This window comes from Lutra lutra, chromosome 7 (assembly GCF_902655055.1).
Source record: "Lutra lutra chromosome 7, mLutLut1.2, whole genome shotgun sequence".
NCBI classification, from domain to species: Eukaryota; Metazoa; Chordata; class Mammalia; order Carnivora; family Mustelidae; genus Lutra; species Lutra lutra.
In genome coordinates, this window is record NC_062284.1 from 117306542 (window position 1) to 117513279 (window position 206738).

The 206738-nt window shown below is 39.1% G+C and overlaps 2 protein-coding genes, 1 long non-coding RNA gene and 1 pseudogene across 3 annotated transcripts; 2 read left to right on the forward strand and 2 right to left on the reverse strand.

Annotated features, from left to right (window-relative positions):
- Positions 1–3250: 3250 nt before the first annotated feature.
- TC2N (tandem C2 domains, nuclear) lies at positions 3251–42810 on the forward strand. The gene is made up of 12 exons (XM_047738999.1): positions 3251–3346; positions 16122–16242; positions 17585–17818; positions 23952–24119; positions 25418–25509; positions 26732–26807; positions 27550–27650; positions 28040–28156; positions 31561–31752; positions 35539–35653; positions 38076–38275; positions 40873–42810. Exons 2-12 carry the CDS (start codon positions 16176–16178, stop codon positions 40981–40983), a joined length of 1473 nt encoding a protein of 490 aa, XP_047594955.1. The 5' UTR covers positions 3251–3346; positions 16122–16175; the 3' UTR covers positions 40984–42810.
- Positions 42811–80822: 38012 nt separating this feature from the next.
- CATSPERB (cation channel sperm associated auxiliary subunit beta) lies at positions 80823–204253 on the forward strand. The gene is made up of 28 exons (XM_047739116.1): positions 80823–80875; positions 81350–81568; positions 85643–85721; positions 87495–87583; positions 89586–89726; positions 93915–93975; positions 105178–105273; positions 109228–109377; positions 115451–115546; positions 115680–115798; positions 116863–116895; positions 123318–123384; positions 123652–123698; positions 124314–124466; positions 125768–125920; positions 134898–135042; positions 145599–145753; positions 148552–148706; positions 163900–164090; positions 178214–178549; positions 184730–184869; positions 186747–186944; positions 187738–187848; positions 191783–191893; positions 193272–193407; positions 196126–196226; positions 196920–196994; positions 203799–204253. The coding sequence occupies exons 3-28, from the start codon at positions 85643–85645 to the stop codon at positions 204000–204002; spliced, it is 3342 nt and encodes a 1113-aa protein (XP_047595072.1). The 5' UTR covers positions 80823–80875; positions 81350–81568; the 3' UTR covers positions 204003–204253.
- On the reverse strand, positions 103050–104673 carry LOC125103762 (pyruvate dehydrogenase (acetyl-transferring) kinase isozyme 3, mitochondrial-like; annotated as a pseudogene).
- On the reverse strand, positions 114865–144405 carry LOC125105548 (uncharacterized). The gene is made up of 4 exons (XR_007128941.1): positions 144274–144405; positions 122358–122508; positions 115741–115824; positions 114865–115193 (listed from the first exon to the last, which is right to left on the reverse strand). It is a non-coding gene; the product is annotated as an uncharacterized LOC125105548 (long non-coding RNA).
- Positions 204254–206738: the final 2485 nt, after the last annotated feature.

Here is a 206738-nt window from a genome sequence, read left to right on the forward strand (position 1 = left end):
TTGTCTCTATCAAATGAAAGAATAGGGATATCTAAGTAGCAGTGATATTTGCACCAACCCATTATATTTTTCTCCTCAGATCGGCTCCAGTGAATAGAAGACATTAAACATTAAAAACATTAATATTTAACATTAACAATCAACACACAAAAGCCACTCAGAGTATTGCAACAGCCATCACTTTACGGGAAGAGTTTAAACACAAGGACACGGAGAAAGGTGTACAGTGTCCTCCAACCCTGACAATGTAGCCTTGCCTTTGAAAGTGGAACAGGAAGAAGGCCTATTTCAAGGAAAATAAGGGAAATGGTTTCATTGTTTTCAAAGAACTGTATCTGTCTGCAGATTCTTCTAAGTAAGCCTTTTAGATGGAAGGTGGATGGAAACTAAGAACAAATCAGGGAGTGCTTTCTCTTGGGACTCCTCCGTAAGTAAGGAGGTGTTAAGATTGTTCAGTTAGGGAACCAAGTTCTTGCCTAGTTTAATATTACTGAGCATTCACACATTCACTCATTCTTCGTTCATTTAGCACATTCGAGTGACACTTTTGTGTACTGCACTATGATGGCAGGTGCCACAGGAGAGTAAAAGATAGGTAAAGGTCCTTGATCTTGAGAACTAACGCATGCATCTGGAAGTTACTAGTCAAGAATGGGCTCTATTTAAGGGTGTAAGATGATAAAAGATAAATGTTGGCCACTGCCCCTGGTTCCTAGCTGAGAGTCCTAAGACTCATGTAAATTTCCAAGTGACAAGAGCACTAGGAGCATCTTTTGTTCTAATGAGGTGATTCTGTGTGGGCTCCTGGATGAGTCATCAGAAAGACCAAGCCATGATTAGAAACTTGGAATTTCCCGCCTACCCCCGTCCTCCAAAGAAGGGAAAGTGGCTGGAAATAGTAAGTGATTATACCTATGTGAGGAAGCCCCCATAAAATCCCAATAGTGCAGGGGTTGGAGAGCTTCTAGGTTGGCAAACATATCCACACTGGAAGGGTGATAAAGCCCAACTCCAAAGGGACAGAAGCTCCTGTGTTTAAGACCCTTCCAGGCTTTGCCCTAGATATCTCTTCATCTGGCTATTCATCTGTATCCTTTATCATATCCTTTAATAAACTGGTAAAACTAAGTAAGCATTTCCCTGAGTTCTGGGAGATGCTCTCACAAATTAATTGAACCCAATGAAGGTGTGTGTGTGTGGGGGGGGGTCATTAAAACCTCTGATCTATAGCTTGTTGGTCAGAAGCCCAAGAGATAACCTGGGCTTTTGGCTGGCTTGTGATGTTGGTGGTGGGGGCGGTGCGGTGCAGGGAGGCAGTCTTATGGGACTGAGCCTGTGAGATCTGATGCTCTCTCTCTGGCTAAGTAATGTCAGAACCGAGCTAAATTGTAGGACATCTAGCTGGTGTTGCAGAGAATTGTGTGGAGAGGGGGAAAAAACCTCCACACATTTGGTAACCAGAAATGTCATAATGAAAGCGTTTTGTATGAGGAGTCAAGAAGATAGAGGCACAAGAGAAACACAGGAGGAAAGAACTGGGTTTTCCCCTACAACAGGTGGAAAACTGAGTTTTTCTAATACAAAGCATCAGAGAAAAAAAAATATATATATATATATTCTGTTTGTCATTTGACCTTTAAGTATAGCATATCATATACCTATGTACATATATGTACACACATATTTTATATAATATATATTTGAGAGCCTTGGAGTCTGAAGTTCAGAGTCAATCTTGACTCTATACTTGGGCGACCACTATTTGTTTGACTCTCAGTATTTTCAACTGTAAAACAAGGACCATAACAGTGACATCATAATTGTGAGGGTTAAATGAGATGACTCATGTGCGAGCTTTGTGTAAACAGTACAGGACTTTGCAAACATTTGTCACAGAGAAATTATCAAAGGTGAATGTACGAGGGCTTTCAAGCAGTGTTTATCAAACTGTGTGCATCAAATCATTAATGGCCCAGGATGGTGACAGGCATTTCTCAAGAAGATAGTTGTGTGGTGTGTAGGGGAGGCAAAACTTTACCGCTGTCCTTTTAGGATGAAACCTTTTAGGGTTTCTGGCTGGGGCTGAGAGTTAAATTGACATAGATTAAGAAGAGCGAAGCATACGGCGTTTTATAGGTACACAGCAGTACTTGTAGGAAAACATGGATCAAAAGCACTTAGAGCTGAATACTTACATATTAAGTTGGACAAAGGGTGGTAAATAGTGAAAAAGGGGCTTGAGCTGAGGCAGTTAATGGTGAAGTGACTAGGAAGGTTTGTGTGTATTGATTTCCTTTGTCCTCCACTCCCTGTCTCTGGTGATAAGAATGTTCCTTGCCTCCTGGTACAGGGACATCTTTGATTTGCGAGTTTCATCTTCTGCTTTCAGGAAGAAAAAGGAAGGTCAGAGAGATCTTGTATCTGCTGTTTCTCAAGTGCTTTTAACTTAAGAAAGAAAGAAAGAAACAAACAAATAACAACAACACTTATGCCAAAGGGGCATATTTTGGCCTGCCACCTTTCAGGTCAAATACATTTGGGAACTACAGGATGATACCAAGTAAAACAGTATTAGGCCTGTGTGTGGAGGCTCTCAAAAGAGAGTAATTTCAATTTACACCTCATCAGCCTTTCAAAAGCTGAGCCATTCAGCAGCACATCATCTAGGAAGTCACTGAGCAACTTTCTAAGAACAGTGTGGAGATTCCCATCACAAGCATCAAAGGGCCAGCCCACTCCTCGCCAGGGTGCTAGAGCGGATTCCGGCATCATAAGGGGGGCAGAGCGCTGTAGCAGATACTTTTACGATTCCTTCCAACATACCTTTTGCTGGCAAGGTGGTAATAGGTGGAAAGTCACAAAAGGGACGAGAAGGGGGCTGATTCTTAAAGGAACAATACAAGGCAGCGAAGAAAAGTTTCTTGGGTTTCCAAGAAAATGTGCTGCCATACCTCTGGCAAGAAAGACCGCTCCTTCTTCCCTATGCAAAGAGGTTCATCAGGCCAATAACTTTTATGCTATACCTCTTTTAGTTTTTATTCTTCCTTCCGACCCCTCAGCGCCCTCCAAACTTTCCAGAGGGAGAGGAGGGGCTGGGAATGGCGAAGCAGGAGGGGCCGAGGGCGCCGGCCAGGCAAGCTCAGGTATTAGGCCGGGCGGCCCCGCCCTACCCTGCCTCGCCCCGCCCCTCGGCGCACACCTGGGGGGGGGCGGGGCGGACCTGGGGAGGGGGCGGGGCGGACTTGGAGGGGCCGGAGGCGGGGTCTCAGGCCGCGGCCGCACGAGGTGGCAGGGGGCCCCCGGCTCCCGCGGGAGGCCACGACCGAGTGCCCGCTGCCTGCAGGAGGTAACTGGCCTCGCCGCGCGGCGTGGGGCGGGGGCGCCCGGGGAGCCGCGCGTGGAGAACCCGCGCCGGGCGGCAGGTTTCCGGCGGGGAGGGGACTGCGGGATCAGGTGCGCGGTGGGGCCGCTCCGGGGCGCGCAGCGTGGCACGGGCCTGGCGCCGCCGCTGCTGTCCCGGGCCGCCGGGTCGGGCTCCCGGAGTGCGCGGGGGTGGTGCGAGAGCGGCCCCAGCCCCAGCGTGGGAGTCCCTTGTCCCCCGCCCCTACCCTCAGGGGGCGTACTGTTCTGTTTGGGTTTTCATCTCCGTTAACTCTTCAGACTTGTCGCCTGGGGTGGGGGGGCCCCGGGGACCGTTCCCGGGTCTCCTCAGCGACGCCTGCTCTCAGGAGCTTTGGGGGAGGTTTGGGGCCCCTCCACGCCGGCGTTCACCGTGGGAGGGGCGAAGGGGGGGGGCAGTGACTCGGGGAGGGGGCCTCCCCGCCTTACCGGGGTCTGTTCTGCGGGAGCCCCCGGACCGCAGGAAAGGGAGACCCTAGCTAGCTCGGGCGGGGCCGGCCATGCGCCCCTCTCTCTGCCCGGCCCGGGTGTGATCTGGGCAAAGAGGGAACGAGGGAAGCGAACTTCTTTGCCTGGAGAGTCGGATAAGAACAGAGTTCGCTGAGTATCTTTTATCTGTGATGTTTCCGAAACTTTTAGAAGCAGAGAAGGGGTGTTCAAATGTCACTTCCCTATGGTTTTTGCAAAACACGAATTACACACTCGTCTTGATTTTAGATTTGGCTTCTGTCTCTTCCAGTTTTTGTTTTTGTTTTCCTCCTTCTTTGCTTTCGCTTCCTTTAAATAAAAGGGAAACGGTAGGCTGATTTGTGGGGTATACTGTACCCAGATAGATGCCAAGCCAAAAACATTGATTCCTTTAGAATACTTAAAATATAGCATCTGAAAGGATTGCTTTGGTTTTTAGGATACTGTTCTGATTCTCACTCCAGGTAGCCATATAGTAGTTTTTTTTTTTTTCTCTCTGATTAATACTGTAAAAAGTAGCCTGGAAGATATTGAGAGTTAACAACACCCCCCTATTTACCCATATAATATTTTGATATGTAACTTTATTGTGGCTAAAAGCTGCTTTTTCTGGAAGGAAATGTTAATATTGCTTGCCCATGAGAGCTGGGATTGGAGGAGATTTACCTTTTTATGTCTTGTGTTTTGTAGTTTTTGTCAATGACTTTTGTCAACTGGAGGAAAAAGTCTTCATAAGAATTTGTGTTTCTTTAAACGCTTCAAGAAAAATATTTCAAAAGTAGCTCTTGTATTTTATTGGCTCCACTGGAATTATCGTTGTATTCATGAATAAAGGTAACAAATTGAGAGATTAATTTAGGGTGAGAGAAAAGGAGTGAGGTTCTTGTAGAACGTCCAGCAGACCTGTTTGGTTGGCAGATGTGTTGGTATTGGGATTTTCTGACATGAAAATTTGTAAATGTTAGAAGCATGGTGGATTTGGGGTTGTTAGTGCTGTGGGAGTGGAAGAAATCATTCAAGTAAGTAGAGTGAGAAGAGAAGACCAAGGATGGGAAACACCAATATTTAAGAGATGTATAGAGACAGTCGTGGAAAGGGAGGAGAAGTCAGGAAAGGAGGAGGAAAGTCTACCAGACGTAGTTCATAAGAACCACTTTCCTGGAGAAGAAAGAGGTTTAATCAGGAACCACTCTCCTGGAGAGGAAAGAGGTTTAATCAGGAGAGAGATCTATCAGTCTAATGAGTCAGAAGGATCTGGAAAATAGGAACTGATTAAGTGTGTCTTGGCTTTGGTAGTTAGGATAGGAGGTCATTGATCTCAGCAAACACAATTTGAGCAAAATGATAAGGATGGAAGTCAAATATGAATGAATTTGAAGAGTAAATAGAGAATGGAGAAGCAAAGATAAGGAGAGTAGAGTTCTTATTTTGAGAAACAAAGATTAGAAGGAGAAGTGACAGGGTGGTAGAAGGGAGTTTATAGTCCGTTTGGAAGGAATATAAGGACAACAGACTAATACTTTTTTTTTTTTAAAGATTTTATTTATTTATTTGACAGAGATCACAAGTAGGCAGAGAGGCAGGCAGAGAGAGAGAGAGGGAAGCAGGCTCCCCTCCAAGCAGAGGGCCCGATGTGGGGCTCGATCCCAGGACCCTGAGACCATTACCTGAGCCGAAGGCAGAGGCTCAACCCACTGAGCCACCCAGGCGCCCCCAGACTAATACTGTTATGTTAAAGTGCATCTCACGGCATTGTTCATGTCTCAGGTTTAAGTAGGAAAAGCTGAGTGCAAGTAGCTGAGCGTATTGATTAGAACTATTATAAGAAAGATTTTCATCTTTCCCCATTCAAATTATGACCACTGTCGTAGTGGTATTTTGGTCTGGTGGGTTCAGGTGTTATCAGTGGTATAAGAACACTTTCACAAACTGTGTTCAATGGCATTTCATCTGAGTTCCTGTACTGTGATACTCCCATTGTACATTTAAGACATGTGATTCTTACTTGTATATCTCCATGATTCTTCCCAATATTTTATGTAGAAATCAGATATTTTGGTTAAATCAGAATTCATGAGGCATATGTCAGGGGCTCTGCTTCAATTATTATTATACATTCAAGGGATAACGCTCTTAGGTGAAAATTTCTTTATAATGGGCTTTACTTCAATCATCATTGAAAGTTTAATTTTTTTATTGCTGTTCAGACACAGTGTTTTATGTGTATTTATGTTTGGAATATGAAAACAATAGCTAAAATGGAAGAGGCCAAAAATCCAGTGTTGCCAAGGGTATAGAGCACCTGGAACTCTTGTACTCTGCTGGTAGAAGTGTAAATTGGTGAATCATTTTGGAAAAATATATCAACTACGGCAGATCAAGTGCATAAACTATGTTCAAGCTATACCTGACAAAATTCTAGAACATGCAGACTAGTTGAAAGCAATAGAAAACCATTTAGTGGTTACTTGAGGATGAGGCAAGGGAAAGTAAGGAGGGATGTATTGGAAAAAGGTGTGAGAAAACTTTTGGGGTTGGTGGGTTATTCATTTTCTTGATTGTGAAGATGCTTTTACAAATGTATACATATGTTTGACTCATGAAATTATACATTTTATTTATTTATTTATTAAAAAAAAAGATTTTATTTATTTGACAGAGATCACAAGTAGGCAGAGAGGCAGGCACCCCGAAATTGTACATTTTAAATATGTGCAATTTACTGCAAGTTAGTACTTAACTAAGGCTGTAAAAAAAGTAAATAAAATCGTGGAAGAAAACGCACTATTATTTTTTCTTTTCCTTTCTTCTAAAGATATTTATTCATTTATTGGACAGAGAGAGACACAGCGGGAGACGGAACACAAGCAGGGGGGAGTGGGAGAGGGAGAAGCAGGCTCCCTGCTGAGCAGGGAGCAAGATATGATATGGGCTCAATCCCAGGACTCTGGGATCATGGCCTGAGCTGAAGGCAGATGCTTAATGGCTGAGCCACCCAGGAGCCCTCTTTCTTTTTTAAAAGATTTTATTTATTTATTTGAGAGAGAGAGAGCACGAGCAGGGGGCAGGAGGATGGGCAGGGGGCAGGAGGATGGGCAGGGAGAGGGATAGGGAAAAGTAGAAGCAGACTCCCCACTGAGTAGTAACCCTGATGTGGGGGTTTGATCCCAGGACCCTGAAATCATGACCTGAGCCTAAGGCAGATGTTTAGCTGACTGAGCCACCCCCGTGCCCCTACTTTTTTCTTTCAAATATTATCGTTATCTTAAGGTGATTGGATTATTGATAATTTTTATTTTTTTCATATAGTTTTAAGTATTTTTCATATTTGCTGCCATGGCTATTATGCATTTCTTTAATTTTTAAGTGAGAAATTATTTCATATGTACAAAATAGTACTTTTGACACATCCGTAGATTTAGAGTACAAATAAAAGCCACTGTACTGGGGTGCCTGAGTGGCTCAGTGGGTGGAGCTTCTGCCTTCGGCTGGGGTCGTGATCCCGGGGTCCTGGGATCGAGCTCCGCATCGGGCTCTCTGTTCAGCGGGGAGCCTGCTTCCCTTCCTCTCTCTGCCTGCCTCTCTGCCTACTTGTGATCTCTGTCAAATAAATAAATAAAAATCTTTAAAAAAAAAGCCACTGTACTTATATCATGCTTTAGAGCTAATACGTTGTCAGTATTTTCAAAGCCCTGATTTTATCTTTTTCTCTGCATCTTTTTTTTTCCACACTCCTTGATTTTCTATATAGTTTTGCTACATAGGTGTGTATTCATAAATAATATAAAGTTTAGTTTTGTCTATTCCATGACTTTTTTTGCACATTATATTTATGAGACTCATTGATATTGATGTTATAGTTCATTTACTTTTTATTGTTCTATGTCATTCCATTGTATGACTTTACCATCGTTTATCCATCTCCCTGTTAATGGATATCTAGAGGTGTTTTCAGTTTTCTTTTTTTTTTTATTTAATTTTTACTTTTTGCCATTAAAAACTTCTATTATGGCCTTTTTTTTTTTTTTTAAGATTTTATCCATTTACTTGAGAGAGGGTGTGTGAGTAGGGGGAGGGGCAGAGGGAGAAGGAGAAGCAGACTTCCCACTGAGCACAGAACCCAGCACGGGGGCTTGATCCTGGGACCCTGAGATTAAGACCCAAGCTGAAGGCAAATGCCCAGCTGACTGAGCCACCCAGACGCACCTGTTAGGGCCATTCTAATCCATGTCTCTGCCTAGGAGTAGAGTTGTGGGTCTTCTGTTCTGCTAGATAATGCTGAATTGTTTTATAAAGTGGTTGTACCAGTTTATACTTTCACAGGCAGTGTGTTAAGTGTTCATTTTTTAAAAAAAAATTTTTTTAATTTGACAGACAGAGATCACAAGTAAGGCAGAGAGTCAGGCAGAGAGAGAGAGAAGAGGAAGCAGCAGGCTCCTTACTGAGCAGAGAGCCCGATGTGGGGCTTGATCCCGGGACCCCAGGATCATGACCTGAGCCGAAGGCAGAGGCTTTAACCCACTAAGCCACCCAGGCACCCCTTAAGTGTTCATTTTGTTCACTTCCTCAACATTTGAGACATTTGTACAGTATTTGTAGTTATCTGAATTGTTTCTTTTCAACAGTCTGGTGGATGAGAATGGTACTCCTTTAGAGGTTTAGTTTACATTTCCCAAACCTTCCAGACATCATGAGATGTCTGTTTTTTGCCTATTTTTTTTAACTTTTATAATTTGATTTCTAGAAGTTGTTTTTATTTATTTGTGGTACTAATTCTTATCAGTTATGCATGTGGCAAATATCTTTTCCCCAATAAGTGGCTTGTCTTACTTTATGTGGTGTTTTTTCTATTCGTTTACTTTATGTGGTTTTTGGTGGATGCAGTGTATAGTGTAGTTGAATGTGTCAGCCTTTTCCTTTACAGTTTGTGATTTTGGCATCTTGTTTGACACATCTATCTCTCCCTTGAGGTTGTAAAGATACAGTCTGATATTTTCTTCTGAAAGCTTTAAAATACTGCCTTTCATATTTTTTATGTCTTTAATCCATGTGGCATTGATTTTTGTGTGGTGTGAGGTGGGGATCCAGTTTCATTTTTTTTCATTATGGGTAATCAGTGTTTCCCAGAATCATTTACTGAATATTCTGGTTTTCCTCCCAGTGATCTATAAGCATCATATGTCAAGTTTCTATATATGTGTGTATATGTTTCTTTGTTTGGTCTCTTTGTGTATCCTTGCCTGAAATCTTATTTACTATAGTTGTGTAAAGAGACAGGATACCTAAAAGAATGAGTCATCTACTCATAGTTCTTTTAAAACTAGACTCCCCTTCAAATTAATTTTTTTCTAAAGTAGACTTTTCTTTGGAATATATTTTTAATCTTAAATATCTACTGTAATCCACTGAGGTCACAAATAATACTGAAGCTACTTTACTTTTTTATCATTTATTTAATTTTTTTAGAGAGGGAAATGGGGTAGGGACGGAGGAGAGAGAGAGAGAGAGTGCGAGCGAGTGAGAGAGAAAGAAAATCTTAAGCAGGCTCCGCTCCCAGCATGGAGCCCCACATGGGGCTTGATCTCACAACCCTGAGATCATGGTGCTGAAATTGAGAGTTGTATGCTTAACTGACTGAGCCACCCAGATGCTCTGTAAAACTGAAGCTACTTTAATGTAGACTGTATCAGGCTGTCTTTGGTTTTTGCAAATCCTGTCCTAACTCACTGGAGTTCATTTTAACTTGAGAAGTAAATATAGAATTTTCATTTTGGGAATATAGTTAAGATATTTAGGAAAACCTTCACACTGCAAATAGCTAAGAATATTTATTTAAATTTTTAAAAAAGGTACTTAGGAATTAATATGCCAAAATATAAAAGAAAGCTGAAAATCTGAGAGTAAAGGAGCCCTTAAGTCTTATTTGCTCTGAGAGCATTTGCTAAACTGGGGGAACTTAATTAGATTTGATTAAGAACTTGGTGAATTTGTAGGAGGCATAGTTAGAAGTCAGCCCTGGGCTTTTTCAAGGCAAGCTAACAAAAGACTCTCTGCCTTTAATTCTGAGATTCCCAAGGTGTGTGGTGTCAAGGACTAAAACTCACCCTACCTCTTTCAAAGATCTGTAAGGAAAGTTGCCTTGATGCCAAGTAAAATGAGGGAAGAAAACCTGTCCTCGGGAAATTTTAATAACCAGTGCATGGGCAGTGGTAGGGCCTGGTTCACGTCACCTTGGTGGTCCAAAAACATTTCATGATGTAATTTTTTTAATATCTTAGTTTTCTTTATATATAATTCACATACCATAAAATTCACCCTTTTGAGGTGTACAGTTCAGTGGTTTTTTATGTGTTCACAAAGCTATGCAACTATCATCACTAATTCTAGAACATTTTTCTTTAGCCCGGAAAGAAACGTACACATTAATAGTCACTCCTCATTTCCTCCTCTCCCCCCAACCCCTGGCAGTCACTGCTGTACTTTCAGTTTCTATGGCTTTGCTTATTCTGGGCGTTTCATATTAATGAAATGATACAATATGTGGTCTTTTGTGTCTTGCCTTTTTCACTTAGCATAATGGTTTTAAGGTCTATCCATGTTGTAACACAAATCAGTATTTCATTCCTTTTAATGGCGGAATAAGATTCCCTTCTGTGGGTGTAACATTTTATTTTTCTGTATGTTAGGTGATGGACATTTGGGTCATAGTCACTTTTTGGCTATTATGAATGATAATAATAATATAATGCTGCCATGAACATTTGTGTACAAGTTTTTGTGTGGATATATATTTTTCATTCTCGTAGTATAAAAGACCTAGGGAGTGAATTCTTGGGTCATATGGTAATTCTGTTTTTAAGTTTTTGAGGAACTGGTGAACCATTTTCCAGAGCAGTTGCACTATTTTTCATTCTCACCAACAATCAGTGAGGATTCCAGTTTCTCCATATCTTTGCCAACACTTGTTTTTGTCTATCTTTTTGATTATAGCCATCCTAAGTGTATGTGGATTGGTATCTCATTGTGGTTTTCATTTGCATTTCCCTAATAACTGATGGTGTTAAGCACCTTTTCATGTGTTTATTGGGTATTTATCTGTCTCTGGAGAAATATCTATTCACATCCTTTGCCCATTTTTCAACTAGGGTCTATGTCGAGGTATGAATTTAAAATGATTTGGTAAGGGGCACCTGTGTGGCTCAGTCAGTTAAGCATCTGACTCTTGATTTCGGCTCAATTCTTGATCTCAGGGTTGTGAGTTCAAGCCTGATGTTGGGCTCCGTGCTGGGCATGGAGCCTGCTAAAATAAAATAAAATAAAATAAAATAAAATAAAATGGTAAACAAATGCAGATATTCTCTGAGAGTATATTTTCATCTTTGGCTTAAAAAAGTTCTACAAGTAAAATTTCAAGGTCACTGAATAATTTGTCAAAGATAGTCAAATGCACAGGAAATAAGACAACCTGAATAAGAATTAGCAGAAATAACAGATAGACATAAACTTACAAAATCTTACATATTGGAATTGCCAGTCATAGATTATTAAAATAACCATTATGGGGGGATACCTGGGTGGCTCAGTCAGAAGAGCAATCTAATTCTTGCTTTCAGCTCAGCTCATCATCTCAGTGTTGTGAGCGCCCTGCTCAGCAGGGAGTCTGCTTGAGATTCTCTCTCCCTCTCCCTCTGCCCTTCCTCCCCCAACTCAAATAATTAAATAAAGCTTAAAAATTTAAATAACTATGATGGGCTATATTTAATAAAATAAAAGCCAAGTTCTTTTTTTTTTTTTCTAGTCACTTTTGAGATTTCCTCTTTATCACCAGTTTTGACCCATGTTGTTATAATGTGTCTTGGCGTGGTTTTCTTCATATTTCCTATGCTTGATGTTTGTTGAGGTTCTTAGATCTGTGGTTGGTAGTTTCAAATTTGAAGAATGTTGATATTGTTTCTTCAAATATTTTTTTCTGCCTCCCCCATCTCCTTCATGGACTTCGGTTACATGTATATTAGGCTGTTGGAAATTGTCCCATGGGCCACAGATGCTCTTTTGTCTTTATTCTTCTTTGTTCTTTGTTTCATTTTGGGTAATTTCCTTAACTATATCTTCAAGTTCATTAAACTTTTTTTTGGCAATATCTGATCTGCTTTTAATCCCATCCAGTGTATTTTCCATCTCAGATACTGTAATTTTCATCTTTAGAAGTTGGGTCTTTTTTTTCTATCTTTCATGTCACTTCTTTTTGAACATATAGAGCCAGTCAGATGGTTTTAATATTCTTAAATGTCCATGTTATTTCTAGGTGGGACCCAGATTTGATTTTTCTTTTCTTTTCTTTTCTTTTCTTTTCTTTCTTTCTTTCTTTCTTTCTTTCTTTCTTTCTTTCTTTCTTTTTCTTTCTTTTTTTTTGCATGTTTGGGAATTTTTTATTAGATGCCAGAATTGTACTTTGTGTGCTGGATGTTATTTAGATTTTTATTAATTTTTTTTTTTTTTTTTTTTTTGCTTTGGAACATAGTTTTTTTGAAAATGGTTTGATCCTTTTGAGTCTTGCTTTTTAAATTTGTTAGGTGGAAAGCAGACTAGCATTTAGGGCTCTTTATTTCTCACTAAGGAAACCAGACCCTTCTGAGTATTCTACCCAATATCCTGTGAATTATGTGGTTTCCCAGTTTGGTTGGTGGGGACAGGCATTAATACCAACATTCATGGGTGTTGGTATGGTTTTTGTAATCTTTTCTGGTAGTCTTTGCCCAGACTTGTAATTTGCTTGCACACATGCTCTGATCAGTACTCTGCTGGGTACTGGAGTGGGACCTTCTACTGACGTTGTGGTTCTCCATACACCTTTCTGCCCTCTAGGAGTTGTCCAAGCAAACTCTGTCTGCTTTATTCTTATTCATGGAAACTTGTTTCCTTTCCTGCATTCCTCCCCCATAGTCCCCAGTTCATTATCTTAAAGGTCATCCACCTTTTCCCCAGAAGCAGTAATCGTTTTTAAGCAGTCCTCCCACAGCCCTCTCAAGTATTTGCAGGCTGACTGGGGTCAGAAATGTGGTTTGATGAATTTATTAAGAGTTTTTATATGAGCTGGTTGTTCTGCTTTTTTCCCTTATCTATCAACTACATAGCTGATTTCCTATTATATTCCCAGCATCATATAGGGTGCTAAGTGTGAAGTAGAAACTAAGTATATATTGCTTCTGAAAAGTTTATATTCTAGACGGGGAGAGAGAACAAGTGGTACAAATGTCAAGAAAAATATAAATTTTTTTTAAAGTTCACTAGATGTTTACAAATGAGAGAAATTAATATAGTCTGAGTGGTCAAGGAATGCATTCTTTAAACTAGGGCTGAGAAGGGATTTTGAAAATATATAAATTTCTAAAAAATATTTATTTTAGAAAGGGAGAGAGAAAATGAGCTGGGGCAGGAGCAAAGAGAGAGGGACAGGCCGACTCACTCTGAGTGCAGGGGGCCCGATCTCATGACCCTGAGATCATGACCTGAGCCAAAATCAAGAGTTGGATGCTCCACCAACTGAGCCACCCAAGTGCCCTGAAAATGTATAAATTTTTTAAAAACAAATTTGTTACAAGATGATAATGGAACAAAAGATGCTGTTTATAAAGGACATATACTTAACAAGGAAAGTTCTGCACTTATATGAAAAAAACTGTAAAAACTCCCAAAGATACAAATGCAGTTTTGAACAAATGTTCTGGGTAGGCATACACAACATCTAAAGAAGGTCAGGTTTTTCTAAAATCATTTATAAATGTAACAGAATCCTAATGAAAATACCATTCGGTTTTTTCTCCTGGGGCTAGACAGATTATGAAGTTTATTTGCAAGAACTGATAAGCAGGATAGATAGGAAAACCTTGAAATTGAAAACCAGTAGGGATGGGAGCTAGCCCTCTTACATACGTAAGCCTGTTGTTATAAGCCATTATAATTTTAAAATGTGGTACAGGAAAAGACAGACCAAGTGCAGAGAATAGAAAATACAGAAATAAGCCCAATTTTATATAGAAATTTAGTCTGTAATAAAGACAGCATTCTAAAATCATTGACGAAAATATGGAATTTTAAGTAAATGGTGATGTTTTGATACCAGAATAGCCAATTGGGAAAGGAAGGATTGGCTCTACTTCTCATAATGCATACCAGGCTGTTAGTATAGAAGGTAGTAACACCGTGCTAAGTATTAGAAGAAACCATGAGTGAAGTCTTTTATGACCTATGTATGAGGAAAACTTTCTTGTGACTCCAAATCCAGAAGCAAAAAGGGAAAACACAGATAAGTAAAACTACATGTGTGTGTATCCAAACACTCGTATGTTTCTATTTATCTGTGTGTATATATATTTATATATACACTTATTTATACACACACATTCTCTTCCTTTCTCAGCAGAGAATACCATAACAAGGCAATGATACACTGGAAGAATGTTTGCCACTTAATATCATGGATAATGTGTTAATCTCTCAAATATATAAAAATCCTCTAAAACTGAGGCAGAAATGACCAAAATAGCTTTATAGAAAGATGAGCAAGAGATAATGAACAGGGAATTCATAGAAACAAATACAGATTAGCCTTTTATGAAAAGGTGCCCACCTTCACACTGAAAGAGATGCAAATTAAAACAACACAAGATGGGGTGCCTGGGTGGCTCAGTGGGTTAAGCCTCTGCCTTCCATTCAGGTCATAATCCTAGGGTCCTGGGATTGAGTTCTCTGCTTAGCAGGGAGCCTGCTTCCTCCTCTCTCTCTCTCTCTCTGCCTGCCTCTCTGCCTACTTGTGATCTGTGTCTGTCAAATAAATAAATAAAATCTTAAAAAAAAAAAACCACACACACAACATGAGATACCATTTCTTTCCCGTCGGATGGGCAAAAGTCCAGCATTTTGACAAATTGTTGGTGACCGTGTTTGGAAGCAGAGCTCGGGTATTACACTGAGAAGATGCAGCTTATGACCTGCTAAAGGGGGAGGTGTAAGTCATCTCTGGGGGTTGGTGGTAGCTCCCTCATCATCTGAGTTCCTGCTTTGGGGAAGTGGAAACCCCCCGGGGTTGATTTGATTAAAGGCGCCATTTCAGTACACCCACACAAAAGAAGTAAAGTCAGAAGATTTGTTACTTACAGATCCCAGAAACAATTGGGGACACAGAGATGAATTAAGAATTGCTATGAATTGATAACTCTTTAGTCTGGGTGATAGGGGTTTTCTTATACCATTTTATCATCTTTTGTAAACATTTGAAATTTCCCATGAAAAATGTATGGAGTATAAGTATGCATAAATGAAGAGAGTGCATTTGGAATTAAGTCAGTGAGGCCAGGGTGGGCAATTGGATGTGAAGTTCTTCAACAATTTTATGTTCCTGATTAATTTATAACAGACTCCTGGGGCACCTGACTGGCTTAGTTGGTATAGCACGTGACTCTTGATCTTGGGGTTGTAAATTCAAACCCCATGTTGGGTGACGAGATTACTTAAAAAAAAAAAGTAAAAAAAAAAAAAAGAAAGTAAAATAAAACCGACTCCCTTTATTTCCAATTTATGGAAATTTGTTATTTGTGGTTTAGGTAGCTGGTATCTGAGTGTGTGTGGATGTATGTAATACTCTTTGTGTAATTCTAAATGTTAAACCAACTTATAAAGTATGAAGTTGTTTATTGGCCCCATTATAGGATCTTTGGATTTCCAAAAGAATTGATGTGGAGGAAGTAAAATTTTTCTCACACTTTTTATGTGTGCCATATTTTCTTGGAGATTTTGCTTGGGCATTGATTTGGATATACCTGGCAAAAAGGAAAATTGAGGGTGGAATTTTTTTTAATAAATTATTTTTAATTAACATATAATGCATTATTTGCCTCAGGGGTACAGGTCTGTGAATTGTCAGGCTTATACACTTCCCAGCACTCACCCTCCCCAATGTCCATAACCAGTGGCTTTAACCCACTGAGCCACTGAGACACCCCAATTTTTCTTCTTTTTTTCCAGATTTAACATTGAGATCGTTCAGTTAGTGATTTTTTAGTATGTCACTTTAATAACTTATAAGGAGCCTGGCTCATACAAAATTACATATAAGATGAAAAATCTATCTTCCTCTAAACATTTTTGCTTTGTATCCCTCATTCATCTTAGAAAGACAGATAATATGACTTATTTAGTGATACCTAATGGCATTAAGCATGATCATGTTAACTTGTTTTCTATTCTACCAACAGATTAATACTAAAATTGGAAGTTTATCAATTGCTGAATATTGGAAATTGGATGTAATGGCAGCAGAATTTATAAAGAGTTGCTGTAGAGGATGTTTCTATGGTGACACAGAAAAACATAATTGTGAGTTTGGCTTCTTTTGACTTCAACAAACATGTATTTAGTGTCTTTTTTATTTGTGGCATTTTATAATATAAAGATAAGTGAGACGTATTTCCTAACTTCATGGGGGAGACAGAAACATAAATAAGAGGCATAGTAGGTAAGTATTAAAGTACCCTGAGGTCTGGAGGGAGAGAGATAAATTCAACATTAACCCCGGAGACACCATGGGACATTACCAGGGAGAGGATGGCATTTGGTATGGGAGTCTAGAGAGGATTTCGGCAGCTGGGTCGGAAGAAGGAAGTAAGAGAAGGTAAAAATTGGACCTGGGTGTGAGAGGTGGCTGACATTGTACAGGCAAAGGCAGGGAAAGAAAAGTGTTGGGTGTGTTTGGGGACAGTATACTCTGGCAAATGCTTTCATTTGAATAAAGACGATTTCTAGTTTACGAACAGTGCATTAAAAAACTGCCTTTCACAAATGAAAGACTACTGGAGAGGAGACCCATTATTTCATCAAGACCCCACATTTATAAAGGACTCCTGGAGAGTTCCCTTTCAATTGCATGGTCTCCTCCTCTCTTCTGACTTGTGACGGGAACTTTATTTTTCTCTGGCTTTCTCTTGTATTCCTTCATCTAGAGTATAGCTTCCTAGTATATGTGAGTATGAAGGCTTCTTTTTGCATTAAAACATTTCATAATTCCTACACAGTAGTAGTTGTACTTTCGTTTCTGAAGTCAACAGACAATACTAATTGTACATAAGAGATGAACTCTGGGTGTCCTTTACATCCCCATCCGAAGTCATCAGCCTTTGAGACAGGGACAAAATGGGTCACAGAAGCTAGAACAGGGAAAGTTGCCATTATATTAGGGTAAAAATACATTTTTTTTTTGTAATTGGGTGAAGTTTTTGTAGACTTGGAGACCTTTAGCTTCTTTTCAGAATACTTTTATATATTTAAGACTGATGTTAACCACCAGTACTGACAACAAGAATTGCTTTGTTGACAGTATTTTACTTAAAAGCATCATGGAATTAACTACAAAATAAACTTGTTTTCCATCTGTGAACTCTTTTGTAGGAATGAGTTTCTTTAAAAACTGCTTTTACCATTATGATAAGTTGGTATACTTCAGAAATAGTATATTAATTTCTCAAATATTGCCTGGACAGAATTAATGTAGATTCCAGAAGTGCTTGATAGGAAAACTACGTAGAGGTTTCTATATTAGCAGTTTGTTCTAAAATGATGAAGTAAGTACCAAAGTTTGCTAACTTTAGATTATTAGAGATAACTCTACATTCATATTTGTGATTTTTCTTTTTTCTTTTGTTTTTTCTTCTTTTACATGCAGTTTCCAGGGAGAGAGACTTTCAAGCAGCAGTCTCAGAGACTCAGGATACCCCTGTCTCTGTCCCTCCGTTGACTGCTGTTTCGGTAAAGCCTCAGGTTGGCTGTACTGAGGATTACTTGCTTTCCAAATTACCATCTGATGGCAAAGACGTACCATTTGTGGTGCCCAGGTTTAAGCTCTCATATGTTCAGCCCAGGGTACCAGGAACTCTGTCACATCTGGAGGAACTTGAAGGTAAAAAAATGACACGCAGGATTTAAAGATCAACGCATAGCATTTAAATGCTATTGTTTCTGTGATTTTGCTCTTTTATAACTTGAGAGTTTTAAAATTTTTTATGTATAACTTTTTATTTTATTTTTTTTTGTTTTGCTCTTTCTGCAGAGGAACTTAATGTATAATATTTTTGAAAGGTCCCATTATGAAATCTGATCACAACCAACACACATTTGTGTGTAGATGTGGCCTTTTAAAAAAAATTTAAAATCAATTAACATATAGTGTATTGTTAAAGAGTTTAGTGATTCATCAGTTGCATTTAACACCCAGTGCTCATTCCATCACATGCCCTCCTTAATGCCCATCACCCAATCACCCCATCCCCCCACCCACTTCCCCTCCAGCAACCCTAAGTTTGTTTCCTATGATTAAGTGTCTCTTGTGGTTTGTCTCTCTGGTTTCATCTTTTTTTTTTCTTCCCTTCCTCTGTGTTCATCTGTTCTGTTTCTTAAATTCCACAGATGAATGAAATCATAGGATATTTGTCTTTCTCTGACTGACTTATTTTGCTTAGCATAATATTCTAGTTCCATCCACGTCCTTGCAAATGGTAAGTTTTTTTTTTTTTTTTGAATGACTGAGTAATATTCCATTGTATATGCAACTTCTCAGTCTAAATAGCCACTTGAGTGAGATAGATTCATTGGGTAGATTTTGGCTGATGTTAGAGGCCAGTGGAATTATGATGATAAGAAGAAACAACATGAAATTCTTGTATTTTAAAAATAATTTGCTTTAGTCCATTGAAACACTGTCACAATGTTTTCCCCCCTCAAAATTTTTTTGTGAAAAATTTCAAACATACAAAGAAGTTGAAAGACTATAACAGTGAATACCCATATATCCACCACATAGAATTGATCATTAATATTTTACCATACTTTATCACATATCTATCTATCGATTCCTGTATCTGTTATTAACCCTTTATGAGTTGGAGCGGGGTGGAGAACACATTTCACAATAAATTGAAGACACTGATACATTTCCTTCCGAATACTTAAGCATATATATACTTTATCAAAAGAGTTCAGTGTCTGTTTACAATTTTCTTCTTTTGACATAAACCTTATACAAAATGAACTGCCTCAGTTTTGAGTTTGTTTTTGTTGAGTTTGGACAAATGCATGTAACATTGTAATCCAAACTCCTATCAAAATCTAGAATATTTTTCCAAATATGATTTTCTGCCCCATCCTTTCTTCTCATTCTGGAACTCCAATTAGACAAATGTTGGACCTTTTTATATTGTTTTATGGGCCTCTGAGACTTCTTTTGCTTGTTGTTCACCATTTCCCCTACCCTTAAGATTGGATATTATTGATTTTCAAGTTCACTGTCTCTTTCCTCTGTCATACAGCTGTTAAGCCCATCCAGTGAATTTTTATTTTAGACATTGTGTTTCTCAGTTGTTGAATTTACATTTGGTTCTTTCTCATATATTTTGTTTCTTTGCTGTGATTTTGTTTTCTTTTTTTTTTTTTCATTACCATAAGCCTATTTTCTTCTATGTCTTTGGGCTTTAATATGTTTCTCTGTTAATTCTAACATCGGAGTCATTTAGGTTTGGATTCTAAGGTTTGTCTTTTTTTTGGGGGGGGAATGGGTCACCTTTCCATGTTTCATTGTGTATGGAGTAATTTTGGATTGTATTCTGGGTTTGGAATGTTGTGTCATGGACACTTTAGAATCCATTATATTACTCTGAGGTAAGAGGGTCCCCCCCGCCTTTTTTTCTTTCTTTTAACCAGGCGATGAACTTTGTTGGACTATGCTGCAAATTCTGTGTCTTTGATGGCAGCTCTTATCTCACCTTGGTTTTTGTATCCTTAGTTGGAGTCTGTCCCGCATATGTGTGGCTCAGGGATCAGCCAGATGTTTGAGCAGACTTTATTCACAGAATTTGGGGCTTTTTCCTTTCTAAGATACCCACCTTACTTTCTAGCAGCTGTGGTTGCTCTGAACTCTACCCTCTGGTTCTTTAGGCCAGAAAGAGTGTGGATTTTCTTTTGGCATTTTATCTGCCCTGTGCAGCACCAACTTTGGCTTGTGCTAAAGCAGACAGTCATTAAAAACAGGTGGCCATTCCCTTTCTTCCAAGAGTCAGTGCTGTCCTGAATATGCCCTGCTTCTGCTCAGTCTCCAATCCCTTCAGGGTTTTTGGTCTACAGTGTACTGTTGTTATCTGCAGGAGACTTGGGTTTGGTAGGAGTGATCCATCTTCCTTCCATCTTTACTTCTTTCCTTCCTTGCTTCCTTCCTCCCTCCCCCCTCCCTTCCTTTCTTCCTTCTTTCTTCAAAAGAGGAACCCCATGCTTGGCCCACCACCTAGTTTTGCATGGCAGCAGTGTCTCTCAAAAGCAGTGTTTACAAGCTCTTGGCCACAGCACACCCTGATCATTGGTCTTCCTCTTTCTCTCGTACTTGTTAACAGGATTGGGATTAAACTATATAAACAGTTTGGTAATCTGTTTTATTCTTGTCACACATTGTGAACATGTTTTCATGTTCATTGCTTTTTAATGGCCCCGTAGTATTAAATATGTAGATGTACCATAATTTATTTAATAAATTCTGTATTCTTAAACATTTAGGGTATCTTATGTATTATTTTCATAATCAGAAAATAAGAAATACCTACCTGGCTATATGTGGTAGTTCTTCTTTTGTCTGTTTTACTAGGTCACTGGAAAACAGATTGCTTTTTGATTTGAATGAATGAAGAAATGGGTTTACACTTAAATTATAGGCTCAGTGAGTATGTGGTAAAGCCATCTGATTTTGATCATATTGGAGAGAAAGATGACTCTATTAGAGTCAAGAAAGTGTTCTTGGTTTCTAACTCTAGAAGTCAGACATGTACCTGCTGTATGTGTATGTGCCTATGAGTGATGGGCTGACAAGGAAATTTTGAGGGGAGATAGGGCCGACCACTGTCAGTAATGACTGACATTTTATGTCAAGTATTTGAAATGTGTTTTGTTTCATTGCTGTCGCTTACTGCTTTGTAACACACAGATTCTGTCACTAACATCTTGCCATGCTTGCTTTGTCACATATCTGTCTACCTTTCCATTAAGAGAATGCATTAAATAGATCTTTTGAGAGGTGTAAAGTAAATGTTACTCTATGTTAGTTTTATAGCACTGTGTTCTGTAAATTGAGAGAAGTTCCTCTTGAACTTTAAAAATGATATCACTGTATACCATTTGAGGGGAAAATTGGAATTCTGTTAAGGAAAAATGAAATCAGAATATTCTTTTTTAGGTGTAGCCTATAAAGGTAGTGAGTCATCTTTGGTGCTACGACTCATGACAGTGTATCCTTGTTACCATAAACAGACTTGTGGTAGTGCTTGTGCGCTGAATGACTTAAGGGTTAGTTCCTAAGGTGTACAGGCTCCTCACAAAGCTCTTTGGCATCATAACTCCCTCTTGGCACCCCTCTGCCTGTGTATTGTGTTGGATTACACACATAGTTATTTGAACTGGGTAAGTGTAAGATCTCACCTCATAACCCCATATTTTATTTTTCTTTTCTGAACTCAGTATGAAGCCACCTGTTTTATGGGTTAGCTTAATTCAGAAAGTATTGGTTTATACTGTGGGTTCTATTTTAAATAGGATGAAGAGGATGAAAAGATGGTAATAATTTAAATGCTTGAAAACTTTATTTTATGTCTCTATATTATTTCCAATACAATTCTGAACTTTGGAAGGAATTTGATCTACTGTTTTACCCTTTTTAATTAGGAAATATGCACATGTAGAAAAAAAGAACAAGGGGCGCCTGGGTGGCTCAGTGGGTTAAGCCGCTGCCTTCGGCTCGGGTCATGATCTCAGGGTCCTGGGATCGAGCCCCGCATCGGGCTCTCTGCTCGGCAGGGAGCCTGCTTCCTCCTCTCTCTCTGCCTGCCTCTCTGCCTGCTTGTGATCTCTCTGTCAAATAAATAAATAAAATCTTTAAAAAAAAAAAAAAAAGAACAAAAGGAACAAAGCAGAAATACATAGTTCCGTAATTTATTAAACAAAACACATGTATGGCCACCACTCAAGTAAACAAATATGTATCACCCCAGTACACAGACGCCTCCCTCTTCCCTCTTTTCTGTCACTCCAGAGTAATCAGGTCCCAACTGCAGCGATTATTGCTTCCTTGCTGTTCTGCCCTTTTTTTTTGCTTTTTTTTTTTTTTTAACCACCGAAGCACATATCCCTAAATGTCATGGTTTATTTTTTTCTGTGTTCTGACCTTTAGGTAAATGAAATGCCATACTTAGCATAGTCTCCTGTTTATGGGTTCTTTCATTCAACATCATTTTTGTGAGAGTCATTCACATTGTTGTCAGTAGCTTCAGTTGGTTTTAATATCTGTACAATATATTTAATTGTATTTATTAAAAAATAGATTCATTTTTACCCCAAATGGCATGGTATACAGCCATGTGTCAGTACAGCATACAAAAGTTGCTTTTAGTAGTAGGTATAAACTACAGTCATTTTACCGTTGATGGTCATTGTAGGTATAAACTACAGTCCATTTTACTGTTGATGGTCATTGAGTTTTTTCTGATTTTTTGGTCGTGATGGATAATGATGCTTACGGACATGCTTGTATGAGTCTCGGGGAGCACACCTGCAGGCATTTCAGTCGTGTATGTGTCCCAGAACGGCACTGTCATGTCACAGGGTATGCATAGCTCAGCCTTCGTCGAGTTTTCCACACTGTTTTCTGCGGGGATTGCCTCAGTTTATAATTCCCACCAGCCAAGCTTGGTAGTTCATGTTGCGCTCCTCTTGTCCACACTGGCTTTTGTCAGGCTTTTTGATTTTAACCACCCGGTGAGTCTGCAGTGGAATCTCCTTGGAGTTTTCGTTTGCATTTGCCTCGTGACTAATGAAATTGAGCACCCGCTCATATTTTTTGGCTATTTGGATAGCCTCTCTTCTGAAGTGCCTGCTCGAGTCCTACAGCCAATTTATATGTGGGCCTGCCTGTCTTTTCCTTACTGATTTGTGGGAATTCCTGATGTATTCTAGCCATGAGCCCTTTGTCGGTTCTGCTTCTTGTACATGTCTTCTCCCACACTGTGGGTTACCTTTGCACCCTCTTCAATAGTCTAGAAAAATGGAAAATGTCAATTTTAATGTAGTTTGGTGTATTAAAAATTTTTTATGATAAATGCTATGTTCCATTTAAGAAGTTCTTCCCTGCTCAAAGGCTGTGAAAACTGCCTTATACATTTAAGTGTATAAGTTTTATTGGTTTGCCTTTAACATTTAGTTCAGACCCACATCCAATTGAAATTACTGTTTTGTGAATGTTTTAAGTTGGGATGAAGGTTTTTTTAGTATATATCAATATCTAATTGTCTTAGCACCTTTTAGTGATAAGACTGTTCTTTCTGCACCGTTTTCCAGTGCCACATTGATTGTAAATCTAATGTCCACAAAATAATGTGTGTCTCTTTCTGTTCTGCTCAGTCTTACTTTATTGTGCCAGTGTTCTGTTCTTAATACCCGGTAGCACAGATCTTTTAATCTTGTTTTTCTCCTTAAAGATTTGTTTTGGTTATCCTAGGACCTTTGTGTTTCCATATAAATATTTTCTAATCACCTTTTTGTTGATTGCTAACTTTATTGCATTGTGATTAGAGAACATTACTCTGTGATTTCAGTCCTTTCAGAGTTATTAAGAATTGTTCTGTGTCCCTCAGCTTGCTGTCAGTTTTTATAAATGTTCTGCATCTTCATCAAAACAATGATTATCTTTTTACTTAAAAGGTGTTCTTTGTGTAAGTAGAAAAATAAAAGGAAACTCAGATCACAAAATACAGAATTGTTTATGGGGCAAAGAAAAATGCCAAAAATTTACCAGACTGTCCTGAAAGCAGGGCTCGTAGCTGATCTCTGGCAGAAGACTCCATGCAGAGCTCAATAAATGTGTGCTTTTTTTTTTATATTTCAAACACATGTGATTTGGTATTACTTGAGACAAAAATTTTTTCCCTCTGCCTTGGCTGCATTAGCTGTTAGCTAATAACTCCAAGAAAAGTGTATTATAAAACTTTAGAAACACTTACTTTCAGGATCTGCCAGAGCATCTTTTGGAGATCGAAAGGTAGAACTTTCCAGTTCATCCCAGCACGGACCTGGCTATGACATTTACAACCCGTGCTACAGGTATCCGCACATTTCACCTGATCTGAGCCGGCGCCTTCCTCCTCGTTCAGAAGCGGCGAGACTGTACGGATCAGGTATGAAAACTTTTTTGTGTGTTTTCTCTTCGTGTTTCTCTCTAACAACTGTAGAAATCAAATGAAATCTAAGACCCTAGAAGAGAGGATTCTAATTATCAAAAATAAAAAAATAAGAGAAAAGCAGGCTTCAGAAGTGATATGATAAACGTTATGGCATCTCTGTGGTATTCTATCTAATGTGAAAATTGAAGGATTAATGAATTATGTGTATTGGTAGTTCCAGTTCCATTTAATTTGTCCTTTTTTGAAAAGTTTCATTTTTTTTCTGTATCCTCTATCCATTGAGAAACTCTGCAACAGATACTTATTAGCTTCTTTCTTTCCTGCTCTATTCAGTGAAAATTATAAATTTACAAACTCATGATGAGATTACAGACATGACCGAAGAAAACAGAAAATGCCTGCATGATCATAGGACTTTCTTAGTTTAATATTTGAGCGCTATATCAATTTTAGACTTTCATGTACATATGTGATTCACAAAATTCTGTTTTTCAAGTTTTTAATGTATATGGCTATCCCAACAACGGAATTCAGGGCGAGGTGCTAAAAACAAGGCAGAAGTATTTATTTAAATGTTTATTTCAGCACTGTTTTAGAATACACGCTTAATGTACTGAGCTCCACTCCTTAAGAATCTTCTAATTTTGGGTGCCAGGGTGGCTCAGTTGTTAAGCGTCTGCTTTTGGCTCAGATCATGATCCCAGGGTCCTGGGATTGAGCCCGGTGTTGGGCTCCCTGCTCAGAGGGGAGCCTGCTTCTCCCTCTCCCTCTGCCTGCCACTCCCCACTGCTTGTGCTTGCTCTCTTTCTCTGTCAAATAAATAAAATTTGTAAAAAAAAAAAAAAAAAAAAAAAAAAAAGGAATCTTCTAGTTTAGGAAGGAAACTAGAAATATAAACTAGAAATATAGGAACACATGGAATTCAGTATATTTTTTTAATGTACTAAATGCTCATTATGTTGTTGAATTGCATTTAGCACAGAAGACCTACATTCTCTTAGAGTGTTCTATGGAATGAAGAATTGTAATGTAAACAGAAAGAATGAGTTTTTCCTGCTCAATATTTGATGTGGTTGTGAAAATGTGTTGTTTGATTTATGTTAGTTTCTATTTGAACCAAAGTAAAATAATCGAAAAAAAAATTTAAACTTTAGTAGAAGACTTTGTCTCTTCAATAGATTGCATTAATATTCATGATGCACTCCTATAGAGATTTAGTTCATAGTGATTAAGTAAAATTCCAATGTTTTATCTTCTTTGATAAAAAGAAATTTTTCCATGTTTCTTTGTAGTTTGTGACTTAAGGACCAGCAAACTTCCCAGTTCCCCTGGGCTAAGCAAGTCTATGTTTGATCTTACAAGTTCATCTCAGCGGTTCATGCAGGTGAATTATTGATATAAATTGTATAGAATAACTTATTTGCAAGCTAAAAAATTGAGGAATGTGTGAATTACATTAGAAACAACATGTATAGACCTTTTGTAGATAAATCTGTGGTAATATCTGAAGAATAAATACTTAACATTTCCCATGTGCATTTTTCCACATTTTTCAGCTGACTATTAAAAGGCATTTTTTTTTTCTTTTTCTTTTTTTAAATGAATCTTACCTTTCTCAGTTAGTATGCACTCAGGTAATCTTGAAGGCATTTGGAATTTAGAAAAGATATGATTAGAAGTGCTTATTGATTAAACCTTCCTTATTGAATCAGGTACCTACTTAGTAAAAATTAGTATTTCTATTGAGATACAAGATTTTAATTACTCATTAATATTAACCCAGCATCCTCCTATTTTTGAAATAGAATTATTTTTTGATGTTTAAAGTTTCTTATAAAAGCATAAGTAAATTGTGATTATTAAAAATTACAAAATAGAGTTAAGCAAAGTAAAAAAGACAGCTCACCTGTATTCCTATAACTGAGAATAAAAGCACATGAAAATACTGTTCTAGATACTTAAGGGTTTTTTTTCCATGTGAGTGTATATACATGTATTTTATTAAAATGGAAGTGTATTCTAAATAATCCTTCAGAATTGTCAGGGTTAATTTCTCGCAGAATTAATTCTGCAGAGCACCAGCCCTTGAATGTGTATCAGAATAGGTTGGTGAGCTTGTTAAAATTCCGGCAGCCCATCATACCCCCAGAGTATTTGATTCTGTAGCTCTGCACTGGGGGCTTCAGTTTGTCTTTCCAGCAAGTTCCCCGGTGATGTTGATCTTGCTGGTTGAGAGGGACCATGCTTTAATGACTGCTACATAGCAGGTTTTTAAGTAACAAGGCACTTCCAAATGTATTCTTATTTTTACTGGTACTTTCAAATAGGAAACAAGCAGTAATTTCTTTTTCCTTATTATAAAACCACACTCCAAACAGCAAAGGCTTTCCCTATATGTGACTAAGTAAGCTATTGAAGATTTTCCTGGTAACATAGACAGAAAGCTTTTTTTCTCTTTACCATCTAAAAGAGAGACATTCTGACCAGTAGCACTGTCAACATGGTTAGCATGCAGTTTGATACCAGAGTGGGTGCTGGGGGTTAAGTTTCAGAATCTTTAAAGTTTGATGTGCGATAGCAGACTCAAGAACAATTTTTATCTCTAGAGACATGATTCCTGGTCCAGCATGCCTAGCACTTCTTCTTCAAGGAAAAATTCCCAGGGCAGTAACAGAAGCCTGGGTAAGGAATAAAGTGCCTTCTTCTTATATTCTTTTTTTAAGGAAATTATTTCTACCTAATAGTATTTTGAATATATATATGGTAGGGTAAAAGAGAAAACTTCTAGATGGTTATATCTGTTATCTGCATGTGAATACTCCGATCAGGTAGCCCATTTTAGGGTTCAGGCATGAAAGTATCTTTAAAAAACACAAAGCAGGGCTCCTGGGTGGCTCAGTGGGTTAAAGCTTCTGTTTCGGCTGAGGTCATGATCCCAGGGTCCTGGGATCAAGTCCGCATCGAGCTCTCTGCTCAGCAGGGAGCCTGCTTCCTCCTCTCTCTGCCTGCCTCTCTGCCTACTTGTGATCTCTGTCAAATAAATAAATAAAATCTTAAAAAAAAACACACACAAAGCAGTGATGTGCCTTTTGTTTGTTTTTGAAGTATTCTATTGCAGAAACTTCCAGAAGCATCCAGGATTAAAGCCATGTCAGTGTTATTTGGGAAAGTGTATCTTAGTTTTAACTTAAGTCACTCAGGCTGTATTTGAGTTAAGTTTTCAAGCCAATGTACTTCTTATAGAAGGTCTTCTCTTAGCACTCCAATAGTAACACTGAAGTGAGATTTTTGTCTTTAATTAAAGTGGCAACTTAAAAAAAATGGCAATTTTCAGTTGTGCTCTTAAAATTAGATTGTGTCAAAGCATAATTGGATGAGAAGGATTGCATAGCATTTCAAATGTCCTTGTTCTTTTACAATTCAGATACAATTACTCTGTCAGGAGATGAAAGAGATTTTGGGAGATTGAATGTGAAAGTGTTTTATAATTCTTCAGTAGAGCAGATCTGGATCACAGTTTTGCAGGTAAGTTGATTTAGCAAATACCAACTTTTCTGACAAAATTGAATGTTTTCGTTATAAACATCTGTTGCTCTCTCTGGGTAATGGACAATACCTTCTTTGGAATTTAGGATTTTGTAGTATTCTGCAGAAAACAGTATTTTAAAGAGACTCTAAAGAAACTAAATCTGTAGGTCTGATGGAATTGTGGTTTTTAACCTCAAGAAGGAAATTGATATGCTGTCTGGAACATTAAATGTCAAATTATTTTAATATAGATGAAACAAAAGTTCTCAGTACACTGACATTTACTTTTATGGCTTGTATTTAAGTCATTAACTCAAGAAATACATCAAATATTTGTATTTTTAGGATTCTTTGTAAAATTTAAACTGTATTTTTAATTTTTTTAGTGCAGAGATTTAAGTTGGCCTTCTAATTGTGGAGACACTCCTACTATTTCTATAAAAGGAACACTGACATTGCCCAAACCCGTGCATTTCAAATCTTCAGCAAAGGATGGCTCTCATGTAAGTGGCTGTTTGTGTTTGAATTTCTTTTTATTTATTTATTTATTTATTTATTTATTTATTCATATTTGTCACTTTAAACTATGTAAAGAATTGGAATGAGAAAGTGTTTTGTTTTGGGGAAATTGCAAACTACATATTCATTGCTTTTTAAAGACAATTTTGTGCTTCAAAAATACTTGGTAGTTCATTGTCCAATGTTGCATTTATAAAATAAATTTAAATAAAAATAAAATAAAAAGATTTTTTAAATTTTATTTTTATTTAGATTTTTTTATTTATTTAATTTAATCCAAGCATTTAAAAAGAAAACCTTAATCACTGAAGTATATACAAAATGAACAATATCTAAGGAGACTACTTTTCTTGTATGAAAGGAAAATGTCTATATTTTCGTTTTCTTTCCTCCTAACCCACTTTGGCTTTGAAGAATAATTGCATGATTGTAATAAATTTCTAAGTATTTCCAGGTATTATACTCGGAAGACTTATGATACTGAATTTGGTTTTATAGATTTTAGATTTCCCATTAGTTTAAATATATCTTCATTTTTGTCTTCTCATATATGAAAGGTTAGTGTTTTTCCATGCAAATGAAAGGTGTTTTCTGTAAGGACATATGATTTAAAAATAAGGTAATTCAAGTAACTAATAATCGTGAAAATAATTTACTCTCACTAGTAGTTATAGAAATTCAAATTTAAATTCCATATTGCTCTCTTTCTTTCTTTGCTTATTAAAATTAGGAAAAAATTTATAATTACTCTAGAACATAGAACTTTCTGGAAATTATTTTGACAAAACACATCAAAGTCTTGAAATACTTATACACCTTACATAGTAATTCTACTTGGAATGTGTTCCATGGAAATAATTTAAAATGCAAATAAAAAAATATATAAAGTATTCTTAGCAGTTTTGTTCATAGGGGAATAATTGGAAACCAACTAAATGTCTTATATAGGGGAACAGTTGAGAAAGTTCATGGAATCTATACCATGGGCATTATAGTTTCTGTGGGCTGCTATAACAAAGTACCACAAATTGGGTGGCTTAGAACAACAGAGTTTTCTCTCTCACAGTTTTGGAGAAAGTTGGAAATCAAGGTGGCAGCAGTGAGGGAGAATCTGTTCCATGCTGCTCTCCTAACTTCTGGTAATGGTCAGCAGTCTTTGGCATTCCTTGGTTTCACTCTGCTTCCATCTTCACGTGCTGTTTTCCATCTGTCACTGTATCTCCACTGTGACCTCATCTTAACGTCACCATTTACATCTGCAAGGACTCTGTTTCCAAATAAGGTCACGTTCTGAGTTACTGGACATCAGGGCTTCAGCATATCTTTTTGGGGGCCAAATTTAGACCATAACACCATGTGATAGAATACTAGGTAGCTATAAAAGATAATGTTTAGGAAGAGTTTTTTTTTTTTTTAAGTGTGTTTTTTAAGATTTTATTTATTTATTTGACAGAGAGAGAGAGAGATCACAAGTAGGCAGAGAGGCAGGCGGAGAGATCTCAGGGGGAAGCAGGCTCCCCGCTGAGCAGAGAGCCCAATGCGGGGCTCCATGCCAGGACCCTGAGATCATGACCTGAGCTGAAGGCAGAGGCTTTAACCCACTGAGCCACCCAGGTGCCCCTTAGGGAGAGTTTTTAGGGACATGGAAAAATGTTCTTAGTAAGTAAAAAGGCAGTAATCAAAATTGATGTACATGTGTTAGTATCTCACTTTATGAAAATATGGATTATAGAAGGTCAAGATGGAAATAAATCTTAACTCTGGTTATAATGCTGACATTCAAGATGAATCCTTCCTGAATTAAACAGGAAAGGTTTCACTTTTTTTTTTTAAAGATTTTATTTATTTATTTGACAGAGATCACAAGTAGGCAGAGAGGCAGGCAGAGAGAGAGGAAGAAGCAGGCTCCATGCTCAGCAGAGAGCCCGATGCAGGGCTCGATCCCAGGACCCTGGGATTATCCTGAGCGGAAGGCAGAGGTTTTAACCCACTGAGCCACCCAGGCACCTCAGGTTTCACTTTTTGATTGCCAAATAAAACCAAGTTAACTTAGGAAAAGTTGGGGAAAATTGTTCTCATATTAAAACTTGCACAGAATCTTTTAAAATTTATTATTATTGGTCAACTTGTTGACCCCTACTGTAGCAAAATGTGAAGTAGACCAGCACACCGTGGCTTATGTATAAGCTCAGTGCATCTCCGTTTAAGAACACTTGGTGTACACTGCATTGTTGGTGAGATCCTGAGACTGAGAGAAAAAGAGAGCACTGGTGGTTGGGAGCTCTCAAACACAATTCTGACTATACAGATACAAACAATTACAATAAAAGTCAAAATGTGGCTGCAGTATCTAAAATATTTTTTTTTCTTTTAGATTTTTATTTATTTGACAGAGAGAGATCACAAGTAGGCAGAGAGGCAGGCAGAGAGAGGAGGAAGCAGGCTTCCCGCTGAGCAGAGAGCCCGATGCGGGGCTCGATCCCAGGACCCTGAGATCATGACCTGAGCCGAAGGCAGAGGCTTTAACCCACTGAGCCACCCAGGCGCCCCAGTATCTAAAATATTGATGTTAGTTGCCCAGATAACTTGTTTTTTCAAAAGGCAAAAAAAAAAAAAAATCCTTTTCAAAAGAATGCAGTAAAGAGAATAAGGAAGTGTAGAGCAAAATCAGTCCAGTGTTAAGAAGATGTGAGCCCATGGTAAGCCGAGGCTTTTAAAACATTAGGAATAATGAAAATAATATTGGAAAATACTCTGAGCATGGAAAACACTGACTTGCTGCCTGGGGTGGATGCTTATGAGAAAAGATAGCACTTTCCAAGGATAGAAAGGGTGAAGCAAACATCACCGAAGCAGAAATTGAAGCCCAAGGTAGGTGGGAAGAATGTTAGACAAAGAATAGAAATAATTCCAGTCTCTTAATGTGAACGGTTAGATTTGGGGTACTTATGAGAGAGCACACATGAGATTCTTGAACCGCTTATTAACTGTTGAAAAATTGTGGTGAATAGCAGGAAAGATACCCCAGAACCAAAGATGGAAAACAACCCAATTTTCAAAAAGTAGAAAAGCTATATTCTGCTAAACTTGGTGTTGATATTGACCTGAGTTCCTTAGTAATTAAGAGGATGATTTGTGAAATTAAGGAAGGCAGTATTCAGGATAAATTCTGGAAAAATAATTCATGGTCATTGTCATCTTAAGTTACATTGAAAAGTATTTTTTTGTTGTAAAAAAAATTAAATCTTCCTTTCCTACATTATAAAATGTTATTTTCATTTCTTTTGTATCAGCATATCTTTTTTTTTTCAGTCCTTTTATCTACATTTTTAAAATTATTTTCTTGTGTTTTGTTTTGTTTTGTTTTGTTTTGTTTTGTTTTTTTTAGATTATCGAATTCATGGAAACTTTTGTTTTTGCTATTAAACTCCAAAGTCTACAAACCGTAAGGCTTGTATTTAAGATTCAGACCCGGACTCCCAGGAAGAAAACCATCGGAGAATGCTCACTCTCACTCAGAACTCTCAGCACACAGGAGATGGAATACTCTTTGGATATAATGCCACCTTCAAAAATTTCTGTAAGTGATAGTGGTTATGTAATGTTGCAAGTGTTTTATACTTTTAGAACTATTTTGTGGGTGAGTTTTGGTTGGAGTGTAAACTGAACGCTCTAGAATATACTAGAGGATCAGGAAGGCTCTCAAGAAGAAATAGTAATAACGATGATGTCATTGTTAAATAATACTTTTTAAGTAATTGATAAAAGGTTGTTTTATCAAGTAATTGATAAAAGATAACAGACACCCTTTGCCTTCTCTGTTGAAAAATAACCTTAGGGTTATCTTCTCCTAGTACATTTTATATAAACGTTACATACGTCAGGGAAAATAATCCTGAAGTTAGTAGTTGATAACTTAGAAAGAGCAAAGAATCGTAAACTCCAAACTCAGAGGTTGCCTTAAAAGAATAGGAAGGTGGTTTTAATCATGAGTAAGCTAAATATCTGTCCATAAATTGGGTAAAATGGAGGTTCTTACGGCTGGGGTATTGCTTGTTTGTTAGTTAGTTTGTTTTGGAAAAGAACTTGATTAGTGTACTGCTTCTTGATTTTTGAGAACTGATTTTAATTCTCTCAACTAGCCAGCTGTTGAAATTGTTTAGATATCCCTAATAATTTAATTCTGCAGCTTCTGTGTCAGGATAGCGGTTACAGAAATCAGTCATAAGCTTCTGTAAGGTCAAGCTTACATGTGATTTTAAGTTCATATGGGATTTATATTTTACCTGCCTTTAACATGACTTGAAGTGATTCTTAACCCTGGCTACACATTAGAATCACCTGGGGAGCTTGACAAACATGCCCACATCTTGACCAGCTAAATCAGAATTTTGTGGGAGGAGTGAGGGGAGGCAGGGGTAGGCCACAAGCATCTGTACTTCTCAGCTTTCCAGGTGATGCTGTGGTGCAAGCCTGGCTTGAGAACCACTGAATTAGAGGGGAATTAAGTTACGGATTAAAAAACAAAAACCAAAAGATTTCTATAATCAAAAATGATATTTTTAATAGTTATTTCTTATGTATTATTTTCTGTCTCCATCTCCAGTGTGTTCCCTGTACAGCATTTATTACAACTTAGAATTCAGTTACTTGTTCTAAATAAAAGTAGGCTCTAGCTTCCATCTGTTTTCTTTATATTTGACTGTGCTTAGTAAGGGCCTATTTTATTCTTGGCATTGAATATTGGTACATAGGTAGGTAGGAAAGAATAAATGATGAATGAAAGCATGCCATATTAGATTATTTTTATATTCTGTTGAAATATAGCAAATTTGATTTCCAACTGTGACAGGAGTTTGTCACCTTGCATTTTTTTTTTTAATTAACTTGGTGTAGAGAGTAATCTGCAACCACATTTTACAGAGGGCACAAATATACTATTCAAGTGGTTGATTCATATAGTAACACTTTAAAGACTAGGAGAGTGTATCAAAAGATAACTCAGCAAAGGTTTTTTCTGGGGAATTGAGATGTTCTAATCTTATCTGCCTTGGAGAATCTGAATGAATGATTATGGCTGAGTTTCCACCAAATAATGTCATGTATTAGAGGTCTTACCAACATTTGTATATCTGCTGTGTCCTAGGTGCTAGGGATACAAAAAGATTGGTGGCCTGAAGGAAGAGCTTAGGAGCTCTACTGGACCAGTGAACTTATGTTACTGAGGGTGAATATTTCATATTATTGGCTAAGGCAAAAATGGTAGGCTTTGTTTCCTGTGTCGAGGAGAAAGATTGGTAGTCTCTGTGAAAGTGACAGAGCCAGACTCACACACTGACAACTATATCACCGTGAATAGTAGAACTATCATGTAAGCTCATGTTTCCTCGTTACAGAATTGTTGACCTTGACAAATAGTAATGGAAGTATTTATTTGAGAACCCAGATTTCTGTGTGGAACAATGTACAAGAGGTTCTCGTGCAGAAGACACTTTAACCACACAGGGGAGGTGGTGTTAGGTGACTTAATGCTCACACCAAACTTCGGAGCTCTCTGCTCTTGGTATCCCTACCATGGAGACCAACACACTGAAGCCCTTGCCTGGTTTCCTCCAGCTGGTAGTTGGTGAGGCGGGATTTGAACAGAAGCACCAATTCCAGGACCGGCTCTTTTAGCTCGACTATATAGCACTCCCACCAAGGAGATATGCTCCAACATCACAGGTCATGGTTTTCCTCCAATTATGCAAAACTTTTCACTTTCAACAACAATTCAAGGAAGGCTCAGAAAGTTTTCTTCAAAAAATTGATAGATTATTCAGGACCAGAGATCATATCTTATATCTTCCACAGTTTTGTGCCCTTTAAAAATACACTTAATGTATACCTGGTGCTTGATTAGAATTTTAATTTTTTGGTGACTGTGAGATTGAAAACCACTTTGAATAGTTTCTCACGATCTAAATTAATATCCTGGAACATAGTAAGTAATTTGAATTCCAAAATGACACTGGCAAGTTAGAAATGGCAAACCCTTTGCCAAACACTGCTTGGTTTTGTGTGAGTGAGTACTACAGGTGTGTAACACTAAGGGATGTTTTGTAACCATTAGGCATTTTCATAAGTATGATACATTGTGGGTACAAAACCATAATAAGGGGCCCCTGGGTGTCTCAGTCGATAAGCGTCTGCCTTCAGCTCAGGTTATGATCCCAGGGTCCTGGGACCAAGCCCTGCATTGGGCTCCCTGCTCAGCGGGAAGCCTGCTTCTGCCCCTCCCATTTCCTCTGCTTGTGTTCCCTCTCTCGCTGTCTCTCACTCTGTCAAATAAATAGAATCTTAAAAAAAAACCATAATAAAAAATTTTATCCATGGTTTCCTTGTTTTGTAAACAGTAAGTAATGTCCTTTTTAATCTACTTTTTTAAAATGCCAAGAACATGGGGCGCCTGGGTGGCTCAGTCCTTAAGCGTCTGTTTTCGGCTCAGGTCATGATCCTAGGATCCTGGGATGGAGCCCCACATTGGACTGTCTGCTCAGCAGGGGGCCTGCTTCCCCTGTCCCACTCCCCCTGCTTGTATTCCCCCTCTCACTCTCTCTCTCTCTGCCAAATAAATAAAATCTTTAAAAAATAAAAAATAAAATAAAATAAAATGCCAAGAACAGTAGCATTTTTTTTTTTAAATCAACAAAGGTTTTAATTTAATTTAACTTTTCCCTTCTCTGTTTCTCCTTCATTTTATTGTTTGCCTCCGGTTTTCTTTGACCTTTTCCTTATTATTTCCTGCCTCATCACTTACACTAGCTCCCTTCTTGCCAGCTTTCTTCTTTGGCTGGCTCTCATTCAGCATAGTAAGTCAGCTCTTAACCCACACATTTGTTCCTTGTAGTAATCCTTTTTCTTCTGAGCTGGGTAGCACCTACTGTCATTGTCTATGATTAGAAAAATATAATGATGACTCTCATATTTGAAACTTTTTATTGAGCTTCATGTATTCTTAAAAATAATTCAAATGAATACATTTAAGTGTTTTTGGAAGTGTGCTTCTTTGGTGTTTATCTTGCTGACATTTTCTTTAGTACAGCTGCTTAGGAATTTAATTTGTTTTCAATTTGAATTGTCTTCTGATTGCTCTGATTTGGAACAATCAGATATGTTGGTGTGACTTGGATTTTCAGAATCCATGAAAGTGAATACCTCATATTTACAGAATCCATGACATTTCTCCTAACCATCTTATGGACCATAGCTTTGTGTGTCAAAAAAAAGTAGTGTTTTCTTCTAACTGTAGTTCTTTATTTCTAAATTTTTGAAATAACCCCAGACCTTATTCTTAATTAACAAATGGCACTCTTTTGATATCCAGGTTTGCCATGCAGAACTTGAACTGGGGACTTGTTTTCAAGCCGTAAATAGCAGAATTCAGTTACAGATTCTCGAGGCACAATACCTTCCAAGCTCTTCAACACCTCTTGCTTTGAGTAAGTATATCCGTGGCTCAAAGTGGAATCTTTAGAAAATATTAGTAAAAGGTAGTTTTTCCTGCCTTTCTTAGTAATGGACATTAAAACCTTAGTTACTTTTGTTATTTAACTTACTTACCTTTTAACTTAAAATTACTTTTTTGGATTTCAAATTTCAGCCATTGTGCCTACTTTAATCCATGTTCACTTGGTTTTTATCTGCTTGATGCCATTCCTTATTGAGCTCATCAGTTAAGATAGGTTGAGTTTTCAGAGGACTGTTAGATATATTTCATCAGCCTAGAAAATTTATTCTTTTCCTAGTTTGCCCTTCATTGAATGTATTGCTAACTAGAAACTTAATTTAAAAAAAAATTTAAAAATACCAAACTCAACCTTTGAAACACTTTTCCTTCCCTGGGCCTTGGGGCACAAGAAGGGGTTCTGATCATTTGTATTGTGTAGGCCTGGTTCACATGGCTTCTCCTAGAGCTGGGGATTTGAGATCCGTTCTACCAGGGCTAGAGTGGGGTAAGAGTGCTCCCTCATTCCGCTACAAGGAGAGAGGATATTGGGAGGCAGGCAGAAGCAATGGATGTCCACTGTAACTACAAAGACTGAAAATAAATGCAACTGACCATTCAGTTCAGGAAGCTAGGAAAACAACAACAGACAAGGAAAGTAGAGGTGAGGAGTTAAAGTGAAGTTGAAGTTGATAATTGTGAAGACAACAGCAAAAGACATAATCAATAAAACCAAAAGGTTTTTCTTTGAAGAGATGAGTAAAATAGACAAACCTATAGTAAGTTGGATTGAGCAAAAAATAAAGAAAACATGAAAAGGGGTGGATAACATTTCACATCCAGAAGGATTCAATAATAAATTAGATAATACCATTTAAAACTATACCTGTTCATTTGAACATCTATATATAATAACTGATTTTCAGAGAAAAAAAAGTTGTTGAAATTTGCTCCAAAAGAGGGAGAACATCTGAATAAAATGATTAACCATGTGTAGATAGTTAAAGAATTGCCTCTAATAAAAGCACCAGGCTAAGATGATTTTACTGGTAGAGTCTACCAAACTTTGAAGGAACATTTAATTCCTATTTTTTTTTAAGATTTTATTTATTTATTTGACAGAGAGAGAGGGATCACAAGTAGGCAGAGAGGCAGGCAGAGAGAAGGGGGGAAGCAGGCTTCCTGCTGAGCAGAAAGCCTGATGTGGGGCTTAATCCCAGGACCCTGAGATCATGACCTGAGCTGAAGGCAGGGGCTTAACCCACTGAGCCACCCAGGCACCCCTAATTCCTATTTTATATAAGCTGTTCCAAAGCAGGAGAAACAATGGAAAAAGTAACTTCCTGAGGTGGGCATACTCTCGATATCAAAACAGAAAAGATAGTGCATAGAAAAAAATAGCTATAGACTATTACCACTTATATAGATAGATAGAAGAATCATAAAAGAAAAATAAGCGAATGAAATCCAACTTGGCATGAAAAGAATAAATCAGCAGGACTACATAGTAGGTTAGTTCGAGGAACGAGGATGTCAGTAGAAGTCTGCAGATGCAGTTCATGATGTTAAGAGGTGTCCTTCTTTAATCAAAACTGCTGATTGGGATTGTCCATGATCTGCATCTTGTGAATCTAATGGTCCGTCCTCGGTTACCACTTTACAGCTCCCTCCTTTCTGGAAGTTCCCTCCCCCTTTCTTGCTGCCCTGCAGCTCCAGCTCCATCCATGACAACTTTGTGCCTGAGCTGTAGGTGCCATGCGTCCGTCAGACAGGGGAGGATGCTTACGCGGAAAGCTATATGAACCTGAATGTTAGTGGTGTAGTTTCCATCTTGCAAGACATGACACTCCTCCAGTTTCTAACCACTTTTGGTCTTGAACAGTGTTTTGTTTTATTTTGTTTTGTTTTCCCCAGAATTGATCATTGTTATCCATGGGAAGCTTAGTTTGTACAACTATTCTATCATTACTGGGAGCTCTCCATCTCAATTTACTCAAAGAATAGATTTTCTCTAGCAGGCATATGTTTAACTTCTGGAGTTGCAATCAAAGAACTTTACCTGCATAAAATTGGGAATTAAATTTCTCCGGCTCTCTGAAGAGTTGGCCCCTGTCTTTTGTGTAATACTTTTCAGTGTGTACTCCCCTACTGCTGACCATTACTTATGCCTACAATTTCCAGTCTTTAATGGCATTCAGGTTAGAGGAAGAGTCTGTTCATTGGAGGTCACTGTAGTTCTTTGTAAAGTGTGATTAAAATTACAAAGTTTACTATCAGCGTTTTTTCTGTTATGCCAATAGCTCATTGGCTCTTTATAAGTGGCTTACATGTTTTCACACCAAATATAATATGTGAGTATATATAACTATATGGGATTTAAAATAAAATTTTACATATCAAAATTTCTTATTTTTTAGGTTTCTTTGTGAAGGTGGGAATGTTTAGTTCAGGAGAGTTGATTTATAAGAAGAAGACACGCTTACTGAAGGCCTCCAATGGAAGAGTAAAGTGGGGAGAAACTATGATTTTTCCACTTATACAGAATGAAAAAGAAATTCTTTTTCTTATTAAGCTTTACAGTCGGAGCTCTGTAAGAAGAAGACATTTTGTGGGGCAGGTTAGTCGTGAGTTTTTATCTTGAATCCTTTCTTTGAACTTCTCTATGCATTGAAACATTTGGTTAACAAAAGGAATATAGAGTAAAATTGAAGTTGAGTAGAGTAAAATTCTACAGCATCATAAATTAAAATTTGATGTTGCCACAAAGGTGAAATCCTGTCAGACTTTGCTTTAATACAAATAGTTGGAATTTCTGTGCAGTTAGGTTTCTTATCTAAAAATAAGTCTGTTTCTGAGCTTCTAAACTATAAATACTGTAAGAATGATCAGTTTTTCAGTACCATTGACTAGTTAATGGTATTAATGCTAAGTATTTATTTATTTTTTCCTCTATCCAGTATTTTAAAATACAATTATAAATTTAAATTCAGTTAATTAACATATAATGTATAATCGGTTTCAGAGGTAGAGGTCAGTGAGGTCAATCTTATATAACACCCAGGGCTCATTCCATCAAATGCCCTCCTTAATGCCCATCACCCAGTTACCCCATTCTCCCAACCCCCTTCCCTCTTGATTCCTATGATTAAGAGTCTTTTATGGCTTCTCTCTCTCTCTCTCTCTCTCTGATTTGTACATTCACTAAGTATTTAAATCAAAATTTTTAAGGCTGCAGATGGCCAACTTACTTCATTCTGTTTCATGTTCAGTTTAGTGTTTAACTCTGTATGCTATTAACTGAATTATGTTAGATTCAGATTCCTAAAAAACATTAGTTTTGGCAGTGGTTGTGATGGTATTTAGATAATTGATTTTGGTGTTTGGATTACTCTGTTTAAAAATTCTTGTTATCTGTGGAAGACAACAACACTTACTTGCCAGTCCAATGGGGACTTACTTCTTTTGTAGTTTATTTTACTCTGAGTAGATTAATGGTAGCTGTCCATTATCTTTTATCTTAATAATGATTGTTTGACTCCCATTTAAATTCCAAAATCTACATCATTGGTTTAAAAGCTTCTGCTTGATAACAAGATGTTATTAGCAGTCTGTGTGAAATCCTAAAATGATATGTGAATATTCAAAGATTGATATTAATTCTTTGACTCACTTCTTCATGCATTTTACCTAAAATCTTCGTTAAAAAAAATTATGGTTTTGTTGTTCTTCATTTATTCCTATTTTGGAAGGAGTTTGGACTCAAGAATTCATATATATAGCATACTTTCAAGGCCTTGAGGCCTATGAAGTGCATTCAGTTAAAGTTTTCCTATATCCTCAAGCCCCAGCTATCATGTATGGGTGGAATGGGAGATTTCCTTGACAGGTGATTTTCATGATAACTTTTTTGGTGATTCCACTTTCTTGGTTGAGAGTCTAGTTAAGAATTAACAATTCTGGAAGAGCTCTTGCTGGCCATCTGTTCCTGTGGCTTCTCTTGGATTCTCAGGAGCCACCGTGGTGGGGGAACCAAATGCAGTCTCAGAGTCTCCTGATGTCAGCCAAAGAATGCTGGTGTTACCTGTTTCATATATTAGGTTCTTTGTAGGATTTTATTTGAAGGAAAAATACTTCTGACCAGGAAATTAAGGGGAAAAGGTTTGAAAATCAGTCATCTGCTCCAATTTCTTTATTTAAAAGAATTAGAAACTGAGTCTCAGAGAAGTTAATTCCTGTTACTGCTAAAGCTGAGGTTAGCATTCAGGCTTCGAAATCCTTGTCCCCTTTTCCTCTAGGCAGGTGTGAAGTCTTAAATCTGCATAGTGCTCTGAACTTTTCTCAAGTTCATTCATATCTATTACCTAAAGTTACAGTTTAGATTTCAGTTAAAATCACAGCTTAAAATGTGCTTAAAAATGTGTATTTCTGGGACGCCTGGGTGGCTCAGTTGGTTAAGCAGCTGCCTTCGGGTCAGGTCATGATCCCAGCGTCCTGGGATCGAGTCCCACATCGGGCTCTTTGCTCATCAGGGAGCCTGCTTCTCCCTCTGCCTCTGCCTGCCATTCTGTCTGCCTGTGCTCGCTCTCTCTCCCTCTCTCTGACAAATAAAATCTTTTAAAAAAATGTGTATTTCTTACCAGTTTAACTTAAATCATGATTAGTCTCTGTTTATTTTCACAAAAATGATTTTGAATGGGTGGGATGAATTCTAAGTTGAGCTTCTAGATATACTGAATAACCAAGGATACTAATTACTGTTTTGGGAGAAATGATTTTAGAATATCTCACATCAAATTTTGAAGTTGAATTGGATCATATAACATTAGTCTTCAAAGTGACTAAACAGGTTGGTGTTTTGACATATATTTGGAAAAATGGAAAGATCGTTTGATTGAAAATATGTGAACCAGGGGCGCCTGGGTGGCTCAGTGGGTTAAAGCCTCTGCCTTCGGCTCTCGTCATGATCCCAGGGTCCTGGGATCGAGCCCCACGTTGGGCTCTCTGCTCAGTGGGGAGTCTGCTTGCCTTCTTCTCTCTCTCTGCCTGCCTCTCTCCCTACTTGTGATCTCTCAAATAAATAGTCTTTAAAAAAAAAAAAGAAAGAAAATATGTGAACCAAACTTCCACTTGCCTTTCGTCAGTAAGAGGAATTAACTGTTTGAATTCAGTTGCCATTCTCATGTTAAGTTAAACGATTGTCCTGTTCCTTTACAGATTTGGATAAGCGAAGACAGTAATCACACTGAAGCAGCAAATCAGTGGAAAGAAACAGTTACAAATCCAGAAAAGGTTGTTATCAAGTGGCACAAATTAAACCCATCTTGAAGACATGACACGTTAATTTGGTGAAGAACTTGACATTGTTTTAGAAGACTTATGATTTCAATTTGGTACCAATGAGAAGAGACAGATCAATACACTTGTTAATGTATTTATGGAGGTCGTAATTATAATAGTTGATGGATCTTATGGAAAATTAAATTTGATATAAAAAAATGGGATGAATTATATCAAATATCCAAAATAAAGGGAGTGTTTTAAAACTTGCCAAAATATACAGTAAAAGAGTAGTATGCTAGGGCAAGTAGATAAATTACACAATCAATGAGAATTTCAACCATAGGTAGTTATTGCTATATTATGTTTATGGGTTTTTTTTTTTAAAGCTTTACCTAGATATTAAAAATCTGGTATATCAAATCTCTGTTAACACTATTAGAATGTAGAAGACTTTACTGCTGACTATTTCAGCGCTGATCGTTACTGATTAGACCTTGACTCCACTGTTTACCTCTTGCTATGTATTTTCTCTCAGAAAGCAAAAATGAATTAAATCACTTCCAGCTCTTCTGTATTTGGGGAAAATTTGTGCCCTGTTTTTCTAATTTCTTACCCATAAGGCATCATATTGCCACTTTGTAAATTATTTATCTCCAAGAAACTTCAAATATATAAAACACTGCAGTTTGGCAAGAATAAATGAAAACACCAGAAGGTTGAAGTTCGATTGGAAACCTGTATATACACATTTTGCCATATGTTTTCCTCTCTCAAATATTTTACCCTTTGTTTTCATTGGATTTGGAGTAAGATTATCATCTGTATTATCCATCCTAATTCTGCTAATTGCAGATTAAATAGCTTAATTAGCAAGTTCAATATTTTATGATAATCATTTCCTTCTTTTTAGTTTTTTTAAACATAAGCTACTTGTTCTATAATCCACATTACTTCCCCCATGTTTTTAAAGAAGTCATATTATAGTATTCTCTCTTTGTTTTTTTGTTTTGTTTTGTTTTGTTTTGTGGGGAGGGGCAGAGGGAGAGAGAGAGAATCTGAAGCAGACAACACACCCAACAGGAAAACCATTGTGGGGCTCAATCTCATAATCCTGAGATCATGACCTGAGCTGAAATCAAGAGTCAGATGCTTGACCAACTGAGCTACTCAGATGCCCTGCTAATATTTTCTATAGCAGTTTCTCTCAGGTACTCACTGAAAGTCAGCATGTGGGGGCGCCTGGGTGGCTCAGTGGGTTAAGCCTCTGCCTTCAGCTCAGGTCACGATCTCAGGGTCCTGGGATCAAGGTCCGCATCATGCTCTCTGCTCGGCAGAAAGCCTGCTCCCCCCCCACCCCCACCGCCTACTTGTGATCCCTCTCAGTCAAATAAATAAATAAAATCTTTAAAAAAAAAGTCATTATGTGGGCATAATGTCAGGTTAGTTGGCTATACAAGCTATGGCCAAAAAGAACAGCTGTTTGGAGAAACAGATAATGCCATTGTTGGCCTTAGAAAGTCCAACTTTAGTTTTGCTAATGAGTGGACCAAGTGCTCTGTAATGATGATCTTCCATTTTTCTTTCTGTCTTACCATGTTCTAAAGATGCCAAGAGATAGATGGTGATGTTAGGCTAGAAGATACTTTGGTATAGCTTCTGCATACACTCTTCATTCTAGTTCTTATGTTCTGTGTATCTCATTAGGATTTTCTCAAATGAACAATTCCTCTTTTCCTAGGTACTGTGTTTGCAAGGCACAAAAATATGCATAGTTTACTTGTCCTTTGTTTCCATTCCCTAGAGTTTATGTTATACTGCTGACAGGGACTCTCTAACACTGCATTTGGAAATAATTTTTTTTCTTAGATTTGTGAAAAATGCTATATTGGTCAGTATTCACATGAACTTTCAAGAGAAATCACCTTGTATGGTAGTGTTTTTGATCTTTGAGGCAAATGACTATTTTTTAGAGCAATTTTAGGTTCACAGCAAAATTGAGAGGAAGGGGAGCTCCTGAGTGGCTCAGTGGGTTAAAGCCTCTGCCTTCAGCTCAGGTCATGGTCTCAGGGTCCTGGGATCGAGCCCCATGTCGGGTTCTCTCTGCTCAGCAGGGAGCCTGCTTCCCCCCCTCTCTCTGCCTGCCTCTCTACTTGTGATCTCTCTCTGTCAAATAAATAAATAAAATCTTAAAAAAAAAAAATTGAGAGGAAGGAAGTACAGAGAGTTCCCAGATACCCTTTCCCCCCTCATACACACAGCCTCCCCCATATCAACATCTCCCACCAGTGTGATAACATTTGTTTAAAATCAATGAATCTATACTGACACAGCATTATCACCCAAAGTCTGTAGCTTACATTTAGGTTCACTCATGGTATTGTCCATTCTGTGAGTTTCGACCAGTGCATAATGTCATATATCTACCACTCTAGCATCATAGAGAGTAGTTTCACTGCCTTAAAAACCCTCTGTAAATGCACCTATTGTAATAGCTACCAAATAAGTATATTGGCTTTTAGATAACAAATAACAGACATTATTGTTTTAAAAAATCTAGAACTTTATTTGGGCAGTTTTTTGTGTTCTTTTGAAACTCTCAGTTCCTAAATTTATTATATGTAGTCATGTATTTAATTCAATTTTAAATTATTTAATTTTTAATATTTTTGCAATATGTATATAATGTATAATTTCAGAGAAAGTGTGATTTCTTGGTTTCTTGTATTTCTTAGAATCCTAGGTAAATTAAAAAAAAAAAACTTTTCATTTAAATGACCTTTCAGTTAGACTAGTATCAACACAACTAAGTTCCTAAATATTTTAATTAGTTTTACTTAAGCCTTTTTCAGGTGTAAGAGGTACTGAATAAAGATGATATCCTGGTTGTCTCTCTGAAGCTTTACATGAAATATAAAAAGAAATAAACCCTTCTGTTAATTAATAGCTGTTCATATTATGAAAAAAACATTAGAAGCTGGTAATAAAAAAATGAGATGGTAAGCAAAAATCACTTGTCTTTCTTTTTGCTTAAGCATTTCTTGACCTTTACTCACTTATAACAAGGTGAAGTGGATGAAAGTGATGTTGGCTGACCAGAGGAAGCCGTGGAAAGGTTCACATTGATAGCTCATAGTTTGTGCAGTGCTCAATCCCTCACACTGTGCTTATTTATAAACTTTCCAGTTGATACAGTTGGGTAGCTGCAGCCCATGTCCAAATACATCATCATTATTTGGCTTTCATGTGGTTTTGCCTGGTTTTTGTTTGTTTGTTTCTGTTTTTTTTTTTTTAGCAGACCCCCTAGAGAAATTATTGTTGAAGTATATCAGTTCCAGCACTTAGGAGACTGTTAAGAAGGAACCAGTGGGACTTTAAACACCTGTAATTGTGGTCTGAAAATAACCTAAGGTGAACTTCTGCTTGAAAGCAGTTACATAAGTTCCGATACTAATATACTAAAACTATATTTCCCAGGAAAATTTCTGTTGTCTGATCAAATAATTGCTTATTCTTGAAGGATTTTAGAAATTTTCAGTAAATGTCACTATTTTATATCATGGCAGTAATCGATATTTCTTTTTTTTTTTCTTTAACTTTTTAAATAAATATTTCAAAGAATATGTATTTCCTTTTGGTATTTGGTGAGGTATGTTGAGGAAAGTACCAGATAAAATACCTGTATGTACACTGTATTAGGGTTTTTCAGAGAAATAGAACCAAGATATGTATGTATATGTAAAAACATACATTCTTTTTAATTATGAGAAATTGGCTCATGTCTTCTTGGAGGCTAAGAAATCCCACAGTCTGCCGTGAAGGCTGGAGACCCAGGAAGGCCAGTGGTCAAAGTTCAGTCTGAATCTGAAGGCCTGAGAACCAGAGGAATCAATGGTATGAATCCCAGTATGAGGCAGGATAAAAGGATCAATTCCTTCTTCATCTCCCTTTTGTTCCATTTAGGTTCTCAGCTGATCAAGAGATGCTCACCCAGGGCGCCTGGGTGGCTCAGTGGGTTAAGCCGCTGCCTTCGGCTCAGGTCATGATCTCGGAGTCCTCGGATCGAGCCCCGCATCGGGCTCTCTGCTCTCTCGGGGAGCCTGCTTCCTCCTCTCTCTCTGCCTGCCTCTCTGCCTGCTTGTGATCTCTCTGTCAAATAAAAAAAAAAAAAAAAAAAAAGAGATGCTCACCCACACTGAGGAGCACAACTTACTGAGCCCACTGAGGCAAATGCTAATCATGTCCAGAAACATCCTCCCAGACACACCTAGAAATAACGTCATCTCGGCACCCCCGGCTAGTCAAACGGACACATACAATTAACCAGACATCGACTCAGGTTCTCTTGATGGGGCAGCTGGAATTAGTGTTCAGTGATCAATCTCACATGCCTGAAGTTTTGGTTGAAACATTTGAGTTGAGGAAAGAATTATGAAAATTGAGTGTGTATTAAAGTACCATGTCCATGTTGAAATAGAGGCTTAGTGTTTAAAAGATGCTGAAAAAATTAATGTTGCCCTCCAAAATGGGATATTTTGTCTGAAGGTGAATGCTGCCTACCATTTAAGTCATTTCCTGGTGGAATTTTTTTTAACTTGGCAATTACTGATTTTTAACTTTTTCATGTATGGAGAATCTGGTCCCTAAAATAACTATTTTATTAGTTAAAACTGGTAACTAAATTAAATTACAGAACAATAACTCTATTAACTGTTAAGCTATATTAAACCATAGGACTCTCATAACAGCAGATGTCCAGAAAGAAATTTCTATATGTCTTCTCAGGTGGCTAAGAGGTATCTGATTCTGTGCTGAGCTAAATCACTGCATAAGATATGTCTTTAGATGATGCCGGTGTTTATTCAGTATTGATTTTCATATTTGCATGCTGTGCAGTTTATTTTCTGAGCCACCAATCTTTAGTTTCTGAGACAAAAGGATGATAAAAAGTAACTGTCCTTCGTGATAGGACTAGGTTCGTTTTAACAGATTTTGTTGACTGCGGCTCTTACTGATTTTAGTTTAATTTCTGGGTCTTTAATATTTCTTGATTATGCAAGGTATGGAGACTTGATACAGAAACAACTAATTTTTTAAAAGAGCCATTTTGTGTACTTAATAATTAAATGTAAAAATGTCTATGTAGTGCTTTTTGCAAAGAACTGTTGTAGGTGCTTCCAGGGACAGAGATGAGCCATCTCTTCACTCTGAATATCCTCTTTACTATACTTTAGTGTATACTCTTTACTATATTTTAGTAGGGAAATAAAGCAATATAAAGTAGAATTGTAGGAAAAGCAGGATTTGAGGGATGGACAGCATGCTTTAGAGGCTCAAACAAAATCAAGCGGCTGGAAGAATTAGCATCTCTGATTTTTTTTTTGTCTTTTTTTCAGTAGGCTCCACACGCAGTCTGGGGCCTGCCCTAACAACCCTGAGATCAAGAGTCACATGCTCTACTGACTGAGCCAGCCAGGTGCCCCTGCAGCCGAAGGAATTAGGAAAACTTGGGTAAATCCCTGATTTGGAACACACAAAACCAGGCAGATTGGTAGCACTGTTAATTCATGGTCCCTCTGACTGCCCCACTGGGAGTCTGGCTTTATTTCTTTTGTCAGTTAAGTCACTGTGAAAAAGTTTCTACTTCCCTGCACTCTCTTCTGACCTTCGGCCCACCTGCTCCTTTCTTTGCTCTCAGTGGAACATCTTATTTCCTGCCTCACGAAGAAAATGACATTCCTTCCACTTTCCATCACCATATCCACAAACTTATGTTTTACCCACATCCATCCTCTATAACGTTAGAAAGTCCGTCAGTCCTTGTGAATTCTGAATCCTGTCCTTGGCTTTTCCAGGGATCTCAGTCCATTTGTCATGCCTGTTTTTTCTCCTATTCCACGAGTCTCTCCTCCTCTGCCGGGTTCCTCTAGCGTCATTCCCACCCCCTGGTACATGCAGGACTATCTCGGGATGGGCGGGTAATAAGTCCCATGGGAAGAACCCAACGGACATAATCTTGGGGGTTGTCTCTATACTGATGAGGAAGACACCGTAACAGAGGCGAGTGTGGCACGTTCCTCACCCAGCTCCCCACCACCCACACTCCCACACCTGAGCCCGTCTGCAGTCAGCAGAGATTTCCAGAAGCTCTGTTTCATTCTCACTGGGGTTTTTGGTCTTTTCTCACTTTCCCTCTCACACCAGTCCATTCCCAAGTGTAATTCAGTGTAAAAGAACTCAGTGAGCAGGAGGTTTAGTTTCTCAGCACAGCCTCTCTTGGGTCACCTGTACTTTAGACCTCTCTCCAGTCTATTTCCTTCTTTAAAAAAATTCCTAGACTTCTCACCCTGTTCTAGATTCTGCCTTATGTGATCTCCCCTTTATAGATAATTTCCAGCTATTCTGTTAGCCTAGTCTCTTCTGTCTTTCATCCCCACACTGCACTGAACCTGATTTTGAAGTCTTAAATGTTTTTCAGTTATTATTTCTTTATTATCATCAACTTCTTCCCTTTCTTTTTTTTCTTCCTTTTTTTTTTTTTTTGAGAGAGGGAGAGAGAATGCACATGCAGGTGGTGGGGGAGACAGCAGGACAGAGGGAAAGGGAGAGAATCTTAAATGGGCTCCATGTCCAGTAAGGAGCTGGATGCAGGGCTTGATCTCACAACTTTGAGATCACAACCTGAGCCAAAATCAAGAGTCAGAGTCTTACCGACTGAGCTACCCTGGTGCCCCACTCATCAACTTTCTAAACGATAGAATACTTCCTCTTTGAAATCATATATCTCCTTGACTTTCATGTCATTATGCTCTGTTTGCTGTCTTTTTACCTTTCTAGACTTTCCTTTTCTTTCTTCTCTATTGGCTCATCTTTGTGCACTTCAAACATTCTTGAGGACTCAGTCCTAGGCCGTCTTCTCTTCTCACTCTACGTTATTACTCAGGAATCTCATCTATTCCCGTGGCTTCCCATCTACTGGCCAAAGTTTGCCAAATTTTTATCCCTGCCCTAGTTTGCTAATGAGCTCCACTATCATTTGGCTAATGTGGACATCTTCTCTTGAACATATCCCAAACCAAACTTTGGATTTCCCATTCTATCACAGTCTGGTCTGCACTGTTCCCCCATCTTAATAAAAGGAACCATCATCCACCTGGTTAGTCATCCCAGGAAACTAGGAGTCACCTTGGAACTTCTGTCTCTCATCTCCCATAATAAGTCACCTTATTCAGGAGTGTATGTGCTGTGTAGATCTTGAAACCACCTACTTCTCTATCCCTGCTGTAACTTCCAAAGTCAAAGACAGCATCACCTCCCACCTAGAAGCTCCGTACTCTCCACCTCCCTCCGCCCCAATTTGGTCTTCCTGCCTCCTTCTGGTTGCTCTCTAAACCATTCTCCACCCAGCAGCCAACGTGATACATTTTAAATACAAATGTAATGGTCATTCCTAGTTACCATTGCTCTTGGTGCAAAATCGAAAATTTTTCAGTCTACAAGGCCCTGCCTGCATTGTCTGAGCTCTGCCTTTCATTCCAGCTTCATCTTTCCCACTGATCTGTTTTCAGTTCTTGGGAGGCAGTATGCCTCTCTCTTGCTCAGGATTTCACACACATCATTTCATCCATGTGCAATAGTTTTCCTCTTCTTGCCTCCCTTCCTAACCCCCTTCATGTCCCCCACCCCTCTGCCCCCTGTTTAGGTGCTAGCTTAAAATGTCTGTTCCTCAAAAGTCGGGGTTTTTTGTTGTTGTTGTTTTGTTGTTGTTGTTTTTATGTCTTAGGCAGTGTTAGATTCTATTTTCACATGTAACTTTCCTTTATTGCTTTTATCATAATTGTGATTGAATAATTAAATAATTTTTGTTCAATTCAGTGTGTCTTCTCCAGAGTGGTTTCCATGAGAATGCGGTCATGTTTGTTGCTGCCCTTCTGAGGCTAGCATAGTACCTGGCACATAGGAAGTACGTATCTGTTTTTTCATTCACTTAACTGATAAGGCAGTGTTTTGAGTGTTTAGGATACAGCAGTGAATAAACAGAAAAAATATGAATGAAAGCATTGAGTCATGTCTTATTGCACAATATGGTGGGACTTTAAGGCTAATATCATCCTGTTGTGAGAGATAATGCTGGATTATTTACCTTATTAGCAAATTTACTTTTAAAACTCATTGATGCATTTCTTAATTATAGAAAACAGAAATATGATAGCCTCACATTAGAAGTTCTGGCCTAGAAAAAAACTTTCTGAAATTCTCAGGGGTGTTTATAACATATGATTCATTCAGTAGCATTTAATTTGAAATTTTGTAGATGGCTGAGATAGTAATCAGATTTTACCTTATTATTGCATGATAACAGCTTACTATATATCATCACCAAGCACAAAAATTGTATTAAATTTATTTAAAACATTTATTTTCTGCAGTTAAGTTTGATTCCTGTATACAATAAGAAGGGTCCTTAGATTGAAAATCTCCTGTACAATGTAAATAACCTATTTAAGTTATTTACCAGCCCAAACAGGATTCCTCTGACTTCTGTAGAAAAGAAGAGGAGCAGAAGATTGGATTGTTGACAGGTCTAGTCTTGGGAGGATAGAATGAGAGATTTGGAGGCCTTCTGCAGTAGGATTTAAGGATGGGATTTAAGGAAGAGACCCTAAGAGAAGCAAGCCTAAGCCCACATATGTCTCAGTGATAAGGACAGGTCCTCGATGGATCATGAGTCTGGAGATGAGGAAGGTGGGGAGGATTGCTGAGTTATATTTTCTTATTCGTAATGGCAAAGGACCCCTGGGAAGGAGAACAGATTGGCAGCCAGAAGGAAGAGAGGCCTCAAGGAGGAGGGAAAGCTTGCGGAGAGCAGTTAAGGACTGAAGTGGGAAGGTAAGGATGTCGTCCGTGAGGTGTCTATATGCTTCACGATACTGTATACTCTTTGTTTTTACGTGAAACACCTTATAATTCAGATATCCTTCAGAGCAATGTATACAGAACTGTCCTTCCCCCTCCTTCATTCCTCCGCCCTGTTCCCTCCTCTCCTCCCCCCACCACTGTTTACCAAAACTCATGCTCAATTTTCACTTTCTTGATAGAAAATCTAAAATTAGTTTGGCCTAAGATAGTAAAATCACTGACTCTTACATCTAGAAAAGACCTGAAGAGTCCTCTCGTGTAAATGCCCCTCTTCCTACAACATAGGGATATTTATTCCACAAAGAAACATTGGGTAACCAGCAACACTGTGCCTCTCATTGTAGGTGCTGGGAAGACACGTAATAAACAAGCCCTCACCCCTTGGAGTTTATGTTCTAGTGAATATATCAGAACATGCAGAATATTTCCTAATATAATTTGGTGGATTTTATGCAGTGAGTGAGCAAACAGAAGATCAGAAGATCTATGCCTGGTCTTTCCTACTGTATAACTGCTTCATGTACTGATAGTCATCATTCAGTTTCCTTCTGTGTTAGTTCACTTCAAATACTCAATGTTCATATATTGATGAGTTATTATCTATTATTTAGAGTCCCCCCCCTTTTTTAAAAGATTGTATTTATTTATTTGATAGATATCACAGGTAGGCAGAGAAGCAGGCAGAGAGATCGGGGGAAGCAGGCTCCCCGCTGAGTAGAGAGCCCTATGAGGGGCTCCATCCCAGGACCCTGGCATCATGACGAGAGTCGAGGGCAGAGGCTTTAACCCACTGAACCACCCAGGTGCCCCTCTAGGGTTTATTTTTAAAAGATACATTTAAAGACACTATTTCCGGGGTACCTGGGTGGCTCAGTGGGTTAAAGCCTCTGCCTTCAGCTCAGATCATGATCTCAGGGTCCTGGGATCGAGCCCCTCATGGGGCTCTCTGCTCAGCGGGGAGCCTGCTTCCCCTGCTCTCTCTGCCTGCCTCTCTGCCTACTTGTGATCTCTGTCTGTCAGATAAATAAAATCTTTTAAAAAAAAATTATAAAGATACTATTTCCTTAAGTTACTCTAAGCTAAAACAGGACATATATGTCAGGTGACCATTTGAAAAGAACCGCCTCAGAGTTCTTAACCCAGGCAAGTACTGTGATGATTTTGAGAACAACCCACTTGCAGATAAGTTTTATCTGTGCTGCTTATGTGTTTGGGTTTTCCTGGCTTCAAAAGACAGTAGAGGTCAAGTTGATTTTCTAAATGTGGTTTTGTTTTTACTGAGTTTAGACCCAAAAAAGACAATGGACATCTTTGTATTGTAGGAAATTATTTTCAGAGTATCTGGAAGGGGCAAAAAGGAAATATGTTTGATTTTCTGCATTTAGTTTCTCTGTGTGTGTTCATATTTATACACCTCAATACAGTCACATGTCAATGCTTTGCTGGCTTTTAAAAAAATATTTATTTTAGAGACAGAAAGAGAGAAAGCAAGTGTGAGTGAGCCAGGAGAGGGCCAAAAGGAGAGAAGCAGACTCCTTGCTGAGAGGGGCTTGATCTCTCAGGGTCAAGACCCTGAGATCGTGACCTGAACCGAAATCAAGAGTCAGACACTCAACCAGCTGAGGCCCCCAAACACCCAATCCTTTTCTGGCTTTTAAGGCTGGAAGCAAAAGGAAGGAAAGGCAAAAGGTATCAAAACATTTTCTTAAAATGGTAAAACTAGATTGTTTATTAACTAAGTACAGTTTCTTCCCTGGGACACTGAAAAAGTACTCGAGTCTTTTCTAAAGGCATTTCATTTCTTTTTTTCTTGAAGATATTTTTTATTATTTTGAAGCCTATGGACAAGGCAGAAGGAGGGTGGGCTAAAGATAATGGGTTTTTGTAGGGAAATGGTGACAGCAGGGGCCCAGAAAACCACATCAGGTAGTAGGATTTGGCTTATGGGGGTGTGTGTGTCTGTCTGTCTGTCCATGCGCCCTGCACATATGTCCTTTATCTTGTAGAATTAGAAAAATGACATCTGTTTTCTTTTTTTTTTATTTTCAGCATAACAGTATTCATTGTTTTTGCACCACACTCAGTGCTCCATGCAATACGTGCTCTCCCCAACACCCACCACCTGGTTTCCCCAAACTCCCATCCCCCACCCCTTCAAAACCCTCAGGTTGTTTTTCAGTGTCCATAGTCTCTCATGGTTCACCTCCCCTTCCAATTTCCCTCAACTCCCTTCTTCTCTCCATCTCCCCATGTCCTCCATGTTATTTGTTATGCTCCACAAATAAGTGAAACCCTATGATAATTGACTCTCTCTGCTTGACTTACTTCACTCAGCATAATCTCTTCCAGTCCCGTCCATGTTGCTACAAAAGTTGGGTATTCATCCTTTCTGATGGAGGCATAATACTCCATAATGTATATGGACCACATCTTCCTTATCCATTCGTCCGTTGAAGGGCATCTTGGTTCTTTCCACAGTTTGGCGACTGTGGCCATTGCTACTATAAACATTGGGGTACAGATGGCCCTTCTTTTCACTACATCTGTATCTTTGGGGTAAATACCCAGTAGTGCAATGGCAGGGTCATAGGGAAGCTCTGTTTTTAGTTTCTTGAGGAATCTCCACACTGTTCTCCAAAGTGGCTGCACCAACTTGCTGTTTTCTTGAAATGAAGGGAAAGAGATGATTCCAACAGGATTGGAAGAATGAGGGAAACATTATGACAGATTTGATCTACAGTCAAGTTTGTTTCTTTTCCCAGTCCAGAACAAACTAAGCTTGAAAATAACAAAGGGAAAAGTTTTCCCCTTTCCTAGTCCAGAAGAAAGTAAGTTGTAGAAACAACAAAATGGGAAAATGTTTGGAACGATGCCTCTGTTTATTTGGCTTAGAGAGTATGGTTCTGATGGGCAGGAGTTGTTCATTCTATTTCCGCCATGTGGATAATAAATAATTCATGCTCTAGGGGTTCCTATTCCTGGTTCCTTCTTGAAAGCTGAAAGCGTTAAAACAATTTTTCCCCCAAATGATTTTACCTGGGTATGTGGAACGAGATAATAGTTTTTGACTTGGCTTTTTTTCTTCTCCTACATGCCCAAGGGTGTGACATATTTCCATCACTTGCAGTGAGTCACAGTGGCAATAATTTGTACCAGCTTGTGAATCTTGAAGAAGCCCTTTGGGTGATTTATCAAGTTATTGAAGTAGGTGGACCACAGTGCAATTCATACCCACACCTAGGCTCTGAAGTTTTCTGATTTTTTTTAGTTTTTTTTTTTTATTGTGGTAACATAGACGTAACATAATATTTACCATCTTAACCACTTTAAACGTATAGTTTAGCAATAAATATATTCATAATGCTCTGCATTCATCACTACCATCCATCACCATAACTCCTTCCATCTTGTAAAACCCAAACTCCGTACCCGTTAAAGAGCTCCCCGTTTCTCTATGCTCTCCCTATCCCCTGGCGACCACCATTCTTTCTGTCTCTATGATTTTGACTACTCTAGGTCTCTTATGTAAGTGGAATCATATAGTATTTATCCTTTTGTGGCTGTATTCTTTTACTTAGCAGACTGTCCTCAGGGTTCATCATGTTATAGCATGTGTTGGCATTTTCTTCCTTTTTATGGTTGAGTAATATTCCATCGCATGTACGTGCCACAGTTTGTGTATTCATTCATCCCACAGTAGGCACTTGGGTTGCTTCTATATTTTAGCTGTTGTGAATAATGCTGATACAAACAAATATTTCTTTGAGATCCTACTTTCAGTTCTTTCATGTGTATACTCACAAGTGGAATTGCTGGATCCTATAATTCCTTTTTTTTCTTAAAGATGTTACGTATTTTAGAGATAGAGAGTATGAGCTGGCGGTGGAGCAGAGGGAGAGGGACAAGCAGACTCTGTGCTGAGTGCAGAGCCTCAGGATTCTGAGATCATGACCCAAGGCAAAAATCAAGATTGAGACACTCAACCAACTGATCATCTCATCTTTAATTTTTTGAGGAAACACCATACTATTTTCCATAGCTACAGTCCCATTTTACATTCACATCAACAGGGTGGGAACAATGCTTCCAATTTGTCCACATCCTTACCAACATGTTTTATTTTCTGTTTTTTGTTTTGTTTTGTTTTTGATCATAGTCCTAGTGGGTATGAGATGGTATCTCATTGTAGCTTTGATTGGCATTTTCCTGATGATGAGTGACCAGTGAGTTTTATACAATAAGCACTTTTCATGTGCTTATTGGCCATTTGTATTTCTTGGAGAAATGCCTATTCACTTTTAATTTGGCATTTTTGTTTGTTTGTTTGTTTGTTATTCGGCTTTAGGAGTTTTCTATATGTTCTGGTTATTAATCCTCTATCAGATATATGGTTTGCAGATATATTCTTCCATGTTGTGGCCTGCCTTTTACTCTGGTGATACTGCCTTTTGATGCACAAAATTTTAAATTTTTTATGTAGTCCAGTTTGTCTGTTGTTACTTTTGTTGTCTGGGCCTTTGGTGTCATATCCACGAAACATTGTCAAATCCCAGGTTATGTAGTTTGTTTTTTTTTTTAAAGATTTTATTTATTTGACAGACAGAGATCACAAGTAGGCAGAGAGGCAGGCAGAGAGAGAGAGGGAGAAGCAGGCTTCCCGCTGAGCAGAGAGCCCGATGCGGGGCTCGATCCCAGGACCCTGGGATCATGACCTGAGCCGAAGGCAGAGGCTTTAACCCACTGAGCCACCCAGGTGCCCCCCAGGTTATGTAGTTTTATCTTTAGGCAGTTCAGATATTAAAATATAATTTAACCTTTTGAATTTTTCAAAGCCCTTGTTCCTTTTTTTCTTCCACATTTTTACTTATAGTTAGTTATCATATAGTATGATATTGGTTTCAGGAACAGAATTTAATGATTCATCAATTACATATAAGTGCTCATCCCTACAAGTGCCCTCCTTAATGCCCATCCCACCATCTAGCCCATCCCCCACGCACCTCCCTCCATCAACCCTCAGTTTGTTCTCTATCTAGTCTCTTATGGTTTGCCTTTCTCTCTCTCTTTTCTTCCCTTTCCCCCCTGTTCATCTGTTTTGTTTCTTAAGTTCCACCTGTAAATGAAATCATGGTATTTGTCTTTTCTCTAACTGACTTGCAAATGGCAAGATTCCAGTCTTTTTGAGGACCAATATTCCCTTTTATATATAATTATACACACACACATCTTATTCATTCATCAGTCGGTGGACATTTCTCAAAGCCCTTGTTCTGTATTATTATTTGATATTAATGTTAATAATGATATTAACAATAACATTATTTTTAAAAGGTTTTATTTATTTATTTGACACACAGAGAGAGATCACAAGTAGGCAGAGAGGCAGGCAGAGGGAGAGGGGGAAGCAGGTTCCCTGCTGAGCAGAGAGCCCGATGCGGGACTTGATTTCAGGACCCTGAGATCATGACCTGAGACGAAGGCAGAGGGCTCAACCCACTGAGCCACCCAGGCGCCCCAACAACAATAACATTATCAATATAATTTTTAAGTCCTAGGAATGAGGGAAATAAACAGAATACATATACTTTATTTTTAAAATCGAGATGTTGGAAGGTTAATCTTTTGGCCTTTGGGCCCCATTTGGGAAAAATTGATTTAATTACTCAAATTATTCCTTTGTAAAGTAGAAAAACTTTTTCCAAGACCTTGTGTCATTGCTGCTGTTTGCCGTAAGAGAGTAGATAAAACTTGGTTTTTGCTGGAGAAGGAAGGTGGGAATTACGGGGAGCCCTGCTCAGGACAACTCCACTGAGTGAAGCCTCTGGGAGCAGCGTCTGGGCACCCAGTTCACAAGGCTTGCATGTTCATTCTGTCCGAGCACTCACGAATTTGCACAGTTGGCTCAGCTAACCACATTCCAAAGGCTGATGTGCAAACTACAATTCCAGTTTACTGATTTATAAGATAGTCCCTTCCATGGACAGAAGTACTTATGTCTACCTTCATAATTATCTGTTTTGTGTCAAGGCACCTACAGAATTTTATTGGGGAAGCCAGACGATTGTGCGGAGAGCATGAGATCAAAGCAAAGGGAAGAGGGTGGTAGACAGAGCTGTTACCCCCGGCTCTGGTGTGGCCCGTTTAGCACTGTGCCCAGAACAGGGGATTGCTGACAATCCTTACCATCTGGGTCTCTATTTACTGTCTTTCTGCTGGATGCACTCAGTTCTTTCTGCCTCTTCCACTTTGCCTTTTGCTCTGTACCATTCTAACCATCCTCACCTATTCAGAGTCTTGGGCGAGGCAGGTTTGCACTTACCTGAAGTTTCAGTTTGCTGCTAAATTGTAATCCCGTTTCAGAATGTCCCTCAGACACCCAGGTCCTCTGAAGTGTGTAGTTTTAAGAATTCCCTCACATTTGGTACCATACAAATGTATGTCTGAAGTATCCACCTTTGTTATTTCTGTTTCATTGGTGGCATTTGAACTATTTAGCACAGTTCATTATTCCCTCCTTTTAAAAACACTTGTCTTCATTTTTGAGAAACTTTTTTTTTTTTTTTTAGCCTTTTACACTGCCTTATGGGGGTAACTCTAAGCACTGTATGAGCTATGAAGAAAGTACGGCACTGCCATCCACAGGGTAAGGAAACTAGATGGGGTTTGTGTTGTGCTTGGTGGAGAGGCTTCATAGCACAAGGAGGGTAAGAGAAATTTATCAGTGCAGAATTCGTCTCTGGCTTGTCAGAGAACACCTCCAGCATCCTTCTCCCTCCCCCTCCTCCTCATTGTTTCTGCATCCCAAGAATCTGACATTCAGACATTTGGATGACTGGAGCTCAGATCAAATAAGGACTGGTTTTCCAAAGATAATAGGGAAATTGTTGTTATAAAACACCTGTCTCATCTTTGTGTGCTGCTCACATTCCAGCAAGATTTCCATTTTTATTACAGGGTCATTTGAGAGTGTTTCAAAATGTACTTTTGATAATTTTTCTCATCTTAGTTTACTTATCTGAAAGTGACAGTGCTCTGTTATTTTTTTTGCCTTAGGAAGAAAATGATGAGAAACAGCCTTTTCATTCCAAGTATGGTATACAGCTGTTTTGAAGGAAATGTAGTCTTATACTGGTATTATGTGTTAAAAATTGACTGAGATTCCCCGTACTGTCACAATATTTTCTGCAAGTTTCAGAAGTTCCCTTATTACGAGAATACTGGTTCATAATATAAAATTACAAATTTTATACTTACAAATATAAATTAGTTTCTATGTCCCTACATTTGAAGGGAGAGATTCCTTCACACAGTGCTGTCTTTCCCCCTTTCGTGCGGTGGTGGTACTGAAAGTTAACCTGAGAGCAATTAATCATCTGCATTATTAACCAGCATGGCCGGGAGGTCATTATCTGTTTGGCATATGACTGTAGTGTTTGCTAGGGAGGCCACAAGTTCTCAGAGCTGAAGGTACACCAAGGAATGCACTTACTCTAAAATCAACCTTTATGCTTGCTGTCTTCAGGATATGGCTACAATTACAGGAAACATCAATAATTTTTTCGAGGGTTACTCTAGAGTTCTTATGCAAAACAGCTGGACATCTACATTTATGGAGAAGACTATATCTGCTAAGTTTCCAAACAATTTTTTTTTCATGGAGATGGAGAACCAATGAGAAGACAGATAGGTACCAAATTCTAGCTTCCAAGCGTGGAGAAAAAACAAGAGTAAAACATCACTTATCACCGCTGCTAATTGGTTTAAGTGTGATCATGTTCGTTTGAAGAGGTTAATGTCCGTAACCAAAGAAAATTATAAGTGATAAGTACATGTAAAATAGCTTATCTTACAAAGATAATTGACTTAAAGTTAATCCTGTTTAGAAGTGGCTTTCAAATCTACCAGTGTCCCCTGAATATCAGTTACACGTGGGATCCAGAGAGGACTGTATCTCCGTCTTTTCTTCAGTTTTGTAACTAAATCTAAGTGCCAGTCATTTAAAAATTTTAATCGTTAATTTATTCAGCATGTATTTACATCCTGCCTCACATTTGTGTATATGACAACGGGGTGGGAAAGCTCTACCGATTTTCCCATAACAGAATGATCACTAATGGTTGGATATCTTCCGAATTGAGTCTGACTCAAGTTAAATAGCAATAGTTAATATTAACCAAGAGAGATTAATCACATGCCAGAAGTCTCTTCAAATAGTTTTTCCTGAGAAAAAGAGAAGTAATTTGATAATATGTAAATCCATATCCTCTGGGAATGCTTATCTCTCATTTTCTCAGGACACAGACTTAGAGACAGACGCTGGTGACATCCCAGCACCTGCTATCATTAGCTCAGGCCCTGGGGTTTGTATATGAAGGCCTCATATACAGTCTTGCCCTTTGGGGCTATGCTCATGCCACTTTCCCCTGCCTTCCCCTTTCTTCTCCACTTTAGCTACGTAATTTCTACATATTACTAGAGTCTCAGCCTGGAATCACTTTCTCCAGGAAAACTTCTGTATTAGGCGGTGATCTCTGGAGAAACAGAATCAATGGGATAATTCCTATTTTACAATATTACTAGTTACTTAGCCTATCTTATCGGTTTTAGAGCCATGGAACCCAAGATGCAAAATGAACATTTTACAACAAAAAAACTGGGGTCTGGGGGCATATGGGTGGGTTAGTCGGTTAAGCACTTGACTTCATCTCAGGTCATGTTCCCGTCTGGGTCCTCAAGCCCAGCATTGAGCTCCTCACTCAGTGGGGAGTCTCTTTCTCCCTCTCCCTCTGCCTCTTCCCTCCACTTGTGCCCTCTCTCTCTCTCTCTCTAAAATAAACAAAATCTTAAAAAAAAGAAAAGTGGGGAGCCAAGTCAATGTGGCATTGATTTATTAGCTAATTAGTGCTGGAGCTGAACCAGGGACTCATGTTTACCAATGTGTAGTGTAGTCATTCAACAGGTATCAAGGACCTGTTATATCTCCAGGTAATATAGTAAATGCTGTATCTTGGTTAAAATTGTTTTAGAATGTGTAACAACTTTATTACATCAGTCACAGTCCATTTCAGTCATAGAAGAGGAAATACTGAGATACCAAATGTTATTCGGGCTGATGTCCTTGTATAGTTCAAAGTTCAATCATTTTGTTTTGTCTTCGCCTTAGTTAGTGATAAAATTCTACTTGCTCCACTGTTTGCTACTGGGAGCTGTTCCTTTAATAAGTATGCTTTAGGGGCGCTTGGGTGGCTCAGTGGTTAAGCCTCTGCCTTTGGCTTGGGTCATGATCTCGGGGTCCTGGGATCGAGCCCCACATTGGGCTCTATGCTTGGCAGGGAGCCTGCTTCCCCCTCTCTCTCTGCCTGCTTCTCTGCCTACTTGTGATCTCTCTGTCAAATAAATAAAATCTTTAAAAAAATAAGTATGCTTTAAATATCATTTATTATTTAACCAAATAGAGATCTACCTAGTTGAATTACATTACTTCCCTTCCCTGTCACTTTTGGATATGACTAGACAGGAAACATATCTTACTATGAGGGTGGGCTTTGCCTTGATTTTTTTTATTGTTTCCACATCAAATAAGGATTGATATGTCGACCTGTGAAGAAATAAAGGAAGTCTTGTTTTTAAGTTTATCACTATTTCTTAAATACTACAATTGGCAGCAAACCGGCCTTCATTGGAATCAGTCCCCTCAGTCACCTGGCACCTTCAAGAAAGAATTGTATTTTACCGAAGCATATTGGCAAGTATGGAGTTAAATCTCATTAAGTGTTAATTCCATTTTTGGGGATTATACACAGATCCCTTGTGAGATGAGAGGCATAACATGGGTTAAAAAAATGCCATTTAGTTTTTAAAATTTTGCATTTAGTAACCATAAGCAGTACAAATCACAGCTTAAACTATTTACTTTTCTTCTGACTAAAGCATGGGCAGTTGTATTACTGAGAGCAAATATTCAGCTTTGAGACCTTGGATCTGAAATGTCAGAAAACTCTATCTCTGTTAAACATGTATTGGTTTGGGAGCAGACAACAGGTGGTTGAGGTGCTTGTGGTGTGAGTTGTAGGAGTTGGAATCCAGGTCCTTCTGCTGCTGAGGGGCTCTACCAGAGACACCTGACAGAGGAGAAGATGCCTCTCCTTGCCCGGTTCCTGATGAGCCAGGCTTGGGGGAAGTGCAGGGTGTAGGCCATCCATCTCTAGAGGCAGATGAAAACTTTGGGCTCCAGCTCACTTGCCACCCTACCTTTCAGTGGACAGCCACTAGTCTTTAATAAAAGAAAAATTTTAAGCACCTTAGAAGATTTTCTGCTGCACATTTCCATGTATTGTTATCAAAGATGAAAGAGAATTTATATGTCAGACCCATTTCAAAAACTAAGTTTATTCTGAAATCACTTTTTTTTTTAAGATTTTATTTATTTATTTGACAGACAGAAATCACAAGTAGGCAGAGAGGCAGGCAGAGAGCGAGAGGGAAGCAGGCTCCCCATTGAGCAGAGAGCCCGATGTGGGGCTCGATCCCAGGACCCTGAGATATGACCTGAGCCAAAGGCAGAGGCTTAACACACTGAGTCACCCAGGCGCCCCCTGAAATCACTTTGTAAGAAAGCAACAATCCAGGAATGGATGTTTTCATTTTAGCCTACCTGCTGTGGTTCCTGGAGCAGGGCACCTATCTGATAATGAAATGGAGAAAGCTTTTCATTTCTAGAATTTCCTGTTGGGAGTGTAGAGTTTTATAAGTAATATGTGGCATTGGCTAGTTACACAATACGTTGGATTTTATTGCCGCCACTTTGTTTAAAAAGGGCGGGAGAGGTTTGGACCAACAGGAATGTGAAGTCAAAGTTAACTATGATGTCATCTTACTGCCTATCACATTAATAAACCAGACTCATAAGTAAATACATTGTAATTAAAATCTTTTATTACTCTGATAAGTCTGCTATAAAATAGCTCTCTCTAGCACTTACCTGCATATGATTTGGGGAAACTTTTCTTTTCCTTTTCCATTCAGGGAACATGGTCAGAGGAGAAAACTTGGCCCCCGGAGTTGTATCCACAGGTGAATGGACATGTGAGGGAGGTTTCTGTGGTGGTTGCAGGGAAAAGGAATGTGCACTCAAAGAATATTTAAATATTCTAAATACCTAAAATCTGTGTGGCTGAGAGTTGATTCTTCAGAATCATGTCCAGCTTGCTAAGATTCATATCCCTGCTGTCCTCTGTCTCTAGATACATGCACAGGTGTTTAGTTCTGCCATATAACATTTCAGGTTCTGTTTAGAATAAGAATCTTACACAGAAAAGTGTCTATAGTCTATGCTGTTTTTTTTAAAAGGTTTTATTTATTTATTTTTGAGAGAGAATAAGCAGGGGGGATATCAGAGGGAGAAGAAGGCTCTTTGCTGAGCAGGGAGCCTGATGTGGGGCTCGATCTCAGGACCCTGGGATCATGACCTGAGCTGAAGGCAGTTGCTGAACTGACTGCCTCTATCCTCTGTGCTGTTTTTAGAGGTGTATTAGACACCATGCTATAAAGTTCCCTTCAGCAACACACTGCCTCATTTAGTAGTTATAACCATCAGGAATTCCTTAAGTTAATATCTAATTTGTCTGTGTAAGACAGGGTTTCTTAGCCTCGGCACTATTGACATTTTGGGTAAGAGAATTCTTTGTTGGGGTGGGTGGGACTTGGGGGCGGGGGGGACTGCCCTGTACAATGTAGAATGTTCATTAGCCTCTCTGGCCTATGTTCACTAGATGCACTTCTGCCCCAGTTATGACAACCAAAAATGTCTCCAAACATTACCCAATGTTCCCTAGGGGGGCAGAAATTGCCCCTGGTTAAGAACCACTGTTGTGAGGCAAAATAGAATGTTAGAGAAAAGGATCTTAGTAATTATCCAATTTCTGTTTTCTCATTTTCCATATGGCTGTGATTTACTTAAGATCTCATGACTCCTTAGTCTCAGAGGTGACTCGGGTTTCCTAACTTTTTAGTTTCTTTTCCTATCATACCATGCTTTCTTGGTTTGGGTTTAGGATACTCTGACACCCTTCTCAGAGTCTTGTCCAACCCCATGGGTTCTGTTATGGCATAACCACCATTTAGTAACCTATCCCACACTGTTATACAAAATCTGTAGTTATCCGTAAGTATCCACGTGTACATATTCATTCGGGTTTTTCCTCTTTGAAGCAACCATGAGATGTGGATTTCGATAGAAGTGGTTTCTTAGGAAGTGTTCTCAGGAGAAATTGGTAGGGCAGTGGGGAAGTGGATAGGGAGGAGAAGGAAACCACATAAGGACACGATAGCAGGCAGACTTCCAAGGAGGTAATTTTGACTCAGTGTGACAGGAGAGCTCTGGAGAGTGTGTAGGTCCTATCTCAGAATGTTCCAGATCTGGCACAAAAGACCTGGAGTGTCTACACTTTCCTGCCCATCAGTCATTTTTTATGGTGGAGCTTCTCATCCGGACCCTACTGACATTTCGGGACTAGTTCTTTGTCCTTTGTTGCAGGAGTCTGTCCCCTGCATTGTAGGGTTTGCAGCAGGATCCCTGGTTTCTGCCAGGTGGATGCCAGTAAACTCCCAACACCCTCCCCTAGCCAGGGATGACAACCCACACAGTTTCACCCCTAGAGGTCAAAATTACCCCCAGCTGAGAACCACTGGTTTAAGGGTGGCTCTGGGGGAGGTATGAATTCCCAGGAACTTGAGGCTGTCAGGCAAAGTCATCTTTGGCAGCCTGAAAACAGCCCTCAGCCAAAGACATAGGTGTCGGCTGTGGGGCGGGAAGGCACACCCGTTGCCAGTGTGCGGGAAAGGTTAATGAGTTCCAGCAGACACGCACACAGCACTGGCATCATCTCCTACATGTAGATGAACTCAGTACGTTTCTACTCGACTGCATGAACAGTAGGAAGGATCAAGCCCCATTTTCCTTTAAGGGCTTGTACTGAACTAACTCAACCGAGCGTGACCCGTCTCACCGCAAGCACCGCACCGGTACTAAAATCCCCCTGCTGGGGACCCCCTGCACCACATGGAGCTCCACTGGGGCTCACGTCTATCTCTGTGGAGCTGCTTTTATCAGAAAGAGGATTTGAGAAAGACGTCAATAATTTGGAACTATTCCTGCAAGACTAGAGTTTCTGATTTTTATCTCATGCCTCACAGGAAATCACTGTCTTTTGGCTGTAATCTTGGACATATTTTCTTGTTTCCCTTCCTCCTGTCCATCTGTTCATTTATTCAATAAGTGTTTGTTGAGTGCTTCGTCGACACCCAGCACTTTGCTAGATGCTGGGAATACAGGAGGAGACGGAAAAGATATGACCCCTGCTTTCAGTCTAGTAGAGGAGAAAGACAAGAAATAAGTTGTCGTTCCAAGAGCAGGGTTGTCTGGAAATGGCCGTGAGTCCTCGCTCTGGGTTTTCTGGACAGTGAGAACCAGGGGCTCTTCTTCTCCTAGTAAGAGGGGCTGTGCATAATTCTTATAGGAGTGGTGACTTTGTGTTCCCAGCAGAGGTGATTGCAACTTTGCAGGGAAGATGGCATTCTTAGACAACTCTGGTAAACAGCCTGCCTGGCTGCCCAAGTGGTTTGTGTGTTCCCCTAAAGTGAAGTCTCTATGAACAGGGCCATTGCCTTTGTCCTAGAAGCAAATCCCAGTAGTATGGTGGTTCCTATAGGAAGAGGGCAACATGCTCCTATTCTTTCTTCTAAACACTGAGGAAATTAATCCTATGAAGACCTAGGGGAAGAGCCTTCTAGGCAGAGGCAGTATATGGGAAATTCCTGAAGTGGTAAAGAGCTCAATGTGTTTGAGGAATTAGAAAAGGCTAACTTAGGTGCCCAGAGCATAGTGATTGAGGGAGGGAAGGATGAAAGTGGCATGAAACATAGGTAGAGAAGTTCAAAATACAGGCAGGATCAGATCATAATAAATGGCCTCACTGGCTGTGGCTAGGAATTCTTATTTTATCCAAAGTATAATGGGAAACAGGTGATTTAGGTTTTTGAAACATAACCATTGTTCCTGTAGGGAGAATGGTTTAGAATGGCAGCAACAAGATCAAGAGACTGATGTAGCAGTCTAGCTGAGAGATGGTGATAGCTTTGGGTAGGGTGATGGCACCGCTATAAGTGGAAACGAGTGTAGAGAGGTGAGATCAACTTTGGAGGCACAATTCGCTGGAGAAGTTGGCCAACAGGATGGCAAGGAGAGAGGGAGAGTTGAGGATGACTGCCAGTCATTTGACCTATGCTGCTGGTAGGTGCTGAGATCAGGGTGTGTGGAGAAGATGCTGGGAGGAGAATATTTGTAGGACAGGATGAACACTGCCATTTTTGTTGTATTAAATTTGAAATGTGAGCTTTCTGAATAGAGATTGAAGTGGGTGGCTGAGTATATACCAGTTAGAAGTTTGAAGACAAGGTCTAGGATGGAAAGGTAAATTTTGGAGCCACTGACATCCATGTGATATTTAAAGCTAAGAACCTGAATGGGTTCACCAAGGGAATGAATGTAAACAGAGAGGAGTACCAGGAACTGATCCCTGAGGTTCTCCAATATGAAGAGGACAGAGAGGTATGGAGGAACCAGGAAAAGATACTCAGATGATGGGCTGTGGCCAGTGCTTTTGGTTAATGTAACAAAAATTAAAACTAGAGGTTGAAAAGAGGAAGGATTACCATGACTTGTTCTTTCTATTCAGTCTTCGAACTATAAGGAAAGTTATAGATCATGAACACATACTTGGGTAATAGAATTGTATGCAGTAGGGTCATATAGGGTCATCCAAATGACACAGAAAATGACCCTGTTAGTGTTTCAGCATTTTCATAGAAGTGAAAACAACATTTGAGAATTCTGGGAAAACTTCCCTATGCCAACAAGACTGGTTTTGTGCTTCTCCTATGTCCTCATTACACATATCGTCATCACCACATTGATATGTAGGATCATATGATGGGAAGAACCATCATGCTGTTCCCTCTGCCCTCCACCCCCACCCCCATAAGAGCACAACTCTTCACATGAAGGCCTCCTCTCGTCTTTATTTTAGATGTCATCTCAAGAGGCAGTCCCTCAATAGAATATACCCCCTTAGATGCTTATTCTCTATCACAGCCCACTATGACTCATGATCTCTTTTTATTTATTCAATCACTTACTAATTTTTGTCTTTATTATCCACTGGATTGTAAATTCCATGAGTGCAAAGACATGGCAGGATGTCATTCCAGTCTGCACATATTTAATAAACACTTTTTAAGTGAATGAGTAAAATGATAATGAAAAAAATTGGAAAATTAACCATAAGCAGAGATGTAGAGTTCTTTTTTTTTCTCACTATACTAATATCAATGTTTTACCATATGTAGTTGTTTTCCATTATTACTTATTGGTGTCTAGGTATATGACAATGTTTACCCCCACACCAACTTTTCTCAATTTCTGTTAATTTTTCTTTTTTAAGATTTTGTTTATTTGACAGAGAGAGAGCACAAGAAAGGGGAGCAGCAGACAGAAGGAGAGGGAGAAGCAGGCTCTCCACTGAACAGGGAGCCTGATGTAGGTCTCGATCCCAGGACGCTGGGATCATGACCAGAGCCAAAGGCAGACTCTTAACCACCTGAGCCACTCAGGTACCCCAGTTTCTGTTAATTTCTTTCTTTTCTTTTTTTTTTTTTTAAAGATTTTATTTATTTATTTGACAGGTGGAGATCACAAGTAGGCAGAGAGGCAGGCAGAGAGAGTCGGAGAAGCAGGCTCCCTGCTGAGCAGAGAGCCCAATGTGGGGACTTGATCCCAGGACCCTGGGATCGTGACCTGAGCCGAAGGCAGAGGCTTTAACCCACTGAGCCACCCAGGCACCCTCTGTTAATTTCTTAAGCTTTATATTACACCTGCCTACTGTTCCATGTACTGCCGTACCTGCTGCTCACCACCTGTAGTTCTGCTCTTGTTCCTCACCTTTTAAAACAACCTTGGCCTTTAATAACCATATTCTTCCAGCCTCCTTCTTGCCTCACTTCAGCTTGCTGTTTTGTTGTATTTCTGGTGCCTACCTCCAACCTGCCCACCTATTCCATATCACTGGCTTCATATCAATGTCCAATTTCCATGTACATTCCTGGGCCTGTGCTCTTGTGGGGAGCCCCCAGGCGCTGTGTTGATTTGAAGACCTTAGGGAGGGAGAGATTAAGAGCTGGGCCAAGCAGTGACTGGTGAAGGGATAATCAGCTGTTCCTTGGCTGATATGCCTGTGCTCTTCCACAGATAATCAACCCCTGCTTTTCTTGGAGGCCTAAGACTTTGGCACAAACACAAGGATTTGCCCTGGAACTTCCCCATTCTGTGGATGTCTACCTACGGATTTTCACTTTCAGAGGACCTTCAGCTGTGATTTTTCCAATAAGCTCTTTTGCTTGGGTTATGTCTCTGCCTACTCACTACAATCCTAGTTATTTAAAAAATCTTAAATAAAACAGTCTGCGTTAGTTACAGTCTTATCCTTTTGGTTTTTACTTTTTACCATAATGGTCTGATACTATTTTTAAAGTATCTGCCTGTAGTAGACATTATCAAATATGTTGCTTTGCCCAGACCTCCTATTCCCGTGTTTGGCATGTCCATACATAGGAGTGTTGGTGTGAAATGCAACCCCACAACCCACATAGTTGGCATCTCAGTCTTCAGCTCGATCCCATACATATCACCTAGGCTTGATCAGTCAGGCACATCCACATGGACTTTGCATCAGGAGCCTATGCATAAGAAGTGGAGGCAGTGGAGAATCTCAGTAAGATCCAGTTTGAGAGGCGGTACCCAGTATCCAGTTCTGGGGGAGGTTGTGTGATACACAGTTGGGCGCCAGCCGTTTGGGTTGCAGCTGCAGCTGTGTGCTCATGGACTCTTCTATGGCTTCGTATTTGGATCTGACCTTTGCTCCTGTGAGCCTTTCCGGCAATTGTGCTGGGCCAATGGTAGCCTTTCAGCTGACCCCTACTTAGAAATCAGCCTATTTAGAAATCTTACTTGCACCTAAGAACGCTATCTATTTTCTTGACTGACTTCTTTTTATATCATTCCTTCTTGTACTTCTTATCATTTTTCTGGGGTCCTTTTCTTTCTTGAAGTGCAAACTTTAGAAGTTCCCTTAGTGTGAAACTCTTGATAGTACTGGTGGACCTTGAACAATGCAGGGATTAGGGGCACTGATTTCCTGCACAGTTGGAAGTTTGTGTATAACTTTTGCCTCTCCCACAGTTTAACTACTCATAGCCTACTGTTGCAGTGGATGCCTTACAGAAAACATAAATAGTTGAGTAACATGTATTTTGTATGTTTTATGTATTACATTCTGTATTCTTGGTAAGCGAGAGAGAGCTAGAGAAAAGAAAATATTAAAGTTACAAGGAAGAAAAAATACATTTATAATACTGTCCTGTATAAAAAAAATCCTCATGTAAGTTGACCAGTTCAAACCCATGTTGTTCAAGGGTCAACTATAAGCACTCTGTTTTTATCTGTAAATGACTATTTGACTCTCATCTCTGAAAGATAGTTTTTCTGGGTATCTTTCTTAATACTTTGAAGGTATTTTTTCCATTGCTTCCTGGTCTTAATTATCATGAAGAAAAGTCAATTGTCTTTCTATTTCTTTTTTTTAAATAATTAAAAAAAATTTTTATAAACATATAATGTATTATTAGCCCCAGGGGTATAGGTCTGTGAATCGCCAGGTTTACCCACTTCATAGCACTCACCAGAGCACATACCCTCCCCAATGTCCATAACCCCACCACCATCTTGCTTCCTCCTCCCGGCCACCCTCAATTTGTTTTGTGACATTAAGAGTCTCTTATGGTTTGTCTCCTCCCGATCCCATCTTGTTTCACTTATTCTTTTCCTACCCCTCAAGCCCCCCATGTTGCATCTCCACTTCCTGATATCAGGGAGATCATATGATAGTTGTCTTTCTCCGATTGACTTATTTCGCTAAGTATAATACCCTCTAGTTCCATCCACATCATTGCAAAAGGCAAGATTTCATTTCTTTTGATGGCTGCATAGTATATATATATATATATATATATATATATATATATATATATCACATCTTCTTTATCCATTCATCTGCTGATGGACATCTAGTTTCTTTCCATAGTTTGGCTATTGTGGACATTGCTGCTATAAACATTTGGGTGCACGTGCCCCTTCGGATCACTATGTTTGTATCTTTAGGGTAAATACCCAGTAGTGCAATTGCTGGGTCATAGGGTAGCTCTATTTTCAACTTTCTGTGGAACCTCCATATTTTCCAGAGTGGTTGCACCAGCTTGCATTCCCTTGTGATGGAGTTCTAGCTTCAGAGCATTGTGGTCTGAAAATATGCAGGGAATGATCCCAATCTTTTGGTACATGTTGAGACCTGATTTGTGACCCATGGTGTGATCTATTCTGGAGAATGTTCCATATGCACTGGAGAAGAATGTGTATTCTGTTGCTTTGGGAGGGAATGTTCTGAATATATCTGTGATACCCATCTTGTCCAGTGTGTCATTTAAGGCCTTTATTTCCTTGTTGATCTTTTGCTTGGATGATCTGTCCATTTCAGCGAGGGGAGTGTTAAAGTCCCCTACTATTATTGTATTATTGTCAATGTGTTTCTTTGATTTTGTTATTAATTGGTTTGTATAGTTGGCTGCTCCCTTGTTTGGGGCATAGATATTTAAAGTTCTTAGATCTTCTTGTTGGAGAGACCCTTTGAGTATGATATAGTGTCCTTCCTCATCTCTTATTATAGTCTTCAGCTTAAAATCTAATTGATCTGATATAAGGATTGCCATCCCAGCTTTCCTTTGATGTCCATTAGCATGGTAAATTGTTTTCCACCCCCTCACTTTAAATCTGGAGGTGTCTTTGGGTCTAAAATGAGTTTCTTGTAGGCAGCATATTGATGGGTTTTGTTTTTTTATCCATTCTGATACCCCATGTCTTTTGATTGGGGCATTTAGCCCATTTACATTCAGGGTAACTATAGAAAGATATGAATTTAGTACCATTGTATTGCCTATAAGGTGACTGTTACTGTATATTGTCTCTGTTCCTTTCTGATCTACTACTTTTAGGGTCTCTCTTTGATTAGAAGACCCCTTTCAATATTTCCTGTAGAGCTGGTTTGGTGTTTGCAAATTCCTTCAGTTTTTGTTTGTCCTGGAAGCTTTTTATCGCTCCTTCTATTTTCAATGATAGCCTAGCTGGATAGAGTATTCTTGGCTGCATGTTTTTCTCGTTTAGTGCTCTGAATATACCATGCCAGCTCTTTCTGGCCTGCCAGGTCTCTATGGATAAGTCTGCTGCTAATCTAATGTTTTTACCATTGTATGTTACAAACTTCTTGTCCTGGGCCGCTTTCAGGATTTTCTCTTTGTCGCTAAGACTTGTAAATTTAACTATTAGATGATGGGGTGTGGACCTATTCTTATTGATTTTGAGGGGGGTTCTCTGTACTTCCTGGATTTTGATGTTTGTTCCCTTTGCCATATTAGGGAAATTCTCTACAACAATTCTCTCCAGTATACCTTCTGCACCCTTCTCTTTTTCTTCTTCTTCTGGAATCCCAATTATTCTAATGTTGTTTCGTCTTATGGGGTCACTTATCTCTCGAATTCTCCCCTTCTGGTCCAGTATTTGTTTGTCTCTCTTTTGCTCAGCTTCTTTATTTTCTGTCATTTGGTCTTCTATATCACTAATTCTTTCTTCTGCCTCATTTATCCTAGCAGTAAGAGCCTCCATTTTTTTTAAAAGATTTTATTTATTTATTTCACAGAGAGAGATCACAAGTAGGCAGAGAGGCAGGCAGAGAGAGAGATAGAGGAGGAAGCAGGTTCTCCACTGAGCAGAGAGCCCGACGTGGGACTCGATCCCAGGACCCCGAGATCATAACCTGAGCCGAAGGCAGAGGCTTAACCCACTGAGCCACCCAGGCGCCCCAAGAGCCTCCATTTTTTATTGCACCTCATTAATAACTTTTTTGATTTCAACTTGATTAGATTTTAGTTCTTTTATTTCTCCAGAAAGGGCTTTTATTTCTCCGGACAGGGTTTCTCTAATATCTTCCATGCCTTTTCTAGCCTCCTAGCCTGGCTAGAACCTTGAGAATCATCATTCTGAACTTTAGATCTGACATATTACCAATGTCCATATTGATTAGATCCCCAGCCTTCAGTACAGCCTCTTGTTCTTTTTTTTTTTTTTTTTTTTTTTTTTTTGTGGTGAGTTTTTCCACCTTGTCATTTTGTCCAGATAAGAATATATGAAGGAGCAAATAAAATACTAAAAGGGTGCCAAAGACTCCAGGAAAATGTGCTTTAACCAAATCAGAAGAGACCCCAAATCATGGGGGGAAGAAAGGGGGTAAAAAGAAGTTCAGAAGAAAAAAATTTTTAAAAAGAAAAGAAATAAAGAAAAAATATAAAAAAGAAAATATATATACACATTAGACTGGTGACTAGAACAGGGTCACCCACTTAATTTTGGGAATGTCTTGGTCTCTTAAAAGAAACTACCTCCCAAAATTTTAAAGAATGAAAAACATATATAAGGGTAAACACAATGAAGGGATGGAATATGATTATAAAGATTAAAAAAAGATTTTTTTAAAATTTCTGAAAAGGAGTTAGTAAGTTGGTTGGGAGAATAAAGAAAAAGAAAGTGGAGAGAATTAGCTTGGGCTGGAGACTAGAACAAGCCTGGTGCTAGATTTATGATGTATTTTGATCTATTAGAAGAAGTTGTACCCCAAATTTTTTAGAAGAAAAAAACCCTAGGTGTCTACAAAAAATAAAGTTGGATACAATGAAGGATAAAATATGACTATAATAATGAATGTTCAAAAAAGATTTTTTTAATGAAAGGTATTGTTAAGATAAACGTTAAAAGAGGAAAGGGTAAAAGTTAAAAAAAATTAGCAGAAGAAAAAAATAAAATTAAAAAAAATTAACTTTGCAAGACTAAAGAATCATGGGGAGAAAGCCATGAATTCAATGCTTTGCTTCTCCTCCTTTGGAATTCCGATGTTCTCCTTGGTAAGTGAACTTGGTCTTGGCTGGATTTCTTTTTGATCTTCTGGGGGAGGGGCTTTTTGTAGTGATTCTCAAGTGTCTTTGCTGGAGGTGGAATGGCACCGCCCTTACCAGGGGCCGGGCTAAGTAATCTGCTCGGGTTCACTTTTGGGAGGTTTTTTTTTAAATTAATTTATTTATTTATTTGTCAGAGAGAGAGGAGTGAGAGTGAGCACAGGCAGACAGAGTGGCAGGCAGAGGCAGAGGGAGAAGCAGGCTCCCTGCGAAGCAAGGAGCCCGATGTGGGACTTGATCCCAGGATGCTGGGATCATGACCTGAGCTGAAGGCAGCTGCTTAACCAACTGAGTCACCCAGGCATCCTTTCGGGAGCTTTTGTTCCCTGAACGCTTGCTTTCTGTAGAGTTCTGGAGGACGGGAATGAAAATGGCAGCCTCCCAATCTCCGGCCCAGAGGAGCCAAGAGCTGGGGACCCCACTCCTCAGTGCGCCCTCAGAGAAAAGCAGAGCGCTCAATCACTCCCGTCGCCTTGGCCTCTGGCTGTGCTCTGAGCTCACCCAGCCTGTGAACAAGCGTCTCTGTCTCTGGCACACAGCTCCACCTGGAGTCTCCAAACCCCGCAGATCCCTGAGCTCTTCCAGGGGGGTCTCCCTGGATCTTGTGGGGACCCCACTCATGGAGCAGTGGCCTGTGCCACGGATTATGGTTCAAGGTAACCCCGAGTTGAGAGCTCACTCCTTGGCTCTGTCTCTGTAGCCGGCTTACCCACTCTAATACCTGTGAGCTCTGTGACACTCAGACACCCCTGGTCCTTCTGTGACCCCGCGGGACCTGAGGCCACGCTGTCCCCATGTGGGCTTCACCCTGGTTTAGCCTCTAGAGAGATGTCCCTCAGTGGAGAAGACTTTTAAAAGTCCTGATTTTGTGCTCCGTTGCTCCACTGCTTGCTGGGAGCCAGCCCCTCCCCCCACGGTCTATCTTCCCGTCGCTTTGGATTCACTTCTCCGCCGGTCCTACCTTTCAGAAATTGGTCGATTTTCTGTTTCTAGAATTGTTGCTCTTCTTCTCTTCAATCTCCTGTTGGATTTGTAGGTGTTCAGAATGAATCTCTAATTATTTCTTTGTAGATGAGCTGTCTCTCTCTCTCTCTCTCTCTCTCTTTTTTTTTTTACCTATTTTTAAGATCTTTTTAAGAACTGAAGATAAATTGATTTAGAAGGTCTAGAATTTACTGGGGAAATGTGTTTCCCCAGTAAATTCCCTAATAGTCATGTTTTAGTCTGAATATTGACTCCAGGAACCCAGGGGTCCCATCTATAAAATTCACCCAGTTTAGAGCGCTTGGGAGGCTTAGTTGGTTAAGCATCCAACTCCTGGTTTCAGCTCAGGTCCTGATGTCAGTGGTCTGTCTCAGAGTCTTCTTATATACCACCACCATCCCTTATAGCTGCTGACTCTCCATCAAGCCTCTTCCCTCTCTGAGAGTCTGGATTTGAAATCACTAGGCAAAAATTATGGAAACAGCCTTAGTGCCTATTGACTGATGAACGAATAAAGAAGATGTGGGGCATATACATATAGTATACACACACACACACAAACACACACACACTCCCCACAATGGGATATTACTCAGCCATAAAAGAGAACGAAATCTTGCCATTTGCAATGACATGGATGGAGCTAGAGAGTATTATGCTAAGCAAAATAAGTTAGAGAAAGAAATACCATATGATTTCACTCATATGTGGCATTTAAGAAATAAAACAAGCAAAGTGGAAAAAAAGAGAAGCAAAGGAAGAATAGGACTCTTTTCTTAAAAAAGATATTTAAATTTATTTTAGAGAGAGAGAGCAGGGGGAGGGGCAGAAGGAGAGGGACAGACTCTTCAGCAGAGATTCAGTGGGAAGAACAAGGAGCCCACCATGGGGTTCAATTCCATGACTCTGAGTTCATGACCTGAACTGAAGGAGTCAGATGCTTAACCAATTGAGCCACCAGGTTTCCCAAGAAGTGAACTCTTAACTCTAGAGAACGAACTAATGGTTACCTGATGGGAAGTGGGTGGGGGAATGGGTGAAATAGGAGATAGGGATTAAGGCATGCCCTCACTGTGATGAGCACCAGATACTGTATAGCAGTGTGGAATCACTATTTGTAACCTGAAACTAATATTACACTGTATCTTAACCAGCTGAATTTAAATAAAATATAATAATAATAAATAATTATTAAACAACAATAAAAATAATAAAATAAAATCAGTAGGCGAGGATTTAGTGAACTGAGATAAACAGAGCCATCCAAACTGAATGATGGTACCAAGTCAGCAACTGTAGAATCCAAAAACCACAACCTGCAGAAAGCTAATGGGTATATCATGCCTGGTAAAGAAGCCCTAGAAGCATTCCCATTGTAACCAGGTGTGAGATAAGGACCAATCCATTATAGTTATCTTTGTTCTGGAGGTATGGGCCATGGCAATTAGATTGAAGTAGAAATAAATGGTAAACAATAAACATTTCAAAGGAGATTAATCATAGGAAACAAACTGAGGTTGCTGGAGGGGAAGGCAGTGAGGACATGGGGTAACTGGGTGACGTGCATTAAGGAGGGCACATGATGGAATGAGTACTGTGTGTTATAAAGGACGGATGAATCCCTCAACTCTACCTCTGAAATGAATGCTGCATTATATGTTAATCAATTGAATTTAAGTAATAAATATAAGAAAAAGCAAATGAGGGAGATTAAACCAATATTTGTAGACCCCAGGAATCAACTAAAAGGTCAAGTGGTGGGATAATTCAGTAAAGAATCATTACCAAGACAAAAAGCACAGAAATAGAACTTTATATATTCAAACAAGAAACAGAAGTAGCAATGGAAGAAATGATACCATTGCAGAGGGTTGGAAAAGACAGAAGTAGACTTAGCACGAAATAGGAAGAATCCACATGAAGAAAATCGTAAAACACCATGGAGAGAACAAAAAAGAGACTTAAACGTTGCCACATTTAGATCAGAAATTTTAACATCTGCATAATGTCAACTCTCCTTTGGTTGATCTGACTGCAACAGGGTTTTTTGTTTTGTTTTGTTTTGTTTTTAGGATTTTATTTACTTATTTGACAGAGATCACAAGCAGGCAGAGAGGCAGGCAGAGAGAGAGGAAGGGAAGCAGGCTCCCCGCCAAGCAGAGAGCCTGACTTGGGACTCGATCCCAGGATCCTGAGATCATGCCCCAAGCCAAAGGCAGAGGCTCAACCCACTGAGCCACCCAGGCGCCCCAACAGGGTGTTTTTTTGTTTTGTTTTTTGTTTGGGACGAACTGATTCTAGAAATCATGTGGACAAACAAAGAAGGAATAATTACCAGGAGAATTCTGAAAAGAGAAGATTAATGAAAGAGTACTAACTGCACTAAAAATAAGAACGTGTTCTGCAGTAATAATAATGAACTACCAGCACATGAGTGAATCAACAATTCAGAGGAGCAGACTAGAGAACCCAGACACAGACCCAAGACACAACAATTAAATAAAAGTCTTTTTTTTCAAGACAGTGGAGAAAAAAGGGATTATTCAGTAAATGGTATTGAGACAACTGAGTAGCCATCTGCAAAAGAAAGTTGGATCCCTACTGCAGAGATCATACCAAGATGATTTCCAGATGAATCAAAGAAGTCACATTAAAAAAAAAAAAAATGAAGCCATGAATTAGCAGAAGATCAACAAGAAAATCCACTTACTTAACGACAAGAAAAAAAAAATCACGTCTCCATAAAAAGAAATCAAAAGACAATGGATAGATGGGGGAATTTTTTATAATTTAACCTCACAGACAAAGGGCTGATTCCCTTAACATATAAAAATGCTTATAACTCAGTAAGAAAAACAGACTCAATTGTCCAGAAAAAAAAATGGGCAAAACCTATGACAGTTTAGAAAAAAGGGAAGAATGCAATATGAGAAGTGCAAATGCAATGACACTGTGATCTTTTCCGCAACATGACAGCACTTAGTTGGTGACTGGCACTCATGCTGGGCTCCAGTGTGCATTTCCACAACAGTTGTGACGGCCCGCTGGATAGTAGTAAAATTCCAAGAGTACATTTCCTTTAACTGAACAGTTGCACTCTCAGAAATGTATTTTCGGCTATACTTACATTGTGAAATGACATGAAATGACACATGGACAGGAAGATTCTTGGTAATAGAAAAAGATTGGAAATGACTGAACTATCAACGGTGGCTGGTTTTATAAAGTATGTGGACCCAAGTGACGGAACGAAAAACAGCCACTACAAAAGAATAGGACAGCTCCAAGGAGAGAGCTCCAAGATGGATCGTCAGGCTAAAAATAGAAGGCATAACAGGGTGTATAGGAAACCACTTTAAGTAAGGGAAAGGGAATGGGTTTAGACACACACACTCATATACTGTGTCAGATAAATAGCATGATTATCCCCATTTTTCAGATAAGGAAACTGAGGGTTACAGAGGCTAAGTAACTTTTATAAATAACACAGTTATAAAACAAATGAGAAAAACCATTATACAGATTAACAGTGACCACAAGCATAAGAATGAGGGGAAATGTAACCACAGGGTTCCTGGTCTTTACTAATACATGTTGTCTCCAGTGGGAAGGAGAATGTATATTTTTTGAAAGCTGCCCAAATGTTCATGTTCTTTTATTTGGAGAGCCACGAGCATGTGGTGGCAAGGTAGTACTGAAACACTGATGATGAAAGGCCATGGTTGCAGGTTCAGTCTTCTCGTCGTAACCCCCTTCTCCAGGGGCATCATCTTTTAACAGTGTCTGTGTTCTTCCAGTGATTATCCCCTCCAGTTCCATAATCTTCCAAAATAGGCTAATTTCTCTGTTTCTTGATTTGCCACACTATGCTTTGTCAGTAAGTTGAGTTTAAATGGTGGAAACCAAGAAATGGCATTTACATTATTATGACTGTTATCAGAGTTCAACCAGAGAAACCAAATGAACAGGAAATTGTATCTATCCGGCTGTCAGGCTGTTAGGTATCTACTGCTCTGTCTGCATATGTCTGTGTAAATAGGCATATATAACTATGTGTCTGTGCACACACATTCGTTTGATTGCCGTTTATTATGAAAGATAAGAATAGTGTGCCTTTAATATCTGCAAGCTTTCTGCCTTCTTAGTCATACTTTATACTTCATGGGGTTCCTTTCTTTCTTATTTTTTTTCCTCCCATCTGGAGACCTCCATGATCCTTTTCCAGTCTGGACTACTCACCCTCCCGGTTTTCTGCCCACTTGTCATCCCAGGACTCACCTTTCACCATTCTTCTGGATTGATTCCATGCTTTCTGGATCCATGTCTTTTGTTTTCTTCAAGTATGTCCTCAAACAACTTCTAAGAATGAGGCAGAGGGTATAAATCTCTGAGTCCTGGCTGTGTCAGTTACATACTGAAGTAGATAGACTCACCCCTTACCCAAAATGGAATTTATTGGAAGGATAAGAGGGTGCTCACAGACTCAAGGAGCCTCGGGCTTAAGAAAAAGAAGAGTATCAGGTAGGTCCAGGGAAGGTAACGCAAAAAGTGCTCCTCTGGCTTGCTTGTTTGCTTGGGAATAGACTTGCACCGTTGTCAGTCTTCTTGTGCTGCACTGATTTCCAGTCCAAGAAAGGAGCACCTGCTTCTTTTGTTTTATTGCATTTTGTTTTCTGGTGTGGGTCACATACTTGCCTCCTGGCTATGGAAAGGGAGGGAATCTGGATTAGTGGTCCCATTAGACTACACAGAGTCCATTAGTGCCCAAAAGTAACAAATTATTATTAGCAAAGACTGGTGGGATTGCCGTTGAGTAAAATATGACATGTTCATTATACTCCACTTGAGTAAAAATGTCTTTAAATGTCTTCATTCTGTTCTGATACTTCCTTGTGTGATGGATTATAGAATTTTAGGTTGAAAAATCATTTCTTTTTCTTGTAGGACCTTGAAAGCATTTTTCTGTCTCTTCCGTCATCCAGTACTGCTTATAGGATTTATGCCAGCCCTTGTAGTGGGAATGTCTCTCAAAGATTTTTTGTTTTTGGTTGTTGTTTTTTTTTTAAAATTTTTCAGTGTTCCAAAATTCATTGTTTATGCACCACACCCAGTGCTCCATGCAATACATGCCCTCCATAATAGCCACCACCAGGCTTATCCAACCCCCCAACCCCTTCCCCTCCAAAACCTTCAGTTTGTTTCTCAGAGTCCACAGTCTCTCATGGTTCATCTCTGCCTCTGATTTCCCCCAACTCACTTTGTTGGGTCCCCCAATAATGGGTCCGTGATTAAAGGAGCGAGACTGATACAAAACGAAGGTCAAGCAAAGCTTTATTTTGTGCCAAGCATCAAGAATCAAACCAAATGTTTGGGGCCCACCTCTTACAAGAGAGGACAACCCCTCTCTGTTTCACAGACTAACTTTTATAGAGCAAAGGCCATGTGGTTGGGCCTGGCCACACACAGGTGGCCAACGAAATTGTAACACACAGAGAAAGCTGCACAGTCATGCTAGGTGACCAATTGAATTACAATTTACCCTAGTAGACATTTGAAACAGCCTATCACCTTGGTTAGAATTGGCACCCAAAAGGTGCCCAAAAGGTGGGGCCCATACTCCTTGGTAGCTAGGAGACAGTATGTGCCCCCACTGATTGAATACCTCTACCTGGCCTGACCCACCCTTGTATTTGGACTTTGTTACCTGGGACTGGTTTCCAGGACTTGTTTTTAAGTAAGTTCCCCTGGCGGGGGTGGGGGGGGAGTGCAGAGTCAATTTAAGTTTTACAACAAAATGGCAGTTCAACTGGGGTGGGGCCTCTCTGGCTGAATAGGCCCTTACAACTTCTCCTCTCCATCTCCCAATGTCTTCCAGTTTTTGTTTTTTAATAAACACTCCAGTGGCTGATAAAAATCCAGCTGCCTCCAAAGATACTTTCTTGGGACCATCTTGTTGAACCATCCAATTGTCAGGTGACTTCTTCTAAGGAAGCCTAGACAGTGGTTGGTATTAGAGGATGCTGTGATCATTGGACAAGTTCCTGATTTGAATTTTAACCAAACCCTACTTCCCTTTGATGGGGTACAGTAATAGTACAGAAGTCAATGGGAGATCAGCATGCACTCAGATTCCAGATTCTTTTCTGATAAAGATAAATTCAAGTACTCCACAGTTTCTTCCTCCACTTTCAGTCTCCATGATGTGCTCGTCATGGACAGCCCCATCTGTATGGCAGGTGGCCAAGGACACCCAGATCCGCAGCAAGAGGCAGCTGGCAGTGAGCCTGGAAGGGAGCCACTGGCAGGGAGGGCTAGGGCAGGGAGGATGGAGAAGGAGCTGCTCTCCAGAAGTTTTTAAGCATCTTTATCCCTGTTCTGAAATTTCATCAAGTGTGACCAGATATGAGCCTGTTTTGATTTTTCATGTTGATATTTCAGTCCGTATATTTGTGCCTTTCTTTTGCTTTGAACATATGCTGAATTTTCTTTGCCCATTATCTATATTTATTACTTTTTTTCCAATGATTTTACCATTTAAAATTTTTGGTTTTGTTCTCTTGATAGTTTTCCTTCCTCTTCTCTGTGACCCTTATTATATTTCTGAGATTATTTTGTCTTTTTTTTTTTTTCCATTTCCTGAGTTTGGTCAACTCTCCTTTCACACCATCCAGTTTTTTTTCCCTCTGTTTCTATTTTGGGTTATTTCAAACATATTACTCAAGGTGATTTTTGTTTTAATGTGCAAATTCTTGTTTTAACATTTTAATTCTGGTTAGAGTGTTCTGTTACAGTTTTCTCTCCTTCCTACTTCTTGTTTGTTTGTTGCTTTTGGCAGGGAGAATATTTTCATCTGCTGAAATGTTTGAATTCCCATGTTCTGTCTTCTAACAGCTTTGTATGATGTTGCCTGCCACTTTGTGTTCATTGTCAAACATGGTATTTTATCTGGACCAGCCTCAAGTAGGGGGTGTGAGTTGAGTGTCTAAGTAGGTTTCATAATCAAAAGCATCCTCTTTTGTTGTTTTAGTGATGTTCAGTTTTGAAGTAGATGGAAATTCTGGGGGGTAGGATCAGTGTGTTTCCCAATTTTGTGGTTCTCTTTTATTTCTGTAAGACCTTTAATTTCCCTTGCTTTGTTGTTTCTCTTCACCATCACACATCCAAGAGATTCCTCCACCTCCCAAGGCATCTAACCTTTTCTTCACAATGCTATTCTCCTAAAACTGCATGAAGACTTTCAAGCCAGTGCTCTAACCTGCCAGTTCTCAAACCTGTGCTTAGTTTATCCTCTCTCTTTGGTAGGACTCTGTTAGCGACATTTTCTGTATTCTAACTGTGCAAACTCCTGCTGTTCTTTTTTCTTTTCCATGAAGTCTCTACCTGAATATTTCTGGTGTGGACTCAGTCCAGTTCTTCTGGTTTTAAAGATTTATTTATTTTAGAGAGAGACAGAGTGCACACAGCAGGTGAAAGTGTAGAGGAAAAGAGAGAGAGAGAGAGAGAATATCAAGCAGACTGTGCCAAGAGCAGAACCTGCTGCTGGGCTTGATCTCATGACCCTGAGATCATGACCTGCGCCAAAATCAAGAGTTTGACGTTTAACTGACTGAGCCACCCAGGTGCCCCGGTTCTTCTGATTTTAGATGTTGCTTTTCTACTTATATGCAAATTGAAATTGTTAGTAATCTCTGTTTCTTATTTGCTCTAAGGTTGTTTTATTAATTCTCCATATTTATGTGATTTGGGGGGACAATATACAGGGAAATTCAGTTGTAAAAAATCCTCAAATATTTATATCAAATCCTTTGAGTTCATATTGACACTAAAAACAAACCTTAATGATTGCTTCTGTGAAGATGCTGGAAAATCAAGTCATTATTTTCAAACTGGTAAGTGAAGGAATGAGGCATTTAATTCACCTTTACTTAGGAATTGTAGTTCTGAGTAACCAGATGGTTGTTGAAGGAAAATTTATTTTTGTAGACGTATTCCAGCAAATAAATGAATAAATGATAAAATATCACCATCTTGCAAAATTGAGATACTTTTTTGCCTACCCAATTATTATAGATTATATTTCATTCTAAGCTGCATTTTCTGGGAAAGCAGTTTGCCAACCTGATCAGGAATTTTCAGTATATTCATATCTTAAGAAAACATTTTGAATATAGGGACAGATTTTTGTTTAAGACCATTTATTACCACATTATATATAACAGAAAAATATAAAAAACAGCTGAATGTCTTATGTTTAAATAAATTTTTTTTAAGATTTTATTTATTTATTTGACAGACAGAGATCACAATTAGGCAGAGAGGCAGGCAGAGAGAGGGGCGGATGCAGGCTCCCCGCCAAGCAGAGAGCCCAACGTGGGGCTCGATCCCAGGACCCTGGGACCATGACCTGAGCCGAAGGCAGAGGCTTTAACCCACTGAGCCACCCAGGTGCCCCTGTTTAAATAAATTTTGTATTGTTATTTTGGATACGTAATTGTGAAAACTTCTGAGAGAATACTTGAATTACTTCTGAGAGAACAGTCAGCATAACAATGACTGAAAAGCTGCATACAGAAGGATCCTACATGAAATTATAAATGTGTAGGGAACAGACTGAATAAATGTGTCAAAATGTTAGCAGTGCTTCTGACTGTTGGTTTATTTATTTTTTATTTTTAAATTTTTTTTATTTATTTGACAGAGTCCACAAGTAGGCAGAGAGGCAGGCAGAGAGAGCAGGGGAAGCAGGCTCCCCGCTGAGCAGAGAGCCCAATGTGGGACTCGATCCCAGGACCCTAGGATCATGACCTGAGCCGAAGGCAGAGGCTTTAACCCACTGAGCCACCCAGGCGCCCTGACTGTTGGTTTATAGGTAATTAATTTCCCTGTACCTGTTTGTATTTTTCCAGTTTTGCATTATGAGCACTTTTATAATCAGAAAAAAATTTACGAAGAAAAAAAATAGTGATCCTTCTTCTAACTAACACCTTCCCTGGTTCCCAAACCTCCTAACTAGATACCCAGTGCCTGACTTGTGTTTTGGGGGAAAAACATCTTTCATTGCACTGTTATGGGTAAATCACCTGCCATGGGAGTTCTCTTGGCACTCATTCACCTCAAAGTTAATTCATCAGTACGTCTGACTGAAGCAGATGCTTATGTTCTAGGGAAGGAAAGTATTACTCATTTGGGGGAGGAAGCGTTACATGGGAACAAACAGGGAAAGGAAACAAAGGTGTTGCTGGGGGAAAAGAGGGCGATGTCACCTGCTTCATAAATTTCTTGAGGGCCATCAGCGTATACAACCCTGCTACAACCCTGCTCAGACGTTCCTATTTTGATGCAGTCCAGGGAAGCAGCTTACCACAGAGTTGCTACAGAGACCAGAAATTACAGCTTGCTTCCAGAAGAAAACTTCATCACCTTCTGTCGTCAGAAACCAGCAACAAAAAGGAGCCCAGTTTTCTAATGACTTTCTATTACAGAAAAAACATTTCATTGAGTTACGCACATTATTCTAGATTGAGGAATAACTTTCTTCTTTAGGTCAAGGTCACAAGAAAAGGTAAGAGAAAAGTGTTTTGTTTTGTTTTAAAGATTCATTCACTTATTAGAGAGTGTGTGTGTATGTGTGTGTGTGCACGGGGGTGTAGATGGACAGAGGAAGAGAGAGAGAGATAGTCTCAAGCAGACTCTGCATTGAGCACAGAGCCTGAACTGGGGCTCAATTCCAGGACACTGGAATTTTGGTTTTGAGCCAAAACCAAGAGATGAACACTCAACCAACTGAGCCACCCAGGCACCCTAAGGAAAGTGTTTCTTATACAGGCTCTTCCAGGAATAGATAAAACCCACACATTAGCAGATTCTACGTGGCCTTTTGAAAGGATGTCTGCAGGAGAGCACAAGTGTAAGACAGGTTTTATCATCATTATTAAAGAAATTGCTAGCTCCTGTGACCATTCATGCCTTGTCAGGGAGCTTAGTAAGTCACACAGGTTCAGTCTGGGGTCAAAGCCAAAGGCAGCCTACGTAGATATAATCAACCAGACAAGGGACATTCACAGAGAACAGATTGGCAGATCACTTGGTCTTGCTGATTCCCACACATACATGGCTCATTCTCATCCTTGGACTTTGTGGGTTTACTTATCCTGCTTACCCTGTCAACAAGGTCTTCTCTAATTTTCTAAAGTCCCAATCTTCCTTGAAGACACAGTTAGGAAGCTCTCTTTAACAGATTTTCTTCCCTTAAACCTCATGATACGTAGTTGGCATTTCTTTTTAGCATTTATGTTTTTCCTCAGACACTCAGTAGTCCCATTGAGGATTTTTGGATTTTGAAAATAGTCATATGTAGATTTCTGAGCCTTCCTGGCAGATGTATTAAAGATGTTAGGTTTGGAGAAACGTCACCCCTTAGATTTTTAGAGAAAATGACCTTTGGTACTCTGAAGGAGGCAGTTAATTGGAAATTCCAACTGCCTAACCTTTAGATTTTCTAAGCCTGCTTCTGTACTTGGTAGCAGCTGATTGGCTGTTACCAAAGTTAGTGGACTACTAAACCAGTAAACTGAAACCTCAGACCTGGGTCTTCTTTCGCAGCCTGGATGGAAGAAAGCTTGGGAAAATACGAAAAAGAAAAGTGCAACAGATATCGATAAGATAATCACTAGTCTATAACAGAGTGACTAAAAATGAATCAGATGGTGGAAAAGGTAGGTTCCTTCTTTGGGGGCAATTCTCAATTTTTTTTTTTTTTTTTTTTTTTTTTGGCGCTAGAGAATAGAAATACCCAGATATGTGACTTACATATGGCCATTATATAGAATTCATCATTATTAAATGCGATTGGTAACTGGAGGTAATTTTACTGCTAATAGAGTGAGTAAGGAGTGGGGTGAGGATAAGTTCATCAAGTTCATCAAGACATGGATTCAGAGCTAGTATTTATCAATTGCTGAGTCTATGTAAAGCAGCTGTTAAATGTCTGAAGTATGTTACTCATTCAGTTCTCAAAACAACACCGTGAAGTAGCTGTTATCCCTATTTTACTGAATGAAGAAGTTAAGTAACTTTCCAAAGATCAAACATCCTAATGGACAGAGCCAATCTTAGGCCAAAGTCAGTGCCTCCTCTCTAACCAGGAGACGGTTGGTTGTTGAAAGAAGGTGGTACAAAATTGAGCAAACTTGTGATACTGAAGAAGCAGAACATGAGACTGATGAAAGTATGCAAGAGAATTGTGGGGGAAGCATTAAGCAGTTTTGGTGAGAGGTCAAATCTACTCAAATCCTTCACATCTTTGTGTTTTTGAATTTTCATTTTGTGGCATCCTGGTAAGCTGCCTAAATCTCTTGAATTGGGAGATCTTGGTGTAAGCCTGGCTCTGTTACTAGCTAGTGATGGACTTTGGACATGTAACTTTGGGTCTCATATATTAACTCTAAAGTGCTTTCCATGTCTAAATGAAAAAAGAATGAATATGGGCTGAATTACTAGAACCAGGGAATGTGTAGCTACTAGCAGATCCACAGAGAGCCCAAACGTCCTTCCTTAGCTGTCTCTCCCTTCAGTTATGCTCTCTCAGGTTTCCTGCCCTTAATAAAAGCACTTAAAAGCCTTTTAAAGTAGGTTTTTAGTTCTTGGGTTGAAGAGAGATACAACCAAATCCACTCAAATGAAATTAGAGATCTTTTTGTATGTCTTCATGAGAACTGAACTCGAACAGCTCTAAGGATAATGTAAAAATAAGTCATCCATCCTGGAGCCCTAGAGCACAAATGCATTTAGATCCATTTTTTTAGGGACGAGAAAAAGTGATGGGTTCTTTTAATGGTGTTATGTCATTTAATGTGAACGTTTAGCGAACTAATACAAGATTTTCCTGGCAAAGGCACTATTTTCAGCTTGACTGTGATGACTTCTCCAATTAATGTTAAATTCGTTCTCGCACCAAAAATGTAATTGAGCATAGCACCATGCTCATACAGTTTTGCTCTACTTTTGTTTAGTCTTACCTTGTGAAACTGTTTTCTTAGGAGACCAAAAAAAAAAAAAAAAAAAGACACCATAGTTCTTCCCTGACCATGTGCTGAAGATGACCAATTTAAAAAGTCCAATGAATGTTTGAGCTTTATGTTGTTGGCTAAATGTATTGAATAAAGCAAAGCCATTTTGAGAGAGGAAAAACATCAGTTACATTGAATTTACTCAGTAGTTGTCAGGAGCCACACAGCATTGGGATTATGCTTCACCTACATCTGGCAAGTCAGTCTGTTACTGTTTCTTGGATGCTGGCAAAAGAGACAAGAACTCCTAGGTCAGAGACAAAGGACTTAATCACTCACAGCAAAAGCAGTAGCCAGAGTTTCAGCATGCTGCTCACTCCAGTTCCCCATGTCCCCCCAATGCCATGGAGCAGCTATCCATCAGGAAAGCTGCATTAGCTTAGTAGGGCTACAACAGCAAAATACCGCAGGCTGGGTGGCTTAAACAACAGAAGTTTATTGATTCGCACTCCTGGACGCTTAAAGTCTGAGTTCAAAGTGCTAGCAGGGTTGGTTCCTTCTGAGGACAGAGAAAGAAGGATCCATTCCAGGCCTCTTTCCTTAGTCGTCTTCTCCCTGTGTCTTCACATCATCTCCCCTTTGCACTTGTCTGTGCCCAAATTTCCTTTTCTTATAAGGATACCAGTCACATTGGGTCAGGGCCCACACTAATGATTTCAATTTAACTTACCACTTTTGTAAAGACCCTATCTCCAAATATGACCACATTCTGAGTACCGGGGGTTAGGACTTCAACAGATCAATTTTTAGGGGAACACATTCCAGCCTGTCAAAGAGGCTTGCTTATACACACAGTGGGGTGAATTATAGGGGAAGAACACTGAGCTTGGGAGATTTACCAGATTTATGCTCCTCTTGTCCAAGGGAGATGTTACCTCATCTCTCAAGGATTTTTAAAAAGATTTTATGTTATTTATTGGAGAGAGAATATAAGCAGTGGGAGGGACAGAAGGAGAGGGAGATGCAGACTCCCTGCTGAGCGGACAGCTGGACATGGGGCTCAATCCCAGAACTCCAAGATCATGACCTGGGTCAAAGTTAGACACTTAACTGACTGAGCCACCCAGGTCCCCTTCATCCCTCAAGGTTTCTTGCCACAAACACAACTCTGAGAAAGGGCCTGGGTAAAAAAAGTGTCCAGGACTTTGCATGCTTGGCACACGGGGAGAACACGCAGGGAGGCTCAGAACCCATGTGGATTATCTCTCTCAAAATGAATGCAGGCAGAATGTCTGATCGAGGTACAGCTCTACCATCCTCAGTCTTTTTCAAGTCAGGCTCTGTTTTACACAGCTGTAGAATTGATCACACCTCCCAACAGCTGTCCACACTGAAGAAAAACCAGAGCCACAGCTCTTTAGTTTGCAATAGTGATATTTATAAATGTCTTTAATACCAAGTAGGAAGTAAATGTAGAGCTTTGTCAACTGTTACATTGTCACAAAAAAGGAAATAATTTTAACTTGAAGGAATAGATGACTTCTTTACTATGTAGTTGTTTGTAGAAAAAGGAACTAAAAATATGTTCAAAGTGATTGAACAGAAATAATTCTTATTTCTTTCAATAGATGGAATTGCTACTTTTATGTATTATAATTTTACTTTTGAACATACTTGATTTTTCATCAGGAATAATATATAATAAAGGTAAGTTTCAGACTCTTATACTCTATTTTCTCGTAGGAGTTCTTTATTCCCTTCCTCACTAACAATTAAAATATATTTTTTGGTACTTCTTTACATTGTCTTCCAATTTTTCCCAGGTATTATTTATTGTGTTTTGTCCAGAGGTTTCTAATATTGCCATGAACCTATTGTTATTAAGTTGTGTACATAGACACCTTAGTTATGGAATTTCATCACTTATAAGTATTAGAATATTTAAAGCTTAAGGAGCATTTCATATTTGAAAAACTGGAATTATTTAATAAATTAAAATAGCTTTTTTTTTTTTTTTTCGCTTTTTCCTACATGGTCACATCTGGTATGAATTGTAAACTGAATTATAAGGCTAAAAGATTGAGGCTGAAGACAGTTTTCTGAAAGTAATACATTGATTAAATTACCCAGTAGGACTTTTATGGTGGAAATGCTTTGTAAAAGGAATAAGACAAGGCAGTTCACCTCCATGTGTGCAAATTGTCTAGATTCTCTAGCATTTTGGACTGGATCTGCTAGAACATAGTAGATGCTTAATTTAAAAAAATTGTTGACTGACTAAGGAAGAGAAGGATTCAGGCTATCTTCAATTCACAGGCGTGTTGCAGAAATGCTTGAGTCCTGGGATAACTCAAGGGTAACCTTGAGTCCTAGGTTCTACTGGAGAATATATAACACAGAGATGGGTATAATCTCAGATTGGAGAGTCACAGGCCAATTTATGAGATTTCAGAGAAGGGAGCATTTACTTCCACCTGAGAGGGTGGTCAGGGAAAGCTTTGCACAAAAGAGGGCAATCAATCTAGGTCCCCAAAAAGAGTAATCTGTGTCTATGCATTCATGGGGGAGAGGATTTTACAAAGACAACATCAGGGTAAATGACGGTAAAGTCATGGAAATAGGTAATCATATAATGTGATGGGAGCAGTAAGTATTTCAGTTTGGCCAGAATGAAGGTATAGAAGAAGTAAAGTATGTTAGAAAGATAGGAAACTGGTTCATGTCACAGAATTACTTGCATACCTGGCTGGAATTTGGGCTTTAGCCTAAAGTCATTGAGATGGAGATTGACAGAATGCATAAAACCTCACACAATCCAACTCTGCTTTCCTCAAGAGATTCACTTCAGATCAAGATAAGGAGAAGGGATCTTCCTCCCAACCCCTTCTCCAACCTTTTGGGAGAGTAGTCACTTTCCTATCAATAGTTCTCTATTAAAATACAAATTCTCTCTTCAGTCTCTAACTCCTGTTCCTTTTCTGTGCTCACCAAGGACTTTAAGAATCAAGAACTATTTAATATATACATTGCAGAATTTCCAGCTTTGTTTTATCATTGATCTGTAGTTTTGTACCATTGTGGCCAGAAAATGTACTTGTTATGATTTCAGTCTTCTTAGATTTTATATTTGTTATGTCTCTTCTTGTGTGATTTAGCCGGGGGAGTCTTCTGTGTGCACTTGAGGAAAATGTGTATTCTATTTTTCTTGGATGGAATGTTTTATATATATCTTTCAGAACCATGTAAAGTAAAAAAAAAAGTTCTTATTGACTTTGCATCTGGATAATGAAGTTTGTTGAAAACTTTTAAAAAATATTAGAAATGAGTCAAGAACTGGTTTTTGTTCACTACTGAATTTAAAATATACAATTATAATTCTTACTCTTTTAAAACTATTTTGTCACTTTAAAAAATATGATTCTTTTAATGGAAGTTCTTCTATCAGTGACCTAAGATATATGTGTTTTTTGTATTATTTAGGTGATATGGAGAAACACTTTACGTGTGATAACCAAGGGATCCCCCAAAAGAAAGAAATAATCAAGTTGTATCTTTCCTCAGATGACTTGGTAAGGTCCCCTAATAGTATGCAAGAACCCCTCATAGTCTTTTTAACTCCACGTGGAAAACCAGTAGCACCATACTCTTTTCAAATACCTTCTCTATGTTCAGACTTGGAGAGGTAAAATCCTATGTAAATAATAATCTTTTTTAATTCAATTCCACTTGGATCAGGTAAAATACTGCATTTAGCCATTAAACAGCCTGGGTGGTTTTGCTTTATTTTTTATTTATTTATTTTTTAAAATTATTTTATTTATTTATTTATTTATTTTTAAAGATTTATTTATTTATTTATTTGACAGAGAGAAATCACAAGTAGGCAGAGAGGCAGGCAGAGAGAGAGGAGGAAGCAGGCTCCCCGCTGAGCAGAAAGCCCGATGTGGGGCTTGAACCCAGGACCTGGGATCATGACCTGAGCCAAAGGCAGCGGCTTAACCCACTGAGCCACCCAGGCGCCCCGATTTATTTATTTTTTTAGATACATCCCTTGCCCTTTTTATTTTTTTTTCCCTTGCCCTTTTTAAAAGGTTTGGTTTGTTGTAATGATCTTTATTTTTTATGGATCTGATTTGTCCTTTCGAAGTTTGACAGATGTAGCCTGTTCGAGAAATTTACTTCATATGACCCAAGGAAAGAATCTTTCCCTTTTATAACGAGTACCACATTGCAGCTGTCATTGGGATAAGGGATAATTTGATTTCTTCAGTTCATATAAAGGCATTTAAACACACGTAACTCCCCAAATAAAATAAAATGTACTATTAAGATAGTCATCCAGCAAATGCTAACAAAAGAGTAAGCTCAGAAGAAATATACAGATTGCTTGAAAATCTCCGATGAATATAATGAAAACAAGGACAAATATATTTTCCCCCAAAGCCTTTGTTTTTTTTTAAGATTTTATTTATTTATTTGACAGACAGAGATCACAAGTAGGCAGAGAGGCAGGCAGAGAGAAAGGAGGAAGCAGGCTCCCTGCTGAGCAGAGAGCCCTATGCGGGGCTCTGGGATCATGACCCTAGCTGAAGGCAGAGGCTTTAACCCACAGAGCCAGGACCCTGGGATCATGACCTGAGCCGAAGGCAGAGGCTTTAACCCACTGAGCCACCCAGGCGCCCCCCCCCCCCACCAAAGTCTTTTTGACTTAGTTTCCAGTTCCTTCTTGATATGCCAAACATATATTTACTTTTATACTCAGAACTGTTGTGAAGTACATGCTGTTTGAGTCAAAAATACCTTTCCTCTTTGTGATTACATATCATGGAGAAAGATGGGCTTTAGAGGAAGAGAGACCTTCCAAGCTGGGGTCAAATCTTGGAGCTATGCACAGACATACACGGTCTGTGCGCCTTCGGGCAGGTTACCTAACCCTGATCACCCCTAGTTTTGTCCTCTTAAATAGGGAATTAACTGTAACTTACCTACATTTTGGATGGTTGTGATATAGTAGTTCTAGAAGTGATATTAGTAGAAATGATGCCTAACATTTATAAAATGTTTATGTGTGTCAGGCATTTTCAGAGTGTTTTATGTTCATGATGACATTTGATCTTCTGTAAGATAAGTACTTAAGATTCGTGGAGGAGGACTGAGCCTCCCCTCTTAGATTCAGTACCTGGCACTTGTAAAATAAATGGATGAAAGAACAGGAGAAAAATAAAATAAGATAAAATAAAATAAAAGAGGGATTTCTACATGTGATGGCAGATGGCTTTGATTCTATATTTATTAAATGTAATAACTTTATGTCCATTTTTGGACAGCAAAGATTATTAGATTGATGAATTGAAACCTGTTATGACCCTGGCATGAAAGATGACTGAGTTCTAGAAGTATACTTTTTCAAAAGAGATTCCCCCCCGCCACCCCAGAGACGAGAATTCCTGCAGATAGCAGTCTTAGGCAGCTTCTATTTTCATAGATTTCCCTCACTTTTAAATTAATGTAAAATATGCTTCTCTCCATCAAATTGTCATTACTTTTTTTTTTCTCCCCTCTTTCCCGAAGAAAATCGTGTGCTCTTTCCAATCTGAAAGTGAGCTTACTTCAAAGGAATTTCTAGGTGTGTTCACATCAGGAGGACTTGCTCCAAGCTTGGGAATTATAAATAGTACATATACAGGCATCTTCCACTTCAATTTAACTTTGGTAATAATATTTTATTTTATTCTTTGATATTATTAATAAGAAGCATACTCTCTCTTATAGGATGTGTTTTTTTCAAAAACAGCTTGTCCATAATATCACATCTCTATATGTTTTAAACCTAACAATACAATGTTACACTTTTTGCTTTAAATAGTTTTTAAGAAATTAGCGTATGTGATGCTGAAGCAAGCGCTAGTTCTTAAGAAGTTAAGGAAAAAAATACATATGGTTTTTTACTCTTTACCTACATATTTATGATTTCCATCATTCTTCATTCTTTTCCAGAGATAAGAGCTGCCATCTGGTGTCATAATTCTTCAGCCCAAAGAACTTTTAACATTTCTTACAGTGCAGGTCTGTGGGCGATGAATTCTCTGGGAGTTTTATCCCCTCGAAAATAACTTTACTTCGCTCTCATTTAGGGGGATAACATAAATTGTATTTTTATTACGATATAATTTGCATACCATACAGTTCACCTATTTAAAATGCACAATCAAATGCAATTTAATATATTCACAGAGTGCACCAGCATCACTACTACTGTCTAATTTTAGAACATTTCAGGACCGTGAAAAGACAGCCCATCCCTGTTAACAGTCACTCCCCGGTCCAGCTTCTGCTCTCAGATGTAGACAGCACTACACTGTGTGGGTCTCTCTGGAGTTGCTTATTAAGAATGTCTCAGATAAATGAAATCCAACAACACGTCGCTCTCTGCGACAGGCTTCCCTTCAGTTAGCATGACCTCTGCACGTTTCGTCCATGTGGAGGCATATGTCAGGACTTCATTTCTTTTTATTGTCAGATCACATTCCATGGTATCAACACCACGTTTTCTTTATCCATTTGTCAGTGGCTGGACATTTAGGTTGTTTCCACTTTGGGGCTACGATGAATCATGGTGCTATGAATATCTGTGCACAAATCTTTGTGTGGAAATACGTTGTTGTTTTTTTTAAATCTCTCTTGGGTGTCTACCTGGGAAATTGAGTTGGCAGGTCCTAGGGTAACAGTCTGGTAACTGCCAGACTGTTTTCCAGAGTGGTTGCACTCTTTTACCTTCCCACCAACAGTGTATTAGGGTTCAAATTTCTCCACATCCTCACCCACAGCTGTTATTGTCAGTGTTTGGTGATAATAGTCATCCCAGTGGATGTGAAGAGCTATCTTGTTTGGTTTTGATTTGCATTTCCCTGATGATTAATAATGTTCAGGATTTTTTTCACATGTTTATTGTCTATTTGAATATCTTCTGTGTGGAGCTATCTATTTAAATTCTTTGTCCATTCTTAATTGGGTTGTCTTTTTATTCTTGTCTTTATATTCTCAGTACGAATCCCCTATCAGACACATGATTGGCAAAAGTTTTTCCCATTTTCTGGGTTGTCTTTTTACTTGCACAAAAGTTATTTTGATGAAGCCGAATTACACATTTCATTGTTGTTGACCTTGTTCTTTGGTGTCATGTAGGAAGCCATTGCCTAATCCAATGTCACAGAGATTTACCTCCTCTGTTTTCCCTTAAAAGATTCATAGTTTTAGTTTTTACACTCAGGTCTTTGATCCATTTTGAGTTCATTTTTGTGTGTGGTGTGAGGTTGGGGTCCACATGCATACTTTTGTATGTAGATATCTATCTGTCTTAGCACCGTTTGTTGAAAATACTCTTGTTCTTTCCCTACTAAATTGTTTTGGCACCTTTGTTGAAAATCAGTTGATAGTAAAGGTGAGGGTTTATTTCTGGATTCTCAGTTCTATTGCATTGATCCATATACTATTCGAGCCAGTTCAATGTTGTCTTGATACTGTTGTTTTGTAGTAAGTTTTTAAATAGGAAGCATGAGTCCTCCAACTTTGTTATTCCTTTTCAAGGTTGTTTTTGCTAGTCTTTACATGAATTTGCTAGCTTCCATATGAATTTTAGGATAAGCTTGTCAATATTTACAAAGAAGCCTGCTGGAATTCTGATAGAGATTGTGTTGAATCTATAGATAAATTTGGGTGGTATTGCCATTTTAATAATATTATCTGTCCATCCATGAATATAGGATATTTTTCTATTTATTTAGATTTTTAAAATTTTCTTTCAATGATACTTTATAGTTTTAAGTTTTATAATGCTTTTGTTAATTTTATTCCTAATGTTTTATTCTTTTGTATTATTTTTTCAAAAGATTTTATTTATTTATTTGACAGAGAGAGAGAGCACAAGCAGGGGGAGTGGCAGGGAGAGGGAGAGGGAGAAGCAGGCTCCCCCCTGAGCAGGGAGAACAATGCAGGACTTGATCCCAGGACCCTGGGTTCATGACCTGAGCTAAAGGCAGACACTTAACTGACTGAGCCACATATGTGCCCCTCTTTTTTATTCTGCTGTAGAGAGAATTGCTTCCTTAATCTCACTTTCAGATTATTCTTTGCAAGTGTGTAATAATACAATTAATTTTTATATATTGATCTTGTATCCTATAATCTTACTGAACTCATTTATGAATTTTAATAGGTTTTCAGTGGTCACTTTGATTTTTTAATAATATTTTTGTCAGATACAGAATTTCTGGTTGACTCCCATTTACTTCCAATATTTTGAGTACATTATTCTGCATTTTGAATATGTGAACTAACACCATTGCTTCTGAATGAGAAGTCAACTATTAATTGTATTTTTTTAGAGATTTTATTTATTTATTCGACAGACAGAGATCACAAGCAGCTAGAGAGGCAGGCGGAGGGGGGCAGGGGTGAAGCAGGTTCCCCCCTGAGGAGAGAGCCCGATTCAGGGCTTGATCCCAGGACCATGGGACCGTGACCTGAGCTGAAGGCAGAGGCTTTAACTCACTGAGCCACCCAGGCACCCCTATTAATTGTATTATTGTCCCCGTATGTTATGTGCCATTTTCTTCTGCATGCTTCTAAGAGTTTCTCTTTGTATTTACCCTGATTGGGTTTCTCTGGGCTTCTTAGATTATAAGTTTATCAAATTTGTAAAGTCTTTAGCCACTATTTCTCTAAAAAAAAATTCTGCTCTTTTCTGTGTCTCTTTTCTTACTGGAACTCTATTATGTACATTTTAGAACATACAAAATTGTCCTGGAGATATCTAAGGCTCTGGTCATTTTTCTTTAATCATTTCTCCCATTGTTCAGATAGAATAATTTCAACTGCTGTATCTCTAAATTCACTGACTGTTTTACCATCTCCAATTTGCTCATCTAGTAAATATTTTATTTCATTATTAAACTTTTTGCCTCATTATTTTCACCTTGTTTTATTGTTATATTTTCCATTTATGTGCTGGGATTCCCTATCCATTCTTTCACTAAGGCATTTTCTTTACGCCTATGTACATATTTGTAGCAGCTGCTTTGAAGTGTCCATCTGCTCTCTGGACTCACTCTGGGTCAGTTTATCATCTAACTTTTTTTTTTTTTATCAGTTACACATTTCTCTTTCTTTTCATGTCATATCATTTTGGTTAAAATTGGACATTTAAGATAAGAGGCTGTAGCAACTCTGGATTCTGTTATGTTCTTAGGAGATTTTGCTGGGCGGGGGAATTGTTGGTTGTGGTGTAAAAGGCTCTTTCTTGCCTTGACACAAACTGTAAACTGTCTTGTCTATGGTTTCAGCAGCTGTTATCTCTGCTCAATTTTTTAACTTTCATGGTTGTTGTTGTTGTTGTTGTTGTTGTTTTTAACATGGCCTCATTGGTCTCCTCTGCACTTGTGTTGCCGCAGGATTTGGGGAAATTTATAATTAACTCTGAGCTCACCACTCTTGCAGTTCCTTTGACCCTGGGATTTTTCCCTTAAATTCCCCAATTCTCTGTCTACACCAATCTCTGTTCTCTGACACATCAAGCCAGTAATGCCTCAGTTTTGTGCTACCTGAGCACGGTTGCATGGTATGCCACTTTATAGAATTTTACATTATCAATTAACATTTTAGTTATTTCCAGTCTTCTACTATTACAAGCAATGATGAAAAATATTCTTGAATACATTTTATTTCACAAATATGTGAGTATAATGTAGGATAAATTCTGAAAAGTGAAATTGCTGGGTAAAGGGTATATGCATTAGATGTTTTTATTTAATTTTTACTTTTAAGGATAAGGTGGGATATAACAAAGTAAGTGTTGCCATTGACATTGTCAAACACTATATTTTGATGTCTTCTTTATTCAAGTTCAGTGATCGAGCTTACTGGTTGATCAATATTCCCAGAGAAAACATTACAAAAAATACAGGTAAGAGTGATCTGAACTGATTTTTTTATTCATGGGTCTGGGTTGCCAAAAGTAGCAAATAAAAAACATTTATATTAAAAAATTATTTACTATTCCACGTTAAGTGTCTCATGTCATAGTTGGGACATACATACTAAAAACCATTGTAGCTCATCTAAAATTCAAATTAACTGGGGTTCCTATATTTTATCTGGCAATTCTATTATAGATAGATTGGTTTAACACACATAACATTTATACTGTTCTTTATTTAAGTAAACTCATTTTCTAGAAATAACTCAGAAGTTGTAGTATGGAGAAATTCACTTACCAATGGGTTACTTTAAAATAGTCTGTAATAGGAAACATATTATTTGCTATGGAATCTACTATTATGTGTTATGTGGTGGCATAGCTTTATATGTTACTATAAATACCCTTTTGGAAAAAGGAGGAAAATAAAATTCCAGGAGTTATAAGTACAGAGCTAGTGGACTTAGCTAGTAGATCTTGAGGCATGAAATACATTTTCATAGTTTAAAAATGATGGAGGGCATATTATTTTAGTATGATGGGTACAGAAGGTGGAAACCAACTTGGTTGGTTTCTTCTTGGTTTGGTTTCTTCACTGCAAAAAAAAAAAAAAAAAAAAAAAAGATATTTGTTTTTGTCATGGAGCCCCAAGATAAAAATACAACCAGGTTATAGGAAGGAATTAGGACTAAGATATGGACAACCATCAAGACTTTCACCCTATGTCTCATTTTGTGTTTTCTTTAAATCTACTTTTATTTTTCTCTCTCTGCTTACTAGCTCTCCACACTGCCTCACTACTAGTCAATTTTTGAAAGTATATATTTCCTAGGAGCCAGTCCAATTCCAGATTCCCAGGAGAGTATCTTTAATTGGCATAGTGTTGATCCAACACCCACTTGTGTACCAATCAAATGGGGAGGGACCAGGACAATGGGGATCCTACCGACCAACCCCTCTAGGTACAGGAGTAGTTAAAGGGCATATGGGATTGTGTGTCTTTCAGAGTAAATGTGGGGGGTGGTTAAAGTAAGGAAGAGAAGATAGAAAAGTTTCCATATGAGGAAGTGTCAAAGAAATAAATCTGCAAAAGCAGCCCCATTGCTGTAATATCTAATATGAATCAGATCAGCACATTTATCTGTATTCATCTTAATTTTTTCCAAATTAATCTATTGGAAACTTGGTGATATTTTTTTCAAAGAACTCATCTGAAAATTGTACTCCTTTTATTTTTTTTTAAATCTAACTTAACTCTCATCAATATTAGGATGGAACGTTCTAGCTCCTTGGCATAATATTGACATGAGTTTGAGAACTGAAAAAATGAAGATCACTTGTTATTTTTGCTCCCTCTAGTAATAAACTATGATTTCAGAAATGCAGTGATTCTAGGGTCACCCAGACAGGAATAAAGGTGATCTGAGAACTTAAGTATTTCATATGGAAAGACACCACATGAGCTCTGCCTCTCTTGACACAACTCCCTGGAGTGAGTAAAAAGAAATATATTTGAGCTCATAATATAATAGGAGAGGACTGCCTAATTAGTAATAAACTAGAAATCAGGAAAAAATATGTTCAGAGGGAAGGAGACCATACTTGCTATTTCATTTTTTTTTCTTCCTTAATCATATCTTATCTACTGCTCTGGCATGAATTAGAGTATTATGTAAGCATGACATCTTGGGAAGGGTAGTTAAGGACACATCAACCACAGAGGTAGCAAAATAATCATCATAGTAGTAGAACTAGCAGGTTCATCACTATTCTAAACACTTTACCTATACTAACTAATCTATCCCTCACTATGTGCTAGGTACAATTATTATGCCCATTTTCTTTTCTTTCTTCTTCTTCTTTTTTTTTTTTAAAGATTTATTTATTTATTTGAGAGAGGGTGGGGAAAGGCATAGGAAGAGGGAGAGAGTCCCAAGCAGACTGTGTTGAGCTCGGAGCCCGACATAAGGCTTGATCCCACGACCCTGAGATCATAACCGGAGCCAAAATCAAGTTGATCACTTAACCAACTGTACCACCCAGATGCCCCTATCATGTCCATTTCAAATGATTCAACTGAGACCCATGGAGCCATAGGGAAGTACAGTGATAGCTAGAAAGTGCCAAAAGCAGCCTGAAGTTTGACAGCTTATAACTGTTGAAAGCAAAAAGAATTCCTCTTTGATTTACACCTCATAATTTGTCCTTTTTTAACATCTTAAATAAGGTATAATTTGCATTCAGTAAAATGTACCCTTTTTGAAAAGCATCTAGTTCTGTAAGTTTGCACAAATGTGTACGGTGGTGTAATCACCACAATCAAGATACAGAACTGCTCCAGTACCCAACATCATCCCACCCATGGTCAACCTCTTCCCATTGTCCAAGCCCCCCATCGCTGTGGATCTATTTTCTTTTCCTGTCGTTTTTGCCTATTCTGGCGTCATATATGTGGAATCATGGAAAATGTGGCCTTTTGAATCTGGCTTCTTTCACTTAGCGTAATGCATCTGAGACTTCTCTATGTTGTAATTTCTTCCATTTTCTTCCTGGATAGTACTCTGTTGTATGGGTGTACCAGAGTTAATTTTATTGATGGGCATTTGGATTTTTACAATTTTTAGCTATTTTGATTAAAGCTGCTACAAGCATACAGGTTCTTTTGCAAACATAAAATTTTTTGTGTTTGGTTAATACCGAGAGGTAGGATTGCTGTGTTATATGATAAGTGTGAGTTTAACTTTATAAGAAATTGTCAAACTATTTTCCAAAGTAGCTGTATCATTCTGCATTTTCACCAACAGGTTATCTGAACCCATGCCAGCACTTAGTATGTATAAGGGGGTGTGTGTGTGCACACATGTGTGTGTGTGTGTAATTTTAGCCATTCTAATAACTGTATAGTGACATTTAATAATTTTAATTTGCAATTCCCCAATAACTAATGACATTGAACATTTTTTGTGCTTATTTGCTGTTTGAATTACCTATGCAAATTTTTTGCAAGCTTGTTAATTATTTTGGATCCAAGTTCCTTATCAGATATATGATCTACAAATATTTTTTTTCCTAGGCTGTATCTTGTATTTTTCATCTCTTAAGAATATCTCTTGAAGATCAGAGTTTTTAATTTTGGTAAAGTCTAATTTGTTAGTTTTTATTTTATGGATTACACTTTGGGCATCATAGCTGACTCAAGTTCACAAAGATATTCTCCTGTATTTACTTCAAGATGATTATGGTTCCAAGTTTTATATTTAGGTCTGACTTAATTTGAGCTAATTTGTTATATGGACTAGGTTTATTTGGGGGGGAATATAAATACCCAATTATTCCAGCACCATTGTTATAAAAACTATTTTGTCTCCATTGTATTACTATTTCTGGGTTCTCCGTCTTTTCACCAGTACCATGTTGTTTTGATTACTTAAGCTTTATAAACAATGAGCTTGTAGGGGCATCTGAGTGGCTCAGTGGGTTAAGCCTCTGCATTCAACTCAGGTCATGATCTCAGGGTCCTGGGATCGAGCCCCGCATCAGGCTCTCTGCTCAGCAGGGTTCCTGCTTCCCCTTCTCTCTCTCTGCCTACTTGTGATCTCTGTCAAATAAATAAATAAAATCTTAAAAAAAAATAAAAATAAACAATAAGCTTGTAATAAGTATTGTTAATCCTTCAACTTTGATCTTTTTCAAAACTGTTTTGGTTAGTATACTTCTTTTGCCTTTATAAATTTTAGTATAAACTTAGTTAGTTCTATTTAAAAATCCCATGGTTTTTAGATTTGGATTGCATTAAATTTGTAAGTTAGAGAGAATTGACATCTTACCACTGAGTCTTCCAATCCATGGACACTGTATACCTCTCCATTTATGTATATCTTCTTTGAACTATTTCGTCTGGGCTTTGTGGTTTTCAGCACAGAGATATTACACATTTAAAAAAAGATTTTTATGACTAAGTATTTCACGTTTTTTTGTATATTATAAGTGGTTCTTTTTAATATTTGAATTTCCAACTGTTCATTGCTAGTATGTAGAAATATGATTGATTTCTGTAGATTGATTGTGTGTCTTACAACCTTGTTAAATTCACTTATTGGTTCTAGTAGCTTTTGTATATTCTTTGGTTTTTCTACATAGAAAAATGATTCATCCAGAAAGAGAATTTCATTTCTTCCTTTCTAGTGTGTATTCATTTCTTTCTTTCTTTCTTTCTTTCTTTTTTTTTTTTTTTTTTGTCCTCATTTATAGTGGTAGGACCTCTAGTACCATGTTTAACAGAAATGATAAGGGGACATCTTAGCCTTCTTTCCAGTTTTAGGGGGAAAACATTCAATCTTTCATCATTATGTATAATGTTACTTTGGCATTTTGTAGATGCCCTTTATCATGTTAAGGAAGGTCCCTTCTGTTCCTAGTTTGCAGAATTTTTATCATGAATTGGTGTTAAATCTGTTGAATCCGTTAAATGCTCTTTCTGCATCTGGTGAGAAAATAAGTATTTTCCTCTTCAGTCTGTTGATAAGGTCGGATTTCTTCCTTTCTTTCTTTCTTTCTTTCTTTCTTTCTTTCTTTCTTTCTTTCTTTCTTTCTAGATCTTATTTATTTGATAGCGAGAGAGAGAGAGAGAGAGCACAGAGAGAGAGCCAGCGCAGCAGGGGGAGCTGCAGGCAGAGGGAGAGGAAGAAGCAGGCTTACAGAACAGGGAGCATGATGTGGGGCTCAGTCCCAGGACCCTGGGATCATGATCTGAGCCAAAGGCAGACTCTCAATGACTGAGCCACCCAGGCACCTCAAGGGTGGATTTCATTGATTCATTTTTGAATTTTGGGCTAGCCTTACAGTCCTAGGATAAACAACTCTTGGTTATGGTGTGTCCTCCTTTTTATATATTTTTGGACTCATTTGGCTAGTTTGTTCTTGTGGTATTCAGTCTGGAGTTTTACTCCTAAGGTCTTTATCTCCTTTTGGTATCCAATAATGCTATCTTTTTAAATTTTTTTTAATTTTTTAAATTATTTTTGTTAGCATATGATGTATTATTTGGCCCAGGGGTATAGGTCTGTGAATTGTCAGACTTACACATCTCACAGCACTCACCACATTTGCTCTGCTGTTTGCTTGCTGCTGATGAACACCAGGGTGGTGCTCAACTTTATGCTGAAAAAGGACATGCAGGGCTTTGGGGAGGAGTTGAGATAGCCCAGCACAGTGGATAACATCCTGTTCTTTACGGAGCCTCAGATGCTTTAGAATTTTCATCACCCTGGGGAACATCTTCAAGATGTCCTACAGGATCAAGCTGTTTGGCTCTTGACCACCAGATATGAAATTCGGAACACACCTGCCCAGATGCTGAGTCTCCATCCCTCCATTTCTGGTGACTTCAAGAATGTTTTTGACTAGGAAACCACTGATCTTTCCAGAAAGCCGAAGCTCATGGTGGTGGGAAGGGCGGAGGGTGTTTGGCAAGATGCACAAGGTTTCCCAGCCACATTGCTTTTCTTTTCAAAAGTATTTTCACTTTGGTCTCTGAATTGAAATGCTGTCTGCTTAAGGAGTTCCAGGAAGGCTTAAATAAGGGGCTGTGATAGCAGTGTATTCCCCATAGATAAAAGAACATGTCTAGATCATTTTATTGTATTGCAAGTCAAGATTTCACTAGAAACCAGTTTCTGGATATTTCTTGGTTTATTTTTAATAGCCATCTTTTGGATATAAATTACACAGATTTTTAAAAAGATTTTACTTGTTTTAGAGGGAGGGAGAGAGAGAGAGCCCCATGTGTGCAAGTATGGGGTGGCGGGGGTGGGGGGCGAGGAGGAAGAAGGACAGAGGAAGAAAGAGTCCCAAGCAGACTCTGCCCTGAGAGCAGAGCCCACCCCCTGGAAATCCCATGGCCCTGAGGTCACAACCTGAGCCAAAACCAAGAGTCCCTCGCTCAACAAACTCTGCCACCAGGAGCCCCAAATTATACTGATTTTTAAAAATCATTTTCATCCAGGGATCTGGGTAAAAGGTTGGCTTTTTAGTTTTGATTCATGCTCTTTATTGGACAGGGTTTATGAATAATGAACAAGTTCATTGTTGCTGGGTCCAACAGCACTGCTGGGACCAGCAAGGGGCCTTGTGTCCAAATCCCCCACCCCCTCCACCCTCCAGATGGGCTCTGCTTGGCAACTCGCTACAGCTGGGGGTCAGCACCAGGACTTTCAGGGTGAAGATTCCCATGGAAGACAGACCCAGAACAGTCAGCAGAGGCAGACAAGAATGTTACGAGAAATTTCCCCTTGATGCCCTCTGTTCAATAAAGTAACTTCAGGACCTATTAATTGTATAATTACTAGACCGATGGTGATATTGTGACTAACTTCTGAAAGCTAGGGTTTCTGAGTCTGCTTTTCCAAGAGGGCGATTTCAAGATTGAAAAACAATGAGCCTCATTCTAGGAAATACGGCACTTTGCGCAGAGGTTTTTTTGAAAGGGAGTTCTGGTCTAATTGCCAAAATAGAAATATAGGTGATCATTGCCTGGAACCCCACAGAGCTGCGTGGTTGTTGTGGTTCTTGAAATCCTGACTTGCAGGGAAACCTGGTGGGAAGGAAAATAAGTACATAGGCTTTTACAGAACTAAGTGACCCTGAACATAAAACTGATTTTTCAAAAGAGAAATGGACAAGTACATAAATAGATAAATATGAGGGAGAGTCCCCCCTATGTTATGGGAAAGATTTTACAGGGTCCTCTTTACATTAAATGTTTGGTGGGATTCTCCAAGCCAGTGAAAACACGTAGGCCTGGAGTTTTCTTTGTGCGAAAGCTTTTAACCACAAATTCCATTTTCTTTATAGATACGGGATATACTCAGGTTTTCTATTTTTTCTTAAGTATGTTTTGGCAGTTTATATCTTTTAAGGAACTTTTCCATTTCATCTACAGTCTTGAATTTATAACAGAAGAACTGTTTGTGATATACTCTTATTTTCCTTAGAAGAGGGAGCCTGCAGTGATGGTCCCCATTTCACCTTTAATATGATTTATTTGTTGCATTTTTTCTTCTTAGATTAGTCTGACAAGTTCATCAATTTTATAGACCCTTTCAAAGAAGTATCTTTTGATTTCATTGATTGTGAACCTTGTTTTCCTGTCCTTTATTTCATTGACCTTTACTCTTATTATTCTACTTACTCTTGGTTTAATTTATGGCTCCCCCCCCCCAGTTTCTTAAATTTGGAACCTTTAGATTAGGGGTGAACAAACTACACTTCTGGCCTGCAGCCCATTTTTGTGAACAAAGTTTGACTGGAACACAGCCATGTTCGTTAATTTCTGTGTTTGCTGTGGCTGCTTTCAAAAGCACTATGATGGCAAAGCTGAAGTGTTGGGACAGAGACCATACGGCCCATAAAGCCCAAAGTATTTACTACTTGACTCTGTGTAAGGCTGTTGCTATCTTTCAGCCCTGGCTTCGAATAGGTGATTTGTTTCTTTTATCTGCTATAAATATTTTTTTGCTATATATTTCTCTCTAGCACTGCTTTATCTGCATCTCATAAATTTTGGTCTAGTCATGCTTTCATTTTCTTTCAATTCAAAATATATTCTAATTTGCCATGCTACTTTCTCTTTGACCTGTGGTTTTTTAGAAGTACATTGTAAGTGGGGTGGGAGGGCAGTTGCTGGGTGACTCACTCGGTTAAGCGTCGTCTGCGTCGTCTGCCTTCGGTGCAGGTCATAATCTGGAGTCCTGGGATCAAGCCCTGTGCCAGGCTCCCTGCTCAGTGGAGAGCCTGCTTCTCCCTCTGCCTGCTTCTCCCTCTGGTTGTGCTCTCCCTGTCTCACTCTTGATCTATATCAAATAAATAAAATCTTTAAAAAAATGTTGTAAGACGTCTAAGTATTGGGGGATTTTCCAGATATCTTTGTTATTGATTTTTTCTAGATTAATTCCGTGTTCTGAGAACATATTTCATGTGATAATTTGTTAAGATGTTTCCTGTGGTCTAATTGGCGAATCTTCCAAGTGCACCTGAAGAAAGTACTTATTCTGCTCTTCTCAGCTGGAGCGTTCTATAAATGTTGGTTAGCTGAGTTGGTTAATAGTGTTCAGCTTTTCTTTATTCTTACTGATTTTTGTCAATTGCTGAAGAGGAGTGCCGAAATATCCCACTATAATTGTGGATTTTTACATTTCTCTCTTCATTTTTATCAGCCTTTGATTCATGTATTTTGAACCTCTTGTTAAGCACGTACACGCTTAGTTGTCCCTCCTTTTCAGGGAATCGATCCCTCTCTCATACGCATTGCCCCTCTTTATTCCTGATACTCCCTCCATCTGAAATTCTTCTTTGTCAGAGATTGATAGAGCTGCTACAGCTGTCTGTGAATTAGTGTTTGCATAACTTATCTTTTTTCACCCTCTTGCCTAGTTTTCCCAAGACAACCTTTGGAGCACATTAGTCAGCAGAGTGGAAGCACACAAATGAATTTTGAAATAAAACCGAGGCACAGCGAATAAGATCTGACCCAAGGGTACTGATGCCTCCCACTGAGAATATAATCAGAGGGAGGAAGGCAGAACTTTAAATCTGAGAGTGGTGGAGGGATAACTGTGAGGGAGGGAAGAACCCTGGGACTGAATTATCAAGGCCAACTCAACGGATGTCTTTAACTTCCAGATGCCTCCCGCACTAACTGGTGGTTTGAGACAAGCATGGTGGGTTGCGGGGGGGGGGGGGGGGGGCGTCCACAAAGAGCAATGTGATGTCTCTGCCGTGTCAGGAATGGGGAAGTCTACAGTGTTGTAAACATTGTGGACACTCAACTCTGTAACAACGAGGTGGGAGGTATGAGGCCACAAGAGCTGTGGGGAGGCTCTATGCTCTTCCATATCATATGGCAGCAAGATATGATGAAAAATTACTCAGGTTACTAGTTCCATGGAGGAGCTGTAGGAAGAACTCCATGGAAAACAGCCAGTGGGTCTAAGCCAAAATAAACCTCCCCACACTGGAGTAGCTATGGTGCTATTTTTCAGAGTGGGATACCATCACTTGGTCACTTAGCTAATGGAGAAGCCTTCTTCATCCAAAATAGTGAGGGTCTTCACAGCCAGACATCCCTGTTTTCTAGAACTCTTCATGCAGTTCTGTTGTTCTCCCTGAGTTCTTGCATGGCATCTGAAGCAGATGTGAGGGCACATCCACTACCTGATGAGGTTTGTTTGGAACTTTGCCATTGAACTCTTCCACTTCCAGCTCTTGAACTCTTCCCATGGCCCACTAGCCCCCCTTTGCACAACTTCTTGGCTGCTTCCTATACATCCTTCACTCTATGAGCCACATTGCCAGTGGGAATACTATTTCCCATGTGTTTAGGATGAGCGGGGTTAGTATTACTACCAAACAGAGATGTGTGCTAGTTAATACACCTGTGGAAAGAGATGCAGCTGGTATAAAACAAACCCAGAAAATAACTAGATGTTACTGTTAATAAAGAATTAAATCCATGCTTTTCCTTATATCCAATCACTCCGTGTACCATCACAGGAACCACGCCATTTGTAACTTCACTCAGAACTTGCAGAGAGTTATCCAAGCCTTGGGGATCCTCAGGGCTCCTCCTGTTTTAAAAGCCAAAGATAGTTACGCACATACCAACTTTGAACCCCTCCCACTGAACACCAGTTAAGTCATACACCAGAAGATTGACTTCTCTTTTTGGGTTAGCCAATTACATGGGAAGCTCCATTTATAGAAACCTATATGGTGTTTTCTCACACCATTTTCTTTCCCAAAGTCCAGGAATTGCTTGATGGAAAATAGTGACGGCAAGAAGCACAAATCATCACTTGATTTACTCAGGTACCAGCTGCTTCAGAACCACTGGGAGAGGCAAATCCTCCCTGGGGTGGTGCACAGACCCAACCAGATGCCTGGGCATGCCTGAAGGCCTGTGCAGCCAAGGCATTTGGGTCAGGCTTATTTTTTCATGAGTGTGCCCTGATTTCACCCTCAGCCTTGGCCCATGTCATAAGAGCTCCCAGGTTGAGTTCACCACCCATGGCTTCCCCAGACCCCACCTAGTCTTTTACTTTTAACCCACCAATGACTTCATAAATATTTAAGATGGGTTTCTTATAGATAGCATAGAGTTCAGTCTCAATTTTTACATCTAATCTGGAAATCTGTCTTTTAACTGGTGTTTTTAGACCACTTACATTTAATGTGATTATTGATATGGTTGCATTGAAACCTGTCATCAGACTATTTTCTGTTTGTTCCATCTCTTCTCTACTTTTCTTTCTCTGTTATCATTCATATTAATTATGTTTTATCCCTTTTTATCTCCACTATTGGCTTATTAATTATACCTTAAATTTTTTTTAGTGTTGGCCTTAGGAGTTACACTATATATTTTAATTAATCACGGCCTACTTTAAAATAGTAGTATACCAGGGGCGCCTGGGTGGCTCAGTGTGTTGAGCCTGTGCCTTCGGCTCAGGTCATGATCTCAGGGTCCTGGGATCAAGCCCCGCATCAGGCTCTCTGCTCCGTGGGGAGCCTGCTTTCCCCTCTCTCTCTGCCTGCCTCTCTGCCTACTTGTGATCTCTCTCTGTGTCAAATAAATAAATAAAATCTTTAATTAAAAAAAATAGTAGTATACCACTTCACATGAAGTGTCATTACTTGCTTTTTTTTTTTTTTAAAGATTTTATTTATTTATTTGACAGACAGAGATCACAAGTAGGCAGAGAGGCAGGCAGAGAGAGAGGAGGAATCATTACTTGCTTTTTAAGCCATAACAGCTCTTGGAGAAAAACTATGACCTAAAATATTATTATACAGGGGTGCCTGGGTGGCTCAGGCAGTTAAGTGTGCAACTCTCAGTCTCAGCTCAGGTCTTAATCTCAGGGTCATGAGTTCAAGCCCCATGTAAAAAAATAAAAACATAATAAATTAAATTAAATAGTATCTGGATTTATGTTGTGGTAGTAAAACCACTTCATAATTCTTTTGTTTATTTTACCATCAAATTGTCTATAGGAAAAACATGAGAAACCTTATATATAAATGAAGTCAAAGTGACTGTGAAATAAAGAGTAATGATGTTGGTCATGTTTACATAGCCTTAAATTTCACCAACTTGGTATATAAAAAAATGGCTGATTACTTGTCTTTTGTTTTCAGATATTGCAGCTGTGGAAGAATGGTTAGTAAGGATCACTTTACAACATGGATTAAATATTTATACGACTGAAGGAACGCTATTGGATAATGTCCGAGGTAAATGCCAACAGATAAAAGTAAAATGGAATTCATAATATTCTTCCAACAAACCTTGTACCCTACTGTATACCAGACTAAGTCCTCGAGAGAGAGAGAGAGAGAGAGAGAGAGAGAGAGATGAACATTACCCTCAAGGAATGACAAAGAATTAAATACATGTGGTTAATTGTTAACAGGGGTCTGCAAAGGGTGCTAGAGAAATACGGAAATATATATTTTTCTATAACCATGATGGGGTCATAATAAACAGTGGCTTTATAAAAGTAGTTTTTGCATCTATTATAGAAAATATTATAAAAGATATACTATAGAAAATCTTTAGAAATATTATAAAATATTTATAATATTGATTTAGAAAATATTATAAAAGATACTGTTCGTTGGATTACGGTTTCCTTTATAATGACTATCAGCAAAAATTCTTGCTCATTCTTTGTTAGAACATTTACATTTTTTCCATGAAAAATTGGTTGTTTTAAAGTTATGAATACTGAGTGATATGACTGTCTAGACCTCTCTTTTCCAATTGTCTGGTTTATAGTCCAACTTTTGGATCATCTGTAGCACTATAATACAAAAATTTTTAAAGTCCTCATTCCTGGACTTTGTATTTTTCTTTACTCTCCTCACCTTCATTTTTAAGAAAAGTTTTTCTTTAAATTCCAGTTAGTTAACATATGGCTAAATGTAAGTTTCAGGTCCTTTTTACTTTCACTCTTTTACTCCCACTTCGATTTGATGCTGTGTAGCATGCAGAGTAAAGATAAAGAAATATTACATTTTATGGAAAGAATTTCCTGGGTAGCTTTAAGAAAAGTAATAATGTCTCCACCTAACCATGTGCCAATTAAAATCAGACCTCTACAAGCAGAGGTAGGAATCTGTCATTAAAAAGGGAAAAATATCCCCACAGGTGATTCTGATGTACAGAGGACTAAGAACTGCTTTAGAGAAAAGGCTGCCTGTGTGCCAAGAGACACCTGTGCATCTATTTTTGCAGGATTATTTGTAATAGGAGAAAGGAGAAGCAGCAGAAGTGTCCATCAGTAGGGGAAAGACAAATGCCTGTAGTGTATTCTGTTAAGACGAAGGAAATAGACCACCTATATCATTAAGAACAGAAATCAAAGCATGACAGAAAAGTCAAGTTTCAGAATAGAAGAACATTTACTTAAAATTCAGAAAACACATAAAGCAGTGCTTTATACTATTCATGGGCACAGAAATATTGTAGTAAAAATATAAAAATGTGGATTAGAAATAGATGCAGCCATGTCATGATGGTTGCATTTGGGGAGGATTTGAAAATGGGGCCATGAAGGGGACAGAGATATCTTCAGTCATATCTATAGTGTTTTACTTCTTTAACCAAAATTAAAATATCTGCAACAAAAATGACAAAATGTTGTACTTTCTTATTTTGTCATGGTGTCCAAATTTTGAAAAAATAGTCATTTATTCAATAGCAATTGCAAGCTTTTTGAGGCTGCTATTTTGAAGTCCTGTGCTAGTTACGTTTAAGGAGTAAAGTAACAATTTATAATTATTTCAGTTTTTTAAAAAAAAATTGAAGTGTGAGTCATTTATATATTGAAATGTACCCAGAATATTATATACTGCATTTAGATTTTGGTGTACACTTGTTTAGAATGAATAGAGGTATGGCGGTAGCAAAGAGTTTCGCAAGTTGTTAAAGGTTCCAGATGCAGAAATGAGATTCATTTGTTTGAGCAACGAAAGAAGGCTGGTAATGTAGAAGCATAGTAAATGGTAGACAGAGTGGCCTAGAGTAAGTTTGGAGAAGCTGACAGGGAGCATAGTAAGAAGTGTGGGCTTTACTTTAATTATAATGAAAAACTGTTCAAGTGTTTTAAGCAAGAGAGTGACAAATTTGGAATTCTATGTTCTAAATGGATCACTTTGGCTGCTATGCAGAGAATGGACCCTTGGAGAAGGATGGCAAGAATGGGGGGGAAAAATAAAAGATTGGTTAGCAGTTGTTGCACTGGTCCCCTTGGGAGGTGATGCAGAGGATGTGGGCTGGGGATTAGCGGTGGAGATTTTGAGGTGGTAGAGTCTTCAGAATACGTTTTGGAAGAAGAGCTGGTAGGGCTTCCTGGTGGACTGGGGGTGAGGGAGACAGAGGCATCAGGACGAATCCTAGATTTCTTACTAAGCAATTAAGTGGATGATGGTCTCATTTCCTGAAATGCTGACACAGGGGAGAAAGCATTGAGAAGTGGAAATTAAGGGTTAAAGTTAGGGTTATAGTGGGAACTCTTTTCTTCACTACTGACTCAAAAGAGATGTTTAAAAATATTGCCCTACTTCCTAATCTCCAATCCATGCCCTAGACCACGCCACAACAACTGCTTCTAATTCTAGCCACTCATCCCCTCTCATATGGGTAACTTTTCTGTCCCCTTCTTGGCTTCTCAGTGATAGTCAAGACTTTTAATCACTCCCTCATTCTAAAGCATTTAAAATATGCCCTGACTTTGAGGAGCATGTACATAAGTAAAAAAGTATTTGTTTGTTTTTAAGATTTTATGTATTATTTGACAGTGAGAGAGGGAACACAAGCAGGGGGAGAGGGAGAGGGGGAAGCAGGCTTTCCGCCGAGCAGGGAGCCCAATGTGGGGCTCTATCCCAGGACCCTGGGACCATGACCTGAGCCGAAGGCAGACGCTTAACCGACTGAATCGCCCATGTGCCCCCAAATGTGTTTTCAATTCAATGCAATCATGCTCCAGATACAAAGTCCAATCTCCCTGTCCTCTAAGATCTGGTTATTAATTGCCTGCATAGACATGCTACGCCCTGGAGAGTCAGTCCAAATGTCTCTGAATTTCAGAGTAAATTAGTTTGGCTATAAATTGTATTTCTTTCCATTCTAAGTTACACTGTGTCAACTGTGAAAAATACATCACTTAAAGTTCTGGGATTTTGTAGCAGATCTGGGGGAGATGGTGAAGATTTACATTGTAGAAATATAAACAGCTAAAGAATTGATTATTAGATATCTCTTTTCAAAAGTGCTTTGACTATTTTTGAAATTCAGACAGCAGTATTTTATCAAATTGCCCTGGCTTGCCTTTTTAACTCTCCTTTCTCATTTTTTTTTCCAGAAGAAAAAAAAAAATCCTCCCATTTTCTTGTCATTAAAATTTAACGTCATCCAGCTCCAACCCTTTGCATGCATATCCAAGAATAGATTGCTGGGTTGAAGGGTAGAACGCGTCCCCCTCTGACTGATTTTCCATTGTAATCCCAGCCCAACTTCTGTGTCTCTTCCAGAAGTCTTTCTCTGTGTCTCAGCCACTGATGATACCTCTCCTTGTCCTCTCCTGGTATTCTGGATTTATTCTGATTATTCTCTATCTGCTGCCATTTCATTGGAATGGGAGGACAAATGAATGTGTTGTATGGGCTTTTGAAGCAGAAGTTGTTCTCTAAATTATAAATGTCCTGTGATCCCACAATTCCATTTCTAGGGATAGATCCTGAACCCAGTTGTACTTTCCAAAGATGGTCAAAGCAGTGTCTCCCGTCCCACATGCTTTTCTGCAGTAGTGACCATGCTGGGCCCCCATCAAGGGCAGGTAGACCTCATTCCTTCTACTCTGGAAAATAAGAATCAACCTATTTCTTAACTGATGAAGGGTGAGGTAATATACCCATTTGGGAGGACAGTGACAGGCCCTTTTATAGGACTTTTAAAACCCTTAAAGGAGGGCACTTGTGATAAGAGCACTGGGTGGTGTATGGAAGTGTTAAATCACTATATTCTATACCTGAAACGAATATTACACTCTATATTATACTCTGTATTAACTAAGAGGAATATAAATAAAAACTTGGAAAAACAAAACAAAAAAACTCTGAAAGGATAGCAGTAACGTACCCCAAGACTGCAGCCACATTTTAAACACCTAAATTTGACTTCTACAGAACCTATTCTTCAGTGGGATCTTGGGACTGTACTGACAAAAAAAGGTATCGCCGAAGTCTATCCACATGTGGTAGATCTCAAAGTGGCCAAGTGTCCTTGCGCCAATGATGTAGCGTTACTTGGCTTCATTTTGAATACAACATATAATGGTAAGTTCACGGGCTTTGCTGGAAGTTGGGTGTGGAGTCTCGTACTTTGTAACAGTGATGTTTCACTGGCAGAGCAAATTAGATGCATAGACGTAAGGGAGTAAGAGTGTTTCCAAAACGTGCCTTAGACTTTACTCTTTATCACTTCCGCTTGTCCACTTGCAGGTGTGACTTTTGACTATGTCCATAGTGACTGTAGTGTCTCTCCGAATTTCACGTATCCCCTGCCACCTCTGAATACGTTACTTCCTCTCAGGGATTATTCATTGCCTTTCTAAACCATCTGCTATTCCTGCCATGTGTAAATAGGTATCATGTTCTAAGGCATCATATCATAACATTATTTTATTTATTATGTATGTGTTTTTGGATTAACACTGTAGTATTTAATAGCATCTTTTGAAAAAAGATTTTATTTATGCATTTGAGTGAGACAGACAGAGAGAGCTCAAGCAGGGGGAGCAGCAGGCAGAGGGAGAAGCAGGCTCCCCACTGAGCAGGGATCCCAGTGCAGGACTCCATCCCATGATCCTGGGATCATGACCTGAGCCGAAGGCAGATGCTTAATGACTGAGCTACCCAGGCGCCCTTTAATAGCATCTTTATGCATTTCAACTGCTAATGTATTAGTAGTTGTTTTTCCTAGGTCATTGGTAGTTGCTTTTCCTAGGTCATTGGTGAGCTTTGAGTCCCCAGCCCAGTAAATGAGAAGGGAAATAAAAGAACTAAAAGATAAGAAACAAAATTTCATTACTCATATGTAATATGTGCAAAAAATCCAAAAACCCAAAAGAACCAGTAGCCAAGCAATCAGAATACAGGGCACTACAAAATTGAGGAATGAAATAACAACATATAAAAACCATTCCACCAAAGACTAAAGATTATAATTTTTAAAAATCCCATTCAGAAAGTAACAAATTCCCAAACATACCTAGGAGTAAACAAAGAAACAGAAGAGTTTTAAGGCCTGTTGGACAGAAATTATAAAACTTTAACAAAGGTCATTAAAAAAGACTAAATTAAATAAGATATTTTATGTGCGTGAACAGGAACTTCTACTATTGTGAAGTTGTTAATTCTCTCCAGATTTATCTGTTGTTTCAATACAATTCCAAGAAAAATTACAGCAATTTTTTTGGCGTGTGTGGAAATTGACAAGCCAATCCCAAAATACATATGGGAGATTGAAATAATGTGAATAACATAATTTTAAAGAACAAAAACTTGCCCTACCATGACTTATTATAAAGAAACAGATTCAGTGTGCTTTGATACAGGGGTAGACACACCCCTTGCCCGAGATGTCTTTGAATTCCTAATGGCTTAGTGGTTTTGTGCTCTCTAGTATTTCGAGCCTGCTTGCGCTGAATTGGTTTAGTTGGAAATTGCGTCTCTTCCTTCTGTGTCAACCAGATGGAAACTCAGCTCCTATTCTGACTTTCTGACTTTTGTGGCTGCCATGCCGGACCCCCTCCTTCTCTCTCTCCAAACCTGCCTTACTTCCCTGAGCCACAGGAGAGGAGTGATTCTCAGCTCTCCTGTTCCATTCTGTCACATAACGGAGAGTCACAGGAGAGAAAGAGCAGCCTTCACTCCTTGGGGTCTCACTCAACCTCTCGAGAAAAGAAGTAGCTTTAGCAACTCCCCCGTACCCCCCCCCCCCACCCCAGCTGCCTTCCACTCTATTGCAGCAAAAAAGAAGTTCCCCGGGGATCTGAGCTGCTACTTCCTAAATTTGCAGTTCCTCTGTGAGGCCCTTGTCTGTCCCTGTCCCACCCCACGCACCCACTCACCTCCCCCATCCCACACACCCAGCCACAGCTCCCTGCCCCCAGCCTTCATACTACATGAGGTTAATTGTGGGAACAGATCTCTGGGAGCCCCGTGGGTTCCCGTCTGGACTTGCTATCCACCTTCCTCCTCTGTGACACTCCCAGTGCTTCTGCCCTGCCTCTCATCCCTGTTTTGTCTGTCACCCCCAGAAACCTAAGCTTCCTAGGTCACTTATGGTTCCTACGCCACACACAGTTCTGGGCTTAATTTGACCCAAACTTCTGTCCCTTTCCATCTACCCAGAGCCATTCTTGGCATTTGTGGGCTGTCAGCAGCAATCTCCCCCATATGTCTCATCTTTTCTCTGAATGGCCCCTTCGGTTTGCTGCCCTAGAGGGTCACCTGGCTGGTCCTAGTAACATACCCTCTCACATGCCTCTGTATGTTTCATGCCCAGGGGTGGGGTCATCATCCTTGCTCCTTGGGATCACTTCTCTGTATCTGCTCTGTCTTCCCTTCAAAACTTCAAGTTCCTTGGAACTCAGACTTTCCCTCCCTGCAACTCCTCCTGGCTGCAGCCTGTGCCGACCTTCCTGTTACTCACACTCCCTCATGGATGACTTCAGTCTCTGGACCCCTGCCCTCCTCGCCATGCTATTTTTGTCACTATTTTCAGTGACTTCACCATCCCGTGCAGGACTCAGCTTCAAGGCCTCCTCTTCTCCAGTGATCTTCCCCAGTCTTCTATGCCCATGTTCTATACCTCATTGTCTCCAGTAATGTTGTTATCTGCAGAATCTCTGCCATGAGCATCTTACCCTGTCCACGACCTCCCCCTTCCATCTCTCCTAGTCCTACTCCAGCACTGCTTTGATCTATACGGAGACTTTCCCCCCTTCTCAACACCCTTTCTCTCTACCTTCCATAGGTTGTATTGCCCACACTTATCCACACTTCTGTAACTCCCCTGCCCTGCTCTGTCTTCCATCCCCATGCAGACCCAACTCTGATGTTCTACTGACTGATCTCTCTGTCAGTTCACGATCACACATCCCAAGAGGGCACTCAGCACCACCCAGAAATCCTGTCTCTTTACTGTGGTATATTTATTTCCCAACTCTGCAAAATGACCTTGCTGTCAGAGTCACCTCCCACCCTGTTCTTCTGGACCCCATTCCCTACAGCCATCTGAAGCACTCACATCTATGCGGCAAATGTCACCTTTTCCTCTGCATCACCTGCTCTCCCTCCTTCCTGGATTGGGTCCATTAGCATACAAACAAACCCTAACATCTCCCATCCTAAGCATCTCTCTGTTCTCCTTCAAAGCAAAATTTGTGCAAAGAACTTTTTGTAGATGGCGCCACATTTCCCACCTCCCCACTTTGTCTTCATCCCAGTACAGATCAGTGTTTGTTTCTCGCTGTTCTTCTGAAATGTTCCTTCCCAGGATCACCTGTGATCTCCATATGGTCAGTTCCAGCGGTGAATTCTTTTTTTTTTTTTTTTAAGATTTATTTATTTATTTGAGAGAGAGACCGAGAGATAGAGCACACCTGCAAGCTGGGGGAGGGGCAGAGAAAGAGGGAGAAGGAGGAAGCCAACTCCTCACTGGGCGGAACCTGCCCACAGGGGTTGAGCTCATCACCCTGAAATCATGGCCTGAGCCGAAATCAAGAGTCCCGACATTTAACAGACCTGCCCACCAGGCACTGCCAAAATCAAGAGTCCCGACGTTTAACAGACCTGCCCACCAGGCACTGCCAGCAGTCAGTTCTCATTCTTCATTCTACTTTCTTTCCCGGCGGCAGCTCTTACAGTTGACCACTGTCTCCTCAAAATACATTGTTCTCTTGGCTTTCTCGGTACCACCTTTGATTTTATTCCACCACACGAGTCACTCCTTAGTTCTCTAGATGGGCTTCTGGTTGGTGTGGCCTCCCCAAGTGTTGTTGAACTCAGGACTTTTCCTGGACCCTCCTGCCTTATGGAATTACGCCTCTCTCTGAGAAACTTAACTCAGTCCTTCAGTAGAAATGCCATCTCCAAGTCCAGGATTCCCAAATCTCTCTTTCTGGTGCTAACTGCTCCTTGGAGACAGAACTCCTCTATTCAGTTTTCTATTTTACATTTCCTCTTGATGTATAATGAGCATCTCAAATATAGAAAGTCCAATACAAAACTCTTGATTCATCTTCCTCTGAAATCTATTCCTCTCCAGTATTCCTTATCCTAGTTATATCTGCTTATTCAAAACTGAAATCTAGAACCCATTCGCACTCTTCCTTTCACAACATTCCAGGATGGTGCTGTACCCAGTGTATATCCCTAGCATGACCACTTCTCCCCTCTGTTGAAATCTTAAATCAACATGGGTTTTCCACGAGACTAATTCATAACTTCTTAAATGGTCTCCCTATTTCTATTCTTACCACTGTATAACCCACCTTCCATACAGCCACTAGGGTGACCTCCTTAAGGGTAAACCAAATCATGTCACTTCCCTGCATCAAACACCCAGTGGCTTCCCTTTGGCCATTAGAATAAAATCCAAACTCTTCACAATGGTCTACATCAGCTTCTGTAATCCTGGTGGTCATTCGTTATACAGAGTTGCTTGTAACTTGAGCCTAAAAGTATTAACCAAGATAAGGCATTTATTGCACTGCTTACTTCTCTATTAAATATTTCTAAACTTTGCAGGGGTCTGGTCTTGTGATGTCATAGAGGACACCGGTAGTCATTCCTACTTAGACTACAGGACAGTGTTATCTGTGGAACGAGACTTAGTGCTTAGAAAGACAACGCTTGTCATTAGCTTTCCTCTTCCTGGAAAAAGTAAATGATAACAACACTTCCAGCTATGTCTTTGTCTACACAGAAAACAGCCGAGAGTGAAAATACACACTTCAAGATATGAGTGGTCCTACATTCGTCTTTGGGAAACAGAAGATATGTATTAGATTATCAACTGTTTGTAGGTTCCCCCACTGCCCTCAGTAGTTAATGCCAGTTGACTAGACTTCAGGTTAATATTCTATATTTAAAATGAAAGACTCTCAACACTCCTACCCATGGCCAAAGAAAGGCGAGATCAAGGTATATGCAGTGGGTTCCATCTTCTTTTACAAGGTTGTCATGAGGCATTAGCAAATATTTTTTCTGTTTTTTAAATCATAAATATTAAAGTAAATCAAAGATAGTTTCTTCCTCTTGGAATTTTAAGTTTCTTCTTGGAGTTTTTAAAGTATTAAGTAAGATTGTATTTCCAAAATAGGAATGTGTTTATGCTTACAAAAATGCCATCAGAAAAGAAAAAAACTTTTCCACTACTCTCTTATGTTATGTGCACGAGGTCTGTGAATTAAATTAACAAAGGCAGATTAGCAGGGGAAAAAAGCACACAATTTTTATTATTATTTACGTTCATGGGAGTTAACTGAATAGAAGTGAAAATTGAGTGGTTAAACCTGGGGCCATAGATACCATTTTTTTTTAAAGATTTTATTTATTTATTTGACAGAGAGAAATCACAAGTAGGCAGAGAGGCAGGCAGAGAGAGAGAGGAGGAAGCAGGCTTCCCGCTGAGCAGAAAGCCCGATGTGGGGCTCGAACCCAGGACCTGGGATCATGACCTGAGCCGAAGGCAGCGGCTCAACCCACTGAGCCACCCAGGCGCCCCATAGATACCATTTTAAGAAAAGAAAGAAGTTTGGGCTTCATGGGATGATAAATTATGGGGAAGTGACTAGGAAATATATGGGCAGAATAATGAAAGAGAAGAGCTATTCTAGTAAAGTCTGTTTATGCAGACTTGTCTCAGTGCTGACGCCCCTCCCATCTCTGGTGATAAGAGTGCTCTTCTCTTCCTGGTACAGGGGTGGGGAGGCAGGTTCCCCAAAGGGAAAATTATGCTCTGCTTTTAGGCAGGTAAGGAGATGGTGGAGAATGCTTCTTGAGTCTGTTGATTCTCATTTGCCTTCAGCTCCAAGTAATCCTTAAGCCAGAGTGGCATATTTGGGGTGGCATATTCGGATCCCCTTCAATATAAAAGAGAATCCTTAAAATTTAATTCAGATGGTTGGCTAAATTTCTATGTTGACCTGAAGTCACTTCATCTTTCCATTGCTTGGGAAATGAGATCGCAGTTGAGGGGAGGGGAGTTGAAGTGGGGCAGAGAATTGTTTGGAAGGTGGGACAGATGAGGACCCTGGCCCCAGAAGACGGAGCACCATGGGAGTGGGTTATTTGCTTTGTAAAGTTGTCTAGACTTAACCTTCCTTTCTTCTCATGTTAGGAATTTACATAGGCCTCAGTTCTTCCGGGTTTTGGGATTACGACGATATCTTGTGGTTTAACCTGACAGATACGATCTATTCCCAAATTGGAGAAGGTAATTCCTCTAACTGTACCTTCTTCACCTATCCCATGTATATCAGCACTTGATCAATATTGATGAAATGTCTTTGCTTTGCTGGGGAGCTCACCTTTTCCTTTTTAACCCCCGGTATGATTTCTTCCCTTAGAACACAGAGAACTTTCAGTGGTGGATATGGTTTTGACAAATCACTTTTTAGTTATCCTCACCTCTCTGGGTTGTTTTGTAAGTGGAGATCTCCGTTATCCATCATCCTCTATCTTAACGGTATGTGAATTGTGTTTACATATCTTCTGTAACAAAAAGTGGAGATTCTTGATACTTGAGCTCTGTGTGGTGTATCTTAGACTTTAAATGCTTTTTCCATGTAAAAAATGGAAGTGACTTTTTCCTTTGCCTTCTAGTGTATTGAATATATCCTTTGAAAATGGTGCTAGTTTTATTGCTATACAAATTTATAGTAAGTTTTAAATATGTACATATAGAAGATATTGTATCTATTTTACAGTTATATATGTTCCCCAAATACTTTATGGTAACTTACAAAGCTAAATATAATATTACAAATTAACATAAATTATGAAGTTAATTTTGGGGGCGCCTGAGTGGCTCAGTGGGTTAAAGCCTCTGCCTTCATCTTGAGTCATGATCTCGGGGTCCTGGGATTGATCCCCGCATCGGGCTCTCTGCTCAGCGGGGAGCCTGTTTCCTCCACTCTCTCTCTCTGCCTGCCTCTCTGCCTACTTGTGATCTCTGTCAAATAAATAAATAAAATCTTTTTTTAAAAAAAGTTAATTTTGGGTTTGAAAAAAGGGGACTATGCATTTTGGTGAGGATATATACTATGCATACCATGAAATTCTTTTTTTAATAAGATTTATTTATTTTAGAAAGAGAAGGGGGAGGGGATAAGGGAGAGGGAGAGAAAGAATCTAAAGCAGACTCCCCATGGAGCAGGGAGCCTGACAAAGGGCTAGATCCCACAACCCTGAGGTCATGACCTGAGTTGAAACCAAGAGTCGGACGCTCAACAGACAGCCACCCAGGTGCCTCTCATTACATGATTTTTAAAAGAGTCTGGGATCCTTTCTGAAATTAAGTTCAAGCACAAATAAATTAATACAATGGTGAAACAAAGCAAAGAAATCGGAGGTAAGATGACATCTCCAGCATATTATTTAAACTGGTTTAGAAGCTGGTTTTAGTGTGTGATGCTTTTAACTGCTAGGATACTGAAAGCATCATTTCCCTTTAGTATAACTCAAATTGCTGTGCATTGTTTTGCCTTCTGATATGCAAGCAAAAACTGAAGTGCTTTTTTTTTCTTGTAGTTTTCCAGAGCAGACTTTTGTGGTTTCGAAAGGGTAAGAAGCTTTAGTTCCCAAGGGTTGGTGAAAAGCTAGGTATTTCCTCCATGACCTGAGAGATGAGGGGCAAGACAAGAACCCACAACACAGATCGTTCCTGTTACTATGATCTTATTTACAGTTTGAACTTGAACACATTCCCAGCAAATGTTAAGCAATGATCTCCCCTTCTGTTTTGAAGGAAGAAATGCCTCTCCCTATTCAGAGGTCTCCCCCACCTTTTCTTTGTATGTTCTGTCCAGGACTCGGGGAGTGGTTGAGGTGTATTCTGCACAATAGTGCCCAGCTGGAAAGAAAGTCAGGGCTGAGATTTGGCTAACACTTTTCTCCTCAATCCATCTGCCCCCATGTGGGCCTCTGCGTACCTGGAGAAAGGCTAGCCACAGCTCTGCTTCTGGCCTTGGGGTGTGGGGTTAGGGTTCCATCAGGTTTTTTGCTTTTTTTTTCTATTTCTTCTTTCCTCTCTATTCCAAAGTCAAGTTTTGTATTTCAACAAGGCCATTCCCATCAACACATAAGCATGCTTCAGTTTGGAAACCACTACAAAATCATGATTATTCGTAGACTTTTGCTGTGTCCCTTCCCCCTTGCATCCTCATACGGGCCTGTGGGCACACACCCAGGTGGGCACACACACGCTTACTCAAACCATCTAGAAGAAGGAGCACTTATGTCTTAGGACGCAAATGGGATTAACTTCTTGCCATACTAATTGGAGGAAATGTGAAGCAGAGAACCAGGGAGAGCAGTCAAAACTGATGTACCTTAGAAAGAACAGGGGGAAGCACCTGTCAAAATAGGACCCCAAACCTAGCTCAACTCTATCATTCAAGAATGAGGGTGAAGAAAGGAAATTTGTACAGATAAGACATTAGGAGAGTTTACCACCCAGCGACCCTCATGAAGAAATGGGGTGCCAGAGATAGTGACAGAGCTAGAACGTGAGCTCTCAACCCGAACAGAGGCAGGCACCGGGGACATGATCTCCTCTCTGGGATCTGTGTCTAACGCGGTGCCTGGCACAAGGTAGGCATTTAGTAAATATTTGTTCAAAGAATGGAATTGGTACAAAAAGTTACAGTTACAAATTTTGTGTTTTGTACTTGGGCGGAACCAAAACTCCAGATAATACAAGGACTGGAGACAATTTTCAGTGAGTCACCAACCCATTTTAAGATCCTTGTTTCATAGGAGAATCAATATGGAGAATAATTTTGGAATTTGATAGAAAAATGTATAGTTCCACACAAATGAGTTTAAAGGATAATTACCATAAAAGAAAAAGACATATAACCTAAAGCTTCCAACCCACCAGAGGAAGGAAAAAAGGATTAAAGAATAATCCATTGATTCCCATGAAAAAACAAGAAAGGAGGAAAACAGATGCAAAGATAAAAGAATGTAAAACCAACTATAAAGTAAGATGTTAGAAAACAATCCAAACATATTGGCTAAAACTAAATCACATAAAAAATGATAAGGAAACAAAGGAGACTATCACCTCAGCTTTGTTCCTTACCCATCAGCTCCCACTAACTTCCATTTCCTGTCCTCCTGCCTGTTATGTCAAGGGTGCTGGGGATGCTGGGACAGCTGGACTCACTCAAAGCCCAAGCTTTGAGGAACCCCAGTGAGGAAACCTGGCATGTCTTTCCTCTAATGGGTCATGTGAGTACAAGACTTTTGGCCACAAAGACATGCAGGTGGAGGACTACAAGGTGAGGCTCCTGGAGAGAGCTTGACTTGCAGAGCTCTGGGAACCCCCTCCCCCCAGAAAAGGTTTCTGTCAACCTTGAGAGAGTGGCTGGTCTTCTGGAGAGAAGCCCAGTGGGAAGGGTATAATCTCCCTGAATCGGAGGTAAGCAAGTTGGAGGAGACCAAAAGGAGGAAGCCACTTTCTGGTTCTGAGGTGAGGGAGGAATGGCAGCCCAGAGGTGGAGAGACCTCTTGGCCTTCTGTCACTCCAATATCACCATATTCTGAGGTGCTCCCCAAACCAGACCTGAGCATTCTCTTGAAAATACATCTAAGCCAGCCTAGCATTCTGAGAACACAAGATCTTTAGAATCAGAACATACACTGTTGCTGATGGAGAAGACAACAGACAACAACTGAACAAGAAAGACAGAACTTAATCCACTCCTTTAACAATGAGCCAATGAACACCTCTTACTGGTTCCTGAGATCGTACTGAGATAGTAGCACTGAGATAGTAGCAAGAAAAAAAGACCTCTGATATTTATTAGCTTAGGGTTTCAAGTGCCACATAAAAATGCTTTCTGGGACTAAATACCACAAATTACAATTAAAAATGGAATAAATTGAATGATAGAAGAGCCACTGTTTAGATGCAAAGAAGTGGCATAGAAGATGAAGAGGAAAAAACTTCCCAGACCATCTAGGGATGATGAGTAAAAATCACTGAGGCAAAGATAAGTCTTTGAGGATAATCCAGGTCTAAAAGATGAGAGAATTTTTGGAAGGAATAAAAAAGGAATGGATAGAAGACAGGCAATATTAACACAAATAATAGAAGATTACACTGAAATTTAAAAAGATCCCAGGCTATCTATTGAAAAGGCCCACTAAATCCTGGAAGAATTGAAAAACATGTATGCATCTGAATTTGAAGTTGAAGGGGAAAATATTACAAGTTTCCAAACAGAAAGAACAAAAGCAGATCTACGTCACTGGTATTAGATTAATACAACAGTAGAAGCTGGAAAATAGTAAAACCCACATCTACAGACTTTCAAGACAAAAGGACCAAAGTCCAAAAATCCTATTACCAGCCAAGAGATTATTCATTCATCTTTCAGATTGAGAAAGAATTTGGAGAATACATCACCCAGTTATCCCAGCTAAGGAAAGAACTTTAGCAAAATAAAACAATGAGCACAGATATCAGGGCAAAAAAGAAACAAGAAAACAATGGTGGGCAATGGTTTCTCTCATTGTACCTAATATACATGTTTTCGGTCTATGTGGATTAAAGTGAAGTGCTAGACAAAGATCTTGAAACAGAGAGAACATGTTGCAAGGGAAATTAGAATTTTCAATGTCTAAAAATTATTTTCAAATAGCATTACATTCCCCATAGTTAAAAACCAAAAAGGTTATATAAAGCTCCACATTGAGAAGTCTCACTTGCTCCTTTGTCTGTATTCACCCTGCTTCTCCCCATCCCCACCATCTTTTATCTTTTCAGTGATTTTTAAATGTAAATTCAAATAATTATGAATATAAATTTTCCCCTTTTTTTATACTATATTCTAAATATATACTTACCTGTTGTTTTCACTTAGCAACATATCAGGGGGAGTATTCCATATTAGTACATGAAGAATGGCCTTTTCCCCCCTTCCTTCTTTATAGCTCTGAGTATTCCATTTTGTGGACTTCCCAGAGTTGACTTAACCTGTTCCATACTGATGGATGCTTGGGTAGTTTTTTTTTTTTTTTGCTTGGGTAGTTTCTTCATCTTTTGCTATGACAAACAATGTTGCCATTAACAATTTTCTACGTGGTAGGTTTGTAGTCCAAGTACATGTACATGTCCAAGTACATGGGTACAATACATTTCTGGAACTTAGACCGTCAGATCAGTTAGTAAATACTTACACAAGGAATAAGTACTTACTCATGTTGTCCTTCAGAGAGGTTTTTACTATTTGCAAGGATATTATAATAAATCTTCTCGAGCTAAAATATTTCAGCAAAACTCAGGGGATTTTGTTAGTGATGAGAGGGGAGGAAAACACGTATTCCGAAAGTAGCAAAGTAGTGTGGCAGGGGAGGAAAGGGAACAAGGAACTTCTTCTGAAAAGTATAGGGATTTACCTTTAGGTAAGACCTTTTTTATAATGATCAAAGGAAAGATGGAAGGAATGGGATATATGTGGCTATTTCGGCAGGTAGTTGAAGAGCTCATACTTGATGATTTGTTCATTCACTTACTCCTTCATTCAACAAATAGTAGCTGAGGACTTGCTGTATGCCACATTTGTTTTGACAAGGGGAATTCTATCTGTGGAATGAGACAGGTGAAGTCCCCTAGTCTCCTGAGCCTACCGCTCTATTGAAGGAGGTGGACTTCAGACAGGGTCATAAGCAAATGCATAATGTGACTGCAGATTGTAATTCAGGCTCATCCACATGAAAGCAGGGAAGAGCAATAGGGCCTGAAGCAGAGATAATACAGTATTTTAAACAGGATGATTCTAGCAGGACTTCCAAGGAGGTGAGCTTTAAACAGAAGCTCAAATGACCTCTAGGAATGGTTTTAACAAAACACGTCCAGAAAGAAGTAATAACAAGTACAAAGACCCTAAACTGGGAACTTGTCACAAGGTGAAATCTGTTAGCCTCCACAGTCTGTTCTGTGGACCCAGCAGGGACTTCAGGTCAGTTCTTTAAGGATAAAACTCGAACTCTGTGAGATGTACAAAAGCCTTCCCAGTCAGAGCCTTCCTTACCTTCTTCAGCCTTGTCCTGTCTGCTCTTACCATAAGTTTTCCTTGCCAGCCATAGTAAACACTTGCCTTCCATGAGATGAGCCAACCCTTCTGGCACCTCGACTCAATCACAGAAGATGTCTTATCTTCTCAGCAGGCCCTCCCTCCTCCTTTCAATTTCACTTGGAGAATTTCTCCTCATGCTTCAGAATCCCTCCCTGACCCCCAGGGTGCCCCATCTGTGCAGTCTTCAAAGCTCTCAACACTAATTCCTGTCATTCACCACCCTCCTCTGAGTGGCCCACTGACCAGCCTCACGACACATGAGGTATCATGTCAAGGCCAGTCTCATCTGCCACATATGCACATAAGGTCCCATGCCGGCTTGCAGATAGGGGGTCTCAGTAAATATTTGTGGAATCAGTGCAAGAGTAAATGGAGACAGATGGGAGCTACACCTTGCACTGGCTTATTAGCCATGTCACCGTGAACTTTGAACCAGCTCTAGCACCCTCTGGACCTCAATTGCTTCATTTTAAAATGGGCATAATAATACCCACCTGTCAGGTGAAGTAATTAAGTCACATCATGTAAGAACAACCTTCACATGACTCATGATACAAACTTAGAAAAATAGTTGGATCCTCACCCCTACATGGCTAGTCAGGACCTTCTGAAGGCAAATGACAAAAACCAAACTAAAATTGATTTTAGCAAAGGGGAAGCTATTAGCTCATGTAAGTAGGAAATTCAAGGTGGGGATGGATCCAGCTTCCAGACATGACTGGACTGAGTGCCTAACAGATGTCTGTAGGACTCTGTTAGGACTCTGTCTTCTCCACATTTGGGTCTGTTTTCCTCTAGAATAGCTTCATCCTCAGTCAGTTTTCTCCAGTTATTAGTAGGAATAGGCACCAGGTTTTGATGTAGTTAGGTTAGTGGCCCCAATCAGAATGAGCTATGTCTTTACCGGGAGCCCCGGGAGGTCTGGGCCCACTCATTAACCTGACTTGGATCATGTGTTCATTCCTGCCCAATCTCTGCATCCTGAGTTCTTCCTTGGAATGAGCCCAACTTGGTCAGCTGAAATTATCCCCAAGGATGTTCACTGGAATTTTACCAGTTTGCTTCTAAGTACAAAAAAAAAGCAAGGACTCTAAAGAGAAAGAAAAGGAATAAGTCAAGGCCCAATAAAAATTCTAGATCAATTGCCTAGATATTATAACTGATATCCTGCAAACCTGAAGATTTAGATTACATTTGATGTAACAGCTTAGCTTGAAGATAATACACCATTGAAATAAATTGTTCATTCCATTTTGAAGTGCTTTTTTTTTTGTTTGGCAGTTTTATGGAGATATAATCCACATAACATAAAATTCACCCATTTAAAGTGTGCGATTCAGGCCTCTGGTACAATCACAGAGTTGTGCACAATCTATTTTAGGACATCTATTTAAAAGACTTTTAATGCACAGATTATAAAGACTTTCTTGCTGGTCTGTAAAACTGCAAGGTCTTCCTTTTGTCTCAACAGTACTTTGAACATGAGAATCTTCCTATAACAAAGCCATCTTCAAACCCTCACACGTAATTCATATCCAATATACAATCTATAAACTTGTGGCCCATCGTGACCGTGATAACTGTCTGACAGCTTCTGATAGCTCCAGAATAATAGTCTTATACTGACTGACCCTAGCGTCTGTCACTAACAGAGGCCAATTCACGTGAAGTTTTCTTTTCTTTTTATTCCTTTTACATGTGTTGTTCAAAATGCATGTTCTTGTCCCTTGCCCTCACTCTCCCTCTTTTTCTTTTGTTGGCATACAATTTTTCTCCCTTTATTTGCCTCCCATTCCTAAACTATGACAGTTTAGAATTTTTTATTAAGTTTTTCTATTTTATATCTTAAGTCTACCTATTCCCTAAATGACATTTATATTTCTTCATTTATTCATGTAGGTTGACTATATCAAAGGAAAATTGTGGTATAATGAAAGATGTTTTGCTAACAGAGAACACTTTGAAGGTAAAATGAGACTTTTTTCAACATGATGGCATATAAAGACTAAATAAAATAATATAAATAAAAATAGGATAAGGTAGAAAGGTAGGCTTGGAACGTAGGCTTGCGTTATATAAATCAATGGCCTAAAACTGAGGGGAAAAATTAAATCTGAGACAATAGGCATGCTCCATTATAAGTGCAAGAAAACTGTATTTGCATATACTTAATTAATGACACATTTAGAAATATAGATACTGCTTGTAATTTCTGCACCTTTCTATTTTATAGTTGATTATGTTACTATCACCTTTGAAAGAAACAGGACTCTAAGTGAGGTATGGTATTAAATATTTTATTAGTTTTAACTTTTATTTTTTAAAGATTTTTACCTGAGAGAGAAAGCACAAGAAAGCGTGCACAATTGGGGCAGGGGTAGAGTGAGAGGGAGAAGCAGACTCCCCTAATGAGCGGGGAGCCGGACACATGGCTCGATCCCAGGACTGCTGGATCATGACCTGAGCCAAAGGCAGACACTAAACCAACTGAATCACCCAGGCACCCCTGGTATTAAATATTTTAAAAGTTAAGAAATTTTATTTCTTGAATTGTTTCATGGATTATTATTCATCTAAAAGATGGCATTTCTTCAGGCTGAAAAACTTCATCCCTCTTTGCACACAGTTATGCCTCTACTTGGGTTTAATGGCAATTACCTAGTGATGTTAAATCTGGACCTACACTGTAGTTCTAGAAAAACAACCCATGCCGAGAAGAGATGCTTTGCAGTGTTTTCTGGACTCCTATCCCCAGAAGAGACATCAAAGAATTATCACCAGTGTTTGTGGTCAGTCAGGACAACACAGTAGTTTGCTGGTTTGTTTGCTTAAGATTACACAGAATAGAACTTACATTTTTAAAATGGCGTTAACATTTCCTTTCTCTTTTTGTAGTCAAGCTCTTGTTTTTATGCCAAAGAACCATTTAATGAGTGGTTACCTTGCTTACCTCATATTTTGAAAGGAATGAAATCTTTACCTTCAACTGTGTTAACATTTCTTGTTGACCAAGAGCATAGTGCTGGGATCTACCTCTTCTCCAGCCAGGTGGGTCATTAGGTGATCACTCTTGATGATACAACAAGGAAAATTTATCTTAGCAAACATTGATTTCCAAGGTCTTTTTATTTGTGGCAGTACAAGTTGATAAAATTAGCTACAGCAAAATTATTTATCGTTAATAATATAGTTGAAGGCACTCTAGGGATTTCTTGCCTCTGCTGGTCATTCAGTTTGATGGAAGTGGAAAATAGGGTGCTCTTTGCATAGTGACTCTTCTTTGCTTATTCTCCAGGAGCATATAAGCTGAGCTTGGTTTACATAAAGTTGAGGTTCCATAAGATAGTTTCAATGAACAAAAAAATGGAACAAGCCTTAGACTCATAATTTTAGGGGAGAAAAAAATAATTTTCCTCTACCCTCTTATGTTCAGTGATTGGGACCCTGCAAATTAAACTGATAAAAGACAGATTAACAGGAGAAGAGAAAATGATTTATGTGTGCAGTGTATGTACACGTAGATGAAAATCATTGAGGAGAAGCTTGAAAAGCTGGTTAAAATTTGGGGGCTATATATCATCTTAATAGTTTAAGGGGACAGGTGAGAAAGGCACTTAAGGGAAAACAAGTGAAAAGATAATGGATTAACAGGGGAACAAATAGGAGATAAGAAAGTTTGTGATGTTTGTTCATACAGTTATGAGTAGTTTTCCCATCTCCCTCAGAGTGATAAAACTCCCCAGGAGGAGTAATTTGGGGTAAGTTTTATTTGCATTCTCCCTCTGAGAGTACATCTGTTCTGAAGAATTAATGGTAGCCTTATTTTTTGTGAGTTCCTGCTTTTAGTTAGAGAAGGGAAGGCTTTTTTTTTTTTCACATCTGTTGAATCTTAAGTGTCTTCAATTTATAATAATCTCTTTACCATAGTGGCATATCTTGGGTACATATTCTGACCCCCTACAACATCACAATCCAAATAGAATTGGAATGTAGTCCAGGCATCCACATTTTTAAAGGATAGTTTGCCATCACAGTTATAAGCATGGGCATTGGAATCGGTTCTATAATAAAACCTTCTCATGCCATATATTATAGAAGCTTAGACAAATTATTTAGTGTCCTGAACTTTATGTTCAACATCTATAAAATGGACACATAAGGCAGGGGGAGACCGAACAAATACATATGGATGGTTGCTCATCCTTTCAGTTCTATGCTGTGTTAATGGATGTGTCCCTATCTTAATCAAAATCCAAGTAGCAGAAAACACAAAAGAATTGTAACATAGTCTAGTAATATTAATGGTAATGTTCTTCCAATTTGCTCATGGTTTGCTTTTCTACTTCTAGAAAAGCACCACTGCTTCTGTTAGCATCCTGAGAAATAACAAACCAGGATTAAGACCAAAATTTCCACAATTCATATTTCCTTCATCATTCTCTTCTCCTGTTGGAATGGTATTCCATCCACGAAGCCATTTTCTGTATGCTTATGGTAATCAGGTGCGTACACACTAGATTTCATGCTCTAGTGTAGGTGTAAATCATTCCTTTATTCTATGCTGAGTTGTTGTACATCGGACAAAGAACAGAGTCCCTCTGATGATCGGGGAGGTTTAGAAAGCTCAATGAAGAGAGAATGAAGGACGAGGAATTAGTGACGTGGATAGAAACAAAATCTTCTGCAAAGTTTTGGTGAGCAGTAGAGCAGTGAAATGCAGTAATGGTAGCAGGAGAAAGAGAGGTTAAGAGAAGATTGAGAGACAGAAGGAATTAGGCTGTGCTGATGGGAATTATTCAGTAGAGAGAAAAACTGATGGTGCAGGTGAGAGAGAGAGAGAGCGCGCGCGAGAGAGGAAGAATTCCTGGAGTGACATTTCTAAGTAGGTGAGAAGAGATGCCATCTATGAACTAGAAGACAGGTTGGTCTTAAGAGCTTCTATAGTAACAGGAGGAAGGGAGAGTTTTTGGGTTCCAAAGTTGATAAGTGGGTATATGTGGTAGTGGAAGTGTGTGGGAGTTTATCTTTTATTTTCTCAACAAAAATCAAAATTATTATCTGAAAATGAGGATGGAGGAGTGTCAGGGGTTTGGAAAAAGAGAACAGAGTGAAATAGTTGCCCGGGGGGATGGGAGAGAGTTTTGACTGAGGGAAGCAGGTATGATTGCTTATGCTTTATGCTTATGAAGTCCACATGCGACCAATTCAGCATTAATGAATGTTGTTCTCCGTGTTCAGGTGTGGGGATCCATACATGTTGGAAAAGACAGAGTTGTGTTTAACCACAGTTGGAGTTTTACCAAGGAATTATTAAGGAGTAAAAGAGTGGACAGAAGGGAATGTAATAAGACAAAGCAAAAAATTAAGAAATCAAAGGGATAAATATTAAAAAGTTGTAAACAAACTACTTGCAGAAAATATGATTGCCCGTATAGAAAAAACAATACATACAAATTATTAAAAGAAGCGGAAAAGTTAAACAAGATGGAAGGGCAAGTCAATTTCATTTCTACACATGATCAACAAATTTGGAAGCATAATTTTTATGACACTGTGTACAAGAGCAAAAACAAAACAAAGCGAAATGACATTAAAAAAACTATAAAGTGGAGCACCTAGCTGGCTCAGTTAGTGGAGTACGCAACTCGATCTCAGGGTTGTGAGTTCAAGCCCCATGTTGGGGGTACAGATTACTTAAAAATAGTATCTTAAAAAAAAACTATACATAAGAATAAATCCAAGATTCTTGGGGTGCCTGGGTGGCTCAGTGGGTTAAAGCCTCTGCCTTTGGCTCAGGTCTGATCCCAGGGTCCTGGGATCAAGTCCCACATCAGGCTCTCTGCTCAGTGGGGAGCCTGCTTCCCTTCCTCTCTCTCTACCTGCCTCTCTGCCTACCTGTGATCTCTGTCAAATAAATAAATAAAATCTTTAAAAAAAAAGAATAAATCCAAGATTCTTAAGATCTCTGTGTAGAAAATTATAAACTTTATTGAAGGACATTTAAAACTTTTTAAAGACATGGATATAAACCTACTTGTGGATAGGAAAACTTGTCTTATGATTTCTTCCTCAAATTAATCTGTAGATCTAATACAACTTCAATCAAAATCTCCAGGCTTGTTGGAGAGTTTCAGTTAATTCTAAAGTGTATATGGTATATGTCAATTCTACCTCCGCTTTTAAAAACTTCAAATAAAGCAAAAAAAGAGTATGACTGGAAAAGCAAAAGACCAAGAATAACCAAGACACTTACAAAGAAGAATAAGGATGAGGGATTTGCACTATCAGATATTCACACTTTTTAAAAAGTTGTAGTAATTATGATAATGTGGTTTGGACCCAGGAGCAGACAAATTGACCAATGGAAGGAAACAGAAAGCCCATGAATAGCCCCATTGTCTCTAGAAGGTTGATGGAGGCCAAAAATTGTTTGACTCTTCCGTGGGAAAAATAAGAGATTGCTCAAAATAGGATGGGAAATATTGGTTACATATGGAAAATGTTGAAATACATATCCACAGTGCAAGTCCAACTCCTAATGCATTAATAATTTAAATATAAAAACTTTAAAAGGAAAATATAAGTGAATATCTTTCTGAAATCCGGGTAGGGAAAGCCTTTTAAAACAAGACCAAAAAAAAAAAAAATAGCATCACTTTCATTAAAAAGAATTCTGGGTCTGCAAGATGGCAGTTAAGAAGCTTTCGGCCCTGTTCTCCCACAGACGCTGAATCAGCAACAGTATACAGGTTGGATTACCTTTGCAAGAACTCTAGAGACCAGTTCATTAGCTACAGCACCCAGACCAACACAAAACCAAAAAGGGATTCTAACAAAAGGGTCAGGAAAATTAGCCCATCTGCACCCCACTTCCAGCCAACCTAGTGTGGCACAACCAGGAGGAATCCTCCTGCTCAGGGGATCCTCCCTTGGGATAGAAACAAAAGAGTGAACCTTGCATGCAACATTCTGGCTTGTCTGAGGGCTCCTCCAGGGACTGGTTTCTGTTTTGCTTAACCCAGAGCACTGACAGGGTTTGTTTGGAAACAGCCAAAACAAGGAGAGTAATGTTGGCAAGCTGGTAGAGCAGGAACCTTGAGACCTTCCCTTTCCTCCAGAGACACCAGTTTCACAAAATGCAGACCAGAATACCTGTACAAGAACTCTGGAATCCACTCGAGAAGCTAGAGCTCAAGCCAAAGAGATTCCAACAAAAGGGGTGGGAGAACTTGCGGCATTTTCCATGTCCGTCCACACGTCTCCTCCTATCTGACTTAATGCTGCACAACTCGGAGGAAACACTCTCTCACCAGGGATCCTTCCAAAAGGATAGAAACAAACTAATTAACTGTGTGTCCAACATTCTGGCTGGACGGGGGAAATCTGTGTCATCTGACTCAGAGCACTGATGGAACTGGCAGCCTTGTTGAGAAACTGTTGAAAACAGGATCACTGTACCACGTTACAGCTGCAGTTCTACAGCTACATACCAGAGGCAGCAAGAGCTTACGGGTGTCTGGAAGAGGAGGGATCAACAGCTCAAGCAATTTGAGACAATGAAAAACACAGCCCAAGCCAGAGAAAACACATCCTTAGAAGGGATTTCAGAAGTCCTAGAGCCTCTAGCTGGTCTGATTAGTAAGAGTCTGCGTGAGGCCAGTCCGTAAACACTGGGAGAAGTGGTTTTGTGATGAAATGCCCACATCTCAAAATAATAGCATGACAAGGCATGCCAAAGAAACAGGGACACATGGCCCAATCAAAGGAACAGAATAAATCCCTAGAGAATGACCTTAAAGAAATGCAGAGCTTTGAGCTGCCTGACAGAGAATTTTAAACAACTCTCATGAAGATGCTCGGTGAGCTAGAAGAGAACAGATAGACAACTAGAAGAAATCAAGGAAACAATGAACTAATGGAGAGTATCAAAAATAGAAACTATAAAAAGGCCAAGCAGAAGTTCTGGAGCTGAAATTTGGATGACTGAACCGATACACTCACTAGAGGAGTTGAATGAACAGCAGAATTGATCAAGCAGAAGAATCGGCAAACTTTGCAGAGAGGATGTTTGAAATCGAATCAGAGAACTAAAAGCAAAAAGAGTGAAGAAAAGTGAAGAGAGCCTCGGGGATGTGTAGGGACTATCAGACATATCCAGGCAATATGGGAGTTACAGAAGGAGAAGAGAGACAAGGGGGGCAGAGTGAGCTTATTAAAAGAAATGATGGCTGGAATTTCCCAAATCTGAGGAAAGAAATAGGCATACAAACTAAAGAAGCTTAAAGAATTCCAATCACAATAAATACAAAAAGACTAACACTGAGACACATAATCAAAATGTCAAAAGTCAAAGACCAAAAAAAAAAAAAAAGTCAAAGACAAAGAATCTTAAAAGCAATGAGAGAAAAGTGACTCACTATGTAGTGAGCTTCCATAAGGGAGGTTCCGTAAGACTATCACTGGATTGCTCAGCAGAACCGTTGCAAGCCAAAAGAGAGTGGGATAATATATTCAAAATGTTGAAAGAAAAAAAACTGTCCATCAAGAATACATTCGGCCGACTGTTGTTCAAAATTGAAGGAGAAATTAAGATTTTTCCCAGATAAACTAAAACTAAGGGAGTTCACTACAACTAGACTTGTTCTGGGAGTGGGGGAAAAAAAGCTAAAGAGAGTCCTTCAAGTGAAAAATAAAGGATACCAGACAGCAACATGAAGTCACATGAAAATAAAAACTTTTCCTATAACATAAATACATGAGCAAATTTAGTAACTTGTATTAATGTAACTTTGGTGCATAAATTCACTTTTAATTCTTGTATAGAAATTAAATAAGGGGCGCCTGGGTGGCTCAGTGGGTTAGGCCGCTGCCTTTGGCTCAGGTCATGATCCCAGCGTCCTGGGATCGAGCCCCGCATTGGGCTCTCTGCTCGCGAAGGAGCCCGCTTACCCCTTTTTCTTTGCCTGCCTCTCTGGCTACTTGTGATCTCTCTCTCTGTCAAGTAAATAAATAAAATCTTAAAAAAAAAATAAGAAATTTTAAAAAAAGAAATTAAAAAAGAAAATAACTTAAAAACTATAAATCTATGCTGATGAGTATATAATATAAAAAGATATAATTTGTAACATCAGGAACACAAAATGGAGAGGTAGAGCTGTGTAAGGATATTTTACATGCAATAAAACTAAGTTGTTATCAGATGTAAAAGAATTTTACGACTTTAAGATATTTATAAAATTGCAATGGTTACTACAAAGAAAAAATATATATAAGAATACGCACAAGAAAATAAGAAGGGAGTCAAAGAATATCACTACAAATGATAGCAATGAAATGCTAAGGAAAGCAGTAAGAGAGGAAAGGAGGAGGGACAGAAGCCTACAAGACCCAAAAAACCAATAAACAAAATGGCAACAGCAAGTCCTTCCATATCATAATTACTTTAGATGTATATGGGTTAAAGTACCCAATCAAAAGACAAAAATAAGCTGAGTGCATAAAAACAAAAAACAAAAAAACTCAGGATGCAAACATGTGCTGTCTATAAGAAATTCACTTTAGCTAATATACACATAAGCACAAAAATAGGCTGAAAGTGAAAGTATTGAAAAAAAAATTCCATGGAAATGGCAACCAAAAGAGAACAGGGCTGGCTGTGTAAATATACAGAATAAACTGTAAGTCACCAAGAGTTAGACAAAGAAGGTCATTATATAATAATAAAAAGTCAATTCACCAAGAATATATAATAATTAAAAATATTCATGCAAGCTTCAGAGCTCCTAATATATGAAGCAAAATTTAAAAGAATTGAAGGGAGAAACAGCAACATAACTGTTGGACCATTCAATACCCTACTTTCAATAATGGATAGAGAAACCAGACAGAAGATAAATAAGGACACAAAAGATATGAACCACACTGTTGGCCAATTAGACCTAACAGACATAACCCCATGACTCCACTTAACAACAGTAGAGTATAAATGCTTCTCAAATACACAGAGGATTCTTTCGGACAGAACCTAAGCAAGGCCACAAAACAAGTCTCCACACATTTAAAGTGACTAAAATTATACAAAATGTCTTTTCTAATCACAATGGAACAAAACTAGAAATCAATAGCAGAAAGATAATTGGAAAATCCACGAGTATAAGGAAATAAATCAATGTATTCTTAAACAACCAATGAGTCAAAGGGAAACTAGAAAATATCTCAAGAAAAATAAAATGAAAACAAAGCACACCAAATTTATGGGATGTAGTAATAGCAATATCAATAGAGAAGTTTATAGCTATAAACACATACGTTAATAAGGAAGAAAAAAATCTCAAATCAGCAACCTAAATTTACTATTTAGGGAACCATAAAAAGAAGAACAAATCAAACCCAAAGTTAGCAGATGGAAGGAAATAATAAAGAATAGATTGGAGATAAATGCAATGGAGAATGCAAAAATAATAGAAAAAAATCAACAAAATTAAGAGCTGATTCTTTGAAAGTTCAACAAAATTAATAAACCTTTAGCTATAATCACTAAGAAAAAAAGAGAAGAGTGAACTAAAGCAAAAAAATAAAGAGAAAACATTATAACTGATACCACAGAAATAAGGATTATGAGATTAAAAATAATATGCTAGCATATTGGATAACCTAGAAGAAATGGATAATTTCCTAGAAACCCATAACCTACCAATAGTAAGTCATGAAGAAATAGAAAATCTGAACAGATCAAAAACTAGTTACAAGATTAAATCAGTAATCAAATACCTCCCAACAAAGGAAAGCAGGATCAGATGGCTTTGTCGATTGAATTGTTCCAAATACTTAAAGAAGTAACATTGGTCCTCCTCAAACTCTTACCAAAAAACTGATGAAGAAGGAATATTTCCAAGGTTATTCCCTGAGGCCAATATTACCCTAATACCAAAGTTAAGAATACTACAAGAAAAGAAAGCTAGAAATCAATATCCCTGAAGAACATGCATGCAAAAGTCTTCAACAAAATACTAGCAAACTGAATTAAAGAGTGCATTAAAAAGGATTATATACACACGACCAAGTAAGATTTAATTCTGGAATGCAAAGGATGGTTCAAGATATGAAAATTAGTAAAATTAGTAAATGTAATATACTACATTAACAGAAGGACGATGAAAACCCACGCAGTCATCCCAACATGAGATGCTGAAGAGGAAATGGACCAATCAGATCTGCTGATGGGAGAGTGAATTACTACAAACTATTTCGGAAAGCAATTTGGCGTTATGATCCTGTAAATTACAATGATTGCCTATGCTATGACTCACCAGTTTCACTTTTTTTTTGGCAAGGGAAACATATATTTGAGGAAACATGTTAAAGTTTTCATTATGGCACTGTGAGTAATAGCATTAAATAACTGAAAATAATCCAGATGACCAGGAGTAGGAGAATGAATAAATAAATTGCAGTTGATTATAAAAGCAAATTAACTGAGCTATGTGCAACATGTATGAATATAAATAATGTTGAGAGGAGGAAACGTAAGTTTTAGAAGACAATATATAGATGGTATCTTCTTATAAAGAGCAAAAAGTGTAAATTCAAGCAATGTATTTCTTAAACATGCATACATATATATTGCTAAAACTAAAACAAAACAGAACCAAGGGAATGAAAACACAAATTTCATCTCAGAAATATGGGACACCTCTGAGGGAAGATTCAGGATAATAGGATTGGAGAGAAAGAAGAAAATGCAAAGTACTAGCAGCATGCTAATTCTCGGGTTAGAATGTCAGTTCCCAGTTGTTCGTTATATTATGAACTAAAAAAATAAAAGTAAGCTGTACATGGATCAATAATTTAAAATTGAAAAAAAAACCACAATGAGATGCCATTGTTTTCATTCAGGTAATTGGTAAAAATTAAAAGTAAATTTTTATAGTATTTGTGAGGTTTGGGAATACACTGCTAATGGGCATATAATTCATTTTCAACTTCAGGGAAATTGAAAAGCATTTTAGAATTTCTGTTAAAATTATACAAATATACGTAGGCTCTGACTCAGCAACTCAATTTTTCAGTATCTGCTCTAGAGATACACTTTAACACTAGTACAGAGAGACAGGAGAATGGATGCTCCTTGCAGTATGGTCTGTAACCGCGAACATTTTGATACAATGTAAAAGTGTCCGTTAGTAGGAAAACAGTATCTCCAGTAGGGTATATTCATATATTGGAAACTATGCAGCAGTGTAGAAGAATGTGAAGATCTACGTGAGCTAATATAAAATGATCTGAGACATTTTTGCCAAGTGCAAATGTAACTTATAGAACAATAAGTACAGTATAATGACATTTTGAATGTATTGTTCAAAGTACCTTTCCCTTACCCACCCACCCACCACAAGGCCACTAGTAACATTGACATGAGCCAGGGCCAGAGTAAAATTGGGAGGTTCCCATATCTTGTGTCTAGGAATATGGATTGTGCTCTGACAGGATGAGCACTAATTTCTGAGTGATAGAAGACTTCATGTGTTGCTCAGTACATTTTCTCTGTAATATGCATGCCCCAAACGTGCAGTCCAGTGCAAGGTTAAAGCTAGTCTAGAGTGCTAGGATGGTAACCAGAGAGAGAATGACATAGTTATAGAAAAAAAATATGTGTGTGTAATATATATGTGTGTGTATGTGTGTAGAATTTTGAAATATAAAATAGTGGTTACCTCTGGGGAGGGACAGAGGAGACCACAGTTCTATAACATAAGGTTTTTTAAAAAGGACAATTTTTTGGATGGTGGTCAAAGAGATTGCATTTATAATGTTTAAATTTAAGAAAAGCCTGTTTTCAGGTATAACTTCTCACTAAATTAATTTTTAAAAACAACTTTAAAAAACTGAAATCTTCATCTGAATAAGACGTAGGCCATTAAAAGAGGTACCAAGCAAGCAGAATTCATCCAATACAGGATCTGATTTCTCTTCAAGCAACTCTTAATTGAAAGATGAGGGAACAGAGAAACTTACAGGGTGGAGTATATTTGAAGATTTCCAAAGGTCCCAGGACACACTCTTGTAAATGTCAGTGGGCTCTCGCACACAACACTTGTTCACATACATCTTTGCCAGATGCCTGGAACCTAATGTCTTATGTAAATGTGAGGTAAGCTCTCTCCTTCCTATCCAGGTACACCCAACACTTCATCCTTTTATGATCCTCCCCACTTGGGAGATGATGGGATAATTTCATTCTTTTATACAGTTACCGTGCACACTGTGTTGACCTGAGACTCTGGCACATACATCGTCAATCAAACCCTAGGAAAGAACTGGGTGGGAAGTCTGTATGTGTGTCTGCAAGTGATGGGTGTGGGAGTGTGGGAAAGACCACGTTGTAGGAATTTTCTTATGTCACAAGCTCAGGCTGATAGGTTAATGCTGACTGTGAGACGGCATCTGCTTCAATGAGGTGTCATCTTTATATTCCCTTAGGTGTGGCTTTCAATCGACGGCGGCAACACTTTTGAATTATTAGCTGATTTTCATGACGATATCATAAAGAATACTTACCATAGTTTTTATACTTCAGATATTACTTTTGTTTCCCAAAGTGGAAATGTTTACTTGACCAAGGCAGGTGAGAAATTCAGTTTTACTGGTGTAGGAACTACATATGGGCCAGGGATTAGAACATATATGAAAAATGTCTGCCATACTAATCAACTAATCTTAAAGTCTCAAACCAATTAGAGGTGACAGATTTTTAAAAATTACTTTCATTGGGGTCAAATACACATAACATGAAGTTGACCATCTTATTCATTTGTAGGTATACAAGTTTGGGGGTATGAAATACATTCAAAATTTCTGCAGCCGTCAGCACCATCCATCTCCAGAACTCTTTCTATCTTGTAAAACTGAAACTTTATGTCCCTTAAAAAATAAATCCTCATGGGGCTCCTGGGTGGCACAGCCAGTTGGGTGACTGACTCTTGGTTTAGGCTCAGGTCATGATCTCAGGGTTGTGAGACTGAGTCCCCTGTCAGGCTCCACACTTAGCATAGTGTCTGCTTAAGATTCTCTTCTCCCTTTACCCCCGTCCCCCACATGCTCTCACTTCCATATGTGCTCTCTCTCAAATAAATAAATCTTCAAAAATTTAAAAAAAAAATAAATCTTCATTTTCCCCCTTTCCACAGCCCCAGTAACCACCACTCTACTTTCTGTCTCTTGACTACTCTAGGTACCTCATATAAGTGGAATCATACAGTATTTGTCTTTTTTGTGACTGGGCTATTTCACTTAGCAGAATGTCCTCAAGGTTTATCCATGTTGTCGCGTGTATCAGAATTTCCTTCATTTGGAAGGCTAAATAATATTCCATTGTGTATATATGACATTTTGCTTATCTTTTCATCCAATAAGTGACATTTGTGTCACTTTCATGTTTTAGTTATTTTGACATTTTATTTATTTATTTTTATTAACATGTAATGTATAATTTGTTTCAGGGGTACAGGTCTGTGATTCATCAGTCTTACACAATTCACAACACTCACCATAGCACATACCCTCCCCAATGTCCATCATCCAGCCACCCCATCCCTCCTACCCTCCTCCACTCCAGCAACCCTCAGTTTGTTTCCTGAGATTAAGAGTCTCTTTTGGTTTGTCTCCCTCTCTGGTTTCATCTTGTTTCATTTTTCCCTCCCTTCCCCTATGATCCTCTGTCTTTTTTCTCAAATTCCTCCTATCAGTGATCAGTGAGATCATATGATGACTGTTCTTCTCTGACTTATTTCGCTTAGCACAATACCCTCTAGTTCCATCCACATCATTGCAAATGGCAAGATTTCTCCTTTTTTGGTGGCTGCATAATACTCCATTGTGTGTGTGTGTGTGTGTGTGTATCACATCTTCTTTATCCATTCATCTGTTAATGGATCTAGGCTCTTTCCATAGTTTGGCTATTGTGGACATTGCTGTTGTTGTAGTTATTTTGAATAGCAGTGCTATTAACATAGGTGTACAAATATCCCTTTGAAATCCTGCTTTCAGTTCTTTGGGGTATATACCCAGAAGTGGAATTGCTGCTTCATATGGTAATTCTGTTTTTAATTTTTTAGAACTTAGAATTCTCTTTTCCACAGTAGATGTACTATTTTACATTCCCATTGCCAGTATAAAAGAGTTCTAATTTCTCTGCATCCTTGCCAATGCTTGTTATTTTCAGTTTTGTTTTTGTTTTTGTTTTGATAATGTTGATCCTAGTGTGTGTAAAGTAATGTCTCTTTGTTTTGATTTGCATTTTCCTAATGATTGAGCACCTTTTCTTATGTTTATTGGCCATTTGTATATCTTCTTAACAGAAATTTCTATTCAAGTCCTTTGCTAATTTATTAATGATTGCTTTTTTTTTTTTGTCGCTGAGTTATAGAAGTTCTCTGTATATTCTGGATATTAATCCCTTTTCAAACTTTTGCAAATATTTTCCCCCTTCTTTGGGTTGCCTTAAATCTACTTGGCTAAGTTAATTCCTATGTATTTTTTTGGATGACATTATAAATGGAATTGTTTTCCTAATTTCCTTTCCTGATTATTCATTGTCAATGTAATATAACTGATTTTTGCATATTGGTTTTATATTGTGCTACTTTGCTGAATTCATTTATTCTAATAATTTTTTTTTTGTAGAATCATTAGGGTTTCTACATATAGGATCATATCATTGTGAAGATAATTTTACTTTACATTTTAATTTACATTGAGAGATAATTTTACTTCTTCCTTTGTGATTTGGATGGCTTTTTTTTTCCCTTGCCTAATTGCTCTGGCTAGAATTTCCAATACTATGTTGAGTGGAAGTGGTAAAAGCAGACATTCTTGCCTCATTCTGATCTGAGAGGAAAAGGTTTCAGTCTTTCAGCATTGAGTTTAATGCTCACTATGGATTTCTCATATATGGCTTTTATTATGTTGACAAAATCTCCTTTTATTCCTGGTCTGTTATGTGTTTTTGTCATGAATAGATCAGAACTCAGATCCCCAATATTTAGAGGACAGGGTCCTTTTTGCCCACCCTGTCTCCTGTAAACTGCCCCAGGAGTAAGGGCACAGCTCTGCCAGATGCGCCTAGAGGGAGATGGGTAGCTACTGCTAAGGGCTGAAATTACCACCAATCCAACCCTTCCTCTGCAAGTTGCAAGCCTTTGCAAATGTTGTCCAGGTGAGGAGACAGATTCCTGGTACTTCCTGCTCTACTGTCTTCCTCTAGGGGGTGATGGAGCTTTAGGATCTACAAAAGTAGGATCCTCTGAACAGGCTTAAAGAAGGGAACCCTGGAACATCACGCTATGTTCCCATTTGCAATTTCTGTGATGTTTTACTTTCCCCAAAGCAATAATAGCTCCTATTTACTGAGCTGCATTTGGGCTTAGCATGTTACAAATATCATCGTGCTTAACAGTCATAGCACTGGCTGAAGTAGGCAATATTAGCCTTCTTTTACAAATTAAATTAATGCAACTAAAATCACACAACTTGTAAGAGGTGGCATTGTGTAAATGTCATATGGCTCTCCGTTTGCTTTAATTTTGTGATTTCATTGATCAAGGCTACCTATAGCTCCTCTCAGTTTATTTGTGCAGTAAAAGAAACAGCTCAGATTGATTGACCTTACTGACAAGTCGCCAGTCTTTTCCAACTTGGTTGAATTTTGTTAATCAGTCTTGGAGCCTAGAATGATAAAGGAACATGGTTCTCCATTTATGTCTGTATCACTATGATCTGCATTCTCATTTTATTTTGTTATTCAATTATTAGGTCTTTGGGGTCTTGTTTTGTTGAATCCATTAATTTGTTAAGGTCCTTTGATGCAAAATATGGGAGAAAATTTACCTCCTTTGGGGATAGGCTTTGTCTCCACTGGATTCTTTATATCTTTTTATGTTATTAGTACCTTCTCTACCTTTTCTTTCCCCTTTGCCTCTGCTATTCCCCCACCTTCCTCTTTATCCCTTGGCCTTCTTCTTGCCTTCTCTTTTTTCTCTCCTTGCTCTTCCTTTCTTTCTCTCTAGTTCATCATTACAGTGAGTGCAGCGCTGGTCAGACCTCCTGTTTGCTCTCAAGAAATGTAGGTGGATTATTCCTGAGATCTGTTTGCTTTCCCTCACCCAGGGAGCACTTGAATTTGTTCTCTCAGTACAGTGCCTTGGAAGGTGGTGGACCCAGCTACACTCAAGAGGGCTTGATTTCTTTTTCTTTGAGTACCAGCTTACCCATTGCCAACTTCTGTCTTGTTAGAAGCATACTACTGAGAGTCCTCCGGAATTTCTTAATCTATCTTCCTTCTCTTATTATGACCTCAGAGGTCTGAGTGTAGAGTAGTGTGACTTGTTACAACAAAATTTTCTCTTTTTTTCCTTAGAGCTTTCTTTTCTATGTTTTGACATATTGTTCTTTTTTCCTCTTTTGATCATTGCTAGTGATTTTGGTTCTGTTTTTTTTTCTACTTATTTTTGTGCTAAAATATACCAGGCACAAACTTAAACTTAACCATTTTAACCATGTTTAAGTGTACAGTTCAGTGGCCTCAAGGGCATTCACGTTGCTGTGCAACCACCAGCATCCCTCTCGCTCCAGAACTTTCCCATCTTTCCAAACTATAATTCTGTACCCACTACACAATAACTTCCCATTCTTCCTCCTCCCACCCCAGCCTCTCAGAACATATTTTTTTTGTCCTTTTATGACTGGCTTATTTCACTCAGCATGTCTTCAAGATATATTCATGTTGTCACAGCTATCAATGCTTCATTCCTTTTTATGGTTGAATAACATTCCATTTTATGGATCTGGCACATTTTGTTTATTAGGACATTTGGGTTGATAGGTGATGTTTAAAATTTTTAGCTCTTATGAATAATGGTTTTATGAACAATTTATGTTCAAATTTTTGTGTAGAAATATGCTTTTGGTTCCCTTGGATACATACATAGGAGTCTAACTGCTGGGTCATATGGTGACCCTATGTTTAACATTTTGAGGAACTGCCAAACTGTGGCATACCATTTTACATTCCCACCAGCAGCACATGAACACTATTGCTCCACAGCCTCGCCAACACTTGTTATTGTCTGTCTTTTTGTTTTCGTTACCTGAGTGGGTAAGAAATTGCATCTCATTGTGGTTTTTATTTGCATTTTACTAAGGACTAATGATGTTAAGCAGCTTTCCAATGTGTTTAGTGGCCATTGGCACATATTCTTTGGAGAAATGTCTGTTCAAATCCTATGCCCATTTTAAAATTGGGTTGTCTTTTTATTGTTGAGTTATAAGAGTATTTTATATATTTTGACTATTAGTCCCTTATCAGATATAAGATTTAGGTGTATTTTCTTTCATTGTGGGCTGTCTTTTTGACCTGCTGCATGGGGCTTTTTGATGCCCAAACATTTTTAATTTTGATGAAGTCCAATTTATTTTTCCTTTTGTTGTTTATACTTTTGTATCCTATCTAAGGAACCATTCATTGCCTAATCCAAGCTCATGAAGATTTACTTTTATGTTTTCTTCAAAGAGGATGATAGTTTTCATACATACTTTTTTGGTCCATTTTGTTAGGTGTTCATAAGACAATGAAAGCTATTATTCATATAAGGAAATAAAGCTGAAATTCAGGAACTTAATAGGCAAGGAGATCTACCTTCAGAAATACGGTTTCTCCAAACAGTGCTCAAGTAACATTTTTGTAGATTATTGGGTAAATTTGGAATTTGGGCCAAATTTGGACATTTCTCATTAGGTCTAACCAGAGTCTAGAAAACACTGATTGTTTTCAAGACAAGAGTGAGGCTGGGTTTTTGCTGCTGCTGCTGCTGCTGCTGCTGCTGCTATTTTTAATATGTCAGCATTCTTGACTATTTAGCTTCAAACTAGTTTCTTCTGGTCTCTGATATGACTTTAAACAAGCCTTCTGAAGTTTTCTGATACGGCTTCAAAAAGCAAGGTTTTCTTGACCTCAGTATTGTGTCCTTGACACCCACCAGCAGAATTCAGTGTTATCATCATAAAATCTCCTCCTTGGTCCTTCCTTGTTCAAGGATAAGAAGGAACACTAAATTCTTACTCCATTTCCCCAGATCTTCCCCACTGTGTTTATGTATTCTCTATTATGTCAACAAAACCTTTATTCAATTTCTGTTAATATCAGGTTAATCTTTTTGGTGTATTTTCTGGGATTCTTGTTGAGATGGTAGTTGTGCAGTAGCATTTCAGAATCTAATGATCAACCATCATATGATTACAAGATAAACAAAAATGACTATGAGTAATATTAGGAGGGGTTGGAGAGTAGAATGAGGTATGAAACATTTGCAGTATTCTAGAAAGCTCCCTCATGCTATTTTCCCATCAGTATTCTTCTAAGGGTAGCCATTCTTCTGACTTCTAATACCATAGATTAGTTTTACCTGGCTTTGAATTTCACAGGAATATAACTATGCAGTATGTGTATATATATATGTATACACACACATATACACTCATATTATTTTGTGTATATATACATATATGTATATATTGTATGTGTATATATATTATTTTGTGTCTGACTTTTTTTTTGGTCAACATTATTTTAACTGTGAGATTCCGCTATACTGACCCATATGTTACCAATTTGTTCTTTTTCACTGCGGTGTAGTCTTGCATTGTCTGAATATTATATTTATCTATTCCACTCCTAGTAGGTATTTAAACTGTTTCTATTTGGGGTTTATGCTGGAGAAGCCATGGACATTTTTGTTTCAGTCTTTGGCTGGACAGAGCTTCCACTTATGTTTGGTGTATATCTTGGAGTAGAACTGCTGTATCATAAAGTATATGTTTCTTTAGCTTTTGTGGAAAAAAAAAAAACATTAAGTACTGTCAACACTTCCCCAAAGTGGCTGTATCAAACGACCGTCCTACCAGCAATATGAAGGAATTCCAGTTGCTCCCCCTTCACACCAGCACTCCGTACTGTTAGTCCTTTGAATAGTAAGTCATTCTAACGAGCATGTAATTGTACCCACTGAAGATTTCGTTTGCATGAGCAATGATGTTGAGCATATTTTCATACATTCATTGGTCGATTTGTATCTTTTTTGGTAAATTGTCTCCATTCTCTTTTTAATCAAGTTTTTAATGGAATGATTTTTTATTGATTTCTATGAGTTTCTAAGGTATTACGGACACACGTCCTCTTTTAGGAACATAACTTGCAAACATCTCTTCCCAACCAACAGCCGGACTTTTCTCTTCATGGTGTCCTGTGAGGGCCAAAATTGTTAATTTTTTATAAGTTCATTCTGTCAGTCTTTGCCCTTATGGATAGTGCTTCTTTCATATCCTACTTGAGAAGGCTATCTTTTGGCTATCGCAAAGTTATGAAGGTATTTTCCTGTTTTCTTCTAGAAGCTTGTCTTTATATTTGTTATATAGATCAGTGTGAATTTCTATTTTTGTGTGTGGTATGAAGTGAGGGTTCTTTTCTTCCCTAATAGCGGTCAAATATTTTACTGTGATCTTAGGTTGAGTATTCAAGGTCAGGAGTAGGTTTTTTTTTTTTTTTGAAAACTCTTTAATATATCCATAAAAGTCATACTACCTTATAGTTTTTGTAAAAACCATAACTGTCATTGTCATGTACAGCCACCCCATCAGATCAGCTTCCCTCCACCGACATACCATCCCATGCCACGCCAGTAATAACCTGACTAATTGTGATGTCCTTGCTTGCTGTGTGTTACCAGTGTCCCGGTAGCTGCCAGACACAGAGGTCATCTGCGCATTCCTTCAATATGTGAGCAACTCAGTCCCAGAATCCAGCCTTGATATTCTATCTTCCAGGGATACTTTGAGTAGAAATCTGTGTCACTTAAAGTCCTGGCAGGAAACGTAATTTCACACAAGTGTCTCACCTGGAGATCCTTTATAAGGAAGCTAGAGCAGTGGAAAAAGTTAAAGGAACCAACAATGGTCTTGAAATAACCAGAGATTAGCAATGGGAGAAAACCATCAGCGTCCCTTTGATTTAAGGGATAAAGCAAATAAATAAGTGATAGAGAAGGTAGTAGATAGGTAATAGTATCACCTAGGCCCAATCAAAGCTAGACAGCAGGGACCATCCTGCAAGAGATTCAGTGTAGGAGGCTCAAAGCTGGTGTCAGAACTGCATCACTAAAGTAGGGCGAAGGGTAGGAGGAACTATGTAGACTTTTCCCTCCTTCCCTTGTCCTTACCTCCTCCTCGTGCCTTTCATTGGCCAAATCCAATCAGAACGCATCTGGAAACACAGCACAAATAATGCAATTCATAGGGGTCAGCCTTCCAGTGTCCCGGACAGAGAAAAGAAAGTCTGGGGATGTATCTGGAGGAACAGGCAAATAGAGAATAAATAGCACATATTGTGGAACAAAATCAAACTAGACTAAGCAAGATTACTTTGGAAACAGTGAAAATAACACCAAAGAAAATGGAACTAAATTGTCCATATAAGCGATAAACTATTACATATCATAGATACAACTAAAAAACACGTCCACATGTAGAATAATAAATAAGTGGGAAGAATCTAAAATGATAAATATAGGTGCTAAAGATTGAGAGACTGCAAGTTGGAGACATTTCCAGTGATGCAGAGGCGGTGGCTGTTTATCTATGGTTCCTAACACATTCCCTCTGATATGAATGGCTGGATGGGTGAATGCACACTGAAAATAGCAAAAAAATAAAGGAAACTAAAATTGACAATAATATGTTATTTTTTTAAACTGAAAGCAAAGCCATGTCTGAATCATTTGAAATAGAAAGTGTAAATCAATTTTAAAGGTGCAAAAAAAAAAAACCAAGCTAGTCTTGGATTTTGCTGCTACAACAATGAATAATAGCACATATTCTTCTCAGAACCTTCAGAGAAAAATAATATTACCTAAGAATTTGGAGCCAACCCAACCATTTATTCATGAGCAGAGCCAACAGAAGAATGTTGTAAAACTTGTACTTAACCAAATCTGAGATCCATTGGTTGTAAGATGACTTTGTTCTATTAACACAAGTAAAAACTTCGAATTACATTTTAACACAGTGTTTTAACCGTGATGCTGAGTGATGCATGGATTACTCCGACATTATTTCCCTTGCCTACAGTCGCATTGCTTGGTGTGTGATAAGGCGATCCTTTTGAGTGTATTTCATTAGCAAAAGATAATGCAGTTTCATCTGTTTGTGAGTTTCTTCCTTTCTTAGGTCCTAGAAAGCACTTGGTTGTGGTTATACAAGGAAATGTGAATAGCAGTAATTCTTCCAGTGTCCTTTGTTTTATTGATAAATATAAGCCCTGCTTTGTTTTCCTCTCTTACTGCACCCAAAGTAATGCCAAATTATAATGTAATATTTTTGAAGGCATGTTAAACATCAATAAATTTAACATTTATTATACTAGTGTTTCAGGAAACTCCAAGTGATGGACAGAGCGGACACAAACTCCACTCCCCTGTAGCAAATTGGCCACTGTATCGTGGGTGCCACCTGGTGGACAATGATTGTAAGACACAGCAATTACAAAAGTGATCTCAAGACATTCAAGCGTATTGTAGGTTTATAGGTGAGCTAGGGCATATTGAACCACTGTAATGGTTCATTTTATGAGTCGACGAGGCCAACGGGTGCCCAGGGGAAGCATTATTTCTGAATGTGTCTGCGTCCAAAGGAGATCAGCATTTGAATGAGTGGGCTCAGTAAAGAGGACTACCCTCCCAGCATGGGTGGACACCATCCAATCCTTTGAGGGCCTGAGTAGAAGGAAAGGGTGAAGGAAAGTGGAACTCACCACGTTTGCTTCCTGCCTGCTTGTGAGCTGGGACATCAGTCTTCTGTCCTTGGACTGGGACTTAAACCAGTCCTCTTTCCAGTTCTCGGTTCTCACGTCTTTTTCCTCTGGAGTTCCGCCAGCCAGTCCCCTGGTCCTTGGGCTGACAGACAACAGATCGCAGGACTTCTCGGCCTCCATGCTTGCATGAGCTAATTCCTCATAATAAACCTCTTCCCATGTCAGACCAGCTTATGCAGGGTGACAGGTGGGAGTGACAAGAAGAGGTTGGATTCTCTCTCTGACTTGAAGGGGAATCAGTAGGATTTGCGGATGGCTCAGATGTAGGGCATGAGAAAAGGAGAGGAGTTAAGAATGACACCAAGGTTTTGGACTGAGCACCAGGAAAAATGGCAGTTGCTGTGATGGAGATGAGGAGGACTTGGGTGGAGGAGTTTGCCTGGGGATTGGAAACTCAGTCTGGAAGGAGTTCAGCGTGAGATGCCTGGCAGCCATGGAAGGAACTGTCAGTGGGAGGCTAGATATGCAAATCTGGAGTTCTGGGCAGAGAACAAGACAGGAGGTTTAAACTTGAGAATTATTCACATTAAAATGGGTTTGAAATCCTAAAACTGGGTGAGATCTCCAGAGATGGTGAGAAAGGAGATCTAAAAATTGAATCCTAGGGTGCTCCAGCGTTCAGGGGTCAGGGACAGAAGAATGGACCAGGAGAGTCTGGCCAGATTGGGGTGTGGGTGTGGAAATTAGCCTTTGCATCTCAAGACCTGAGCGTTCTTTTGGGCTCCAGCCAGGGGAGGCAGCTGGCTCTCTGGACCCATGTCTGGTTGGATGCGTGCAGATTACTGCTAGTGCTGCTTAACATGTTGCCCTAAAGCATGAAAGAGATGTAGGACACCAAATCTCGTTCAACATATTTATCCTAGGATAGCGGATGACCCAGCGGCCTCTGTGGATCATTCACCTTGCTTCTCTGAGGGTTGTCACGGCCTCCTAGCTATGGAAGTGTCCGGATTCCGGACCAAAAGGAGGAACCGCCACCAGGGGAGCACTCACCTCTCCTCCTCTAGACCTCTACCTCGTCCCCCTCTGTCCTTCACCTACTTTAGCAATCGGGGTTGGGGAATGAGATGGAGCCTGGAAAGGACTTCTGGGGGACGTAACAAAGACTAACATGAGTTTTACTAATTCTGGAGTCTCGAAGCCCTACTCCTACCCTTTAGTTTAAGTGAAGGGTTTTCTTCCCCGCATCCCCCCCAGCCCAAGATACGGTATTGAAAGTTCTCTAGTTGTACTATATCAAGAAATTTCTGTTTCTTTCCTAACAGGATTAAGAAGATATGGTAAAATTGGATCTATTTCTGATAAGATTTTCACATTATACTATGACCACATGGGCTTTATACATAAACTGACTCCAGACCATTTTGAAGCTGATATGTCACTTAGAACCTCTGGGAATCCTAAAAGTATTTTTGGACAGGTTAGTGATAAAATGCATTGAGACTGTTTGCCTTGTTTTAAGAATTGATGTCCCACTGTGTGCACAGAATTATGGGAAAACGAGAAGGTGTTTTGCTTGAGACAAACTCTTATTAATGCATTTTGCTCCATCTGACTATAGGGGAAACTTCCACATGCCAAAGGACCCCTCCAAAACCTTCTTCCCAGTCCCATACTGGGTTCTATAAATTTAGCTCCACCCAGAATATTTCCCTACAAATATCTTCACAGCAACACTGCCAGATATTCTAAGCTATTACTTAGACCTATGTCTTCCGACCCAGGTTCGCAGTACATTTGATTTTTCTACCTCCCAAGGCTGACCAAGAAACACGAGTTATCTTTTCCCCGCTGGCTTACCTCTCCTCTTTTGTATTCACCCTGCACCTTCATTTTTTCCTTTTCTAATGCTCTTATCCTGCACCTTCATTTTTTCCTTTTCTAATGCTCTTATAGAAAGGAGATACTATCTTCTTCGTAAGTGATGCTACACAGAGGTTTTTCGAATAATTTTAATGCAGAATGTGCCACGTGTGAAGGTTCTGCCTGAGAATGCATCACTTGGGCATACAGTTGGGAAAATGGACTTTCTTCACTATATCAGCAAAGAATCCGATTTTTTTTTTAAACTTGGCCTTAATGAAACCATCCCTTTGTCCTAAAGGAAACAGAATAATGGCTGACTTTAGTTTTCATAGATATTCCAAATTACCAGACCAATTATTTTCATAGATATTCCAAATGACCAGGCCAAATTACCGGAGTTGAAAAGGTCGTGTTTTCACTCTCCTTGACTGAGATGCGAGGAGAGTGACGTGGGAACTTCCCTGAGATGGTACAGGGGTGCCACGTGACCTCCCCGCGACCATTCAGTGCTGTCACAGGACCTCCCCGTGACCGTACAGTGTTGCCATGGGACTTGCCACATATTTGCTGTTATGTGGGCTCTGCACAGACACAAATCAAAGGACATGAACAGGAGCGTAGGACTTACTGTAAAAGCAGATATCACCATTTGTCACTAAATTTACAACTTCTAGAAATGCATTAGTTCTCTTATGTGAAAGTTTAAATTATTAAAATCAAAAGCCAAGTTGGGGTTTTTAGCGGCAAGAGGAGTTCACCTCCCAACCCCCAAAGCAAACTACAGACATCCTCTCTGGATAAAAATAACGACGAGCCTTTATTTGGCTCTATGTGCCAGGCAGTGTTGTGCGTCCTTACATTTTTATAACAACTCTTTATCTTCATTTTACGATGAAGAAAACGAGGCACAGCAAGGCTAAATAATTTAGCCCAAATTGCACACGCCACTGGGTAGTTCCCGGACAGCGGGGTCTAGGGCCTGAGCTTTTGTCATGTGTGGCCTTTCACTGGCCTTGTACACACTTTTCGTGGGATGTTCCTGACACTCCCATGCTAGAATGGCATCGGGGATTCTCAAGCACTTACGGCCTTTTCGAGAGGCTCTTTAAAGAGCCTTAAGACATCCATTCAGTCTCATGCCAATTCTTACCTGTTTCCTACTCTGTTCTTCCCAAGATCCAGGGGACAGGGCATGACAGAAAATGGGTCTTAGAGGCACCATTGAATGCCTGTGCCCCCAGCCAATCTGCACTATCTACCACCTACTCCCCATGTCATGTCCATCAGGTCAAGCCCAGCATCCCCTTCGGGGTGGTCTTTTCAACCCACCCTTCTCTGATCCTGATCCTGTCCAGCTTTGCAAACTTTAGGGACCATCCTGAGGCAAGGAGAATTGGCAGCCGCTTTCAAGTGAGGAGACATATGCCATGGCCCCTTCCTGAAAAAAATACTCCAGTGGGGCACCTGGGTGTCTCAGTCATTAAGCATCTGCCTTCAGCTTGGGTCATGATCCCAGGGTCCTGGGATCAACCCCCATATCAGGCTCCCTGCTTGGCAGGAAGCCTGCTTCTCCCTCTCCCACTCTCCCTACTTGTGTTTCCTCTCTTGCTGTGTCTCTCTCTGTCAAATAAATAAATAAAATCCTTAAAAAAAAATACTCCATTAAGAACTGAGCTCCAGGGGCGCCTGGGTGGCTCAGTGGGTTAAGCCGCTGCCTTCTGCTCGGGTCGTGGTCTCAGGGTCCTGGGATCGAGTCCCACATCCGGCTCTCTGCTCAGCGGGGAGCCTGCTTCCTCCTCTCTCTGCCTGCCTCTCTGCCTGCTTGTGATCTCTCTCTGTCGGATAAATAAATAAAATCTTAAAAAAAAAAAAAAAAAGAACTGAGCTCCAGGGGAACCTGGGTGGCTCAGTGGGTTGAGCCTCTGCCTTCGGCTCGGGTCATGATCTCGGGGTCCTGGGATCAAGCCCCGTGTTGGGCTCTCTGCTCAGTGGGGAACCTGCTTCCCCTCTCTCTCTGCCTCTGCCTACTTGTGATTGCTGTCCATCAAATAAATAAATAAAATATTTAAAAAAAAAAGAACTGAGCTCTAAAATCTGTACCTCTAGGCCCCTTCTACACAATGGAAAACACACTTCCACCCACCCTTGCACTCCGGCCTTCTACCAAAGGCACAGGAACCCTAAACTGAACCTTACTCCCTAGAATTTCTTTGCCTCCCTAATGGAAAAATGCATTACCCCTTGCGCACACACAGATCTACAAACAGAACATGTTGAAATATGACTCCTACCGATAAGCCAAACACTACTGTTGTAACACCCACCGGAAACCAATCTGATATTTGCATTTTTCCCTAATTAAAATATAAAATAGTATAAAATGCAATGTCTTTTGTTCTTTTCCTTCTCCAGGCTCCTGATATGGGCTTCGAAACTGCCCTAGCGCCTCAATACATCGCCTTAAAAGAAATTATCTTTTATGCGTACGTGCCTGCAAATGAACCTGAGGGAACCATATACACCAAGAAATTCAACAACATGCACTTGGGAAAAGTGATACACTCCAGGTAGGTACTGATTTGCCTCCCGTTTATTTAGACTGCACACTGGTTACTCAACTCCAAATTTTGAGGCAACTTCTTTGTGTGGTTTCCTTGGTGAAATAGCGTACATCTTTTTTTGATGCCTCAGATGGCCTAATACATTTATAGATGCCAAGGTGGCTTGAGTGAGGCCCCAGGCTTAGAAACACAGGGCTGGTTATATAGGCACTATCGGGAAATGTGCTCTGTCATCTTGAGTATCAAACATGTTCTCGGCTTCACTGGACACTATTTGCCCACAGGGTTCACACACATGGCCATTCTCACATGTCTTGGAGACAGACACATCTAACAGTGTGAAGGCCATCTTGCATGAATTACTGCATGGCTGGGTATGAGATACTCTTAGCAGTGCTTACTTCTAAGGTATCAGCAAGAGCCACCAGCCCTTAAAGCTACCTTTAAGTCTGAAAACTCTCTTTGAAGAATGTGATGAATTTTACGACTTCCTAAATATCTAACAGCCAGAAAAGGAACAATTTCAGATGACCAGAAACTCAACCCTGTTCCTTTTTTTTTTTTAAGTGGGGAGAGGGGCAGAGGGAGCATCTTAAGCAGACTGCCATCTGAGTGTGAAGTCAGACACAGGGCTCGATCTCACACCCTGATGTCATGAACCTGAGCCAAAATCAAGAGTTGGACGCTCAACTGACTGAGCCACCAGGCGCCCCTGAACTCACCCTGTGGTGGTGGGTCCTGTTCCACCAGGGTGAAATCTGTTTATTATATTTGTATTGGGCCGTCAGTATGCACCTTGTCCCACAGCCAACAACTCCACATATCATGGGGCAGCTCACACAGAAGTGGAGGTGAAGACTGAAATCACATACAATAGAAAAAGTCTGGACGTACATTTTTTGTTGTTATTGTCATTGTTTCTTTTGTTTCTAACAAGGATTATAGAACTTTCTATGTTGAGGAAAAGCACCCGTGATCTCTAAAACTATATTTTGTTTTCAATGGTTTTTGTATGGGTGACATCCCAAGCCACTTAGTTTCTGTAGGTATGTCCTTGTAGAAAACATAGAATCAGGGCGCCTGGGTGGCTCTTGTCAGTTAAGCAGCTGCCTTTGGCTCGGGTTGTGATCCCAGAGCCCTGGGATTGAGCCCTGTGTTGAGCAGGGAGCCTGTTTCTCCCTCTGTCTGCTGCTCTGCCTGTTTGTACTCTCTTTCTCTGTCAAATAAATAAACAAAATCTTTTAAAAAAAAAACATAGAATCACTTTTTAAAAGATTAGCATGATAATCTCAATGTTAATATTAATTTTTTACATCCTGTTTATTTTAAAAAACATATGATCATTCTCTTAAGCATCCAAATACGAGTTTCCCTTACTATGTCAAAGTACAGCAGTCCTATGAAACTTTTCACGAGCTGGACAGGAGTGAAGCAAAGAAGCAATTACCCTGAAATTTACATGGAAAAATTTCTGAGCATTCCCAGACCCCCTCCCCCGCCAAAATACCCTCTATTAGGCTTTTTCTGATACCTTAGGACACATCTTGCTAACAGATGCACAAAATAAGTGGAGATAAAGCCCAGGTGTTCACCCAGGTCAGAGCTCCGGCGGCTTGATGCTGAGATGCCCTGTGGAGTTTACGGGGAACGGGCTGGGCGGTGCCCCTCTAACAGATCTGCTCCCTGCAAAACAAAAGCGGGATGCTCTTCTCACTTTTCGTGTTTTCTCATAAAAGTGAAAATTCTCTTCAGATTTCTTTGAGTTAGCAAACACAAGTGCTAACACAGGTCTTTGGTCGAAGTGAAATGGCGTAAGGCGAACTTTTGAAATGTGAGGAAACTGTATTTGAAAATTGGAACAGTACATTCTGTGATCAGACTCAGGAATTTGGTTCTATTGTGCAGAAACTAGGGAATGAGTATCTGCAAGGCAGGAAAGGGGAGGGAAGAGCCAGGATCAGAGAACTGGAAGGAAGGCAGACTTCAACTGGGCAGGTCAAGGATGGGGGACCCAAAATCCCAAAGTCAGCAATAGGCCAAGGCAGATTCTAGGTAGTCAGAGAGTGGAGCAGGGGGAGCCCTTCGTTCATTTCTTCCACAAATAGTTGCCTAAAACTTACTACACTCAAGGGGCTTGCAGTGTCCTGAGAGAGCCATGAAGAGGGCATTCGAACCCATGCACACCTTGAACTTAGGTGATGACAGTTGACAGCAGAGGGGCAGGGCGCATCTAGAGAGTACTTTCCTGGGGGTTGAGCCCTTGTTTGGAGGATGTTGGAAAGTTGCTCAGAGCCAGCGCTGCTTAGGATGGGATTGGAAGAATGAGGATGAAGGGGCAGGTGGGGTAAGGTTCCAGACAGAGAGAACAGTATGTGGAAGGCCCCCAGGCAAAGGAAGCATGATGGGTGTTTGAGAAACTGAAGGAAAACCAGAGTGACTTCAGTGTCATGAAAAACGGAGAGAAGTTATTGAAGACGGTGGAGCCAGGTCAGGGAGGGCCTTCTGTGTCCCAGCCAGGGCGGGGAGCAGGGGTTATATGTCACTCCAAGCAAAGGGGAAGCACCCGAGGCTTCTAATTAAGTGAATAACTGGACAGATAGATGTGAAATTTGCTCCCTGAACAAGCTGGAAAGACCACCTTGAATTTTCCTCCTCCTGTCCTTCCAACTCCTCGGTGGACTTAACCTCTGGATAAAGTATCAGGCAAATCCCACAGCTTTTCTCTTCGATGGCATATGAACATTTCCTTGGCTTAGAAAGTCTAAGTCAGTCTAATAATCACATGGCTCTCTTCTTGTCCAGTGTTTCAAAAGAGGTCAAATTCTTACCCACTTTAAATGTGTTCCCCAGCCCGTATTTGGGCCTGACCCAGACTGGGGCGCCTGGGGCAGAGTTGTATTGCTCATGCTTACTATTTTCCAGCTTCTGTCTTCTTCCCTTTTGGTTTCTAACCCTTCCAGAGTTTGGGGGAGAGAAGGCAGGTGAAGTAAAGTGGGCAGAGACCCCCGGAGTCCTTTGGAAGTAGCAAGTGTCCCCTTGGCGACAGCTGCCCCTGTCACCCCGAGACAGGGTCCCTTCACCCTTTGGGCAGTTCTCCAGGGAATCTTTCCTCTTCTTTCCTGTTTCTCCCCTGCCCCCCGTGACGCCAGTCCCTCCGGAGATCAGCATCGTCTCGAATTTTCTGTGAACATTGAGACGTTTTTTCTTCTTTAGGGCTTTAACATGTCCCTACGCATCAGAACGCACTGTTGGGTTCTGTAGATGTGTTATTCTCCTGTGACTCGCGTTTTCTGTACAGGGACAATGTTTTCCAAGTCATTTGGTGCTGACGTGTGTGCCAGTCACTCACACGAACACACCACACTGTCTTTAGCAACTCTCCTGTGTTTCCTTGTAACCGTGTTAAACTTTTGCTTTTCATGTTGAAGTGTTCAGTCTGTCTAGAGCGTATGTGTGTCTTGTGGAGTGAGAACTGATCTCCGTCTTTCTTTTTTTTACGTAAATAACCAACTGTCCTTACAAGTCTCTCATTTCCCCCTTGATGTGCCCTCCCTGCCCCCCTGCAACCGTCTCTCAGGGTTGCATGTGTGCATGGGTCTGTTTCTCCTCTCTTCTGTTTCGTTGGCATATCGGTCTTCCCTTTGTCACACTGACTAACCCTCTGTGAGCAGCCCCCCCTCCCTTGGCCTTTGTCCTTGCATCTAAACGTTAGAGTCAGCTTGTCGGGTTCCATTAAGGAGAAAAAAAAAACCCACAAAACACACTAATCTGTTAGTAGAAATGACCTCTTGTAGCCAAATTCTGCCTGATATCTGCAGTTCAATCTTGGGTGGAAATTTCTGGCTGTTCTCCTGAAAGTGGGATAGTTCTACTTTGTTCTTTCAGAATTTTAGGCTCAAAACCACCTCCTGACCCTCTGTTAATAGGCAGAGAGTTACTATTATTTCCTTCTGTCGTCTTAACTTGTCTTTGCCTGTACCCCATGGATGAGTGGCTTTGCTTCCCGTCACCCAGTAGCTTAAAGCTTTTCCTATGTAGGGAAAAGGCCAGGGAGGGAAGCAGGCAGGAAACCAGGATGTAAGAGCCAGCAGCCCCCGCAGGGACCCCTCCCAGCACGGATCACCACTTTTGAGGTCTGTGTGCAAAAATGGTTAATGTCCAGCCTCCCAGGGCTTAAAGTTTTGCTTCCTATGAAAGAAGGTTCAGGAAAGTGGGTGGTGCTTCATGCCTGTTTTCTCCCATCCTCCAGGCTGCCTGGACCTCTGGTCTATTGGCTCTGCTCTGGTCTTTCCATAAGCCTCCAGGGAAGCCCATGGAAAGAACTTGTGAGTGTAGACTCCCCTTCGAAAGGTGCTCCAGCTTTTCCAAACTCACACACCAGCATACCCTTAGGCTTCACTTTTTTTTTTTTTTTTTACAGTTTTAGCCATTTCTTGTTTGTGTGAGGGCCAGCACTGTGTTTCTCCCTCCCAAGCTCCTCCACACGGTTCCTATGTTAACTCCCCTTGGAATGGCTCATTCCCCGGGATCTCCTGTGAGTCGGTTATCTTCGTTGCTGACACTAGTTCCCGGATGGGCTTACGGAAAGCGATAACTTTCGGCTTTACCTGCTTTATTTTGTTTCTTTTTCTTGTTGGCTTCACCTTTCTGCCTCCGAAGTCTGGTAACTGACTTCTCTATGGCAACCATAAATTGTTCGAATCTGCTAACTTTCTTTAATTATTGCAGCACTTGTTTTCTGTGTTATTTTGGATTTTCTGAGTAGTGGTACTTGTTTTTCTACGACAATCACTGTATCACTTGCAAATAGTTTGTTTTGCTTCTTAACATTTCTTAGCATGGTATACCTTTTCCCTATTACAGTGTCTAGGGTCTTGTTAACTAGAAAGGGACACAGTGGGTGACTTTGTCCGTTGGGGCTGCTGTCACAGAAGGCCACAGGTGGAGTGGCTTACAAACAACAGAAGTGTATGTCTTCTGGTTCTGGAGACCATGTCCACACTCAGGGGCCAGCAGGGTCAGATTCTGGTGAAGACCTCTTCTGGGTTGTTCTGGGTTGTCCTCACATGGTAAAGTGTTCTGGGTCTCTCTGGAGGCTCTTTGGTAAAGGGCACTAATCCCATTTGTGAGGGCTCCACCCTCATGACCGAAGTCACCTCCCAAAGGCCCCCCCTTCCTAATACCATCACTTTGGGCATCAAGTTTTTGACATATGAATAGGGAGAGGACAGACACTAAGATTCAGACTATAGCAGCAGGCTTTTTTGTTGTTCCTGATTTTTTTTTTTTTTTTTGAGAGAGAAAGAGAGAGAATAAGTAGGGAGAAGAGCAGAGGGAGAGGAGAAGCAGACTCCCCACTGAGCTGGGAGCCCGATGTGGGGCTCCATCCCAGGACACTGGGATCATGACCTGAGCCAAAAGCAGATGTTTAACCACTGAGCCACCCAGGTGCCCCTGTTGTCCCTGACTTTTAAAAGAATATTTAAAGCATTTCACCATTATGTATTATGCCTTTCATCTTTTTTCTTTTACCCTTTTTGCTTATAGAAAAAAAATATTTTTTTCAGTTTAAGAGGTGTTTTATTTTTGGTGTTAAATGGTTCTGCATCTACTGGGCTTATATATAGATTTTTCCCCTTTAACCCTTAATTTAATGATGTGAATTATAGTATGGATTTCACACATCTGATTCCAAGATTTACTAGCCTGGATGTCTTGGAATACACCTATATTAGTCACTGTGTATTATCTATGTTCATACATTTCTGGATTCAGTTTGCTAATATTTAGGATTTTTGCATCTGTGTTCACGAGCGGTTTTTGTCTGTAGTTTCTTTCTCATGATTTCTCATATAAAAAATCTCACTTGATTTTTTATATAAGATCATACCAGGGTCGTAAATAAATTTTTCAATTTTATTTTCTGGAACACTTTGTTTAAGATCAGAATTTCCTGTTTCTCAAAAGTGTGATTTTTTTTTTAATTGGTTGACATTTCCTTCATGGTGAAAGACTAGGCTATTATGCTCAGTTTTTGTAAATATTCCACATGTGTTTATGGAGACTATAGTCTGTTGTTCAGTGCAATGTAAGTATTTGTCAGATTAATTTTGCTAATTGTAACGTTCCAATTTTCTGATGCCTTAACGATTATTTTTTCTGCTCAATCTATTAATTATTTAGAGAGTTGTGTTACAATTTCTGTATGTGTTAATAGATTTATCAATGTCTTTCTGTGGCTTTATCAATTTTTACTTATATGTTTTGAGGCTGTTGTTAGATATGTGTAAGTTTAGAATTTTGGGGGGTGGGGGTGCCTGGGAGGCTGACTGGGTTAAGTGACTACCTTCAGCTCAGGTCATGATCCTGGAGTCCCAGGATCGAGTCCTGTATCCAGGGAGGCTGCTTCTCCCTCTGACCTTCCCCAACTCATGCTCTCTCAATTCTCTCAAATAAATAAATAAATCTCTTAAAAAAAAATTAGGGGGGAGGGGCAGAGGAAAAAGGAGAGAGAGAATCTTAAGCAGGTTCCACGCTCAGCTCACGGAGCTCGACCTGAGGCTTGATCCATGACCTTGAGATCACAACCTGAGCTGAAATCAAGAGTCAGACACTTAAACAGCTGAGCAACCCAGGAGCCCCATAAGTTTAGAATTTTGAAGCCTTCCTGATGAGTTGAACATTTTGTTCATATTTGGTGACTATTTTCATCTCTATAATGATTTGTGTTTATTTGTTTGTTTTTTTATCTGACTTCTGTATATCCTTCAAAGTCAAAGAAAAATCAGACAGGAAATCTAAAACCAGAGCTTTTGGTACTCCATTAGGGACTCCTGTAAGGATAACCATTCATTCAGTAATTATCTCAGGTCATGCTGTTGTCAGTCACTTTGGATAAGGGATTTTCACAAGGTTTGGGAGACTGTTGAAGAGAAAAATTGTTCTGGAAACTGGGGCATTCTTAGTTGGGCAAAAAGAGGGCTTGATGAAGTTAGAATTGGTGACTTTGGACACAGAGGTGCTGATCTGGGGGCTGCTGAGCCATGAGTCATAATGGAAAAGGTTGAAGGAAAAGGAGACAGGAGGTTATCAAGAGGCGAATTCAGTCATTTCCCAGTTTTACTTAGGACATGTGTAGTGGCAACTGCAATTGGCAGTTATCCTGAATGCCTGTAGCATAGACTGACCATATCTATCTTCATGACTTTGGTCTGCCATTAGCCAGATGGGCAGTGATGACTGGGCATTTTGCACAGGGACTGAAGACCCATGTTGCTATAGAGGTAATGAACGGAAAGCAACTGACTCATTCTTTTTAAAAATATATACACAGAGAAATATAAATAGTAAGTATATGGAGAAGGGGTATTATTAGAGCAACTGCATATAAATACTGAAGAGTTAAATACGTAGCACTTAAGAGTAAGATTCAGAAGAACATTTACTTGTTTTTCTTTTTTTAATAATGCTTTTATATTGGGGCACCTGGGTGGCTCACTTGTTTGAGCGTCTGACTCTTGATTTTGGTTCAGGTCATGATCTCAGGGTTGAGATTGAACCCTGAGTTGGGCTCTGCCCTCAGTGGGGAGTCTGCTTGAGTTTCTCCCTCTCCCTCAGACTCTGCCCCCTGCAGACACTCTCTCTTTCCCTATTTAAAATAAAAATTTGAAAAAATAGGGTGTCTGGGTGACTCAGTTGGTTAAGTGACTGCCTTTGGCTCAGGTCATGATCCAGAGTCCTGGGATTGAGCCCCACATCAGGCTCCCAGCTCAGTGAGGAGTCTGCTTCTCCTTCTGACCTTCCCCCTCTCGTGCTCTCTCTCTCTCAGATAAATAAGTAATTAAAATATTTTAAAGAAAAATTTAAAAAATAATGCTTTTATTTTGTATTCAGTGCTTCCATTGTAGTCAAATATACACAACATAAAACTTACTATTTTAACCATTTTTAAGTGTATAGATCTGTAGCTTTAAGCATATTCACATTATTGTGCAACCGTAGTGATGATCCATCTCCAGAACTGTTTCATCTTCCAGACGGAAGCACAGTAACCATTAAACAAGAACTCCCCATATTCCAGACCTCACAGTGCCTGGAAACCACCATTCTACTTTCTGTTTCTATGAATTTGACTAGACTAGAGACCTCATATAAATGGAATCATATAGTATCTGTTCTTTTGTGGCTGGCTTATTAGCATAATGTCCTCAAGTTTCATTCATGATCCGTTCCTTGTCGTACCTTGTGAGGATTTCCTTCCTTTTTAAGGCTGAATCATATTCTATTCTTTGCCATATATACACACATCCATAAAGAAAAATGTGCCCCATTTTACTGATCTATTCAACTATCAATGGACACTTGGGTTACTTCCATCTTTTGGCTTTTGTGAATAACACTGTTACAAACAGGGATGTACAAATATCTCTTTGAGACCCTGCCTTCAGTTCTGTAATGTATATACCCAGAATTGGAATTGCTGGATCAGATGATAATTTAATGCTTAATATATTTTTTTAAGATTTTATTTATTTGACAGAGGGGGAGACAGCGAGAGAGGGAACACAGGCAGTGGAAATGGGAGAGGGAAAAGCAGACTCCCCATTGAACAGGGAGCCCGACATGGGGCTCGATCCCAGGACCCTGGGATCACGACCTGAGCTGAAGGCAGTTGCTTGATGAATGAGCCACCCAGACACCCCTAGTGTTTAATATTTTGAGGAAACTTCATACCATTTTCCACAGTAGCTGTACCATTTTACATTCCAAATAACAAGGCACAAGCATTCCCGTTTCTCCACATCCTGGCCAACACTTGTTACTTTCTGTTTAATTTTTTTGGTAATAGCCATCCTGATGGATGTGAGGTGGTACTTCATTACAGTTTTGATTTCCATTTCCCTAATTACTAGTGATAGGGGGCATCTTTTCATCTGCTTATTGACCATTTCTATATCTTCACAGAGGAATATCTATCCAAGTCCTTTGCCCATTTTTTGATTGGATTGTTTGTTTTGTTGTTGTTGTTGTTGAATAACAGTGGGTTTTTAGGGCTTTTTTTTTTTGCAGGGGTCTACAATTTGTATAATTGTATGAGCCTTCTTACAAGCTATACTTGTCTGTATATGATTTCTTTTTCTTTTTACCTCACCTATGTATCTCTCATGAAAGACATATATGGATTTTATAATTTTTTAGCCAGTCTAACAATCTTTGTCTTTTAATTGGAGAGTTTAGTCTAATTATGCTTATTATTTTTTACTAATATATTTGAATTCATTTCTTCCATCTTTTATTCTGCTTTGTATTTGTCCTACTTTTCATGTTTCTTTTTCGCTCTCTCTTCTTGCTTGCCTTATTTTTTTTATTTTTAATTCCAGTACAGTTAACATGCAGTGTTGTATTAGTTTCAGGTGTACAATAGAGTGACTCAACCATTCCATACGTTACTCACTGCTTCTCATGATAAGTGCCCTTCCTAATCCCCACCACTTACTTCACTCTTGCCCCCACCCACCTCCCCTCTGGTAACCACCAGTCTGTTCTCTGTAGTTAACAGTCTTGTTTGCCATATTTTGAGATTCTTTTTCTCTCTCATTCCACTTTTTTTTTCTTTTACTAGGTTGAGACTTTTGTATTCTGGTTGGATTTTTATGTTTTGTTTTTGTTTTGAGAATTTTTTTCATGTTATACAAGATTTTTACATGTGTGTTAAGTTAAAGTCTAGAGTTAACTGATTAAAAAATTTATTTACTTATTTTAGAGAGAAGAGAGCACATGGGGAGGGGAGGGAGAGAGGGAGAGAGAGAATCTCAAGTAAACTCCCTGCTGATCATGGAGCATGACACGGGGCTTGACCTCATGACCTTGAGATCATGACCCAAATTGAAATCAAGAGTCAGAAAAGCTTAACCAACTGAGCCACCAGGTGCCCCTAAAATTAATTGATATTTTTGTCCCTGCATATATAACCCCAAACCCTAGATGTCTGATCTGTCTCCACTCTTTATATTTTCTTAGGATGAGTCTCATTCTGATCCCTTTGCCCCTCAAACCTTAGAAGACATGTCAGCTTATAAAGTGGTCCCATTGAAGGTCCTCTTGGCTTATCATGGGGAGAAGCACTTTCTTCTTCTCCATGTAGAATGGCATGGAGATGAGAGGTGGAAGGCACAGCCTGCCAGCACCACCACACCATTATCACTGCTTTCTTTAAACTTATAAACTCTTAATCTTAGCTAGCTTTTTTTTTTTAAAGAATACCACTGTAGTTGTGTTGTGGATTCATTTAGATCATTTAAAAGGCATTTTCAGTGTTCTAGGATACATTTTGATGATCTAGTCTAAGGTGTTGATAGTAGAAATGTAGAGGAATTGAGGGATTTGAGAGATACTTGGGAGGTAGACTAACAGGACAGAAAAATTGCCATTACTTTGTTTCATTGCCTGGATCTTGACCTAAAAAAACCATTGATGCTTGTCTTCTGCTTGCTGTATCCAGCTGCAGGTTGTCCTATCACGGTGATGGAATCTGGGGTTCTCACACTGTGCTTAAGGAGACAAGTACCTGAGGTAGACAGGCTATGGGTAAGGGATCAGACAGTGTGGCAAATGGTAGGCTTGGAATTCAAAAGAGAGTTTGAGCAATAAAACTCAGGAACTAAGGTTAGATGCTGGAAAAGAAGGGATTCATAGCATTAGCAAGGAATCCAGATCATGGGGTCAAAAGCCTTATATAATCTCAACAACAGTACCACTTACAATGAGATATTGAATCAAACTGATTCAATACTGATACTGAATCAAACTCCTTCCCACAGTAGGAATTGCCTAAATACCCACCCAGGTAAAAAAAAAAAAAAGTATCTGCTTGGTAACTGGAGAATTATAGTCGCTTCATAAGTGATCAAGTATTAAGAAGGAACTTAGTTCATTTTATAACAAAGTCAGCAAACTCTTAAAAGTGATAACAATGTCACTATTTGTACTAAATTGCTTAAAAGGAAAGCATCAACATTTACACATTTTTAGTGAGGCTATTTAATAATTCAGTTAATATGTACCAAGTGCCTAGTATGTGTCGAGTCTTATGCTGGCACTGGGAAGATTGTAATAATTAAAATAGACAAGGTCCTTGCTCAAATGGAGAAGACATTCTAATGACCAGGGGCAGATGACAAATAGGTAACAGAAAACAAAATATTTTTAGATCTCATACATGCTAAGAAGAAAGTAAATGTGGTGACCAAAGGGATTGAGAAGGATCAGCAAAGAGCTGAGAACAGAGAGCAAAGAACTAAGGGAAAAGCTTTCCAGGTGAAAGGAATTGCAAGTGTAAATGCATAGAACAAGAAAAAATCCATTGTGTTTAATAAACAGGATGGTGCATAGTGAGATGGGGTGGTGGAAAGGCCACCAACGGTAGGCCACTGGGTGGGAAGGGGGCGGGGCGCAGGATGGCATCAGTCTTCGAATGGGAGCTTAACACGTGTAGGTAGTTAAGTTTGATGGTAGTTGTCTATCTGTCCTTTTGCAATATTTTCCCCAGATATTCCTCTTTGCCTCAAGAACTCACTGACTCCTCTAATTTTAAGCCTATCCTTCCAAATTTCCTTCCCTCCTCCTTTAAAATTGGATTTCTTACCTCTCCTGGAATGGCAGAGTGCAATTACCAAGAGCAATCCTAAATACTTGAATACAAGAGACTCCAATAGTGAAGGGGGGAGACAGCTTCGGTAGTTAAGGTAGCTACCTGGCCATTGGTCATTGACTTCAGAGGCAAAGAGGTTAAGGTTTGTGTGTGTGTGTGTGTGTGTTTAGTACACTTTACTCTTTGGAGAAGTTTTAGGTCCAGAGCAAAACTGAGCAGAAAGTACAGTTCTCATAGACTCACCCTCCACACCCAAACAGCCCCCTTTGCCACTATCAGCACCCTGCATTATGGTGGTACACTTGTTACTATCCATGAAACTACACTGACATACCATTGTCTGAATGGATACAATTATTTATCTATTCACTTACTGAAGGACAGCTTAGTTGCTTCCAAGTTTTTGGCAATTATGAATAAAGGCTCTTATAAACATCCTTGTATAGATTTTTTAAAAGATTATTTATTTATTTATTTATTTGACAGAGAGATCACAAGAAGGCAGAGAGGCAGGCAGAGGGGGAAGCAGACTCCCTGCTGAGCAGAGAGCCCAATGTGCGGCTTGATCCCAGGACCCTGAGATCACGACCTGAGCCTAAGGCAGAGGCTTAACCCACTGAGCCACCTGGTGCCCCCTTCTTTAGATTTTTATGTGAGCTTGTTTTCAACTCATTTGGATCAATACCAAGAAATGTGATTGCTGGGTCCCAGAACATTTTTAGCTTTGAATCTGCCAAACTATCTTGCAAAGTGGCTGTACCGTTTGGCATTCCCACCGGCAATGAATGAGCGTTCCTGTTGCTCCACATCCTTGCATACATTTGATGTTATCAGCATTTTGTATTTTTGCCATTCTATTTTTATTTACTTTTTTACATTTTAAGTAGGCTCCATACCTAATGTGGGGCTGGAAGTCACAACCCTGTGATTAAGAGTCAGTGTTCTACTGACTGAGCCAGTTAGGTGCCCCAAGTTTTGCTATTCTGTGGGTGTGTAGTGGAATCTTGTGATTGTTTTAATTTGCATTTCCTGATGACCTATGACACAGAGCATCTTTTCATGTGCTTATCTGCCATCCGCATACCTTTTGTAGTGAAGTGTCTGTTCAGATCTTTTGCCAGTTTTTAATTGGGTTGTTTGTTTTCTTACTACTGAGTTTTAAGAGTGTTTTGTATTGTAGGGGATCAGAATATGCCACCCCAAAATATTCCAGCTTGGCCTACAGATTATTTTCAGCTGAAGGCAGTTGAAAAGAAGCAGACACAAGGGAAAAAAGCCTCTGACTTGAAACCGAAGTAACCCCTTCATAAAACACGTGTAAGGACCCTGTAATTCGCAGGGATGGGATTTCTAGATATCACACAACTGAAAAATGACAGAGCTGTTACTTCTCCTCTGGTCTTCTAACCAAGAACATAGATATTTATCATTTGCCCGAATTTTCATCTGAGAAAAAACTTGAAGGAAAAACAACAGTGAAGCAATTAAGCATTCTCTCAAATGAATGAATGAATGAATAAATTCTTTTTTAAAAAAAGAAAGAAAGAAAAAGAGGCATGCTTGGGTGGCTCAGTCAATTAAGTGTCCCAGGACTCTTGGTTTCAGCTCAGGTCACAATCTCAGGGTCCTGAGATGGAGCCACGCCTCTGGTTCTGCCCTCATTGGGGAGTCTGCTTGAGATTCTCTCCCACCCTTTCTCTCTGCCCCTCCCCCTGTTCATGCTCAAGCTCTCTCTTTCTCTCTCTAAAGTAAACAAATCTTTAAAAAAAAAATAGAAAGAAAGAAAAATAAGGGAAAGAAAAAAAAATCTCTGCCCTCCCAAGAAAGGCAAGATGATCCCTAATCTCCAGAGAGTATCAGTTCACAAACCCGAGCAGCATCTACATAACAAATCTTATTAAGCAAGACTTCTCTTTCATTAGTTTCCTTGTACATTAACTTTTCTACAGTCTGGCACTCTAAACCTCTTTTCCATTGTCTTGTCACTTCTCTACAAACTTACTGTTCTTTGTTAAAAATGCTTTGTAAACCCCAGGTTCTAACCATCCCCTTGAGTTCTTCCTCACTGACATTTCTCTCCTGTGGACACATGACACACAGGTTAATAAACTCTATTTGTTTTCCTCTTGTAATCTGTCTCTTGTCAGTTTAATTTTCAGGGCCCCAGGTGCAGAATCTAGGGAAGTAGAGAAAAAAAAAAAAGGCTTTTTTTCCTGCTTTACAGTTTATTTTGGGTAACAGTCCTTTATCAAATGTGTTTTTTTGCAAATATCCATGCCCCCATGCCCCAATATGTGGTTTGTCTTCTAATTTTATTGGCAGTGTTTTTCACAGAGCAGAAGTTTTTAACTTCAATAAGGTATGGCTTATCAAGTTTTTTCTTTCATGGATCATGCCTTCTGTGTCGTATCTAAAAATTCATCCACATGACCAAGGTCATGTAGGTTTTCTCCTATGTTAATCTTGTACGAGCTTTATAGTTTTGCATTTTATATTTAAGTCTGTGATCCACTTTGAGCTAATTTTTGTGAAGGGTGTAAGGTCTGTGTCTATTTATTACTCTTTTTTTACATTTTTAAAAAATGGATTTTTTTCCTTATACTTACTCACTGTACAAATTTCTTAGAAGTCAGATAAACACAGGTGTACCTGGGTGGCTCAGTGGGTTAAGTGATGACTGACTCTTGATTTGGCTCAGGTCATGATCTCAGGGTTCTGGGATCCAGGCCCATACTGGGCACCATACTCAGCACTGAGTCTGCTTGTCCTTTGCCCTTTGCCTGCTGCTCTGCCTATCTGTTCTCTCTGTCAAATAAATAAATAAATAACCTTTTTAAAATAAAGGTAAACATGAGGATAAACATTAAGAAGAGACAACTGGTAACATTTGATAAATTACCAATTAATCTCTTAAATATGCATTTTTTATTTTCTAATTAATATTTTTCACCTTGCTTCTTTCATTTAGACATTATAACATGACTGCTTTTCTTATGTAATTAAAAACACTTTCTAAATCCAATTTTAATAGTTGCGTTTGTTCTAAGTGGATCATGTATTATCATTTACTTAATTTTCCTATCATTGTTGTTTCTTATTTCTAATTTTTATCATAATTCCTTGGTGAACATCTCTGTGTGGAAAGCTTTTTTTTTCTACACTTCAAGTTATTGTCTTAAGATAGAACCCTGTCAGTAGACTTATGGATTCAGAGGGGGGAAAAATATAATGCTAGAGCTCTTAATGCATGCAGTCAATTTGCTTTCTGGGAAGCTTGTATCAGTTTATAGTCCATTAGTGGTGGATGAGTGCCTATCTCCACTCAATCCTTGCTGCTCCTGAACCCTGTCATTTAAAAATATCTGCTAATTTGATGGGTGAGAAATTATATCCAGTTGCTATAGCTGGCTAGTGAGGTTGAACAAATGTTAACCAAGTATTCATTTGTTAGCTGTTTGTAGTATATTTGTAAATCATGTGTTCACAAACTTGTTCATTTGAATCACTGTTTTATCCAGATGGCTTGATGTTTGTTGGTTTGGTTTTTAGGAAAACTGGAACAGCTTACATAAGAAAGATATTACATCATAACACTTCTGAAGGATTTTTGTCCTCTGTTATTGCAGAAGTGATAGACCCTTTTGGAATAGAAGAAGTGAATGAAAGCACTTGTTTGTCTAGCTCCCTTACCATTAGTCGAGTTGGAATTGTCTCCTATAAACTTACTCTTCAATCACAAAGTAAGTGTAATAATGTAGTACATCTTTGATGGCTAGAATGAAGAATTATCTTTTGGGAAGATTGTTCATGCTCATTTATAGATGAACAGTAGATTTCAAAATTTAGTCCATTTTGCAAGCTACTGAAATCTACATACACTTGGGTCCCTGGAGGAATGTTTAATTCTAATATAATAAAACCTAGCTAAAACTTCATTAATATTTCATATATAGTAGTGCCTTTCATTTATTTTTATAATGTTATTTTGTTTTAAACAGTATTTAAGAGAAGCAAAAGAAAATAGGAAGTCCAAAAAAAAAAGAAAGAAAAAGATATTAGAAGTCCATGTAGATTTTGCCCTACATATTAAAATAATTATGTAGGATATTTCTATTTAAAGGATTATATACAATAGATATAAATCCAAAGTTAGTACCATTTATTGTAAGGATTTGGCTTTTATTGTGAGTAAATGGGAAGCCATTGGAAGCAGTCAAGCAGAAAGTAACATGATTGGACTTTGGTTTTAACAAGATCACTTTGGTTCCTGTATTGAGAATGGGCTGGGCAGGTGATAGAAGTCAAGAAGAAAAGCAGAGAAATCAATTTTGTGATTGCAGTAATCAGGTAAGAGATTATATTAAATTTAAGATACCTGTCATTCATCCAAGTGGAGAAATGAGGTTCATATTTAGGAAGACAAACCTGGAGTTCAGGGAAGGTATCTTGACTGGAGAGAGAAATTTGAGCAGTCAGTATATGTATGATAGTTGATGCTATGAAACCAGATGACACCACCTGGAAATATGTAGTATAAATATGGAGTATAAATATGGAAAGGAAAAGCTCTGAGTTGCAATCCTTGGCATTGCAACAATTAATGGTTAGGAAAATGGTGGAAGAGTTAGGACAGGAGAGTGGGTGGTCTGTTCAGAGAAGAATTAAGAGAAAGTGTGAAGAAGATCTTTCAAGAAGAAGGGAACCAGTAGGTCAGGTCAGATGAAGAAGGAAACCAGCCAGCAGATCTATGGGCAAGTCATTGGTAACCTTGACAGAAGCTTTTGTTGGGTGGAACAGTGTAGACAAAAAGTGTGATTGGATTAGTTTCTAAACAGTAGGAACTGAATTCCTCTAAACAGAGAGGAATTGAAGACAGTGAATGAAATCAACTATCTTGACAGGAATTTTGTTAAAAGGGGAGGAGAGAGATTATGTGAATTGGAGGGAAGATGTAAAAGGATTTTTGTTGGTTTGTATAAAGTGGGAGAGATTATGGGATGACTGAATGGCTCCGTTGGTTAAGCATCCAACTCTTGGTTTCTACCTAGGTCATGAACTCAGGGTCCTGGGACAGAGCCCCATTATCCACCTCCATACTTAGCAGGGAGTCTTCTTGGGATTCTCTCTCTTCCTCCCACTCGGTCTCTCCCCTCAATCTTTCTCCCTCTCTCTCTTTGTCTTTTTCTCCAGTAAATAAAAAAAAATAATAATAAAGTAGGAGAGGAGGGGAGGAGCAAGATGGCAGAGGAGTAGGAGACCTAAATTTTGTCTGGTCCCAGGAATTCAGCTAGATAGTTATCAAACCATTCTGAACACCTACCAACTCAATTGGAGAGCAAAGAAAAGAATAGCAGCTATTCTATGAACAGAAAAGCAACAACATTCTGGAAGGTAGGAATGTGGAGAAGTGAATCTGAGGGGATATATAGGAAGATGGACCACAGAGGCAGGGATCCTCTGTCAGCCAGCTCCTGGCAAGTGAGAGAGGAGCAGAGCACAAAATCAGAACTTCAAGAAGTCTGCTCCACTGAGGGACATCGTTCCAGTGACTAAGCAGGGCAGGTGGACCCCTTGTTGGGACAGTGTGATCTCGGGACTCTTGGGGTCATAGACCACGGGTGCCTGAGTGTGGCAGAACTCCCAGGTATCAGAGCAGGGAAGCCAGCTGTAGAGACAGAGCTGAGGGAGGGGATCTCAGCTCAGGGTTGTCATAAACCAGGATCTGCAGCACAGTCGGGCCACTACTCTTCAAGTAGGGACACCACAAATGGCAAATCTGGAGAGATCCCCCCTCCTTCTGCCCCCAGGAGGAGCAGTGCAGGAATCTGCTGGGTTTGGAGACTCCAAATGGGGCCACACGCCAGAGGTAGAAATGCTCATCATGGGCTGGGTGAGCACAGAGTGCAGCCAGAGACCAGAGAGACAGGAGTGATTGACTACTTTTCTCTGAGGGCGCACTGAGGAGTGGGGCCCAAGCTCTTGGCTCCTATAGGGCTGGAGATTGGGAGGTCACCATTTTCATTCTTGTCCTCCAGAGCTATATGGAAAGCATTCAGGGAACAAAAGCTACTGAGAGCAAATCTAACCAGATTGCTTAGCCTGGTCCCCTGGCAAGGGTGGTGCAATTCCACCTCGGGCAAAGACATTTGAGAATCACTGCAACGGGCCCATCCCCCAGAAGATCAGCAAGAACATCTAACCAAGACCAAGTTTACTGATCAATGAGAACTACAGAACTTCAGAGCTAGGGGAATAGAGAACATAGAATTCATGGCCTTTTCCCCATGATTCTTTAATCTTTCAGAGTTAATTTTTTTTTTAATTTTCTTTATTTTTTCTTTTTCTCTCTTTTTTTGAATTTTTCGTCTTTCTTTTTTCCAACCAGCATCTTATAAAGTTGTTTTTTAAAGTCTTTTTAAATTTTCGCTTTTGCCATCATCTCCTATCCCTTCATTGCATTTAACCTTATTTTTTTGTATGTGTGTGTGTGTGTGTGTATGCATATATATGTACAATCATATAAATATATACATATATGTTTTTCTTTCTTTAATATTTTGGGATACAATTTCTTCTAACACCAAAATACACCCCAAATCTAGGGTGTGGCTCTGTTCTATTCACCAGCCTGATCATATTCTTCTTTTCCTTCTTTCTTTCCTTTTTTTTTTTCTCTCTCTCTTTTCCCCCCAATTTCAGGTCTCTTCTGATTTGTTTAGTGTATATTTTTCTGGTATCATTGTTACCCTTTTAGCATTTTGTTCTCTCATTCATTTATTTGTCTCTGGACAAAATGACAGAATGGAAGAACTCACCTCAAAAACAAACAAACAAACAAACAAAGAAGAGGCAGTACTGACTGCCAGGGACCTAATCAATACAGACATTAGTAAGATGTCAGAACTAGAGTTCAGAATGACAGTTATAAAGTTACTAGCTGGGTTTGAAAAAAGCATAGAAGATGCTAGAGAATCCCTTTCTGGAGAAATAAAAGAGCTAAAATCTAACCAAGTCGAAATCAAAAGGGCTATTAATGGGGTGCAATAAAAAAGTGGAGGCTCTAACTGCTAGGATAAATGAGGCAGAAGAGAGAAACAGTAATAAAGAAGATCAGATGATGGAGAATAAAGAGTCTGAGAAAAAGAGAGATAAGCAATTACTGGATCATGAGGGGAGAATTCAAGAGATAAGTGATATCATAAGATGAAACAATATTAGAATAATTGGGATCCCAGAAGAAGAAGAGAGGGGCAGAAGGTATACTGGAGCAAATTATAGCTAAGAACTTCCCTAATTTGGAGAAGGAATCAGGCATCAAAATCCAGGAATCCTCAAAATCAATAACGATAGGTCAACACCCCATCATCTAATAGTAAAACTTACAAGTCTCAGAGACAAAGAGAAAATCCCAAAAGCAGCTCAGGACAAGAGGTCTGTAACCTACAAAGGTAGAAATATTAGATTGGCAACAGACTTATCCACAGAGACCTGGCAGGCCAGAAGGGGCTGGCCTTATATATTCAGAACACTAAATGAGAAAAATATGCAGCCAAGAATATTATATCCAGCTAGGCTGTAATTGAAAATAGGTGGAAAAATAAAAAGCTCCCAGGACAAACAAAAACTAAAATAATTTGCAAAGACCAAACCAGCTCTACAGGAAATACTGAAACGGGTCCTCTAAGCAAAGAGAGAGCCTAAAAGTAACAGATGAGAAAGGAGCAGAGACAATCTATAGTAAGTCACCTTACAGGCAATACAATGGCACTAAATTCATATCTTTCAATAGTTACCCTGAGGGTAAATAGGCTAAATGCCCCAATCAAAAGACACAGGGTGCCAGAATGAATAAAAAAACAAGACCCATCAATATGCTGTCTACAGGAGACTCATTTTAGACCCAAAGACACCAACAGATTCAAAGTGAAGGGCTGGAAAACCACTTATGCTAATGGCCATCAAAAGAAAGCTGGGGTGGCAATCCTTATATCACTCAAATTAGATTTTAAACCAAAGACTATAATAAGAGATGAGGAAGGACATTTTATTATACTTAAAGGATCTATCCAACAGGAAGATCTAACAATTTTAAATATATATTCCCGGGAGACAAGATGGCATGGAAATAGGAGGAGGCGCCTTTTCAACCTGTACCCTAAAGTGAGCTGATTACCTATAAAGAATTCTGATCACCCATGAAAACAGCCTGAGACCAGAATTATACACATCTGGATCTCTACAGGGGCAGAAGACGCCAGTGGGCAGCTAGGGTAACTGAGACAGAAGATAGAATTAGTGATCTGGAGGGCAAACAAATAGAGAGAAAGGATCAGGAGGAAGCCTGGAACAAACAGCTTAGAAGCCACGAAAACAGAATCAGGGAAATAAATGATGCCATGAAACATTCCAACGTCAGAATTATTGGAATCCCTGAAGGGGACAAGAAAGAAAGAAGTCTAGAAGACATAGTGGAACAAGTTCTTCATGAAAATTTTCCCAATCTCGCGAATGGAACCAGCGTTCATGTACTAGAGGCTGAACGGTCTCCACCCAAGATTATAGATTCCAGAAAAACATCAAGGCACCTGATAGTCAAATTGAGGAATCATAATTGTAGATATAATCTCTTGAAAGCCACTAGGACAAAGAGGCTCCTTACTTACAGAGGAAAGCCCATCAGAATAACATCAGACCTGTCCAGAGAGACCTGGCAAGCCAGAAAGGGCTGGCAAGATATATTCAGGGCACTAAATGAGAAGAACATGCAGCCAAGAAGACTTTATCCAGCAAGACTGACATTCAAAATGGATGGAGAGATAAAGAGTTTCCAAGACTGGCAAGGCTTAAAAGACTATGCAACCACCAAGCCGACACTGCAGGAAATATTAAGGGGGGTACTATAAAAGAGGAAAAATCTTAAGAATAGCATTGAACAGAAATATAGAGACAATCTACAGGAAGAAAGACTTCAAAGGTAACACGATGTCAATAAAAACATATCTATCAATAATCACTCTCAGTGTGAATGGCCTAAAAGCACCCATAAAATGACACAGGGTTGCAGATTGGATAAAACGACAGGACCCATCCATATGTTGTCTACAAGAGACCCATTTTGAACCTAAAGATACACCCAGACTGAAAGTGAAGGGATGGAAAAGCATCTTTCATGCCAATGGGCCTCAAAAGAAGGCCAGGGTAGCGATTCTCATATCAGACAAATTAGATTTTAAACTAAAGACTGTAGTCAGAGATACAGAAGGACACTACATAATTCTTAAAGGGACTATCCACCAAGATGATCTAACAATTGTAAATATCTAAGCCCCCAATATGGGAGCAGCCAATTACATAAGAAAACTGTTAATCAAGATAAATAGTCATATTGATATGAATACATTAATAGTAGGAGATCATAACACACCTCTCTCAGAAATAGACAGATCATCGAAGCAGAAAATCAATAAAGAAACAAGAGCATTGAATGACACACTGGACCAGATGGACCTCATAGATATATACAGAACATTCCACCCTAAAACAACAGAATACTCATTCTTCTCAAGTGCACATGGAACCTTCTCCAGAATAGACCATGTACTGTGTCACAAATCAGGACTCAACTGATACCAAAAGACTGAGATTATTCCCTCCGTATTCTCAGATCACAATGCTTTGAAACTGGAGCTCAATCACAAGGAAAAGTTCTGAAGGAACTCAAACACCTGGAACCTAAAGGCCACCTTGCTTAAGAATGCTTGGATCAATCAGGAGATCAAAGAAGAACTGAAACAATTCATGGAAACCAATGAGAATGAAGACACTTCGGTCCAAAACCTATGGGATACAGCAAAAGCAGTCCTAAGGGGGAAATACATAGCCATCCAAGCCTCCCTCAAAAAAATTGAAAAATCCAGAACACACCAGCTGTCTCTACACCTTAAAGAACTGGAGAATCAACAACAAATCAAACCAACTCCACACATAAGAAGGGAAATAATCAAGATTAGAGCTGAGATCAATGAGGTAGAAACCAGAGATACAGTAGAATGTATCAATGAAACTAGAAGCTGGTTTTTTGAAAGAATCAATAAGATTGATAAACCATTGATCACACTAATCCAAAAGAAAAGAGAGAAAGTCCAAATTCATAAAATTATGAATGAAAAGGGAGAGATCACAATGAACACCAAGGAAGTAGAAACAATCATCAGAAGTTATTATCAACAGTTATATGCCAATAAGTTAAGCAATCTAGATGAAATGGATGCATTCCTGGAAAACTATAAACTCCCAAAATTGAACCAGGAAGAAATTGACAACCTGAGTAGACTGATATCTAGTAATGAGATTGAAGCAGTGATCAAAAACCTCCCAAAAAACAAGAGCCCAGGTCCTGATGGATTCCCTGGGGAATTCTACCAAACTTTCAAAGAAGAAATAACACCTATTCTCCTGAAGCTGTTTCAAAAAATTGAAGCAGAAGGAAAACTTCCAGACTCTTTCTATGAAGCCAGCATTATCCTGATCCCCAAACCAGGCAAAGACCCTACCAGAAAGGAGTATTTCAGACCAATATCACTGATGAATATGGATGCTAAGATTCTAAACAAGATCCTAGCAAACAGGATCCAACAGCACATTAAAAAGATTATCCACCATGACCAGGTGGGATTCATTCCTGGGCTACAAGGATGGTTCAACATTTGCAAGTCAATCAGTGTGATAGAACAAATCAATAAGAGGAGAGAGAAGAACCACATGGTCCTCTCAATTGATGCAGAAAAAGCATTGGACAAAATCCAGCATCCATTCCTGATTAAAACGCTTCAAAGTATAGGGATAGAGGGAACATTCCTGAACTTCATAAAATCTATCTATGAAAGACCCACAGCAAATATCATCCTCAGTGGGAAAAAGCTTGCAGCCTTCCCGTTGAGATCAGGAACACGACAAGGATGCCCACTCTCACCACTCTTGTTCAACATAGTATTAGAAGTCCTAGCAACAGCAATCAGACAACAAAGAGAAATAAAAGGTATCCAAATTGGCAGTGAAGAAGTCAAACTCTCTCTCTTCGCAGATGACATGATTCTTTATATAGAAAACCCAAAAGACTCCACCCCAAACTACTAGAACTCATACAGCAATTCAGTAACATGGCAGGATACAAAGTCAACGTACAGAAATCAGTGGCTTGCTTATACACTAACAATGAAAATACAGAAAGGGAAATTAGAGAATCGACTCCATTTTCTATAGCACCAAGAACCATAAGATACCTGGGAATAAACCTAACCAAAGAGGTAAAGGAACTGTACTCGAGGAACTACAGAACACTCATGAAAGAAATTGAAGAAGACACAAAAAGATGGAAGACCATTCCGTGCTCTTGGATCAGAAGAATAAACATTGTTAAAATATCTATACTGCCTAGAGCAATCTATACTTTTAATGCCATTCCAATCAAAATTCCATCGGTATTTTTCAAAGAGCTGGAGCAAATAATCCTAAAATTTGTATGGAATCAGAAGAGACCCCGAATCGCTAAGGAAATGTTGAAAAACAAAAATAAAACTGTGGGCATCCCGTTACCTGATTTCAAGCTTTACTACAAAGCCATGATCACCAAGACAGCATGGTACTGGCATAAAAACAGACACATAGACCAGTGGAACAGAGTAGAGAGCCCAAATATGGACCTTCAACTCTATGGTCAAATAATCTTCAACGAAACAGGAAAAAATATACAGTGGAAAAAAGACAGTCTCTTCAATAAATGGTGCTGGGAAAACTGCACAGCTATATGCAGAAGAATGAAACTTGACCATTCTCTTACACCATACACAAAAATAAACTCAAAATGGATAAAAGATCTCAACGTGAGACAGGAATCCATCAGAATCCTAGAGGAGAATATAGGCAGTAACCTCTTCGATATCAGCCACAGCAACTTCTTTCAAGATATGTCTCCAAAGGCAAAGGAAACAAAAGCAAAGATGAACTTTTGGGACTTCATCAAGATCAAAAGCTTCTGCACAGCAAAGGAAACAGTCAACAAAGCAAAGAGGCAACCCACGGAATGGGAGAAGATATTTGCAAATGACAGTACAGACAAAAGGTTGATATCCAGGATCTATAAAGAACTCCTCAAACTCAACACACACAAAACAGACAATCATATAAAAAAAATGGGCAAGAAGATATGAACAGACACTTCTCCAATGAAGACATACAAATGGCTATCAGACACATGAAAAAATGTTCATCCTCACTAGCCATCAGGGAGATTCAAATTAAAACCACATTGAGATACCACCTTACACCAGTTAGAGTGGCCAAAATTAGCAAGACAGGAAACAACATGTGTTGGAGAGGATGTGGAGAAAGGGGAACCCTCTTACACTGTTGGTGGGAATGCAAGTTGGTGCAGCCACTTTGGAGAACAGTGTGGAGATTCCTCAAAAAATTAAAAATAGAGCTTCCCTATGACCCTGCCATTGCACTACTGGGTATTTACCCTAAAGATACAGATGTAGTGAAAAAAAGGGCCATCTGTACCCCAATGTTTATAGCAGCAATGGCCATGGTCGCCAAACTGTGGAAAGAACCAAGATGCCCTTCAACAGACGAATGGATAAGGAAGATGTGGTCCATATATGCTGTGAAGTATTATGCCTCCATCAGAAAGGATGAATACCCAACTTTTGTAGCAACATGGACAGGACTGGAAGAGATTATGCTGAGTGAAATAAATCAAGCAGAGAAAATCAATTATCATATGGTTTCACTTATTTGTGGAGCATAACAAATAGCATGGAGGACAAGGGGAGATGGAGAGGAGAAGGGAGTTGAGGGAAATTGGAAGGGGAGGTGAGCCATGAGAGACTATGGACTCTGAAAAACAATCTGAGGGTTTTGAAGGGGCGGGGGATGGGAGGTTGGGGGATCCAGGTGGTTGGTATTGGAGAGGGCACGGATTGCATGGAGCACTGGGTGTGGTGCAAAAATAATGAATACTGTTACGCTGAAAAAATAAAAAATTAAAATATATATATATATATATTCCCCTAACATGGGAGCAGCCAATTATATAAACCAATTAATAATAAAGCCAAAGAAACACATCAATAACAATACTATAATAGTAGGGGACTTGAACATCTTCTTCACTGAAAAGGACAGACATCTAAGCAAAAGATCAACAAGAAAATAGAGGCTTTAAATGACACAATGGACCAGATGGACTTCACAGATATATTCAGAACATTCCATCCCAAAGCAACAGAATACATATTCTCCTCTAGTGCACATGGAACATTCTCCAGAATAGATCACACCATGGGTCACAAATCAGGTCTCAACAGGTGCCAAAAGATTGGGATAATTCCCTGCATATTTTTGGACCACAACGCTTTGAAACTAGATCTCAACCACAAGAGGAAAGTTGGAAAGAATTCAAATATATGGAGGCTAAAGAGCATCTTACCAAAGAATGAATGGGTCAACCAGGAAATTAAAGAAGAATTTCTAAAAAGTCATGGAAACAAATGAAAATGAAAATATAACTGTTCAAAATCTTTGGTACACAGCAAAGGCTGTCCTAAGAAGAAAGTATATAGCAATATAAGCCTTTCTCAAGAAACAAGAAAGGTCTCAAATACACAACCTAACCCAATACCTAAAGCAGCTGGAGAAAGAACAGGCAAAGAAAGCCTAAACCAGCAGGAGAAGAGAAATACAAAGATCAGAGCAGAAATTGATGAAATAGAAACCAAAGAACAGTAGAACAGATTAATGAAAGTAGGAGCTGGTCCTTTGAAAGAATTAATAAAATTTATAACCCCCTGGCCAGACTTATCAAAAAGAAAAGAGTAAGGACCCAAATTAATACAATTAGCAACTGAGCCACCCAGGCGCCCAGGACCCAAATTAATAAAATCATGGATGAAAGAGGCAAGATCACAACCAACAGAAAAGAAATACAATTATAGGCACATATTATGAGCAACTATATGTCAGCAAATTAGACAATCTGGAAGAAATGGATGCATTCCTAGAGACATATGAACTACCAAAACTGAACCAGGAAGAAATAGAAAACCTGAACAGACCCATAACCAGCAAGCAAATTGAAAGAGTAATAAAAAATCTCCCAACAAGAGCCTGGGACCAGATGGCTTCCCAGGGGAATTCTACCAAACATTTAAAGAAGAATTAATTCCTATTCTCCTGAAACTGTTCCAAAACATAGAAGTGGAAGGAAAACTTCCAAACTCATTCTGTGAGGCCAGCATTACCTTGGTCCCTAAACCAGACAAAGACCCCATCAAAAAGAATTACAAACCAGTATCCCTGATAAACATGGATGCAAAAATTCTCACCAAAATACTAGTCCATAGGATCCAACAGTACATTAAAAGGATTATTCAGCAAGACCAAGTGGGATTTATTCCTGCGCTGCAAGGTTGGTTCAACATCTGCAAATCAATCAATGTGATACAATACATTAAAAAAAATAACAAGAATCATATGATATTCTCAATAGATGCAGAAAAAGCATTTGACAAAGTACAGCATCCTTTTTTTTTTAAAGATTATTTATTTATTTATTTGACAGACAGAGATCACAAGTAGGCAGAGAGGCAGGCAGAGAGAGAGGAGGAAGCAGGCTCCCTGCTGAGCAGAGAGCCCGATGCGGGACTTGATCCCAGGACCCTGAGATCATGACCTGAGCTGAAGGCAGAGGCTCAAGCCACTGAGCCACTCAGGCGCCCACAGCATCCTTTTTTGATCAAAACTCTTTACATTTTAGGGATAAGAGGGTACATACCTCAATATCATCAAAGCCATCTATGAAAACCCCACAGTGAATATCATTCTTAATGGGGAAAAACTGAGGGCTTTTCCCCTAAAGTCAGGAACACGACAAGAATGTCCACTATCTCCATTGCTATTCAATATAGTACTAGAAATCTTAGCCTCAGCAATCAGACAAAAAAAAGAAATAAAAGGCATCCAAATCAGCAAAGAAGAAGTCAAACTCTCAGTCTTTGCAGATGAAATGATTCTTTATCATATCAAGCCAAAAGTCTTCACCCTGAAACTTCTAGAACTCATACATGAATTCAGTAAAGTGTCGGGATATAAAATCAATGCACAAAAATCAGTTGCATTTCTATACACCAACAACAAGACAGAAGAAAGAGAAATTAAGAAGTTGATCTCATTTACAATTGGACCCCAAACCATAAGATACCTAGGAATAAATCTAACCAAAGAGGCAAAGAATCTGTACTCAGAAAACTATAGAATATTCATGAAAGAAATTGAAGAAGCACAAAGAAGTGGAAAAACATTCCATGCTCATGGATCAGAAGAAATATTATGAAACTATCTATCCTACCTAGAGCAATCCACACATTTAATGCAATCCCTATCAAAATACCATCAACTTTTTTCAAAGAAATGGAACAATCCTAAAATTTGTATGAAACCAGAAAAGACCCCAAATAGCCAGAAGAATGTTGAAAAAGAAAACCAAAGCTAGTGGCATCACAATTCTGACATCAAACTTTATTGCAAAGCTATAATCATCAAGACAGTGTGGTACTGGCACAAAAACAGATGCATAGATCAATGGAATGGAATAGAGAACCCAGAAATAGACCCTCAATTCTATGGTCAACTAATCAACAAAGCAAGAAAGAATGTCCAATGGAAAAAGATAATCACTTCAACAAATGATGTTGGGAAAATTGGATAGCACATACAGAAGACTGAAACTAGACCATTTCCTTACACCATACACAAAAATATACTCAAAATGTGTGAAAGACCTCAGTGTGACATAGGAATCCATCAAAATCCTTGAGGACAACATAGACAGCAACTTCTTTGACCTCAGCTGTAGCAACTTCTTCCTAGACATATCACCAAAGGCAAGGGAAGCAAGGACAAAAATGAACTTTTGGGACTTCATCAGGATAAAAAGTTTTGCACAGCAAAGGAAACAGTCAACAAAACCAAAAGACAACCAACAGAATGGGAAAAGATATTTGCAAATGACATCAGATAAAGGGCTAGTACCCAAAATCTATAAAGAACATATCCAACACAACAACCAAAGAACAAATAATTCAGTCAAGAAATGGGCAGAAGACATGGACAGACATTTCTGCAAAGAAGACATCCAGATGGCCAACAAACACATGAGAAAGTGAGCCACATCACTCGGCACCAAGGAAATACAAATCAAAACCACAATGAGATATCTCCTCATACCAGTCAGAATGGCTAAATTAACAAATTGGGAAGCAATAGGTGTTGGTAAGGATGCAGAGACAGGGGAACCCTCCTACACTGTTGGAGGGAAAGCAAGCTGGTGCAGCCACTCTGAAAAACAGTATGGAGGGTCCTCAAAAAGTTAAAAATAGAGCTACCCTGCAACCCAGCAATTGCACTACTGGGTATTCACCCCAAAGATACAAATGTAGTGATGTGAAGGGGCCGGTGCACCCCAATGTTTATAGCAGCAATGTCCATAATAGCCAAACTATGGAAAGAGCCCAGATGTCCATCAACAGATGAATGGATAAAGAAAATGTGGTATATCTATCTATATATCTATGTGTGTGTGTATGTGTGTGTGTGTGTGTGTATATATATATATATATATATATATATATATATATGAATATTACACAACCATCAAAAAAAACCCCAAAACCTTGCCATTTGCAATGACATGGATGGAACTAGAGGGCATTATGCTAAGCATAATAAGCCAATCAGAGAAAGACAATTATCATATGATCTCACTGATATGAGGAACTTGAGAAACAAGAGAGAGGATCATAAGGGAAATGAGGGAAAAATGAAAAAAGATGAAACCAGAGAGGAAGACAAACCATAAGAGATTTTTAATCTCAGAAAACAAACTGAGGGTTGCTGCAGGGGTGGGGGGTGGGGTATGAGGTAACTGGGTGATGGACACTGGGGAGGGTATGTGCTATGGTGAGCACTGTGAATTGTGTAAGACTGATGAATCACAGACCGGTACTTCTACAAAAATTAATACATTATATGTTAATAAAAAAATAATAAATGGGAGAAATTAGAGCATGCATACACAACAAAGGAAACAATGAGGGTCTCTTCTGACTACTTCTGTTGATTTTTTCAGAATGAGGAGAACATTGGTGTGCTGGTATCTTTCCTGAAGTATCAAGACATTTGAATGTGGTGACCTCCCCTTCCTTGAAACAGCCTTCTTATGGATCCTCTCACATCATCTTATGTGGGGATGTTCCTCACAGTCCTGCCCTAAAGTCTTAGTTCTTTTAAATCTTCATGCCCTTCCTAAATAATCAATTATTCATCTACCCAACAAATATTTGTTGAGCACCCTCTATATAATAGGCAGACCTTTATGTCCTAGGGAAACACTGGCTACGTTATCCTTCTCTTAGGTTATCCTTCTCTCATGTTATCCTTCTCTCTATGTTATCCTTCTCTTAGAATCACGATAAAGATTCTAAGTTATTAAGGTTCTTGGTAGTTCTAAAGTAAAGAAATCAGCTTTCTGATACTTACTTAGCCCTACGAAGGTGTCTCCCCGCCCCCCGCGGAGAATTTTAGGGAACTAGTTTAATAATAAAGGTTTAAGAATACATTTGTGTTTGACATATTTGTGATATACTTTCTACAAAATAATTTGAATTCTAACCTCAAAGCTGGCCAGTGTATTCCCTGGTTAAGATCACAGTTTAAAAACTCAAATAATGTTTTCATCAGTTCTGTCCACCAGGATGCTTGAATAACATTGGCTATTTTATTTTACAATAAATTATTCCTTTTTTAGCTCCAGGTACTAATGCCTCATTTCAAGACCTGGATGTAGAGAAGACTGTGGTGATTCCTGGTCATAGCAGCTTCCTGATCACAAGCATTTTAGATGATAAGAATGCTTTAGCTATTGCTACCATGCCTGATAGAATACTCAACAATATGATCATCCAAAAAGACTCCTGGTTCTTACACAACTTTGGGCACAGAAATGGACGGATGTGGTCTATATATGCAAAACCATGTAATTATTGGTTTCAACAGGATCATTCCCTATTCCTCAATGTCCTGAAATACATTGATCTGGGGAAATCTTACACTTTCAAAGTTAAGGTTATACCTAATACAGAAGGTAAGTTTATTTTTACTGGGAAACATCAAAAGGAGATGTTGTTTTTCTTGAATGTAAAATATACTCTTTGATATTTTCATTGTCTTTGGCTTACATGGTAGCTGACATTCTGTTAATCACGGTATTAGCTTCTAATTATTGAACACTTACTATGTTCTTAGGCTCTGTACTAAATTATTTTTATCTATTTTTTCACTTAATACTTACAACAACTCAAAAAGGCTAGATTTTAATTTATATAATTTATAAATGAGAAAAATGATGTTAAGTTAGCAGCCCAAGTTTACACGGGATTTTAGTTTAGATGTTTGCTGTCCTCTGAAAAGAAACCTATTTAGTTGCTTTGGTATTGTTGTAGTTATTTCGAGCAAAAAAAAAAATGGCTTTTAAATAGTATTCTATTTTCCCCATTTTCCATGGCATTTATTTATTACAAAAATGAAATTAAACTTCCTAAAGATGAAGGAGAAATGGCATAAAGGAAAATAAAACAAAAATTTTGACAAATAACTGAGCTAGAAAGAGGAAAGGAAGATGAAGGGAAGGGGGAGGGAAAGAGAAGAAAATTCTGTCACCAAAATGAAGAGGGAACTCAAAGCCAAAGAAATTAGCTAATTTGTGGCTCCCTGAAAGATGTGAGGCTTAGATATGGGCCATGTTGGCAGAGGGATGGATTTTAATACCCAACTGTTGGCAGAATATAATTTGTGGTAGGAGGCTGGAACCAAAACCAGTAAGTAAAGCTGGGAGCTTAAATTATGAAAAGGGGATTATGAAAACTTTATCTTCCAACCCAAAGAGGGAGCTCAGGGAACTACCATCTCCGTGAGACCCAAAGTGGGAAAAAAGGATCTCCTGTAAAAACCGCAAACTCCAGGACTATGTAACGCCTAGAGGCAACACACCAATTGTAGGAATCCCAAGCTGAGAAGTAATTTTAATGCATGGGCCCCAGCTTAAGCAAGCATAAAACCCTTTGTAGGAATATTTCCATAGTCCAGGGAACATAGACTTCCATGGAAAAATAGATCTCCATTGAACATAAATTGAGGAAAACATTTTAAAACCATGTAACCAAATGACCTAACAGAAGAAAAGAGGACTTGATTTTTATTTTCATTTTATTTATTTATTTATTTATTTACTTACTTACTTACTTATAAAGTAGACTCCACACCCAGCATGGAACCCAAAGCAGGACTTGAACTCATGACCCTGAAATCAAGATCTGAGATCAAGAGTTGGCTGCTTACCTGACTGAGCCATCCAGGCACCCCAAGAACTTGATCTTTAATCTCCAAGGACTTAAGATAATAGAAAAATCAGAAAGACACTATATGTAAAACTCTTGAAGAGATAAAAGAAGATATATGAATCATAATGAAAGAACAAAACACAATTTTTTAAAAGGCTCACTTGAAAAACAAAACTAAATGCATTTATACAAGTGAAAATTACAAAAAAAAATTGGAGGACATCTTTTTGTGTTTCAATCAATACCGTGGCACTTAAATATTGTTAAAAAAAAAAAAAAACCCTTCCTCTTGAAACTCTTAAAATCTTTTCTCATTGATTACATGACTAATTGTCCATATTTCCTTCAAGTAATTCTAGAGTTTTAATTTAATTTAACTTTCCATCTAAGTCTTTAATTTACATTGATTTCACTTTGATATATTATAGGTGATTAGCAAGTTGTTCCAACAACAGTTCTTGAATAGTGTGACCTTTCTTAACTGGCGTCAGAATACAGTAAACAATTTACCTATCATCTTGACCATTCTGGATTTTTAAAACTCTGTTCCTGTTTTATCTCTTCATATTCCAGTGCAAGGCCCACAGTGTTCTAAATATTTCAGCTTTAAAATATATCAAATCCATTGTTGAATGGTACAATTTTACTCATTCAGTTTGATGGAAGCAAAGAGTAATCAGCAAATCAACTCTATTGCTTCTTTGTGAAGAAAAGCCTAGTGCATGCTACTCAAAGTGTGGGTGCCTAGACCGACCACATAAGCAGCACCTAGCTGCTTGTTAGAAATGCAGAATCTTTTGTGATTCCATGCAAATCTTAGGGGTGTTTTGCTATTTTTGTGACAAACCCTATTGGAATTTCGATATGGGTTGCATTGAGTCTGTAGGTATGGACATTTTAAGAATATCCTTGTAATTTATGAACATGGGCTGTCTTTCCATTTATTTGTGTCTTCTTCAGTTCCTTTCACTGCTATCTCATAGTTTTCAGTGTACAGGTCTTTTACCTCATTGGTTAAATTTATTCCTACGTATTTTATTCTTTTTAGTGCTATTGTAAATGAGATTGTTTTCTTAATTTCTCTTTTGGATAGTCCATTGTTAGTATTTAGAAACACAACTGATTTGTGTTCTGGATTCTGGGGCATTACTTCTCTCTATGTAAGATCCTGTTACCTGCAAACAGAGGCAATTTTACTTCTTCCTTTCTTTTTTTTTTTTTTTTTAATTTGACAGAGAGAGAGAGAGAGATCACAAGTAGGCAGAGAGGCAGGTAGTGAGAGAGGGAAGCAGAATCCCTGCTGAGCAGAGAGTCCCATGCGGGGCTCAATCCCAGGACCCTGGAATCATGACCTGAGTGGAAGGCAGAGGCCTAACCCACTGAGCCACTCAGGTGCCCCTAATTCTTCCTTTCTGATTTGGATGCCTTTTATTTCTTTTTCCTGCTTAATTGTTCTAGGTAGGGCTTCTAGTACCATGTTGAAGAGAGGTAGTAAGAGTAGGCATCCTTGTCTTGTTTCTGATCTTAGAGGCCAAGTTTTAAGGTTTTTTTTTTCTAAGTTTTAAGCTTTGAGTATGACGAATATGATGGCATGTGAGTATGAAGGTAGCTATGGTCTTGTCATTTATGACCTTCATTGTGTTGAAATACATTCCTTCTATACTTAATTTGTCAACAGTTTTTATTATGAATGGACATTGAATGTTGTAGAATGCTTTTTTTTTTTTTTTTTGGTAGAATGCTTTTTCTACATCTATTGCAATGATCAATGATTTTTACCTTTCATTAGATTAATGTCATATGTCACATTGAAGACCCTGAATAGTTAAAGCAGTCTTTAGGAAGAACAAAACTGGAGGCATCACACTCCCTGATTTCAGACTATATTACATTATCTTAATCAAAACATTATGATACTGGCATAAAAGCCAGACACATAGCCCAATGGACTAAAATAGACAGACCTTAACAAGGAAGCCAAGAACACGCATTGGAAAAAAATAGTCACTTCAATTAATGGTATTGGGAAAACTGGTTAATCACATCCAAGAGAATGAAACTGAACCCTTATCTTACTAATTAATGAAATTAATTAATGAAATGGATTAATTACTTAAATGGATTAAAGGCTTAAATGTAAGATCTAAAACCATAAAACTCCTAGAAGAAAACATAGGGGAGAAGATCATTGACTTTGATCTTGACACTGACTTTTCTGGATATGACACAAAAATCAAAGGCAACAAAAACAGAAGTAAATAAGTGGGACTACATCAAACTAAAAAGCTTCTGCACAACAAAGGAAACCATCAGCAAAATGAAAAGACAGTCTATGGAGTGGGAGAAAATATTTGTAAACCATATATCTGATAAGCGGTTAATATCTGAAATGTATAAGAAACTCATACAACTCAATAGCAAAAAAAACAAACCCCACAAATAATGCAATTAAAAAATGGGCAAAGAATCTGAGATGTCTTTCAAAGAAGACATATGAGGGGTACCTGGGTGGTTCAGTGGGTTAAAGATTCTGCCTTCAGCTTAGATCATGATCCCAGGATCCTGGGCTCAAGCCCCACATCGGGCTCTTTGGTCAGCAGGGAGCCTGCATCCTCCTCACTCTCTCTGCCTGCCTCTCTGCCTACTTGTGATCTCTGTCTGTCAAATAAATAAATAAAATCTTTTTTAAAAAAAGACATATGAGGGGCGCCTGGGTGGCTCAGTGGGTTAAGCCGCTGCCTTCGGCTCAGGTCATGATCTCAGAGTCCTGGGATCGAGCCCCGCATCGGGCTCTCTGCTCAGCAGGGAGCCTGCTTCCTCCTCTCTCTCTGCCTGCCTCTCTGCCTGCTTGTGATCTCTCTGTCAAATAAATAATAAATAAAATCTTAAAAAAAAAAAAGACATATGAATGGCCAACAGATATGGGGGAAAGTGTTCAACATCACAAATTATTAGGAAAAAGCAAATCAAAACCACAGTGAGATATCACCTTAAACCAGTTAGAGTGGCAAGTGTCAGAAAGACAAGAGATGAGAAGCATTGGTGAGGATATGGACAAAAAGGGAACCCTCATGCACCGTTGGTGGAAATGGCAACTGGAGCAGCCACCATGGGAAGTATGGCAGTTCCTCAAAAAATCTGAAGTAGAACTACCCAATGATCCAGCAATCCCATGTCTGGGTATATATCTGAAGGAGACAAAGTCAGGATCTCAAAAAGATATCTGCACTCCGATGTTCATTGCAGGTTATAATAGCCAAGGTACAAAAACTAAGTGTTGGTTGATGGATGAATGGATAAAGAAAATGTGTGTGTGTGTGTGTGTGTGTGAGAGAGAGAGAGAGAGAGAGAGAGAGAGAGGACATGGATTATTATTAAGCCATAAAAAAGAAGAAAATTCTGCCATTTGCAGCAACATAGATGAACCTGGAGGATATGGAAAGTGAAATGAGCCACAAAGAGACAGATAAGTACTGTATCATCTCACTCAGATGTGGAATCTAATTTTTAAAAAGTCTAACTCACAGAACTAGAGGGTAGAATAAATGCTAGTTGCCAGGGGTTAGGGAGTAGAAAAAATGGACAGATGTTTGTCAGTGGAATACAAGCTTCTTGTTCTAAAATGAGTAAGTTCTGGGAATGTAACATAGGCCATGGGGCCCATAGTTAATAACACTGAATCAGAGGCACCTGAGTGGCTCATTGGTTAAACTTCTGACTCTTCATTTTGGCTCAGGTCATGATCTCAAGGTCCTGAGATGGAGGGTCGTGAGATTGAGACCCTCTTTGGGCTCTATGCTGGGTGTGGAGGTTGCTTAAGATTCTCTCTCTCTCTTTTTCCCTCTCTCCCCATGTTCTCTCAAAATAGTAATAGTAATAATAATATAATAATACTGTATTGTATACTTGAAATTTGCTGAGAGAGTAGATCTTATATGTTCTCACTACACACATAAAGTAACTGTGAATTTGTGAATGTTAATTAAATTATCATTTCACAGTGTGTGTATATATAGACATATATGTATGAAATCATCACGTTATACTCTCTCTCTCTCTTCCTATATATATATATGTGTATATATATATATATATATATATATATATATATATATATATAGTTTTCTTCGTCAGTGATACCTCAGTACAACTGAGGTGGAGGGTGGGTAACCTCGGCCCCCTCCGCAGGTCCTGGTAGATCAGAATCTGCATTTTAAAAGAAATACCCAGCAACAGTTTAGGAAGCACTAGCCAGTTCACTCTGGTTTAAAGGAAACTGCTGTCCATGAGTCTCCAGGCAAATCATTTCCTACCTCTCAGTTCTGGTTTGCTGATTAGTAAAGATGGCAGATAGACTACATAGTCTGTCAAATATCTTATTCTAGTAAATCTCTCAGTATGGAGCGATTGCAGGCAGGTGGCCTGCAGGTAGAAACTGGCCTGATGACAGGTCTCCTTTTGTCATGGCCACAGTGGGCTGATAGCTCTTGAAACTGAGCAGGCATCCTTCAGTTTCTTTCTTTTTTAGTTATTTTTATTGTGTTAGTCACCATACAGTTTCCTCACTGAGCCATGCAGCTCAGTGGTATCGGTACTGTCCAAGTGACCTTTCCATGCATTTGAGACCTTGGCTGAAGAATGAGAAATGGAGGTAAGCAATATCTCTAGGAGAAAATATTTGTGAAGTTAAATTTTTCTAAGAACCATCAAACTTAACTTTCTATGAATTCCTAATTATAGCTGTAGCCATTATGAAGCCTTCAGAATAGATTCTGTACATGTTCTAGAATCCTGATTAGCTAGTCATTATGAAATTGTTTAAAATCCCCATGATTTATTTTTTTTCTTTTTTAGTTCCCAGATTTTTTTTTTAGTATAACTGACATACAATGATTTAATTTTAACCTTTAGCTTTGTTTCCATAGGTGTTCGAACACTCGAAATACCACCACTGAACGTCATTGTTGGAAATGCAAATCTGCTGGAAGTTAAAAGTGAAGGCTCTTTTGATGATAGTGAGAGTTACATAATGAAAATTTCTGCAGCTAGCAAAGCTTTGCGTCAAGTAAGATTTTCTTTCATTACAAAAAAGTCTATTAATTATGGAAAACTTAGCATATAAGCTAAGAGAAAGCAGATATTACACATAATCCTACCTCTCAAGAATGATTAGGCACTTTTAACATTTGGGGAATTACAAAAAAGGCTGTAGAGCATTACAGGGGACACCTGTTAAGTCAAGCTTCTGCCTTCAGCTCCTGTCATGATCCCGGGATCCTGGGACCCAGCCTGGGGTGGCTCCTTGCTCAGCGGGGAGCCTGCTTCTCCCTCTGCCTGCCACTCACCCTGCTTGTACTCTCATGCTCTCACTCTCTCTCCCTCCCTGAAAATAAATAAAATCTTAGCATTATGGAACAGAGGCTCAATGAGCGAGGTTTGGACAAGACTGCCTGGTATAGATCTTAATTCTGGAGCTGTCTGTGAACTTGGGAAGGCCGCTTTACTATGGCTAAGTTTCCTTATCTACAAAATGAAGATGAAAATGATAATACTTTCTTTACAGGGTGGTGTATGAGAATTCACCATGATCATTCAAGTAAGACATCTAAATGTCTGGCACATGGAAAATCTCAATCACTATGAACTAACAGTACTTTTCTTTTCTTTTTTCCCTAAAACTAAAACTAAAACTGGGAAAGCATTGTAAATGCCCTTAAAACATTTACCCCTTTCACTTAACTATATGATTTAATCCTTTTGGGGATTTTTTCTACATATCCCCAAATTGTCTTTCTCATGAAGACTTTCAGCTATAGACCAAAGTAGAATTTCCATACTTAATACTCAAATGAGTCAAGACTTTGCTACTTTTGTTTTATCATCCTCCTCCCACCTTTTGGCTTTTGTTTTATAGTGTGAGTTATTTTAGAGTGAAAGCAAATGTCATGTCATTTCACTCCTTATGGGATTCAGTTTATATCTCTAAAAAATATGTGCATTATCTCTCATGTAAACATTATCATGACACTGTTGTTCCTAAAACTTTTTTTTTTTTGGTATCCAACAAAACCTAGTCCATAATCAAATTTGCCCAATTTTCTCAAAAATATTTTTATAGTTGTTTGCTTTGAATTGGGAGCCAAACAAGACTCACATGGTATGTGATTATTTTTTCTCAAGTGTCTTAGGTAGCGGTCCGTTTTCTTCACTTGCCATTAAATTGTAGAAATCAGATCAGTTGTGTTATAGAATGTCCAACATTTGGGATTCTTATGTTTGCTTCCTTGTCTCTTACTTAATTTGTGCCTCTCCTACCTCCAACCACATTTCCTTTAATAGTAGAAACCTGCATAGATGATGGTTCAATGTGTTTTGGTAAAAAATTAGAAAAACATATATATCATTTTTAATGACTACAGAGTATGGGGATAGAGGTACCAGAGTCTACAACATCATCACAGTTATTAGTATTTCTACATTAAAAATTTTTTTATTTATTTGTTTTGAGAGACACCAAGAGAGCATGAGTGAGGGGAGGGGCAGAGGGAGACAGAGAGGGACAAGCAGACTCCCCACTGAGTGCAGATCCTGATGCGGGGGTTAATCCCCTTTCTCTGAGCTGTTTCTTATATTCCGCATATGAATGAAACTACGTGATAATTGCCTTTCTGACTGACTTATTTCACTCAGCATAATACCCTCCAGTTCCTTTCTGATGGCTGAGTAATATTCCATTGTATGTATATGCCATGTCTTCTTTATCCATTCACCTGTTGATGGACATCTAAGTTCTTTCCATAATTTGACTATTGTAGACCTGGCTGCTATAAGCACTGGGGGGCAGGTGCCCCTTCACATCACTACGCCCATAACCAGCAAGGAAATTGAAGCAGTGATTTAACAGCTCCTTTGAATAACCTTCATTTCTTTGGATGTCCTCAGGGTTCAACGTCATTGGCATTAGTTGTCTGGGGGGCATCCATTGAGTGTTTAGTCACCACAGTCGTGCCAGTGATGAAAAACAGCTGTAGTTATCTCAAATCTATGCATCACATCCCTAGTAAACTTATCCCACTGGAAGACTGGATTAGCGGTGTTCATAAAGACAGTCAAGGTTTCAACATGATCAAAACTTTGCCGGTAAGAAACCTAAGTGGATTGTTTTAAGGGTACCCGTGATATGTTACTTTTGTGTGATTGGCTGGCCATCCCGTCTTCGCATTTCTTTCCTGATATGCACAAAACACTCCAGTTATTGGTCAATCTTCCTGTCATCTTGAGGATGTGACAATTATTTATTTCTAAAAGGCCAACACGTCCTGAAATAATGACTTTTCCTGGTAACTCAGTCTCACCATTTTAAAAATTATTTTATGCTGTATTATGGGGATGTAATCTTGGGGCTTTTGTGCTATATACAGTTATCTGCCATTATGTTGACCAGTCCTGGTTCCATCTTACTGGTTCCATTTCGATGTAGTTGCCATTTTAATCTCTGCCTTGTCAGAGTCTGTGACACTTTAAAAAAAACATGTATTATTATTCTTTGCTGATGAACTTATTACTTAAGATTTTCTCTGTGTCAAAAGACCCAACTGACCAAACTTGAAGATTTATTTACTAAATATATCACTAAGACTTTTTATGAGGTGTTGAAACTTTCTTGCATTTCCTTTTGGTCTCTATTTTACATACTAAAAATTTTTCACTTATTTACAAGTTCCAAACAATTATATTGCCATGGGTTAAGATTGTTGAAAGCCCAGAAGAATAAGGTATAGGGAGTACAGGAAGAATAGAAATTTACTCTACTGCCTGGAACTAAAAATGAAATATTTGCTTTGAATGCTTTTTCTGGAAAATCAAGATTTTTAAGTTAAAGATTTAGTAAATAATTATGAATTACTTGTTTTCTTTGCTTAATCACTTACAGATAAACTACAGGCCCCCATCTAATATGGGAATTGCCATACCACTCACAGACAATTTTTACCATGCAGATCCCAGCAAACCAATACCAAGAAATCTATTTCCTACGTCAAAGGTAAATAATTTTTGAATGTACAAACTGTACTTATTTGAATTTAAGAAATCATTCTGTGAAATGACAGATGAACCTAGCTGCAGGGATTCAATGAGAAGGTTCATTCAAAACAGTGTTCCATCTACCCTGATATGTCAGCATTTATTACTACTTGTACTACCCTGTTCCTCCTTCTCCTCTTCTAGCTCCCCTCCTCTTTTTTTTTAAAGATTTTATTTATTTATTTATTTATTTATTTAAGAGAGACACAAAGAGAACATGAATGGGGAAGGGGAAGGAGGAGAGGGAAAGGGAGAAACAGACTCCCGCGGAGCAGGGACCCTGATGTGGGGCTCAATCCCAGGACCCTGAGATCACGACCTGACCCAAAGTCAGACGCCTAACCAACTGAGCCAGCCAGGTGCCCCATTAGCTGCCCCCCAACCCCCACCCTTACTGCTACTTCTGGATGTGGTTTTGGAGCTAAGAACTCTATAAACAGAATGCTTCTCCTGACTCTCCCTGGTTTCCCTTTGGATTTCAAAGGCTATTAGCGGGGTGAGAGCTTCTTTTCTCAGATGAAGGGAGCCCCCAGAACCATCTCACATGTCTAGCCCAGTGAAACGAGTGGTGTCCTAAAGGAAAGAAGACTATTTGATCCAAGAGGGCACATTTAAGCTCCTACCAAGGTTCTGCCTAGAAAACAACCAAACCCAGCAGCCCTCTGTCTCTCTGGAATGTGGAGTGAACAAGATAGAAAGAATAGAGAGAAACCATGAGGTTGAGAGGAAGAGTACGTGATGGGGTAGCTTCTTGAGGAAACCTCGCAGATACCTGTGGAATCGCTCTCCAGAAGAACACAACTGCCTGCCTGTAGACATGCACAGACATTCACACCCCTTCCATGTGCATATGCATTGTGTATCTACACACATACATATGCAAAGACATAAAATGCTTGTTTCTTTTGTTCTAAACTCTTGTCATTCCATGTAACTCAGGACAAAAGCCAAATTATCACGGTGGTCTATCAGTTCCTTCATGACTTGGCCTTGGCATTCCATCTGACCTGATTTCCCCTGAGGTTAATTGCTCTAGCCACACTGGCCTCCATGCAGTTCTTCAAATATGCCAGACGTATTTCAAGCTCAGGGCCTCTGCAGCCAAAGGAATTCGTCTGGAAAGCTCCTCGGCCAGATAGCTCATGGCACATTCTGTCACTGTCTTCAGGTCTTTGCTTAAATGTCACCATCATTGTGAGGCCTGCCTTGACCACGCTATTTAAAATTGGAAGCCCCACCCCTAGTGGTACCCACTCCCTGTCCCCCTTCTCTCCTTTATTTTTCTTCAGTGCACTTATTAAAATTTTCCAGATTTTACTCATGTGCTTTATTTATAGTGTTTCATAAAAAGGTAAACTACATTAAGCAAGGTGGTGGTGGTTGTTTTGAAATCTATTTTACTCTCTACTGCATCTTTTGTACCCAGAACAGTGCCAGCCACAAGAAGTGTGGCAAATACAGAACTTGGACAGTGAAAGCTGCAAAACATAGCTGAAGAAGTTAAAGGGGAACTAAGTGTGAGAAAGATCCCATGTTCATGACTGGAAGACTTAATATTCTTACAGGGGCCATACTCCCCAAACTGACTTACAGACGAAATGCATTCCCTATTAAAATTCCAAATGCCTTTTTTGCATGAATGTAAAAGCTGATTTTAAAATTCATAAGGAATTTCAAGAGACTCTGAATAGCCAAAACCATCTTGAAAAAAGAAAACAAAGTGTGGGAGAACCCACACTTCCTAACTTCAAAATTTACTAGAAAGCCATGGTAATCAAATCAGTGTGATAATGGCACAAGGATAGACATATATATCCATGGAATAGAATTGAGAATCCAGAAATAAACCCATACGTCTGTGGTCAACTGAGTTTTGACACTTGAGCCAAGACCACTCAAAGGAGAGAGAGTATGTTTTTCAACAAATGGTGCCACGACAACTGAATGAATACCTACATTGAATAGGATGAATTTGATCACCTATCTTACACCAGATGCAAAAATTAACCTAAGATGGATTGAAAACCTAAATGTAAGAGCTAAAACACAAAACTCTCGTAAGATTGTGTAAGTGTATACCTTTGTCTCTTTGGTAAAGTGATGATTTGTCAACTATGGCCCTAAAGTGCAAGCAACAACAGAGAAATAAATAAATTTTAACTCCATCAAAATTAAAAACTTTTGTGCGTGGGTGAAAGGACACTGTCGAGAAAGTTAAAAGATACTCACTGAATGGGAAACAATATTTGCAGTTCATTTATCTGATAAGGATCTAGTATCCAGATTCTCTCAAGATCTCTTACAACTCCACAACCAGGAGACAAACCACCCAGTCAGACATAGATGAAGTCTCTGAGTAGAGAGTCCTCCAAAAAAGATACACAGATGGCCAAGAAGCCCATGAACGATGCTTGATTCATTTGTCCTTATGTAAATGTAAATCAAAATCACAATGAGATACCACACCTCACCCATTTGGATGCCTGTAATAATCTTTTTGATGAAAAATGACAAATGTTGGTGAAAATGTGGAAAAATTGGAACTCTCATCCATTGCTGAGGAGGATATGATATGGGCAGCTGTTGTTGCAAACATTTTGGCAGGTCTTCAGAAAGTTAAACATACAGAATTATTCTATGGCCCAGCAATTTTACTCCTGGATATACATCCCCCCACCCCAAATTGAAAATGTATGTTCAAACAGAAAATTCATACCAGCGTTATTGGTAAAGCCAAAGAGGGGAAACAACCAAATATCCATTAACTGATGAATGCATAAACAAAATAGGCAATATCCCCACAATGGAATATTACTCAGTCATAAAGAGGAATGAAGTATTGCCATATGCCACAGCATGGGTGAACCTCAAAAACAATATTTGAACAAAAGAAAAGAGACACAAAAGGCCACATTGTATATTTCCACTTATATAAGATGTCTGGAATAGGAAAATTCATAGAGATAGAAAATAGAAGGACTAGATGGGCTGGGGGGAGGGGGAAATGAAGAATAACTATTCTTTTTAAAGATTTTATTCTTAAGTAATCTCTACATCTAACATGGGGCTTGAACTCACAACCCTGAGGTCAAGAGTCGCATGTTCCACCAACTGAGCCAAGCAGAAGTAACTATTAATATGTGCAGGGTTTCTGTTTGGGGCAATAACAGTGTTCTGGAATTACACAGTAGTGATGATTGAACAACATTGCAAATGTACAAAAACTCACCAAATTGTACATTCAAAAATGGTTTAAATGGTACATTTTATCTCAATAAAAGGAAGAAGAAAAAAAGAAGCTGGGGGGAGGGATGGTAATCCTTTAAAAAAAAAAGTAAAAGGAAGACTAACATTTAAAACAAATAGAGCTGATTATCAAAATCAAAAGCCAATCTCTAGCAAGAGTGATCAAATAAAAAATGAATGACAAATGGACAGTTATAATGGAGATTTTAAATTATAACTGAACTAGTGAATGCCACGAAGAAGGGCAAGCATGAAACGGTAGACTTGGAGAGGGTTCCGTTAAGTCCACAGCCCCATCACATCACATCTGCTGCTTCTAGGTCTCTGTCTTCATGCCTGTGATGGGAGGGATCCAGAGCAGGAAGTCTCATGGTCCTGATGTGCTGCCTTCAGAATAACACAGACTTTGAAGGTCCAATGCATGTTAAACATCAACCTGGCAAGCAGCTGATACTTGAGTTCAAATTACCAAGCAAGGATACAAAATTCAGAAATACTGTACTTTTAGTCCATTACCAAAGGAATTTTCCCCCTCTTACCTTCTCAGGGATTTTATTCATTCGGGAGACAAATATCTAGCAAATATTTACTCAATCTGCAGAAATCCTGCCGCACAAAAAGCAAGTCAACCTGTATTCTCTTTGCAGAGATCTGGTAAATTCAAACAGTGTGCTAACATGTCTACTCGGGAGGAGTGTAATTGCACAAATGATCAGAAGTTTTCACACGCTGTTGCTTTCTCAGATTGCAGAGAAAAGGTAAGGTCATTTTTAATTGCCTGAAGACAAAGTACTTTCATATTAATATAAGATTCTGAAGTATGCATTTTGATTCAATATGAAAGTTAAGACGTGGAAGTAATGTCTTATTATGACATAGAACTAAACAGGACAGCCTAGGAAGATCTGGATTTAAATGTCCCTAAACAAGGTAATGAACCACCTCTGCAAAACAGAATAATACGTGCACCACACTGCCCATTTCGCAGCATTCTTATAAAGACACCCTAAACAATTTGTAACCTGTCATACACTATACTAGATTACAATGGATACAGATTCATTAAAAAATTATTGAGTATCTAATGTGTATCAGTACTGGGAATATAGAAGTTGAAGTCCTTGCAACCAAGGAGCTCGGTTTGGGAGTAGTGACAAAATAGAAGACAGTATAGTATATTGGTTAAAAGAATGGGTTCTGTGTCATATATTTTATTCTGTTAGTTTCAAAGCATTCAAAGGTGTATCAGATGGATATTGGTGTTTGCATTAGCTAAGTTAAATGCATTTAATATAACTTTCAAGTAGGTCTTTTTCAAGGCCTTATAAGACTATATCATAGCATTATAGACTCTCTCTATATAGTCTATATATATAGACTATAGAGTCTATATAGAGTCTCTCTCTCTCTCAGTCTATATATCTATATAGAGAGATATGTATACATTTATCTATAGGTATCTCTCTCTATGTAGATCTATCTATATATTTATCCTTTATGTAAAGATAAAATCATTTAATACCATATTGAGCACAGCATTAGCAGTGAATTATGGGGATTGTTATATATACCTGTGCAATTCTCCCCTCACTGAATTACAATAATATTTCTTGGGCATTTACTGTCTACTAAACACTGCTCTAAGCATTTTCCATGATTTGTCTCATTAATTTTGAGGCACAGACAGGCCAGGTAGTTTGTCAAAGATCACATCATTAATATGTGGGAAAGCTGCATTTGAACTCTGACCCCAGAGCCCAAGCTTCAGGAGTGTGGCTGAGAGATCATGGCTGGGCAGGAGAGAGGTGGGAGGGAGGTGGGCAAGATCCAATTCATGCACTGCCCTGTGAGATACCAGTTATCCAACAAAGTTTGAATACCATCACAGCAAATTCCTGAAAGGGCCAAAAGAAAGTTACAAATTTTGTTACCACAATGTTTGTGTATTACTTTGGGAGTTCATGCTCATTCTCCTGTGAGACAGATTGTTTTTCATGGGCTGAGAAGGTGGGAACCCTAAGAGACACATGTCATTTAGAATGGCCAAACTCTTAAAGAAATGTATCTATTCACTCTTTACGAGGAAATGAAATTAGTCTTGAGTTTTGACCTGGATTCTTGGAATTTGAATTTTAGGTTCCTCGTTTTAAGTTTCCAGTTACACAATATCCAATTTCTTTGGAAATTTACAGTGAGGATGGACATATCCCGGTGGAAACTCCATATCTGGTTACTGTGACTGAAGTGAATAGCAGAGAAAACTGGAAACTAAGTAGGGTTTGCTTTCTTGTCTGGTTATTTTGTCTTATAATTAATGTTGTTATTACCCGGGTAAGTGGCTTATGAAACTTGTTTATGCAAGAAGCACCCAAGAGTTGGACGCCTAAATGACAGCCACCCAGGCACCCCTCTTTGGAGAAGAATTTGAATTGACTGGCACATTGCTGTTCACTCTCCTCCTCTTGTATCCCATGTATTTCATTATTACTTTCCATGCCCTGGATTTCATGGCACGAAAGCATTGTCGAACAATTTGAACCGTAAAACATTTGGAAGCCATTTTGTAGATGAGTAGCAAAAATGATAAAATTTGTGCTACATGTTGGTCTAGTTGTCTCTTTAGACTGCTTTCGCAATGCTGCAGAGGAAGTTCTAAAATGTATGGCCAGATAGTCTATAGAACCTGTCTTCTAGGGGCACCAGGCTGGCTCGGTCCAAAGAGCATATGATCTCAGAGTCATGAATTCAAGTTTCACCTTGGGTATAGAGATTACTTAAATAAATAAAACTTGAAAAAAAAGAGAGAGAGAGAGAGAGAATCTACCTCCTAATTTTACAAGCCAAGTTTCTTCAAAATTCTATGGTAAAATTATTTAAAAGATGCAGAAGTTTTTTTAAAATAAGAAAAATGAGGGGCACCTGGCTGGCTCAGTCAGTAGAGCATGTGACTCTTGATCTTGAGGTTATAAGTTCGAACCCCACAGTGGGAGTAGAGCTTACTTAAAAGTAAAAATCTTTGGGGCACCTGGGTGGCTCAGTTGGTTAAACATCTGACTCTTGATCTCAGCTCAGGTTTTGATCTTGGGTCGTGAACTCAAGCCCTAATTCTGGCTCCATGCTGGACATGTAGCCTACTAAAAAAAAATAAATAAATAAGAATGATAAATAAATAAAATTTTTAAAAAAGATGTGGAGAAAGGGGAACCCTCTTACACTGTTGGTGGGAATGCAAGTTGGTGCAGCCACTTTGGAGAACAGTGTGGAGATTCCTCAAGAAATTAAAAATAGAGCTTCCCTATGACCCTGCCATTGCACTACTGGGTATTTACCCCAAAGATACAGATGTAGTGAAAAGGAGGGCCATCTGTACCCCAATGTTTATAGCAGCAATGGCCACGGTCGCCAAACTGTGGAAAGAACCAAGATGCCCTTCAACGGACAAATGGATAAGGAAGATGTGGTCCATATACGCTATGGAGTATTATGCCTCCATCAGAAAGGATGAATACCAAACTTTTGTAGCAACATGGACGGGACTGGAAGACATTATGCTGAGTGAAATAAGTCAAGCAGAGAAAATCAATTATCATATGGTTTTACTTATTTGTGGAGCCTAACAAATAGCATGGAGGACAAGGGAGATGGAGAGGAGAAGGGAGTTGAGGGAAATTGGAAGGGGAGGTAAACCATGAGAGACTATGGACTCTGAAAAACAATCTGAGGGTTTTGAAGGGGTGGGGGATGGGAGGTTGGGGGAACCAGGTGGTGAGTATTGGAGAGGGCATGGACTGCATGGAGCACTGGGTGTGGTGCAAAAACAATGAATACTGTTATGCTGAATATAAATTAAAAAAAAAGTGTATTAAAACTTTTTTGAAAAAAAGAAAAATGCAATTTACCACAATTCAATTTTACCTTGAATATACAACTCTTACCTGTACATTTTATGTATATAAACACTTGGATGAAATTGTTCAGTCAGTACATAGATAAATACATAGATACAATTAAGTGAAATTTTGATCAGCCATTAATATGTTACCAAGTATCCAGACACTGGGTATTCAGTGAGTTTTACTCTGCCCACTATATGCATTCTTGAAATGAAAATCTAACAAAGAAAACTACTAAATATTTTGTTTTAACTAACATCCCAATTTTCTGTGGTGTGCTAGAGCCTAATGTTACCAGATTTTGAGCACTGACTGTCAAATATTCAAACATTTCATGTACTGATTGTTAAGCCATTAGTAGCTTGCAGTTAGCCATGGTGAGACTATTAACACCACAGAAATTGGCACATGCTACTATCAGAGCCTTTTCCCCTGTAGATCTCCTGTACCATTATACCACTGCAATTGTTAATCTCCACATTATATATCTGGTCTTAGAAAGAATTGTAAGAAAGGCAAGAATACCTGATCACTCTTTTAGAAAAGATTTAAATGATCCTATTATGAAAGTTTTCTGTTACCTTATTGAAAATTATTTAGCAACGTCTAAGGTTGAATTTATCTCTTGGCCAAAGATACAAAGTATGTGCAGGTTAGGACTGGTCAAGAGCATGCAGCTGGAAGGAAAGGTCAGCCTGAATGAATGCACAAGCAGGAGGGGGAAGGGGCAGAGGGAGAGAGAGAATCTTTAGCAGGTTCCAGGCCCAGCTAGGAGCCCAGTGTCGGGTTAGATCTCACAATCCTGAGATCATGACCTGAGTTGAAATCAAGAGTCACACACTTCACTGACTGAGGCACCCATGTGGCCCACAGGTCTTGTCCTTCTTGACAATGTCCCTGAGGAGATGAAATGTTAGCTATAAGGCCTAATATTTCCTAAATATATTTTCTATATAATCAAAGCAAACCAAAAGTCTGGGATAACTTAGCCATGTTGCAGAGGGAAATCCTTTATTATACTTTGATTACGTAGCACATTTTATGCAAAATATGAAAATAACATACGTGTGCTTAAAATACACTTCATGTACTTTTAGAACACAGTGTACCAGCAAACGTAAAGAAGTTGAAAAATTACTTAGAACACCATCTTAATGCTCCAGTATATAATCCTTTAGGCCTCAACTTAAGTATAAAGGTAAGTTGACAGCACTTTTGTTTTTCCTGTTTTGAGTTGAAATAAAACATACATGTCTAAACTAAGATTGGCTTAAGTTTTAAAGTGTAAGTGTCCATCAATGGTAGAAAACTGTATCTTTAAAATACATGGAGGGTATTTATTTTTCCTCCCTTTCTCTTGATATTATTATTTCTAAAGGTATCTGAAAGTTGAATTTAACATTAACTTACTATTTTTGGAGCTCATAGGCAAAACTAATGATTATTTTTCAAGGTGGAGCAGAAAGGATATTTTCAAAATTTAGGGACTAAAACGGGTTTGGTGTCCTTTATCTGGACATATACAGGTATGTCTTCCAGTTCCAGCTGTCTATAAGAACACATGAAGCGGATGTAATCCAGGTAATTGTTGCAAAAGTCAGTAAAAATAAGTGGACATATCAAAACCATGAATATGAAGATTAGCCCAAATTATTTGTCCAGGCCATGTTAGGTTTTATGTTTATATTTCTTCATTCTAAAAAGAAGCTTCAGCTATTGTCCTTCTTCCTCCATTTTTATTTTGGTACACAAAGTAGATGCCCAAGAGCCTTAGGAAGGAAATTGGATTTTTTTATGCAACATCTATAGGGAGAGTGGCTCCACTGTGTATTTTAGCATAAAGGAACATTCGTGTCTGTGTTGCTACTGAGCAGGTGTGTTTTTTCCACAGGGCTCTGAGCTTTTTCACTTCAGAGTGTCTGTTGTTCCGGGAGTCACTTTTTGTAACTTAGTTGAAGAATTTCAGGTACAGTAAATGCATAAGGTACTGATGGGGTGATGGCTGGGGAAGTCACATGACAAGTGTCTGCAAGAGACACGAAGAGGAAAATGGTATAATTTGTGTGATGGACAAGGCCTAGAGATGGGATGCTGGAGAACGGGGATGACATTGTCAGTAATGATGAAGGTAGTGTGTGTGTCGCGTAGCAGGACCCATCAACAGTGGGAAAAATTTAGAAAGTGCTTGTATTTGTTTATGTTCTCTCTCCATCTTCCGTTTTTAACTCCATTTTCAGACTTTTACCACCTCTCCTCTCATGCCATGTCCCCAAAGAAACATATGTCTATAGCATTTTAGTTTCCATTACAATCTTCCTGACTATCTTCATTGTTCATTAAATTCATTGCTAAAAGCTATCAAGATCCGAGATTTGGAAACCATAATCAATCTCCCCAAATTACCACATGATGTACAATAATTCAATTATGCTTCTTCATATAATGACATTTGCTACGTGTGGGGGAGATAGGGTAAGAAGGAATGAGGATTTGATTAAATTGATTAATGACTCACTCATTATCAAATACTAAGACCACATTATCAAAAATAAAATCTCTCTCTCTCCCCTTCCTCCTTTCCTTCCTCTTTCCCTCTCCCCCTCCTCCCTATTTCCCCACCCCTCTCCTTTCTCTATCCTGACCCTGCCCTAAGGCCAGCCCCAGTAATGGATCCATACTGCTGTAAATGTGTTCCAGTTAACTAACTGGAATTTAAATAAAAACTTAAAAAATAAAATAAAATAAAACTGGTGATTGTCTATACTGCCTAGAACAATCTATACTTTTAATGGCATTCCGATAAAAATTCCACCAGTATTTTTCAAAGAGCTGGAGCAAATAATCCTAAAATTTGTATGGAATCAGAAGAGACCCCAAATCGCTAAGGAAATATTGAAAAACAAAAATAAAACTGGCGGCATCACATTACCTGATTTCAAGCTTTACTACAAAGCCGTGATCACCAAGACAGCATGGTACTGGCATAAAAACAGACACACAGACCAGTGGAACAGAGTAGAGAGCCCAGATATTGACCCTCAACTCTATGGTCAAATAATCTTTGACAAAACAGGAAAAAATATACAGTGGAAAAAAGTCTCTTCAATAAATGGTGCTGGGAAAACTGGACAGCTATATGTAGAAGAATGAAACTCGACCATTCTCTTACACCATACACAAAAATAAATTCAAAATGGATAAAAGACCTCAACGTGAGACAGGAATCCATCAGAATCCTAGAGGAGAACATAGGCAGTAACCTCTTCGATATCAGCCACAGCAACTTCTTTCAAGATATGTCTCCAAAGGCAAAGGAAACAAAAGTGAAAATGAACTTTTGGGACTTCATCAAAAATCAAAAGCTCCTGCACAGCAAAGGAAACAGTCAACAAAGCAAAGAGGCAACCCACGGAATGGGAGAAGATATTTGCAAATGACAGTACAGACAAAAGGTTGATATCCGGGATCTATAAAGAACTCCTCATACTCAACACACACAAAACAGACAATCATATAAAAAAAATGGGCAGAAGATATGAACAGACACTTCTCCAATGAAGACATACAAATGGCTCTCAGAAACATGAAAAAATGTTCATCATCACTAGCCATCAGGGAGATTCAAATTAAAACCACATTGAGATACCACCTTACACCAGTTAGAATGGCCAAAATTAGCAAGACAGGAAACAACATGTGGTGGAGGGGATATGCAGAAAGGGGAACCCTCTTACACTGTTGGTGGGAATGCAAGTTGGTACAGCCACTTTGGAGAACAGTATGGAGATTCCTCAAAAAATTAAAAATAGAGCTTCCCTATGACCCTGCCATTGCACTACTGGGTATTTACCCCAAAGATACAGATGTAGTGAAAAGAAGGGCCATCTGTACCCCAATGTTTATAGCAGCAATGGCCACGGTCGCCAAACTGTGGAAAGAACCAAGATGCCCTTCAACGGACAAATGGATAAGGAAGATGTGGTCCATATACGCTAGGAAGTATTATGCCTCCATCAGAAAGGATGAATACCCAACTTTTGTAGCAACATGGACGGGACTGGAAGAGATTATGCTGAGTGAAATAAGTCAAGCAGAGAGGGTCAATTATCATATGGTTTCACTTATTTGTGGAGCATTACAAATAACACAGAGGACATGGGGAGATGGAGAGGAGAAGGAAGTTGAGGGAAATTGGAAGGGGAGGTGAACCATGAGAGACTATGGACTCTGAAAAACAACCTGAGGGTTTTGAAGGGGCGGGGGATGGGAGGTTGGGGGAACCAGGTGGTGGGTATTGGAGAGGGCACGAATTGCATGGAGCAGTGGGTGTGGTGCAAAAATAATGAATACTGTTACGCTGAAAATAAATTTAAAAAATTAAAAACAAAACAAACAAACAAAAAACTAGTGAAAATAGTCTTTTAAAAAATAAACAAAAGAAAAAAAAAAGCATAGCAAAGACTTCAAAATAAACCTGCAATATAAATACCACTTCAGTTCTGAAATAACCCCTGAGTAACACAGGAACCAGAAAGACAGAAGAGCCCAGCCAGTTTTGAAACTGAACTGACACTGGAGCCACCACAGAGAGTAAGCGTAATTTGATCTGAACTCAACCAGTGTGGCCAGCTGCTAAAACAAACAAAAACCCCAACATTTTCTAGAGAATTCTTGATAGGACTCAGAGTCTCACAACAGAAACATCTTAAATGTCCAGGATAAAATTCAAAATTACTCAAAATGCCAATAACTAAGAAACTATAATCAATCCTCAAAAGAAAAGACCATAAGCAACTGATGGCAAATGAACTGATCAGACAGACAGACGTTTTAAAGATTTTTTTTTTTTATTTGACAGAGAGAGAGCACAAGCAGGCAGAGAGGCAGGCAGAGAGAGAGGAGGAAGCAGGCTCCCCGCTGAGCAGAGAGCCCAATGCGGGGCTCGATCCCAGGACCCTGAGATCATGACCTGAGCCGAAGGCAGCGGCTTAACCCACTGAGCCACCCAGGCGCCCCCAGACAGACGTTTTAAACCAGCCATGATAACCAGGTTCTGTGAGGTAAAAGTAAACACTTTTGAAATGACTGAAGAGGGAAAGGGAAGAATTCTCAACAGAGAAATGGAAGTTATAAAAAAGAACGAAATGGAGATTTTAGAACTGGAAAATACAATATTTAAAATTTAAAAATCACTGGATAAACTTGCTAGCGGAAGAAATATGCAGAGGAAAAAAAATTAGTGAATTTGAAAGCAAAACACTCTGAAGAAAAAAGACTTTTAAAAAAGAATGGCCTCAGGGATCAATGTGACAGTATCAAAAGTCTGCCATTTATGTCCCCAGAGTCCATGAAGGACAAGAAAAAGGGAGTGATGCAAAAAAAGGAAGGAGTTGGAAGGAGAGGAGGAGAAGAGGGAGAAGGAGGAGGTACCGGAGGAGAGGGAGGTGGGGGAGGAGTATGAGGTTGGGCAAAAGGAGAGGGTGAAGGGGGAGGGGAGGGGGAAGAGAGAGGAAGGAGAAGGAGGAGAAGAAGGGGAAATAAAGGCTGAAAATGTCCCAAATTTGGTGAAGACACAAATTTACATATTTAAGAAGCTTAGTGAATCCAGAGGAAGATATAGAGATTCTGCCTAAACATACCATAATCGAACTATTAACAATCAAAGATAAAAAAAATCTTGAAAGCAGCCAAAACAACAGCAACAACAAAGCCATGTAAGTAAACAATAATTTGGATGACTGCTGATTTTTCCTCAGAAACCATGGAAGCTAGAAGAAAGTGGCCTGACATCTTTAATATACCACCAACAGGGGTTGGGTGGGGAGGAAGGACTGCCAATCCAGAATTCTGTATCCAGTGAAACTATCCTTCAGGGATGAAGGAAAAATGAAAGCATTCTTAGATGAAGGAAACCTAGGATAATTCACTGTTGGCAGAACTTCTCTTTTTAAAAAAATACATGAAGAAGTTCTTCAAGGCTGAAAAGAAGTGTTAACAGAAGGACACAAAGCTTCAGGAATGAAGGAGGAACCACTAAAATGAATAAAAGAAAGATAGGAAGTGATTGTACAGTGAATGAAGGAAGAGAATCATTAGGAAAGAGTAGAAAAAGGGTGTAAGTTTCTTGGGACTGTTAACACCTGCTTTTGAAAGTAGCCTTTAACAATGGGGATTTTTGTGCACCTTAAAGGACATTATTGGGATAATTGACAAAATTTGAATAATGTCTGTAGATTAGAGAAGAGCATTGTCTCAGTGTTAATGCCTTGATATTGGTAATTCCACTGTGGCTATTTAAGTGAATTCTCTGTGTTTAAGATACACAAAATGAAGTATTTTGGCAGTAAAGTGACATTGTGTCTAGAAGACACTCTTCTATGATTCTGGGGTTTAACTCTTTTAGACACGGTGTGGAATATTTGGATAGCCAAAGAAGATTGGAAGGGAAACATGTGAAGAAAAACTGTTTTCAAGAATTTTAGAGGCGGTAGTTTAGTTGGTGAATACGGAATTCAGAGGTGATACAGGTTTCTACTTTTAAAAAGTAATGGATGGCTTAACTGAACAAATGAGATGTTTCTAATGTCTGGTAAGGTGACTAAAATTTTATTTTATGTAAAAAAATGGGTAAGGAAGGCATTCTGGGTTGAGAGAACAGCAGCAGCAAAGATACAGTTAAGAGAAAGCATAAAGCTTATCTCTTAAGTGGCTTCGAAGTATGCATTTGGCTGGGATGCAAGGTTCTGTACAATAAAGTAGGCTGGTTAGGGTCAAACTGTAGAAGAACTTAAAGGTCATAATGAGAACTTCAGAATGTTCCTGTCAGCAAGAAGAAGCTATTAAACATTTTTGAAAAAAGGTGCTGAAGGATGGAGACATGATCTACAACAGCCCAGTCAGAGTGAATCACAGGAGTTTTGCTCCAAATGCCAGGACATGGATTTCTTGATGATATTGAAAAAAACAGCTTATAGACCCAAGAACTGCTGTCAGCCATGAGGACTGTGGGGACTAAGAGGAGAGATATCTAATGCTAAGGAAGCTAAACAGAAAGATGGAAACAAAATGCAAATAGACTTGATTACAATGAGTTATATCCTCTGGCTCTTTCCAACTTCAGCACAGAAAAGAAATTTCACTTTTGTGATTACATGTAGCATACAATTGTCTCTCTCAGTGGTTGCAAATGGATTAGATGTTTCTTAACAAAGCTAATTATCCAAGCTTTTCTGATGGTCTGGCTTAAAAGGAAGATTTTTGTTTACATGTAGTAAACATCCTGAAGACCATAAGTACCATCCTGAATATCACATTCAATATCTAATATTTTCTATCAAATTCCCAATAATTCCAGTACCGTTGGGCACACATCATTGGCTGTGCCATACACCAGGTGATGGCTAAGCCAGCTGATTCATTACTGTGCGGGTACTCGTCTGCCCAGATGGGAAAAAACAGTTTCTCCCCACTTTCCACACCATTTGGCCAGAATCACCCTTTTAGTTCTGCTACTTATAACATCCCAGTTCCAGCACCTGTTCCATATGTTCAAAATTCTTTTCATTGCAAATAAAGCAACCTCACTTTTTAAAAAGAGTGTTTTATAGACAGACAGGTGTCTTACAAAGATGAATCTGGCAGTGTTATTATGTCAACATGGATTGACAGCACAGAGAGGGGGCTGAGTGGCTTGCTTATACAAAGCAAGGTAATAAAGCTCACGGTAGCAGTATTAAAAATGGAATGGAAAGAATGAATCTCAGAGAAATTACGAAAGAATCGATGGCATACAAGGGCTGGTCCTCAGAAAAAGCATACCTCCTCTGGTCGTTGGGAGGATGGTGGTACCTTTAACTTGAGCTCTATCTTTTTTTTAAATTTAATTTAATTTAATTTAATTAATCAATTAATTAATTATTAACTTGAGCTATATCTTAAAGCAGTTTAGCAATCCTTAGTTTCTCCACATTTGCCACTGCCCTATTTCCACTCATCTCTACTTTCTTCTACCTCAAAATGTGATGTAGCTTCCTACTTCACAGAGAAAACCTAAGTCACTGGTCTCGAGCCATCTTACTTCCTATATACCCCCCCACTTGTAAAGTTAATGGAAATGGCACCCTCCCTTGCCTCTAGTCTCTGAGAAAAAGATACCTCCGTGCCCCTCTGTCCACAATCCTCTCTTCTAGGCACTTGTTTTTATTAGTTATCCATTCAGGTATAGGAACAATTTTGAATCTACAGAAGTTTCCCTATGCTAGCACATAGGGGATTTTCTAAAAAGATGACAGCTTAAAAGAGGACTTGCTTATTCCCTCTCCCTGGAATGCCCGTTCTTCTCCTTGTCTTCTGGGAACCCACTTACTCTTCAAGACCCAGCTCAGGAAGTGCATTCCCCGGTCACCCTGGGCAGTTGGCAGGCATTTCCTGTTTTCCCACAGAACTCTGTCCCTTCCTCGTAATTGAATACAGAGCATTTTCCTGCAGTGTAAGTATCCTGCAGACCCCTGGGGTTAAAGACCTAGGACAATAGAATTTATATTCTGTATTGTGTGCAAATGTGTACTTGCCAGATTGTCCAGAGATGGGTTCTAGGTTTTGTGGATGCTGAATGTCTGTGTGTATCTGAGCAGAAGTTTGCTAAATTGATTAACAGTATCTCCTCTGTTACAGAGATCCTATAAAATTCAGTGTCTCAAAAAAAAAAAAAAATCAGTGTCTCAAATGACTAGATCCAGGAAGCTAAAAGACTGTGCTTTTTCTGTTGCAGATTTATGTTGACGAAGTTCCATTGCCATTTCCAGGACACACACTGATAGCTGTTGCAGCGGCTGTGGTGCTGGGGGGATTAATTTTTACAGCATTTATGTTCCAGATACGTAACATCCACCCAAGTGATATATGCCAAAAATTTATGGCAAGGAACAAAGTGAACTTGTCGAATTTGAGCATCAATCAGGTGGCTCATAGGTGAAAATCTGAATAGTGAACCAATGATAATCACAATCTTCTCTTAATGTGCTGGCTTGACAGGACAATTCCTGGAACAATATTTAAATGTGAATATAAAAACAAGGCAAACAGGATTACCATTTATAACTCAAATTGCTATTTTTCAATACGTTTCCCGTTCTATTTTCCTATTTTAAATATGTGGAAAATTTCTTCTGTTAACGCTTACATGGAAGATTTTCCTTGAGATTTTTACAAAACTATAAAATGATAAATATCTCTGTGTGGAATTTGTTTCTGTACTTTTTAGCTTTTATTGACTGGAGTACATTCTGTGGGATCAGGACACCCGAGCCTTGCTCTGTTGGAGAAGGAGCATGAGTAAAATGCAGTCAGGCCAGGGAAAGGCAGGTGGGGAGAAGGCTCAGCTGCAGGTGTGCTAGCAAAGCTTCATGGGAATGAAAGAGAAAGCCATCTGGGTTTCTTAAAGCTCAACTTCAAAACCAGATAGTAGTACCTAAAAAGAGGGAAATGTGACCCCCATTATGGGGGTGTTGGAAGAACACTGGGCAAGGTATTGGTTTACAAACCTATGCACAAGTGTATGGAATTCCAAAAGATGTACTTCTGTGTGTTCTCTCCGAGCACCCATTCCCAAATAGTCAGAAGATGGCAATACTTTCCGAGACCAGAGCGACACTCTCTTGGGAAAGCTCAGGAGGGGTGGAGGCACACTGCTATGACAACGTCAGGAGAAGGTAAGCATCTAGTCCAGATGAGCCTATTTCCTCCTACACCAGGAACCAAAAAAAGCTACACGAAAGTCTTGGTTTCCAATTCAGTGGAATCATTATCATAGTCACTGGTAGAAGCACTACGACTCTGGCTAGAGAGACCACCTGATTGTCAGAGCCCTCAGGTTAGAACACAGCAAGCAGAAATCTCAGTAGGGTTTTATTAAGGGAAATCTTAAACAGAACCATTCACTGTCCACCCCTTGTTTCCCAAGTGACTCTGCTGTAGCTATAGGATACAACCCTTTTGTACTGGGGATTATGGCACAAGACATATATCCCAGCCAGCCAGGGAAATTGCTAGCATCCAACGGGCCATTGTGCATGAACTTTCAGTAGACATTCTCCTTATCACAAAACCACCTGTTTCTGGGTCACAGAGTAACAATAATGCAGTGAATCTCAGAACATCGACCCATTGCTTCACTTCTTTTTGCGAAGTTGAGGATAGAGTCAGAGGTAAATTTGCGTCTGAGGGATTAAAACATTTAGAGTCCATATGCACTGAAAAGATCATGTGTTTCCCCATGCGTAATTAAAATAAAATATTGGTGTAACATAAAACCTCAACATTTGTAGAAATGAGAATAACTTCTTTCTAGATTTTCTGATTGGAAAATTCTGAATAAATTCACCAGGGCTTTACTATTCTCATTTGCGGGGGGAGCAAGGATTGCCCCACTCCTTGTGTTGGTGCATAAAGGGGCAGAGATGGAAGAATACCACAGAAGCCTACAAGATATTTGGAGCAAATGGAAAGGCTGGATGTCTTCACCCAGCACCCAGAACTACCTTGTAAGTTTGCAAGTAGGATAAAATCTCACACTCTTCACAGAGATTGATACAAACAAGACTTAAATGTGTTCATGGCTCTGCTGGTTCATGAGAAGGGAGTAACCAGATTTGTACTATAGCCTATATTGGACTAGATGCCACTCAAAGCCGCCCACTTTTAGAACCAAAGTGCAACAGAATGGAATATTCTAAATGGTATGTGGCATGTGCTGCCTCACATTTCCCAAATGACCTCCCAGGTACGGTCTGTCCTTCTATGTGGTAGGGAAAGCAGGGTGCTCTCACCGGTCCTTTACTCTGGATTAGGAGGCCCTCACAGGCTCCAGAATCCTGAATTAGCCCAGACTTTGCTAAGGTATATTCTTGTTGAGTTTGATTTTCTATTCCACCACACATGTATCATGTCAATGTATCTTAAGAAGTTGCTTCTATACACTTTTCAGGTCCATGAGACATACTATTCTGTAGCGTAGTGAGGTGATGAACTTGCTTCCCACCAGACTGGGGCATAGAGAAAGAGGTGGCAGAAAAATAAAGGTATCTTTCTGTCCTGCCAGGGGAAGGACTGACCTTGAACTAGAGCAATATGCCAAGTTCCAGGGCTTTCATTGGTTGCCCCTGTACTGTGATTACCATGCCTACTCGGCTGTCATTGTAAGGACCACACTGGGCACGGTTGTCCTTGGCACCTCTCATCTCCATCCATTCTGGGGGTCCAGCTCTAACTACAGCACAATCCACCCCATCTAATCCTACTATTCAGCATGGCATGTAAGGGCTCGGGCTCCAAGGTAGGAACACCTGGGTTGGAATGCTGTCTTTGCCACTTACTAGCTGTGTCGTCTTGGGAAAATGATTCTCTGTGTCTGTTTCTCTGTAATAATGTGACTTATTTCATTGGATTGCTTGGGAATTAAAGGACTTAATACACAAAGTGCTTAGAACAGAACCTAGCACCTAGAAAGGGCTGTAGAAGCATTAGCTATGAACAGGCAAGGTCAGGGAGCATGCCTTGAAAAATTCAAATTCTTCCTTCATCAATCCACTCCTAATGACAAAAAAAAAAAAAAAATGAAAGAGACTTCCAGGTGTCATCAGTCTGAATTCCCCTTCATTGGTCAGGTGCTACATGGCCTTTCAGTGTCACCTGATGTTGTATACATGGTGGG

Excerpts from the sequence above, each read along its gene's own strand:
- CATSPERB (XM_047739116.1), top strand. The coding sequence starts at position 85,643 with ATGGAATTGCTACTTTTATGTATTATAATTTTACTTTTGAACATACTT. Across the intron at positions 109,378-115,450 it reads TTTGAATACAACATATAATG|GAATTTACATAGGCCTCAGT; the intron begins GTAAGTTCACGG and ends TTCTCATGTTAG. Across the intron at positions 115,547-115,679 it reads CTATTCCCAAATTGGAGAAG|AACACAGAGAACTTTCAGTG; the intron begins GTAATTCCTCTA and ends TTCTTCCCTTAG.
- TC2N (XM_047738999.1), top strand. The coding sequence starts at position 16,176 with ATGGCAGCAGAATTTATAAAGAGTTGCTGTAGAGGATGTTTCTATGGT. Across the intron at positions 25,510-26,731 it reads CATCTCAGCGGTTCATGCAG|AGACATGATTCCTGGTCCAG; the intron begins GTGAATTATTGA and ends TTTTATCTCTAG. Across the intron at positions 31,753-35,538 it reads TGCCACCTTCAAAAATTTCT|GTTTGCCATGCAGAACTTGA; the intron begins GTAAGTGATAGT and ends TTTGATATCCAG.